This window comes from Lepidochelys olivacea (assembly GCF_965140295.1).
Source record: "Lepidochelys olivacea isolate rLepOli2 genome assembly, chromosome: 21".
Taxonomy (NCBI): domain Eukaryota; kingdom Metazoa; phylum Chordata; order Testudines; family Cheloniidae; genus Lepidochelys; species Lepidochelys olivacea.
In genome coordinates this window covers 6,461,092-6,747,909 of record NC_140431.1, presented here as the reverse complement: position 1 = coordinate 6,747,909, position 286,818 = coordinate 6,461,092, and the positions used below count along the sequence as shown (strand labels likewise).

The 286,818-nt window shown below is 48.9% G+C and overlaps 4 protein-coding genes across 8 annotated transcripts; 2 read left to right on the top strand and 2 right to left on the bottom strand.

Annotated features, from left to right (window-relative positions):
* Positions 1 to 62,434: 62,434 nt before the first annotated feature.
* On the top strand, positions 62,435 to 138,257 carry CDK18 (cyclin dependent kinase 18). The gene is made up of 16 exons (XM_084611056.1): positions 62,435 to 62,615; positions 100,252 to 100,407; positions 113,528 to 113,673; positions 113,905 to 114,030; positions 116,660 to 116,716; positions 117,861 to 117,975; positions 118,970 to 119,064; positions 120,056 to 120,118; positions 122,175 to 122,298; positions 122,796 to 122,916; positions 123,361 to 123,458; positions 124,203 to 124,308; positions 124,853 to 124,895; positions 125,967 to 126,057; positions 127,517 to 127,594; positions 130,318 to 138,257. The coding sequence occupies exons 2-16, from the start codon at positions 100,284 to 100,286 to the stop codon at positions 130,350 to 130,352; spliced, it is 1,422 nt and encodes a 473-aa protein (XP_084467182.1). The 5' UTR covers positions 62,435 to 62,615; positions 100,252 to 100,283; the 3' UTR covers positions 130,353 to 138,257.
* Positions 138,258 to 147,574: 9,317 nt separating this feature from the next.
* On the top strand, positions 147,575 to 183,564 carry MFSD4A (major facilitator superfamily domain containing 4A). Its single transcript, XM_084611518.1, has 10 exons — positions 147,575 to 148,021; positions 156,548 to 156,746; positions 156,911 to 157,150; positions 167,349 to 167,517; positions 171,534 to 171,649; positions 175,457 to 175,630; positions 178,306 to 178,453; positions 178,956 to 179,026; positions 180,868 to 180,988; positions 183,019 to 183,564. Exons 1-10 carry the CDS (start codon positions 147,792 to 147,794, stop codon positions 183,081 to 183,083), a joined length of 1,533 nt encoding a protein of 510 aa, XP_084467644.1. The 5' UTR covers positions 147,575 to 147,791; the 3' UTR covers positions 183,084 to 183,564.
* Positions 183,565 to 190,214: 6,650 nt separating this feature from the next.
* LOC311511142 (ETS domain-containing protein Elk-4-like) lies at positions 190,215 to 277,908 on the bottom strand. 3 transcript variants are annotated; one of them, XM_084611515.1, is made up of 8 exons: positions 257,586 to 257,693; positions 252,246 to 252,674; positions 250,751 to 251,578; positions 248,328 to 248,593; positions 201,538 to 201,753; positions 198,043 to 198,930; positions 196,565 to 196,681; positions 194,402 to 194,537 (listed from the first exon to the last, which is right to left on the bottom strand). In XM_084611515.1, the coding sequence occupies exons 2-8, from the start codon at positions 252,415 to 252,417 to the stop codon at positions 194,439 to 194,441; spliced, it is 2,586 nt and encodes an 861-aa protein (XP_084467641.1). In that variant the 5' UTR covers positions 252,418 to 252,674; positions 257,586 to 257,693; the 3' UTR covers positions 194,402 to 194,438. The 3 variants fall into 3 exon arrangements, with proteins under 3 accessions (XP_084467643.1, XP_084467641.1, XP_084467642.1); XM_084611517.1 differs by lacking the exons at positions 248,328 to 248,593; positions 250,751 to 251,578; positions 252,246 to 252,674; positions 257,586 to 257,693 and adding an exon at positions 208,610 to 208,822 and having other exon boundaries at positions 190,215 to 194,537; XM_084611516.1 differs by lacking the exons at positions 194,402 to 194,537; positions 196,565 to 196,681; positions 198,043 to 198,930; positions 201,538 to 201,753; positions 257,586 to 257,693 and adding exons at positions 239,363 to 243,488; positions 277,809 to 277,908 and having other exon boundaries at positions 252,246 to 252,679.
* LOC311510878 (Krueppel-like factor 15) lies at positions 219,847 to 230,658 on the bottom strand. Of its 3 annotated transcripts, none has more exons than XM_084610942.1 (3): positions 230,584 to 230,658; positions 224,976 to 226,060; positions 219,847 to 221,364 (listed from the first exon to the last, which is right to left on the bottom strand). In XM_084610942.1, exons 2-3 carry the CDS (start codon positions 225,932 to 225,934, stop codon positions 221,193 to 221,195), a joined length of 1,131 nt encoding a protein of 376 aa, XP_084467068.1. In that variant the 5' UTR covers positions 225,935 to 226,060; positions 230,584 to 230,658; the 3' UTR covers positions 219,847 to 221,192. The 3 variants fall into 3 exon arrangements, with proteins under 3 accessions (XP_084467068.1, XP_084467069.1, XP_084467070.1); XM_084610943.1 differs by lacking the exon at positions 230,584 to 230,658 and adding an exon at positions 229,100 to 229,188; XM_084610944.1 differs by lacking the exon at positions 230,584 to 230,658 and adding an exon at positions 228,524 to 228,609.
* Positions 277,909 to 286,818: the final 8,910 nt, after the last annotated feature.

Genomic DNA, 286,818 nt, shown 5'->3' with positions numbered 1-286,818 from the left:
GCAAAGGTTGCTTTAACTGTAAGGCCGCATGAGCTACTTTCAACTCTTGGATGACAACCAAGCCCATAGCTCACCTGACCCTGGAAGTCTTATGTCTTCTTCAGTAGATGCTTTGCAACCACCCTTGCTAGCATCCATTCCTGCAGCCACTTGTCCCAAGTCTTACTATGCCCTTCGTGCCTCCTATGAGGTCTTGTTTCAAATGCCCCTTCTGCCGCAGTCCCCGAGACACTCCTCCTGAGAGTCCCTGCAAGGTCAACCCCATTTCCATTAGTGATAGGCCTGAAACAAAACAACTCTGATTTTTTGGGTTGCTTGATGTCTGAATCAGGCCAATGGCAGAGACAGGCCCAAATATGCTCTAGGTAAAAAACATTCTCTCGCTCAGCTCGAAGGAATGGGTTTGATGCAGTTACAATAGGGTGAAAGCCTATGGCCTGTACTTTGCAGGAGGTCAGATGAGATGATTGTAATGGTCTCTCCTGGCCCTAAAGCATATGAATCGATGCTCCTGTCATTATTATGGGCCAAACCAGATCCAAATACTCCTCAAACTGTGGAGTGTTCAAAAATCAGGATCCAGGTCTTGCAGCTTGGGTTGTCTCTGGCTTGGCAAGAAAATATTCCATCTGAAAAAAAAATACTAAGGGAGAAAAAGACTTTGCGGGATGTGTTTGGCCCTAGATCCATTTGGTTTTGACCGACAGAGGTGATCAAGTGATCAGACCCAACTCTCACTCTCCTACCCCAGGTGGGTTTCCGTCCAACACAGTGTTGAAAATATACATGTTGTTGAGTGTTTCTCTCTCTTTCTTTTTTAAGCGCCTGCTTTGCTAAAAGAAAAAGCAATAGCATAAAGGGTAGTCAAAGTGAGTCTCAGGAGATGAGTATCTAGCCTGCATTCTGCAGACAGGCTGCCAATAATCTTGTTCTGAGCAGCTTTGCCTGACAGCCACCGAAATATTAATGGGGTCTACTGCCGCTTCTGTTTGGGTATTTGAGATCCTTTGCAATCTCTTGGAGCCTGTTGACAATAAGAAGCAATTACCACTTAAAAATTGTGCCTGTAAACAAGTGCCAGCTTCCCGGCATCCTGATTATAAAGGTGGCATGTTGTGCCCTCCATATTCATGAAACAAAGATACAAATTAACCCAGCCTGGCGGCTGGATTTAGCCGCAGAATGAAGCGTTGCAATTACCGGAGATGACTGAGGCTAATCAGGATAAGTGGGGACAGCGTAAGGAGAGCTGGGATCCTGGAAGAACTGGTTCCCCAATCCTTTTCAGCAACGTTCCCCATTTAAATCCCCTATCGTTATGAAAGTGTGGGGGGCCCCAGAGCAGCTGCACTGATCATTAGGAATTCATTCAGGAACAGCATGGTGATCTCAGGGCCATGCATTCCACAGGAGTTTTGCCACAATTCAAGATGGGTTAATGTACCATTAACAGGAAAAGGGGATTTTGCTCATTACTTTCCCAGCACAACAAAACATTTTGGTTTACGACAAAGAAGGTGGTTAAATGGGCTCGTTAATTTTTTTCCTTTCCTATTATTACTGGTTAATTATCCAAGCCCTCCAGGACTGGAGCATTAACTATCAGAGTCCTGCTCCTTCACTAATAGCTAGCCAAGATCAGAGAAATGGGTGTCCACATTGAGTCCAATTGAAGTCAATGAAGATGTGACTGCAGGGTTGAGTCCTCATTGACACAAGTGATGGGGACCGGTAGCAATAGGCAAATTTTGTGAATGAGCAAATCCTGCCCCCCCCCCCCGCAAACCCAAACCAACCAAAAATACCCTAACAGCCTCACAAGATCTGCTTTGTTCAATTAATTTTCACTAGCACTGCTTAGTTTTAATTATTTACGTGGCACACTCTTGCTAACTCTCATGATTTTATCATGAGTCTTGGGATGGTATCTGGTGCTTTTCTGAAAGCCCCAGCTCCTGGAGTCATGTGAGAAGCTCAGCTTTCACTTTTTTATAAAAGGATATGTGTGGAGGAAAAAAGCTTAAGACTGTGACCCCTAAAAGCTCAAAATCAGAAAGTAAGCCTCATGATGGTGGAGGTCCCGGATTCATGATTTTGAAATGCTTGGCTTGGGGATACATCATGCATGTCTTCCCACTGCACGACCAAATGTGTAGGGAAATATAATGAAGTCTGATCCACATGAAACCTCACCACCGCATCTTCTTTCCTGCTCAGTCTGAGCCAAGAAGCTGGGCAAGACCTTGCCAGGTTTTGAATTTGAGGATTATTGAGGTTTGCAGATTAGCACAGTGAGAATTAGCACAGTTCTGCTGTATGATTTTCATCTTTCTCTAATCACGCCCCGGTTTCCCCCACCCCCAACTGATCTCACAGCACAGCCTCACAGAAGACGCTGGGACAAATCCTTGGCTGGTGCCCATTGATGTGGCTCCACTGAGGGCAACCGAGTTTACTGCACCCGCCGTGGCCTCGAAGTGCACAGAGGGTAGGGGAGACTGGGAGTGCAGGATGGAATCAGAGTAAAAGTGATTGGAGGGGCCTGTCCCTTTCTTGGACACCTGTGCGATCCCGCTAGAGAAAAGAAACTATAGAAGAGAAAGGGCTTTTATAATTACCTGGTGGCTACTTTCTGTGGCTCCAGTTAACTGGCACTCTGTCTCCATAGGAAATAGCCTTCCTTTGTGCATGAACCTTTTGTTCAGGAGAGCTGCAGGTGAGGGAGCTTTGAACTGTGTGAGAAAAGCCCGGCACTAAAAAAGAAACTCAAAGCCTCCCTCCCAAAGACTTCTTACAGCAGTTGTGCAGCCTGGATGCTCCAAAGCTGCCTTTCAGCTCTGAATGGGGAGGAAGGGCTCTGAAAGGCCGACATCACCCCCCACCCCTCCTTTGTCTGTCCCTTTGCTAACCACCCCCTACCCTATTTGTCCGGCTAAAACTTCAAGGTCGTGCAAGGCTTCAATGCCCCCTTTCACTTGCTATTTGTTACCAAATAAATATGGGTGATTAAAAAGGGATCAGGAATCCATGCAGACTGTAGAGGTGCCTGAGAAGGTGGAGTCGTCCTCTATGTAGCCCATGGCTTTTAGCCCTACATGAGTTAGGAAACGCAATCACATAGGAATAAAAAGCCATAGACCACAGCAGAGGGCTTACCGAGGATAAGCCAGCCGTCTTTAGGGAAATAAAAAAAAAGGGAAAGGGAAATAAAAAAAAAATGAAACCCCTCTTAATCCCTCTGAACTGTGGCCACCTGGACTCCATGTCTGACTCCCCAGAGTTCACAGGTTCCCGAAGAAAATTTAATTTAACTGGAGCTAGGCCCTGGAGTAATTTGCTCCACTTCTAAATAAAGTCACCGGCCCATCATGTGATCCCTCCCCACTGTCATTACTGGGATGTTCGATGGGGTGGGATCTGAGTTACTATAGAGAATTCTTTCCTGGGTGTCTGACTGGTGAGTCTTGCCCATATGCTCAGGGTTCAGCTGATCGCCATATTTGGGGTAGGGAAGGAATTTTCCTCCAGAGCAGATTGGCAGAGGCCCTGGGGGTTTTTCGTCTTCCTCTGTAGCATGGGGCACGGGTCACTTACTGGAGGAGTCTCTGCACCTTGAAGTCTTTAAACCATGGTCTGAGGACTTCAATAGCTCAGACATAGGTGAGAGGTTTATCGCAGGAGTGGGAGGATGAGATTCTGTGGCCTGCGTTGTGCAGGAGGTCAGACTAAATGATCATAATGGTCCCTTCTGACCTTAATATCTATGAATCTGTGAATCTTTCTTGGGCCATCCTTGAAATGAGTTTGGTGGCCTCCGCTTAGCTGCTTTTACAGAACAGGACATGCTGTCTAATGAAGGCCATTATGGGGTCTTTACCATGCGTCGCCTCCATTAATTAGCTAAAGCCTGTCGCAGTCCGGCTGGGAGCCTACAATGAGCTGGTTGCTGCTCTCACTAGAGGGCTAAACCTAGCCGAACACCTAGGGGTTTCACCGGCAGGACCTGACTTGCAGTGTACATGAATACCCACCTGTCTGGATGAAGTACACTAACAGCAGTGGGTGCCTGGAAAGGCCATATTCTGATTTTAGCTACACCATGTAAATCCAGAGTAACTGAAGTAGGTGGCGTTACTCCAGATCGACAGTGCAGTAACTGAGAGCAGAATCTGGCCCTTAACATTTCAAAGTGCTGTTGTGGTCGGAAGAGTGACAGTAAAGGGGATATCTTGAGGGTGTGCATTTATGTCCAGCAGTTTGCACAGTTTACAGATCAAAAGCTCTAAAATCCCAGCTTTTCTCCTTCTGCCTCTTGTCTCTTTTTCAGCAACACAGGTTTTGCAGTCAGAGCTTTGCTGGCAAGGCAGCTGGTGGTGCAAACACCGCAATGGATTGATTCTCCTCTCACACCTGTGTAAATCGCGAGTGGCTTCACTGCCTAGTCAGTGCCATTCCTCTGGTTTAAAATGAGAGTGAGGGAGAGGAGGGTCAGGGAAATAGCATGCACCACACCCTCCCCCTGCCACACAGACTCCTGCAGGGCTAAGGGAGTAACACTGAGTTTGGGTCAGTCGCCCCTGCAAGCCGTACAATAGGGCTCTGAGTTTTTATGTTAAGGTTGCTGCATTATTCCTCGCTTACAAAGACATCTTTAAAGGGCAGATCCTGATCCCTTTGGACCCTTTGGGAATTTTACCATCAACTTCAAGAGCAGCAGGACTTGGTCCTTAGAGCCCTACCCTGCAAGATGCTCAGCACCCACATCTATCATTGACTGCAGTGTGAAATAAGGTGCTCAGCACTTCACAGGGTTGGGGTCAAAATATGCAAGAATGTGGAAACTCCCTATTAAGGACACCTATGTATATTAGGCCTAATTCTTCTCTCACTTACGTAGGCATTTTAATGTAGTTACTCCTCATTTGCTCCAGTGTAAATGAGAAAAGAACGAGGCCCATCGTTTCTAATTCCCTTAGCGTTGATTTGCAAACGGAATTGTATAAACCAGGCAGCTAGAAAGCCCTGCGCCCTTCTCATCCAAGTTGTATTTTACAAGCTGCACTGTAGCATTGTAGTTCTAGGGGCAGCACTGTCTTCCAGCAGCGATGAATCTTAAAGAACTTACCTGCTCCAATCCTGCTCCGATTGACACCAATGGCAAAACTTCCAGGGAGCAGTTGTGTAAAGCACGAAGGAGCTGATTTTTACATAGTCCATTTTCTGGCCATAACTGCACCTGCATTATTTCCTGCCTGTTCTGCTAAATGCCTGCCATTGGCATCCCATATGACAGCATTTTATGTTGCTTTTAAGGATCTCAAAGCATGTGATAAACATTGGATCAGATCCTCAGCTGGGTGTAAATCAGTGTAGCTGCAGTGTATACCCGCTGAGGACCTGGTCCATTAAGTACAGTAATACTTTGCACTTATAAAGCCACTTTCATTTGAGGAGTTTACAAAGGTGGTTTAGTGTTATTACATCTCCTTTATAAACAAGGAAATGAAGGCACTGAGCTTTGAAAATCTGGCCCCATAGCTGGTAAGGGACTTGTCCAAGGTCACACAGCAAGTCAACAGCAGAGTTTGGAATAGAACCCATGAGTCCTGCCTCCCATTTCCAAGGACTAGTCTACATTTCTTCTCTAGCAGCTATTGTAATGGCACTGGCTACTACAATAACTGAATGCATAATAAGACGCAGCTGCAAAAGGTGCACGAAACAAAACTTTCTCTGTAGGCTGCTGGAGAAAGAAAGACTTTTGCTGAGAGTATGTTTCCCACTCCCTCCCACTCCGCTTCCCAGGTTGATGGTTTCTTTGGGTGCCTCTTCCAAGAAACCTTTCTTTCTGCAGAATCAGAGGCAGCCACGAAACAAGCTCGTCTGGACAAGGTAAAGTGTGTTCAGAGGAGAGGAACACAAGAGATACTCCCAGCAGCTTTGTCTAGACACAGAAACAGTCCCCGCTCGCTAGCAAGTGCCTCCGCACCCTGTGTGCAGTATAAACCAGGGAAGCCTGCCGAAGTCAATGAAGCTACGCAGATTTATACAGCTAAAGATCTGGCCCTCTGCCGTTATTCTCTTCCCTTACATACCCTGCTGTCGCTCACACTTGTCCAGCAATAATGATTGCTAATTACCAGGTGCTGATGAGGCCAGTCTAAGAAATTCCCCTCTGTTGCCTCGGTAAAAGTCTTTGGGAAATTCAGTTTCTCTAAAACAGTACAGTCAGCAGGTTTGGTGAAATCTTAAACCCTGCAGTATAGAATAGCACACAGGCTTTTCACTGACTAGCTGAGCTTCTGAAGCGCGTGGATGGCTCTGAAATGTTGCTTGCCCACATCCGTTCTCCTTTAACAATCAAACCTGAATGTCAGGAAAAAGGCACCACCTACTCCATATGGTCCTACGTGGACACATTTGCTTTTTGGCGACATAGTCTTTATCTAGGCAACGGAACTTGCATTGTGAATGCCACCTGCATGGGCTTAAATGGGCACTGCGCAGACATACTCTGAGCATGGCTACATTGTCCTACACTGTCGTGTATTGTGTGTGGGCTGTGTGGCCACCTGTATGGTCCTGTGTTGGTGCACAAAGTGCTCACCTGTTAGGTATCCACTGGTGCTATACAACAACCCGCTCCTATAGACGTATCTGTACACATATGCCTATGTGCTCCTAGACAGTCCCATGCACCCTATCCCCAACTGCTCCTGTGCGGACATGCATGCTATATGCCATGGTATCCCATTGCTGGACATGAAGCACAGCCCCAGCTTTCCAAGGAGCCTGGTGCCTTCAGCATCAAAGCCAGGTGCCTCTGTGGGGTCAGCACCGATTGCCCGCGCACCCTCCTCTTAATAGAGCAGCATGGTGCTTTGCACTGTCTCCTTGCTCCAGCACCCAGGGCTGGGAGGATATAGGAGGAACCTGTTGTGCTTTTAACCCCCCCCCCCATGACACCAAAACAACCCAGCCCATCTCTGCTGCAAACCTCCAGTGCAGCCTCCAGCCCCGTCCTGCTCCCTCAGTCTCGCCCCAGGAAAAGACTGCTCTCTACCCTTGGAGAGCGCCACACAGCCGTCAAGAGGGAAAAGGGAGATGCACACACACCGTGTCAGGTTAAACGCCATCCCGGATCTTTCATGAGCACCCTCCACTGCTTCCCCCCTCTTTCCTCTCCACCTCGCCCCCCTGCTGGCTGCACTAAGCCCTAATCAGACACGCCAGCCCCCAGCAGGGAGAGGATTGAAGGGACGCATCGTTTTCAAAGTCTCGGCGCCGACGGCTGGGCACAGATGATCTCACCTTTGGCAGCGCGACATCGTCACGGCGGGGCTGGCGCGCCGAACCAGCCGACCCAGATATAGGCCTGAAAAATGGCAACAGCTCCCGCCACCCACCCTGCTGGCTAGGAGAGATGAGATCTGCATTGCCGTCTCCTTCCCAGCCCCCCGTCCATGGCTCTTGAGTCACAGGCTTTCCGGTGCGGGGGGACAATGCTCCCGGCCACACCAGCCTCTCGGGGATCCGGCCGTGAGCGCTGTACACCCCGACTCCCGCTCCACTCCTCCTGCTGCCGTCCCGCCACAGAAATCTGAGCAGCATCCAACTAAACTTGACTCACTTTTGAAGCCGTTGACCCCTCCCCTGCCTGCCGTCCCCTCTCTGCCTTCCCTCTCCATCTCTCCACCGGTCGCCAAGTGGTCGCTGTTCCACTGCACACTTGAGATGGTTCATCACCCCGGGGCTGGGGCTGGCGGGCGGGGAGTGGGGGTGGTGGTGGTCAGGTATTTCTCCATCCTTAATTCTCAAGAGCCTGGGTAACAAAGGCTCTATTGAACTCCTGCCTCTCTGGTCTGTGAAGCAGAAACCTCTTGTATCTACTTCACTGGCTTTGATCTAACTCCCACAGTGGGATGCGTATTACTCACGTCCCAGTGCTGGGGTGTTGCTGCCAGGATGGGGAGTGGGGGTGGGGAGGAATAAGCCTCTCCTCCCCTCATCACCCCTGTTTTGGAATGCACCCTGCCGGTAAGCCTGCAAGGGATCACCCGGCCCTAGCCTCTCACACCAGCTTTTCCACTTTCTCGCTCTCTCTCTTCTTCCCCACCCTGCCAGTTCTCTCCCCCTAGCCCAAAACAGGTCACCCTCCCAGTCCCAAGGGATGAGCTACGCATGCCTTTTATCACTGGCCTGGCCACTGGAATGATAGAGTCTTGGCTCCACCATTCCTCTCTCACCCTGAGAACACTGAACTTGGTGGAGCAGGGACGAAGATTTTGTTTGTCAAAAAGGCTTTTACTGGCATCTGGGCAAGAGGCAAACAATGAAAACATCTGACTGGGGGGGGGGGCAAGTCTTCTGAGTCTTGAACACACAGTATTTTCCCCTTGTGCAGTTCCCCTGTGGGGCATGTTTAGCTCTGGGGGCTTTTTGGAGGAGTGGGGTGGAGAGGGGGCATGCAGCAAGTTGGTTGTTGGATTGCTGGGCTCACACCCTGATCTGATGGTGCTAAGCGTGCTGAGCTCCCACTGTCTTCTGCTTAGGGGACAGATGTTCAGAAGCTCTCGGAGCCCAGCAGCTTGGACCATGATGCCGGTGGGTGGCTATTCCTAAAAGCTCCCACCGAGCTGAGCTCTTCTGAGAATCCAGCCACTTGTTTAGCTAGCTGAGCTGTTCAGAATATCTGGTCCCAGTACTGGGAACTGGACCCTTCTGAAAATTCTGGGCAACATTTTCAAAAGCCTGCAAGTTCCTTGGGTCACTTCTGACCAGATTTTCAGAGGCATTCAGGTGCCTAAAGATGCAAAGTGGGATTTTCAACGCGCCTAAGCAGGGTGGGTGCCTAACTCCCATTGACATCAAACGTTTATTTGCATCTTTAGGCACCGAAATGCCTTTGAAAATCTGTCTAGGAGTTACTTGAAAGGCAATAGAACTAAAGTCCCTGAGTCACTCAGGCCCCTTTGGAAATTGTACCTTCTTGCCTCAGTGTACGATTTTCAGAAAGTGTCAGCACCCAGCTGTTCCCAGTGACTTCAGCTAGCTGTGGGTGCTCAGCACCTTCTGAACCTCAGTCCTTAAGGGGTGTCTCAAATTACATACCCAATTAGTGAGCCCTAATCTACAAATTTAGGCCTTAGTATAGCCAAGGGCTTTCAGTGCTGCCTCCCCCACTCCAGCCGCTTCGCTCTTCCTTCACTAGCCCTCTCCCCCATTCCTCAGGTGCTTTCATTTCACTGCTGCCCTGGGCCTCCAAAGAGCTGAGACATTCAAAAGAGTCTCTTCCCAGGTGCCACAGAGGCCCCATTCTTCTCCTGCCTCTGTCCCCTCTGTGCTCTCATTGTTCACCATGACTACACACATTCTTGAGCCTCTAATGAGAGCCACGTTGCCATTTCCGTCTTATGAGGGGGAGGGAGAGAGAAATAGCATTATAGCAAAAATAAATACAAATAAAAGGATAGATAGATAGATAGATAGATAGATAGATAGATAGATAGATAGATAGATAGATAGATAGATAGATAGATATACAGGAACTGCCAGACTGGATCAGACCTAGGGCCCATCTAATCTGGTATCCTGTCTCTCACAATAGCTAGTGCTAGATGTATAAGTGGAAGTTGCAAGAAACCCTGCATGTATGGCATAACCTACCCCCAGGCAAAGTTTCCTCCTGACCCCCATCACCTAGCAGCTGGCTCGTGCCTTGATGCAGGTGGGCCCTTCCGAAAGTCTTGCTTATTTTTTAACTATTCACTGTTATAACTCAAGAGAGCAGCGGAGATCAGTGAGCTGGGAGATAGTGGGGCAGAGAAACCTAACTTGTTTCAAGACTGAACATGGTTCATTTGTGCAGGGGATGGTATGATGAGGTTGCCTGCAACGGCATATGGCCCATCTGCGACTGCTAGTAGCAAATATCTCCAATGGCTGGAGATGGGACACTGGATGGGGAGGTCTCTGAGTTACTACAGAGAATTCTTTCCCAGGTGTCTGGCTGGTCAGTCTTGCCCACATGCTCAGGGTCTAACTGATCGCCATATTTGGGTTTGGAAAGGAATTTCCACCCAGGTCAGATTCTTGGGGGTTTTTTTTGCCTTCCTCTATAATGGGGGGAAACGAATCACTTGCTGGTTTGAACTAGAATGAGTGGTAGATTCTCTCTAACTTGAAGTTTTTTAAATCAAGGTTTGAGGACTTCAGTAACTCAGCCAGAGTTTATGGACCTACTGCAGGAGCGGGTGGGTGAGGTTCTGTGGCCTGTGATGTGCAGGTCAGACTACATAATCATGATGGTCCCTTCTGGTCTTAAAGTCCATGAGTTTATGAGACTTGGGCAACAATCCATTTCCCAGCCATCTTGACAATATCAAGCTGACAATAGCTATCTTGGCTTCAGCTCAGAGAGATTAGAGCTATCCAATCATATTTATAAGGCCACCTGTACTATGAATTGAGTATTTGGAGAGTATCTTTCCTTGTAACAAAGTCATTTCCTTATCCCCAACCTGCCTCACTATGTCCTAGTCAATGAGTTATATTGGGACTTGGCTACATAATGCAGCACCTTCTAACTGGGGATCTCAAAATAGGTTCATGATGTTAACCCTTTTGTATTAAATACTATTATATACTTTTCTTTACTATGCACATTGTATACTGTTTGTCCCTCCTGTGTCATATGCAATATTTTCTGATCCTTTATGAATTACCACCTTCTCCCACCTATTTTGTATCTACATCTGCTTTAATGAAAAGAATTTAAAAAAATATATTAGCTTCATAATAACCCCTAATAAACTTCACAACACCCCTCCTTTTAAGGATGGAGAAAAGGAGGGACAGGTACATTTAATGACTTGACCAAGGTCACACGGTGAGTCATTAAAAGAGCTGGGGGATTCAGAGCAGAAGTGTTGGCTCCCAGATTCACCTGCTGTAACCACATTGCTGTCAGGAACCAGGAACTGAATGCAGGAGTTCTATCAGTGCCTTGGTCTAACCATTAGACAACACTGCCGCTAACATTCTCTAAGACACCGCCTTAGAGTTTACTTAGAGAGACCTGTGTTTGTAGAAAAGTTCACGTACTTGGACAGCACCATCAGCCAGGATGGTGGAACAAGCCAGGACATCCGGAACAAATTCAGTAAAGCCAGGAACACCTTCAGGAGCTTAAATACAGTCTGGAAATCATCAAAATACAACACCAAAACCAAACTCAAGATTTATCAGAGCTGTGTACTTTCAACACTACTTTATAGTGCAGAATGCTGGGGAATGAGAAAGTCTGACACTTCCAAAGTGTCTTCATTCCATACAACCTGCCTCAGAAAAATCCTCCATATCTTTTGGCCCAGAACAATCTCAAACCAAGATCTATTGACACAGTGCAGCCAAGAGGATCTGAGCCCCATCGTTGCCAGGAAGCGCTGAAGATGGGGTGGCCATGTGCTTCGGATGGAAACTGATTCCATCACCAGAGTAGCAATAAGATGGACACCTGAAGGCAAGTGAAAACAGAGCCGCCCGAAAACAACATGGCGAAGCGCTGTGGAAGCTGAGCTGAGAAACCTGGGGCACAGCTGGGAACCATTGGAAGGCCTGCCAGAAACAGACAGGAGCGGAGGAGCTTCATCACTGCCCTAAACGCCAGAGGTGTAACAGGAACATGATGATGATGATGTTCATGTGTCTGCATTAATTACAGGTTCTCCGCCAGGGTGTTGTCTCCACTCAAACGGCTCATGTAGCACCAAAATGACTGAGGCCCAGCTACAAATGCAGCAGCAATGTATTAACCAGAGACACTATCAGCTGGATGCTCGTGGATCAGACAGAACCTCTGCGTCCCCTTTAGCCTTTACAAAAAAAAAAAGCCACACGCCCAATTTCACTCAAAAACAGTCCTGTTGCTTACACTCACACGCGCCATACTGGCTCCTCCAGGCTCGTCCAGACTGAGAGGTCTTTGGGGCAGTGACTGTCTTTTCAGTACATATGTGTACCGCGCCTAGCACAATGGCACACATAGCATCATGGGGCCTCTAGGCATGACAACAACAATAATAATAACACGGAAAAGCAGCCACTGTTCTGTTATAACACAGACTAGAGGGGTAAAGGAGGCTGCCTGATTTGCTCACCTTAAGCTAAATCACGTTGGAAGCTGTAAAAACATACCAGGGCCAGAATCGCTGCTGGTGTAAATGGGCGTTGCTCCATGGAAGCAATGACACCAATTTACATCATCAGAAAATCTGGCCCACTACGGATTAATTTAGGCTGCTAAGGATAATCAGACAGCTGCGAGGAGAGTTTCTGATCTCCGAAAGCCTGGCAAAGGTAGGTGTTACTATACCAAGTTCATGATGAGGTGTGTTGGAGCGTCACAATACAGACCCTGCTCACCCCCACATACATCACCTCCAATTTTGCTAAACTTCATTGCAAAGCTGAGAGACTTCCTCTGGCTGTTTCTCAGGGAGCAGGGATAAGACAATGGGCCAGAACTCTTCCAGCAAAGTGCCCATCAAATTACTGCATGGAACATTAAAAGAGAGAAAACATCCCTCTGGAATCTACGTAACTCACTAATTAACAAGATCCTCCGGTGCCATTTTGCACCGCTCCCTGACTCAGATATTTCAGCTCCAGCAGCAACAGCTGTAATTAAGTCTAGGCTACGAGTTAGGAGATGTAGTAGCGGGTGATTTAGCCAATGGGGATTTTGCCTAGATCTGCAGAAGCACGCGGGGCCGGATGAGCAATGGGCTCTGTCACTGAGAATGAGACACCAGCTGCAGCCAGAGTCTACGGTCCCTAAGGGGTGCAGAGGAGTAACACACTCACATGAACTTCCTCACTCTAGCACAAGAAGTTGGAGCAAGGAGGTGATGTAAGCTCCCCTCATTGAAGAGTGCTTTGAGCAATCAGTGTGGTAGGCTGTCTCTGGAGCAGACCACCTACACAGCGGAGTCAGTATTAGGATTGAATGGAAATGCTGCCTTCACTCCAGCGCACCCCCTTCCCCGCACCCACCAGTACTCCCTACATGCCGCTGACGCTCTCCACCATGACGGAGCTGAGTTACTCAGAGATTTGAATTGGAAGGTGGCAGGCACCCACGCGGCTGTCGATGAACTGGACTGCCAAGAGGGGAGGAAGATGTGGAGGAAGGCTCTTCGACATTGGTCGGCCCAGCTGGGGAGGGGGCCACTCAGGCTGTGGGCCGCCCACTGTTTGGCTGGTCCAAACCTGAGTGGTGCTGCGACCAGGTGCCCAGGTTGCAAAGTCATTCAGTCTGCCAGACGCACTCTCCATAGCTTGAGACAAAGCCATGCTGGCTTATTTCCCCTCCTCCCCCTTCCCCCCCCCCCGCACTGGGATGTGGCTGAGCAGAGCATGTGACCCCTGTAACTGGCTCCCACCCTCAACAACTGGCTCCCACCCCCATTTCACCCCCAACAAGAACTCAGCAGAGCAAGTTGTATCTCAACAACCGAGCTGGGTTTCTCTGCAAAGGGGAGTGGGGCTGAAACCCCACAATACTCTCATCCTCACCGAGTGCGAGAATGGGGGAGGAAGGGGCCCCTGACATGGGGGTGGAGAGTTCAAGATGAGGTCTTGTGGGGGTAGGTTAAAGCAAGAGGGATGAAGGACGCTGCGCCCAGAGATATACAAAGGGAGACTCAGGGAAGGTCTAAGCCTCTGGATCCCTGCTTAATCCCCGGCAACTTTGACTTGGTAATAGGGAGAGAGGAAAACTGCCAGACTGTAAGTGATGCCTCAGCGAGCTGGATGTGAGGAGAGGGGAGGGGCAAAGAGAGACAGAAAATTAGAGAGGGGAGTTAAAGAAAAAAAGGGGGGGGAGTGTGCTGAGAGACAGATTCAGAGAGGATTGGTCTAACTGACACCTTCCCAGGGTGTAGGTTACAGCAACTCAGCCTGGCTTGGCCCCACTTACTGCTCTGTAACTCACACCCCCTTTTGCGCCACCTCTGCCCCCAGAGCTCCGGGAATCCCAGTCCAGTGTGGGGGTAACTCCGCTGACTTCAGCGGCTTTACACAGAGGGTAACCGTGTCCCTCGTTGGGAGAGAAAGGGCTCGATCCTGCTCTCACTTCCAGCAGGAGCAACTTGGCCAGCTGCAGCAGATGTGTCTCATCAATGCCTGACGTCTGCAGAAGGAGAATCGGGCCCCTGAGATTTCGGTTCAGCTGCCGATATAAGCCTCTGACTCCCAACAGGGAACAGGGAAAGAGGACAGTGAATTTAATCTCCCTGGGTGTCCAGCTGTGAGAGGGAGCGCATTGCCCCCACTGCACATGGCAATCCAGCCTGTTCGGAATGGAGAGGAGCAGACACCCATAGCCCCTGGGCTGCTGCTTCCAATCCAGCCTACTCAGTAGCCAGCTGCACTTCCTCCATCCTGACCCAGCCGTCCCTCTGCCTGCTGCGTGGGGTGTACCACCCCTCCGAGTCTGATCTGCCCCACTCATCCATGGCACAGGCAAGACAAGACTTAGCCAGACCCCCATCACCAACCCATGGCATGCACAAACCACCGTGGGCAGGAGACAGCTACCACTGTTTGCATTGGGGTTTCCAGTGATGGAGCCTGAGGACTGGACGGCACCAGTCCCACAGCTCTTGTCCCCACCTGCCTTTGTCCATCCTTTTCAGCAGAGGAGATCCCTGGTCTGTGGAATGTGACAGAACTGAAGAGAGAGGGGGCCAGAGAAGAGGGGTCCCAGACCTGTGGCCATCACTCCTGCAAATCTCTCCATTGACTTCAGTGAGGAGTCCTGCCAGAATTAATTTTATAGAATGCAGGGTTGGTTGTTTTGGTCCCTCCAATATCAGCAGCTGAACTCCAGTCCAAACACGATCCGAGCCTCCCCCCCTGCCCTCGAAAGAGATAATCACACCAGATCTGAAATGCCATCGCGTGTAGCTTCACGGCCACACAGCAGGGAACTAATCAGGGTTCACAATACACATGGGCCCAAGCCATGGACTTCAGATCCGGTTTCTCCCACCTCCTCCCCAGAGCTGCTGCCTGATCGGATACTGGGCTTTGATTTGACCCACTGAAGAGAAGGTGGGTAGGCTTGAAATTTGAATCTGGAATCCAGATTCCACCATCGTTTGGGATGGAGTAGTGCTTGGACACAGGGATTTGTGTCAGGGGCATCTAGTAAAGAAATAGGGCCCAATTCTCTTCTCATTGACCCCGCCATGGCTGGAGTCACGCTAGAGTAAGTGAAGGAAGCACCTGACCAGGAGTCCTCTTTATAAAGCCAAGTGGCTGATAGCCCTCTGCCTTTCACCAGTCCCTTACTCCATTCAGCCCCAGGGAGGTCCTCCTGATTTCCACTAGGGTGGAAGAGAGGAGACTCCCAGAGGACAGCTGTGCTTTGGACTTCCCCGTGCATTCGCCTCAGGCTCTGTTACTCAGGGCTTGATATTATTATTTTTTAATATTTTCCTGCAAGGCGTGTGTGTGGAGGGGGGCGGTGGGGGAATGAAAGTAAATCACACCCAGGAACACCAGCCCAATCTCCGGTGAAGCGAGGTGGGGATGCCCCCTGCTGACATTCCACCATTGCGGGCTGGAGAATAATTAGCTGAGGCAGCTGCTGGAACAAGTTGGATTAAAAAGATCCTTGCTGGAGTTCATTTGTTTGGATTCACTTGCACTTGGTCTCTCTCACTCCCCCACCTCTGTGCACTCACTGGTGTAGTTTTGCACCCACCCACAGTCCCCAGGGGAAGAGGAAGCTCTGTGTATGTGTGTGTGAGATGGCATGTGGGTGTGTGGGTGTGAGAGAGAGAGAGGCCTTGTGCTAGGCCTTGCACTAGTTTGCACACACCCCCAGGACTGGGTGAGCCTGGATTAGACTCCTAGGGCCATTGATTTACAGCTCCTCTCTGAATCCTCACTGACTCTAGGGTAAACCAATGCAGAACATGGGCCACAAAAGCTGGTGTTGGCAAAGCCCTGCTAGGTCACCTTCTCTAGCCACGCACACAGTGAATGATTATTTCACACTCGGGGAGGTCTGGTGTTCTGGTTTAACAGGACCATTCTGCTTCTGCAGGGATGCCCCAGAGACCTACAATAATGTAACAACACCTGGAGTTTGGGTCATTTCAGCAGTCCTGTTGCCTCCTCTCATGGCCTGGTGGTCTCTCCACTCTGGCCATGCCTGAAACCCTGTCCTCCACGTGGCCACTGTCATGAGTCCTATGACACCACTGCTGTGCCTAACGCTTTACCACACAAGGTTTTGCTAGGACCCTACCCTGGGTGCATAAAACCTGGAGAGTCCTGAGAGAGAGAGAGACCTGGAGAATCTGGGAGTGAGTCTCAAAGTTTGGCTCCACTTCTGAATGTTCCCACCATTAATGGAAATGCACCTGGGAAGAGAAGTGAGGAGGGAATAAAAACAGAGGCCCTTTAAGAGCTAATAAGGGTCCATAGTGTATCGTGCCATCCCCACAGAGATATTTCTCAATGGAGATTTGCTGGCCGCTGAAGCAGCAAGAGGTTTCTATATCAGCCCAAGCTTAGGTCAATATTGGCTTAAGTCATTGTGGACAAGCTCGGGTGGGTCTTCAGCCAGTGGACAAAGGCACTTCCCCCAAGAGGGGTTGGAAGGAGGGAGGTGGTTGCTTGTGCCAACAGTGATCTCTGGTGGTGGGGGAGAAGGTCAGATAGGCGAGGAAGCAACCACGCTCCTTTATTAGCACCTACCCCCCTCTCCCTGCACACCTGTAATGAGAATCCCAGCCGGCACCCAGCCGGCTCCTCGTTTGTGGAAGACAAGATTAGTGACGCTCTTGCCAGGGGATGGATTAAATGGGTGAACGGAGAGATGGGTGCATTAATTAGGTTTTCCAGAGAGGATTATGGAGGTGGCTGCTGCTGCTGCTTCTCCCCAGCCCCCTGGAGAGAGGAGGATTGCTGTGGGGGGGAAGAGGAGTGGAGGGATGAAGTCTGCTGGAGACTCCTTCTCTCATGAACAACTTTCTCCCAGTTTGAAGATGCCAAGGACCCTCTTACCCAGCTGTACCTTTACCTGTAGACACCACACATCAGTTCTCCTGGTATAAGACTTTGCCCTTCCCTCCCGAAGAAGCAGCTCTCCTACTTTAAGGCACCCCCACCCCACATGCACACGGCTCCCCCTTTGGGGACATGAAGTCCTCCCCGCCCCCTGGAAAACAGCTCCATTTTGTTGAGAGCTCACTCCAGTATTTCTTATTCTGGTCCTACTTAAAACCCCCTAACAGCAGGGCAGCTGGTCGTGGAGATGAACCTACTTCTCCAGCAGGTTTTCAAGTTAGCTCCATCCCTTTGGAGGTGAAGGACCCACTTCTTTTCTCCTGTCAGTTTTACATCTGTGAAACCCCACTGCCTGCAATGCAGCTCCTCCTGATTTACAGCAGTGTCAGTGACAGGGGCATCAGGCCCACAGACTTGGTTGGCATTACTCCTGGTGGCCACCAGTACCAGTAAGAGGAGAACCCAGCTCCAAGAGAGCTCAGAGCTGTGAGCTCTCCGTGCTGTGTCTGAATCTGCTCTGCCTGTCTAATTGAGGTACTTCAAATGCGCCCATCTCCCTGGCATTGAAGCCCGGAAGGAAATAACCGGGGCTGATGTAGGTTCATCTGAAGGCTGAGTTGGCTTCAACTTCATGTCATTCCCTCCCAGTCTCCCAGCAAAACCAAGGATCAATGCCTGCTTAATTCTGTGTTGGGCAGCAAGTGAAATGTGCATTCGGAAACGAGACCTATCCGTGTCTGTGAGGTGATCACTGAGAGTGGCGTGGAGACGCGACGGATCCATCCAGACTCCATGGCCAGCATGATGGCCATGGCTTGGCGCTCGCTGATCAGCGCAGCGTTGCAGAGGGAACAATGGGGAACTAGGGAGAAGCCTGCACGTCCCAGCAAGACTTTCATTAACCGCATCTGTGCAAGGCAGCCACATCTCCAGTTAGCTTTCCTTTAATAGAGCAAATTCACAGCTCCTTGGGGCTGGGGGGAACGGACAAAGAAAGAGAAGCCAGGGGGAGAGGAACAGGCTACAAATTGCCACCCCTTTCTTCTCCCTGGAGAATTTGCAGATGCCCTGAGAATTCGGAAAGAAAGCAACCCCTGTCCGACCTGCCTTGTCACCGATTGAATGCACGGGCTGGACTATCCTTAGGTAATGGCCTTATGGGGGTTATTTTTTTAAGACAGTACTTACAGGTCTGGATTCAGGGGTTTCTCTCTCTCCCTCTCTCATTCCCTTTGTCTTTCTCTCCCCCTCTCTCCCTCCTTGTTGCCTCTGCTGTAGCTTCCAGTAGAGAAAAATAATTATTCTTCTCAAAGGGCTAACACAATCCATGCACACACACAGAGCACACACTTTAGCATTTGCACCCAAATCAATGCACAAACCACAGGAGACCTCTTAACCCCTTCGGACCAGCCCAGCCATTGGAAGTCAATATTCAGGACCACTTTGGTGGAAATGTACATGCACATACAAAATAACAACAGAAATGAAATGACAATGAAATCAAGGCAAATTCCTATTTTAAAGGAGTTAATTCTCCCTTTCCTTGTGCAGAAGTCACCATGACCATTCTGATTAATAAATGCACCATGTTCTTTCTTTCTTTTTTTTTGGTTTGTTAAACTAGGGATTGCCTCATTGTAGGAAATCCAGAGACTCTCACACACAATGGGTTTCTTTTTTTAGCACTAGTATTTGAACTGTAAGTTTTCAGATAAAGATTTCTTAGGGGAATCTCTTATGGAAACACTGGTCTCCACCTATCCCAGTAACAATTATTTTCTTAAAGGACTTAAGGATGTCCAGCAAAACACACTCACTCACGAACAAATTTCAGTTCTTCATCCTTCAGTTCACACTCATGAGGAAAAATATACTTCTGAACTAACCAGGGAGTTTATCTTTCCTCTTTGCCTACAACCAAGGATTGATACTGACTGAAACAGATAGAAGAACTTAAATCTATTTTAGTTGAACACACATATACATGAATATATGCATTAGCTATATTTTGTATATAGTAGACAGTGCGTATATATACAAACATTCACGCTCACGATAGTTGACTACAACTGAAGAAGAACTTATATTTTAGCTGATCACACATATATACAACTGAACATATACATTTCATATACAGTATATGATGTATAGATAGATATACACACACATGCATATTCAAACACATTCACACAGTTGCGCTTCTGATACTTGACTATCAGATAAAGAATTGATATTTAATTTAGCTAAACGCACACATGCACTGGCTTAAGAATTGTATGTAAACTTCATGCATAGTACACAGTGCAGGGTACATGTATATGTGTTACATAGATACACATAGGTATATACACACTCAAATTTACACACATACATGTATTTCATTGATACCTGAATAAAACAAAGAGAACTTTTATTGCAGCAGATCACACATATATATACATGAACATAAGTATTTCAAGTACATACATAAACTGCATGCATGGTATGCAGTGTGACTGCATACTCACACACACACACCCACACCCACACATACAATACTTAACAAAAACAGATAAAGAGCTTAAATTTCTTTTAGCTGATCACATAGAGATGCACATATATATTACCTGTGCAATACATATTATGTAGGTATATGTACATATATATATATATATGTACACACTCCCATTCACCATCCCTCACACACACACTTCCATGATGCAAGACTTTTTAACAAAGAAAGGAAGAGAAAATGCTGTCTTACTTTTTCCTTCTTTTTTTCCCCCTCTCCTCCCTGCAGCCTTAATTTCAGGACTTCAGTGGGAGTGGAATTCTTTGGTAGAGATTATGAAAAGCAACATAACAAACCACTGAGCACTGAACACAGACTTGCAGAGGGAATGGCTTTGCCAGCAAAGACGAGGAGGAACAAAAGCCCAGCAATAAGAGCGGTGCTGAATAGGTGTCTTCCTAATTGTAAGGGAATTGTATGGATGTGTGTGTGTGTGTGTGTGCGGTAGCAGGGTGGGAGGGAGGCGGGTAGAAGGGAAGATATGAAGAGACCTCCCTCTCATACAGGCAGTGGAAGGGAGCCTGCAACCTGAATGTGAGGTTATTGAATAAATTATCCTCCGTCTCTCGCTCTCTCCTCATTGGGCCAGGGAGCAGGGAACACTTCTGCATCAATGATGTTATGATGAAACCTTTGCATTCTCTGCACAATCTCACACTGTTACCTTCTGCTAAGCAGCGCACAGATCTGTGCATTCTACCCAGTTAGAAAGCTCAATTAAGACCCTAAATCATTCCCAGGGAAAGAAGCAGAGAATTAATTTGCTTGCTCTCTTTCTCTGCCCCCTACCCCTTCACTATAATCCTTCTCTCTTTGGGTTATTTTCCCCCCTTTCCCTTTATAGCATGACAGATGAAAAAAGAGAATCTGGCCCAAGGGGAAAAAAATTCACAATGCTCTAAATTCTGCTTTCAACAGGCAGGGAAATTAAAAATAGCCAACATAGTTCTCAATCTGAGGCAGGGTTCTTTCTCTAATGAATGTAATTAGCAAAGTGAGGGTGGAAGTGTGTATCCCCCGCTGTTTTCTGCCTCCCTCGGTGTTTTTCTTAACGCTAGTCTGCACAATTCAAATGTGATTGGGAAACATCATTTTTCCACTTCCAAGAATTGCTTGGGCATGAGTGTCCTATGGAAATGACTGTTCTCCTCTCCACACACATCCATCCACGCCCCTGCAAATCTTTCTTCCCTCAGCCTTACCCGTGATTCTAGCTCTGTAATAAGAAAAGGAGGACTTGTGGCACCTTAGAGACTAACAAATTTATTTGAGCATGAGCTTTCGTGAGCTACAGCTCACTTCATCGGCTGCATCCGGAAAGTGAGAAATGGCAGAGAATCTATGGAGTCCACCAGGAACTTCGCTATTGCTAATTGATTTTATGTAGAAGATGCTTGTATACTATAGTAATGAGCTGCAGTATAAAACCCTTAGATAGATAGATAGATAGATAGATAGATAGATAGATAGATAGATAGATAGATAGATAGATAGATAGATAGATGAGCTGTGTAAACCCAAACCAGTAGCAACGTGAGAGTTTCCATCATTCCCAACAATGCAGCTCGGCAGGATTTTTGCTCTGAGCTAATGAAGAGATGGCAAAAATAAACATGTTATATAAGATTTGTTTATATTTTTCCATAAGTGAGCTGCCATCAAGAAATGATTTGCTACGAGGGTCAAGCTTGTGGGAATAGTCAGACTGGTCTGCCAGACACAGGAGGTGTTTGTTTTGCCCATAATGCACAACATTGCCGGAGCCAGGAGCGATAGACTGATGGACGGTGGCAGAGAGCATGAGTTGGAAATAATACCTTTAATACACACAGGGCTAGCCTGCGAATGCTTCTCTGCCGTTGGGGAGCAGTAACGCACAAGAGTAGCCCCATTGGCTTTAATAGGTGAAGAATGCGTCACACAAGTGAGGAAGGGGGTCACAATTTGGCCCAAGGCAGTTTGCAAATTGACAACCAACTACAGAGTAATTGGTCACTCAGGGTTATATTCGGATCCCATTCACTCACGTTATGTAGTACCTCAGCCCCACTGAAATACATGAGGCTAATCCCAGAGTAAGAGTGGCACAATCATGCTCTTATTTAAAAGTTAACTCACAACGGATCACATCCTATGCTCCTTACTCAGCTGTGACCAAGTGCCCTTAAACAGGCAAATCCAATAGTCTACCTGAAAAAGAACCTCTAAAACTGGCTCACGAACAGCCACCAACTCAATGCCATTCAGAGACCAGACACCCCAATGAGGAGCTACAGTTTGTATTTAAGGAATGATGTTCTTGCAATGCCCAGAAGAGCCAGAAAAATATCCTTGCAATTGATTGCACGCTTGTGAATTGTTGTTATGATGTGTGAGATATTCTTCTGCAGGTTTTAAAGAGGTTCACTGCTGTGATTACAACACATTTGCGTCCAATAATAGCGATCGATGTTACCTGGAGTGTTCTATTTTTAGATTTATTTTCTTCCAAATTGTGGGCCGCGTAGGACCTTCTGTCCTCTCACACTGCTCTCATTAACATCACTGGCAGCTCTCCACGCACTGTGATGGCAGGAGTTGGCTTCATTTATGAAATTAGCTCCATTAGCTCAGAAAGAAACAATCTTATTTTGCATTAATGTCCAAATGGACACGAGTGCCTTTCTGCTTGGCAGCTGGGAGCCGGGGATTGTGCCACTGAAAGCAATTTCCCCTAGATTTTGCAAGATTTTACCAATTACCTCCAAGTCATGAGGTCTTAATGATCTCAGGATGAGTAATACACAGTGAATCAGGAGTAACTGATGTAAATTTTTAACAGCCAGGGTAACTAACCATTGGACCAACTTTCCCAGAGATACTCTCTACCTGGCCCACAAGTTATTGGGTTTGGCGCAGGAATTACTATGTGAAATCCTCTGGCCTGGGATGATCAGAGGGATCCCTTCTGACCTTAATGTCTATGAAAGTCAGTGTGAGAAGAGAATTGCTCTCATGACATTTTGTAGATTTGATCGGATGTTATTATTTTAACAGTTTCACCAGTTCTTGTGATTTTATCTCAAGTCGTGTGATATTTGGTGCTTTTCTTCAAGCCCCAGCCCTTGCAGTTCTGTGATGATGGGAGAATCTCACATTAATATAAGTTAAAAAGTAAATTTCCAGTCTTCATGGTTGTGGAGAAAAGCTTGAAAACATGATGTCCTAAAGGGTCCAAAACTAAAAGGATCAAAAATGTATTATCTCCTTTTTAAAAATGGTGTGAATTTCAAGCCACTCCTGTGATTTTATGGGACTGACATATGCTATTTGGACACTTGAGGTAGGCAACACTGCAAGCTTGAATTCAATTACGTAGAACTGGTTTATACTGGGAAAGAAACCCACCACCCACTAGTTACTAAAACAGTCAAACTGTCCTGTGAAAAGAACTCATCAGCTTCTAAAACCTGGACTTAGTGGACACTGAATGAGCCCAAGGATAAGGTGCTGTGCTTGAATACAGTGCAGATAGCTCCCTGATACTGTTATTCTGAGCAATGCTCCTTATTTACTCTGTGCCCCTTCTACTTTGGCGAGGGTGTGTGTTGTGTAGCGCGTTAGGCTAGCAAGTAGGACACATTTTGGCTGTTGTGTTGTCTTTTCATTAGCAGGATCCCTGAGGTGCAGAAGAGGAGATGGCTGTCTATAAACCACAGGGGGAAAGGAAATGCCCAGTTCAACTCCTGATATTAGGGAACTTAAGAAATAATGAGCCGGGCAAGTGAAGCAGAGCAGGAGAAGGTGAGAGAGCAAATGAGACAAGCGAGTGAGTTGGAACGAGATGGAGAAAGGAGCCAGTTGGAAGGCGAGGTTGGTCTGGCTATGAGCAGGCACAGCTCCCAGCAGGGAGATCGGCATGCCTCGACCCATTGCCTTCACTGGGGCTGGGCATGTGGGTAAGGGCATCTGGATGGGGCACATAGAGAAGGCCAAGGAATAAAGCGGTGTGTGAGCTGAGCCCATTTGCCAGTTTGGAGACCAGACACAGTGGTGAGAGGCACTATAGAAAACACGGACCTAGATGAGACAGTCAGGGGCAGAGAGGGCAAGAAGAGGAATAAGGGAGAAAGAGAGGAACAGAGAGAGGACTAGAGACAGGCAGAGTGAAGGAGACCAGATGAGCAATGGGGGCGAGACACGGAGAGCAATAGTGTATATCTCCAGCATCCGATTTATGATTTTCCTCCCTCCCTGAAGCTGAGCAGCGAGAGACCGGGATCATCTGTCTTCATTACATCATCCAAATAGGCTCTGTCAGTTTACACTGTAAAACTAATCAATATCCCCCTGCAGACCTTGCAGACTGCTGGCCCCCCGTCATGCTTTAGTAGGCAGCTTCTACCTCTGGTGGTGCAGGTTGGGAGCGAAATGGCGGGGGGTGGGGGTTCTGAAGGGCTGTGAACCCCTAGATAGATTTACACACACCTCTTGGTGTGTTTTTCTCACACACAGAGCCCTGACTTTTTCCTTTCCAGCAAGAAGGTCTGTGATTTAGGGGTGGACAGATCTGGGCAAACTATTGCAAGGCATTGTCTGCAAATGTTCATGTAAGGTTTTTTAATGAGTTTGCTTTGGCCATGTTCACACCCTTTTTTTCTTTCTTGCTTGCTTTCCCCATAGACATTATCTATCTATCTATCTAGGTATTTCATGGGCCCCCTTCACCATCATATCCAAGCACCTTGCTGTTTGCTTTCCACAAACATCCCAAGCAAACTGCATGCACAAGTTGCACGAGCTGATCCAGTCAGGAAGCAAAAAGCCACACTAAATGGCTTATCTGACTGGTTGCAAGTGCAAGGACAGTTCAGAATACTACTATTCTCCCACAGAACTGTCAGGTAAAAACAATCCAATAGGATAGTCATCGAATAAATGCAAAGAACAAACACATTTGGGAAAATCATGATCGGCCTGTGGACATTCCACCAGCGGAGAGTGAAGCTGGACTAAATTATCAGAAGAATTCAGCTTCCGTGTAGGCACCTCCACTACGGTGACCAGACAGCAAGTGTGAAAAATCGGGATGGGGGTGGGGGGTAATAGGAGCCTATCTAAGAAAAAGACCCCAAAATCGGGACTGTCCCTATAAAACTGGGACATCAGGTCACCCTACCCTCCACTAAGTTCTGCCTGGAATGCCAAAAATGCTCAGTAGCCAGTAGCTGCCACTGTCCTGCATAAGGGAGTTGCTAGGTGCAAAGCTCCTGGTCAAAAATCTGGGCCCACGTTCGTAGAATAAATTGTGAGCTGCCCACTATTTGTTCAGCTCTAGCGGCAGAGACACTCCAACATTAACCCAGCCTGGAATTATTCTTCCACGTTGCAAATTTCAGCTCACCACAATCCCTGGCTGTGCACTGGAAATTCTCTTTGTCTCCTCTGTGCCTCTGCGTGCTCAATCCTCACATATAGGGACAGGGAGTTAATAAACCTGACCCATAAAGTTCAAGATTCAATCATCCGGTGCTGCTGGATGTGAAGCAAAGACGCTGAGGCTTTCAATTGCTTGGCAGGCATGGGCCTGACTGAACAATGATGGAGGGGCACGGTGGGGAACTGCCACAGGAGTTTGCAGGGGTGTGTGGTGCAAAGGGGTTAACCCCTTCAGCGCTCCCTGAAAAGGCTTTTGGCCTGGTGGGATGTTTGCAAAGGGATACCCATCAAAATGAAGGGAGCGGCTGGATACTGCTTTCCATCACAGGAGTGTTAGGGGGCTTAACTATTTCTAGTTTGCAGAGGGCTTCTAAGATTTAGGGCCTGTTGAAATCAATGGGAATCTTTCCATTGACTTCAGTAGGCTCGGGATTCACATCCTGAGCGTGCTAGGGAAGTGTGAGAAGCCAAACGTTACACCAGTGTAAATCCAGAGTAACTCCCCAGAAATCAGTGGCGTGACACAGCTATACTGGTGTAACGGGAGGATTTGATCCAAAGCATTAATACGAGTAGCTTCTCCTTTTTGTTTAATAACCAGGCAGTCTGGAAGACTGCCCCAGGCCATTCTGCTGCACTCGTTGGGGTGGGGGCCGGCTCGGTGACCTCATTAGGTCGTTTCCGTCTGGAACTTTCCTGGTTATCCCCAGAATCAATGACTCAGGCAGATGTTCGAGAGACATTGAGCCTGGTTCTTCTGCCTGGCTCCTTTCTGCCTGTGCACAGGGGCTGTGAAACGGCACCACGTCGAAGTGCCCATGCTTTGCAGAGGCGTACGCGACTGCACGAGGCAGATGTGCTCTGGGTCAGCCACGAGGTATGGGCTGGATGCAGAGATCACTGGCTGAGGCTGTCTGGCCTCGGTTTTGCCAGGTTACAGATCAGCTGATCTGAATGGTCCCTCCTGGCCTTCCAAACTATGCCACAGAGCAGAGAACCAGGCCACTGGGGTTTATCCTTCGATTCTTCAACCCCCTTAATGTTTCTGACCCCAACTCTGGACACAGCCCAAACGGTCAGTGGGTATCCTCCAAGCTTTGCCTAAGAGCAGGACCAGGCCTTCAGCCCCGTTCAGCCCTCACCCCTTTGCCACTGAATGCAAGCTAGACTTTCACTTCTGCATCCACAGCCCCGTGGGCTTTACCAGGCTGCCCAATGTCCATTTCTCACAGAGGGTTGGTGAAGAGGAATCTCCCAGCTCAAGGGGATTTGGAATGGCCCTGCCACCTATGGTGTGGAGGGTGAAGGCTTGCTCCTTGCTCACCATGCCCCTCCGCCTTGGCTGGGTTGAGCTTTGCTGCCAGCACCTGGCTAGTTCCTTCCTATTCCCCTTGCTGTGGAGATGGGGGTTCACTCCTGCCAGGTGGCAAGTGTCCTCCATCCCACCAAGCAGCTGGCAGCTCCCCCAGAATCTCAGTCCCTTTCAGATTCAGGTCCTTGTACTTGTTACCACAACCGCTTTTCCTCACAGCGCCCTGGATTTCCCTGCCTAGGGATCCCACTAACTCCCCATGCAAGGTGAACACCCTAAATCTCCCTCGCTCAAGCCCTGGGGATTAGCCCCGATTCCTGCCACCGACATAGCTGCACCAGTGCAGAGATGCAAAGTCATTATGTGCCCTGTTGGGGAACCATCACTGCTTGGAACCTAAGTGATTTGCACGGGTGCACACTGTGGCTTAGAGCAGCTTAGCCTGTCTACACCTGCGCTTTGCACTGGTACCTGGCTGCCGATGGCTGGAATCCAGGACTTTTGCCTAGTTCCTGGCTTCTCACCATGCTGCTGCTATGCTCCATTTGAATAATCACACACAAAGTATTCCCTCTCACAAGGAATCTGTATGCTCAGAACCATTAGACTTGATATAAAGTGACAACTGATAGCAAACTGTATTGGCAGCCTCTCACTGAATGTAATTACTTAACAGCGATCCTCCTGAATCAATTCATACCCACGTAGCTCAACTTTAATTCTGTGCTCCCCAGGGCCCCAAGAAGTGACTGTGGTTTTGTTGTTCTTCACTTACTTCGCTTTTCAAGGCCTTTTGTTTACAGCTGTTGATCTTGGCAAAGTGACCAAGCTGATTCCAGATGTGAAGAATCCAAGAGAAGAGAAAGTGGCCAAGGGAACAAGTCTTATTTTCACTAGCTAATTAGAAGCTTTTTGGGGGGGGGGTGTTTGAATACAGGGTTAGTTAAAATCAGCAGTGTGGTCCATGTTCTAGCTATCATATTGGTTATTAATGACAGGGGAGTCTGGAGGTGCTGTCTGAGATCAGGGCTCTGTTGTACTAGGGTTCTGTACATACACACAGGAGACAGTCCCGCCTCAAAGAGTTCACTACTGAAATAGACAAAGAAAGGATGATTATCCCCAGGTTACAGATGGGGAGCTGGCACATGGAGAGAAGTGGCTCGCACAAAGGTCACAGAGGGACCCCGGGGCACAGCAGGGAATGGAACACAGCTCTCCCCCAAGCCCCACTTCAGTGCCTTGCCTGCAAGACCCAGCCCCTGGTTTTGGTTTATATATTTCATCCCTACAGCCCCCTATACCAAATACAACTGGCCAAAGCTCATCCGCAAGCTCCCAAAACAGCCCAGATTTAAGTCCCTCTTACAGACTCACTTCTGCGACTTATCTTAGCACCCAGAGGCCCCACCTGAGTCCAGGGGCCCAGGAGCTATGGGCTGTCCATACCCAAAGACATGCCTGATGCCCTTGGGAGATTATATGCTAAATGGCCGTGGCAGACAAAGGCACAGGAGGAGAAACAGAAGTGAGTAGGTGACTTGAGCAAGGTCATTCATCAGGTCAGTGGCAAAGCCCAGATCTCCTGACTCCCTGCCCTGTGCTTTACCCCACGGACCAGGCCAGCTCCACTGAGCTGATCTGACTGGTATATAAATTGCCCGTTGCCTCTCTTCCTCCAAGCTTTGTCTCGTTGTCTGTCTGTCCTTAGCTCCATAGCTGATACAGATCATGGGCCAGGGCGGTTCCTCTCTTTCTATCACCATGAACGGCTTTTGTTTTGCAAAGAAAGCTTCACCTGGATTCCGTAGGGCCTTTCTCATCTGTGCAGCTGCCCCGTGTTTCCGAAGGAATCGAATAGAGAACCTCTGAGTTGATGTGCCTCGCCCCTTCCTTCTCCAACCCCAAAACAGGACAGGGGCCAGATGTTCAGCTGATGTAAAGCAGCCTAGTGCCACTGAAGTCGATAGGACTACTCCGGATTTGGCCTGGTATATTGAGGAGGCACAGAATGTGAGACACCCCATGCCTCAACCCAGAAGCCTGGCTTCCTATTGATGGCAAAAGTCTCGCCCAAGACAAAACCCATCCATCTTACTCCCAGCCGCGCTGCTAAAAATAAGCCAACGAAGTAGCAATCACCTCTGAGCAGCAGCAGCTCTGTTAAAGCACCAGGCATCTGTGTCCAGGCTCCTCCGTGCGTACAGGCCAGGAACCTGATAAGCTTGCACCTGTCAGGGGCAGCTCTGCCATTCTGTCATCCTTCTTAATTGGAGCCTTGGGCTGCAGCTTATCAGCTGCTGGCTCTTCCCAGATAAGGTCTGGCATTCCTGGGCGGCCTGGCTGTCCTTCCAGAGAGCTGCTCTACCTGACTGAACTGAAGCATTTAGCCCGGCCCCAGCTCTCAGCACAGACACAAGGGAGATGCCAGCTCTCTAACCAACCCCAGCCTCATCCCCCGGCCCGGGGACTGGGGAGCTGAGCATCTGGCGGGGAGAAGGTAAACTTTCCTAGGATTACCTGTTCAAGGGATTATTAATTAATAAATAAACGCTGGATACTGTGACCATTTTTAATGATCAGTACTAGTTACTGGTTATTCCTTCATAATTGCTAGTTGTCATTTTCCATTTGTACTCCGGTAGTGCCGAGAGACCCTAGCTCCATTGCACTACCGGACCTACACAAACATATAACACAGAGACAGCCCCAGGGAGCTGCCAGTTTTTAAGTAGTGCTGGGATTAAAACCCAGTTCTCTTGGCTCCCGATCCATGGGCTCACACTGCCTCCCATCAAAACCAACAGAGTTAGTGACCAAGCCCGGGTGAGAAGTTTATGCAAGATCAAAAGTACCAGTAGCCAGGAGTTCAGGGAAATGAGACTCCCTGGAATGTTCTAATGCCTAAGAAGCAAAATCTGCTTAGAGAATTCTTGGCTCCCTCCTTGTTTCGTCCAGCGATATCTTCCCTACTCTGCCCCATCCTACATGTCTGCACCTGGCATTGCCGGGACTGGAGGGGTGATGTAAAGAACAAACCAGGGAGCAGTGGGATCCTAGGAGGGACCTAGTCCTGCTGGGGAACCAGTCAGAAGAGGAGCAATTAAAGCTCTTATTCCTGTGTACCAGCGTACTGAATGTATTTAGTGTCAGTGTATGCGTGTGTCTCAGCACCTGAGCGCATACACGGGTCCCTCACAACACCCCAGGTCGGGGATAATTCTTATTCTGCCCCATTATATAGCAGGACCAACTGAGGTACAGAGTAGTTAAGTGACTTGTCCAAGGTCACAGGGCAAATCAGTGGCAGAACTGGGAACAGAGCCCAGGAGTCTTGACTCTCAGTCCTCTGCTCTAACGACTGGATAAAATCCTTCCCACAGCCTGGGCGAGAACCCAGGCATCCTGAATGACCGTCCTCTGCTCTAGGCCCAGGAGGATAGTGCCTCCAAAAATGACTGAGTTAGTTGTCCCTCTCTGTGCAGATGTGTGCTGGGAGGGAGAGCCATACTGATTTGATGTGATGGATATTTGCATCAGTTTCCGTTACAAACACCCACTTGTCATGCAGATCTCCAGGCATTTTTTAAAAAGGGGAGATTAATTTAGGGGAGTTCTCAAATCCAGTTTCCTCTGGCAACGGCTCTATTAGGCCACGCACAGTGGAGATACAGACTCTTGTCCTCCTGCTATGACTGATGGAATTTGATTCTGTGCTGCCAAATTTGCAGGGCTGCAAACACATTCTCACTCTTGATTAATGTGAGTAATTTCTGCTCGAAAGAGGGTTGAAATGAGCAGCTAAGGGGAAGCAAGCAGTGAGGGTTCCCCTCCCTCCCTATCCCTCTCTGCTGTTTTCATTTTACCATCCCTGGCATGGACTAACAGATAAACAAAAATGCTGAACCAGTTTCAAGAGTAGCAGAAGGCGCGGGAGGCAGGCAGGCATCTCCGAGGATGCTCGGATGCTGTTGTGCTCATTTGGTTTATAAAAGGGAAGAGATATGGTATATTTATCCATCAGCCTCTACCTGATGCCTGCCCCTCCCCCCGAAATTAGCTACTGGACCTATGGATCAAGCCCAGCCATATCATATTTACTCAGCAGCTATCTGGGAATTCCCTATATTCCATGATCCCTCTGACCCTCACAGTAATGGCAGGGAGAGAACTCAGATCCTTCTAAAGCACATGCCCCTGCCCCTAAGATAAAGGAGAATCTTCTGCAGCTCTATAGGGGCTGTGACACACAGGTGAGCAGCCTGTCCAGTGGCAGGCAGGGGTGCATGAATACCCCAGCTGGCACATTGTACTGGTTTTTGTGTCTGTAGCTCCTTCCAGCATTTTACAAACAATGAACAGATCCACACAGCGCCTGGGAAGCAGCGAAGTGTTGATGGCCCATGTTATGGATGGAGATACTAAGCCCCAGAGATGAAATGACTTGTCCCACATCATGGAACATGCCAATGAGCAGAGCCAGGAACAGAATCCAACAGTCCTGACTCCAGTTACTACCAGTAACTCACTCTTCTATAGCACTTTTGAGCCCCAGATCGCCAAATACCTGACAAAGGAAGTCAGCATCATTATCCCCACTTCACAGCGGGGGAAACTGAGGCCTGGAGAGGAGACGTGAATTGCGAAGTGGCACAATAGGTTAATGTCAGAGGTAGGCTAGAGTCCCAACCCCATGTGTTCTCTTCTGGGCCACCCGACCCCTCGTTGGCCTAGCCTTAGCTCCGTACAATATTGAGAAGGAATTCCCACTGCTGCCTATCTTCCAAGGGCACAAGAAGAACTTTTCGCGTTGTGCCCAGACTCCACTCAGACAGACTCCCTGCTGACACCAAAGAAGATTATGGAGCAAAGTGAGACTGGGCCTCTGCGATCCAATTTACGCAGCAGCCAGGGCCGGCTGATGGGCACGTTGCAATCGGCCCCCCAATTTGGCCCCCACCCCCGCGAAACACCATGCAGAAGCTACAGAGAAGTGTGGCTTCGATACAGCAGGGTGCACTACCCCCTGCTGCCGCTGGGGGGACCCCTGCTGGGGCTTGGGCGTCTCCCGCGGCTGCAATACCGCTGCGTGCCAGCGGAGGGCGCGTCAGCCCCTGCAGGGGGCGCTGCCGCGCGTGGGAGGCGGAGCGGGCCGCTGAGGAGCCGGCTCCGTGCAAGGGCCAGAGGCGGGGTGAGGGGCGTCTGCAGCTGCTTCTCCAGGCCCAGCAGCAGGTGTGTGGGCTGGGGAGTTGGGGTCTCTCAGCCAGGGAAGGGTCTGGTCTGCTCTGGGGGGTGAGGACACGTCCCCCGCTTCCCCAAGGAGTCCCCGTGGGACCGTGTGCAGGTGGCCTCAGTTTCCCCCTCTGCAAAATGGGGTTGATAATCCTGTGACTTGCCCCCCCCCACGCGTGCACCACCCTCCCCTGGTGGATATTCCCTGACACCCACTCAGCTCGGCTTCCCCACGCGTGGGCGCACACGGATACAGGGACACACGGCTCTGCTGTCCTGGCACATGGGTGTGCCTATGTGCACACACAAACCCGTGCACGCACCCAGCTGCCCAGTGCACACCGCTCCGCTCTCCCTCTTCTCCCCCCCGCCCGGCAGGTGCACACACCCGTTCACACTTTCTGCTCTGCTCCCTCTGACACACGTTTGCACACACACACACACACACAGCTGCTCCTGGCGTGCACATAAACCTCCACACTGCCCTGCTCTCCCTGACACACACAGGCACACACCTCCTGCTGCCCCCGGCACCCCCCCACACTGCCCTGCTCTCCCTGACACACACCTCCTGCTGCCCCCGGCACGCGCACACGCCCACACACTGCCCTGCTGTCTGTGGCATACACGCACCCCGAGAAACACAGGCTCCCAGCAAATCAGGCTGCTCCCTCAGCCCCATTCACAGCAGCTGCTGGCTAAGCCGAGGGGGGGCTGGATGTGTGTGCCAGACTCTGGCTGGTGCGCCCTGGAGTGTGGACTCCCTGCTAATCCCAGAGCTGTTGTCTGTGCGCCGTGTAGGTCCCGGGGGCTCGGCGAGGAAGCCTGGGGCTGCCTGCTCCGCCGGGTTGGGTGCAGACACCTCGGGGCTGGGCGCGGTTTCCTAAGCCTCTTGTGGCTCTGGCTTTGAGGAGTGCCCTGTCAGAGGGGCTGGCAGCCTGCAGCTGGCCCGGGTGCTGCGGGTGCTGGAATTCTCACACCCCCGGCGTGAGGTGGTTTCCATCTGATCCAGCGTTTACAGTTTGGTTCAGTGGCTCTCAGCACCCCCGGCACCTAATTCTGCGCGTCTCCCCTCCATCCCCCCCCCCCGTTGTGACCTAAGATACCCAGCAGGGGCACAAGCCTTTTAACCCCCGTCCCCATGTGCCCTCCCCCCTCCATGTCTGTGTCAGTGGGGTGCATGGTGGAGCCAGAGGAGAGCGTGTAAGGGGGGTGAGCGGGTGGGCACAAGGGTGCAGTTGGCAGGCTGTGCCCGTGGATGGGGGGGGGGGGGTGAGTGTGAGGGCTTGTGATGGTGGCAGGGCTGAGGTGTGCCTGGGGGGTCAAGAGTATGGAGAAACGGGGCTGGAGCATGAATGGGGTGGAGAGGAAGGGGACATGCCAGTGTGCGTGGGGATCAGATTTCAGTGCTGGGAGGCTCTGAAACGTTCTCTCCTCTCCTTGCAGGGCTGGGTGCTGCTCAGGGTGTGTGTGGTGGCCTGCGCACTGGGCTGGGAGTCAGGAGACCTGTGTTCTGTTCCCGCCTCCGCCACCAAACAATTGCGTGACCTCAGGTAAGTCCCTGCACTTCTCTGTGCCTCAGTTTCCCCTCCTACCCTTCATCTGTTGTGTCTGTATAGACTGCAAGCTCCCTGAGGCGCGAAACATGCCTCGCTACATGTCAGTACGGCACCTAGCGCAATGGAGCCTTGATCTCAGGCAAGACCTCTAGGTTCTACCATAACATAATTAATAACAACATGTGGGTGGTGCTGCCTATCCCCGTGGTTGTACCCTGAGACATCCACGCTGAACCCGATTGTCTGTGCAAGTCTTCAGCCTCTGAATTTTCCCACCAGTTATAGCAACAACAGGAGCCCTAGTGTAGACAGGCTGCTGGTGTTTTGACCAACCCGCTCAGAGTAGGTCTAGATGACAGGATCGTGGAAATGTCAGGAGCCCATCTACACTAGGACTATCAGCAGTATGGGATTGTAAGGTGCCAGAGTCTAGTGCAGACGGGGCCGGAGTGTCTCAGCCCACAGGTTGCTCAGGGTCTCCGGCGGTGAGTTCTAAGTGCAATGCGGAGGTGCTGTGCGGTTGGAAATGGATTGTGGTGGAAGGAAGTTCCAAGACTCCAGAGCCACTGATACTGCAGCCCCCTGCCCTGAATCAGACCAGGGGGGTTTTGTGCTGGACCTGCCCAGCTCACCACACCCCAGTCTCAGGCTGGAGAGAGGAGGATTGGAAACCGACCTGAGAACAAGGATGAACAGGTTGGGTTTAGACAAGAGTATGAGAGGAGGGATTGTTGGGGGAGGAGAGAGCTCCCCAATCTAAACTGGGCTCTGAACCAGCCGCAGAATCTAGACACCTGTGCAATGTGAGCTAGTTCAGACCCAGATCTGAGATGTGGGGCTGGCCCCCTGTCTTCTAATGGGCCAAATCAAAACCCTGAATCCAAACAGCCTCAAACCTTGCATCAGAACTTGGCAGCTTGGACCCAGCTCTACCAAAAGCAAACAAAACGGGGAACAACCTCAGTTCTTCCTCTTGCTCCCAGGGCCAGCGCAGGTGCTGGTTCAGATATGGGGAGTATGCGACTGGCTGGAGTAGAAAGGCGGATGCATGGAGCAGAGGGTGTCAGTCAGCGCTTGCCCAGAGAGTGAGTGAAGGCTAGAGAGGTCCTGGCCTGGGGCTCAGTGCAGGTTGTGGCTGAAGGGGGTGGTGGGAACAGCAGGCTTGGCCAGCCAGTGGGGAATCCCCACAGGGTATCGATGTGTGCACTGGGCTGCCAGCCAGGCATGTTCTATGCAAGCAGGATTCCCAGCAGAACAAGGACCCTGCGGCATGTCAGTTGGGCACAGAAGAGGCAGCAGGATACCACTGGAATCTCCCCTGCCGCGTGCTGTCACCTCTCGGGCTCTCTGGCAGGGATAGGTAGGCAACAGGGATGCCACCTGTTGGTTCTTTCCTTCGCGCTGGCCAAGGGGGTGGTAAGTGGCTCTTCCCTTCCGCTACCAAAACCTGGGGCCCCGTGCCATCCTCTCCCCCTGGAGAGGCGGTGGCTTTTGGTCTCCTTTTCAATGAGTTCTTACAAAGGGAGGGAGAGCATCACATCCTCATCTGGCAAAATGTCAGGGAGTGATTCAGAGAGAAGGCGAGCGGCAGAGAGAGGCAGCCCACACAGGAGAGTTGTTTCTAGTTTCCAAATGTCAGCATGTCCTTTAATTAAATGCTGATTAACTGGGGACGCGCTCCCTCGCGCTGGAACAGGGCTGCTGCCGTTAACATCAGGCTGCTCCGAGAACTGGGGCGTTCAGCTCTCACTTCCTCTCGTCCTTGGGGGATAAACTATCTGGTTCAAAGGGGCGGTGGGGGAGTGGGGAGCCCTCAGGAGAAAGTGTGGTCTCATGGCTAGGACACTGAGCTGGGAGTCAGGAGACCTGGGTTCTGCTCCTGCCACTGAGCTGCTGTATGACCTTGCCCAAATCACTTCCTCTTCTTGTGCTCTCGTTTCCCCTCCCACCCTTTGTTGCGGCTCATTAGACAGTGAGCTCTTTGGGGCTGGGGCGCTCTCTCACTGCTATATTGTCTACATGCAGACGTTGCACTGGTTAACTGAAATGAGTATTAAACCAGTGCAAGCTCTTGTGCAGATGCTCTTCTTTCAGCTTAAGAGCAGCTCATTTTACGTCAGCTTGAACCTGTTCCCCATCGACTTCAGCTAAACTGCAATAAACCTGTTGCAGACCAAAATGAATGTCCACACAGCCTCTTGCACTGGTTTAAGATTATACCTAGAGCAGTGCTGCTTCCTCATGCAGATACCCTAAATGTATGTGCCTCTGGCTGCTAGCTTAATACCCCCAATAACAATGGCCTAAACTTCAGCCGGTGTTCTTTTGTTCCCAGAACACCCAAGGCCCTGCTGCAGGATCATGGAAGCCCAGGGGATTGTTGCCCTTGGCTTTACCGGAGTTGGATCACACTCCTCTCTTAATTCCCCGGTAACACTGTGTTATGATTCCCAAGTACACATGCATAATTGCATAGGCGATTGTCAGCAAGAGGTGCATTCTAGCTCAGCCACAAGATAGGGGCTGGATGCAGGGTGATGTTCCCTGGCCTTTGCTATGCAAGTCAGACTAGATGGTCAGAACGGTCCATTCTGGCCTTAACACCTGTGACTTTGACACAGATTTGACTTTTGTCGTCTGTCTACATGTTATTCGTCCTTTGTCCTGTGACACGTGGAAGCCATTCAACTCCAGAGCTCCCTGGGGACAGAGACGTCACAGGAAAAGGAAAGGAAGGCCCCACAGCCACCGCAGTGTCTGCTCTGCCTTGCCTCAGTAGCGTAGCTCCGTTACAGACAGCTGGGTAATCCGTCTGCAGAAGACTCACTGGAAATGTACTGCAAGGTGACAGCACCTCAGGGAGCAATGTGGGGCAAGATTTTCACAGCAGCCTAGGGGGTTTCCACACACTGAAGTGAACAGGTGTTTCTCAGTCTTCTAGACTGCTTTGAAAACTTCTGCCTCTTGGACAGCATATTAAATCTCTTATTGGACAGCCCCCTTTGAGAGACCACTTCTGTACTATGTCCAGTCAACGACTCATATGAGGGAAGGCTGGGGCACAGGGCAGTGGCCTGGGGCAGTGGCATCATGTCTCAGGAGCCTCCTAAGAAATGTTAAATAGTTCAAGGCCTGTTTCTCGATGCAAGGGAGTGGGAGGAAGGGTTTATTTTCCCACTTCCTGAACAGCAACTGTTGCCCTTTGCATTATCCAGTTCTGGCATCTGCACCAAAAGATCACGCTGTTTATACTTTCCTCCTGCCGGTAGGCGGGCGCTGGCGGTGGTGTGGGCTCTGAGAACTCCGAGGCCTCTTTGCATTGCTAAGAACTGGAGTAAAGCACTACACAACGGAAACCATTTTCAGTGCACAGCAGCAAATTTTGTTTATCCTACAAACCCCAGCAACTACGCTAGGTATCCTTAAGTGCCATCTACTGGCACCTTATTTATTAACTCATTTGCATATATACAGCTACAGGGCACTCCCATAACATCCGTCGCCTTTACAGCGTAGAGGGGCATTGGATTGGTTGGAAAATACACCCTGTCTGCTCGGGTGATGTAGAGCTGTCAAAAGGGCTCTGTGTCAGCACTGTTCCCAGCCCCTAGCATAGGGGGCAGAGTGGGGGTATGTCTGGGGCATGGCCAGAGCACATGGCACTATGGTTAGTCTCTTCTTCTCAAGACCTCTAGGGGGCCATGGTCAGCAGTATATAACATAGAGCAGCCTGAGGCTGCTCTAATTTATACCAGGGGCCAGACAGGACCCTGGACTATGGGAATGCAAAAATGACTTAAAGCTACCTTTTCCCTACCTCCCCTTCCATCCCTGCCTGGGGTAATCAAGAATCCAACCCTGAGTCTGTAGAAATGGAATGCAAGAGCCATGTGCTCCTGGGGGGGAGTTACCCGTCCCCCAAACATCAAGCCCTGGGGCTGTCAAGTGACAATGGCAGGGCAGGAGTGGTCAAGGTCCAGACTCCAGAGAAAATAATAACAATAATGATAATAAGTAAATAAAAAGATTTCAGGATCCGATCCAAAGCATTTGGCAGTCCGGATTTGACCTGCAGGCTGCTTATTGATTCCTCCTGGCATAGGGAGCCACTTTCTTCTAACACTGAATAAGGAACTTTGTATAATAAAGAAGACAAGGTGATTCCCTAAAGCACTTTCTCCCTCTACTTCACTGCAGAGCTGCTGTCTAGACCCTTCCCATACCCTCATCTGCCTGGCTTTCTGCTACTGTTTTAAAGAAGCAGGATCGGTGCTGGACACTCATCAGGGCTGTTTGCTAAGCCTTAAGGGTGAATGAACAGAGAGGTGGGTCAAAAGCCTGCCTTCCAGTGGAAATTCAGGGGTGAACCCCAGCCCCTGCTTCTCTGTAATCCCCTCTGCCCATCTGAGCACCTGCAAGCCTAACGCTGGACGAGGAAGTGCCGACCTTGTCAATGAGCCTGCTGCTGCTCCTCATTAAATCCCGACCCGCAAATCCCGAGCAGCGCAGTGCGTTGCACTCCCACAAGGAGTCCGCCTGTCCCTTGGCCCCTGCTCGCTGTCTGGCATTGCCTGCCTGGCTAGCATCCCAGTGCCCGAGTTAGCAGCCCACCGGCCCAACAGGTACCAACCCACTCTGTCCTGCTGCTTTCCCTGCATCTTGTCCAGCCTCCGCTCCTGACTTCTCTGCGAACACGAGCAGAACGTTGAGAGACCCGGAGGGAGAGATTGCAGCGAAGTGTTTTGTGCTGGGAGGGATATGGGGTTTTGGGGGGTGGGAGGGTTTGAGGGGAAGCAGGATGAATCATTTTAGAGGAAGCCAAATTTCCATATCTCCCCTGCTGGAAAATTAAAGTCTGATCTTAGTTTCAGAGTAACAGTTAGTCTGTAACCGTAAAAAGAAAAGGAGGATTTGTGGCACCTTAGAGACTGACCAATGGCTTTCGGAACCCTGCCTTGCAGCGCCTTGGAAAGCACGTACCTCTCAGCAGCCAGCCCTGTCGGGATCAGTGTCCATGCCGTCTGCCTGGCAGCGGGATCTTCCTTCCCCTCGTGCCGAGCATCATCTTTTCTCTGAACACCGAGGTAGTCAAAAGCTGCAACTTAAGGACTTGACAGACTGGGGAGGGCTGGATGGACTCATTGTGCATGCAAGGCAGCCATTGGCTCTGCCTCTCCAGCTGCCGTGCCAGTAGGTTAGGTTACGCATGTCATCCCTCTCCTCTGTTCCTCATATTCCTGTGTCACTGTCCTTCCCCGCTTGGTGCTAGAAGGGAGGAGGGGGAGGTTAAGTTATTGCTGTGTGTGTATGGGGGGGCGGGGAGATTAACAAGGCGGCGCGAGTCAAGCCTGCCGCCTAGTGTGTGCACTAGAGCAGATGCAAATGCTGCTAGAGGCAGAGACCAGTCTAGCAAAGCCACCTATTCTGCCGTCGCCAGTTCCCGCCCTGCACAGTGCAGCATATGGTGCATGGTTTTTAATTTCCTGGGCATGACACTTCTTATGGCAACTAGCAGGTTTCTCATTGCTCTTTATCAGGCCTTTTATTAACCCCCTGCTGGATCCATACAGGCCAACTGTCCCCGTTGGCTGAGCAAAGCGCTTCCCCTTTTACTGCTCGGTGCTTCCCGCGCCTTGCCAAGTCCTCAGCAGAATTCTTGTCTCCGGGATTTGAGTCCCAACCAGTGCAATGAGATCTGTATTGTGCCTTTAAGGCAGCATTTCCCCAGTTTTGGGGGAAATTAAACCAGTCATGCCCCTTCTTCCACCCTGCCACGTGGTGTTAAATGCAAACCCCAAATGAGCTGTCGCCGAGTCGATTGCGTAGATCTTCACAATGTGATCAAGGTAGTTAACATTTAAAGTATTGTCATTGGCATCTGATTTAGCAACCACTGAGGGTGTTGTTCCAGGCTCTCTGCAAAGTCAGGCAGAGTCGCTGAATGGGTTACGCTTGTCACGCTTTGAAATGTTTTTTGCAACCATAACAGCTAAAAACTTACTTTTTTTTTTAAACATGAAAGCTGAGGCTCTGGAGAACAGTTTGAGAAGTCTGCCACCCCAGCTGGCAAGTACAGGGGGACATGCCCCTGTACTTTTGTGAAACGTTTGTTTAAGGAACTTTATGGGAACTTTATCACTTGAACTCTCGTTCCATCCAACATAGTTCAGTGGAGTTAAAAGGGATTGCTAGTTTCCTCCTCCTTATTTATAACTCTTGAACATGGGCAGAGGTTTGATGACAATCGCTGTGCTGTGTGTGGAGTTAGGCATTGAAAGCATTAGCTTTTGTTTGGTAAATGCCAATTTCCCTGTAAACGCCCAAACCGATGAAAAGATATTTCCCTCGATAATAATCAGACTGTACAGACAGGCAAAGTAAGAAAAACACTGCATGAGGACTTATTAGAGTTTGATTTAAGGCTATTGACTTCATATCTTTTGACACATGATGTTTACAGTTTGTGTTTTAATGGTTATAAAGCTTAAATTTTTTGAATCTCTTCATCGATTGTCATTAATAATTGCTTGACCCTCCTACAGTCTGAACCTCCCATAATTTCCTGCCACGGGGGGAATATAAATTGATTACAATTGAAAAAATGATTACAACTAAACATCAATATTATCTGTTGAAATTATAAAAAAATAAAAACCAAATTCTGCCAAGCATAGGTATAGTTAAAGTGGGGCAACTTCTGTGTCTAGACAAGCCCCCACCCTGCTTCATTCTGCCTAGTACAGTATTGCAGGGGAAGTAATACAAGATCAGCCCGTACAGTAAACCCCCTATTTCATAAAATCAAAATGTTCTTAAAATTGAACCCCACAGGTGCAGGGCTTGGTGAACTGTGTGGCTTTTTTCTTGTCCTTCACCTCACTGCAATGGGGTTCCCCTTGCACTGAAGGCAGCGGAATGGGAAGCCATGCCGACCTGTTCCTCACTGTAAAATCGAGGCTCCGGATGCACAGGTGCCGACTTTCCAAAGACTGCGCCAGGCCCCGCGCCCACTCCACCCCTTCCCCCAAGATCCCGCCCTGCCCCGCCTCTTTCAGCCCCCGCTCTATCTCTGCCCCACCTCTTCCCTCCCAGTTCCTCCCCCTCCCCTGGGCACACTGCATCCTCACTCCGCCTCTATGCCCTGAGCCTCCTGCACGCTGCAAAATAGCTGATTGCGGCAGGCGGGAGGCACTGCGGGTGGTGAGGAGCAGCTGATGGGGGGCTGCCGGTGAGTGCTCAGCACCCGCCATTTTTTCCCCATGGGTGCTCCAGCCCTGGAGCACCCATAGAGTCAGTGCCTGGAGTATGTATAGATATTTTCTATTTCTGGCTAATCTATTCCTGTTCCCACGTGCTGATCCCGGCGGTGTCTCACTGGAGCTCTCGTCCTCTCTCAGGCATTGAAAAGCACAAAAATGATCCCGTTAGTGTGCTTGGGGCATAGCAAATGGATTTGCTGTTTTCTCAGACTTGGGTTTTTTTAACAAAAGGGAAAAAAAATTAATCATGCTGCTGCAGTTACAAAGCAATACAAAGGCTGGCAAGCAATTTTAATCACGTACCCATTGTCTTGCTCTGCCCAAAGAGTGTTTTGTAAGGATGATTAGGACAGCAGATGCAAACAAAGAATTCTTCCATTCATTTCATTCTTCGGTAGTGCCTAGAATTGTAGTTACGTTCTCACAGATCCACAGCAACGTCAGATTTCACTGTTGTCCCTATGATATGCATAATGGCCACTTAGAACCAACCAGGAATGGAACCCAGATCCTCCAGCTGCAGAATCGAAGGCCTCTACTGCTTGAGCTAAATGAGACTCTGCTTAGCAGTATAGGGCCTGTCACGTGCTGGTGGGAAGTTCTGATTCTATCCACTAGAGGGCAGTGGTTTGCATCTGCCTAATCCAATTAAGCGCAACACTCTGTGAAGATTATTGCAAATCTTTGCACTGTTGAAGAGTGAAGAGGAATTCTCGGAGCCAGCTGCTGCAGGGAGTTATTTTTGAGCAGCAGGCAAGAAGCATGGGGTTTTGTGGGTTATTGGCAGTGAAAATGAGTGTTTGTGGGATCAAATCAAACAGCTGTCAGATGTTAACAGCTTTCAGCTGCTACCGACCTGGATAGGGCTTAGACCAGCCAAGCTAGAGATTGAAAGGCTTTATGCTTAGACCTGCCTTGAGTGCAGGGGTGTGGACTAGATGACCTCTCGAGGTCCCTTCCAGTTCTATGATTTTGTAGCAGAATACCAATACCAAGCCCCTGGGCTGGTTAGTCCTTCTCCAAAAGAGCTCCTCATGGCTTCTCAGAAGTTTCTGGTACAATTGCCCTGGCAAGGTAGAGGAACAGAACAGACTTGTTATCCTGTTATCTTCTGAACATGAAGTACTGGCAGGGAAAGGCTATTTATTTAGCATTCAATTTCCTGAACTTGTACACATCCTTCTCTAGGAATAGTTCCAGGTGCATTTTCAGCAGCAAGTCTCCTGTCGGTCGGGTCTCTGCATAGACTGGTTCTCTGCAGGGAAATGTGTACACATGGAGTTCCCAGCACTGCAGAAATCAAGGAGAAATGACCAGCCCCGGGGATGTGGATTGAGGGGCAACAGGAGGAACAGAGCCAGAGACGCAGAGATTGGGGACTCTTGTGGGCACTGTACTTGTGCTCCAAGGAGAGACTGATCAAAGTCGAGTGAGTTCACTAGTGAGGAAGAGAGGGTGCACGTGCACACACATGGACACTCATACACATGTAGACATGTGAATGTACACAGATGGACACAAACAGTGTGCATGCATAGAAACAAACACATACATTTAAGGTTTCAGAGTAACAGCCGTGTTAGTCTGTATTCGCAAAAAGAATAGGAGGACTTGTGGCACCTTAGAGACTAACCAATTTATTTGAGCATGAGCTTTCGTGAGCTACAGCTCACTTACAGTATGCATCCGATGAAGTGAGCTGTAGCTCACGAAAGCTTATGCTCAAATAAATTGGTTAGTCTCTAAGGTGCCACAAGTACTCCTATTCTTTCTACATACATTTAAATACACCCCCACAGCCCCATCTCAGTGCCTGTTAAATGAGAGGGCTCTGGTTCTGACAGTACAGATGATACAGCGCCTGGCACAATGGAGCCCTGATCCCTGGCTGGCACCTCTAAACTCTACTGTAATATAAACAATGTCAGTAATTTATTACCATGCCACAAACCAGATTCTCCGGGGTAAGTGAGTTTTTTTGAGCAGGTCCCCATCAGAGTTTGGCCCCATTGTGGACAAACTTATACAAAACAGCGCCCGGCTTGGGAGGTTTACGGCCTTGGGTGCTATTGTAACATAAAAAGCAAATAGTAACGGTCAACCATAGTTAAGCTTGAGAGTCACTGTTTAAAGACGACTATTCTAAAAATGCACATGCTGAGGGGTAGGGTTAGTGCTCCAAATTTGGGGTCATCTGAGCAAGTTCATGAGATTTAGTACCCCTTAAAAACATGTTTACAGAATCAACTGCTTGTTGCAATCCAGTAGAACCTCAGAGTTGCAAACACCTCGGGAATGAAGGTTGTTCGTAACTGAAACGTTTGTAACTCTGAACAAAACGTTATCGTTCTTTCAAACGTTTACGACTGAACATTGACTTAATACAACTTTGAAACTTTACTATACAGAGGGGAAATGCTGCTTTTAACTATCTTAATTTCAATTAAACAAGCCCAGAAACAGTTTCCTTACCTTGTCAAATCTTTTTTTTTTCCCCAACATTCCCTTTATTCTTTTAGTAGTTTACGTTTAACACAGTACTGTGCTATATTTGCTTTTTTGGGTGTGTGTGTCTTTGCTGCTGCCTGCTTGTGTACTTCCGGTTCCAAATGAGGTGTGTGGTCGACCGGTCAGTTCGTAACTCTGAGGTTCTGCTATAGTAAGAAAGCTCTGTCATGATTGTAGGTTTTACATCTGACAGGTGTCTTTCCAAAATCCCTCCACTAGAGGGAAGAGGAACCAACATACGTAGAGACTGGAACTTTGAGAGAGAGCTTCTTTGCCTTGAACATATTTAAGATTAAGCTTAACAGTTGTGACATAGGCCAGACCCCCGGGTATGTATCCTGACTCTGCAATGAGTAGCATAAACTCGCACGTCTCCAAAGCAAATCCTAATGCAGGGAAAAGATTTTTCCTCAACATTTTTAAAAGCCCCGACTTCATCTGTCTTAAATTTAAAAAATGGACTGAAATATAGGAAGTCTCCTGGAGACTTTACTGTTCTTCTTTCTTGTCACTGTTTTCCTTATTCTGAAATTCGTCATTCAGACCAAATGCACTTTGGTTGCTCCTTGTATCGGGGAAAAAACCATGCTCAGCACTTCTGTAATTCCCTTCCTCTGAGGAGACTCGAGGCTTGTTCCAAACCCTAACGCACAACAACCGTGCAAAACAGCCAGTGCCCTTCTGGCTGGACTGAGGGGGACCTGAAGCAGTGACTCTCCCAGTGTCACACTGATTCAGTGGCAGAGCCAGGCCTGAAATGCCGGAGCCCGGACTCCCAGTCCCAGCTGGCAACTTTCATGTGGCAAATAAGCACCCCGACTTTCACAATAAGCCAAAAATCAAGCTAATCCCATTTCAAAATAAGGCCAGAACAAGCCAATTCCTAAGAACCTCAACACTCTATGTGACTAGATCCCCCCGGCACACAGTCTGGAACTGTGCGGGGCCCACTGTGCACCCCTGACTCTCTCCCCTGCTTGCCCGGAGCCAATCAAAAAAAAGCAACAAGCTGCAAGCCAAACAAGCTACAAGCCAAAAGCTAGCCAACAAGCAGCTCACCAGCCAATTAAGCCAAAACCAAACCCGATTTCTGTCTGCTCCTAGTCCCCACCTACTCTAAACATTGGGCAATGCTCTTCTCTTTCAGTCAATGGCTCCCGGTAGGCCAGGGCAAGGAAGCCCAGCAAATATATATATATATATCAATCAATACTGTATGCAGCGTGGAGTTCATGGCTTTTTGCTTGAGGTCTCTGTGACCCTTCTCTGCCCTTATGTCAAGAGCAGCGGTGCAGAGAGATTCCTGGGAGGGGGCTGGCAGCCATGGGGCTACCTCCCTGGTAGAACAGGTCTTATAGCCGGAGCTTGCCCCTGGGTTAATATTTAAAAGGCAGCAGCATGCGTGTGTGTGTGTGTGTGTGTATTGGGGGCCGAGGGATGCAAAATACCTGCTGGCGATGCCGTTCTGGAGAGCTGCGTTAGCCCTCCTCTCCACCTGATTAACCCCTGCCCTACCGCAGCATAATGCCCGGTGCTGATCTGTGCCCTCTCTGTGTGATCAGGGGAGTCAATGCTCTGTTCAGGTACAGGAGGGGCCACAACTTGGTTGCCTGGTCAATGCTTTTATCGGTCACCAGGCTGGCTTGTGCTCACATCAGTGCCCGTGAGAACGGAGCCGGTGCCATAGCCAGCTACGGGAAGGGCGACTGCTGGATCTACACAGGGGTGCTTTAATTTGGCCCGGATGAAGGAAAGTTCGGTAGGCTGCCCGGCGCGGGTGGGTTGGGCGGATTCACACCACCTTGTGTCTGCACTGGTTTGGCCTAGGCTGGGGTTAGGCCAAGCCAGCTGGCCTTTTGGCAGCCAGTCATATTTCTGAACTGCCACAAGGTGGCAGCATGTCCAAAAATTAATGCAATGCCCAACCAAGGCGGGGTTTGGGGGGGCTGGTTCTGTTCTTCATCTGACTTGAGCACGGGTGATGCTGCCAGCCCAGGGACTCTGGGGATACCAGAGGAGCTGGCAGGGCACTGCAGAGCTGTTGTGCTCTGAGGACAAGAGTTCAGAGAGAGATATCACAGGGACTGTCAGCGGTACAAGGGGACAGGGTTCAGACTGCACTTGAAGTAGAGGAGAATCTTACCATTAGCGGTAAGGGGTGTGTGACACACACCTGTTTAGTTGTGATCCCATCCAGTAGGGGGCGCTCAGACACACTAGCCAGTTCATTATACTGTTTTTAACCAGAACAACAAAGCAGCCCGTCGCACACTGGTAGCTCAGTGAGGTTGGTGATGGGCTCCAGAGCTGATTCTCCCCTTTGGTCGCCAGCCTGAATCCAGCCTGGGTCAGCTGGCTTCATGCTGCCCTCTGGGAAACCAGGTGGTGCTCACGGCCTGAGAGCCTGGCTTTCCACGGCACCAATCAACTGGCACTAATTGGCTCCCTCCTTGGCGCTCGGAAGCAGAGAGGCCAAGGAGCGAGCTGGCTTGTTTTCCCGCTGCAAAGGGTCCCTCCCGGGCCAGGCTGAGAGTGTGCGGGGAAGCTTGCCTTGTTCCCAGGCTGCACCTGTCCGGTGGCTAACCAGGATGTCATTCTCCAGGGCTTTGCACCCCACAAACCCTTTAAACATAAGAGCTGCCCTGATATCAGTTTTCAGAGTAACAGCCGTGTTAGTCTGTATTCGCAAAAAGAAAAGGAGTACTTGTGGCACCTTAGAGACTAACCAATTTATTTGAGCATGAGCTTTCGTGAGCTACAGCTCACTTCATCGGATGCTGTAGCTCACGAAAGCTCATGCTCAAATAAATTGGTTAGTCTCTAAGGTGCCACAAGTACTCCTTTTCTTTTTCCTGATATCAGTGTCTTTGTGCAGGTGTGTCTGCTCCCCCCAAACCTCTGCCATGTGAAGCTAGCAGATCCAACAGCCCCAGGGCTCTGCGCTCTGCCTCACTTTGTCTCTGATCTCTCAGCTAACAGGGAAGCAGCTATGACAGGAGCAGCAGCAGGGTCTGCTCATGGCAACGCACGAGAGGGACCCGGGTTCAGATCCAGCCACAGCAGAGGGCAGGTAAACGGAGGTGGCAGAGGGCAGGAGATGGCGCTTAATTCTCATTTGCAGGGCGTTGGAGGGAGACAGGGAGGGACCCGGGCTGGCTCCCTGCAGCAGAGTCACAGCGGATCAGCTGTGCCTTATCTAACCAGGTGACTGATAACAAACCTATTGCGGCTGGTCTCTTCCGCAGTCCAGGAAGTGCATCTGGGACTTGCTCACATCCTTTGAGGTGGCTGTCCCAGCGTGCTGGCCGCCATACGGAGTGGCTACTGTGGGACATGATGACACAGGCTAGAATTTTCAAAAGGGCTCAGACCCCCACAGTCAGGGTCAGATGTTCAGAAGAGCTCAGCTCCCACCTACGCAGTGATCAGCTGTAAGCAGGTTGGGTGCTGAGCCCTTAAAAATCTGGCCCATAAATGTCTTCCTCCTGGTAATGTCATGTCTAGGTCATGAGTCCCCAGTCAAAAAGCTCAGAACCAGACCCGTAGAATAACCCTGTGCCCTTCGCTAGCATCCTCCCTGTGTGTTCCTGAATTGTGCCCCGTGATACCTATCTATGAAATGTTTTCTAGAGGAGAAAGCTGAAGCACAGAGAGCAGAAGCAACTTGCCCAATCTTCACCCAGCAGCAGAGAGATTAGAACCCAGATCTCCCCACTTCCAGACCGGTTCCTTATCCATACTGCCTCCCTGGAGTCTCAGCTGTTTAACTGGAAGTCCACCCTACATCAGATGCAGACTCAGCGCTTCAGGTCAGCGTCTCATTTACGTCAGCAAGTTTGAAGCTGTGTCTAGAGCCACACACCACTCAGCATCTTTGGCTGGTTCATTTGAGTTTGCTTTTTTTTTTTTTCCATTCCTTTTGCTTCGTATGGTTTCTTCCTCCTCTTGAGCTTTGCTTTCAGGTTTGTGTTCCTGGCAACTTACAATGAACCTCCAAACAGAATTGGCCTCTCCGTTTAAGCTCTGTGCTTCCTGTAGCAGTTTTCAAGGGTTTCTGATAGTTTGATGGATTTAGGTCTGTCGTGTGAACCGTCATTTTGTGCAGGACTAAAGTGAAGCCACCAAATGTGGTCTCCGAAAGCCGATCTGCAGAATCATCCCAAACCAGATCAGTGTTAAATAGGGGCTTGAGCACCCAACGTTTAGATCTGTATCCCAAGCACCCCAAACTTTGGGGATGTTGGATTCCAGGTTGGTGTTGTCTAAATGGAACCAGCTGCAAAATTGTGAGTAGGATCTGCCTTCATATACTAGCCCCATTCCCACGCCACCCCCCACAAAGTTGGGAGCTGTTTGGATCTGGGGTTTGGTTTGGATCCAGAATCTTCAGCATGACAGAGTAAATGTGCAAAGTCCAGCACAATATGCAAAATCACCCTGACATTTCCCTTATGTTTGCTTAACGAGTAAGCAGCTAAAAATATGTTGGTTATATCCGGAGGCTTGTGAACCAAAAGATTTAAAGCCATAAACAGTTATTCTAACCTTGTACTCATTGCTCTCAGTTCTACACAAATGTAGCTTCATTGACGTAATGGCATTATTCCCGATGTACACCATGTGAATGCTAGGAGGGTCACATCCAGCTCCTGCAAATGCAGGTGCTCTTCTGTGGAGTTTCTGGATGTAATTTATAAGGCTCTCGACAGTGTAGAGAGAAGCTTCATAGAGACCAGTCCTGACAGAACCTTCAGCCATTGCTTTGGCAGCTCTGCAAGTGCAGGGAAAGCTGCTTCATTCATCAAAGCAGTGCTAGAATTGCGCTGTTTAATTATCAGCATTAGGATTTGCTACTTTGGATTTGAGCTGTGGTTGGTGGGTGTTTTGTAGATTACAAGTCCGGTTCTGTGCTGCCCTTCTTGGAGGCACGGCACAGGGAGGGGTGGGCAAAGATGCCTTTAAGATCCCCAGATTCTGGCCCAGATGAGGACCAGTTTGGTACCTAACATGACTGAGAGCAACTCGGGGTGATGCTATCATTTATGGCAGCCTCCTAAGGGCTGCCCAAGGGCTGTCATAGCCTACAGTGCCCGGAGTGTTATGCATTGCAGAAACCCCCTGTCTCATCCCTTATGCGCCCTACACTGGGCCTAGCCAGGGGAGCAGGGCAGGGTCAGTTACACTGGTCCTGTAATGCTCTGGTGCCAGGGGAATTCTGCCCCAGCCATAGAGGCCAGGGTAGTGGGGAGAGAGCTATCTGCAATCTAAAGGGACAGTTCCCCTGGGCTTTAAGTTACAGATCGAACCAGCATGTATCCGAGCTTGGCTGCATTTGTTCAGAACATCTGGGTCTTACAAGGCAGGATGATTCTGCAAGTACCCAGAATTCCCTTTTGTGCTGCTTCACCAACCGGGTTTTGAAATGCGCCAGCTCACTTATTTCCTGTCCCGTGATCCAGGCCCTATTTCATTCGCAATATTGCGAAAATTGTAGATCCCGCAACATTAGGCGTCCACCGCAGTTTTTTAAATGCGCTTACCTTGCACAATCCACAATTTTGCAGACCTTTTGAGTATACATTAGTGCTGCCCTAACTCGGAATCTACAGCAGTTGTGTTAAGACTTCTTTAGTCTTCTGGATTTTATATTGGACCAGTGGCTTTTTTTTTAATGAACATAACATAGTTGCAGCAAAATGCTTGATTATATAAAAAAAATCATCATGCATAACAATACCAGAATGTTTACATTGTTCCAGCAAATTTTTCTTTAAAAACATTGCTCTACTCTGGCTTTTCGAAATTACCGCTATCGATAAAGGTCCGTTATTACTTTTCCATGTCTTATCTGCAACTCAACTGCAATTATTTGAAGATCATCCTGCAATTCAAGTAGGGCTTTTCCCATGATGGATAAGCACAGCTGGAGACATGTGCAGGGGAGCAGTCTAAAGATTTGCTAAAATACTGCACGTTGTATGTTCCCCTGGTTGTTTTGGGGAGCTGGTTCCCTGTCGGAGATGAACGGCATGGAGTTAATAGTAATGATCATTCTTTGGTGAGTCTATGGAGCCTTTTCGTTCTGAGACCTCAGAGCTGGCTCAGCCCTGTTTAATAGATGGGGAAACTGAGGCAAGGAGCGTTTGGGTTTTTTTTGTTTTGGTTTGGTTTTTTTAGGGGCTGATTTTCAGAGATGCTGAGCACCTGCAGGTCGTATTGATTTCAGCAGGTGTTGTGGGTGCTCTGCAGTTCTGGAAATTAAACTCGAACTTGATTTGCTCAAGTGTCATATATAATTTAGTGGCAGGGTCAGGACTAGAATCCAGGTGCCTGGAGTCCTAGGCTTCTGTGTAGTCCACTGGAGGACAGTTATCCCTTCCATGGAGTACCATGCCTCTGCCAGAGCTGGGGTTGCAGGGTGAATCTTCAGCCCCTACTATCTAAAAGGGAAGCAAGCCTGTCTGCACCATGGCAGTACAAAGGCTTTCAGGATGTATTCATAGAGTGTGGGGAATAAAAGGCTCCAGATACCATTGGACCACTTAATAGCTTGAGAATGACACTGCTAATGAAATATTAGGGGTCTTCAGCTAGGGAAAAAATCCTGCTGTAGATTTACCTAGGGAACTGAGAGCTGTGTGTCATTTGACACCACTGGCCAGGAGCTTCTGCTAACCATGGCTGCCATTCTCCCCATGCCAATGGCCAACTCAAGGCCGGTGCATCATGTAAGTCCCATCTGAATCAGGTTCTACGGATCTGTCCCCAAACCAGATTTTCTGCAGTGTAGGAGGCTTGAATCCCTCTCTTCAAACTCTGTCCCCGGGGGCTGAAGTGGGGTTTTCTGCTGGCTTTGTGCACAGGGCTGGAGTTCCTCCCCATGCGATGGCTAGATGGTGATTCTCCTCACAAGCAAACTTGCCCGTGATCACACAACAGGTCAGTGGCAGACTTGGGACTAGAACCCAGGACTCCTGAGCCCTAGCCACTAGACCATGCTGCTTCTTGGGCCTCTGCCGAGTGGCACATGCCAGCAGTGTTTCCATCTGGAGCACATTGCGAGCCTGGCAGTTTCCAAATGCCATTTGAAATGAGGGTGAAGCCCTTGCAGGCAGAGTCTTTGCCGCACCTGATCCCGTGTGCGCTGGCAGATCACCCAAGAGCAGCCCCGGCATTCCTGAGCCCCCGGATTGCTCTGAGAGGGCAGATTGGCCTGCAGTAGTAGACAGCTTCATTTGGTTTTCCTTCTTTCGACTACAGTTTTTGCCATCTGCTTTGCCTCCCTAATTATAACAGCAGAGAGCAGTGGATGTCGGGTCTGTTAGCAGGCGTTGTGTGACGGGAGGGGAAGGGACAGGACAGCGTGCTCCAATGCCCTGGATGGAGCAGTCTGGGCCAGAGGGGATCTGGAACACAGGGTTACCTGCAGCGGATCCCAGATGTGGGGCCGTGCCCTCTCCATGCCCCTCTAACCCCAGCGTGGTGCATGGGTGCGGTGGACAGGCCCAGCCATTGGTCAGCCTCAGGGGGCTCTGCGCCGGGCGCTGTATGTGCCGTGACTAGCTCCTTTTGCTTTCCCTCTCAGAAATGCTTTCCTGCTCCCCTCTCCCACCTGTTGCCGTGGAGCTGACAAACCCTCCGGCTGCACCAGTGTTTGCGGAAGGCAAGGGCTGTGCTGGGTCCCCTGCTCGGGCTGAAAATAGCAAATGGGCTGAGCTGCGGGGAGCAGACCCCAGCACGGTGTCCTGGTGATGGCAGATGCGGCAGCGAGTGTGTGAGTGGCCCCTGCCATTCCCCTCTCTGTGCCATCAAAGCTCTTCTCCCTGGGGCGAGCCAGCCATGTGCATTGCTGCGACCCTTTCTTTCCAGAAAGCCCTGTTATACGGTCAGGAGGGGCCACAGGGATCCTCTCATCTGACCTGCTGAATCAGCCACATGCAGGTGCTCTTCACCCAGCTGTAACTGGTACGGTTGGTCTCCAAGTGGAGCACTGGACAGCAGTCAGTGGGGTGTGATTCGCATCACTCAAGCTTCCCCCTGCCCCCTCCGCTCCACCAGCATTCCCACCCTGGTCCTCCCCTTTGTCAGTCTCTTGGACAGTCACCTCCATGCCTTCCCCCAGGCACACTCGCCCTCCCTGAACTCATCTGCTAAGCCCTCCCCCCTCGAAAAGTGACCCGTCTGCGCAGCTCCTGGGGAATCTTGTTGATGTGGCTAGAAAGGCCCTTGTGTTCACCCCCTTCCTTGACCTCTGGCTGTCCTTAGGCTGTGACATGCTTGGGGCAGTGACCGCCCCTTCTTGTCTGTCTGGAGAGGACCGAGCACTGGGCAGGTGCTTCTGCAGACACGCAAATGAATTAGCCACAGCAATGCTCTGCAAGGGAAGGGTTTGACCTGCTGTTCACGCACCCGAGCTGCCTGTTTGCTCCTGCTCCTCCCTGCAGGCAGACCCTTCCCTGTAGCTCTTTAACCCAGCTCCTGCGAAGGCAGCCAAGTCCTGGCTCCATGCCCTCGCTCACCTGTGGCAGGAGAGAGGTTTGTTCCTGGCCCAGGACTAAGCCAGCGGGACGGATCCCTTGGCTTGGAAAAAGGGAAGCTTGTCAATGAGTCCTCAGTGGAGGGAGATGGATTGTTCCACCAATTTATCTCACCTCTGTCTGTGCTCAGTTCACACGGCGCCGTAGAGGACAGGGTCCATGGCTGGAGCAAATTCCTTTGGCATTGGCATTTGACTGCTCTGCCTGAGAGAGAGAAGGAGACCCAGGGAGTTGCATATTACATGTACGTTGCTTTTGCCACCCGTGGCATTTCCCACATCTATGTGGAGCCGGGCTTCATTGTCGCTCTCCAAAGAACAAATAATAATAACAAAGATCTGCCCTTCTCTAGCTTATTCCAACCCAAGGATCTTACTGACATCGACAGATTAAGCCTCACAACACCCTTGTGTGAGCAAGTGTAACTAACCCCCACACGCACACTTTTCGGATGAGGAAACTGAGGCAGAGAGCAATCAGTGGCCTGATTTTCAGAGATTCTGAGCCGTGGCAGCTTCTGTTGATTTAATCATGAGTTGTGGGTTCTCAGCACTTCTGGAGATCACACCATAAGTGGCTTGACCAAGGCTACCCAGCAAGGCTGTGGTAGAGAAAAGAATAGAACCCAGGAGTCCTGGCTCCTAATCCAGTGCCTTCACCAGATGATTTCCTCCTTCAGAATTAAGGACCCAAACTCCCCAAAATGGTCTTTGGTTCTGGTGTTTCAATGTTTGGCTGCCCAGCTTGAGACATCTTAAAGGGGCCTGTTTTTCAGAGATGCGGCAGCTGCAGCTCCCATTAAATTGAGGGTGCTCAGCACCTCTGAAAAGTCAGACTCCTTTAAAACATCTCAAGTTGGCCACCCATAGAGCAGAGGAGTGAGGAGAGTTTTGTCCTTAACATCTAACCCTTTTCTAGACAAGGGGGTGGTCTTTATGAACCCCTAAATGCTTCAGGGTGTTGCTTTCGACTCTGTCCTGTGAGTGAGCCCCAACTCCCTGCCATCCCCAGCCTTGTGTGTGGGACAAATCAGCACACCAGCTGGGTCTTTTAGCCAAGCCTAAGAAAGGTGGGCATCCCGCTTCCGTCGAAATCAATGGGCAGTGACAGTGCAGACATCCGCCGTGCTATCCTGCTAACGTGTCCCACCTCTGCTAGAGACTGGACGGGAGCTGAGTCTCCTTAGCCCGTTGAGTCAGAGCAAAGTCCGCCCGCATGCAGAGGCCCAGCACATGGCCTAGGCACCACGTCTGCCCTCCGCCCTCCTTAAATGGTAGGTTTTGGGGTGCTGTCCTGCACAGGGGCGAGCGTCCTCCTCAGACCTGGCTTCTCTGTTGAAGCTGCCAACCCTGTGGGCCAGCTGTGGAAGGGGTATTTGTGCTATGGACACCAGCCCACTGGGAAGTGGGCTGAGTCCCTCCCCAAACTCATCTCACATAGTATCTAATATCTGACCTTCTCCCCCCAGGATACTCTGTGGGCCAAATGCTTCCCCAGTATTGTCCATGGATTTATCCTAGTGATAAGCAGCCATTAGAAGAGAGCAATTTGCCTCAGCATGGGGAGTGCCAGTTCCTGTGTGATAACTCAGATTGCTCCCAGCTAATCTTATAATTAGGTGCTTCAGTGTGTTCCTCTCTTAACCTCAGTATACCTGGGATAGCTGACCCAGAAGGGAGTTGCCTGAATATCCAGTCCCTTTGCATTCCTCTTCCCCAGCCACTACACCATTGACTTCCATGTTCTCTTCAAACCCTGGGAGCGAAGTTAGGCAGCAACGGGCAGCCTTGACTCCTGGTCAGTAAGCATTTGTTAGCCACATCCATGCAAGAGCCACTTCTCCAATTTGTGGCTCTGTAAATAATTAGCAGCAAATATGCGGATTAATTGAGCCTGTGTCTCTCCTAGGAATCAGAGGGGAAAGGGAGATGGCAGGGAGGAGCAAGGCGAGTTGAATGTGAGGAAAGTTCCATCAGTTTTTCCCTGCTTGGGAGCCTCTTTGCAGCACGGGGTCTAGAACATCTTCCCAACCTCCGCAATCCCAGGAACGTGGGCCAGGGAGGCAGGCAGGGGAAACCCATTTGAGCTCACAGAGCCCAGAAGCCTCAATTTCAGACTTGGAGCACAGATGCCAGAGTAGCAAATGTGACTGTAATCTATCCCTCTGTCAGGAACTGTTGCTCCTTTCCTTACAGCCGGGCCACACCTGTCTCTCAGCAGCCCCTAGCAAATCTTCCCTGAGCAACTCCAGCCAAACACTCCTGCTTGCTTCCCCCAAAGACCCACTGCTCTTTGGAGAGGGTGACTATCCCCACAGTGCAGAGGGCTAAGCCCAGACCAATGCACTACTTAAGTCCTGCTTCAGCCCTAGTGTTAGCAAGTTCTGGATGCCTGCCCCATCTCTCTGAGGTTTCCAGGTAAGTGATGCCCGTTCTCCTATATGCTGGCTGCGTAAGGGGCAGAAAGGAGCCATTCTGAACCACACAGCCAAGAGTTAAGTAGTGCAAACCGATGGCCAAACTTCTCCCTAGGATAACCCCGTGTCTTTGGCCCCAAGAGCCTCTTGGGTGGAAAAGAGCAACTATTGATTGCAACCTTATTGTTCATTTGACATGGCCCTGCGTTTCAGGCTCCGGCTTTGCAGTGTCCAAAGGCCTTTTGAATGGATTTACATGAAAAGCTTGGAAAAAATACTTTCTGCATAATTTTTATTCCCATGTAATTCATCTGCCTCTGGTTGCTAAGTGCACAGTTCTCCGGCTCCGATTGGTGGATCTGTTGTTATGGTGATGCTGCAAGGGCAAAATTGAGACTAGGTGCTGCTGGATTTATTGTTTTCCTATTGGTCTGTTGGTTGCTATGGTCAACTGTGTTTGGCTGACTGTATGTTTTTAGTGTGTGTGAGGTGTGTAGCGTAACGTCCAGTGAGTTTAGTTGAGTGCAATGAGGTTAGTTGATGGATTTTTTTTTTTTTGGCTGAAGTGTGTCTAAGGGTATGTCCACACTGAATTGTAAACTGAGTGTGTGGGCTTGAGCATCCACACTGCACTGTGAACCTGAGTTTACAGTTGCTGGACCCAGCTCTCTTAGCCATGCAAACACGTCCACACTGCACTGCGCAGACTTCCTGACTCAGGTTTGCAGCTTGACCTGAGGCCACAATGACAGGGTTTGGACCTGGGTCACTGCAGGACTCAGGCTCTGATGCACTCCCCACCCCAGCAGGGTCCTAGGACCTGCTTGTTCACCCGAGTTAGACTGATTTGTATGTGGACAGAACGGGGACATGAGCTCAAACCGGAGTCAGAGTCCCAGCTTAGTGTGCAGTGTAGATGTACCCTCAGGTGAATAATTCCCATGTGGGATGGTTTTGTGGCTGGTGCACTGTACTGGGATGTAGGACACATTCTGCTCATTTCTAGACACTGCCACAGATTCCCTTTGTGAACATGGGCAAGTCACATCTCAGTGGGAGTAGGTATTACTCAGTGTAAGAGTATCCAAATCTGGCCCACTCTTTCCTGTACTTCAATTCCTCACCTGTAAAATGAGGATAACAATATTCCCTTTATCCATCTTGTCAATTTAGACTGTAAGCTCTTTGGGGCAGGGATTTTCTCTGGCTCTGTGTATTAGCACCGCGGGGCCCTGATATTGACCAAGGCTGCTGGCACTCCTGTGGTACCAGCAATAAGAAGCTGCTGCTGCTTTAGCCTCTACAAAAGCAAAGTGCCAATTTTGAAATAGCCAGCGGAGGTCAGATCTGCTTGAATTTTTAGGTACACAGGCTCAGCTAACCTCCAAACGATCCGTGGTCTGTTACCTGAATGGTACTTGGCCTTTGGGTGGGGCAGCTTTACTGCCACATGCTGGAACAGAGGCATGAAGAATGTCTGGTATAAGCTGTGCCTGTGGTGACAGCTACTTCAATAAGAAGTTATTTAGATAACGTGGTGATCAACAAACCCCTCTTAGCACATGTAGGATGGGGGGAAGGGAGGAAATGACAGGATAATAGCAGTTTAACATTCCCCTCAGCTGAAGATCTCAATGTGCCCGACACAAGTTAGGTAAGCCTACAAACTGGGGAAACGGAGGCATGGAGAGAGGTCTTAGCCTGTCCAAGGTCCCGCACAGTCAGGAGCAGAACCCCGGAGTCCTGATGCGCAGCTGTCTGCTCTAACTCAAGGCAGCAGCAAAAATCATCTGCCTCGGGCCCCAATTTTGCAAAAGCGGATGCTGGTTTTGTGTGTTTTCAGAGGCTGCTGAGCCCTCGCAGCGCCAGGTGAAATCAGTGGGATTTGCAGGGGCACTTGGTACCCTGTGAACACCAGGTCCCAGGTGACTCAGATTGGGCACCCAAAATCAGTGGCCAGTTGCACATTTTGCCAATGAAGTCGCCCATCTTGAATCTAAAGGTCAGACCGAACGCTTCCGTGGTTGGCATCCTGGCAATGATTTTCATGTGCCTCGGGGTGTGTGCAAGAGACTAACGTGACGTGGGCAGCAGAGATTGACATGTTTTGTCTCCGGGAGTCAGTGCCTATGTAGCTCCCGGGTGGCAGGGTGATGGGAAGGTGAAGTGCTCACTGGAAGGAGAGACTCTAAAACACACTGTAAGGTCTTCAGGGAGCAGGACAATCTGCCTGCTTCTGTCTGAGTGGAGCGTGTTTGTGCACGTGAGCTGTCTTGGGTTAGCAGGGGAGAAAACCTGCGTGTGAACATCTGTAACTGCACCACTGTGAATCCTCCGGGATCTGGGACAGCTGTGCCATTCCAGTATTGCTCTACTTGGAAGTGAGGTGAAGGCAGGGGGATTGCTTAAAGAAAAGAGGTGACTTCCCCTTGTGCTGACACTTGTTCCATAGACTAGCAGATGGGGTTAGTATGTACTTCCTGCAGCAGATTCTTTACTTGTCCAGTCTAGACTGTCAGATGCACCCAGGTTAGAGTGCTCAGTATAGGATTGTCATGACTTTTTATTAATAGGTATGCCTAGTGGTTAGAGCAGTGGGCTGAGAACCAACGCTCCTGGGTTCCAGTCCTGCCTCTCAGAGGAAGTGGGGTCTAATGGTTAGAACACCAGACTGGGAACCAGGGCTTTATTCCCAGCTCTTTCATTCACTCCCTGTCACCTTTGACAATTTGCTCAGCCTCCCTTGTGCCTTAGTATCCCCTGCAATCAAACGAGGCGAATGTTCCCCTGCCTCGCAGGGATGCTGCGGGGTCTGAGCCCTGAAGGTCTGCACCAGGGCATTGAGCTCCACAGACGGATGTTGCTCTAGATGGGTGTGGAATTACGTAGAGGGTGGTGCTGGTGCCCGGGACCTGAGTGGCTCCATCGAGGATGCTAGCAGCCTGCCAGCATGGAATGCCCAGCTCTTTTAGCGCAGATTGGCCGGGCTGCATTTCCAGGCTTGGAGGCTGAGATCGGTGTTAGGGGAGATCAGGGAGGGCCAAAGGGTGATTGAAAACGAAAGATCTCTGGGATGGATGGTTCAGGGGTTTGGTCAACTTGCCAGCAGGTCACCTCCAGCCCAGCCTGGTAGCTAGGAGAGGTCATCGTGCTTGCTGTTTGGTGGCTTGTATGCAACAAGCTGGGGTCTCGGTGCATTTATAGCGGACTGGGCCTGTAGTACGAAAACTGCCATGCATTTGGTTCCCTCGCTGCCAATCTCAGCACGGAGGGACCAGCTGCAGAATGGATCATGAATACTGAACTCCCCTCTTAGTCATTTCAATGCTCCGTGCCTCAGTTTCCCCATCTATTAAATTGGGATAATAACCCCTCCCTACTTCACTTGCCGGGCTCTTCTTTTATTTGTAGCACTATAGCACCTACAAGCTGCAACGTGCAAGGTGCTTTTTGTATACATAGGGAGGGATGTCCCTGCCTCAGAGTTTATCAATCCTTCACTCCAACCGACATCAAAACACAACAGAATTGAGGCCATGCATCTGAAATGACAAATAACCCAATACAAATTCTCCAGTGGGAAGCAGGAAGGTCTGCCAGTAAACACAGCTCCTCCCCATGCTGCCCTGCCCAGGTGGTACCCAGCTGTTTCCTCATCTCCAACCTAGTACAAGTTACCCAGGAATGGGGTGGGAGCAGTGGGGTTGCACCCCCTGGTTTTGGTGAATGATGGTGAATGATCTCTCCTGCTCCCCTGCCTGCAGAATGCTGGAACACTAGGTTCTGCTCCATGCTTTGAGCAGGGGGTTGGACTAGATGACCTCCTGAGGTCCCTTCCAACCCTGATATTCTATGATTCTATGATTTCCTCTGGGGCCAGGGCTTGCATGGATCTGCAGAATGCAGATGCACCAGTTGAAGGAGAGCGCTGTAGAGAAGAACAGCCTGAGCAAATCCCTTCTGGAGTCTGTGATTAGAATGCTGCTCAGGACTCACCAGCCTCTCCTCGAAAACTGTTGGCAGGGAAACCTCCTCCCCATCTCTAGCAAAAGGACCCATTACCCCCGTAGCTCAGCAGTGTCATCTGGGATCTCTCTACTGTTGGCTCATCCTTGGGGTGGGGAGGTGCTCTGGCTTTAAGGAAGAAACATGGTGCTCTCTGTGTAGAGGGTGGACGTGCCCATATCTCTATGCCCATCTCGGGAATTCACCTGCTACTATGGACATTCCCGCAGAATCCTAACCCACCGGTCCTTGGGGGTGCCCACTTAAGGGCCATGCTGGCAACTTGACAGGAGCCCCAGGGCTGGGCCTAACTGGCATGAAACAGAACAGATTGCAGCGGCTGTCATTGCTCATGTGGAGGTGCAGCCCATGTTGGTGCAGGTCCCGGCATGCCAGGCCTATCTGGATCGAGATGGAGAGTTACCTGCTGGGCTTGACTCTCCACTGCCTGGCATCCTATGTAGCCATTTCCCCTGACTAAAATGAATGGGCAGTGGATGTAAACACTGCTGTCCAGATCTGTGAGCATCTGCACTCATGTTATGGAGGGGTAAGTGACTGCACAAGGAGCCAGGCTGGGTAGGAGGAGGTCTGATGTCTCCAAGGGATGCAACCTGTATCCAACATGAAAGCAGCCATGGGCTTCCCTGTGGAGCTCCCCAGACCGCATCTGACCCATTGGCTGCAGTTTGACCAATCTGTGCACTAGGAATTGCATTTCTGTAACAGCTCCAGGGTTCACTTCCCTGTCCAGCCCCACGGATTCACTGAGCAAAATATCCCCAGGAGAAGCTGCCATGCTCACAATCATTGGCTTCAGCAAGCTGTTGCGACTTCCAAACCAGACCCATTTTTGAAAAATATTCCTCACTGCAACAAGCTCATTTCAGCAAAATTTGCCTTTGAAATTTCACACGATTGCTTGATTTCGCAGCCCTAGTTCGTGGGCACAGCAGGACTTTGGAAAAAACCCAAACATGCCTCCATTCCACCCAGCTGCTAAACTGCCATTTTGGAAAAACACCTTCCACACTGCCTTGCAAATCACTGAATCAGAGAAATGCCAGGCTGGAAGGGACCTCAGGAGCTCATCAAGTCCAGCCCCTTGGGCTTGCAGATCAGGTAAACCTGGGCCAGCCTTGACAGGTGTTTGTCCAACCTTTGCTTAAAAACCTCCAATGACAGGGATTTCTAGAGCCTCCCTTTGAAGCCTGTTCCAGAGCTTAACTACCCATAGCGTTAGAAAGGTTTTCCTAATATCTAATCTAAATTTCCCATGCTGCAGATTAAGCCCATTTCTTGTGCTACCTCCAGTGGCCGTGGACAACAATTGATCACTGTCCTCTTCGTAACAACAGCCCTTAGCATATTTGAAGACTGTTGTCAGGTCCCCCCCGCAGTCTTCTTTTCTCAAAACTAAATATGGCCAGGGTTTTTTTTAACCTTTCCTCATAGGTCACATTGTCTAAACCCTTCCAAGCCTAAATGTGCCACTCTGTATTGCACAGGCTTCTGATGACATGTGCCTGACTCGAGGCCAATGACCATCAGACCCTGCTGTCCTCCGCAGACTGTTGCTTAGGGGACACTTTGCTTTGGGATAGTGTTGGGAATGAACCGCGGGTTACAATATGGAGCTCAGTGCCTCCCTACTAGGGATACTGTGTTGCTGGCCTGCATCCTAATGAACATCTAACATTCAGTGTAATGCTCCCAACCTCTCCCATGCTGCTGCCATGTTTGTCTGAGGTGGTTTCTCTCCCAGTCTGTCTCTGAACAGCTAGCACGAGGAAATCTTCCTGTCTTCCACCTGCACCAGCAGAATTTTTGGCTTCCCCACTCCATGTCATTCCCATCAGGATTAGAGCTCTCCCTTCCGTGGCATGGTGATTAATGTGATTTATTTTTATGGGGAATATTATGGGCCAATAGGCAGCCGGCGTGACGCAGGCACTGAGCTTACATCCGTGCTCACTAATTGCTTGTAAAAGTCTTTGCTTGCATGCAGGTCCAGTGCTGCTTCTGAAACTGGTTCTGCGAGTGAGTTCTCTTTCTGTCTTTGGTTCTGGGCTCACAGTCCCTAACTGGATATGTTTGGCCTGGGATGCTACTCTGCTTCCTGGTTCTAAATGACTTTAAGGTGCCAGGTTGACAGCAGTGGAGACTGAAGTTCCTTTTGGTGTCACGTGAGCAGCAAGAATTGCCGTTCTATTGAAATCACCCTATCGTGCAAGGCATTGCATGTAAACATGTTAAGAGATTGTTCCTGCCCAAAGAGTTTACCATCTTAAATAGACAAAACAGACAAAGGAAGGATTATGGTCCCCATTTGGCAGATGGGGAACTGAGGCACAGAGAGACTAAGTGACTCTCCCGAGGTCACACAGGGAGTCTGTGGCAGGGCTGGGCTTGAACTGAGATCAGCCATGGTCTAGTTTGCTGCCTTAACCACAGGCCATCAGTTCTCACCTGCTAGCTTATCTATACACCCCACCTGCCTAACATACCTCAGACATGAACTGGAAGGACAGCTTCTAAAGATGAGAGCAGAATTCAGCCTCCAAAGCCTGGTCAACTCTTGGTCTGTCTGTCTGGGATGTGCAACAAGGTCTTTACTTCTCATTTTGGCTGGAGGGCCCTCTAGAAGACTAGAGAGTTGGGGTAGGAAGTTTCTCAGTTATTGTGGTAAGGATGCTGAATCTTTCACAAAGGTCAAGTCCCTCCCAAGGTCTTGGTTGGGTGTTAGAGTTATAAAGGTATTAAGATGAGCTAGCAAAACAGCCTGACTAAAAATCCCTTCCTCTCCAATTGCTCAGCTTTCACACTCTTGTGATGTCGTCATTTCTCCAGGTCTCCAAGGAGTTGTCCAGCAGAAAACAGACAATTCTGTATGAAAACAGACAGGACAATCTCCCAGGATTTTCTCCAGAATGAAAAAAGGAGAGGGGGAAAAAAGGCAGAGTGAGGGAATGGAGACTAACTACTGCATTTCCCTTCCTGGTTTAGAGTCAGTTTCTATCCGCTTCCCCTTTTCCATCACCTTCTTCTGGCCTCTTGTTCTCCATGCCTTCTTTCAAAGGCATGCCATGCCCTGCCACACAAAGGTGTGTTACTAGCATCCCCATCTTATTCCAACCCTCCCGTCTCCCCCAAATCCTCTTGGATGACGCAGACATTTTAACCTGACATTACATATGTTACTGAAATTCTAGTGACCACCAGACGGTGTTGGAGAGGGGATGGGCATGGTATCGCAAGTTATGTGAGAAATTAATTAGTCACAGACAGACGATGTTGATACCTTCTGTAAACCTGTTTTATTTCCATGGGTGCCTGTTTTTGGAAAGCTGAATATGTTTGGCTAAATATAATACAGCAAATAGTTACTGGCGAAGATGATCATGCTGCAAACACAGAGTCTAATGGAAACGCATTAGGCTGATAAGTAGAAATCTAAAAGATGTGGGCAACCAATTCCCCAGCCTTGTGTTTTCTTGCCACAGGTTGGTTGGTTGTTGGTGTCTTCATGCTGGGAGTCAGATTCATCCCACATGAGCGTGGTGTTGGGATCAGAGAAGTGAGAGTGGGCAACACTGGCTTTATGTGGAGGCTGCTAGGGTCCAGTTCATCTTCTGCATCGTCTGCAGCTTAGAGCAACCTCCAGGGCTTCCCTGGTTTGTGCCCCCAAGGCAGCTGGGAATAGCCAGGGTGATGGCCATATTTCCCTCCCCCCAAAGAAATGCTCCTGCCTTTTTGCCAGGAACTTCTGTGGGAGGCAGCATAAAGCCAGCTGCTCTTGCTGGGGTTTCCCCACTATGCTGGAAGAATTCTGCAGGGGGCCCTGCTGAGGGAAAGAGGAACATGTCCAGCTAGCCTGGGATGAAAGCACCCCTACCCCGGGGGAGAGGGTTTTGTGTGTGGACAGCCCCCTAGTAAGAGCCTGAGTAAACTTTGCAGTGAAGACATACCAGGTGTTTGGGTGAGTGGGAAGCGGGATCAGAGGCCAGATTTGTTTTCCGAATGAGCAGGAGCAAGTGGCTGCTGCCAACCAGAAGTACACTGTGCCCCCCACCCATCTCACTCCTTGACAGAATAAGGAGTAATGGTCTCAGTGCGGGAGGTTTAGGTTGGATATTAGGAAAAATTTTTTCACTGGGAGGGTGGTGAAGCACTGGAATGGGCTACCTAGGGAGGTGATGGAATCACCTTCCTTTGAGGTTTTTACGGTCAGGCTTGACAAAGCCCTGGCTGGGATGATTTAGTTGGGGATTGGTCCTGCTTTGAGCAGGGGGTTGGACTAGATGACCTCCTGAGGTCCCTTCCAACCCTGATCTTCTAGGATTCTATGATCCTTGTAAGCCTGGGACAGCTGGTGAAAAGACATCTGAGCCCAAGCCAAGCAGGGCTTGCTACACCCCCAGGATTGGCAGTTGCCCGGCAGGGATGTCAGCTTTGGGGAGGAGCCAGTGTCACACATGAAATACTCCAGCCCTACTGAGAGGATTTCTCTCTCTCTCTCTCTCCCTCCTCCCTTTGCTCAGTGCCTCTTGCAGCCCCAGCCTCAGGTTGCTGCGGGAAGACTCTTTCCTTACCTTTTCTGGGAGTGAAGTGCCCAGGGCAGACGAGACCAGCTGGTGCAGGGGCAAGATCGAAGACGGGAGAGACTTGAGGAAGCAAAAGTGGACTTGATTTGCAAAAAAAGAAAGAAGGAGAGTCTCCTCTTTCTCCAGCGGGTAAGTACTGGCTCTTCCCCTTGTGCGGTTAACACATTTCACCAACATTACAATGTAAACAGAGCAAAGGTATGACAGAGTGGGGTTTGCTTTTAAAGGAGCAGTCCCCCTTTTATATCCCTCTGGTTTCCCAGCGCAGCTTCCTCTTCGGGGATTATTGATCTCTTGGTGGCATGCTGTACTTTGTGGGAGGGTAGTTGGGGCCGGGGGTGGGAGATCCGAAACGGAGGCAGATCAACTTTATGCCAAATGTAGCAGCAGGATATTCTGGTCTCCTCCTCGGCAGAAGAGATTCCTATGTGTGTTTTGGTTTTGGTGCAGGGCATTGAGGAAGCCTTGTTCCCCCTCCCCTCCATCACTCCTTTCTCCAAAACCCTGAGGAGTTTGCTCGCAGGGCAAGATATTGGCCCGTCTTTGAAGGAAGCCGGCCAGCTGGGAGAGGAGGGGGAAATCTGTTGTCTCCAGAATGAAACTTTGCCAGGCTGCTGTCAGGAGGAGATGACACTGAAGTCTCGGTGTGACATCTGTCCACGTGCTGAGGCTGGGTTATTCTCCCTGCGTGTGTGAATTCCCCTCATGCTGCACTTTTTGTGGCTGCCAGTGTCCTTTGCATCTCGCTATAGCTCTGGCACATTCCCTGGTATGTGGGGAAGTTGACGCCTAAGTGTTGCTTCCTTCAGCTCCCTCATCATCACCGCCCTCATCGCTGGTGGGGAGCAGTTACCTAGATCAGGTGGTTAATGCCTGCAACCCAAATCTCTGCCACGCCAGGACTAGAATTGGTGCCAGTGATGCTTTAACTAACTGGCCCTTCCCTATATGCAAACAAACCAGAATGAGCGGTGCTGACGGATTGGCACAATGGTGGCATTAACTCCGAAAGGGAAGAAACATCAGCCTCCAGCCTGAGGCTCCGTCATTGTGTGTGTGTCTATGAGGGGGTGGGGATGGCACTCTGCACAGGCAGGAGGCAAAGGGTTAATGGAATGGGAGTGGGCTTGGTTCAAGCTGAGAAGTGGTGCGTATGAATGGAGCCCTGGCTGCTGCAGGGTAACCAGTGGTTCTGGTGCAGTTAGGCCGCTGGGCATTTCCAGTGGCAATGTAGTTTGGGCAGAGCGGAAAAACAAACCACAGACTGAATGTGGGATCAATGCGAAATGGGGCTGCTTTCCGTCCTCAGGTGGCTGTGAAGAGGCTCCTGAGAGGCCACCAAAGAAATCCAGTTAGCTTGAAAACAGTTACCCCTGCAAATGCCGGATATTTAGACTCTCTAATAATAATTGGCACTTTCCACTCTTAGCTCTCTAAGCACGTTTACAAGCTGGGTAAGTAGCATCATTCCCTGAGTACAGGAAAGTGAGGCACATAGGAAGTGACATGTCCAAGGGCTTGCAACGAGTAAGTGGCAGAGCTGGGAACAGATCCCAGCTCTCCTGACCCCTAAGCTGAGGCTCTGTCCACTAGGCAATACCTGCCTCCCTGCTGCACGACTAGAGATCAGAACCATCCCCTCTCCAGACAGGTCGTTCTGCCAACTGGCACAGTGAAGGCCTCTTTGGCACTGCTCCCGTCTGCGTGCTGGAGGGTTTTGCCAGTGTGAGGGAGAGGGGTGGTGCTGCTAGCTAGGATTGTGTGCCAGCTCGCCTGGCCAGTAAGGGAGAAGTACTTTCCAGGGTCTGTTGCCCCTTGATGGAGGGGTTTAGAGATTTCACAGACGTGCCTCCACTGACCAACTCGTTGTCACATAGAGGGTTTATCTTCTGCGCTAGCAACTGTAGGCTTGTGTTAGCCTACACACCCAGGAGTGCCACGTTGCCTTCTCCCCAGCTCCAACATCACAGGCCCAGTGACAGGTGAGGAGGGAACTGGATGGGTCTCTAGACATCTTACTTCACAAAGAGCCTTTCAGACACTAAAGCCAACCCCACAGAGGCATGTGAGGGGCGGGGGATGGGACAGCATATGGGAAGGATCAGAGAGTAACAGGATCAACTTGGGCATAGGGAAATGTAGGCACCATATCAGGTGAATTTCCTTGGGGTGAAATCAGACAGTGGAATAATCTCCCCAGTGAAGGCTGGAAGTCCCCTCATTAGAAAAGATAGGAAGGTCTTGTGACTAAAGAACAGGAGTTCACCAATCTGGAGTCTATTCTTGGCTCTGCCACAGATTCCCCATGGGACCTTTGGTCACTCACTTAACCTCTGTTCCTCAGTGTCTCCATCTGTGAAATGTGACCTTGCATCACTCCATGAGGTTTGCTCAATTGGGTCTGCACTGAGCATTGAGATGCTGGCATGGAAGGTGCTTTGGAAGCACAGAGTATTATTTTTAGTGTTGTATTTTTTGTGACGGCCACTGTCACTAATTGGCCACTTTTTGTAGGTCCCTTCAATGGATGAAGTGAGTAGTTATTGTGTGTCTTGTTCAGACATTATGGGTGACGACAGTGCAGTAGCCATGCACCCTGGCTTCTGAGTTGGCTGTTTTAAATCTGGCTAATGTATTCCAGATGTATTTATGATGGCAATAGTTAGACTCCCTCTGAGAAGGGGCCATATTGTGTCAAGCACATACCAACAGTGAGAGAGTCCTTGCCTGAAGTTGTTTACAGTCTAAATAGACAAGAGAAGGATTATTAGACCTATTTTACGGATTGAGGAACAGAGATGAGGTGATTTGCCCAGGGTCACTCAGGGAGTCTGTGGCAGAGCTGAGAATTAAACCCGATCTCCTGAATCCCAGACAATCCTTCCACTTTCTGTGTCACATGCAGAGCCCTGGCCACCTGCTGAAAACAAAAGTTATAGGTTTATATGCACATGTGACACTGGGTGGACTGCGATCACTTCACAGACCTCCTGTTTGCATTAAAGTTTTCAGGCTGCTGCACACTTCTGAGTCCATCAGTCCCCACTCTGGCCTTCTGGAGACAGATGAATCATTCATTACAAACTCTGAAACACTCTCCTGGCTTCATTACACACCTGAAACTTGGGGCAGGTTGTCTGAGAAAATCTCTAAGTGACCAAATAATTGTTTGAGCTTCCATGGTGCTGTATGTACAATAGCATCCTCACAACCTCCCTTTGAGGAAGGTTGCCATTTCACAGATGAGGAACCTGAGATATGGAAGTGAAGTGGAATTGATGGTAGAGCAAGAACCCTGGGCAGCTGACTCCCAGCCCTGGGCTCAGTGCTCCAGGCCACACAGAACTCTCAAAAGGGTCTGAAACGCAGTTTTGCTCTGAGTTACTGGTGCATCAGCTCCGCCGCCCTGCCAAAAGTCAGCCCAAACCCTGCAAACTGACGTTGCCTTGATTTGCATCCAAGCATCTCTCATGTTTAATAGGCATCTAATTTTAGAGGTCAGTTGGCTCCTTTCAGCAAATGGCATCCAGGCGGGGATCTGCCCATTGAATTTGTCTTCTTATCCCTTCCTGATTAACTCACTGCTGCTGGAAAAGAAACAGAAAACAAAACACCACCTGTTGGTTGCTGCAGATGCAAAGGCCCGGATTGCAATCTTGCAGGCAGTTAGCTCTGCAGAGACAATCTCTTACCAAATACAGCATCCCGGTCACGCTCTTTCATTTCCAATCAAGGTTCCTTTTAAGGTAGCATTTTCCCTGCAGCAAAAGTTGCTCCTCTGATATCAAGTTGCTTAGCCGCCCACACCACTGGCCTGCCACCCTTGCTGGAACAGAAGCTGGAGTGAAAATTACTTTCAGACAGCTGTGAAAAGCGACCAAGCTTTAGACTGTAAAGTAAATCTACACTGATGCCTCCTTGCTGCTGAGGTCTCTGCTGTCTCTCGTTTTTGTTTTTTTTTTTTCCTCCTCTCTCCTTCTTTTGTGCAGTCCAGTCTTGTAGATTTTCTGGTCACAATTTGAGATCCGTATTCTGCTATCTTCTGCATTCTCTAGCTGTTTTTAGAGACCAGCTCCGACGCAGATATGCAAGTGATCAGCAACCACACTCGGGGCCAGATTGTCTAAAGAACTCAGCTCCCTCTCAGGCACCTAAGCAAGCACCAGATTTTCAGAAGTGCTCCGCACCCAGCCGTGCCGATTGGGACACTTCTGTGTCCAGATTTTCAAAAGAACCCAGCACTCAACGCACACCCAATGTGCTGAATGCTCCTGCACCCGTTTGATAGGTGCCTGAAAGGCAGCTGAGCTCTCTTGAAAGTTCCGGCCTATGGGCACCGTGCATAGTGGTCCACATCTTCTAACAAGGGGCTAGTGCTTTTGGCTGCACGATTCCTAGAGAGCAGGGATGGTCCAGTGGTTCAGGCAGTAGCCTAGGACTTGGGTTCAAGTCCCTGCTTCACCACAGTCTGCCTGTGTTACCTTGAGTACATCCCTGAGCCTTTCTGTGCCGGCTCCCTTCTGTACAGTGGGAATGGTAGCACTTCCCTACCTCACAGGGCTGTTGTGAGGATAAATACCTTTAAAGGACAGTGTGATGTCCAGATGCTATAGAAAAAATGGGGACCTATTAGTACCTAGAATAGTGAGAGACACTCTCTTTAGGGGCTGGTTTTCAGAGTGTGGGTGCTCAGCACGTCCTGAAGATCAAGCCCCTTTAAAGTATCTCAGGTTGTGCACCAGCAATTGAGACAGCCCAAATCACGAATCACTTCGGAGTTTTAAAACGCTTAGCTCGCCACTGCTTAGAGGGACAACGTGGTGGTAGGTGATATAGTAGCCCTACAGAGTCCAGGCAAGAGGGACACTGACTACCCTCTTCTGAAACTGTTACACAACTGTCTTTACCTGCTGCTCTGTGCGATACCTTTGTGCGTCACTTCCATCTACCCATTTCCCAACCTCCGACGCCTCCAGGGGGCAGTGAATGTTTTATTTGTAAAATCTAATATGAGGAGTGATAATTAGGAAAAAATAAAACAGCCCTGCAGCAGTTTGTACGTATCTTTGTCACCTGCTCTCTTCATAACTGCATCTTGCATGGGCTATTTATAGGGCTCCCTGAGCCAGCTGGCTCTAAGGCAGGTAGGTGCTTGGGACCGAGGCATGGGTCGTATACTTTCAGATGAGCAAAGGTGTCTCTCCGGAACAATTAGCTGGCGGCAAGCTGGGATGGGAATCTAACCTGCCGTGCACTGTCTATCTCGGCGGATCCTGCTGGCGCACATTAAAAGTTCCTTAATGGGGTTTAATCTACTCCTGTTTCAAAGAGGACTAGAGCAAAGCCTGTTAACAAACCCGTCAGCAGGGTCCACATGGACAGTCAGTGTGCAGCATGCTAGTGAAGGGTAGATTCTCACTCCAGCTTGCGGGGAACTAAGGCCAGGTCTACACTATCAACTTACATCAGTATAACTACAACGCTATGGGGTGTGAAAAAGCCACGCTCCTGAGCTACGCAGCTATCCCGACCTAACCCCCGGTGTAAACAGGCTTCTCCCCTCGACATAGCTACCACCTTTCATGGAGGTGGATTAACTGAAGCGGCAGCATTTTAAGTGAAGACCTGCCCTAAATGTTTGTGTAGAGAAGCCAGTATGTCGAGTGGCAGAAAACTAATTGTAAGGCCGTGCTCTAGGCATCAGGGGAGAGACGCTACAGAAAAACCCTTTAGACTAGAGCGACTGGATTGGTTAGATTAGATAACGGGGGTTGTGGTTGGTAGAGAGGAAGGGTCAATGTAGCAATCATGCTCTGAATGCCAAGAGCAAGTGTCATGTTATCACAGCACAACTGAAATGGCTTCAGGAGCAATGGTATTGCCAGAGACTGTCTAATAGTAACATTGCAGCTGCAATCAAACCATTTGGTTCCTGAATCTGCCCTGCCTTTCCAACTATGCTAATGGGGAAATGCCCTGTGGTTCAGACTTTCATTTGACGGAAGCAGCTGGTTGAGTGAGAGAAATCACCACTCTGATCCTAGGAAACAAGAGGGTCAGCATGGGATAGCGGATAGTGCACTGAACTGGGAGGGAGCCAGGAGATCTGGACTCTAGTCTAGGTTCTGCTACTGACCAGCCAAGAGGCCTTGGGTCTGTCACTTCACCACTCTGCATGTCTTCTTCCTCTTTGTGTGTCTCGCCTAATTTGTTTGTAAGCTCTTTGAAGCAGGGACAATCGCTCACTGAGTGCGTGTGCAGTGCCTCGCATAATGGGGCCTTGCTGTTGGTTGGGGTATGTAGGTGTTAATGTAATATTAATCATAATATTTTTAAAAATGACTGCTCTTTGATGTAACGTTGTCAGCATGAACTGCTGACCACCTCTGCCCAGCATTTCAGGAACACACAGGATTGCCAGAGCAGGAGTATCAGTGCTGTTGATGCACAAAGAAAGAAGTAAACAGGATGAAGTGATGTTAATTTCAAAAATGTGTGTGGAGGGTGAGGGCAGAGATTCTGCACGAGCCACATAAAGAATGGCCGTGCTAATGGAGATACTTAATTAGTAATAATTAGTGAGTACCTTCCAAACATTAACTCTCAAAACACCCTTGAGATATGTATTATTATCCCTATTTTACAGATGGGTAAATCAAGGCTCAGAGTGGCTAAAAGCTCCCTTGTGCACAGTGACCTATTCCTGTTTCAAAATGAGTCATTGACAGAGCTGGGCATGGGACCCGGGCATCCTGGCTCCCAGCTCCTGATGTGACACTTGTCAGTTTGTTATTTTCCTGCTTTTAGAAGAGCAAGCTGGGGTGAGAGTCAAATAAATCTATCAATGAAATTAACCTGGAAAAACAAAGCAAGTGGCTGTTAGTGTCTCTTTAATTCAGCTGTTTTTTTAGCTGCAGGGCAGTGGGTTCCCTTGGGAAATAGAAGATGCTGTTACCAGCAGCAACATCCTTGTATAACTAATGACAGCAGTGGGGTGCTGGGGCTCATGGGAGAGGTGGGGATTCTTTCCATTGCTCAGTGATGAGATTTTTTTTTAGGAGACTAAGGGAATTAGGGCCAGGTTTGTCAAGGAATTTAGGTGCCTAACTCTTATTGAGTTCAGTGGGAGTTAGGTGCTTGAATACCTTTAAAAATCTGGCTCTGAATCTCTTGGAGTGAAGATTCAGTTAATGCAGCGTGTTTCCGGTCAGGATGTCTTTGGCTGGAGACTAGGCACCCGGCTGGTGCCAAAGAAACACATTGCTCTGTGTTTTTAGGTGGTGGTCTTGGGCATAACATGGGTGGAGTGGCCCAAGGAGGAATTATCTCTGGAAGGGTTAAGGTCAGCCTTGGAGATGTTCACAGTCAAACAAGCTCCCATTATAGATTCTCTCCTGCCTGGTAAATGTTCCTCCAGCCACCACACTGAATATTCAGAGCCTGGCTTCCGATTGAAATGTGTTTAAATTGGCCGAGGGTCAAGAGTGCGTTTTCAGTGCACAGAACCTCTGGAAGAAAATTAATTTATTGTGCAAGACTGGGCGTCTGGGAAGAAATACTCGGTCATGTTCTGTTCTAGTCTATTCTGTTCTAGTGTCTATACCATGCCCATCATCGTGGTCTCTAAGCATCATCCAGAGGTGCATTAAGTAACATAACTGGCATCAGACACATGTGGTTCTCTCTTTCTCCTTTTCATCTCCTCTGGGGCAAGAATAATGTGAGATTTTTTTAATTATTATTCAGTGTCTGCCATGCTATGTTTATCATTGAGGGCAACGTTCATCCTGAGCGTTGGATGATCTCAGGTCTCTCTCTCAAGCCCTCGGGTTCTGTGAGTTTAGCATTCTCAGCGAGGTAGCTTAGGGCACTACCATGCTATATCGGCTCATTTTCACACCCCTGAGCGACGTAAGTTACATCGACTTAAGTGGTAGTGTAGACCACCCCTTGGCCTTACCTGATTTCCATGCCCTTCTTTCGGGGAAAGAAAAAAAATCTTGAGGGTACAGCTGCTCCAAATGGTTTAGGGCAGTTGTTCTCAAACTGTAATCCACGGACCGTGGTTTGTAGATTGCTGCATGGGTTTGGCTCTGCTTTTTCCCCCCACTGCTAAATAATATTAATAGTTAGCTTAAAAAGTATCGGAGTATGTTGTTTTCCATGAGTTACTCTGGCAATTGCTGTAGCTGCCACGGGGAAGTTTGTGATCCTGAATAGGAAGGAGGGATGAAGGGGTGTGATCTCCCACTTCTCAGCCTCTTGCCTTCTGTTCAGATGTATTGATGGGACTGGTCACACAGTCAAACCCTGATAACGTCCCTTCCACAGTCCCAGAGCCTGAACTTCCTCTCACAGCTCTCATGTGCTGCTAACACCTCTCTGTGGAGCCTGAAACAAACAGCTGGCATTTGAAATTCCTAACAAATTCTTCTAGTTTTGGGGCTGGAGTAAAGTGTGTGTGTTGGGGAGGGGGGAGGAATTTGGTCTGTTTCCCCAGCAGACTTGAGAGCTGCAATTATTGGGGTATTTTTTAAATTGAATTTCTGAATCCACAAGAATTGAATTGCTGGGCTGATCTTTGCAAAAAGAAAAGGAGTACTTGTGGCACCTTAGAGACTAACCAATTTATTTGAGCATGAGCTTTCGTGAGCTACAGCTCACTTCATCGGATGCATACCGTGGAAACTGCAGTAGACATTATATACACACAGAGACCATGAAACAATACCCCCTCCAACCCCACTGTCCTGCTGGTAATAGCTTATCTAAAGTGATCATCAAGTTGGGCCATTTCCAGCACAAATCCAGGTTTTCTCACCCTCCGCCCCCCCCCCACAAACTCACTCTCCTGCTGGTAATAGCCCATCCAAAGTGACCACTCTCTTCACAATGTGTATGATAATCAAGGTGGGTCATTTCCAGCACAAATCCAGGTTCTCTCACTCCCTCACCCCCCTCCAAAAACCACACACACAAACTCACTCTCCTGCTGGTAATAGCTTATCAAAAGTGACCACTCTCCCTACAATTACAGGTTTCAGAGTAACAGCCGTGTTAGTCTGTATTCGCAAAAAAGAAAAGGAGTACTTGTGGCACCTTAGAGACTAACCAATTTATTTGAGCATGAGCTTTCGTGAGCTACAGAAGTGAGCTGTAGCTCACGAAAGCTCATGCTCAAATAAATTGGTTAGTCTCTAAGGTGCCACAAGTACTCCTTTTCTCCCTACAATGTGCATTATAATCAAGGTGGGCCATTTCCAGCACAAATCCAGGTTTTCTCACCTCCCCACCCCCATACACACACAAACTCACTCTACTGCTGGTAATAGCTTATCTAAAGTGATCATTAAGTTGGGCCATTTCCAGCACAAATCCAGGTTTTCTCACCCTCTGCCCCCCCACACATAAACTCACTCTCCTGCTGGTAATAGCCCATCCAAAGTGACCACTCTCTTCACAATGTGTATGATAATCAAGGTGGGCCATTTCCTGCACAAATCCAGGTTCTCTCACCCCCTCACCTCCCTCCAAATCTTAAATTCCGCAGCCTTAAAACAGATTTAAATATGTGATTCCTGCAAAACAGGGAAAAATTCCAACATCTCTGTTTATTTGTGTTATTTATTGTGAATTAAATAATAATTGAAAAAGACATCTCTCCAAAGCTCTAAGCTCTCTGACACACCATTAACAATCACAGCAGCATTAAAATGAGCCATTCCAAGATACATAGCTGTATTTCCACCTGAAACGTCAGCTTTAACCCTGCCTTTGTACCGTCTAGTGTGTCGTGGATTGCTCAATGGCCGGGTATATGTTGGAAAGTATCATTTGTTTAATGGCAGGTGATAGGGAGCTGTGGTGTGGCCAGTGCTGCTGATCTTCATTCAGACAACTGACAAAGGGGCCAGATTTTCAAAGGTATTTAGGTACCCAACTTCCGTTGATTTCAGTGGAAGTTGTAGCCTTTCTGAACCTAGCTGAATACTTTAAAAAATCTAGCCCTCAGTGCTTTATTTCAAAATATGGAGGTAGGAATCTCTTCCCACCAATGCAGTATAACCACCTAGTGGGAGAAAGCCAGTACTCTTACAAACGGAATAGGAAAGGCAGTGAGGGGTGTTGGTCCAGATCCTCAGCTGGAGTCAATGGATCTATGCTGACGTACGCCAGTGAGAGAGCTGGCCCTTTGAGACTGCGAACGGAGCAGAATGTAACCATTCTATTGGCATTTGATGGAAGGACCTACTGTACCTGTGCCCTCACCAACAAACACTGCAGGCTGGTACTGTGGGTCTCATGTCAGGATCATCAGCCTCATCAGTGACCTCGTTGAGCATATAAATAAATAATTCTGGCAGGATTCATTCAAAGCGTGGATCAGGATCTGAAGTCAGGACTCCTGGGGTCTATTCCTGGCCCTGCCATGGACTGGCTGCGTGACCTCGGAGAAGTCGCATCTCCTGCCTGTTTTTCCAGTTCCCCATCTGTGTGCTGGGGATAATACTTACCTCTCTCACTGCGGGGCTGCAGCTTTATTGATGTCAGTAGAACAGCTGGAGATCCTCAAGTGAAAGGCGCTGTAGAAGGGCTATTATTAAAGGGATCGGCTGGCTGGGCACAGTAACCTTTCCCTGCATAATGTCCTTCACTCTTCAAGCTGAAAGGGTAAATTCACATGCAAAGGAACAGCAGCAAAGTGTTTTCTGGGGAAGTTTCCACCCACCCTGAGACATTTAATGCTCCTATTGCTACAGAAATACCCTAGAAGCAACCAGCTCATAATTATCTCCGAATTATTACGTGGTAATTGCATAAATGGCCGATTCCTGCTCCTGACCTTTTAGGAATCTGCCCTGCCCTTAGCACAGGCAGAATCTTTTGTCGAGTCCCAGTATCAAATGGTTGCTTTACATGGCCTTTCCGATAATTACAGAACCCTCCAAATCCCGTAGAGAGAAGGAACACATCTCCACTTATCTGCAATTGTTTAATAAGGGGAGTGGGCCCAGTTCTCAGTTGGTGCAAACCGGTGTAGTTCCACTGAAGACCACACACCAACGAATGACAGTCCCTCCCCCAAAGGTCTTGCAGTTTGAATAGACATGACAGAACAAGGCTGGGAGCAAGGAGGGTCATTATCTCCGTTCTGCAAATGGGAACCGAAGCACAGACAGATTAAGTGACTTGCCCAAGGTGACACAGAAAGTATATAGCAGAGTGAGAAATTGGACCCAGTCTGTTCTATTCAGCTTCTTATATTTTGCCCATCACAATGAAGTCTGGCCTGCTGTGTTGTCTGCCAGACACTTAGAATGGACGTAGCAAATCAGCTTATTCTCCATTCCTGTGACTGGACTTCTTTAGACGTTATTTTTAATGTTCATGAAAGGTTCCAGTTTGACCACACTGCAGACTGAAGCCTTGTTAGTCCAGTCCATGGTAACAGGCACCGCCTGGGGGGGTGGCTACGAAACAGCTCTGTAACGTAGCCCTGCCAATGTTCCCTAAGCCCTGCACTGTGGAGACCACATCTAGGGGAGAGGTCGCCACCTCTGCTGCCCTCTGTATTTGTCTCTACAATAAATGCATTGATAATTTTTCAGTGCGTTCAGCCCTGGTGGTAGGTGGTAAATGAACAGCCCTGGTGACTCAAAGCCTCTGTTTACCCAGAAAGCAGGTTCAGCACAGGCATGCATCCCCCCAGCTCTGCCACACCCGAGTGTCTCCAGCACCACCCTGGAGGGACCTCCCTTCTCCACGGGAGCGTGGTTCACCCTCCACGGACCGTTTGGACCCCGGTCTCTCTGCTGAGCCTGGACACGTGTCCGCAGAAACTGGAGTAAAACCATAAACTTCATGCTGCATAGGCCACTAAGCAGCCATTAGACAGTCAGTGCCACCGAGCATCTGCAGCATGGTATCCCATTGTCACCCAGTCCCCCTTTTTAGGGAGGTGGTGGGGGTGCATTGTAAAATTCTGTCCAGTGCGGAGGTAGATTCTGCAGGGCTAAGTCTAACTTTTGGCTCATGTGATCTGAGCCAGAAATCTCCAAGGGATTCCTCCGACTGCTCTGGGAAGAGGAGCCACTGTACTTATTATTTCTTTATTGTGAAGCGAAAAAGACGAGACACAGATAAACTCTGTGACGAAAGCCTGAGGAGGAGGATGACGGCAGTGCAGAGTTTCACCAGGCCTTCTGAAAAACTTAGAATGGAGATTGTTTAATCCCTGCCCTTAAGCCAGGAGGGAGAGCGGAGACACAGCAAATTAAAGCTGGAAGGCTGAGTTCTGAGAGACCTAGAGCTCTGAAGACATTCTTCAGGTCATATGCCTCTGCTCTGCACAGACTGCAGAGACTCTCCTTGGAAGGATGGATGGATACCTGAGCTGGCTTGCATTGTACTGTACGAGGTTTAAGACAAGAATTTAAACTGTGTGCGCGCGTTTATGTATGTATTTACACCATGCCACCTTTCAGGAGCTTTTTGGCCAGGACTCTGGTTTCTTAGGTCTTTTCCAAAAGACCGTGTTAAATGCAGATAATGCCTCCACTTCCCAATGACATCCAGTCTCCCAGGTAAACCAATCCCTCACCCAAGGATTGCCCCACACCCTGTTTCTCGCATGCCCCTCCCCTTTATCAGTAAATCTCCAGCCCCTCTTTCCCCCCTACCCCCCAGCAAGAACAATGACAGCACTTTCCCTGCTAGGATGAGAATTCCTGGTACCATCAACCGCCCTGATGGTTGCACCATTTCTAAAGAGCTGTGATTGTGGCATTTCAAAGGCTTTGACTGCACAAGCAAGTCCTTTGTATTGAATTGCTGTCAGACAAATCCAAGGTGCTATTCTGCCAGGAAGGAAGGAGTCGAAGATAGCAAACAAAGCCCCTTTGACTTCAGTTTTCCAGCAGAGGGGCTAGGAGAAAGGGATCCCTGGGAGTCATTTTAAGTCCATGAAAACAGAATACGGTGTCTAAGGGAGAGGGAATGATTTCATAAATTCAAATTAACAGTATGTGTTCGGGTTAAGCACGTAATCCATCCCAATCCCCTCTTATTAGCGGTTAATTGTATAATTAGTGGCACTGTGATAATGGTGTGGTGAGTGCAGCTAACTCCCACGTGCACAGCCGACTAGATGGCTTTCAAACCAGAAGGGAGTGTGGTGTAGTGGTTAGAGCAGATCACTTAGGATACGCTTGCTGAGTGAACTTGGGCCAGTCAGATTGGTGTAATACTCACCTGTCTTTCAGGGATTTTGTGAGGCACAAAGATGACCTGCAAAGGAACATTTAAAATTGCCATTTTCTGCTTCTTGAGGTACAAAGACATCCTCTGAGTTGTCTTTTACCTGCTGAGTTTTTAGGGTTTTGGGAATGCCCAGTCTGGTCTTCACTGGTTTTGCTGGAGGACCTCTTGTGAGTCTCAGATGTTTATTGTGAGCGCTCATTCCCGGACTGACAGGTTGTGCAGTCTTTACCACAGACGTATTCTTTCCAAAGTGTCCATCAGCCATTGGAATTCAATAGGTGTTAACCAAAACAAGGACATTTTAAACAATGTGGCAGAAAATCTCTTCTCTGACTTGCTCATCTATGTCATCTTGATACTGTGAAGTCGCAGTTACGGCAGTTCTCCAGTCATCCATAGAGCCTCCTAGTATATACCAGACCTGAATAAGTTCAACCAAAAGATGAGAGAGCGCATGGAAAGATCTTTTAGGACACAAGCCTTTCAGGCCATCTTTATAAAGAAGCAAAAAAGAGGGCATCAAGCCCAATCATCCCTTTCCACCACAGCTCTCCTTGGGATGCTCAGGGCAGCGTTAACTCTGTCAGCATTTGTGGTATCAATGACTGTGCACTCAAGTCACAAACTGAAACCACCAGGATGTTGTCCTCATTTATTGTTTGTATTACAGTGGGGCCTAGAGGCTGTAACCATGCTGGGGGCCTCATTGTGGGAGGCTCTATGCATATACATAGTCCTTGCCCTAGAGAGCCTAAAAGACAAAGGATGGGAGAGGGGAAACATCTCCATTCTACAGGAATAGTCTCCCCTAAGGAGTCTGTGACAGAGCCAGAAATCAGGCCCAGATCTCCAGAGTCCCAGGCAACTGCCTTACCCCCCCTGACCATCCTTCCTTCCTGGAGCTGGTGTCAAATTCTTTCCCACTGATCTGCCATTCAGATTCCTTATAGCACTTCATCATCCTACCTTGCCTTGTAGGCTCCTCTAGCAGATCTCTCTCTCCTTCCCTCTGTGTCGATCTCATGCTGAGCTCCGTTATTGTCCCCACTTTCCAAGGGCTCAGGCATAAATGCTTTTAACTTGTCCAGGGCACCAGAGCTGTGGCTGCATGCTGAAAAGATGGGGACCCGTGTGGGAGACTGAGCTACCAGACAGGTTTCAGAGTAGCAGCCGTGTTAGTCTGTATCCGCTACCAGGTTGCAACAAAGGAGCTGATAACTTCAAAGAGAGGAGGGGGCTGGGAGGGAAAAGGGTGCGTGGCCGGGATTGAACTGGACTGCAAAAGGGATAGAGTCTGAATACATCGGAAAGGGGGTTTCTTTTCCGTAGAACCACCCCTGTTTTGTCTACCTCTCTAATAACCAGCACAGCTGCTTTGAGGCAGGTTTACTGTGTAAGGAAGAGGGCCCTGTACCGCCACAGTTGCCTGGTAGCGAGCTTGCAACGCTGTTCCATCCTGTCGCGTGGATGGGGTATCCGTACCCTGTGCTGCAGCCTTGAATAGTGAAAGAGCCGTGGCATGGTCCAGAGTCCTGGATCTTGTCTATTTTTTAAGGTGGAACAGCATTTTTAACCAAACTGTGTATTATAACTGGGTCCCCCGAGTGTAGAGAGGCCCGCAGGGTGGCCCTCCATTTGGAGGCTGGAGGAGGTTTCCCGACTGCTAAAGGGATGTTGGTGCTTTGTGTGCTCACACCCCATTTTGGTGGGGTTTTCTTTATTCTTCCAGGTATGGTAGAGCAGGATCCGCTAACAGAGCATGCTGCCTGGGAATGGTTTATTCTGGGTACATCATTATCATTTGTGCAGGGTATTAACAGAAGGCAGATAACCAGCTGGCGTTTACATTCCAGCAGGGACCTGCTGGGTGAGCCTCTCTGGCTGTTAAACGTCCTCCTGTTCGCATTCCACTCCTAAGGAGGATTGCATTGCCGGTGAAAGGTTCCAGACAGACAGCCCCATGCGTAGAACAGGTACAGCGTGGACAGCTGCAGGGCAAGCTTCCCTGCCCATATACCTCAGTCCTGACCCGGAAGATGGGCGAGGTCACCTCTAGGCATCACAGGTTCATTCAGTCTCTGGGGCCTATTCCGTTCTTGCCAAGAGAAGAGTTGGAGATGCATGTGTTGGGGATGGGGGTAGGTTGCCATGTTGTTGGCAACTTGGGCATTTGTCCACTGAACTGCAGCCCACAAAACTCATTGCACAAAGGGCTGCCTTGCATCTGCCAGATCACTGTTGAGCTGGGCCAGATTTGAACCAGAAGCGAGAGACCCTGGGCTAGCACCTCAGCTGGTATAAATTGACATAGCACCAGTCAAAGTCAAAGTCAGGGAGGAAGCTAGCCTGGCCGATGATCTGGCTCTTACCCTTTTTTTTTTTAAAGTACCTCTTGGTGTTTGGTTTTGCAACACCTCTTCCTGGCCTATAGCCAAAACGATGTCTGTTGTTCATGCAGTTGATCAGCCTCTGGTCCCTTGCAAGGCCAAAATTCTTTGTGCATGAGAAGGTGCATGGGGAGGAAAGCTTAGTAATGTTGGTAGCCGGTAGGAAGGCATCCAAGAGTATTTGGCTCCCTGCAATAGATGGGGAAAGGTCACTAGCTTGGCAGAGCGCTGCGGAGGCTGGTGACATCTGAAAGCGGGGAGGCGAAACAGACACATAAAGGAGCTCCTTGGAACCAGTTATGACAGTGGGCACAGATAAGGCGTATAATGAGCCAAGGTAAGCACTGCCAAAGGCTGCCAGACCTGTGGAATGTCCACTGGCTGAGGGCAAACGAGAACACACAGAGTTCATCCGAGAAAGCTGTTTATTTTGCAGCAATCATGTTTTGAACAGCCTGGCATCAAGGTAACAAATCTGAGCTCTTGTCAAGCTTGCAGCCTCGAAACAATCACCTTATCACAGGGGGATCCCAGGCAGCTGCCTCTCGGCCTAGGAGGCTTTTATTTCCCTCGTTGACTTTCTTTTTTTTACAGGACTTTAATAGACATAAGCTCCCTGTTGTCTGACGGCTGGGAGTGCATCCTCAAGCAGTCTCCCCTATCGCAAGCCAGCAGCAGCTCCCCCGTCTCCTGCTGCCCATCAGCACAGGTGCAGCAAAAGGGAGATTGCACAAGCAGGGCAAAATACCTGTTGCGCGTCTTGGAATCTAGCTCTACTAGCAAAGTCTGAAAGATCCCACCAAGATGATTTCAGATAAGGCCACTTAGAGGCCCACTCTTATCTAAACATTGACATACGGTTACGGCAGTCATTATTTGGATAGGGAACTGCAGGCTTATACAGTCTATCAGAGGTCTATTCCAATGCCTGAGCAGCGGGTTGGCTGTATAGACTTGTTGGCATCAGGCTGGGAGTCAGGAGACTTGGCTTCAATTCCCAGCTCTGCCACAGACTCCCCCTGTGACCTTGGGCAAGTCACTTAATGTCTCTCTCTCTGTGCCTCAGTTCCCATCTGTCGAATGGAGATAAAAACATTATCTTTGGTCTGCCTTTTCTGTTTAGACTGCAAGCTCTGTGGGGCAGGAATCGTCTCTCACAGCACTTAGAGTAACAGGGCCCCAAATCTCAGTTGTGGCCCTCAGGCGCTCCTGCAATGATACGATTAATAATAGCTTTGGGAGGCAGGAGCTGCTGGGTTTAATCCCAGCTCTGACTCCCTGTGCGACGAGACTGAATCTCAGAGGCTCATCGCTCACGTACCGGGAAGCCAGCCTCCCCCTCACTGGAACGCCACAGCTTGCTCCATGGGAGTTCCGAATCCACGCGCCTCGTGATCTCTGGTGGCCTCACTGAGAAGTGTATGGTGACGGTGACCTCTTCCTGCTCACACACCTGCGCTTTGGAGGCTGCCCCTGCATGGCACTATCATTGTGATTCTTGCACTCTCACCCGAAGGACTGCAGGCTGTTCGTTCCACCCTGAGACCTTCACCTGTGGCTCATCGGTGGCTCTCGCATAATGAAGCACTTGGAAGCAGGTTTCCCATTCAGATTTCGAATGGCTGTCTTTCAGCTCAGGGCTGGCAGTGGAGGGCTCTGACTCTCTCTTCCCACCCCCCTGCCCCGGCTCTGACTCCCTCTCCCCTCAGCTTTGCCAGAGAAATATTTTGGTCTATGAATTGCTGTTTTCTTCCCTTCCCCCTGCCTGTTGGCGTCTTTGTTTCCAGACATCTTCCCCACAGGTACTTTCCAAACGTTCGGCTGCAGGTTTACATGTGTGGGATGGTCCGGATTTTAACTGTGCCCCTTTGACTTTGTATAGCATCTGGGTAATGTTATGTTGTTCCAGAAAGGTAATATCTCTCCCTACACACATGCATGCATGCATCCAGAGGTGGGATGGGCAGCAGCTAAGCAACTGGGCTAGGAATTGAGAGAGCTGGATGCTATTCCCAATTCTGCCTCTGTATTGCTCTGCATCTTTAGGCTAGTCACTTAGGGCCAGATTTTTAAAGGCATCTAGGCTCATAAAGATGCAGACACACGGAACTCCTATTGAAATTAATGGGAGTTTGGCACTTAGGTGCTTCTGAAAATCCCGCTAGGCACCCATCTGCATCTTTAAGTGCTTAAATGCCTTTAAAAATATAGTCCTTAACTTCTCTGTGCCTCTGTGTGTGGGGCCCTGGTTCCTTACTGGGGGCACTAAGCAATATTGCAGTACAACTAATCATGTGTCTTGAGATCGACAGATCAGGATTATGAAGTTATTGTTTTTATTACTGGGGCGCTGCCAAACTTAATGATTGTTTGTGCTGTGCTTTGAGATCCTTGGAGGAAAAGGGTTGAATTGTTACACTGCTTCCCATGCAGCTTTCAGACATCTTCAAGCCACTGCATTTCCTCCACCGCTAAGCAAAACACATGTGCACACACACACAGCCAACCCAGGATGGGTGCACAACTGGTTTAAGGTTAAATGCCAGATTAGCTCAATCCTTGGCAAGGAGGCAGAATTGTGGTATTTGCTTATTCGCTTGCCATCATGTGACTCCTGGAGCTTTAAATAAAGCAGATTTGAAACCCCGATGCAAAGGGTTTTAATGCCTGATTCTACACAGTACTGCTGCCCCAGCACATGGCCTCAGACAGAAACCTAGTCAGTACCGCTTCTGTAAATTGTCCTGAAGGGGGGAAAATAGGTCAGGAACTGTGTCTTCTTTCATTAGTTTCTTCTTGTGCTGCTGCAGAAAGATCTGGCTGAGTTCTTGGGGCTGGATTTTAGACTCAGATCAGCCCTGAGGAGGCCTGTCTCCTTGGTCTGAGCTGTAGTCTGGAGGGGATTTTAGTCTTGTGCATATCTATTTGGATTGAATCTCTCCTACTCCACCCCCATTTCCTGAGAGTGGTGTGCAAGATGATGGCGTTTCAGGTAATCTGATAAGTGCTGACCTGGCATGGCAGTCTCACGGGAGAGATGAATAGCTTCGAAATCCAGGTATTAGAGAGAGTTTTGTGGAGCATAAACTGGCAGAGATTCAGCCACTTTCATAGGGGGCTAGGATCAAAATGTGATGCTGTTTGGAAAGGTCCACTCCAGTCTGGAAGATGCAGAGAGCGTACTAGCCCTTTGTGCTGCTGGGGGGTTTGTTTGGGGTTTATAAAATTTATAGCTGTGTTTATTGGGGGGAACCCTTTTCTGTGCCCTAAAAATGTTCTTTTCCATACCATGCATATTAGGGGAGGGGTGTGGAAATTGATCCTGAAGTGTCAGGCTTCCTGATCTCGTGGGAATGGGAAACAGGTAACTCCAGCAGGACCTGCGGGGATGACAGAGCTTTACATCCCTGGGGCTCGAGGCACCTTACAAAGAATTCTGTCTCCTAAATGCCCAGGATTCTGGCATCCAAGGATCACAAAGTACTTTACAAACACCAGCTCCCACAGTCCCTGTGTACAGCAGGTTTGTCTTGTCGGTCACCATTTTACTGAAGGGGAAAACTGAGGTGGCAAGAGAGGCTAAAGTGACTTGCTCAAGGCCACAAGCAAGTCAGTGGCAGCAGCATCCTGACACCCAGTCCTGTGCCTTCATAAGAATGGCCATATTGGGTCATATTCTGTCTTCTGATAGTGGCCAATGCCATTTGCTTCGGAAGGAATTAACAGAACAGGTGGTCATGAAGTGATCTATCGCCCATCGCCCATTCCAACTTCTGGCAAACAGGCTAGGAACGCTTCAGAGCATGGTTTTGCATCCCTGCCCATCCTTTCTCCATAAAACCGTGCAACAGAACAAGCTCTTTTAAAGAAGAGTAACATTAGTGCAATGCTGCCCACATTGATTGTTGCTGAGGTCTCCCACATGTCTGCATCCATTGATCTGGCCAGTGGGTGGGGGTCGGGGGAGGGAGCTCCAGGCAAGATCTTTGATTCTGTGCCACTTCTTGCAACAGGTAGAGCTTTGCCTTGGTATGCCTGGCATAATTCCTTCTCTTGCTGCTGCTGTCGTGTACCAGTTGTCTGCCCACGCCTTTCCTCTACACCAGAGGTGGCTGCATTTTAGTGGCAAGTGAAAACAGATCATGTCTGAATACTGATCTGTAAGGTACAAGATCTCTGTCTCCTTACGTGCATCCCACTAGTAATGGTTTTAATATGAGAAACGACAGATATTTCATCCCCAGTGTGCTGGTTGTTTCAGAGTAAGCTGATCCCAGCTGAGATGGAGTCTCAGCCCCGCACGGTGTCTTAATGGTCATGCACAGTTAATTAGCTGGATGTAGAGCTGCTCAGACTCTGCTGTGCTAGATGGCTCTCCTAGCCTTCCACAGCAGCAGCTGCCTACCGACTGCTTTCCTGCTAGCCAGGGCCAGCTGAAAGGTCCCTTAATCGGCTTGCGAATCTATGGCGATGGTCTCGTGCGTGCTGGGGGCAGAATACAAAGGCTGGGATGTAATCGGGTGACAGGATCAGGATCAGGGTACAGGGATCACCGCTGGGTAGAGCCCAGAGAGGATTACGTTTGTGGACAGTAACTACCAAAGCTGTTTGTGTGTGTAAATCATACTCCCCTCCCCCCCAAGAACACGCTGCATTTACATAGGGCTTATTGTCACTCAGTGGCCCCAAAGCCCCTCACCGAGTTTGGAATATGTTTTAGGGTTTTTCAGGTTGCGAGGCACTATGGAAATGGAAGGTTGTTGTCATTATGAGTCAATATGGGTCTTGGATCAATGTAACACTAAACTTTGGGTTTCTGTGTGTATGGGCTCCTGATTCTGTCCTCCTCTGTGTCCCATTATCGCTGGTGTTATTTGTATTATTGTAGCACTTCGAGGACCCAGCTTTGATCAGGACCTCATTGTGTCAGGTCCTGTCCATACAGGTAGTAAGAGACAATCCTTGCCCTAAAGAGCTTGCAATCGAAATAGACAAAGGGTGGGAGGGAAACTGAGTCACAGAGCTGAGAAGAGACTTGCCAATGGTCACTCTGCAGGTCAGTGACAGAGCCAGGTCACTCAATGGTTGACTCCTGCCCCCCTAGAAGTCAGTAGCAAAACTCCTCTTGACTTCCATGGGGCCAAGATTTCACCTCAGGTCTCCTGAGTCACAGTCGAGTGCTGTATCTGCTCAACTATGCTGCCACCACGACGATAGCTAAGAGCTCAAGACCCATCTACTTAATGGCAGCAAATTAAACTTGTAATTTAAACAGTTCCAAGAAATAAATGAATACAAAACCGAATGCACTTGTTGGGACCTTGGATGAGATCGGTATGTTCACCATAGCTGAGATTCTCATATTATTATAAGCCCATTCTGGGCCAGATCATCAGCTGGTGAGAAACGACAGGGCTCTGTTGGTTTGAAAGGGGCTATGCTGACTTCCGTCAGTGAGACTCCGACCCAATAATCCCCTGAAAATAAGGAGCGTGCCGGGGACATGCTGACAGAACCACCTTCGCTACCGCTCATCAAGAGCCCTGGTAGACTAGCAGACAATACGGGTATTGAATAGGCTACAGCCACTTGTGTGCGACAGGACCGTCTGTACTGGGCAAATGGGCTATTAATGGCCTATTGTCCAGCTGGCCAAACACGAGATACAGTCTCTCAGGTTAACCCCAGCCAAAGAATAAGCTCCTAGTGGTTTTTGGTTGCCGAAATAATGACTGTCATTTTAGTGCCTTCACTCAGAGCCATCAAGCGTTGCAAGGCTGTGACAGAGGGCCCTAGTGTGAAGTGCTGACTACACTGCCCGGGGCTGCTGGCCATAGAGAGACAGAGATACAAAGGAAATACAAGCCCCCTTTGTGTGATCCTGTTACTGGGCTCATTGTCAGGACTTAGGGGAACCGGGATGGAACTGCCTATCCAGCAAAACAGCTCTCCTGCCCGTGTGCAGCAGTGTGCCAAGTGCAGGTTATGGCAGCCGGAGGCTGGACCTGGAGGAAGCTTTCTGTAAAGCTTGCCTGGTGAGGCCTGGCAAGGTCTCTGTGGGTGCTTTGGACACTGGGTTTGAATATGGCTTCCGTTGCTTTGGTTCGCGTGCATCACCATCTCTGCTTCACCAGGACCCCACCGGGTTACCTCGTTGTCTTCACGGGTCCCGTGAATGAGGATTGTTGTCAGGGGGGTTGAGCACAGGCGTGGGATCAAAACCTCAGTGCGCGAGGTGCTGTACGTGCGCAGAGCAACTGAGAGTCCCTGCCCCACCGAGCTGACAATCAAAAGAAAGACAGACGAAAGATGGGAGAAGGGAAGCTTTATCCTCCCTGGTTTACAGATGGGGAAACTGAGGCACAGCGAGAGTAAGTAAGAGGTGGGAACTGAACCCACCACTTCCTCTCTAACCAGGGCCTGGGGATGTGGAAGCTCAGGGAGTTCTCTGTGCCAGAAATGGGCTGAAGACCATTGCAAATGTGCTGCTGTTGCTGAAGCCAATGTGAGGGAAAAACTGCAGCCCAGGAAGTTGAGTCAGTTCCTCAAGGAGCGAAGTTCTTCTTTCAAGCAAGTGCTTGATGCAAACAACCTGCCCTGGGATCAGGGCTCCTGCTCTTTGCTGCGGGACTCCCGTAGATTAATAGGAGTTGATTGCACGCCCCTCCTTGCAGGAGCATGATCTCCTGGCAGGGGTCTTTGTTTCCTGCGTAGGAATGAAATGTCAGGCAAAGCTCAGCAGCAGGAGAACTGCATGTCAGGCAGGGCCGTGGCCTTGTTCTCTCCCCTCATCACTCACGCTTCCTGGAGAGCAATCGGCACAGACAGCTGCATGGGAAGGCAAGGCGGGGTGGGGGAGCTTCCTAGGTCTCCAGCGGGGCTGGATTGAATGAGTTTCCTGTGAGTAAACAGGGTCATTAGGAACCAGGGGTGGGAGGGGGGATTTTAGCCAAGAGGATGAGACCCTTAGATCTCTGTCGATCGGGTGCTACCGAATCTGTTGTGGAAATAGCTGTGCAGTGTGCCTGCCTCATCACTGGTGGGCAGACTTAGTAATAAAGGCCCAGGGCCGGTGGCTTACATGGCGTGAGCTGGCTGAATGATAATGCCTATTTCTGACCTAGAGCATTTCATCAGTAGCTCTCAAAGCCCTTCACAATCGTTTAGCGTGTGTATCCGCACCGCGCCCTCATGAGGTAGGGCAGGGCTCTTAGCCCTCGTTTTTATAGATGGGGACCTGAGACACAGAGAGGCCAAGGTCACACAGTAATTGCACGGCAGTAGCTGGGAATTGCACCTGGGTCTCCACATCCTAAGCCAGTGACCTAACCACTGTTAACTATTACCACTCAAGAAGGAGATCTTGGAGTCATTGTGGAGAGTTCTCTGAAAACATCCACTCCACCTGCAGCGGCAGGTCAAAAAAGTGAACAGAATGTTGGGAATCATTAAGAAAGGGATAAATAAAAACACAGCAAATATCATCTTGCCTTCCTAGAAATCCCTGGTACACCCACATCTAGAATACTGCGTGCAGATGTGGTCGCCCCATCTCCAAAAAGATATATTGGAATTGGAAAAGGTTCAGAAAAGGGCAACAAAAATTATTAAAGGTATGGAACGGCTTCCATATGAGGAGAGATTAATAAGACTGGGACTTTTCAGCTTGGAAAAGAAACGACTAAGGGGGGATATCATAGAGGTCTAGAAAATCATGACTGCTGTGGAGAAAGTAAATAAGTGTTATTTACTCCTTCTCATAACACAAGAATGGTCACCAAATGAAACCAATAGGCAGCAGGTTTAAAACAAACAAAAGGAAGTATTTTTTCACACAACACACAGTCAACCTGTGGAACTCCTTGCCAGAGGATGTTGTGAAGGCCAAGACTGTAGTTCTGAAAAGAACTAGATAAATTCATGGAGGATAGGTCCATCAATGGCTATTAGCCAGGATGGGCAGGGATGGTGTCCCTAGCCTCTGTTCGCCTGACAGGGGATGGATCACTTGATAATTACCTGTTCTGTTCATTCCCTCTGTGGCACCTGGCATTGGCCACTGTCGGAGGACAGGATACTGGGCTAGATGGACCTTTGGTCTGGCGCAGTTTGGCTGTTCTTATGGACCATCCTTCCCCTCCATTTTCTGCGTAAGGTGGGACATGAACTGGTGTTGGCAGAGTCAGGTTCCAAGGACCACTGCTTATCCTCCGGAGCAACCTCCCAGGCTGTTGAGGGGGATGTGCCACCTTGTGGATAGGCCCCAGACTTGAGATTCCCACGTGTTTGGATGAGTCACTGTGAAATCCCCATGCACACTTAATTTTCATCGAAGGATGTTCTGGTTATTTCAATCCCATCTGCTAACTAGATTTAATCTCCCTTCTGCTCCCATTCCTCTAGCCACACCCACTTCCTCCACCACACCCCCATCATGATTCACCCCATCTGCTAGTGCAACACGGCAGGCTAGTGGTAGCTTTCGAAGTGACCCTTGATCTGAGCAATCTCAGCTTTGAAAAAGTTCAAGTCCTGGCTTAGTCTCTTTCACTGAGTGCATGGCAATGCTCTGGGTTCCCACTCACGTCTGGGTGCTGTTCCCAATTTCCTGCTGCCCTGCATCATGGGCAGTCATTTACACCAGTGCCTGTGGGTGTAAAACTCTACCATGTTTTCACACTCACTTTGCACTGATGTTCATGACCAGCTATAATGCAGTCAATGTTCTAGGGCCTAGGCTCGTCTCTTCCTCTATACCCGATCCTGGAAGTTATGTTCAAGGAATGTGCTTGCTGTCTGTCCCTAGGGTTGGATTCCTGAGGGCATGAGGAATGACATGGCCAATGGAGGGACCACAGCTCTTCAATATGAGCTCTCCTGCTCAGAAACTGCCTGCCTCTATCAATCTAAACTAATCTCTCCAGGCATTTGATCGTGCTTGTCGCTGTAGTTTCTGAGCATGTTATTGGAATGTTATTAGAATACTGTGTAAGATGCATCTGTTCAACCTGGCTTTTTAGCCGGCAGGAGATGTACCGTTGGCTGGGGGAAGAAGGGGCTTGTTAATTTGGCAGATTTATTGTCGGTATGGGTGGGGGTGAAAGGCAGGAAGTGGTGCAGTTTGTGGTCATGGGTTGAAATTTGGTGCCGCCCCTCATGGAGCCAAAGGGATTTGCAGTCTTTGCTCCCTCAGGATTCTCAGCCACCCCAGGGAGTCAAAATCACCACCAGCATAAATTAGAGCAGCCACAGGGGTGTTCTAATTTATCTCAGCCTCCCAAGAATATCCCAGAGACTCTGCAGTGGTATGTGCCAACTCCTCCCCCCATCCCCATCCTGGCAGACCTCCTGTAAGGGGCCCAGTGTAGGGCTGTGCTGGGGAAATTCAGAGCGGTGCCTGCTCAGAAGGAATTCTCCCCTAACCCTTCGTGTTACAATGCCAGAGTGAGGGATAGGGGCTGGGGCAAGGGATGGAATCTGCCCCACAATCGGTATGCGACACCCTCTGCAGCTGCTTCTCAGCAAGGATAGAACCCTAAACCTCCAGCACCAAGGCACAGGCCTCTCCTATTTGAGCTTAAAGAGTAACTGCAACAGCTAGTAGCAGTAGTAGGCTGTTATCTGGTGTATTGTCCAGCCATTAGAAGGGGACACCACACACTTATCCCGTGTGTTACATCGATTAGCTTTTGTTCAGTTTGATGCCCATGTCTCCATAGGGATAGGCACCTAATCAACCAGTGCCTTGATTCATTATTTACTTAGCCCTGAAAGCGCATGCGGTCCTGTGCAGTGGGCATGTTTGCCAAGCAAATAAGAACCTCCGCTCTGAAAAGTCTCCAACGCCAACAATAACGAGTCAATACTACCTAATAACTGTGAGCCTAAAAAATAAATACTGAACCACAAGGCTTGCTGGAATGGAAAGGGGACAGTTGCGCATAGTGATGGCAAGTTACTTTTTGGCAGTCCTCTGGAATATCTGTCTCTTGAATTCCACAGCAGTACGTCAGAGAGTTTTTCTGGGTTGAATACAAGAGAGATTCGTCTGGCTAATTACAGCCCAAGTGTCTGTTGAAATAGTTTGCTGTGAAATATTGAGCAAGAGGTATTGCTAGTACATCTACTATAGCTTTAGTAAGCAGCTAAGTATCTGGTCATCAGTCCATGTAATTCGCGTTCTTGCCTGGATTTAGATTTGGATTCTGTCGACAGTTTTATCCAAGTATTTTCTATTTGACTGTTACAGTAAATGCAGATCATTCACATCACTCGTTTTAATCCCGATTTCTTAGCCGCATTCCAGTGAGAGTGATTTTTCATTTTGTCTGCTGGGGCCTAAGTTTCCCATTGCCATTTCAGTGGGATTCTTCACTTCCTGTCCTAAAGTGCTGTGTGATGCTAATCAGCTGACTCTTTCCATCCCAGGGGTGGCTGCCTTTCAGTGGTGGTTGTCATAATTCACTTTGTGCTTTGGGATCTTTTGAGCTCAAAGGCATAATAATTGTAATAATATAATACCTAGCTCTTGTATAGCACTTTTCATCAGTAGACCTCAGGATACTTTATAAAGGAGAGGAGTCATTATCATCTCCATTTTTCACAGTTGGGGAAACTGAGGCACAGGGAGCGACGTCACTTGCCCAAGGTCACCAAGCCAGTCCATGGCAGAGCTGGAAATAGAGTCCCAGTCTTCCGAGTCCCAGTCCAGTGCTTTACCCACTAGACCACACTGCCAGCCCCTGTAAAAGAGTTGTATGAACCCATTGCCCACTTGGTATTATTGTTTTGCTTCTGTAGAGGTGGCATTGAAAGGTCTAAAGTGCATTGACAGAGCCAATACACTCTTCTATTTCCTCTCGCAGCAGCAGCCAAAAGTCATTTAATACAAGACAAGGCCACTAGCTGTCATTATTTTGAAATCCATTCTGTGGGAGACTGGGCTCTCTCTGGCTCATTAATGGGGTCTGCTCCTTGTAGTTACACCAGTATATGCCACATCTCAGAAGAAACCCAGACAAAATTACCCCCTCCCTAATCCAAGAGACCACAGATGCTATCGCCTTCAGTGACGTTGCCAGTCATCTGCAGGTTACCAGGGGCCAGCTGAGAATGCAACCCCAGTGACTTCTTCATCAGCTGATTCCAAAAAGCCTTTGTCACTTCTGCTGGGTGAGGAACACCCACCGCCACGGTGCCCTTAGGCTAGTCTGTCTTGTTCAGTGGTTCTGTTTTCCCCATAGCAATAGTTCCTTCCAGCTACTCAGCGCTTGAACCTGCTGCTCCCAAAGGTTTAAGGGAGTGTCTCCTCTCCACCTTCTTGATCAAAGCAGTGAGGAGAGGGTCTGATGCAAGAAGTGATGGAGCTCTATATTGAAGATACCCTAGCTAGGGAGGTAGAGACTAACGCCAACATTTCCCAGTGTGGTCACTAATCTAGGGTGCTTTGGTTTTTGGATACTGAACTTGAGACACAGGGGACCAGATTTTCAGAAGTATCCACCACCCATTGCAACACTTCTGGCCGGGTTGGGTGAAGAGCTCTTTTGAAAACGCGTCCCCAAGTGCCGGATGTTCAGGCTGCTGAGGAGCACCTGCCCCACCCACTGACTTCTTCCATCTGCAGGTGCTCAGGACCTCTGCAAAATCAGACCTAAAAATAGAGGCACCCTTTTGCCTTTGACAATTTGGCCATGGGTGCCTCAAATCAAGCACCCGAAGGTTAGTGGAAACTTTTGAAAGTTTGGGCTGAAGCTGCTTTGTTGAAGTGAAATGTCTGAAACCGAAACTCTCCAGAGTTAGGCTTTGACCCAATCATTGATGCAGCAGTCCTGGATCAACTCCCTAGTGTAGACGTGATTCCCACCAGTGCGACGTTGTTTACACTGGTGCAAGTTACCCTGGCTTGAAACTGGGGTATGCTGCACTGATGTTAGTCACTCGGCTCCCTGGGTAAGTCATATCTACGCTGAGGGTTGCCCTGGTTCAGCTAAAAACCCAGTGCAGAGCCTTAGAAACAATCAGGTAATGCATTTGGGCTGAAACTTGACCGCGTCAGTGATATTTTGCCCCAGCTAGGCAGGACTGATCACGACAGGGTGGAGGCATCGCAGTTTTAATGCAGCTCGTGACCATACAGTACAAAGTAGGATGAATTATTGTTTCGGAGAAATGGGAGGGAACAATAACCGTCCCATAAATTACAGCCTGTGGACATTTTAATGTGAACTCCTTCATCACATGTCTGATCTTGATTTCGTTGGAAGAAGCAGCCCGTGTTACACAGTGCACAAAGCCATAAAGATAATGAACACCGAATAGTCCAGGCACATAGCAGGAGCGGTAACTAACAATATCCTTGTGATTTCTTTGCAGCTATTTTTACCCCCAACCCACTTCCTCTCTGAGCAGGTTTATATTTAGTAGCTTATAGCAGCTAATGCTCTGGTAGGTGGCAATGAGAGGAAGAGAGATTCTGACTGCAATTTATGCAGCTCAGGATTTTCTCAGCACTCAGAAGTTGGTTTCTGTTAAGTCATTGGTTACTTGCATTCATTTTGGGAGTGAGTGGGGGAAGGGGCACACCTTTTCTCCATTCTCAGTTTCGCCATTTCAGATTTAATATCTTTTTATTCCCTGACTCTTCCTTGTTTCTCTACCTCTGGAATCCAGGCTCCTGCATAGTGCCCCCTTCTGGCAATGGCACAATATAGAATTGTAATAGTGAAGGGAAAAGAAAAGGGCTCTGAAGTGATGTCAACTATCATGCTTCAGGGTACAAGCCAACCTCTATCTGATGATGGTCAGGAAGAAATTTTCCCTTGTGGGCAGATTAACTGAAGGGTTTCTTGCACCTTCATCTGAGCTTGTGGGACTGAGTGTCTGGCACATTCATCTGAATATCTGATGCTGGACTAGATGGGCTAATGGTCTGATCCAGTTTAGTACTTCTGCTGTCCTTTTGTCATGGCAGGCCTGGTGGCGGTTGATGCAACAGCCCATGTGGTTCTTCAGCCTCCAGGAGAAACAGGAGCTTATCCAGGGCCAGGCACCCTTTTCCATGAAAGGGGTCAGGTACCACAGACAACACGTGCTGAGTTCCTGCACCATTAGGTGTGGAAGGTTGGGCCCATTGCCTGACCACCCAGTCTAACAGTGGCTCTGCAACATTCTGCATTCTTTCATGGACCCATTTCACCTCCCAACAAACACCCCCATGGCTTGGTTCTCAAAAAACTTCTGTTCTGTGCATCACAAGGAGGGGCTCTGGAGACCTTTACTGCCCCTCAGGGCCCAGTCTGAGAACCACTGCCTTGCTCCATTCCCTGTCCGGGGTACTAAGCACCAAGATTGGGCAACAGCAGCAGGGTTGTGTTATTGCCTGCAGTGAGCTCATTCTGCCACAACCCGGGGTCACCCAACGAAATTCATAAGGCAGTAGGTTTAAAACAAACTAAAAGAAGTATTTCTTCACACCATGCATAGTCAACCTGTGGAACTCATTGATAGGGGATGTTATGAAGGCCAAAAATAATTGGGTTCAAAAGAGAATTAGCTACATTCATGGAGGCTAGATCCATCGGTGGCCATTAGCTAAGATGGTCAGGGACACGACTCCGTGCTCTGTGTGTCCCTAAACCTCTGACTGCCAGCAGCTGGGACTGGACGGATCACTCAACAACTGCCCTGTTCTGTTCATTCCCTCTGAAGCATCTGACACTGGCTACTGTCAGAAGACAGGATACTGTTGACGGGGTACCATTGGTCTGGCTCAGTATGGCTGTTCTTATGTTCATTCTTAACCCAAAAGACTAGCTTGAGTGGCCAGATAATAGCATCATGACCAGCTGTTGTGTCCTGGTTCCTAAAAGAATGGCCCCCTGGCAGCTGGTGCTTCGGGGCTGGCTCTGCCATCATGTGAGCAAATCTGAGCTCTGAGGGCTGTAGGAAATCCTGTCTTGGAGGGAGGGCGGTCCTTGTGAACGTGGCACCAGGCAGCCCAAGGTCATCTGCTGTGCTTTCACCGTAATAATAAATTTGCTAGGCTGGGCTAAATAATCAGTCCCTAAAACCACTGCTTTATAGGGGCTCTCTGATTGCCCCTTGCTTGTGCATTGGACTCTGGCCTCCTTAGAGGCCTGTCTGCATGGTAAAGGGCCATACTTGTTTTTGCCAGCTGTCACTGTGGTGCTAGTCTTGAGCGTTGCCACAGATGCAGATTCCTTCCGTGCTTCACCAGATCAAACAAGTTCCTGGGCCTCGTGTCTGTGCGGCCCTTGACGTAATTCCCCGAGCCATACCACCTCTGCACCTCCCCCGGCCTCATTCCCTACTGCCGGCATCATCCAAGACCAGATTCCAGAGTAGCTCATTGCTGGCAGCGAAGCAGAATGAGCGTGGAGAGCTTTCCTCCCGATGCCACTGGGAAGAACAAATAAGCTTGACAAATATGCTGCTGAAGTCCCAGAACGGAGATTCCACTCAGAGCCTGGGATCTGCTCTCTTACATCCTTCCTGAGCAAGGGAGACTTTGTCTTGTGGTTAAGGCACTAGACTGGGATTCAGGAGATCAGTGGTCAGTTCCCTGTTCTGCCACAGACTGCCTGTGTGACCTTGGACAAATCACTTCATCTCTGTGTGCCATAGCGTCCCAGCTGTGAAATGGGGATAATAAGCCTCACCTTCTCCTGCCTTTTGTGTGCCTGGTCTATAGACTGTAAACTCTTCTACCCATGGGCTGCCTCTCACTATGGGTATGTCTACCCTGCAGTTACAGGGTGTCCATTGGAGCGTGAGTAGCTATACCCGAGCTAGCTTTAATCTAGCTAGCTCTGGCCCGGAGCAGTGGTGCAGTTGGCAGCATGCACTCTGCGCAGGCTGTACAAGCCCATCTGGAAGCTGAGTAATTACTCGTACTGTTTAGCCGGTGCTGAAACTCATTCTGCTGCAGTTTCTTGGCGCCAGTACCCAAGCTCACTCGAGTAAAGCTAGTTCAGGTATGTCTACTCGAGCTGTAATCACACCCTGTGATTGCAGTATCAGCCTACCCTATGTGTGTATAGAGCACGCAGTATAAGGGGACCTCTGGGCACTGTTGTAACACACATGAATAGCAGAACGGTGCTTGTTCTAAGTGAGGCTAGGTTCTGGGCCCCATGCCAGGTCAGTGGTCAGAGGGTTTCAGGGATGATCTCTAATAATCAGAATTATTAACCAGGTAAAAAAAAAATAGGGCAGGAGTAGGATGGTTTAGAGGCTTGGTCAATGGACTATGGAGCTTTTCACTGCTGGGTTGCTATTGGGATCAGGCCCAGATCGGAGTTTGACTGTTATTTCCTTTCAGTGGGTCTCAGTCTGGTTCCTAGTGGATCGACTAGTGCACAACACACAGATCTGCTCTAGGAATGATTGTGGGGAAGTTCTCTGGCCTGTGTTCTACAGGAGGCCAGACTAGATCACAGTGTTCCCCTCTGGCCTTGGAATCTCGGACCACGAAACTACCCCCATCATTGGCAATCTGAGCGGAGAGGCCAAGGAGCAAAGATGCTCAGAAATCAGTCTCTGTTCCATGGGAAACTCCAAAGTTTCGACATTTGTGTTCATGCTGAAAAGTCGGAATTTTTTCACAGCCTGGCAATTCTGAAAAATGTCAATTCAGAAACGTTGAAACTTTTAGTTTCAATAATGCTGACATGTTTCATTTTGAGAATGTCAATACGTTATAACATAAAAGAAAATATAGATCTGTAATCTGAAATATAATATGATTATAATATAAAAGTTGGAATGAAACGGGTCGAAACAAAATACTTTTACTTTATAAATGAAACGTTTCAATTATAAACAAAAGGAGAAAGTCAAAATGATTTGCTCTGACAGCTTCCCAGCTAAAATTTCATCAAAATGGAAATGTTCTTTCGACTAAACTGCATTTTCCCATAAAAAACTGGTTCATCAAAAACAATTTCGAGCAGTTTTGCCAACGAGAGGTTGAAGGAGGGTCAGAAATTGCTGAGCGTCCACTCTCGAAATCATACCCTTTTAAAATGTCTCCCGTTGGGTGCCCAAGGGGGTCTGTCTACACTGAAATCAGAGGGGCGACTGCGGCATGTCTGGACACACCCCAGCTAGTTTTCATCCAGCTAGCTCCAGTAACAACAGCAGTGAAGCTGCAGCAGCGTGGGCTGTCCGCTCAGGTCCATTCCCAGGGTCCTGGGTGGGGTTGCACAGCCCGTGCCACTTCCTGTATCGCCACGGCTTCACTGCTGTGGGTATCCCAGCTAGCTAGACCACAGCGAGCTGGGGTACGTCTACACATCACATGCGCTGAAGTCACACCTCTGACTGCAGCGTACACATACCCTAAGTCACTTCTGAAGCTCTCCAGGGTTGGGCTGAGGTAGACAGACTGGTGCTAGCGTGTTAACGATAGCAGTGTGGACGGTCTGGCTCAGGCCCTGAAGCCCGCCTGACCCCCTAGGCTTGAGAGCCTGATCCCCAGCTTGAACCAGAATATCCACACAGCTAGATCGAGCTCCGCTAGTACGGGTCTGTCTGCGGGCTGGGAGGCAGTGTAGACATATCGTAGACATACCATAGCGCACCGTAGTGTAGACATACCTTGTTAGACTTGGGGGAGTCTTGCACTATGCTTTTACCTGCTCTGCGAAATGAAGCGAGGACTGTCATTTTCAAGTGACATCTTTCAGGAGGATTTGAAGCAAAGTAATTGCAGTGTCTGGTGCTGCTAGTGTGTAATCTTCCTTAACACATCATTACCCATAATAATATGACAGTAATGATATCTGTTGTTCACATCGCGCTGTGGATGCCAAAGCACTTTACATGCTGTGTATTTGGCCCTAGCTACTGAGATGCAATCACCTCAGCAGCATCCAGCAGCAAAATGCGGCAGCTGTTTCACAGCATGCTATACAATCGTTTAGGACAGGAAGGGAAGAAGAAAACTGCAGTTAGTTCAAAGTGGGTGCAAGGGTGGAAGGAAGAATGTAATTGCCCATATTGGAATTGGGGTTAGAACCTCTTAGGGTCTACACTGGAGATGGAAAGTGTAATGTCCAGCTATGTAGACATACCCTCGTTAGCTCTGATCCAGCTAATGAAGAGTAGCTGCTCCAATGCGAGCTGCGGGAGGAGTTAGCCACCCAAGTATGTGCCTAGCATCTTGGACAGATACATACTCGGGGTAGCTAACCCCCATGTTGCTTATGCCCCCATGGCCACCTTTCTGTTTTTAGTGCACTAACTTGGTCAGAGCTAGCACGAGTATGTTTACATGAGCCAGAAGTTACCCTGCATCTCGAAGTGTCAGCATACCCTTAGTCTTTCAAAGAGTGCCAGGCCATCACATGGTCAGGAACCCTGCTTGCTGCCTCAGTTGAAAGACTGCTTCTCTTGCTGGGGTGTGGCTGAACATTACTTTGGAGAGAACACCTCCTATTCCGGCATGGATGCAGGGATGGATTTTCCCAAGAGTTCTCCCATCCGCTGTCTGTCGACTAGAGCCCCAGTCGATGCAGCCCAGCATGGGCACATGGCACAAAAGCTTGGTAGCTTCCCCCAGTGCTGCTTTAACAGCAGGAGTGAGTGTACAGAGCTGGAGTGAGATACATCGGATCCATTTAGGTCCATTGATGCACGTGACACGAATGGCACTGTCTAATGTGCTCAGGTTAGATCTTGCTTAGTTTGCGAGATGGAGCGAGATCTCAGCCTGATTCATCACTCAGGCCTTCAGAGGATAGTAAATATTGGTCACCACTCTGCCGGGGCTTATTAAATAGTGGGATTAAGAGGACGCCCCCTGCCTCCCCTGTTCCCAACCCCCCAAGCCACCCAGTTGTCTGCTGTGATCCCAAATGTGCTCGTGCTGTGGTCGGCCTTTTGTCTGTAGATGGAGAGGTTTGCTAGGCTGGGGGATGTGCGGAGAAGTGGGTTTGCAGGAAATCTGGGTGAGTGCAGCCTTAGCTAAGGCTAATTCCCGGGGTTCCCAGGCGCTGAATGTGAGAGATTGCATCAGCGTTGGGAGGCTGGGTCCGGGATCTGTGGGCACTGGTGCGACAGCGGCTGATGACCCTGCAGATGATCTGTTAAGGTTTCAGATGCAAGCGTTTCAGCCCAAGTGTGCTGGTTGCCACAGCGACACAATGCATTAGCTCCCTGGATGTGGTGTCTGATCCCATCAGTCTGGAATGTGATCACTGTTTGTTTGTGCTGATATCACAGGGGCGGCCAGGGAGGGAATGAGCTACCAGCAGACAGCAACACAGCAGACCCCTTCCCTCTTTGAAGATCCAGACGGGGTTGAGGTGTGGGGCAGAACCCCCTGAAGTAGCATTCAGTGAACTGGGAGCCAGCGGCTGATACACCCTTTCATATTCCTTCTGTGCTGCAGGATGAGTGACTTTAAAGGAATGCAGTGCTCCTGAATGGCAGTCCCCTGCCAGGTACAAGGGCCTGGTGGAGGGGCAGCTCATCTGAGCCCAAGGTATTCCTCCTTCCCCGTCATTGGGGGGGTCCCTTTCAGGCCCCCACATTCCCTCAGCACAGCCACCACCCTTCCAATCAACATCAGGGCCAGGAGACAAGGCCCAAGGCAATCAGAGACAAAGCACATGGAGGATCTGACTTCAGCCTCTTGTCCCACAGCCTACTAGGGCAGTGTGGGTGTGATATAGAGAGAGGTGCTAAGGTAGCAGGACCCTGATGTGGCTTTCCCTGCATCTCCCCCCCATCCCGTGGACTGGCAGCTGGCAAGAAAGACACAGAGCTGAGGCAGTCAGTCCCAGAGCTGCTACAGTCCCGCCCCCTGCTAGGGCACATGGCCGTGAGGGTCAGAGTGAAATAGCCACTGGGCAACAGGGAGGGAGCCCGATCAATGGCTTTGCCTTCCAGTGGCTTGTGGCCAGCAGGGGGTAGCTGCCGAGTGCTGCTGAGCCATTGATTATTTCCCCCCTTCTTGTTAAACAACAGCCGCTACGTTTACTCCGCTGCTGTGCAAAAAAAGAAAAGAAAAAATAGCTTCTCTCGCAGTTGGAGGGTGGGCGGAGTGGGCACCGCCAGCTCTGGCTGGAGGCAGGCTGTTCCGGGTCAGTGGGATTCTGTCCGGTCATTATGGTGAAGGGTTCATTGATTGGGCAGCAGCCTTCCCCCTCCTGCCAGCACACCTCATCGCTCCATCGCTTTCATGGACCATGCTGCAGCTGGACCATAGTAAAGCAAAGTACCTGCTCAGGGCTGGAAGAGTAGAGGGGCTGCACAGGAGGACTGGCAGAGTGGGGTGGGGGTGGCAGTGCTGGATTAATAGGGAGCTGCAGGTTGCCACTGAAAGGCATCAGCTGATTTCTGTCTGGGGAGAACCCAGGACTGGAATAGTGGGGGGGTGGGAGGTGCTATGGGTCAGGATTGAAGGGCATCAGCTGATCTCTGTGGGTGGGCAACCTGGGACTGGAATAGCTGGGGGCTGTCCAGGATTGAGGGGCTTTGGCAGAGCTGTGGGGGGAGTCCAGGACAGAAATGGCAGGGCGGGGGGCAGCAGGTCAGAAATAAGGGGCATTGGCAGAACTGTGCAGGGGTTTAGCTTTATGAGGTTTAGCTTAGGGCACAGCTGTTGTCCTGTCAGTTTCAGGAGCGTTACCCTTTTCCTAAAACTATCACCCCAGACAATTACTGTAACCAGAATGCATCCCATCTGTTTTCAAACACCAAGCGCAGAATGTGAGCGGCTCCTCAGCCAGGCCCTGTCTGCATGGCTGAGCTGGGGCCCTGTCTGCATGGCTGAGGGACGGAAGCTGCAGCGCCCAGTGCTTGTCAGCACTGGGAATTAGGAATGTTGCAGCCGTGCCCTGCACGTGTTCATTTAGCCAGCCAGAGAAACAATGAACTTCGCTCTTTGTCCCTTGGGGGTTTTCCTCATTTAAGGGTTTTATTCTTTAATCAGATCTCTGGCTAAGAGGATTTCCATGGCCATACAGGATTTGAATTAGCCAAGAGACTGTAACTGAACGGTGAGCTCTGAGCACCTCACTTCTTCTACTCGATCTCAGGGGTCTCCTCCCAGTCAGAACCTCTGTCCTGTCTCCCTTTGGGAGTTCGCTGGTGCCCCAGAAAGTCTCTTTGGCAAAGGCAGAGTATAGAAACTGGAGAGACACCGGCCTGGAAGCTTAGAGGATTTTCCTTTTCTTCTCTGTGGGAGTTAGATCTTCTTTCTCTTTATATGCTCAGTCTTTCTTTCCTTCCTTTTCTCCCCCACACCAGAGCCTCACCCTTTCCAGCCAGGACTGGGAGTCCAAGCATGTTGCAGGCCAGAGCGAGACTACGTATTTATTTCGATATTTCTGTATTTAGGTGTCTAGAACACAGTCCCTGGGCACACATGATAATGAACAATGAAAAGGCAATCATCGGGGGCCTGTTAGACCACAGTTAACTAATGAAAACACAAGGGGCCTGGTTCCCTGACTTACAGTAAGGCCCCATATGCTGCTCTCACAACAGAAAGGGGCCTTGAAGCAGGTGGAAGGCATACCCTGAGAATATCCTGTGTACTGGGGCCTCCCCGGCTGGTTTCACACTGGCCTCAGGGCTCTATGCTGGCCTCCTCCCAGCACAGAGGACACACAAGGGGCGTAGCTGGAGTGCCCTGCATCTATGGCAGTTTGCTTCCCAGGGCCCACAGGGAAGCTGAACATATAAAAGAGCAACCCCAAGGCTGCTTTAATTGTACACATAGGGAGCTGGGGCAGGCTCCTGCCCAACCCCAGAATACATGGGGCAAAATTGTGTCCCCACTGAAGCTAATGGTAAAACTCCCATTGACATCAATGGGGACAGGCTTCTCCTCTTGAGTTTTGGGTTCAAATGCACCTCAGGCTGTGAATGAAAACGAACATGGTCCTATTCCAGAGCCTGTGCTTGTCTCAAAGGGATCACACTCCTGACAGTCCCTGCTTAGGAGCACGTCATGGTAGGAGGGTTTGCGAAGTCCTGAATGCGCTTGTTAGATGCAGGAAAGAGTCTGGAGCCTTTCATCGTTAGGTCACAGGTTCGAATTCAGTCGAGGTTGGCGTCAATCGAGAGTTGTTACAGTCTGACAACTGTTTGATGATGGGCTACAGTGGAGAGCATTGCTAGGTGTCAGGCTGTTCCCTAATGAAGGGGTGTTCGTAGTGCAAACGATACCTTCGCTGACTCGTTCACTTGCTAAGCGGGAAAGAGTGTGACTGAGGTCGGCACGCTGCTGCCACGCCAGGGGGCGAGGGGAGGAGAACGGGCTATCATCTAGCACCTATTGCCTGCTTTGTCCAATGCCCTCCCTGTACAGCTCCGCGGGAATAAACCTGGCAAACGTAGATCCACTGGGTCCGGGTCATGTCCCCCAGCTACTCCCAGACCCTTCAGATCCGGCCTGATTCTGTTCTGCAGCTGCTGACAGGTAGAACTGGCCTGTGGTGGTTATTCCCTGTGGAATTCTGCTGCTTCGTCTCACGTTATTAGACGGGTGCCACAATCCATCCTAATTACCCTGCTCAGTCACAAGTGGCTTCGCAGCACATCTCAGCCGAGCTGACAGTGCTGCGTGCAAGAGGGGGTCAGTATTTTAGGCATTTGCTCTTCACTGCCGTGAGGCAGCGCCAAGAAGGGAGGCAGAGGCAATCATTCCTTTGGCTTAGCATTGAGGATTCACGCTTAGGCCCCGATCCTGCAAGCTGAGCCGTCCGGACAGACCCCTGCAGCCAGGCCAAGTCCCACTGAAGTCAGTCGGGCTGTGCATGGGCACATGGGTTCGTCCGCGAGGATCTCGTGATAGGATCAGTGGTTTGGGTCTGACCCAAGGTCTGCTGAGTTCAAGAGAAAGGCTCCTAGTGATTTCAGTGAGCCCTGGATCAGGCCTCCTGTTGGTAAACTCATCAGGAGCACAGACTGTATCTCGGGCCTGATTTTCACCGAGTGCTCTCAAGTCCAGTCAGTCAGTGCTGCAGGTGCCCGACACCTCTGCAAATCAGGCCCTGTGCATCTGGCTGCAGCCCCGAGCGGCGGGTCCTGCGTGCAATCCAAGGCCTTCAGCCTACTCTCCTTGCTTTCCCCCTTCCTTCCAGGGCCCTGCCGTCTCGCCGCAGCACAGGATACAATGAACAAGATGAAAAACTTCAAGCGGCGGTTTTCCCTCTCCGTTCCCCGGACAGAGACCATCGAGGAGTCACTAGCCGAGTTCACAGAGCAGTTCAACCAGCTCAACAACAAGAAGAATGAAGGTGAGAGGCCGGCAGGTTCATTGTGCCAGCAGGGGAAACCAGTCCAGATTTGGCCAGGATTCCCTCCAGGCACAGATAGTTGGTGCAGGGTCAGGATTTCTCTCCACTTGACCTTTAACTGTCTCAAATGGGCCCAGAAAAGCAGCACAAATAGTGTGTGTGACCTTGGGCGAGTCCCTGGCCACTCTGTGCCTCAGTTTCCCCATCTGTGAAACAGGGGTAATACCTCCCCAACATTCATTCCTTTATGGGGAGCGCCGTGGGTAGAAAGTGCTGTTAAAGAACAAAGCATTATTATTTTTACATCTCAATACACATTAAAGACCAGAGCAAAAAGTGGGGGAGGAAGCAGCTCTTCTGCTTAAGGCCTGCGCTTTGTTAAAGCATGGGGCCCCCTTCTCCTTGCCCAGAAATAGTAGCAATTGGCTCAGGCTCTTTGGCAGGGCTCAGGCTTTGTTCACATGCACAGCAGTTCTCTCTCCTCACAGCAATTGTCTCAGGCTTTCTGCAAACTCAGCCACACACCGCTTCCTCATTTCACTCATTTACGCCTTTCTCTGCAACTACAACAGCTAGAAACGTCCTTTTAAAAAAAAAAAAATCAAGGCTGAGACCCTAAAGTAATCACCTGGCTCCTCCATCCAGCCGTCTGTTCTCTAACCTAAGTGTAGAAGAGACCCAGCAGCCCGTTCTAGAGATGGCTTTCTTTCCTCCTTGGCCCAGCTCCCTGCCCCTTGGCAGTGCCCGCCGCTGCGAACAGATTACATCCCTTCGCTTGCATCAAGCTGCCGGCACCTGCACCCCCCCTTAGCAAGCAGCCATACTCGATGCTCAGAAGAAGCCATGGTGCCTGTTTGCTCCCCCCACACTGGCAAGCTGACGGGGCTATAATTAGGAACAAACCCTTAATTACAGGCATGAAAGCTACCGGAATGAAACGGTGCGAGGCTAACAAAGTGCTGGGTACTGACAGCAGCAGCTGGCTGCACCTTCCTCAGGGGACATCAGCCCTGGGCTCTCTGGCCCTTGGCTCGTTATCGGTGTGCACCAAACCCAGGCTCTGCCATATAACAAGGCCGCTACTTTATGAGTTCTCAGGCCTGCTTGTGCCTGGCCCCCTCCCCTTCACTTTTCAAACCAAGGTCTGCAGCAGCCCACTTGTTCTGCCCACCCCTGCTGGTCAGCACCTCTCCCCATGTGACCTGGATGGAATAGGAGCAAGGGCAGAGCTGAGTACGCAGTTGTCTCCCTTTCATGGGCCTTGAGTCTGTCACCTTCTTGACAGGTTTCAGAGTAGCAGCCGTGTTATTCTGTATCCGCAAAAAGAAAAGGAGTACTTGTGGCACCTTAGAGACTAACCACTTTATTTGAGCATAAGCTTTCGTGAGCTACAGCTCACTTAATCGGACGCATTCAGTGGAAAATACAGTGGGGAGATTTATATACATAGAGAACATAAAACAATGGGTAGCTCACCTTACCTGATCACTCTTGTTACAGTGTGTATGGTAACACCCATTGTTTCATGTTCTCTGTGTATATAAAATCTCCCCACTGTATTTTCCACTGTAAAATGGAAACATTTTACACTGTAAAATGGACACATTTTTCACTGTAGCTCACAAAAGCTTATGCTCAAATAAATTTGTTAGTCTCTAAGGTGCCACAAGTCCTCCTTTTCTTTTTATAATATTAAACAGTTAGCTCCCACTGCACAAGTACTCCTTTTCACCTTCTTGAGGATCCCTGAACCAGGCCCGGGGGGTGTCTCTGTCCCCTACATGGCAGGAGAACCTAGTACAAGTCCAGGGATATGTCTGTGTCCCCTATGTGGCAGGAGAACGTAGTACCAGGCCCAGGGATGTGTTTCTGCCCCCCTAGGAAACAGAAGCCCCCAGTAGCAGGCCCTGTCTGTATTTCCTTCCCCCTGTTAGAGGCAGAAGAGCCTGGCACCAGGCTACAGTTTGCTTCCCATGGTATGTGGTAAATTCCTCACCCTGCAGCCTGTGCCCTTCCCATGCAGTACAGCCCAGATATGGTGCCCATCTCCACTATCCCCAGTTCTGCGTCATTCCGCCCAGATATGGTGCCCATCTCCACTATCCCCAGTTCTGCGTCATTCCGTCGGCTTCATTCCCTCACTCCCATACAGCCTGCTCCTTCTGGCCCGAGATCTCTTGATTAAGTTTCTCACAGATTGTAAACAAGCCTGTGAAGTCACCTCTGTGCTGCCCTTAATCTCCTTCCCCTGAAAGCTGCGGATGTTATTTATTAAGCGGCCTGACAGCTGTATTTGTCTGAAGTGTCTCTTCAACCCTGCACGGATGGCATTTAATAAACCCCTTGCTGCTCAGAGCTCCCTGCCCACAGCATTGTGCCATCCAGCATTGGCAGGGGCGGGCTCAGCAGGGGAATGCTGCATACAGATGTACCAGGCTGTCTAGCACTGTATGGGCTTGATCCACAGCTCACTGATGGCAAAGGACACCCTTCTACAGATTTCAATGGTCTTTGGATCAGGGAGGAGGCCATGGTTACTGCAGGTTGGGGTTCATCAGGAAAGGGGTTGGTTTGCTTTCTTCTGGAAGGGAATCGAGCCGGGTTTGCTCCCCAAGTTCATCTCTCTAAGGGGAGACTGGGAAACTTGTGGGCACTAATACAGCTGGCTGCATGCAGCTGCACCATTGGCAAATGCCTCAGTCTGGCCCTGTTTTACAAACCTGGGTGCACTAAGCCTTCTGTGAGGTCGTTCTCATTATCCTGATTCTACAGATGGAGAAATTGCTGCACAGAATGGAGCAGGGACTTGCCTATGGTCATGCAGCGAGTCAGTGGCAGAGCTGGGACCAGAACCCCAAAATCATGATGTTGGGTCTTGTGCTTCAGTCACTCCTCCAAGCTTCCCCCTGTGTGGCCCAGGCCCAACCATTACCGGGTGTGTCCTTTTGATACTGTCCCGTATGGTGCAGTTTAAATATTCCTGCTGCCCGCATTTCTGAACGAGCCTCCTGGGCTCTCTCTGCCCGTTCTGCGTGGCAGGCCTGAAAACAGGGTGCGTTGGTGTTTCCTCAGGTGAACGTGTGCTCAAGGACAACACGTGCAGGGAATCAAATTTCATGCACTGTGGAGAAAGCTAATCATTGCAGGGATCAGGAAATCATTTTCCTTTCATCGCGCTGCAGAGCTGGCCGTGGGGATTATTTAATTATTTTTCCCAGCCTCGGCCGCTGCTGACAGCAGGTTATTGGAACTGATAGACACAGAGGTAGAATGGCAAATCCTGTGGGGGGCGGGGGGCCCCCCCAATAACCTGTCACTTAACCAATGAATGCTGCAGCCTAAAGGGGGGGTGTTACCATCTCAGCGCTGGTGTTTTCCTTTATTATGAGCCATATCACTTATCAATTGACCCAAGCTCTGAGACTCAGTGCCGCAGGGCTTGTATTGCAGTGTAGACATACCCAGAGAGTTTAAAGCCAGAGGGGACCACAAGATCAACTGCTCTGACCTCCTTTATAGCAGGCCACCACCACCACCAGGCACCTGCCCACTCACTCAACAACCAAAGAGAGACCCACGTATGGCAGCCTGCAGGGGACTAGGGCTTACAGCTGGATAGCACTTGTGTAGACAGGCTGCTAACAGCTTTGCCTCCCTATTGCCTGGACTGGCCCTGAGCGATGTTAGGCGACGTGGGCCTGATTTTCAAAAGCACTCAGCGCATTGGGTGTGAGTTAGATGCTGAGCTCTTGTGAAAATCCAGCCATGAGCATCGTAAGGAAAGCAACGGGCGTGCTGAGTGCTTGGGAATCTGGCTCTGATTTAGGGGCCTAAATGAGAGCCCAGTTGTTTGGAAAATCCAGCCCCAGCTGTGGGTGCTAAGTCCTGGGAAGTCTGGCCCTGAGCTCTTTGGGAAACCTGGCCCTATAGCCATTAAAAACACCCATGCTCTGGCTGTGTGAGCGCTTCTAACATTGCTGCCCTGCTAGAGCAGCTGTGGGAAAGGCCGAAGAGAACAAAAACAAGGGTGTGAAAAGCAACATAGGGCCCTTAAAGGTCACTTGGTGTGACCCGCAAGCTGCCCTGAAGGGCTGGCATGGGGGATTCTTTGCCTGGTGTACAGCCGGTGTAGCCAGCTTTACGCCAACTCCTCCTGGCACTGGAGGTGTATCAGGCCCATCTGGGGGCTGGAGGGGCTGTGACAGAAGCCAGAGTGCAGTGCACGCCGTCCATCCCCATCCAGCAGAGTGGTCCCTAGCAGACCATCCCAGCTAATGTAAACTGGAGCAGGCCTCACTTGGCCCAGTTTGGCCCCCAGCCCCCGCCCCAGGAGCAGAGGAGACAGAGAGTGGCTTAGAGGCACATTGCTTCCCAATGTGAGCTATAGCTGAGGCTTGAACCCCTGATATTTAATGAAATGCCGGGGCAGAAAGATGCCAAGGGGCTCTTTCTCAGTACAGTCAGTAGCCCAGACAGAGCTGGGCTACCCTTAGCCTTGGGGCAGAAGGGTCCTCCTTGCCTGGGGTGAAATTCTCCCAGGACCATGCCCTGTGTGATGGGAAATGAAATCCCAGTGTCTCTCTCCCTCGCTCAGGCTGCGCACGGAGGCTGATGAGGCAAGAACTAAAAGCAAACAGCTCCCTGGCTAGGTACAGTGGTTCCCGGGGAATTTCACAGTCTGGAGGGGAGGGGGCAGTTGGGTATATACGCATGATGAGATAGTGAGTCCTCTGTGCCCTGCAGAAGCTGCACCTGAAACGTCTCTGTCCTGATGCTGGTGCTGCTTCACTCCCATATCGGGGGCTTTGACATTCCAGGCACCCCCAGTCATGGAACTCAGAGGTGGAAGAGACCCATCGGGTTATGCACTCCACGCCCCACAGTGTTCATAGGAACACAGCAACTCCTAGAGTCCATCCCGCCCAGCCTCTTGTCTCTGACAGTTGCCAGCACCAGCTGCCGTAGAGGAAGGTGCGAGAACCCTGTAGTTATGGGATAACCTGCCCCCATTGTGTTCCTTGTGCATTGTCCAGTCTAGATTCAGTGTCCCAAGCAATGGGCTTGCCCGGGCTAGGAGATCTCACCCTCTGGAAGCTGTTCCTGCTATTCAACTTAAGCTTCCCCTTTTTCCTCAGAGTCCTCCCTGTTATTGTTGACCTTGTTTTCAGAGGTGCTGTGCCCCTGCATCTCCCATTGGCTTTTATCGGATTTGGAGGTGCTCAGCATGTCTAAAAATCCGGCTGCTTTAAACCCCTTTGTACCACATTAAATAATTCCCTTCTGTGTGGCCCTTGCACACTTCAGCTGCTTGTAGACTCCTATCCTCCTTAAGCCACCATGCAGCCAAGCTGATACCTTTGTGGCTCAGATGAGGATTCAGAGAGGAGACACCCCCCCTTCTCTCTGTCTCGGTGCCAGCTTGTATCTGACCCTCAGGAGCCCTCAGCTGCAAAGGCCCCATGTCTGCAGCAAATCCTGTTTCCTCAGCGGCTTAGGAGCATGCAGTTGCAAAATATTTATCTGTTGTTAAAAAAGCAAGGGAGGGAAAATGGGGGTGAGGGGCTGGAAGGAGTCTAGGAAACAGTTCGTGCATCCATGTGCTGCATGATGTAGCCCACTGGCTGGAGCAGAGTGGCGGCCAGGAACTCCTTGCTTCCAATCCTAGCTTTGACTCTTGACTTCTTGTGTGCCCTTGGGCATGCCCCTTTACCTCTCTGTGCCCCAGTTTCCCTCTCTATCCAATGTGCGTGATACACAGTGGGGTTGTGAGGCTGAGTTAACATTTGTAAAATGCTAAGTGCTATACACAGGGCTGTGGCTAGGCGGCTCTCTCCCTCTCCAGCTACTTACCCCTGGAAGTTAATCGCAGTGGGATTTTGACAGGTTTCAGCGTAGCAGCCGTGTTAGTCTGTATCCGCAAAAAGAACAGGAGGACTTGTGGCACCTTAGAGACTAACAAATTTATTATTAATAAAATTTGTTAGTCTCTAAGGTGCCACAAGTACTCCTGTTCTTTTAGTGGGATTTTGTTTGCACTGGGAGCCTGATTCCCCATTGTCCTACACCTGGTGCAGTGAGGTACAACAGTGCAAAGTGAGTGTACCGGGCTACCAGGCTTTACCCCACATTGCATTGTAAATGGAAACACAAGATATAAAGCAGGACGGAATCAGGCCCAGGTTTTTACTGTGCACAAATCATGCCGCACTGGTGTAAGTCAGAATCATGGTTAGCACAGCGCAGCTACCCACGTGGCTGAAAGCCTTGTCATTCTGGTTGCAAATCCAGAGTCACTCCTGATTTGCAGTGGCATTAATCAGAGGCAAACCTGGCCTTTGCTTTGCCTTGCCTCCCAAGAAACAATGTATCGAGGGTGGAAAGAGGCTGAATGATCCAAGATCTGAGTGGGGCTCAGCCTTGCAAGCTTAATGGAGATTTAAGAGGAGAGTTCACACTTAGCGAGGTAATTAAAAGTTGTAACTCAAGCAAGCAGTGGAGGGTTTTGGCCCCTTTCCCCGGGAGATCAAAGCTTGTTTTGGCAGAGGCAATGTTTAAATGTATTTATAAAAAGAGAGAGAGAGACTCGTCTAAGGCAGCTGCAGTGTCTGCCATCTCGCTTTAATTTGCTTTGATATCCTAGGTAGCCTCATTATTCTCCGGATGTCGGGGCCTGCTGTAATCCACATGAAAAGCAGAGCGGAATCAAACCGGCCCTGGCTTTCACTCACCCAGAGCCTGACATCATCTTCAACCAACACCCAGGCAGGGCGGTGAGCCCGCAAATGTCCCTGTTGGAGCGTCCCCTTTCCCTATGGCTGCAGTTCACTTCCACGCTGCACAGGCACCTTGGGGTGGAGGGAGTGGCTGCGTGCATGTGACCCACTTTGTCTAGCCCAGGGGCATTTGGAGAGGGCCAGATTCCAGCCTTCATTGCAGGGTCTGCGGGCTGAGATTCAGATCCAGGTCATCACACTTGGCTCAATCCGTGGCAGATCCCACGCTAATTTCAGTGGGCGGTTTGCGCAGAGAGCAAGGGGCGAATGCAGCCTTGATGAAGTAACCGCATTTTAAAGGACGCTGTCCTTTGCCGTCACGTGCAGCCCCTCCCCAGGACAAAATCTGCTCCCTTTTAGCCCAATGCTCCTGCAGTCGGCTCTCTTCCTTCCCCATCCTCTTTTCTCTCTTTCTCTCCCTCTTCCCCTGTCTCTGTGAGTCTTCTCTGCTCTTCCTTTTCCGTGTCCTTCCTTCCGTGCTGCAATTCACACCTTCCCATGGCTTTCCCACCCTCCCACCTTCTTTCTCATTCCTTCTGCTTGAATGACCAGCCGGGAAGTAGTTCCTGTTGACATTGTAGTGAGCTTTAGAGTTGTCACTCCAGTGAAATCAGTGGGGAACTGGGCAGCTCACACACCAGAGAGCTGTTGTATCAGGTATCTGCAGACTCAGGCAGATTTCAGTGTGTCACTTTACACTCGCTTCTCATTTGGAAGGTTTTCTTCTCAACCATGGGGGATAGAAACTTACCTGGATCCTGGAGAACCTGAGTACGTCACACAGGCCACATAGATACATTGCGCAGGTTAGGTCCGACCTGCAAGCCATATGTTCAACACCCCTGCCTCAGTGACTGCCCCGGGGACTCTAAATGTATGTCTGCACTGCTGTAAAGCACCCAGAGCTAGCCTATGTCAGCTGGCTCAGGCTTGTGGGGCTCCGGTTGCAGAGCTATAAAACTGCAATGTAGATGGTCGGGCCAGAGCCCGAGCTCTGGGCTTAAACCCAAGCCCAGATGTCTACACTGCAATTTTATATCCCCGCAATGAGCCTGCATCAGCTAACACAGGCCAGCCACGGGTGTTTTACTGCAGTATAGACGTACCCTGACAAATGCGATCTGCCGCTTGCTGACCGAAACAGGAGTTCTCTTTTAACTGAAACAGTAGGGCCCAGGTGTTCAGAGCCCAGGCCCAAGCCTGGCTGATGACCTGTGGTGTCTCTGTGGCCAGGTGCCCACTGCCCAGGCATGCATTCGTGCGGATCCTACAACAGAGCTGGATTAAGGCAGCCTCCTGGCCCCACAGTCTGAATGCAACAATGGTCCGGCTGCTTCCTTCTGGGACAGTCCCCTTCACTTGCAAGGACTCGGGCGTGAGATGGAAACCAAGTCCCTCTGAATGGACTTGGGAGGAAGGGTCTCTTGGTACCTTCATCCCCCTGAGTAGACTTATGCAAATCAGCACCACTTCAGGTGCTTCCACACCTCATGGTGGGTTCTGATTAGGAATCCTAACAGACAGAGGCCAGACAAGAGCCGAGAATCCCTTGAACCCTTGGGCACCCTTATTACACCAGTGACAGTGGCAGGGAACCACATTTGCCCAAAACCATCCTCTCTTCGGGTCGTTCATCTGCTGCATCTCATCCGGGAGATGGGCTAGTGAAGCCAGCCTTGGCTGTGCCCTGCTCTGATTAGTGCCCTCCGAATGTAGCTCTCTTGCTGATACCCAGCGGTGAGCTGTCCAAGTAGATTGAAGTCAATGCAGTGAAAGCCACGTTAGAAATAGCAGAGGGCTGTTTCTGTGCAGCTCTCGGCTAACGGTGTCTCAGCAGGAGGATGGCCGAGGGACGTGCCCTGGGCAGCTGAGCCGAGTGTATTTTGGTCAGGAACTCTCCTGCTGACATTTAGCCTTCTCTTGCTGAGTTATTATGTATGGGTGGGCACTGTTACTTCGAGTGTTACATCCCCGGTGGATTCAGCAGTTAATAGGTTTAATACAGAGGGTCCTGAACTAGAACCCAGATCTGAACTCCCCCCTGTTCCTTCCAACTTTGGCTATGGTCAGAATCAAAACCTGAATCTGAAGCTTAACTTCTCCTAACGTCAGGTCATTTGGATTTGGGGTGCTAGTTTGGCCCATTCTAGTACTAGGAGCAAGCCACACATTCAGATCGGGGGAGGGGGTTTAGGTAGAGCCCCATTGGGTTTGGGCCCAGCTCTGTTTCTGTGGACTACAGATTGCTAGATGTTAAGGCCAGAAGGGACTGTTCTGATTATCTAGCCTGACCTCCTACATAACACAGGCCAGAGAATTTCACCTGGTAATTCCTGCGTCTGGACCAGTAACTTGTGGTTGACGTGGGGCATCTCTTTAAACAAGGCATTCAATCTCGATGTAAACTGCAAGCGATGGACAATTTACCATATCCCTTGGTACAGAGAACTCCTTGGCAGGTGAAGCTTCCCTGTCATGCAGCACAACAGAGAGAGAGAAAGCCCACAGTCTCCTTACACTGCAGTAGCATAGTGGTTGTGGACCTGTTCCATCTGCATTACAAAATGCTTGCCAGGCAAATGCTTTCCAATGACTTCCGTTGACAAGACACTCTCAGCCTGGAGCAGCTAGCTGCCTTCAGCCTGTGGAGACACAGGGAGCGGTTTGGTGGAACCCGGGCCCCTGCAGAAACATTTGTGATTCAGTACCACTTGGCACCATGCTAGAGGGCCGCTGTGGTGACATGCAGCCCCCCAGCAGCAGTGGCAGCAGCAAGAAGATATTAAGGGGAGTTAGGGCATCTTTGCATGCCAGGACACTTTCCGGACACTCCTAGTTCCCCGGGCTCACAGGGGAGGGATCTTGTGGCTGATACACCATGGCAGGTCATGAGATGTCTCCCTGACTCATGCTGCAAACAACCAGTGGAGCTCCCAGGGAAGGGAGCAGCTTGCCAGTGCCTGCTCTTGATGTATAGCATTTTCCTAATGCTGTGGTGCTCTGTGCTCTTAATGGCCATGCCCCTTCATCCCACCCCCCACAGCACTGACCCTGGTGTTTGTCGCGTCAACAGTTTATCCTGTGCAGAGGGTAAATTGCAGTGTAATAATAATCAGTATTAATGGTGAGCCCAGGCTGAAACCTCAGATCTCAACGTGAGGATGTTTGGAATTTGAACCCTGGTGTGAAATTCACTAATGGCTCTTAAGGATAACTGTCAGAGGGCAGTAGATCCCTGCATAGAAACGCAGAGCTCTTCTGCTGATTCACACGAGCAGCCAGACCAGGTGGGTCCTACTAGCTTCAACCAAGGAATACAAAAACCTTGGAGTGTCTCTCTCATAAAGCAGAGAGAAGTAGGGAAGGGACAGAGGCCCTGCAGGGCGAAAAACAAAGGAAGGGCTAACCTCAGGAGGAAGCTTGGGCTGAGGGATGTGCTTTGTTCTTAAGAATAAGGGAAAACCCCAAGAAAGCAGGGTGAGCTTGGGACACGGTCTTTTTTTTTTTTTTTTTTTTATAACTGTTGTTGAAACCAACCCTTGAGCCTATTCCAGAGTGATGTAACTAAGCCCCATCCACAAAGGCTTTAACAGTGGCCAAGGCAGTGTGTCTGGGCCCCGGAAAATGTTGTTAAGGAGGTTGATGGATGGATCTGTTTCGTTGGTTTTATGCTGCCACCCGTACCTGTAGTATCTGGGCGCCTGCCAGGTAAAATCAGTAGCAGTAGTGAAGTCTCTGGTGGCAGCAGTCACCTGTCACCCCTCTCTGAGCTCTGCTGCCAAAGAACAGTTGGCGTCCTTGTTCCTGCCATGTCATGTAGACAGGTTAGCAGTATCTTGTGCTCCACTGTGTCAGAGGCTGCAGAGAGGTCCAGCGTTGCGAGCATTGGGATCTCACCTCCATGGTCCATGACCACAAGAAGGTTGTCTTCTAGTGCCACCAGAACTGTCTCGGCTGTGCCCTGGCTTCTGATGGGGAGACATCTAGGTTCATGGCTGACGTTGCATGCTGCTGGAGTTCGATGATTACTACTTGCTCAGTTATTTTGCCTAGGAATGGGAGGTGGGTGACGGGAGGGTAGTTCGAGAGATCTTCAGGGTTGTGTGATGGCTTCTGGAGGATTGAGCCAACTATGGCATTTTTCAAGGGGTTTGGGAGGTGTGTCTCTCTGAAGGAGACTCTGACTGTTTCCATTAGTAGTGGGCACAGTTGTTCTTCACTAGCTTTTTCCAGCGAAGGGGGGCATGGGTCCATGTCACAGGCTGTGGGCTGTAATATTTTCCTGGGCTGAAAGAAATGGATCCTTAAACAGCTAGAGAGCTTGGGCTGGGCTGCTGGAGGAGTTCAAGAACCGGGTCAGAAAGGAAGCTGTGTCTGTGAAGAGGGCATTTACGCTTGAACAGCAGGTCCCCCATTTCTGGCCTCTTTGTTCTTCTTGATCTGTTAAAATGCCAAGCTCACTTGCAGCTCCTTCTTGCTAAAGGTGACAATCCCTGTGGCTGGCTTGTGCACCCATTACTCACGCTGGTGGGAAGTTACTATTGTTAATTGTATGACAGTAGAACCTAGGGACTCGAACTGAGGTCAGGGACCCATTGTGTTAGGGGCTGTACATGCACGTAGTGAGAGACAGCCCCTGCCCCAAAGACAGTACACTCCAAGTAAACAAAGCGTAGGGGGGATGCAGAGGCCCAGAGAGGGAATTGGTCACACAGCAGGTCAAGGACAGAGCAGGGAATAGAACCCTGGTATCTCTCTGTCCGACTCTCCTATCAACTCTGTCACCTAATGTGCAGACCTTTCTTCCCCTCTCTTCTCCCTCTCTCTGTTTCCTCAGCGAGCTGAGTTCTGTATCAATGACTGGCTTGTGTGAAAGGCTGTCTGTGCCAAAGGCAGTCGCCTTGTGTTGTATCCATGCCCTCACTGTGGAAGGGCCTGAAGACATTGTCATGTGTCTGCTGAAAGTCTTTTGTAAGGGAGTCAAATTTCTTCCACTAATCCTCGCAGGACAGTTTTGACTCCTCTTTAAATAGCCAAACTTCATTCAGAAACATCTAATTAGCAGAGGCCTTGTTTTGAATGGCTCTCTTGGAAATAATGCCCCTGCGAATTTGGAGAATCCATCTCACAGGGATTCTGGTGACCTGTGTTGAACTCGTTAAATGTTTTACTGAGCCAGGGTCTGGGTCCCTGCGCTCCAGAGCTTCCTAGCAACCAGACATTAATTGCAGACCAAGGAGGAATTAAGTGCAAGCCTAAAACTGGAGTCCTGAGGGAGCTTTGTGGCTTATTTTGTTCTGATTTCCTGCTTCTTTCATGGCGCCTGGGACTTGATGATGCTTCAGACTTGTAATCCTAAGAGAAGGGTTATTATTCGGAATCTCTTCAGCCTTCAAGAGGGCTGCTGTGTTTTAGGACCATTTCCCAGGACTACGTAATCTGCTGAGACGTAACGGGCTGGGGCTGGGGAACTCGTACCTTCCTCGGGAGTCTGCTGGTTTTATTGTGCAGTAAAGGACACTCTGTCTGCCCCCCTTTAATCCCATAGGTCCTTTGCTCAGAATCGTTCAGGTCCCTGGGAGTGAATAATGATGACAGTACTGCTTGTGACATGAGCCGAAGCTGCTCAGCGCCAGAGAGAGAGAGCCTTGCTCGTGGTGAGGAGTAGGCCTCGTTGAAGCAGGTGGTGCTCCATGTAGGGTAGGGTGCTAAGTAGTGTTTCCTCCCGCATAAAGCACTGGACTGGGACTCAGGAGACCACAGTTCTATTCCTAGCTCTGCCAGTGGCCTGCTGCAGGACCTCGGGCAAGTCACTTCGTCTCCCAGGGCTTCAGTTCTCCTCATCTGTACAATGGGAGTAAAGCACTAGCAATTAGTACTGAAAGGCTATCACAGCCTGCCCCTGAGACTGCAAGCTCTGTGGGGCAGGGAACAGTCTTTTCAATCCATGTGTATACAGTGCCTAGCACAGTGGAGCCCTGCTCCCTGACTGGGGCCCCTAGGCACCACCTCAGTTGTAACAGCAGAGGTGCTATAGTTAGTAGAAATCCTTAGCACTTCTATTCACTTTGCAAACACACATTAGCTCCTGCAAGCTCCCCCGGGGATGTAGCAGTGTTGGCCCAGTGTTTTGGAAGGGAAACCTGAGCTGCAAAAAGGTGAAGGGACTTGCCCAAGGCCACAGAGGGGGTTGGTGTTAGGGCACGGATCAGTGTCCAGGAGTCACCTCGCTCCCCATCCTGTACTCAGACTCATCAGTGGAATGTGATTGTCCCTTGTATTGATTAATAGTGGCCTTTTGGTGCCATCCAGTCTATCCACTCTGTCTCTGCTTCCTCTCTCATCAGACCTGGCACAAGGGCACCTGCAGCTGGGCCACCTGGGCAGAGGTTTCCGGGCAGAGCCAACCTCCATTTCCCCCTCGGAGGTGGAAGGCCAGTCCCCGAAAGCTGTGCGCTACCGAAGGAGCAACCAGCGCCGCTTCTCCATGGAGGCAAGTCCTGGGTGGGGCTGCACCTGTGGTGGGGGGAGGAGGAGGTGCATGGAGAGGAGCTCCGTGGTTCTCATAGGTGGGAGGCAGTTGTCTAGGACGTGGGGTGGGGGGCATGGGGAGTATGTAGGCTGAGGTGAGTGGCTGTCAGGCACTGCTCCCTGAATGTCTGCTTAAGATTCTCAGCTGTGTCAGGTGCTTTAGACACTAACTCTGTGCTGGCCCTGTCTGCAGGATGTCAGCAAGCGGCTCTCCCTGCCTGTGGACATCCGTCTGCCCCCGGAGTTCCTGCACAAGCTGCAGATGGACAATCCAGAGTTCCCCAAGACCTTCAGCAGGATGTCTCGACGGGCTTCCCTCGTGAGTCCCTCAGCTCAGGGGGTCTGGGTCTGGGGGGAATTGTGTCAGGCCCACCACACTGTGCACATATCCCACTGCTCGCTGCTATGTGTTTAAATCCTCATGCACTCGTGTGCAAATTCCCATGTGAATGCCCATCCACCCACGTTCCCACATGTGCACATCTCCACGTGTACACACTGATGCAAGTAAATCGCTATTGCACACAACCACAAGCGTAAACCATCACACACTCATGCCTACACTTGCGTCAATCCTCACCATGCACATGCTCGCACCTATGTGTGCAAATCCCATGTCCATGTGCAGTGCAAATCCCCTGCGCCACATGTGCCCACACCCAGCTGTGTAACTCCCCACGCCTGCCCCTCACATTCGTACACTCCCACGTGCCCACACTAAGGTTTGATTCTTTGAAAGGATGGGGACTGAAAGCCACTTGGCATTTAAGAAGCACCTGCTGGCGGCCGCCGCTTCTCGTTAAAATGCGAACGCTGGAAAATAATGAATTAGTCTTCGTACTAATTTCGGAGTTTCACTTTCTGTATAGCACAGCATTAGCATGCATGATGACTACAACACGGCGCCTTATTTACGAATATGCCAGCATGCTTCCTAGGCACCAGGAACACTCAGTGTTGCCCAGTCACTGGGTCCAAGGCCTTGGCAAGCCTTGGACAGATATCTAGCCCCAAGTGGGAAGAATGGTGTAAGCTGGTGTACTGACAGCACACACCTACTTGTGCAGTCTCTTGTGTCTATTGAATAACATATACCTGGGTGAAGCGAGTGTGCTATAAATATTAATAATCCTGTCAATGAATAATGAGTGTTTCTGTAAAACTCTCCACGTGGCAGTGTGCCATTCGTAGGCTGTCAGATCATGTCCAGCCTCCCTCACATTCCAACAGTCACGGTATTAGGTCCACCAACTGTGCAAAATAGACTGATGTCGCTGCTCCTGTGGGAGGCAGATTGGTCAGGGGAGTGGTAGTGAGGCTACTGACACCATTGACCTCACAAGTCCCTAGTTCAAACCCACCTCGTGTCAGCAGCTAGACTGTAAGTTTCCCTCCTCTGTGTTTTGGTGGCTTGTGTAAAATGAGTGGATGGAAAGGGTGCTGATTGGAAAATGCGGGGAGGAAAATGCAGGGAAAATGGCAGAGAAGCCAGAGAGACTGACCTCCGTTCTGTAGTAGGTCGGTTCCTCCTGGATCCCACTTGTAAGGGGGATTGTGTCCCTGCTGCAGCCCGTAGATGAATAGTCTCCAGGACTTGCCACCGGTTTAAAATTCACCCACCATTTTCCTGTCCAACTCCAATCAGACGACCATGATGTTCTTTATTCTGGGAGACGATGACAAACTATTTCTCTGCTCCGTGGATGGTGACTGCACTGTTCCAAAACTCCCTGTCGAGTGACAGCTGTCTCTCTAGGACCGCCTACTGATGGAGAGATGTATATGGCATGTGTTGTAGTGATTATTATGGTACATATCAAAAAGTGGAAACCCACTGAACTTCCCTGAGATAAGAGTTGTGTTTGTGACTGTCCTGTACGTAAACACGTACCGGGTGTGTGAGAGAGACATGCTAGTTATGTCACAGGAACACCTATCCATGGGATTCTTTCGTCGACCTAGCAGTATGTACACTGGGGCTTAGATTGGCTTAGCCACATCGCATGGGGAGCGAAATTTTTCACAGCCCTGAGCAATGTAGTTAGGTCGACTTAATGTTATAATGTAGACCACGCCTCAGAGATAGTCCCTCCCCCAAAAAGTTTAAAATCTAAATAGACAAAGGCGGTGTCATTTTCCCATTGGGAAACTGAGGCACAGAGAGGTTAACAGACTTGCTGACGGTCACACAGAGAGTCTGTGGTAGGAACTCAACCCAGGTCTCCCGAGTCTCCATCCAGTGCCTTAACCGCAAGACTACCCTTGCCGTGGTTGTGTCTATGATAGTGTGTCTCTCAGTATAACTTGAAAGAGTGACCATTGCAAATAGGAAATGTCTCTTTCCTGGTTGGTTTGAAAAGTATCTGTGATCAAGGAATGGCATTCTACTGAAGATCAGATATGTAGGAATTGACTTTTAGCACAAGGAAGGGGCTGCCTACTTGATGTGATCCTAGGGTAGGTGTCTTTGATGAAAGCGGCATCACTGCATTAAAAAAAAAACAACTCATGTTTAAATTCAGACTTAACTGCTCAAATACCAGGCTGACGGGTGAGGAAGGGACAGATGGACAGAATGATCATGGAATCGTAGCGATAGGAGCAGTGGAGGGCAATATTTCAAGCCACAGTCATTTTGCAGAAGAAGACACTTAGCGCAGTGATGAAGTTAATAGCTTGCGTCATAGTTCCATGGAAGGAGAAAGCAGGTATCATTTGTTTCTTTTAAGCAACCAGTCAGTTGTGGTTTCTCTGTGATTGATTGGCTGCCTGGCTGCTCTCCCCTGCAGATAGCAATAAACATTGTGTATCTAGAACTGCTACCTGCCTTGATTTATCTCCCCCCAAAGCTCATACTGCCCAGCCTCCTTGATGTGACCTTCAGCCGCAGGGCTAATCTTTCCTCGGGAAGGATATTTCCTGCTGATGTTCTTCCCTTTTCTTTGCAGTCGGACATTGGATTTGGGAAGCTGGAAACCTATGTTAAATTGGAAAAACTGGGGGAGGTAAGGAGAACGTGAAATCAACTCAACATTGTAGATGAAGTTAAGAACAGAGCCCAAGCTGCAAAGGACAGACCCACAGCCAAACTTCCTCAGCATATGGGAGTTTGGTCCTGGCCCAGTGTGAGTTAAAAGTAACAAGAAATACTCAAACGTAGCACTTGCAGAGTTCTTTTGGGCCCAGTCGAAAGACCATTGAAGCTGACAGGAATCTTGAAGTTGACTTTCAGGGACTTTGGATCAGGCTTTTTATCTTCAAAGCAATTTACAAACACTCTGTACAACCCTGCCCCGCCCCCTGTCTTGGGTAGTTAAGTGGTGTTCTCATTTTACAGTGGCAGAGAGGTTAAGTGATTTGCCTAAGGCTACAGAGGGAATCAGTGTAGAACTCAGATGTTCATGCTACCCAGGATTGTTCTCGTGCCAGTAGATCATTCCCACCCTCTCAAACTAAACTCTTAAAGGGCCATTTTCAAAGAATGGTGCCTAAGATGCACCCACAAAGCCCTTGGTTAAACAGGCAAAAGGTTATCTGGTTGCTTAGATGGCTACTCTAAATGCAGGATTGTATTTTCCATGCTGACAAATTAAGAGGTTGCCTTCTGAGCTCCAGCCTTGAAAATCTGGCCTTCAAGGTTTAAGCCCAAAACATAGACTCCCCTCCCAAAACTCTGGGTTTACAAAAGGTGTTAAATTGTGCAAGGTAATACTATATTTACAGGAGGGGAAATTACCACCTGATCCACTGGGTTACCAAAGTATGACATTGAGTCCTATGAATATCTTACTGTATGTAACAATCCTGACCACCTTTCGTCAGCCGGGATCGACAGCATAGGTCTCTCCCACTTGAGTTAAAGGAGCAGCTCCATTAGATGGTAGCAGTAGTAGGTTATTACGTTCTACGTTAACCAGCCACTGGAGAGGGATTTAGCCAGTGTGCACAGTTGCATTGCTACCAATGTCACCAGTGGTTGTAAAATTATCCTGCCCTTGTTTTTCAATCCCTTCCATCCAAAGATAAAAGGCTCCCATGGACATTGGTTTGTGGTACATGCAGGGTGTCAGGTGCTCCCCTTAGCAGCCCTGCTCACATGCCATCCAAGTGTGAGTTCATGAGCTGCATTTCTCTGTCCCTTTCCCACAGGGCACCTATGCCACTGTCTTCAAGGGGCGCAGCAAGCTAACTGGGAACCTGGTCGCTCTGAAGGAGATCCGCCTGGAGCATGAAGAAGGAGCACCCTGCACAGCTATAAGGGAGGGTAAGGGGCAGTAGATGCTTTTTGTGCTAAAAGGCAACACACACAGAGATGGACCACAGTTCTGGAACTCGTGAGTATAAAGGGTAGCAATTTATATCTGCTTACCAGATGGCGCTGCCTCAGTGCATGGGGCTAAACTTGATGCCTTCTCAAGATCCCTTCCAACCTGACATTTCTATGATTCAAATGAGCCCATAATTAAGGCTATGTTTTAGTCACAGGTGTTTTTAGTAAAAGTCCTGGACAGGTCATGAGCAGTAAACAAAAATTCACAGCCTGTGACCTGTCCATAACTTGTACTATATACCCCTGACTAAATATTGAGCAAAGGGGCTGCAGGTGGTCTGGGGGGTGGTCTGGGGACGCCCCTGGTGCTGGGGGTGGTCCCGGAGGTGGCACGCGGTCCAGGACCCCCGCTGGTCCTGGGAATGGGGGCCGGGCGGTCTCACCCTGCTGGTGCTCGGGCAGGGAGGGTTGGCAGGGCTGGCAGGCTCCCTACCCAACTCCATGTGTCCCTGCAGCTCCAGTGGGAGGGAATGCCAGGGGGCTCCACGCGCTGCCCCTGCCATGAGCTCCTGCTCCACAGCTCCCATTGGTTGGGAACTGCAGCCAATGGGAGCTGCAGGGGCAGTGCCTGCAAGCAAGGACAGCACGCAGAGCCCCCTGGCCCCTCCACCTAGGTCAGGAGCTGCTGGGACATGCCGGCCGCTTCCGGAGAGCCCCCCATGACTGTGTGAAAAGGAGAACGCTGCCTGCAATAGAAAGTTAGTAGCAAATCAGACTTCCCTTAGGGCTTGATGGGCAGCTCAGCCAGCCAATCCAAACCCACTCAGTCCTGAAGGACTGACTCTTCCATCTGCAAAACACTGACCCGGTCCAGGAGGAACAGATGTTGGGACCCATCAGCCCTGCCTGGGCAGGTTGCCACCCCTCATGACAAAGTTTGCCGCCAATGGGTCCTCATGGCTAACGCTATCTTCTTCTTGCCTTGCAGTTTCCCTGCTGAAGAACCTGAAACATGCAAACATTGTGACCCTCCATGATTTCATCCACACGGAGCGCTCCCTCACCCTTGTCTTTGAGTACCTGGTGAGTCCATGGGCTGCTTGCCTGGGCACTTGGTCTTGTGCTGGGGCAGTCTGGACACCCAGCTTTTCTCCTGCTGAGGGAGGGGTGGGGGCTCCTTCCAGACACAGGAATGGTTCATGGAATGATGAGAACTGCTGGTTGCAACAAAAGAGAAAAAATAGCAGAGAGAATCACGGGGAACAACATTTTTTTGTTTTTCAAAATTCTGAAAATTTCCAGACTTCGAGAATTCCCTGACCTGCTTTGTAATAGGTCAAAAAAGGGAACATTTCACAGTAATTTCATCAGCTATTTCCCTGATTTTTTTTACATTACTATCTGTTTATTTAGAAGTATATAGAAGGGTTTATAAATCCTTGCCATGTAAATATCAGATACAAAACAATCAACATTACAACAATGAGATTTTGTTTAAAGAGACATTATGCAGGAATATAAACATCAGATCGCCCTGTGTACCAACCAGGGAGTTACCACATTGCAGAGTGAGCATCATTACAACACCCACACAATATTAACATTTGATAGATAGGCCTGGTCTCTTCAATATGTGCAGTCAGAGATTTCACTCAGTTTTTTTTAATTAACAAAATATTTATTCACTTCTAATAACAATTGTCTGCTCTGAGCTCCTGTGTAACGTGGGCCATAGAATTTCACCCAGAGATTGCTGTATCAAGCCTGTTCACTTGTATAGGAAATGAGGGAGGCAAAGTTTTCCTAGCCCTCCATCTCCACCCATTCCCCCTAGCCACTTGGGGGAGGGTTTGGGATGATCGTAATGGTTCTTTCTGACCATAACCTCTGTAAATCTGTGAAAAAGGTTTCAGGGCGTGTTAAAATTATCTGTGAGATTTAGCCACCCAGCCCTTGTTAAACCTCACTTACCAGGCTCAGCTTGACCATCGCCATGTGTTGTCAGTAACTTGCTGGGCACATGGTTATTCATGGTCACTTAGAAGGTTCCTTCGGGATGTGCTTGTTGTTGCAGGACAGTGACCTAAAGCAATATCTGGATAACTGCGGGAACCTGATGAATATGCACAACGTGAAGGTACGAGACCACTATCTTGTGGAAGGGGTTTACAAACTCTCAGGGGATGCTCTATGGTGGCCATGTTGAAGACCCAGGGAACTGAAGCAAGCCGCATTGCAGTCGTTGGGGACTCAGACATTCACACTCAGATTATTCAGACGATCCAGTGTGCATTATCATGTTCTTCTCAACAGTGAATTAATCTGCCATCGCACTGCCCATTCACTTAGCATTGTTAGACCCTCTGAAGTTCCTCACCATTTTCTCTGGCCTGGACTAACCTGAATAAGTTGGTGTCATCTGTAAACGCTGTTCATCCCCTTTCCTCAACCATTAATCAGTAGTTTTACTAGTTGTCTGTATTACCGTTCATCCGAGGGCGATTTCATTTCCTTCCTAGCATCTTACTGCAGGACCTTGTCAACGGATTTTAGAAAGTTCCCGAGACAGACACTCCGCCCCTTGTCCAGTTCCTAGCAGAGTGGGGTGTTTGGTGTTAGTCTGGTGGCAAATGAGGAAACTGACTTAATTAAGGACAGAATGCAGCTACACTGGGGGGAGGGAGGGCACACTTCATAACTTCTGGAGACCGAGCTGACTGAACACCCCAAGAGCTCCTTGCATCCCTCCAGTCCCCTCTATTTCAGGGCCTCCCTGCATCTACTCCTTCATCTCCCCCCACCAGGAGTTCTGTGTGCCCCACATGTCCCCTCCACCATACCAGAGTTCCCCATTCTTCCCCCCACCCATGTTATGGACTCTGTCTGCGCCCCTTCCTCACATTCCCACCTCAGGGCTCTGTGTATCCCCCACCATATCAGGTCCCCTGGTTTCCCTCCTCCCACCAGGAAAGGTGTGGGCCTCCCATTCCTCACCACCATTGAATTTTGTCTGGGAGGGAAGTTATTCAGGATGTCAGCATGTTAGACTGTCTTGGGAGGATGAGCAGGGCTATTGTTATGCTGGGCAGCAACAGGAGGGGCCATCAATTCAGTTATTTAATCTGTAAACAATTGCAGAGGTGCTTGAAGCTGTGGCCGCGCTAAACAGATGTCCGGGTTGCTGTGCATCCCTCATTTCCCCCCTTCCAGTTTTCCCTAAAATCGGTAAAGTTCTGCCCCTGGATGCCTAGAACATTCCCTGAACGTTTGGAATTGGTTGCATGTGGCAGAGGGAAGTTCCAGACAAACACAGAAATACCATCAATAATAATGATCATAATAATTATACCCAGCTCTTACCGAGTGCTTTTCATCAGTAGCTCTCAAAACGCTTTTCATCCAGTGGAGCGCCCGGTCTTTGCAAGCTCTGCCAATGAGTCAAAGAGAGAGAGGATCTCATGCTATGCTGCCAAAAAAAAAAAAAGGCCCTGGCCATGAGTCTCAGAGCTTGGGTGTGCAGACTTGGGTTCACGGGGCTCCTGCTACAGAGTTAAAAGCAGCCAGGTATCGGTTCTGGCTCGGGCTGGAGCGTGGGCTCCGAAGCCGGAGGAGGGGAGAGGCCGAGCCCCAGGCTGAGCCGGAACAGCTCTGAGGCTACTTTTAGCTCGTGTCTGAGTCTGTCGAGCCAGGCCCTGAGACTCATGGCCACGCAGTGGAGATGTATTCGTCGGGTCAGATTTGCATTGACACACTGAAGGCCAGACTGTGTAAAGAGGCCCTGGCTGTGTAGAGGGGCCTTACAGTGGACATGAATGTAATTTAAAAGTCAGTGTAATCTGCAGCCATGTTAAGGCCTCTGTACGCTGCCACATTGGTGTAAAGGGGCCTTAGCGTGGGTGTGAATCTGGCCCTTATTCTTGTGCTCCAGGCTGGAGACGCATCAGTGCTGGCTTTGCACATTGCTCCATCCAGGGGTGGCACCTGTACAAAGTCTGAAATCAATCCAGAGCTGTCCACTGTGATTTTTATTCCCTGTTACAGCTAGTGATCATTACTGTTACAGCTCGCATTTATATCCACACTGAAGGATCCCAAGCCCATTGCAGGTTCTGCTTGTCCCTGCTCCGTGCTGAACAACATGCCAAACCCTGCTTTCCCTCTGCTCTCACCCCTTCTGCTCCCCTCCCCCCAAGATTTTCCTGTTTCAGCTGCTCCGCGGCCTGTCCTACTGCCACAAGAGCAAGATCCTGCATCGAGACCTCAAACCGCAGAACCTGCTCATCAACGAAAGGGGAGAGCTAAAGCTGGCTGACTTCGGTGAGTAGGGCAGAGAGAGAACAGCACTGGCCTGGGTTGGACCAGGTTCGGGCTGTGCAGACAACAGCGGTTATGCAATCCCTGGAGCTGCAGAGCAGCATCGGGCAGGGGCAGCCCCAGCCACAAGCTTGCTTGCACTTCTCAAGCTGGTGCTTTGGTCACCTCTGTATGGAAACTGCTTGCTCACTTAGCTAGGTTTCAGCTTGGTGCCTGTCCTCTGAGGCGCACAGGTTAGGGGCCGGGCTTGGTCTGGGAATGCAGGGGGGCAGGACTCCTCTGGGAACACGGCTTCAGCACCTAATAGCTCCCATTTAAGCTCCTAAATGCAGTGGGCCAGATTGTCAGACGGGCAGCTCCAAATCTGTCTTGCTGCATTTAGGTGCCTAGATGGGAGCTGAATTGTTTTGCAAACCTGGCCGTGCAGCTCCCTGGGATGGGCGCACTGCTGCCGCAAAACACAACAGGAGCCGTCTTGCTAACATCCCTTTCGTCCCTAGGTCTAGCCAGAGCCAAATCAATCCCCACGAAAACATATTCCAACGAGGTGGTCACTCTGTGGTATCGGCCCCCCGATGTCCTGCTGGGATCGACTGTGTACTCCACACCCATCGATATGTGGTGAGCTGGCATCTGCATGCAGGGCGGGGTGGGACGGCTCCATCAGAGTCCCACATTAAGATTCCAAGCTCTCAGGGCAGGGGAATTCATTGTCCTCCGTGTGTCTGTACAGCACCGGGCACCCTGCTGCCCAGTTAAATAATGTTCAACAATAACACTGGGCTGCCGCCTGCTTCGGTTTCTGTGCCGTGTCCTGCATCTCGGAGGGCACAAGCTCTTTGGAGCAGGGGCGCTGTGTCACGTGAACACGTGCGGCGCTGTGTGCATGGTTAGCTGTAATAATAGTGTGGTAGCTCTGGGTACTGATGTCTCTTCCAAGGGAACTGGTGGGAGACTCATCCAAGGGCTGGAACTGGAAGAAACCAGGCTACGTTGGACACAGGGCAGGGACGGACTAGGACGGCTTTCCCATCTCTAATTCCAGTGTCTCTGCTGCTCCTTTAGGGGTGTGGGCTGCATACACTACGAAATGGTCACAGGACGGCCCATGTTCCCAGGCTCCACTGTGAAAGAAGAGCTCCATTTAATCTTCAAGCTTCTTGGTGAGTCTTCTGCATTCTCCCTTGTCTCCACGAGAGGGGGGTGGCTGGCTAAGCAGAGAGGGAAAACTGTAACCTCCCTGGTGCTGCTAGGCTGGCCTTTAACTCCCATCCTGTAAATCTGGTAGGATTTATGAGAGCAGTGGTTCTCAACCAGGGTAGGCAGAGGTCTTCCAGGGGGTACATCAATTCATCTAAATATTTGCCAAGTTTTACAACAGGCTACATAAAAAGTGCTAGTGAAGTCAGCACACACTAACATTTCATGCAGACAATGACTTGTTTCTACTGCTCTATGTACTGCCCACTGAACTGTAAGTACAATATGTTAAAAATGAGAAAGTCAGCAATGTTTCAGATCCAATGTGCTGTGACACTTTTGTGTTTTTATGTCTGATTTTGTAAGCGAGTAGTTTTTAATTGAGGTGAAACTTGGGATACACAAGACAAATCAGACTGAAAGGGGTACAGTAGTCTGGAAAGGTTGCGAACCATTGTACTGGAGAATCAGATCCTTTCTATAAGGTTTTATAATCTTCTTGTAGAATTTGATAACAGAGAGAGAATTCTCTATTCAGTTCCAGAGGATGGTTCACACCACCTATAGAATAGCCATTGTTTTTTACTAGAGACAGTGGGGCTTTTCCACAGGGAGCTATTCTCTCTAGTGTCATCTAGTGTCGTTAAGAGCAACTTTCCATAGCCCATGCACAGGGTGATGTGTGTAAACCTGCCTTTCTCCCCCAGGCACCCCTACAGAAGACTCCTGGCCTGGAATCACATCCAACGAGGAGTTTAAGGGTTATCATTTCACCCGGTACCAAGCCCAGCCCTTGATAAATCATGCACCCAGGTATCTCCCTTGAGCAGAGACCCACACTTGCACTGTGGTTTCAGGCTATTCACAAATGGGAGACTAGGGCAATGAGTGTTGGGGTAGGGGCTGGACTGATAGCCCTGGATGTTAAGGATCTCCGCCAATCTCCAGAACAGGTGCGGGTGAAGCCAGCACCAGAGCAGGCCTCCTCCACTGTGCCCTGCTAATGTGCAAACAACTTGCCCTGGAAGGATGCCCCTCCAGGGGCTCGCAGATAAGTACCCATCTGCCGGGCTTATTCCATCCTTTCTGCTGAGACTGCCACCACACCAGATAGCAAGTGTGAATAATAGGGGGCTAATAGGGTCCTATACAAGACAAAGCTCCTAATATCGGGACGGTCCTGATAATACTGGGACGTCTGGTCACTCTATAAGGGGTGCCAATTAAGACTTGGAACCCCGCCCACCAGATGTGCAGGGCAAGGCACTGTCCCCCATTGTGCTCTCACCGCCCTGCAGTGAGATCCTGAGCAGTGTAGAGTCTCTGGGGTGTGGTTACAGTCTCCTTCTTTTCTCAGGCTGGACACAGAAGGGATCGACTTGCTGATGAGCCTCCTCCTGGTAAGTGGCCTGACCATCCAGCCAGACTGCAGGGGGGTGTCTTGGGTGGACCTGCCACCATGGGGCTCCGGGGCTGCTGTCTTCCTTCCTGGCTACCTATCATCGTCCTTCTCTTCGTGGGGGCTGGGACATGGGGCCTGGCCAGCTGCAGCTGGGAACACTGCACACACAACAGCCGATCTGATGCTAACTTGGGATCAAGGCTTTTCATTGGGAAGCACACAGGGAGGGGCTTCTATCGGAGGAGCCAACTGGGATATGTCCTGCTACCGTCCGCCTTGACGAAGGCATGTTCGTGTCTGATCATGCGGCCTTTGGAGTCCTCTAGAGAGCTTCCTGGGCACTGGATCAGGCCCTCATGCCATAGAGCAGTGGCAAGGGGTTATGGATCCAACTAAGCCATTTCTCTGACCCTAACACCAAGGTCTCAGTAGAGCTTAGTACCAACCCACTCCCATTACTTCAACCCGCTAACTGCCCTGAGTTCACTCAGAAACTCTCATGAACTCTCCTCTGTGGCTGGACAAGCCCTTCTACCTTCTTCTCCTGGTTCATGTCCTCCTTGATCAGAGCCCTTGTCATTACCTTCCCTTTAGCTTTTAGAGACGAGCCCATTTGTCCCTGTATTTAAAGTCAGTGGAACTCCCGAACTCCAACCCAGCATCTCACCTGCATTATCTGGTCGCTCACCTTTTCTCTGCTGCCAAGTTCCTGGTTCCACTTTCCTGGATTTGCCCAGAAACACAATGCTGCCCTGCAGCTGCTGCTGACCAGAAACGAATGCCATTTCCATCACGGCATTACTCCCCAATGCCCACGTAGGTGCCCCAGCATGGGATTTGGACACCCTACCTAGGGGCCCTGATTGAAAATTGGGGAGCTTGTCTCCACCTTCCCTTCCCTGTCTTCTCTTCTCCCACAGAACCTAACACGCAAACACACACACTCTATGTGGTGACACACACAGAGCACAGATAAACACCTGCACACACCCACACTGCCTATGTCATCGTTCACGCACACACTCAGAGCTTATGTCGCCCCACACGCCGTTTTCTGTGGTTTTTACAGTACGAAGCCAAATGCCGGATCTCCGCCGAAGAGGCCCTGCGACACCCTTACTTCAAGGCGCTGGGGGACCGAGTCCAGCTCCTCCCTGACAGTGAGCACACAGATTATCCTGTTGGGCTGTCCAAGGGCAGGACACAGCACTTCAGGGGCTGCCCAGCCAGTTGTTACATTTCTTACTGACACCCTTTGGGAAGTAGCACAGCCTCCCCCCGCCTGCCCATTGCTGAAAAACCCCGTGGTCTGAGTCGTGCGCCTCTGTGAAGTCCCCTCGTCGGTATTAAGCTAGATTCGGACACGTAATAATAACAATACTTAGTAGGTTCAGAGCACTTTACAAAGAAGGTCAGGATTGTTATCCCCTTTGTACAGATAGGGAAACCAAGGCACACAGAGAGGAAGTTTCTTGCCCAAGCAGGCCCGTGGCAGAACCAAGAAGAGGACCCAGGTCTCCTAGTTCCAGTCTAGTGCTTTGGCTATGCTGCACCCATGGGCACTGGGCCCAGCCAGGCTATGTATCTAGGCTCCCTCGTCCCCGCATTCGGGCTCAGTCCTGCACTAGGCAGGCAGGGAGCACGTCTCACATCAGGGCCCGGGGAAGGTGCTGAGGGGAGCTGGTAAAGAACCAGGTTTCATCAAAAATGAATTTTTTTGTGGAAAAAATCTCTGTTTTGACAGTGTTTTTCATTGTCTGAAAAAGTTTCTAAATGAAAAATATCTGGTGGGGGAAGAGGATTTTTTAGTATTTTTGAAATTGTTCATGTTGCTAGTGTGAGGAACCTGCTTTTCCCCCTGACAAAACCAGGGAGAAGGTCAAGAAGAGCGTTCCTTTCAGAGTGTTAGAGACACTTTCAACCCTTTCTGACTCTTTTCCAACTGGCACAAGTTGGAAGACAGTCAGAAAGTGGGAGTTTCGCAGGTTTTCTCACTTCCTTTATTTCTGAAATGTTTCCCGTGGGAAAACTGTGGTTTCCTATGGGAAAACTTCAAATGAGCATTTTTCCTGTGAAAAATTCCCACAGGAAACATTCCCATTAGCTGCCCAGTTCCAAGCCGATCAGGACAGAGCGCACGGGGCACCGCTCCTGTGTGAACGAGAAGCTGCTGAGTCGTCCTGCCCCACAGCAGGCGGTAGGCCTAACAGGCAAAGGCAGAGCCTTATTAACACCCGAAGGATTGTGCTTAAGCACGGCTCTTTAGAGAGCCCCATTCCGTGGCTCTGTGCCCGATTAGAGAAAGGGAGCCAGGTACTCAGGCGGCTTGAAGCTGTGGCATATTAGGGAGGGGAATTGTGGGTCCAGGGACACCACAGTGTGAGGGATCTGGGGACTCTGGGCACTATCGGGGCAGGGGAATTCTGGGCCTGTGGGTGCTGTGGGGTGGGGGATCTGGGCATGACAAAATGGAGAATTCATGGGAGCCGCAGAGTCAGCACCATGGGAGAAGCTCTGAGGGTTCATTGGTGTTTGGCTTCCTGTTGATGAGGAAGCTCAGATCGTAGCTCATCCAGCTAGTTGCATTAACTCTCAACTTCTCTCTTTCCCTTCACCCAGATGCCTCCATCTTCTCTCTGAAAGAAATACAGCTTCAAAAGGACCCTGGCTACCGAGGTTCAGCCTTTCAGCAGTCAGGTAGGACGCTGCAGCGGGGCACAGAGCCCTAATCTGGGCCCCGTGGGGGGAGAGGCACTCTAGAAATGCTCAGAGCTGGAAGGTACCATGCTCTCCGGCAGCACCTTCCATCTGAGGATCCCAAAGCGCAGAACAAGCACATGTGCAATTAGCCGCACAGCCCCCCAAGAGGGAGATAGTGTCCTATCCCTGCTTTACAAATGGGGGAAACTGAGGCACAGAGAGGGAACTTGTCCAAGGTCACACAGTGAACCTAATTCTCCACTGCATTGCATCTTTGGGAGTCATTTACTCCCCGGTGTAAAACACTGCCAGGTCAGAACCCTGAGCCCTCACCAGTGGCTGTGTTTCACACCCACTTCCCTCTAGCATGAATAACAACATGAGGTGCCAGGCAGCAGGTGCCCAGGCCCATTGGGTCTGTGGGTCTAGAATTCAAGGGCCCGCTCCTCCTCTCGCTTACACCAGTTTTACACCACGATCGGCTGCAGAGTTACTGCAGATTGACACCAGTGTGAGTGAGAGCTGAATCAGGCCCCAGGTCTCCAGAGTCAGTGCTGTGCTTTCCCCACAAGAGCTAGTCCCTCCCCTGTGGGCGGCCCCGTGAGACGACAAGGCTTTGCCCACACTGGAGTGGGAGGGGTGAGTCCCAGCTCGGGCAGACGTACCTGTGCTTCAGCCACATGGGCAGCAGGGGGCGCTATTAGCTTAGGGCCCAGTCCTGTCTGAAACCGTAGGTACGTACTGGGGCGGCTAGCCCGTCCTGCCACCACGGCTACACCGCTGGTTTTAGCACACCGGCTCCATCACAGGGGATGTCTGCCTCAGCTGGCAATTACGCCCCCAGCCCAGTGGAGACAGACACTAGAAGCAGCAAGGCCAGTGTGGGGAGCTCTGCCTCCCACGCTCCGATCCTGTCTCCTGCTGGCCTTGGGAGATCCTGGCCTGCCCTACGCTGGTGTGGTCACGCTGACGCCCGCTGCAGTGATAACACTGGACTGCATCCATGTGCAACGCCTCAAGCACCTGGTATCCTGCCAGCCTTTCCACACCGTCCAGGCAGTGCCATGCGGGTGATGTGTACGCCGCGCTGCGGTGACCTTCTCTTCCAAGCAGCCAGGCGGGTCCCATTGTTTGTTTCTCAGATTAATGTCAGGGGAAAGTCTGTTTGGATTAGTGGGAAATGCCTCAAAGCAGCCTCTCCCCATCCCCTTCCCCATATGCAGGTGAACACACCTCAGAGTCCCCTAGCTGATTGGGAGGAGGTTATTAGTGAGGGGAAATGATTGGGCCTAATTATGGTGTCATGACTAAGCGTCAGGACTCCTGGGTTCTGTTCCCAACTCTGCCACTGCCCTGCTGTGTGACTTTAGGGACAAGTCATGTCCCGTCTGGAGATTTACTGACCTGCCATATCAGGAGTGGGTGGGTTCTCAGGCCGGCACTTGGAGTTCCACAGAAGAAAAGCAATACGGTACCCACTGAGCAGGCCAGACACAGCTCCCAGGCCTAGCTCCCCAACACCCCACCTTAGAAGATTCAGATCCAGATCTTTGTCGTGGACCAAACCAGAACCCTGGATTAGGGCGCTCATGACCAGGGAAGTTTGGATCAAGATTCAGATGTTGTGGCTGACCCTGGACCAAACTAAACACATCAGATCACAACATCCCTGAGCTTAGGGCGAGTTCGGCTCCAAAGCCTGACACGCGGGGCCCTTCTTCTCCAGCTTCATATTATTGACACATTTGTTAATATTCAGCTGTGTCCAGAAAAGCACAATGGGGCCAGTGGCCCCCTGGCGTAAGTCCACTGATTTGGATGCAGTTATGTCAGGGATCAGTCTTGGCCTGAACCACGCTGCATGGTCTCCAGACTCTGTTTTCTTGGCTCAAAGGTTGTAGCAGACTCATACATTTTTCCACATGACTTAGCCACTAGAAGGAGACATTGCACCAGACTGGTAGTGGGTTATATCGTCAAGAAGCATCTCTGTTCTAGTCCAGAGTTGGGCAAACTATGGCCCACGGGACAGTCCTGCCTGGCCCCTGAGCTCCTGGCTGGCTGTTCCCCCTCCCCCGCAGCCTCAGCTCGCCATGCGGGCAGCACTCTGAGCTGCCGGACTGCGCATGCCTGCAGGGCAGCGCGTCTGGTTCCGGCCAGGCGGCGCGGCTCCAGACAATCTGCTCTCAGCGGCATGGTAAGGGGGCCAGGGCCAGGGGGTTGGATATGGGGCAGGGGGTCCCAGGGGGCAGTCAGGGGACAGGGAGCAGGGAGCGGTTGGGTAGGGCAGAGGTTCAGGGGGGGACAGGGAACAGGGGGGATTGGATAGGGGGTGGGGTCCCAGGGGGCCTGTCTAGGGGTGGGGGTGTGGATAGGCATTGGGGCAGTCAGGGGACAGGGAGCGGGGGGATTAGATAGGGGGTGGGGTCCCGGGGGGGTGGTTAGGGGCAGGGGTCCCTGGAGGGGGCGGTCAGGGGACAAGGAACAGGGGGGTTGGATGGGTCGGAGGTTCTGAGGGGGGCAGTCAGGGGGCGGGAAGTGGGAGGGGGCGGATAGGGGGCGGGGACCAGGCTGTTTGGGGAGGCACAGCCTTTCCTTCCCGGCCCTCCATACAGTTTTGCACCCCGATTTGGCCCTCGGACCAAAAAGTTTGTCCACCCCTGTTCTAGCCTTTCTGATCTCTGTTTTTGTCTCTCTCTCTCTCTCTTTTACTCTTCCAGCCCGAGGGAAAAGCAGGAGACAGAGTATATTTTAAACCTGGCTCTTGTTCCCTTTGTCACCATGGAGATCAAAGCACTGAGAAAGGAGAGGACTTCATGCTCCCACAGGACCCATCCACAGAATTGCTGACTCTAACAGGAAGATACTGGAACGCCCCTCTACCATGGGGTGCCCTCTGTCTGCCCCCCAGAATCCCACTTCTCACACCAGTCATCCCACCAGTAGTTCTTGTCAAAGGAGCTCTGCCCCCAGTTGCTCATTTTTCATGTGACACCACCAAGAGTAAACTACTGCGTTCTATACCCGGGTAAGGTACTTTAACTAGTGACTAGCTACCCTGGGACTAGCCCTGAACTCAGGAGACTTGTGTGCCGGCCTTGTTACAGTCCTGTTTGCTGCAGGACAGGGCGGTGATCTGGAGTGAATAGGGGCGCTGCAGGCAGAGGACAGAATCTCCAAGGATTGGCAGACAGCTGGGTGGTCATATCGCAGAAGACATTTCTGTGAATGCACGGCATGCCTCTGCTTGGGCACCCTGCTATGCCCACCGGTGGGGAAGTCAGACCTGGCAAGACGCATTGCACTGAATGAAGGACATGCTCTCACCAGCAGGGGGCGCCCTACGGTGAGCCCCATCCAGGGCTTCCTGACATCAGACATTGAGTTGGGACGGAAACATTTAACGAGGGAGCGCTCCCCTTCAGCCCCTCCCCCATGGTTATCAACCAGGGATCCCTCTTCCCCACCCCATAATTTGAGTCTCATGCACAGTTCCTGGGATTGCCTGAACGGCAGCCCCAGGAGGTGCAGAGGAAAGAGGCTGTTAAGAGGAAAATGCAGATTAGCTGGATTCCTCTGATCTCCTCAGTTTCCCCAACAACCCGCCCCCCCACCCCCCCCACAAGTTTATTTTCTAAGCTCTGACACCTGTTTTGCAGCAGTTCCCAGCCCCTCTGATTTAGCGAGAAACCAGTGAAGTCCCGTTTCCTACATCAAAATCATGCTGTGTTTCTAATCTGCCTTGCGCGGAAAGGTGCGTTCCTGCTAGGAAAAGGACCCATTTCCCAGCATGCGGCTCTGGAATTGCAGCAAATTGTCCAGCCAGTTGGGCCCATCTTTGAGCTCACCGCAAAAGGTGAACGAGCACAAGTAGTTTCACCTGTTGGTGCAAATGAGCTGTGAATGCACAATGTTGCGTCATTCCACCTTTGTGGTGGGCGTGCAAAGGTGCCGACCCTACCTCTGCAAGGCTGCAGGATCATGACCCAACTCAAACACAACACACCCTATTAAGCAGAAAACAGACCCACCTTTCACGACCTACCCGGTTCCCTAGGACTGAGCATATTGGTTTCGCCCCGTGTATTGCACACCTACTGCACTCAATGGGACTCAAGTGCTTTGTGTGCTTTGCATATGTTCCTCCCCCTCTATTCCCAGGCCGTGCTCAATCAGTTCTGGTACAAGAAGGACCTGCTCAAACCTTCCTCCAAAGCTCAAACCAAACCTGAAACTTTTTTTTTTTTTGAAGTTTGAAAAATTTGTCAGAATTTTTTGATTGGTTGGTTGATTTGGGGATTTTTTTATTTATTTTTTTAAGTTTTCATTCCCCGTCCGGCTACCTCATCCTCTCCGATACCCATCATGGCCCAGCTAGCACCAGGAAATGATGGGGCATTGCTCTAGAGAGCATGGATCATGGGCTGGTAGACTGACTGTGGACTAGTGGGCAGGAAGTCCTGAGTTCTAATCCAGACTCTCCTACTCACACACCGAGTAGCCTTGGGCAGGTGATGGCACTCTTCTGTGCCTCAGTTTCCTCATCTGTCAAATGGGGCTAATAATCATTAGCTGCCTCACTGTGAGGCAAAGCATAAGTTAGAAATGGGCCTGGATCTGAACTTTCCCAAAGCTTGAGGAGGTTTGGATCCAAGGTTCCAATGCAGGTCAGACTCTAAATGCTCAGCATGATCATCCCCATGAGATTCCCAGCCCACTCTAGACACCAAAGCAGGTTGGACCAAGTTAGGCTCATCCCAGATAAGCATCCAGACCTCTGTATTGTTTGAGATTTGCCCATCCCTGGTAGGTTTCTTTCGGTGTGTGTCCAGTATACAGCAAGTTGGGGAAAACACTTTGTTTCCATCCATTAACACATTCAGCACTTCACTGGGTAGCACGTGAGTGATGCGGCCAGCCTTTCTGCATGCACATAGAAAAAGTGTTCTCTGTGTCAGCTGTATCAGGGGTTTTCTTTTGCTGTGTAAGAGGAAGGTTTACAATATTTGGTTGGTGTTAGCTAGAGTAAGTTTTAACCCCTGTTCCCCTTTAGCTATCCCTTAACGAAGCTTTTTGCATGAGCATTTCCTAGGTAGAGCAGGAATCTGTGCCATGGGCTTACTCTTTCCATTGCAGACACCTCTATTTGTGGGTGAGTAACTCAATTGACTGTTTACCCCATCGATGAAACTTCTCCTGTGGGCTCTGATTCAGCAAGGGACTTAAGTGTAGGCTCAGTTTTAAGCACCCGAGTAATCCCATTGATGTTAGTGGGCCTACTCACGTGTTACAAGTTAGGCACTTGTTTAAGGAGCTGTGCTAAATTGGGTCCCGTAATGTCCCAGCCTAGGGGTGAATATGGACCTAATCCATCTGCCCCCTTGTGAGTTATAGGGCCAAGTCCATCACTAGCCTGGGACAATGCTCCTCATCACTGGAATGTAGAGCACTCATACCCAGTGCCAATGTCTCTTGCTTATTCTCCTACATACCTTGTCTGTGTTCTTCCTGGTCTCATCAGCCCCAGGCTCTGAGGACTCATCTAGTCATGTAAGTCATGATCAGTTATGTTGTAACATCTGTGGCCACCTCTGAATCACAGTTGCTACAATTCTGTGCTTGAAGTCTGTTTGGAATTTCCTGGCCACAGCAAGGATAGAACTCAGCGCTTCCTGCTCCAAAGTCACAGGCTCCTGCCACCTGAGCAAAAGGGGGATCCCCACTGAACTTTCTGAGTATAGAACCTATGAAGCCCAGGTAGGCAGGTCTAGTTCCATCCTGTAGAAGTTGCCCTAGAAATTCTTGATGTCCAACATAGTGAGGTTCTGGGGCAGCTAACGATTTGTTACACTGTTAACGACAGCGATGTTTTCATTGACTTTGGGGCAGAAGAGGAAACAGTGGTCTACTGGTGCTTGCAGTCTGTTTTCTGAGCACCTGCAGCGCCCACTGAAATTAACTTTTGTCGGAAGTGCACAGTGCCTCTGAAAATCAGGCCCTGTCTGACTCAGCTTAAATCCTTCCAAGCCTAGGGACCAGATCTTCAGATAAAGGACAGACCAGACTTTAAGAAGGCTTACAGGGGAGCAAGGGCCAGTGGCTTGGTAGGGTCAATAGAATCAAAGAAATTAAAGGTGGGAAAAGATGTTATTAAGTCAGCTCATCCATCCCCCTTAGTCTTTTGGCTCTAACAACACAGGCTTCTCGCTCTGGTGCTAAAGGAGAGCTCCCTTACCTGGCATCAGTAGCAGGCACTTGGTCTCTGGAGAGCGCCACCAGTCTCATGGACAAACACGTCAGCATAGTGCCTCCCACGCCAGTGCCGATAGGGCTGATTTTCAAAGGTGTTGCTGAGCATCTGAGGCGCCTGTTGGCTTAAGCTGAATCAGTGGGTGTTCAGTGCCTCTGGAAGCCTGCCCCTTTCCCCACCACTGTCCACTCGAGAGAGGCCCACCATGGAAATACTAGGGAGAGGAGAGCAAGGGAGGCAATGTCACCGATGAGTGGAGTCATCCAGGGCTGCAGACTGGGACAGAAGGGTATCGAATGACCGTGACCGGGCAGCCGGGACTGTTTTCTCCAGTGAACGAGAAAGTTATCTCCAAGCCTGTGATCTGTATGCTCTTTACTCCTGCGTAGCTCTGTCCGTTCCCCCCCACACCCTTCCTGAAGGAGATCTCTTGGGCGGGATACTGTTATTTATTAGCCTATTGAGCTGCTATCTGGGTGAGTTTAAGATAACACCTTTTGTTCCACTGCATTATTCCTTGCATAATGATAGGTTTCAGAGTAGCACAAAAGCTCATGCTCAAATAAATGTGTTAGTCTCTAAGGTGCCACAAGGACTCCTTTTCTTTTTGCATTATTCCTGTTCAGGAGAGCGATAGCACATGTAAATATTTGGCAGCCCTCTGAGCAGGGTTTGATTTATAAGCCCCCAGGACTCACTCCCTGGCAGGGCTTGGCAGGCTGAGTCCTAGTTGTGTGATCTCTGGGTTCCTGCACATGCTCTGCCGGTAAATGCCTTCCAGACACCTACATCGGAGCAGAAGCTTTTAGTACAGTGGCATGAGGACACTGGTCAGATCCGGAGCAAATGTAAATTGCCATAGCCCCACTGGAGCCAGTGGAGCTAGGGCCAGATATACAATGGTATTTAGGTGCCTGAAGAGGCAGATAGGCTCCTACTGGGGTTTACAAAAGCTTCTAAGCAGGTTAGGTGCCAAACTCCCATTGAAAGCCAGTAGGCGATAAGTATCCAACTCGCTGGTAAATCCAAGTAGGCACCTATCCGCATGCTTAGGTGCCACAATATGTTTATAAATCTGGCCCCTCTGCAGATTTGCATCTGCTGAGCATTCAGCTCTGTCTCCTATGGCAAATGAATCCAGTTCTGTTCCACTGTGTATGTAGAGCGTTGCATTAATTTGAATGTTTTCAAGGCTGAAGCATTGGTTGTATTTTGAATCATAGAATATCAGGGTTGGAAGGGACCTTAGGAGGTCATCTAGTCCAACCCCCTGCTCAAAGCAGGACCAATCCCCAATTTTTGCCCCAGATCCCTAAATGGCCCCCTCAAGGATTGAACTCACAACCCTGGGTTTAGCAGGCAATGCTCAAACCACTGAGATTTTGTTTCCTAGAGTTTCATGGGCATTATTTGGTAATTGCTTCGTGCAGCTGAGCTATTTGCAGAAGAGAGATGGCAAATGCAATTGATAATTTCATAGATTCAAGAACTAGAATAGAGATTCAGCCAGGAATCGCTGACCTACCTCGTCTGTTTGACAAGAAGCATGCATTGTACTGTAATATGGTATTGCCATGAGCTGGCACACTTCAAGGCTGATCCAGCTCTGTCTTCAAGGCTAATCCAGTATTAGGTTTGTGAGCACAAGTAGTTCCTTGCTGGAAACTGGGTTTCGTTTAGCTCTGTCCCAGTCTGACAGCCAGTTCAGGCAAGGCTTGGAGAGAGTCTTACCCGAAACCTGCTCTATCCCCAGTGATATGTGAACCTTTTCCCCCCTCATGGCCAGCAAGTAGAATTAAAAGGACATAAGAACAGCTATACTGGGTTAGTCCATGGGTCCATCTAGCCCACTGTCCTGTCTCTGACACTGGCCAAAGCCAGATGCTTCAGAGGGAATGAACAGAACAGGGCAATTTTGAGTGATCCGTCCCCTGTCGTCCAATCCTGGCTTCTGGCAGTTGGAGGTTTAGGGACACCCAGAACATGAGGTTGCATCCCTGGCCCCCTTGGCTAATAATAGGACCTCCCCCGCATTTAAAAATGCTTTTTATAAAACCTAATAGAAAAATGGCCATGACTTTCATTAACTCAATACATTTAAATCGGTGGATTTAAACATTCTCCAGAACAAAAGCACTAAGACCAGGAAATGAAACTGATCAGTCTAATATTGCCTGATGAAACACATACATGGAATAGTGGGTTAAAAGTAAAGCTGGTTGAAAAACTGGAGGTTGCTATGGTTTTATTTTTTTAATGTTCACAGGTTTGTGTGTGTTTTGACCAGCCTTCAGTGTGGTTGAAATTTTTCCAACAACTGGAATTTCAAGGAAACTTTTCTGCACATTTTTTTTTTAATTTCTTGGTTTTTTGGTAGACTTCTTTAAATTTCTTGACCAGCTCTAGAAAAAAAGTGAGTTGGATTTTTCTTTCAAATCTAGGCAGTACTCCTTTAAAACGCTGTATTTTTCCGTCCCAACAGCTGATCTCTGGCTCCAGTAATGCTGAGAACGCTCGTGTCAATAATAATGTCTGTGTTACAGGGCAACAATAAAACTTTGTCATTTTATTTCCGACTCCCCATGCACCTTTCCTGGCTTGACACATTTGCAGATTTTTGTTGCGATTTTAAATAGCAAAACTGCAGTGTGTCTGTTCTCATGGTAACGAGGAAATAAGCATTTTGCTCCCTCTCCTTTAAGGTGGATAATTAGAGAAACCATTTTCTCCTTGCTTCCGAGCTGTGTGTGTGTTTTCTCATGACTTGGCTTCACTCAGAAATGAGGTCATTGTTAGAACATGATCTTGAGCAGTTGATTTAACTAACACGATGTTTAACATGACTTTGCAATCCATGTCATCTCGTAGGGGGAAATGGTGCTTAAGATCAGACCAGCTGGTTGGGGTTAAACCTAGGGGTCCAGCTGGCACCATATATTAACACACACAGATTTCTGTCTGCACTGACTGCAAAGGTGTATTTAACACCACTTTAGTTAATATGCCTCCTCAAGGTCATGTTCTAACAGCCTCATTTTTGAATGAGGACAAGGCCCCAGTGATGCAAGAACCTTGAGTCACTAAGGCTCGGGAAAAAAGCAGACAGGTGGAGAAACAGCGGGAAGGTGGAAATGGCTGAGCCCTACAGATTCGCATCTCAGTGGGCTTTGTGCCTTAATATCTGCGTGTGGAGTGGAGTCCAGGACCCCCATGGGTTTGATTCTGCTCTCACGTGGGTATTACACTGGTGGAACTGAAAGCAGAAATAGATCCCTTTATCTTAATTAGGACGCTGTCACTGTGGCCTCTGATAGGAAGATCCCATGTCAGGTGCAGCTGCAAATTTTTGATGCCTGCAAACCTCACTCATTGGAGTGATCCCTACTCAAGGGGAGCATCCTCAGTGGAGTCCTAGAACCAGGCCATAACCAAATGCTACAGCATAATTCATATCAGTTCAATCAACCGGATCCTAGTGAGATCTCTCAGTCCATAGGGCCTGATCCACTGCTCACTGAGGTCTGTGGAAAGCCTCCCATTGCCTTCAGTAGGCATGCTGCTATGCCTCTGACATCTTAATCCCGAGGGGCCTGCACAGCCCCCAGGGAGGTGAAGTCCCCAGAGAACTGAAACCATCGCACCCCACACTACCACCATTTTCTAGCCCTAGCTGGCCAGAGTCTGCTCAGTTTCACCAGTGCAAATCTGGCATCCCTCTGCTAAAGTCTGGATTTACACTGGTCTAACTCAGAGCAAAATATTGGCCCAGGGGGTTCAACACATGCAGTTCGGTCTTTGTGCAAATTGGGGTTGAAACTAACAAGGCCCCTCGTGCCAAGAGCCACGGATCTTTGCCTGAAAATATTGCTTTAGCTGTACTTTACCTGTTCTTCTCCTGTACTCTTGAGTCTTGTTGTTGAATGCACCTTGCTGTCCCTTCAGAATTTCTTGCTAGTGGTGTCCTGTGTTAACAGGTGCAAATAGTAAGAAGCCCGCTTTCTGGTTTATTCGTCACCTTCTTCGTCCTCAGCATCTTGCTTTTCCTGGAAGGGGAAATATACACACCCACGTGCGCCAGCCACCAAGGGTACCCATACTGTGAATGTTCTCTGGTGTGATTCATTTGCAAATACAAATAATATATTTAACTATTATTGTAAAAACAGAAGATGAATTTTAAAAGGAATCATTTTAAAGGTTTATTCCAAAAGCTGCAATGATTTTTTGTATGGAAAGTTTCTCTGGAATTAATCGAAAGGTACAAAAATAAATAAAAGATGGTATCCTTGTGTCGGAATGTTTTTATAAAGATCCTGCAATTTTTGTATTTCAGATATGCCATGGACTGTTTTGAGAATGTGTTTGTTTTCTTGCTAAGGCTTATATTACAAATGTATTGTGAATGCTACGAAGCCAAGATTGGAAAATAAACGTTATTGAGTAGATGGTAGTTTTGTTTGGGGCTTTATCTGTTTGGAAGGGTTAAATGTCTGCTTTGGTGTGTAGTTTTGAATCAGTGAGGTTGGCTAGTGCAGTCCCTTCACTAGAGCTGGTTGAAGTTTTTCCCCTTACAACTAGGATTTCAGTGGTAGCTTGGTGCTTTTGAAAATCCCCCTAGGTGCCTATCTGTGTGTTTAGGTGCTTCAGTACCTTTGAAAATCTGGTCCTAGGGCCCAGATCCTCAAACATGTTTAGGCACCTAAATAACTTGGAGGATCTGGCCTTAGGTTCCCAGTTTAAATCCAGACCAAGGGCCCAATTCTGCAATCAAGTCTACATAGCCTTCAAATCAGTGGGATTCCCCACATGTTTAAGGACCCAGCCACCTGGTGCCAGCTACAGGATCAGGGCCCAAGTGTGTAGGGCCTGCAAGATGTTGCTATCTGATAGTGGGTCACTGATGGACCTCATCAAGAGTTGGCAGGGAAGAGGTTAATACTTTGTTGGTCAAAAAGGATCGTTGAGTGCCTGGAGTTGGAGGGCTGGACCAGCTGGGGTTAATTGGTTAATTTTCCTGTACTGTGCTGCCTGGAGCTGACTTGGACAGAGAAGATCCATGAGAGCTGAGCAGAAAACTAAGGTGAGCCACTTTGCTGTCCGGTCTCTATGTGAAGACAGTTTTACTGCAGGGGTTCTCAAACTGTGGGTCAGGACCCTATTTTAATGGGGTCGCCAGGGCTGGAATTAGACTTACAGGGGACCAGGGCCAAAGCCCGAGGGCTTCAGCCCTGAGCGGCGGGCTCAGGCCTTGGCTTCAGCCCTGGGCAGTGGGACTCAGGTTACAGGCCCCCAACCCAGGGCTGAAACTCTTGGGCTTCAGCTTCGCCCCTCACCTGCCCGAGGCAGTGGTGCTCAGGCTTTGGCTTTGCCCCCCACCCACCCGGGGTGGTGGGGCCTGGACAGGCTCAGGCTTTGGTCCCCCCTCCTGGGGTCATGTAGTAATTTTCGTGGTCAGAAGGCTGTTGCAGTGCAGTGAAGTTTGAGAACTGTTGTTTTACTTGTATTCATCTGGTCTTTAAAGGGACAGGACAATGTATTTGCAGGAATTTAGCGCCATAATTTCATTTCCTAGGATATGCAGGCCTGGAACCCTTTGTTTTTTCACCTTTCCCCTGCTCCATAATCTTGTGCCACTTCGTGCTAACATGTTTGTTCCCTAGACTTCAAGCTAAACCACACGGCAGGAATACGGATTAAAGGGAGGAGAGCAATTTGTTAGTTACCTAGGAGTACCGGGTTCATCCGCAGAGAAATATGCTGTTCGTTCAGGTTGCTAGACATATCAGGTTCCCCGAGCTGCAAATGGACACAGTGACACATCACTGGGGGGCTGTGTGAGAATTAATTGGCCCAAATTCTCCACTGGTGTAAATCTGTACAGCAGTGCCAGTTTATAGCAGCGGAGAATTGGGTCCATGATGTGTGTAAAGCACAGAGTTCCCCTGATTAGAGGTGCTGTAGCAAGGCAAAGCAGTGCACATTCAGGGCACTTGGAGCTAGCTCATGCCCAGTGCGGAGCTGTCCTACCTTGAGGTGTGTTACCTTCATTAATATCTGAGCAGTGGGCCTGGGCAGGCAGTAAATGTGGTGCTTTCCCAGCTGGAGCATATCTCATCATCCCTGGATCAGACACTTGGAGACCACAGCCTTGCAGCTGACCTGCTTTGTTTTTGCTTAGCACAGGTGACTGTGTTTCTCTCCTTTATCTCCACTTTTGCATGGTCCTCCTAGAGAGACTCAAAAATGCAATAGGCCCTGTGGGAGAGGCAACCTTTCGTACAAGGCATTGTCGCAGGACTTCCCGTTTTTTTCCCCGTGGTGAAAGCTCAGGTCAGACACAATGCTTTGCTGTGGGGTGAGGCTTCAGGTGCCTTTACCCAACCTGGATTGAGACACAAGGATAGAGGGGCTTGCCCACAATAGAAACCACAGGCAATTCCAGAGCCCCTGTTGTCTGAGGATCTCAAAGTGCCTCCCAGATAGTTCACGAAGCCTCACAAAAACCCTGTGAGGGGGGTGATGATCTGAGATGGTTTAACTGAGGCAAAGCACAGATATGGCTCACCCATGACTACCCTGCAAGTAGAGGGCAGAACTGGGAATAGAACCCAGGTATCCTGGCTGCCATTGCCCTGGGAGCCCTGACCACTAAACAGTGCTTACTCCTGGCGCTCAGAGCTGTGTGAGCCACAGCCGTTTTTAAACACCACTGCTAGCCGGGTTTTGACCCAGGTCCTGGACTAATTTGGGGACTATAATATGCCGCTGAAAAGAAATCCCAGTCCACAGTGCAGTGCTGAGGGATCCCATACTGGAGCCCAGCCAGCTTCACTCATGTTCAAACAAGGTTGCAGCTGACACAGGTGTGACGCATGGTCAGGTGCTGTATGATGATGTTTTGTTTGTCAAACTGGTTCTGTTCTGTCTTTGTTTCCTAATTGCTCCAGTCACACGGCTGTGGCAGTGGCTGGCAGGGTACTGTTGGAATGTAGTCCTGAATCTGGGTCTTTCCCCTGTGGGACTAATGGGAGTTTGGTGTACGAGTTACCCAAACAACTCTGACTTCTTCTAATGAGCTGAGCCTCATTAGCAGATCTATTTTTGTTTCCTTTTTTGACTGATGGCTCTCCCCTTGGGTGCGATCTTCTGCTGTCCATCCCCAGATAACACACCAATAGAGCCCACTGGAATTTTTCTGACAAACTACGGGATTTAGTTTTCAAGGGACAATGTTTAATCTTGACTAAATTTTCTGATTTGTCACTGGGAAAATTCAAAGTAAAATGTTTAGTCTTGGTTGAAGATGTTGCAATGTTTCACTCTGATGTTTCTGAACTGGAATTTTCCCAGGCTTTTTGGTATTTTGACTTTTGGGGATGAAAACAAACATAGAAACATTGGACTTTCCCATGGGATAGAAATGCCATTTTCTAAACAGCTGCCTGCCAGTGATTCTACACAGCATGATCCACCCAGCTTGACCAAGGATCTGTTCATATGGGTTGAGCAAACCACTTCACTCTCTGTGTCTCAGTTTATCCATCTGTAAAATGGGGATGATATTTACCGTCCTGAATGAGGTATTGAGACTATTTTCCCTTCCCCCACCCATTAAAATGCAGCCACCCCTGGGAAGGAGCGTGGTAGCTCTTTAACAGCACAAAGCAATAATGCAGAACAGTTTCAGGTTGGTAAATGAGGAAGAATTTTTAATGCATCTGAAACTGCAGAGGGAATTTAGATGAGAGGAATTATTCAAATTGGATGGCCGGGAAACAAGAGTCATGGGATCTTTAATGACCAGACCATGATTTTAGTGTTACCTTTAACCAGGAAGGTGTAATCTAGGGCCAGACATCAAAGTACTCAGCACCCACAATTGGACCAGATTTTCAGAGCATCTAGCACCCAATGTGCTGAACTGTTCTGAAAATCTGGCTGATAATTTCTCCAGAATATGACATTAACGTGCAGCAGTCCTAGCTGCCCATGACCATTCATTCCCAGAGTACAAGCACGGATACTGAACGTGTGCATTCTGGAGGAATTCGACCCATTGTTTGAGAGTTTCCATTGTATTGTGGGTAAAAGAAACACAAAGTCTTTTCTCATTAAGTTTCGATGACTCTGGCTGGGTGTTTCCATTTCCACACAAATTCGCTTAAAGGTTCTTAGGTTGGCCATTGCAGCAGTTGAAAGGGTTTGAAGTTCACGCTCAGTGGGCATGGGGGAAGCACACACATCTCTTGTTCTTCCCGCTGTGCCACTGTATCTGGCTGCAGGCGCAGTGCATCAGTGTAGGAGTACTTGCAAGGATATTGGCCCTGACTGGGCCTGGATCTGTGGATCCCTGAAAAGGGTTGAAGGGAAAGGACAAAGGAAGGGCAGCAGAGCTGGGGGAGGGCGTGCTGTACCCCATAGAAGCACAGGCTTTGCAGGCCACATGCTCTTGTGCCTGTGAGTTCATAAAGAGGGGTAGGGTTCCTCAGCCAGGAGCGTCAGACGGGAAGTAGAATGCCCGGTGAGCACCCTAGTTCTGCTCCTGGGGATGTACTGCCCCAAAGCCTTGCAGCCTTCATCCCTAAAGGTATTTAGGCACCTAACTCCCATTGATTTCAATAGGTATTTGGTATTTAAATACCTTTTCTGAGCTGGGCCTCAGCCGAGCCCAAAAGCTAATGGGAACTCCGAGTGAACAAGCACCCTCCCTTGCAGAGGCACCTATCTTGCAGCTGGTCCTCGGGCAGGTGAGGGCTGGGACCTGCTGCCTGGAGTGGCCAGAATGTTCAGAAGTTGCTAGTGATTCTGGGTGGTTCCCAGGCTGCGGTACTGTGCTGGGAACCCACAACTCCAGATGACGTCGATGCTCGCTCAGCAATTCTGAAAAAAAACAAGTGCCAGGCATCCCGAACCACTGGCCATTTCTGAATGTTTTGGCCAGTGTTGGCAGGAGCTTCTCCATTCGGGGTCTCTGTTCCAGTGCTGGGACGCTAGTCAGCTCTGCCAGTAGTCCCCATGTCCTGACCTGCGGCATCCCTCCCTACTCCGCTGTCTGAAGACAGGCTGTCCTGTCCCACTGCTGCTGGGTTTGTGAGCAAGAGACCAACCAATCCTGCAGCTGGGCCTGGGAGGAGAGTCCAGCCAACGCTGCTGTTTGTTTTCACGGTTTGCACTGGTGTCTTCCCAAGTGAAAAGCTGAAACATACTGCCCCACAGAGCCCCGCCTTCATCAACCCCTTACGTAAGCAGTGATTTCCCCTCTCCTCCAGAGATTCGGCTGAGGGAAGCAGCACCAGCACCATAACAATATTAGATTGAATGATGACAGCCAGCTTCCTGCTTGGAGCTATATTAAAATACAGTCATGACAAACCATGGCCCGTCACAGTAAGCCAGCAATCACCCCATCCGCCACAAAGAGGACCACGTCTGGACAGGGGAGGCTGAAACAGGCTTTCATGCCTCATGCTCCCCAAACAAGAGGGGCCGAGGGCAGCAGAAAGTGAAGAGACGATGTTGCTTAAATACTCAGCTCTCTTTGAGCCATGTTAGCAAACATCAGATAATGTTGTTGGCTGTAGGTCTGCTGCTATTAATAATTCATTCTTGGTTTTACCATGCAGTTCACAGCAGGCCCAGAAACGTGGCTGTTCATTCACTATCCGTACAAAATTGATCCCAGGATTTGAAAATCAGCGAAAGTGTCTCTTTGTAAAACTAGTTCTGCTATTAGATGCAGGCCCTGGGGCTACCATTATATGTACTATGAGTTACTCAGTACAGGGGCTCAGCCCACTGGGGACATTAGGGGGTTTGTGTGTTCGTATGCAGACAAGCCTTTACAAACATATCTTCTGTCACCTCCCTTATCAGTATTGCTTAAAATGGCCTGACATTCCCAGGACCAGTGCTGGTATTTAAATCCTTACTTGCTAAGGCCATGTCAGATGTAGCTGGAATTTGAAATGTGCTAACCGTGACACCGAGCTTAGACATTGCTTTTCATTTGAAGCACCAAAGGGTTGTTATCTCCATTTTCCAGCTGGAGAAACTGAGGCACGGCGTTGCTTAAGGTGGTGCACTAATTCAAAGCTGGGAAGAGAACACGTGCCCAGTCTAGCTCCCCGTCCACTGGTTCAATAAAATTGGATCAAATACAGAACTGATCCTGGCGTAAGATACAGGACAGATATAAAACGAATAGATTTGTTTCCTCATTCACCATCTGGTGTGATTAAAAGCAAAATAGCTGAAATCCATCATTGTTCATACCAGTTCAGCGTCCATACAAAAAATGTCTATAGCGTTTTTCTTCTTCCAAGCACTATATCACTTCAGGTCTCTCAGAAAACAATCTCCAAGCTTTTCCCACAGGGTTTGCGTAGTGTGTGTAAAATGCCTGGCAACTTTGGAAAATATTGCTATAACTTAATACTTGACAAGCAGCCAAAGTGCAGAATCCTGCACTTAGGAAGGAAGAATCCCATGCACCGCTACAGGCTGGGGACCGATTGGCTGAGAGGCAGTTCTGCAGAAAGGACCTGGGGGTTACAGTGGATGAGAAGCTAGATATGAGTCAACAGTGTGCCCTTGTTGCCAAGAAGGCCAACGGCATATTGGGCTGCATTAGTAGGAGCATTGCCAGCAGATTGAGGGAAGTGATTATTCCCCTCTATTCGGCACTGGTGGGGCCACATCTGGAGTACTGCGTCCAGTTTTGGGCCCCCCACTACAGAAGGGATGTGGACAAATTGGAGAGAGTCCAGCGGAGGGCAGTGAAAATGATTAGGGGGCTGAGGCACATGACTTATGAGGAGAGACTGAGGGAACTGGGGTTATTTAGTCAGCAGAAGAGAAGAGTGAGGGGGGATTTGATAGCAACCTTCAACTACCTGAAGGGGGGTTCCAAAGAGGATGGATCTAGACTGTTCTCAGTGGTACCAGATGACAGAACAAGAAGCAATGGTCTCAAGTTGCAGTGGGATAGGTCTAGGTTATATATTAAGAAAAACTATTTCATGAGGAGGGTGATGAAGCACTGGACTGGGTTACCTAGGGAGGTGGTGGAATCTCTATCCTTAGAGGTTTTTAAAGCCTAGCTTGCCAAAGCCCTGGCTGAGATGATTTAGTTGGGGTTGGTCCTGCTTTGAGCAGGGGATTGGACTAGATGACCTCCTGAAATCTCTTCCAGCCCAAATATTCTATGATTCTACTTCAAACTAGAAATAACAAACTTTTAACAGAGCGGGTGGTTAACCACTGGAACAGACTACCACGGGAAGTGGTAGATTCTCCATCTCTTGAGGTTTTCAGATCAAGCTGGGATGCCTTTCTGGAAGAGATGCTTTAGCCAAACACAAGTCATGGGGCTGAATACAGGATAACCAGGTGAAATTCAATAGCCTGCATTATACAGGTGGTCAGACTGTTATTTATTTATTGTGCCAGGTGCTGTACAAACACAGAACAAAAAGACCTGCCCCATGGAGCTTACCATCTAACATAAAGCAAGAGACAACAGATAGATACAGACCAACAGGAGGTACAAGGAAACGTTGAGATTATATTGGTCAGCATGACAAACAGTGGTCTCAGTTCACCAGCAGCCTAACTGTGGTCAGATTTTTTATCAGCATTCTTGGGGATCTTAAGGAGGGAGTTGAAGGTGGATAAGGAGGTAGCTGTGTGGCAGTTTACGGGAGCGCCTCCCAAGCGGGCGGGGCACCATGAGAGAAAGTAAAGCACAAAGGGGCTTGTTTGAAAATGTAACAAGTGGATGACAGATGCTCATTGACCAATAGGAGGCAGGAGTGGACCTTTTGATAGTGGAGGAGAGAAGAGCAGTAGGGTGGAGACAGGCTGTGAAGGGTATGGAGGACAAGGAGCTTATGTTTGATGTGCTAAAGAAGAGGTGACATGGTCAACAAGACAGGCTAAGAAAAGATCTGCACAGCAGCGTTCTGAAGGGATATGAGTGAGGCAAGGCTAGAGAAAAGTAACTGAGACAGCAGACAATGCATGTCTAACAATCCCTTCTGGCTTTCAAATCTCTCTTCTCAGCCCTTTTACAAACATCCTGACAAACTTCCCTCCATGCTGTCAATAAGAATCATTATCCCCATTTTACAGATCGGGAAACTAAGGTAGAGAGAGGAAAAGTTTTGTCTACAATGAAAAGTTATGATGTGGCAGAATCAGGACCTGAACCCAGAGCTTCTGACCACCTTTCCTCTGTGACATGGGTAGGTTACCTGACCTGCCTAGTAAAAAAAAAAAATGTGAGCGGCGGATAAATCATTAGGGTGCAATTCGATTTTTTGGCTCTGCCACTGACTCACTGAGTGACCTTGAGCAAGTAACTTCACCTCTGGGTGCCTCCGTTTTCCCAGCTGTAAAATAGGATAACACTGACCTATCTCACAGGGAAGTTGAGAGGTTTCTTTAATGGTTTCATCTTTCACTCACTTAACAAACAAGGGAGTTCTCTCACTAGCCTGTGCCTATTCATTAATGTTTCCTTTCTTAGGCTGCTTTTGTTTATTAACTCAAAGTCTTTTGGATACAATTTTCTGAGTGAGCTGGGAAATGAGGGCCTGATCCTGAACTCCTCAATCAGTCCCAACTCCTATTGGCCTCCCGGGATGTGTGACATGCTAGCAAATGAATGTAACGATGAAGAACCAGGGGTCAGGTGCAGTGTGGATTCCCCACGCTCTAAAATAACAACCTATTGTGCAAACTAGAACCGACAGGCTCTGCAGCAGCATTCCTAAGCCATGCCATAAAGCTCACGCATGTCACGCTGACACATGGGCCAGAACTAACCCATCCAGCCTGGCTGGACTCTGGGACACTGCTTTGCCTGGGGAGAGTGTTCGAACAATCACTGGTCAGGGGCTAAATGGGTGATCAGCTTTACTACTATGGGCATGGGGCTAAAGTTAAGCGGATGCATACATGTTTGCAGGTGCAGGGCCTTAGTGGGTTTTCTACTTGCTGTAAAGAGCCTTTTAAGCCACACTAGGGGAAGAAGAACCCCAGAACAAAAGTGGGTTTGTTTTTTCCCCCCTGGGTTTCTTTTAAAAGCCTCCAGACAGGCCATGTAAAGGGCGAAGGGCCTAGAAACTAACCCAACATTCAGCTGGGTGGCCTCCCTTCTGAAAGCCTGAGCCATGAGCTCGGGACCCAGGCTGCTGGAGCCCTCCTGGCTGGCACTTCACTGCAGCCCAGCCCAGGGGTGCAGGGACAATCTGTGTGTGGGGGGGGGGGGAGGCTGAGAGCCACTGAACCAAACTGTAAACCCCGCACATGATGGAAACCGCTTCAAGCCAGGGGGGTGCAAAGGCAGCGCCCCTAGTTCCAGCACCTGTGGCCTAGGCTCCAGCAGGGCCGGGGCCAGGGCTGCTGGGCGCTCACATTTCCCTTTGCTGCAGCCTGACGGAGCCCACGATCCAGCGGCCAGAGGGACCTGCCCCAGTGCCTGGCCGGGGCGGGGATTTCCCCGCTTTCCTCCTTGCACAGGACCAATAACCCAAATCCCCGGTCTCCGCCCCCCACTCTACAAACTGCTGCAGCCCCGCAGCTCCTTGCCCAGGCTCCGACCCGCTGGCCTCTGGGCACCGCGGCGAGCCCGAGCCCCCGCCCCCGCCCCGCTGCTGCCCCGGGAGGCGGTGGCCGCTGCCCCCCGGGCCCAGGGGCGGGGCCAGCGCCCGAGTCCAGCAGCGCTGCCTGCCCGCGCCAGGCAGATCCCCGCTGCCCGGGGAGCGGAGCGCCGGCTGCAGCGAAAGCGGAGCGACTCCGGATTGCCCGGGGAGCGGGAGAAGGGCTCCCGGGCGCATGAGATCCGGCGCGCTGTCCACCCGCCGGCCCCCGCGCTGAGCCGAGCCCTGCCCGTGGCCGGGAACCCGCTGCGGGCGGCTCTCCTCGCCGGAGCCCGAGCCCAGGATGGTGTGGGATGAGCGGGTGGCTGCCCTGTTCCGGAGGAACCTGCAGCCCACCCTCACCTACTGGAGCGTCTTCTTCAGCTTCGGGCTCTGCATCGCCTTCCTGGGGCCCACCCTGCTGGACCTGCGCTGCCAGACCCAGAGCTCGCTCTCCCAGATCACCTGGGTCTTCTTCTCGCAGCAGTTCTGCCTCCTGCTCGGCAGCTGCCTCGGGGGAGTCTTCAAGAGAACGTAAGGCCCCCGGCGAGCTCAGGGCCCCCCCGATCAGCCTCACACCCCCCCCCCCTGGCCCGGGGGCCATGCCGGCTCTGATCGAGAACCGAGCGCCTGCCCTGTCCCCCTGCTCACACCACCTTCCCTCTCCGGCCAGCTTCGGGACCCTGAACTTCCCACGTGGCTTGGCTGTAGCCTCCTTCCCGGCGCTGTATGGGGCCTTGTGGGGACGCTCCTTTCTGTGCCCCCCTAGGTCAGCCGGGAGAGCAGGGCCCTAGTTCAGGTTGTACCGTCACTTTTGCTCTAACAGCTCCAATTTTTATTTCATGTTCCTCCAGCAGCTTGCAACTCTCCCCCTTCTGGCTTGAGACGCCCCATGCGTGGGCTCCACGTCTCCGGTCCCTATTTCACATCACCTCTGAAAACGTGTCTTTCATTTCTCCTCTTTTCCCTCTCTCTCCACTCCCCCCTGACTTTCTCTTTGCTTTTGTCTATTTCTCTGATTGCGGTATGGAACTCAAAGCATCTGGGGAGACAAGTTGTGTGAAAGATCCTGCACCAGCTAAACCCTTTGTAATGGACCCGTAGCCCTCACTCACCTGAGCAGTTCCATTGAAGTCAGTGGAATTGCTCATGAGAGTAAAGGCTGCAGGTTTCATTCTGTAGGAGCCTGATTCTGTACTTGGGTCCATCCAGCTAGTACCTCGCTGCATCCATGTGGAGTGTCATTGATTTTATTGAGCTCAGTGCAGAGATGGTGCATGCAGTGGGGAAACTGCAAGTCTTACTCCAGACTTCCCAATGTATTTATTTAACCCAATCGTTTAAAAACATTGTGGAAAGCCTGTTTTAATAACCCCAGTGTCAGCAATCACACTGTTATCTTACGCACGGGGAGGTTGGCCAAACAAGATTCAACCTCAAACAATAACACTCTAAACATGAAGTTGCTACAGGGTTGAAGAGGGTACAGTCCGATTTCAACTTCACACAAGGCATGTGTGAGGGACAGCAGCATTCTTCACAAATCACTGAGGCTTCCAAGTGCAGCCAGGCAGGGGATCAGTAGCAAATCTTGTGTTAAGATCTCGCTTAAATAGAAAACGTGCAACAGCACTGTGAGAGGTTTCCACACAGACGTGGACACTTGGATGTGAGGACAGCTATTGCATATCAAAATCAGCTGATTATTTACCATCTTACTGATCCCTGTAGCTGACTTTTGTAGTCTCTATCTGTATCATTATTTACATGATACTCTTGTGGATATAAAGTGTTTGTTTTGAAACTGTTCTCTTGACTTATGAAGGAGGCATTCGGTAGATAACTCTGATTAGTACCTGTAAATAGTCTTGGAATTAGAATAGAGGGGCAATTGCCATCCCAGCCGGCGCTCCCGGAGCTGCATTGATGGCATTTTGAGCAGAGGAGCCAAGGGCTGTATGTACTTGGAGATGATTGTACTTGGAGATGTCCTAGAGGAGATCAGCAGAAGCATCTTGACTAGGAGACCGAACTACTTGCCAAGTCAGGGGTGGTGCGTATTGGAAGGGGACGGTGCGCGGGAAGCTTGCCCAGCCTGTGATATGGATAGTGGATTTCAGATTCCCAGGTCAGTATCTTTTGCCAGCACTTAATTTACTGCCTGTGTGTTCAAAGGTGAGATTATGCAAATACAGACCAATGATTGCTCAGTTGGAAATGCCACGTTCATGTTGATATGCTTCTTCCTGGTGTCCAGCCTGTGCTGCATGGGCCTTTTAGGGTTTCCCTAAGAATGGATTTTTGGTGTCTTGGATTTATAATCCTGTGCGGGGCAAAATGAGCAACCCCCTCCTGCCTTAATAAACCAGGGCCCTGTTTGTGGCTCTTCAGTGCACGGGCAAGATTCTTAAAACGGTTGCTGACATTCTTATTGGGAAGTGGCAGGTATTTTGGGCAGTGGGGGGTGTTTCCCATGTGTCCGAGGTGCACTGAGCAGCATTACAGAGCTATCTTCAAAATGTGCCATGGCACTCGACTTTACATATATTAGATATTAGCTATTTAAATCACAACGCCCTGCTGCAGTTGGTATTATCGCTATTTTACAGATGGGCAAACTGAAGCACAAGGTGGTAAAGTGACTTGCCTGAAGTCACCGCTTGCTAGAATGCTGCATGGTTATAAAGGCTAGAACTCAGGAGCTCCTGGCTCCCAGTCCTGTGGCCAGAGCACTAGTCCATGCCTCCTACGGTTCAGAAGGTGATAGCTTCTACTAGAGCTTGCTAAGGCCCCATTGACATAACAGTCAAAATCAAGCAGGAGACCTGGCTCTAATTTGTAGTGCAGATGGCGTCTAGGCTTTGTTTCTTATATGGGCTAAATCCTAAGACATGGTTCTGGTTCTGTCTGCTCTACAAAATGGAATGTTATAATCAAGTCAGGGGATAACAGTGCTGTTAACTGGGCCACTGGTTGTAACTGTAGCATAGATGGGGCTCAAGATGGCCTTTCGTTCCTCTAAGCAGAGAGCTGAATTAACGCTGGGCCAAACTCTGAGCTTGTGTAACCCCACTGAAATCTAGACATTTGCAGGCATGTAACAGAGCAGAACATGAGCTACTGTGCCTGAGTTGTTATGAAAATATCAGTCTTGTACACCCCTCCTACTGATGCTGGGAGCTGCCCTTTCGTCTTACTCTTGCAATGTGCTACACTGAAACTGTAGGGCGAGAAATGCCCTGTATAACTGAAAGGAACTAAAATTGTGAGCCTTATTCATAAGACTGGCATGTTACTGTCTTATGACTCAGTGTGTTTGTAGTTTTTATATTGCACCGTGGTACAGAGTTCAGAAGAATATAGCTTTTAGAAGATGACATGAACAGGGTATTCTCTTGCATGGGTGGTAACAGCTTTTAAGCCTATTGCGCACCCTGGATCACACCCTAGCACTACCTTAGCTTTGTTAGAGAGATGCTAAATTATATGTCAGATCCGTTAGGGTAAAGGAGGTCTATGCGCATCTTCCAGTTGGCTGGTTGGCTTCTTGTAAGCAGCCCCGTAGCTCACTGTGGCTGGAAATGCATTAAAGAATCCCATTTTATTGTGTTCTCTGGACCGGATTATCAGATGAGCTGAGCACAGTGGGTACCCGCTGAGAGCTGAGCGCTTGTGAAAATCTGGCCATAAGTGTCACACGGGGAGCTGGTCCGGGTGGAGCCTTTCTGCAAATCTGGCCCTGATTTAGGTGCTTGAATAGGAGCTGATCTCTTTGGAAAATCCAGCTCTGACTGTGGGTGCTGAATGCTAGGAAACCTGGCCCTGCGCTCTTTTGAGAAGCTCTTGTCTCACTCTCTGCTTACCCCCACCTTCCTCTGTTCCTCTAACTTCTCCTGATGGTTGATTTGAATACTGGGTCCTGCCATTATTAATACTAATATCTTATTTTCCCCCCTCCACCTTGCACTCCTCTGTGCTGCCCTTCCATTGCCATCTAGTCTCTGCTCTCCTGCCGCTCCCATTGCAGTGGTATTTGGGCGCTCCCATTGCAGTGGTATTTGGGCGCTCCCATTGCAGTGGTATTTGGGCGCCTGTGCCCTTGTTTGCCTTTTCAGCGGCTGCGTCTGTGCTGAGAGTTGGTAGCGTTTCTCCCGCTGTTGGCACAGCACCGAGCTAGCCCCACTGAGGCTAGCCAAGCTGGGGGTGTTAATGTGGATCGGCACAGGCATGTTTGGCCCTGTATGGTGTAACCCTGCTCAGGCTTCCTCGAAAGGTGTGTTCCCCAAGGTGGTCAGATGAGACGAGATTCTTCAACTTTCCGTAATCCTAAACTCTCTCCCCTCTTGGCGCCTGATCCTGCTCCACTGAAGCCAAGGCCTGTGTCTGTCACTAGGGAAGGCAACAGTGGGAAACACCAGGACTGGTCCTACAACCACTTCCTCCTCCACCCTTCCCATCTTTCTAAGGTTTTTGTTTCAGCGTCTCCTTCATTTGGCGCCATGTGTGGCTCCAGTATTGGGAGGGACTGCGGGTGACACATTTGTATAGTGTCTTTCATTCCTAAGCACCCTGGGAAAGCTCTCTGAGCATTGGGCCTGACTTTGCAGGGAAACCGAACATCTGCGGCTCATAGGAATTGCCAGGCGGACTTAGACCCGTGGTCCATCCAGCCCAGTATCCTGTCTCTGACAGTGGCCAGCACCAGCTACTTCAAAGACAGTGCGAGAAACCCTGCAGTTGACGGAAGTAGGATAGTCTGTCTCCCTGTGAAGGTCTCATCGTACCCCATCATTATGAGACTGGCTGAAACCCTGAAGCATGAGGTTCCATATCCCTTCCCCTAGCTCCCCTTGGCTTCAACAAAACGTGGACACTTCTGAAAATCAGATTCTCTGTTTGTACAGGAATCCCTTCCCCGCAGTGCAATGCAGCCTCGGGGGGCGGGGGGAGAGGTAGCAGATGTTTATGCAAGGCAATGCTCCACAACTGGTTAGCACAGGTTACCACTGTATCCCACTGCAGCCAGATGTAGGGGAGACAGAGAGTTAACTGTCTGGTGAGGTGTGCAATGATTTTTCATGTTCAAGACCTGGGTTTATGTCATGCCTGTTACAAAGATATAGGGAAAGAGCTGAGATTTTCAAAGGAACCTAACAGGTTAGACATCCAACTCACACTGCCTTTCAGTGGGAGTCCAAATCCCACCTTTGGTGTTGAGGAGTCCACTCTTCAAACTTACCTGAAAGCAAATGACTTCATTTTGGATTCAGTGGCTGGAAGAGAGCAATTCCTTCATACTCACTAATGCCAGAGTTGGGGATGTGGGGGTCGATGGGTGCAATGCAAAGTGGGTTCTCTTGGTGCTTGCTCCGGGGGCTGTATAAAGAAGCGATGGGATCATTAGTGGTATGTTTCTGGAGGCACACACTTTTGCTATTTAAAAAAAAAAATCTTTTTAGTGCTTTTTAAGGACATGAAATAATTAGCGATTAATGTTTAACTCCAGTAATGAATGCACTCTCTAACCAAGCCGAGGCAGCTCTGCAGTTGTTTTGCTAACACTGCAGAATATAAAAGGCACTTCTGGGATCTCTAGGTGCATGTTTCTACCATCTCATATTCACTGGCTGCTAATCCCTACAGTTCTCTTCCCCAGTGGGCTCTTGCCATACCCCACGGGTGCTGCCTTGTACCTCTTTGGCTCCTTTCTCTTATTTGCCTGTTGTTTTATTCCATGGCCTTTTGTCTTTGGGGTTTGTTTTTTCTTTGTCTTGTGAATTTGCTCATGGGGATCAGGGTTTTAAAAAGGGCTAAACTGCATGAGAGGCTGGGTTAGTGCCCTGCAAAATGTTGGACCCTCAAAAACAATTACATTAGTTTTTTAATTTGAATACATGGAGCTGGGCTCCAAGATAAAATGTGTCTGAGAGTCCAGAATACCAAGTTTATGCCATCCAGCAGAGTAGGAAAGTAAATTTGCACTTAGGTCTGTTTTGCCCGAGGATGTCAAAGTGTGTTATAAACTATTCAGCCTCATGCACTCTGTAAGGCAGGAATTACCCTCATTTTGCAGATGGGGGAACAGAAGTGCAGAGAGGAGAAGGGGTCTGTCCAAGGCCAGCCCGCCAGCAAATAGCAGTCAGGACTACATAGCAGATGTCCTGGCTCCTGGCCGGCTGCTCTAGGCAACCTGCTTTGGAGAATGGATTTTGGTTTCCACAGCCCTTTTCAGCCTCTTATCTTAAAGCCCTTGGCAAGGCAGGGAGATAGCTACAGACTCAGCATTCAAATGAGCTTGGCGATCAGCTGCTGCCCAGCCGGGAGTCTTACCTGTTGAGCGACAGGGGGCAGCACGTTGGCTAGGACACACAAGTTATTCCCCTATGACCCAAAACACTCGCCTCAGCGACCCCCAGAAACGGGCCCAGGGTCCCTCTGATCCGGGTCTCCTCTCTGCAGCTGCGTCGTCGTGAATGGCCCAGGTGTCCCTCTGTGCTGCCTGGCAGTGGCAGCTCGGGGTGGGGGTCGGGGGAAGCTGTGACTTGTGACCCAGAGATGCTGCCCCCAAGCCAAGCTGCTCCCCAAGGAGACGTGGCTGTGGATTTCCTCTGTGCTGTGAGTTGCTTGGGAGCGAGGGGAATGGATTGTGCATGCAGACGATATGGTTTGCATGCCTGTGCGAGGGGGGGCTTGGCTGTTACTGCTGATCCCGCTCTCTGTCTCCAGCCAGAACTGGAGTGGCTTGCATCACCCAGCAACGCCCCCCTCTGGTCGGTTAATGAGTGATGCTTTCATGTGCCAAAGGGACCAGCCCTGCTCCATCAGAAAGCTGTGGGTGCCTAAAGGTGGGGAGAGGTGCTAATTGGGATGCGATCTCTCCAGGGGGACCTGTCTGTGCTAGCTGTTCTCTGCTGAAGTTTTACAGTCTCACATTTTGCTACTCTTGGTCTTTTCAGTGCTTTGCTGTCTGGTCTCTGTTTCCTTCCTTCCTTCCTGCCTTCAGACTTGGCAGCTTTGCAGCGATGCAATGCCAGCCTGGGCTCGGTTCTCTAACTCAGCGAGCTGGCCGGCTCTCAGCTGACAGTGAGAGCAGCCTTGCTCCCTGTTTAGCTCATAGCAGTCCGGACAGAAGGCAGGGAGTGGGCTTATTACCCACAGGATCTGTGACGCGATGCACTTGCCCGCCTTATGCTAAGGTCCTTTAAGCGTTTCCAGACCACTCGCCTGTGGGAGTGCCTAGGGAAGTAGGAGTTCGGGACCTTTTCAGTTGGTTACAGGGGAAAGACTGAACAGGTCCTGCTGTTGTGATGAAGAGGTGATCCTCACGGGGGATGTAACCAGACTGTGAACGGAGGAAGGGATCCACTGGGGAAGATGGAACTTCTGGCACCTGGGTGGGTTGTAGCTGGGGCTTTGGGGAAGGTATTGTAGGAATAGCAAATATTTGTTATGGTAGAACCCAGAGGCCCCAGTCAGGACTGTGGCCCCACTGTGCTAGGGCTATCCAAGCACAGAAAAGAGACAGTTCAGCCTCTTACAGTCTAAGCAGAGGTTAGGTCAGATGTATTATGATGTTAAAATGATCAGTAATGGAAACAGTTGATACTGAACCTGGTATCAGTAGGTTTCAGAATTAACACTCACTGAGAGGACCACAGCAGGTCACGACTCCTGGAGCTCTTGTTTCAGGCTGTCTGCAGACTCAGGCTGGCACTGCTGCACCATTTACACTCAGGTCATGGTTGGAAGGCTCTCTTCACACCTGTCCGGTCTAGAAACTTTTAATTTCAAAAGAAACTTGAGAGTCTGCAGCAAATAATGGACCTGCAGCGTGTCAGATACACACGAGGCTGGGTACAGTCTGACTCCATCTCATGGTCACAATGTGCAATATAACGCTTGTGGTGTAGAGGGGCCCTAGCGGAGCAAAACCCTCCTGAACAGAGGGCACGTCCCACTGGCTTGCAGCCTGTCCTCTAGCCATCCTACAACCATTAGGTACCTGGGTAAATTCCACTTGATTAAAGAGGTTTCAGCCCTTGATGTGGTGATCAAGGTTATCACCTCCCCTCCATGCAAACATTGGGTGAGATCATGGGATGTGGGCACGAGAACCTTTAACGTGGTGCCTGGGGCTGGGTGTGCAGGGCAAAGCTTGGAAGAAAGCCTCAGACGGGCGTCCTGCTTGCTCTGTGGTGGTGCAGCCAGGAAAGGAAGGAGGAAGGATTGAACTCCCAGAAGGCAGGTTCTTGCGGAGAGCCAAAGTTAGGGCACGAGACAAGCCAAATGGGGAGACGACTAAAGCAATAAATGAGCTGTTGAAATCAGACATTATGGTGCCCAGGACCCTAGCTGGGTTATATGTGGCCTACAGGCAGCAGCAAATAGAGCACCATGTCATGTTTAAATAAAAACGGAATGGATGTAGCTTTTCCTAATGTGACATCAGTGCGATTGGTGGTCCTGGGGGCTGGAGACTGCCCACAGCACAGGTGCAGCATGGTCAGCGCCATAGTCTCCCTGCCAATATGCCCCCTCTGGGCCTCTACAGGGGAGCAAGGAGTTAAGTGTCCATGATGCATTCAGTCCACAGTGCCTCTGAGACTAGCAAGAGATGGGGGTGGCTGGAGGGATAGGGTAGTGATGGGACATATTTCTGTGGCCTGTGTTGGACAGGAGATCAGACTAGGTGATTGTAATGGTCCCGTCTGGGCTTAACATGTGTGGAAACCATGCTAAGGGCCACATCCTGCCTCCCTGCAGCGTAGCTGGATCCTTTGTCCATTGTCTGATCAAGGAATATCCCTCATAATCCTTTCCCCACCATGTGCTGAATGGTAACGTAGCCAGCGTAGTGAATGGTACGTGCACCATGGGCTGATGTGCCATGCTCAAGTGACTCCGAGTGCACGGGGGACGGGGCAGGCCTGTTAATAGACTAAGAATGCTACTGCCAGGGGATAGCTATGGGTGTGTCCCTAGTGAGCAGGTTCATGTCATTGCTGGACAGGGCTCTCCCCAAGGTAACTCTGTCCCTCTGTTTCCCCTCTCCCTGCTCAGGTTGTCTCAGTCCCTGGTCGCCCTCTTTGCGTCGTCCCTCGCCATCTCTGTGGTTTTTGCCATCATCCCTCTCTGCCACAATGTGGTGGTGCTGGCTGTGGTCATGGCCGTGGCGGGACTGGCTATGGGATGCATCGACACCATCTCCAACATGCAGCTAGTGAAGATCTACCAGAAGGACTCGGCCATCTTCCTGCAGGTGAGGCAGATGCGTTGGCTTCCCCTTGGGGCAGTTCTGTCGGGACGCGGCAGCTCTTGCTGTATTTCTGTTGTCAGGTCTCGTTCTTTCAGGAGGAGGTTCCAGCAGCTTCCCTGCAGGGGAGAGCAGAAAATTAACCTCTTGGCATTTGTCCTTTCTTCCAGGCCCTTCACTTCTTTGTGGGGTTCGGGGCCCTGCTGAGCCCACTGATAGCTGACCCTTTCCTCTCGGACACCAACTGCATCCTGTCTAACTCCACGCTCAATGCCACCAGCAACCTCCCTCACATCCGCAAGTCGTTGGTCCCCCACCATCCCGGCAACCTGTCGCAGTACGAGCTGCCAATGAAAGGGATGGTGGTGACGCGCGTGTCCTATGCTTTCTGGATCATGGCCCTGATCAACGTGAGTATCGTGGCGTGGTGGACCAACGGGAGTCCTCTGTGTCCCATGCCTTAGCTCTTCCTCTTGTTGTTCCCGCTCCCCTCCGGGCACCGCGGTTTGCCTGCCTCCAAGCAGCAGCGGGAAGCACCAGGGCCAAAGAGTCCCTCCAGCAGCCAGGCTGGAGTCGAGGCTGTGGATTAGCTCCGTGGCCTGGGAATAAGTAGGCAGGAGAAGAATTCACACCCTCTTTTCTCATAGGGAGCTCTCCAGGGCCTAGCTGAGTTACTGAGGCCCAAGACTGGGCCATAGGGACTCAGTTCCTTTGTGATTTTACTGTACAATTGAGGGCCAGCACTAAACTGTGAGGGTTAATGCTTTGTGGGATGGTGACTTTAAGGCCCTGTCCCCGTCCCATTGCATCCTGACCTGGAATCTAACAGGCAGTGAGATGCGGGGAGCCACTCCATGCCCCCGCCAGGAACTAGATCCCCTGAGTGGTCATTGCCCCAGCACTGGAATCCAGTCCAGTTCCCAGCTCTCCCCTCTCATCCCGCAGCCATACAGGGCCCCCAGGTTGGGGGTGGAGATCACTGCAAAGGTCGCACTGGCAGCTCAGCCATCCGGCACGGGTGACTGCGGTTGGTGAATGTTCAGACAGGGAAGTAGGATTCCTGCCAGCAGCCCCCTCGGAGCTTTCCAATTTGCGCCGGACACTGGAACCTCTGTGTGAGGGCCCCTCCACTACCCGCCCCCGTCCCTGCTCACCCCATGCAGGGCAAAGGTTTAATAGGGTTGCTGTGGTGTTTCCCAGCAGCTATCTGGGAAACCTGGATGGCTTGGGATCCTGGGCCCTTCCATGCCCTCAAGGCTCTTCTGGTGTAAACCTCCCACATGCCCAGCCTGGGCCTTTTCCCTGGGAGATGGGCAGCAAGGAATCCGCTGTCAGCCCAGCCCAGCTCCTCTCGCTCGCTCAGCCGTCTGGTCCTCGTGTGCCAGGCTCTCCCCTGCGGCACGTTCCTGGGGTGGCCCGGACCAGCTGTTGATCATCACCCTGTGGTGCAGCCAGACTTCCCGCTCGTCACTGATGTGCGGCCATGAGGGGGGAGCTGCGCGTTTGCCCTGAAGGGGAGTGTGATGCAGAATGTGAAACAATAAATCCTGTTCTTCCCACCTGATGCCGAGACCCAGAGTTCAGCAGGGCCAGGGCAGGGCAGTGCTTGAATGGGAGACCTGGAAGGAGCAGGGAGGGTGCAGTGGGAAGCTGTGTTAATGGTTCAATAGGTGGCATTTTTCTATCTCGCACTGTTTGCAAGAGTAGAGGTTTTTAGCCCCAGTGTCCTGGCCAGCGACCAACCTAGGGACCTGCCTCCTGCCTCCCCCACTCCACCCCCCCCCCCGCAACCCCTCTTTTGGATTCAATAGTCTTCACTTCCTGTCCTGAGGACTGGGATTGGTTAGATTCACACGTGGTCTGGTGCCAGGAGACCGTTCCTAGAGATCAGTGAAAGGATTAGTGGGTTTGGTGTCTTGCAAACGTCCACGGGGAGACAAGTGTTGTAAGTTGCAAGGAAGCTGAGAGCCCAGCTCTCCATCAGTGGATGTCGCGTTATTCTGGCCTTGACAAGTTGTACGATCTCTGACCTGGGCTTACCCTTTCAGACTGCCTGAGGGCTTTCCCCCCCTACTTCAATTCAAATGGATATTAAGGGGTCATCGTCTTGAGAGTCTGTTCAGCTAGCATCCACTGCGCTATACTCTCTTGGCGCTGAGGATCTTGGCTTTCCAACGGCATGAAGCAGTAATGCCCAGTTTGTCAGAGATCAGCTGCTGAAAATGGCACCTGAACTGAAATGAGAGAAGACAAGATGGTATCTAGAATGACACGGCTTTGCCTTGTCACCAACTGGGGCTGGAAACATTCTGACGTTACGATTGTTTTGTGTAGCACCTCCAGGCCCCAGCTGAGATCAGGCTGTGCAAGGTGTATTGTGAGAGACAGTCCCTGCCCTGAGTAGCTTGCAGTCCAAGTAGCCCAGCACAGGTAGGAGACAGGGAGCAGTAGTATCCCTGTGTGACCGGTGGAGAACTGAGGCACAGAGTGTTAAAGTGATTTGGCTGAGGCCCCACAGGGAGTCTGTGGCAGAGGCAGGACCCAGATCTCCTGAGTCACAATGCCTTAACTCCCCACCCTGTCGGTATTTCAGCAGAATGGGTCAGTGTGATGTTTCCAAGTAGTGCTCAGAGAGGGAATGTTAATCTTCACACGCAGCAGTGAGTCCCAGACATGTGTCTCTCCATCTGCCCCCGGAGACGGAGTCTGGCCATTCTCGGGCAGCGAGCCGCACTTGAGTTACAGCTGGAATACACTTGCAGGAAATGTGCTCAGTTGGCTGACGCCATGTACACACCAGCTTTTGCCTGTGAAACAAAGGGGTGTCTCGCACTCTTCTCACCAGGCAACCAGATCTCTCCTTCTGTACCGCTGGTCTCAAGCCCAATGGCCGGCCTGGGTAAGGGGCTCATGTTTTCCTCCACCCACTCTGTTCTGATACCCCTGACGTACCCTCTTCTCGTAGACCGCCAAAGCTGACGGCCTCATCCTCCCGCTGGGGCTGAGTGCCCTCCCTGGAGGTGCTAGCCGCAAGAGAGTCAGTAAATGATGCTGATCAAGCAGATGAGCACTTCCTGTCTGCCTGCTCTTTAACCCATCTGAGCTCAGCTGTCCAAAGCAGGCTCTGACCCCAGGGCTCAGTAGCAAGCAGTGCAGGTAATCCATAGGGCTGGATGGAGTGCGCCAAAAGAGAGGAGACCTTGTGGTTAAGGCACTTGACTGGGACTCGGGTGTTCTGGGTTCCGTTCCAGGCTTTGCCACAGTCTGACTGTGTGGCCTTGGGTGAGTCACTTCAACTGCGTGTGCCTCAGGCCCTCCTTTTTAATGGGGGGAATGGCCCTGCCTATGAGGAGAGGTTGTGTGGATGCGTTCATTAACGATTGTAAGGTGTTTGGATAGCATGGTGGTGGGGCCAGAGAAATTCCAGGAGAGAGAGAGAGAGAGTGATGATAATTCTCTGCATCCCTGTGGCACCATCCCTCGAAAGATCTCAAAGCACAGCCATGAGTGGTGGGTGAATTCAGTTCATTTTATTTATCTCTATTATTTCCATGTGCTTGCCAGGACAGTCCTGCTCTCCCAGAGCATTGACCGCGGCTGCCCACCTAGCCAAGCTGTCTAAGATCCCATCCCATTCCCTCTCCCAGCCCCAGACTGAAGCGGGGAGCAGCCCGTGGTCCCAGTACATACATGCTGTGCTAGGCAGGGGAACAGGTGTCTTCAAACCATCTTGATTTGTCCATGTGCTTATAAACCAAAACACAGCTCAAGTGCATCTCACAGCTGGTGTTCATTAGGCTGGGGTCCAGGCAGCCTGTTTGATGCACTTCTCGTTGCATCAGTGAAGCAAATGGTACAAAGCGAGAATGTCATTGCAGAAGAACTCAACGAGGTGCAGCCTCCTTCGGGTGAGAATCCAGTGTTACTTACCTCTAACTCTGGGTCTGCTGTGGCGGGAGGTGTCCTCTCTATTTTAGCAATCATCCCTGATCATCCGAGTAAAGGCTGCAGTTAATGTAGGCTTTGAAGTGCAGAGGCAGTGCTTGATGGGTTAGTTTTTGTTGGGGCCCAATCCTGTTCCCAGCGAAGTCAATGGGAGCTTTGCTGTTGATTTCATGAGGAGCAGGACTGGGCCCCAAACGATGTCTCAGTTCAGATGTTCTGAAATGGCCTCTAGAATTGTATTCACCATTTTCTTTGCATCCTGGTTTTTGTGCATGCAAACTCGGGGTGTCTCTACTGCAATCACAGCGTGGGACTGCAGCTCGAGGAGACCTGCATGAAGTTAGCTCGGGTCACGGAGCAATGAAGCTGCAGCAGCACACACTTCAGCATGGGCTGTGTAAACCCACCTGAAGCCCTGGATAACCCAGGGGCTAGCCCTGAATCCCAGGGCTAGCCCCTGCTTCGTTACTGTGATACCAGAGCAGAGCTAGGTAGATTAAAGCCAGCGTGGGTATGTCTATTTGAGCTGCCGTCACATCCTGTGATTGCCGTATGGGCATACCCTCAGAAACCACATTTGTGCACACCAAGGAAGAAGTGTGGTGTGTAACTAGTTGACTCACAAGCACAAATCCAGTTTGCACTTCCATCAGGGTGGGGTTTTCAAACATGCAGACTTGGGCTTGAAAAATTGTGGATGCAAAAACGGAATGATGTCCACTGGAGGCCCATTTAGTGAAGCCCTCTTTGAAACTTAGTCCTTTATGTGGCATGAGACGTTGGTAACAAATGTGAAGGAAAGCTGGGAAGCAGGGCACACCTTCTGTAAACTTCTTGGGGTGTGTGTTTGTCTCCTGCCAAAGTAGCGTCCTTATTCTCTTTCCCTAGTTGTCCTATGGCACAGGGACGAAATTTGGCCTTCCTGTTGAATTATATAATCCAAACCAGTAATTTTAGTTTAACAAGAGCAGTGTGAGATTGGGATTGGCACGGTCTCTGCCACATTTCAGAGAAAATACGGGCATAATCTGGGCAAATAGCTGGAAGGGATCTGGTTAGATTGAAGGCAGAAGGTGGGAGGAGATACTAGCCTCATATAGGGAAACTTTATAGTTTCCACTTTTCTCTTCAATGAAGTTTTTATCCCTGATGAAGGGAGATAAATCCAGATCTCAAATACTTTAGGAATTTTGCATTCCGGAGTTCCCAAAGCAAGTTCTTCTCTTTATGCATCCCTGCCTTGCCACCAAACATGCTGAAAATCTTTTTAGATGGAAAGAATCAAACTTTAATCAGGTTAATATATGTAGCTTGGAAAAGGGGTGATCACACCACCCCTGTTTGAATGGTGTAAACATCAAGGAAAGAGAGAGAAACTAATTAGTACAATGAAATTGGGAACAAGGGGATGAAATGAAGTAGGCTTTAGAGGTGGCCGAAAAACTTTTGGCTATTTTCCATTGAAAAATGCAGTTTTGTCAAAATCTAAACATTTTGGGGGGAATGTGTCTTAATGTGACACCATTTCCTATAGGAAAAAGTCAAAATGAATTGTTGTGACTTTCTTGTTTCAACTTTTATATGATATTAAAACCCTAATATTCCTGTTTATTGTATTACCCAATATTTTGTGTTATGTTTTGAAATGATCAAAAACGAAACATTTGTGTCTTATCAAAGCAAAATGATTCAACATTACCAAAGTGTTTCGATGGTTTTCAATCAAAAATGTTCAGAACCTTCATTTTGCAGGAGATGTTGACATTTCAGCTTTTCGTTCTGATTTGAACAAAAGCAAGATTCAACGCATCAGGGTTCTCCGCAGAATGGAAACTCCATTCCCGCGTTGGCAGTGCAAGTTCCTGAGGGTGGGATCTGTTTGTCTGTGGGGTAATTATCCCAAAGGAACTGGTGGAAGCTCCTTTGCTCGGGTTCTTAAGAAGAAGGCTGGGGGTAATCCGTGCTCCGGGAGGGAGATTGGCTGAAATAGAATCTAGAGATGGAAGAGAGCTATGATTATAACTGCATTTGCCGCCTTGATCAACCAATTTATTGCGTTTTGAATAAAGAGCCAGTTGAGACAAATTGAGGGGAAGTTTGGTCCAATGATTGGGGTTCTACCCTGGGACTCAGAAGAGCTGGGTTCAGTTCCCTGTTCCACTACGAACTGAGTGTCCTTGGGCAAGTTACTTAGTCTCTTTGTGCCTAATTCCCCATGTCTAAAATGAGAACAGTAGCAGTGCCTACTGTCCAGGGGTGTTGTGAGGATAAATAGAGCAAAGATTGTGATACACTCACATATTTTGGTGATGTGGGCTATAAGAAGTCCCTAAGAGAGACCAGGAGAGAGGAATAACACCTGAGTTTATTGAGAGCTGATGCAAAACAGCAAGATCAGGAGAGAGATTCTGACCGCTTCCTTAGCAATGCAACCCACCAACATTTCCCAGCAAGAGGCTAAGCTGAAAAAAACTCTGGGCCAAATTCATTGCTGCTGAAGTCTTGGGATTACCCCATGGAAGAATGAGCCAGGAACCAACTTTCATTGCCTGGCTGTACCCCGAATGGCTGGCTCTGCTAGCTGCTTGGGGAAGCAGGAGCCTTTCCAAAGGTAGACTGAGCCTTGAAAGGTTATCCTTTCAATGAGTGTTACCACATCCATGGGGGTGCATCTCCAGCCCCGGGGGTGGGGCAGTTAGCCATGTAACACCTGTGTCTGCTGTCTGTTCCTTTATAGTTCTGTTTAGGATCGCTGCAGGGTATAAGGAAGTCTCATTAAACCATGTGCCAAGCAGCCCAGGTGACCAGTGTGTTAGCCTAAGAAAACCAAGCCTCTCCAAGGAGCAAGTTCCTGTAATAAACGCCTCGGCCCTGCCCCATATATCTTGGCAAACAAATCACATCCGTGAGCCAACGCTGCTCCTCGCTGTTTGCCCTTTTCTGGTGGAACATAGGGAAATATCAAAGGAGGACAGAGGGCAGCTGGCTCTATAAGACACTTGGCTGGATCAGGCAAGCAGCATAAGCGCGCTCCAGAAGGTGCGAGTAACTAATGAGAAATCCCAGGGTAAAGCCTTAGGGACCAGTTTGTCCCCTTGTGTGACTCCACTAAAGTCAGGCACTTTGTGCCAGGGGTGAGTTTGGCTCCTTGCTTAGTGAAACATTCCCTTGCAAAGCTAGTGTGGTGATCTCTGTTTGCTCGTCTGACCAACGAGCTGCTTCGATTGGCTGACTCCCCACCCCATGCACTCGCCCTCTGCTGGTTTGAGTGACATCAGCCTCTCCCACACCGCCTGGACGTTGCCCCAGGCTGTTATCCAACAGGCCAGGAGCTGGTTTAAGATCAGAGCCGCCTCTGGGGATCGGGAGCCTGCTCTCTTGGTTCCCCCATTGTCTGCACAGAGCCCCTTTCCGATTGCTCCTTCCGCTTCAAATGCCCAATCTCAGCGGCAGCCGGGCACACCGGTGTCCTGACTTCCGGCACAAGGCTAGGAATCAATCCATGCTTCAGCAGGGCCTTTCCCATCAGTAGCTGTTTGCTGTGGTGGGTGTAATCCCATTGATTTCAGCAGGGCCAGGATTTCACCCTGTATTTTCTAATATGTGAGAGGGAATGGTGTGTCTAATGGCTACAGCAGGAGACCGGGACTCAAGACTCCTGGGTTCTATTCTTGCCCCAGGCACCAACTTGCTGTGTGATCTGCGGCGAGTCACTTATTCGCCCTGTGCCTCAGTTTCCTCTCACCTGTGAAATGAAGATGATCTTTACCTTCCTCGTATGAGGGTTACAATAATACTAATAATACGTGGCACTTAGGTAGCGCTTCTCATCCAGAGGTCTCAAAGTGATTTACAGTGATCCGTGCCATGCTCCCAAATGGGGATAATCTGAGGCACAGAGAAACTAAGAGACTTGCCCAAAGTCACTTGATTAGTCACTAGTGGAGCTGGGACTGGAACCTGATTCCCAGGTCTGTGTCCTGTCCGCTGCACCAGACTGTTGTCAGACTTGAACAGCTAATGCCCGCAAAGCTCTTTGAGCACCTTGCACCAAAGGTGCTGCAGAAAGGCAAAGAACAAATACGTTTTGTGCATTAAACCAAATGTATGCGGAGACTACGACCTTCTCCTGGAGGAATTAAACATCTCCTGACACTTCGCTGTTGGGAACATTGGATTGCTTGAGTACCAGGATGGGACTGATGTGTATGTATGTGCTCGGTCAGTGGTACTCCTACATCCTAGAGTTAGGGTAGCCTCATCTCAGGACTTGGAAGCTCAACTGATCTCTCTCTTGCTCTGCACTGCACAGCTGGCCATGGTGGCCTTCTAGAGAAGCATCCGGTCTTGGCCACTGCTGGAGTCAGGGTAGCAGATTTGAATGACCTGATATCCTGATCCAATCTGGCTGTAGAGAAACCCCACCCATCTTCATGAATGAAGCAGCTCGCGACTGAGCAGCTGATGTGCCATTCTGATTCACTTTGTTTCATGTAGTTGGCTGCCATGTTTCACTCCAGAGGTGGCTGCGCTGTGGTGGTGGGTGATAATCTGACTGTGGGTGGTATCAGAGAGGGCTCTGAATGTTTGTTACACAGTTCTTGGGTTTGGTTTAGGCCCACTGCTAATTCTGGTGTGTGTGAGTAAGGTACACGTGGTATTATTTGTATTAAGGTAAGACCCCATTCTGCTATGGGCTATACATACACATAATGAGACAGTCCCTGCTCTGAAGAGAGAGGACGATTATTATCCCTGTTTCACGGATGGGCCCTGATGCCCAGAGAGGTCAAATGACTTGTCCAAGGTCACACAGGGAGTGTTTGCACCCTGGATTCTTGACTCTCAGTCTAGTACCTTACCCACAGTGGCCTCCCTTTTATTCACACACACTTTGGATCCTTTAGGCTGGCAGATGCTGTGTAAATACATGGTGAGAATGTCTGCAAGGTCTGCTAAACTGGTATTTTATTATTGTGGCAAATCCGCAATTAAAATATGGTCCTGACCTCCGGAAGGATTAGAACTATCAAGTGAATACATTTTTCTTCCATGGGACTGAACTAATTGTTCCCATTCCCATTGTTCCTAGAACAATGGAGTCCTCGTAAATGAATTCAGTGCGGGGAGCGGGTGGGGTGGAGGGGAGAGAAATCCTCCATACGTTTAAATAACACCCTGAGCCAACAAAAACCAGGAAATTCAGCGTTAGCGCTCACACTTGCTCACAGATGTGTAGAAAACAAAACCAAGTAGCCAGAACTGGGACAGAGTGTGAGCCGTAACTTATGGATTTCCTGGCTTTCTCCCTTGGTTTGTCACAGAATAAACAGGACTTCAATTAAGCGGTGAAGGAGGGGACGTGACTTTACTTAATTCCCTTTATTTTCCCTTCAAACAAAAAGGAATAAATCCCTGTGGGTCTAAAGGCACCACTGAGTCGTGGGTGTGAGAAGCCCAGCCTAAGCCGTGCCCTTGGACTGATGCTGCAGGGAAGTGCCAGGTGGCACAGCACCGATGCGTGTTTGCACAATGACAGCCCGGAGACTGTTCGCCAGTGAGTTGCAGCTCTGTCCGGGAAGGACTAAAGTTAGTGAGCTCTTTGCAGCAGTGACTGTCCTTGACGACCCCCGGCACAAGGGAGACTCTGAATTCAGTGGGAGCTTCTAGGTGACACTGCAGTATAAAAACGCCAAGAGGGGCAGCTCAGTCTCCATTCAGGCCATGGTCTTTCAGCTGAGGCTGCCAAAGAGGAGGCCAGTGAAAGCTGCTTGTGGGAGTGCCACGATCCTTGTGATGTGGGCACTGGGTGGAGACTCCCAAACTCATCTGATGCCAGACACTAGTTAGCCACTGAGTGCTAACAATGAGGGCTGGCTGCAGAGGTCCCGTCCAAACTGGCTCTTTGTCTGAACAACACTTTGTGTGCAAACTGTCTGCTTTCCACAGGAGAACTTGGATATTTTTCATCAAAACCGTAATTCCCAGGAACCAAAGTATTTCAGTTGTGAAATGCTGCCGCGGTGCTTCATGGGATTTGTATTTCAGGAGCCTTCATCTTCCCATTCCCTTCTATGAGCTGGGCTCCCCAGCTGGACTTCACCCCCCATGATGCACCTTGGCCACAATGCTCGGCCTCCTCTCACTAAGAGGTGAGACCATGGCGCACCCTGAGGAATGGAGTCCTCACTGGGCTGGGCTCCCTGGTGGGAGCCTGAGGCGCTGCTGCTGCATTTCACAACTGAAGTATTTCAGCTTTTGAAATGCTGCTGAAAAACTTGACATTTGTCAGCCAGTTCTTCGTTCACCCCCAACCTGCCAGGTGGCAAGTGACAGCCTCCTTCTCTCACTGCCAGCCCCCCGAGCCCTCCAGCCCTTCCTTCATTCCCCAGTTGGTTGGGACAGAGGGAAGGTGGGGTATATGCTAGCCAAGGGTCTTTGCTCTGCTACCTGCAGCTTCGAGGACGCTTACACCCACTATGCTTGCTTCAAATTCACACAAGCTCATGCCCTTTGGAAGTTGAGTCCAACACCATAACCCCCCTAGGCGGGAGCAGCTCCTGCCCCTGGAGGAACAAATCTGGAGATTGGGCAGGGGACATTTGAGTCAGAGGGAGAATAAATCCAGGCTGGCTGACCTGCCTTTTCCCATTGCTCCACCAGCTGCCAGTCCCCATCGCGGTGTTCTTCTTGCTCTACAAGGAAAGGCTGGTGCCTTGTTTCAATAACGGGCGCCGCCCGCTGCTGTCTGCAGACGAACTGGCAATGGAAACGCAGCCAGCCGAGAAGGAGAATCATTCCGTTGCTTTGCAGAGAGCCCCGCCAGACAGAGGTGAGATGACGACAGCCCCTTCCCCCTAAGGAATGTGGTTTCCAAGAAGGGGACACGGGATGGGCTCAAACTGAACCTCTGCAGGTGGGGAGGTGCCATGGAAAAGTCAAGCCAGTGTAACACCTGCAAAGGGGCCCCGATCGCCCATAGCTCCCATTCATATCAGCAGGCATCCTGCGGGCAGTGGTGAACCTAGTCTGTTGCTATCGCTGGGGTGTGCAGAAAAGCTATGTGCTCAGCCCTGCATGCTCTTGTGGATTTCCTTTGTGGTGTTCTACTCTAGTGGCTTGACCTGCATTTTGGGTCACAGATCCAGATTGGGGGGATTGGGCTTGGCTGGGGACTGGCTTTCCCTTTAAACTGTCTGGCTTGGCCAGCAGGTCCATCGGGCATTGAATTACTGCCCAATGCACCTATTCCTGCACGTGAGTTTTGCCCAAAACAGGACTGCAGATTTTATTATTGTTTATATTATGGTAGCATCTAAAAGCCCTAACCAGGTTCATCATGCCAGGCCCTGTACTCACCCAGAGAGTCAGTCTCTGCCTGAAAGAGACAAGACAGACAGCGAGTGGGAGGGGGAGCAGAGGCACTGAAAGTGGTGAAGTGACTCACCTGAGGCCACACAGCCGGTGGGTTGCAGAGCTGTGAATAGTTTCCTGACTCCTCTGTTCACTGCTTGAGCTGCGGGAGTGCAATGCCAGCCCTGTAGGTAGAGCGCTAGACTATGGGTAAGATGTCTGAGAGCCTAAGCAACTTAGGCCCCGAACCTGTGGCATGGAAGTCAAGGGGGGTTTGGCCACTGAATTGAAGGCAAGGGCCCTCGTGACTAAGGGCAAAACTTTCAAGAGCACCCAAGTGATTTAGGAGCCCCAGCCATTTTCAATGACACTGTACTGCTCTCTAAGCTTTTATACTATGCCCAGACGGTAGTACCTGGCCACCTTCCGGTGGTGCATTAAGCAATGTGACTACATAACTATCCCATATTACTAAGTGCCTCCCTCACTTTTGGAAAGGAGACTTGGGCTGCTAAATCACATAAGCTCTTTCGAACATTGAACTCTATTTCTTTTGTTGTTGTTGTTTGCTGAGTTTGAAACAAACTCCTCTCGGCTGGATTTCTGTTTCCTTGAGCCATTCTCACGGGATAGGGGGTAAAGCAACCAAAGGAATTTCACCTGTTTGGTCCTGAATTTTGACTTTGTAGGAAGCAAGCTTATATAAAACCCAAGACCAAAAGAAATTATTTCCTTGATTTTGCTTAAATTCAGCTGTTCTTAAATGAATGTGGGGGCTCCTTTGCATTGTGTGCATCCCAAAAGCTGCTGCAGCAAACCAAACACACGTAACTGATTCTTTACCAAGCTGAGAGAAACAAATGCCAAGTATATTTAACCATTGGGATAACTAGTGGTAAGTGAATGGGTATTTTAAAATGCTTTGTTTCAGTATCTACGTTAAAGCTAGGCCATGTCTATATTTGGAGCACTTTACGGGTTAGAAATACGGGTATGCTATACCAAAAAAGCACTCCTGGTTGCGTATGCAGCTATACTGGCAAGCTACAATTGATAGGTGCAGTAAAACCACCCCTCTGAGCGGAATAAGCAATATCCATAGAAGTCCAGCTTTGCCAACAGAACTGCATTTACACTAGGGACTGCTGCTGGCATAGCTGTTGGTCAGGGGCACACCTTGACCAACAGCTAGCCTGACAGAGGTCTACAGGGTAGACCTGGCCTTCATAACGCAGGTAAAGACACTTCTTTCTTTACAATGAAGTAAAGGTGAGTCTTTTAGACAGAGAGAATTAGGGGCAGGGAGAGAGGAGGTACTGCAGAGAGGGAAGTGGATGCTTGACCACATCTATGCTACAGACTTCCGGTGGCTTCCATTTGTCAGTCAGGGGTATGCAGAGATGTGATTCCTGACCAACAGAGCTGTCCTGGTAAAATCCCTACTGTAGACTCAGTGACATCAACTATGCTGGCAAAAGCACAGCTGCTCGTATAATCTGTGTCCACACTTGGTGAGCTTTGCTGGTGTAGTATATTAAGTACTTGTGTAGACGTAGCACAGGGTCCAAAGCTGTGTGCACCTTAACTCTAATCTTTTACCCTGTCTAGAGATTTGTACTAATGAGAAATGTGGTCAAAGCACAGGATGGATGGCCAGGGATTCCTAGCGGCTATTCTTAAATGACTTTTGAGGCCACTGTTCGGTGTAAATTTATTCAGATGCAGCTATCTGTTATCTTGTCCTCCCCACAGTTTGTTGGTCTGTCCACCTCTCAGGTATTGTCTAATTGAGCTCTTTGGGGCAGTCAGTCTTGGTAGTGTTTGTCTGTGTTTGCACAATGGAGCCCTGATCCTGGACTGGGGTCTTTAGGCACTCATACAGTAGAAAGAATGGGCCTGATTCTCTATTGTCCTGCACCTTGTGTTGTCATTTATACCAGTGCAAAAGTGCAGGTGAAGCATGACTCACTAGCGCTGGCTGAAACTTTTGAGTCAAAAGGTTTTTTTGTGGAAAAATGTCTGATTTTCCAAAAAAGAAATTTTGCACAGAAAATTCTACTTTTTTTTCAATTTTTTTTTTAAACCCCAAATGGCTACCAAATTTTCATTTAACGAACAGCAGGTTTTTGGCAACTGAAATGTGTCTGGTTAGTGACATTTTTCACTTGCCAAAAACCTGCTTTGTGATCGTGTTTCAATAAAATCACCCCCCCCCGATATTTTTTTAAAGGGAGCTGAGGGCGGAAAGTCCAATTCAGATGCCCTGAAATCGAAACAAAATTGATTTTATTTATTGGTAAACCCAGGTTTTATCTTTTAACCAGCTCTTGTTCTAACTCAGCATGGTCACAACAGTGCAGGGGACTGGACTAGATGACCTCCCGAGGTCCCTTCCTGTTCTGATTTTGTCTTACACATGTGCCCTCTAGGCTGGAGTAAATGACGACACAAGATGCCAGGCAGGAGAGAATCGAGCCCCATATATAATGATGCAAATTCCTTTTGTGGCCTCGGGCAAATCCTTTCACTTCCCCGTCATGCCATTCCCCCCCGCCCCCCCCCCACACACACACAAGGCGGGATAGTTACTACCTTATAAACTGTGTTGTAGACGAAAAATACACTCAATGTGCCAAGCACTTCATTAACTTTATTGAAAGCTACCATGGTTTTTTCACTCCACCCCCCCATTTATTCTTTGTGCAGCATTAGTCCCAGCCAAGATCATGGCCCTACTGTATAGATACATACCTTGCCCCAAATAACTTACAGTCTGCATAGACCAAGGGTTGTTATCCCCATTTTACTGAGGACTAGCGAGACTCAGGGATTTGGTCCCAGAGGCATCAGGGCATGGGGTCCAGGGCCTCTCTCCAATGCGATCAGAGTGGTGACTGCAGCCCATGTGGACATACTGAGCTAGCTTTCGTCTATCAATAGCAGTGAAGTTGCAGCAGCATGACCCCGCCGAGGACCCTGGGTTTGTACTAACACTGATTGCAGTGTAGACCCATCCTCAGCCTGTCAGCTCTTGGGACAGGGATTTTTCTCTCGCTGTGTACAATGCCCCGCACAATGGAGCCTTGATTTCGGGCAGGACCTCAAGGAGCTACCGCAATGTAAATAATAAGAATAATAAATCCATGGCTGAGCTGGACTTGAACCCAGATTTTCTAAATCATCAGCCAGGCTAGTGCTCCCCAAGTCCATCCTCCTCAGCTTCCGAGAGCTTTGAGGTGACGCTACCTGCTCCCTAGATGGCATGTGCTATGGCAAGATTTCACATGGGCACCTCTGCATAGCATAGCATAGCATAGCATACTGATAACCTCTTATCAGTGTTCCAGCTCGTACGCAACCCAGAACAGAGCTGTACGTTTGTTCTCCATTTGTCCAGGGGCAGGTGACAGAACAAATCCCCATTGTGAGTGGTAGGGCGAGCAGCTAGTTGGGAGCTCCACTTACATTTGCTTTGAATTCTTTTTTTTAACCCAGCGCATGACGACCTATTTAGCTGCTGCCAAAGCAAAAACTTCAGAGGAGCTCCTTACTCCTACTTCGCAGTCCACGTCGCTGGGGCTCTTGTCCTCTTCATGAGTGACGGGATCATAGTAAGTACTGCTGGCCAAGAAATCCTCTCTGAATCAAAGCTATGTGGCACTCTCTCCACCCTGAATCCTTTACAACCAGGCTAAGCCTCAGGCAAAATACACGTACTCTGTTCATTGCGCACAGTGCGGGCTGGACTTCAGTGGGGTTTGAAGGAATCCTTTCTCATCACCCCACTCATGGATTGAGAGCAGCTGTGCTTTGCAGATGCAATGGATGCTAGCTCTGTGTTCAGGGAGCTTTCCTGAGCCTACAGGGGCTGGGCTGGAAGTTCCCACCTGGATTGTTTCAGAGCATACTGTGCATTCTCTACATGCCCCTCCTCTACCCTGATCAGTGGCATCACACTGGCTCTGCTGCATCTGGATTCCTTTCTACTTGTGGGGGATGCAGGGAGGATTCCCCCATCCCACCCCCAAAAATGGGCAGTATGGCCAAGAACTGAGGTGTGGCTGCTCGTCCTACCTTTGTAAATTGTGCCTGATTTTGCCCCATCTGTGTGAGGGAAAGTGCAAAACTCACCGAGCCTTACTGGGGCATTAAACAGTCTTGAAAACGTGCTTCGCTGTGAAAAGCAGATATGGCAGCTGCTGCTAGAACACAGCTGGCCCTCCATTTTCAGACGTAACTGACGACTTTGGGTACCCGTCCTGTGGCTCTTATCTTTCCCCTGCATCAGAATAGCTTGTTTTTGAGCCTCTGGTATTATTACATCTTTTAGGAACTGCCAGCCCCCTTCAAAGAGAACCTTTTTCTATCCCATCTGCTGACACAGGCATCCCTGGCCCTCACCCAGGCACCATCTATCACACTAACTCAGCAGCCTACTTGCCTGCTTTTGCAATCCATGTAACCGTTACAAAGGACAATGCATAGAAGGCTTAGTTCTGCCATAGCAGCTCCAGGAGAAAGCCACTCTCATAATGCAGTCAGGAAACAGGCTTGTATTTCTTGCCTAAGTCCCACGCAACAGCAATTCAGGAGATGTAGAGCGGTTTTATTATTACTTATTGTAACAGCGTGCAGAATTTAGCCCTTCGTTCTCTAGGTCTTACACTGCACTTTTCAGTAATAGATATCAAAGCACTTTACAAAGGAGGTCAGTGTTCTCATCCACACTGCAGCTGAAGCTTTTCCACTTTAATTCATTACCAGTTGGGCCAGTAAAAGGCTCAGAATTGCTCTAAGGACTGGTGGTTAGGCTGCTGATCGCCGAGGGAGGAGACTCTGCTTCACCTCCTTCCTCTGTCTGTTAAGAACAGGTTGAAAGAGGGAGCTTCTTTTCTCTTGAGACTGTTCCCCTTTAATTAACTAGGCCAAAACAAGCCTCATTTGCAAGAAGTCCTACGTAGCCTGGTGGTTAGGGTGTGGACATTGGGTATAGGAGAGCCTGGTTCAATCCCTGTCTGTGTGAGAAAGGTTTGGCATAGCAATATTCTTTCCTATTGCAGTTGTTCTACTTTAATTAACTCTTAAATGGTCCAAAGCAAATATCATTAGCAAGCAGCCTTGTATAGCCTGGTGGCCAGGGCCTGCACCTATGGTGTTGGAGAGCCTGGTTCAAGTCCCTGGTCCTGAAGGAGCTAGGATTTGAGTTGCGTGTATCTTTTCTGTTGAAACTGTTCTACTTTAGTTAACTATGAACTGGGCCAGGCAACAGTCTAGGGTCACTCTATAGTCCAGTGGTTAAGTTGCTTGCTTAAGAGGTGGAGGATTCTGGTTCAAATCCTTCCTCTGACTATTTAAAAGGATTTGGAGAAGGCTATCCCACCTCCCAGAAGAGAAGTGGGAGGTTCCTGTTTAGGTCCCCTTTCGCTTGCGGAAGGCCCTTGTCTTTCTGGAAACGGAAGGGGGGTTTGAACAGAGATCACTCACTTCACAAGAGTGGTGGGTGGGGGCAAGGGCGGGAGGGGCGGTGGCTGGGGGGCCAGGTGGGGGTGGGGCTGGGAGGTGTAAGCGGGAGGCGGGAGGCGGGTGGTCTCCTGGGAGGTGGGAGAGCCTTGGCACAACCCCTTGCAGAGGAGGGGTTGGGCCTGGGGTCTCCCACAGCCTGGGCGGGTAGCCTAGCCGCGGGGGACAAAAGAGTGACCTTGCTTTTTTAAGGTGCGCCCCCCCCACCCCCACTCCCACCAAATATTTAAGTAAAAGGCCCCAGAGGCAGCCAATACATGTTGTAAACCCCTTCCCCGTGGCAGGGATTGAACCAGGGCCCTCAGTATCCTAGGGGAATGCCCAAACCTCTACACCAGAGAAGGCATCTCTTTAGAGGAGCTTGCTTTGGAGTAATTCATAGTTAATTAAAGTGAAACCAGCTTCAAGAGGAAAGGCTGGGGGCGCTCCCGCCTCAAATGTCCGTCCCTCCCCAGGCAGAAGGAGGGATTGAACTAGAGGCTTTGCTAGCCCAGGGGAGTACCCAAACCACTACACTACAAAAGGCATCTCTTTGGGGGTACTTGCTTTGGCCCAATTCATAGTTAATTAAAGTGGAACCAGATTCGCGAGGAAAGGACAAGAGAGCGTCCTCTTCAAATCCTGCCCCACAGGAGCGAGAGAGAGAGAGAGAAGAACTGAAACCAGGGCATCAACATCTCAAGAAAGGAGGTTAACCCCTGAGCTAGTGAGGATGTCTCATTTTTGTTTGGCCCAATTTATAGTTCAGTAACAAGGAAACACTTCAACAGGAAAGGCTGAAGATGCTTCCCCCTTCAGATCCCTGCCCTTCACCAGGGTCTTCATCCCACAAAAAACCCCAACTCTGAGCTACTGCGGGCGCCTCACCTTTACATCTTGCTTTGGCCCAATTCATAGTTCATTAAAGTGGAACAGTTTCACGAGGAAAGGTTGAGAGGGGTAGGGGCCCACATCAGAACACCTTATAATCCAGCAGTTGGGCCAGCTACTTGAGAGGTAGGTGGCGGCTGTTCAAATCCTTTTTCCTCAAGCAGCTGGGGGTTTGAGTCAGACTCTCCCCCAGCTGTGGTGAGTACCCAAACCACTGGACGATACAGTGATTCTCAGGCTGTCTGTGGCCCCATTACTACAGTGGAACAGTTTCAACAAGAGATGAAAAGCAGCCCACATCAGAATATCTCCTATCTTAGGGCACTTACATGAGAGACAACAGATCCCTGTTCATCTCCATCCTTACAAGGGGGCAGGTGGGGAGTGGGTGGGTGTGAGAGAGAGAGAAGCAACAGCTACCATTTAGGTGCCCATTTCCATGTGCAGACAAGCAATCATATCTGGTAAATCAGATGCATGATTCATGGCTCAAGATTTCTAACATGAATTAACTATCCTTATATTCTGAACCTGGGTAAGCATCCCAGCTGCGCTGCCATGGCACGCACACATCTCCTTGCTGTGCTGTGTCTATTTGCTGCGGCTCAGTAACGTTAAGGAAAGGAGGATACATGCAGTATCCTGTCTGGAGACTGAGGTTCAAAGCCAGACTAGCATAGCTTACAAAGGGAAGAGTTTGTGGTGGCCTGCAGGGGAGCAGCATTGTTTCAGGACAGGATACAGCTCTCTAGAGGTTTGCATGGTATCCCCCACTTTCAGAAGCAGTACGTTTCCCTTCCTTTTCCCTTAGGGTTCAGTCCTGCAAGCCCTCCATGGACTCTTACTTGAATTGTATGCTCTTTGAAGCAGAGAGCATCTCTTTGTTCTGTTTGTACAGCACCTATCACAATGGGGGACACACGATAAACAGCATCACAGAGGACATATTAGAGCAGGCCCGTATTCTTCAGGGGGCTAGGGCTATGAGATGTAAAATTAATGCAGAGTGCTGTTTGCTTTCCCTGCAGGGCGAGTACTCTGGGTTCGTATACAGCTATGCAGTGGAGGAACCTCTCTCTGTGGTTCACAAGGTGGCTGGCTACCTGCCGAGCTTATTCTGGGGGTTCATCACACTAGGCAGGCTCGTCTCCATCCCTGTGTCCTACCGAATGAAACCTGCAACCATGGTGACCATAAATGTGGTAAGGCCAACTGTACTGTCACCCTCTGCACAGCGCTTCTGATCTGGAGGGGAAAGAATCTTCCCCAGAAGCGGACTGAGCTAGCTCAAAGGCTTGGTTACCCTGGGTATTCTTGCACCAATGTAGCTACATATCCCTTATGTGGATATGCCTCAGCAATGCAAGCAGTGATTTGCACCCCAATTTAGGCAAGGCGGCACAAATCACCATGTACACCACTGCTAACCGAGTACAAAGAACCCAAAGCAAGACAAAGGACTTAGTCTGAAAACATTTTTTAACTTTTATTGCATTGTTGATTTCTCTCATAAGCTAAAATCTGTCCGACTAGAACTCAGTGGAAATGTTGAGTGACGTGGACGTCAACTTTACTTACTCTTATGTCCTCTGACAGGACAACAGAAGACTCAAAGTCCATAAATATTTCAATACAGCCCACTGTGCCCATAATTCTGGTTGCAGTGCCCCTCGGCTTATAATGAAATCATTCTGTAGAAATAAGTAATTTAACGGAGTGCTCCAACCAATCTGTATTGTTGTCTAGTAATTAGGCAATGTCATGATCACAAATGCAAACTAACGCCCATTGGAAGGAATAATTTTAACTACTCCATCTACTTTGCTGGGTTCTAATGACTGCTAATCACTTGGAGGGGTGCTCTGCCTGTCTCAGTGAAATGCTCAGCATGCAGTAACAGTCAAAAAGCAAATGATATGAGGATGTGTAAGGAATTGGATAGAAAACGCTAAAGTAATCATGCCTTTATGTAAATCAGTGGTGCACCTCTACCTAGAATACTGTTAGCTGTGGTCACCTCATCTCAAAAAAGGCGGTGGAAGATGGACTAGACGAGAGGCAACAAAAATTATTAGAGGCCAGGAGAGAGTGTTATGTGACAAGGGATTGAGAAGATTTAGAGTGGTTGAAGAGGAGATGAGATGAGGCAGAGAAATTCAGGCTCTCCTAATCACCCTTCCTTCTAATATAAGAACCAGGGGGAAAACAGCTAAATAGAAACAGTTTACCAAGATGTGTGGTGGATTCTCCACCCCTGGCAATTTTTAAATCAAGATTGGATGTTTTTCTAAAAGATATGCTCTAGTTTAATCAGGAATTAATTCAGGGAAGTTCTCTGGCCTGTGTTTTACAGAAGGTCAGACTAGATGATCATAGTGGTCCCTTCTGGCCCTATAATTATGAATCTGTAAGGCAATTCATTTAAAATTGGGAGAAAAAAAGGAAACCTTTTATAGAATGTATAGTTAACCTGGGGAATTCACTGCCACAATATACATGTGAAGCTAAGAGCATGGTAGAATCATGGGAAAATGGGACTGGATATTTATGGGTCTAATTTTTCAAAAGTGAGGAGTGCTTTCTAAAAACCGAGTGCTTTCTAAAAACCAAGTGCTTTTGAGGTGTTTTAAATTGGGCATCCAAACACTGAGGCACCGAATCACAAATTGCTTTAAAAAAAAATCAGGCCACAGAGGAACAGCCACGTCACTTCGTTTTTTAAAATTAAGAATATCTGAAGCCCAGAGGGCTTCAGAACATAAATCAGTCACTAACAGCCTGAATTAGGGAGAAACTTCCCCCTACTGCCAGGTTATTTCCATAGTTCTGACAATTCTTGCAATTTCCTCTGAAGTGTTTTACTAGTCACCAGACTAGGTAGACCACTCCCTGGTTTGATCTGGCACGACTGAACATCTGAGGACTAAGGATCCAGACTCCTGGGTTCTATTGTTAACTAGAACTGATTTGGGGGGCTCCTTCTAGTCCTGTTGAATTTATTGGAAGTTTTGCCTTTTACTTCAATGGCAACCAAATCTGCATTACGCAAGTATACTTACAGATAGAAAATTATGTACCTATTTTGACTGTCTGTGATCACTGAATAAAATTTGTTCTAGAATTGCAATTATTAATATTGTATGTACACAGTTTTGACAGTCATTTAGGATTAAAATTTGACTTAACTCTCATATTAAGTTAAATTTAGAGGAATGGCTTTTAGATTCCAGGTTGCTCTGTGTGTTTTTATACATGCACACATTTTTAAAACCACCTATCACTTAGTCCTGAAGGAATTAAGGGGAAAAAACAGCGCCTTGATTTTTGTCTGGGATTACAAAATGTGGTGAGAGCTCCCCCTGCTGGGTGGTCACTAGCAATTCAGCAAAACAGCACAGAGTTGTGGCTTGAAGAACAATTGTGTGCAAATGAGGGAAATCGCAAAAATCTGCATTTAAGGCTCACTCGAAACACCAAATTGCAACATCTAGAAAATCAGAGGGAGCTTGAGGGTAATCTTAATTCTTTGTCTAATGAACTTGGGACAGATGGTTCTGCTTGGCTTTTTGACCAGAATCCAAAGTAGCTGGCTTATGTCCCTCTAGTGAGGGTATTGAATACTGCATTTGAAGGTGAATCGACTCTGATTTCTAGCTGTGAGCTCAGTCAGTGAATAGTTATTCCTATGTGACGTGCAGATTATGCCTGTAACTCAATGTTCAGAGACAAAGCTCAGTTAAGCTAGCTCGCTTAGACCAGATAAATCTACTTCTTTTCCAGGCCCTCAACTATTCTTTTTAAAAGCCCGCTAGAGCCCAGTGCTACCTCAGCGATTATTTTCTTCCCTGACAGTGACTCTGGGCTTGTATTGTTGCAGGTTGGAGTGCTTGCAACTTTCCTCCTGCTCCTGATTTTCTCCTACAGCGTTGTCTTCCTGTTTGTGGGCACAGCGTGCCTGGGTCTCTTCCTCAGCAGCACCTTCCCTAGCATGCTGGCCTACACGGAAGACATCCTCCAATACAAAGGTGAGCATCCCTACCCCCTGTCAGATTCTGAGCAGAAAAAGTACCAGCAGCAAGCAAGCCCCTTTTCACATTCCTAAGATCATGCTTTGCAGGTTACCCAGGAATAGCTCCAGCCTCCATGCACCACGTGGTAGGGTAGATATGTGGGAAAATGGAGAATGAATGGCTAACAGGGAGCACAGGTCCTTCTGCACACAGTGGAGAGTGGGAGGATCAGGTAACTTTTTACTGGTACCCTGGCTGGCTGCAGCCATTATTTTTTTAATATCCTCTGCTGTCCATAAGGAAGCAAAGGGCTTACAGCACAATAGGTTGCCAGGCAGTAACCTGCGGTATAGACAAGCCTTGATAGAATATCAGAATGCAAAAGGGCCATATTTGTGCAGGCTCATGAATGTAGAACCGGTGGGTCTCACCTCACAGAGCTCTAGCCTGGGGCATTCTTGGCCCTCTGAAGCTATTCATTTCAGCAGTTCCTAGAACTTGTACCATTTGTTTTCAGGCTGTGCCACGACAGTATTAGTCACTGGAGCTGCAATTGGAGAGATGGTGCTACAGTTACTCGTGGGGTCGGTAAGTGCAGAAAAAAGGAAAAACCCAGGATATGCCCTGAATTGACGAGAATTTTAATTCAAGCACATACAGATCTGTATTTGAGTGAATGGAAGTCTTAAGGCTTGCCTACACAAGATGAGGTGTACACGTACCTCACAACAGCCTGCTGCCATGCACTAAAAGTCCCCTAGTGCTCTTTAAATCTACCCGATTTAGTGGATTAAAGCACACTAGGAGGCATGTATTGCACGGCAGTAGGGTTTACATGAACACTTAGTGCATGGCCGTTTTATACAGACAGTTCTGAAAGCTACATAGTCATTCTGCAAGGAAAGAGGGGGCAGTCTTCTGTAGAGAAAACAGGCAATACAATCAGTGGGAGCTGCTAAGAGACAGCTACCATCAAGTGCTGAAGAGTGCTAGATGTAATTATAGAAGTGCCCACTCTTACAGCAGTATGCCTACAGTGGAACTGTGGTTTCCAGGTTTCCAGGGTAAATCTAGCCCAAAAAGCAGTAGAGTCATGGTGGGATGGGCTAGCTGCTCTACTCCACACCTTACCATCACCAAGCAATGCTGCTACAGCTATGGGTTGTTTTGCATTACCTCTTGTGTTAGAAATTCAGTTGTCCAAGTTGGGAGAACTGTGGAAGCAACATATTCATTGAGTGAAGTTCCTTAGAGCAGTAATGCCCTGTAGTGGAGCAGCTGCCTCACTCCAATAAACAGGAGTTAAAAGCAGCCAGGCTAGGCTGATTGGGGAAGCAGCTACAGCTGTGGCCAGCTCAATTAGGGCCCAGCTGGCCCTGATAAGAGGGCTGTGGGTTAGAAGCTGGAAGAGTCTCTCTCTGGTCCTGGAGGGAAAGGGGCTAGCTGCCTGAGAGGAAGGTACCTGAACTGGAGCAGTGCTGGGGAATAGGGCAAGGGAACTCCAGCCTGGTAAAACGCCAGGTTGCAGGCCATGTGTTGAAGGCCTACAGAGGTGCTAGGCTGCGGAGATACAGCCTGGGAATAGGCAAAGGCAGTAGGTCCTACCCCCTGGCCAAAGATGAGTGGCTATTACAGACTGTAGTCTGCCCCGGTGAGCAAGGAGAGATGATGACTGGCAGTAGCCACTGAGGCAAGGTGGGTTTAGAGGGTTGGGGATTCCCCTAGGAGGGGAGACCCAGTGTGTGGGGGTACTGTGGGGGCAGAACCCTGAGGTAAAGGGGCACCAGGAGGGACACGGGGGCCTGAGGCAGGTGAGATACCAGCCTGCAGAGGGTGCTCTGAAGCTGGAAAAGAGCTAATTCCAAGATGACCAGCAGGAGGCACCATGGCGGTGAGTCAAGCTTCGCTACATGCCCTAGATGTAAATCTACCCAGTTCCAGGGCTTCCAAAAGCTCCATTCCCCACTGTTCTTTCTGCCATGAGTTTATATAACTTTTTTTTGGGGGGGGATGGAGGAGTAAGCAGAGTCTGCCAGGTGGTAAAACAAGAATATCAATTCACCTTGTATCTGGTTCAGGTAGGTCTTGGTTAGGCCATTTCATGGCAGGATTTATTTGTATAACACACATATAATACATGTGCATAAAACAGGCCATCTGTACAGATGGATAGCAAGAGAGTCTAGAGAGCCAACACAGCCTGTGAAAACAGATGGGCCTTGGCACCTGCCTTGCAGGCCAACAGATTGGCTTGGCCAGACCAGCAGGGGAAATGGATTCCTGAGCTGAAGGTTCCCCTATGTTCAAACAAAGGAACACTGCTGACCTCTGCCAGGCGTGATGTAAACAGCCTGCTGCTCCCTGTGGCTTGCCCTGGTATGAAGCACCTCTCCCACTGGACTTAAGACCCTTATTTTTCTTTATTGCAGATTATCCATGATCAGGGCAGCTACAGTTTCCTGGTTTGTGGGATGATCTTTGGAGGTTTGGCCTTTATGTTCTACACTTTCCTTTTGTTTTTCCACAGGATGTACCCCAAGCCCTCATCAGGTAAGAAAATGCCAGCAGTTAGGCCTGCTTTAGAATGACAGGAAAAATGACATGTGCATTAACATACAGCCAGTGTGCAGCGTTCCAAGTAAAATGCAAGGAAATGTTTATTTTCCTGCTGCTTCCTGTTCCCTCTTCCTGCTCTGACTTGCCCACAAAACCCTGGCAGACACACTTTGCTGATATGGGAAGACATCAAGCAGGTTTTAAGGGGTAAGGGAGGAACCATAAATTGAGTGGGATGATAGCTGAGAAACCAAATCACTCTGCTATGTAACTAGTAGAAGCAAGTCCTGACAGTTGCAACCTGTACCGTCTCTCTGGCCTGCTTCCTAGCTAAGCCCACGAATAATGCAACCTTCCCTCTGAAAGACACAAAGCCAGAGCTTGTAATAGTGTTGACGTAACATGCTTAGACTTGGTGCCACATGACATGCTGTGTAACAAACTAGAATGATATAAAATAAACATGGCACCCATTAAATGGGGTGAGCTGATAGGTCTCAAAACATAACTGTAAATGGGCAATAGTCACAGAGCAGGTGTTCCCAATGGAGGACTGTAGGGATTGATTCTTGGCCCTATGCTAGTTAACATTATCAACAGTGACCTGTCAGAAAACACACCATCAGTTTGCAGATGACACACAAACTGGGGAGTGATAAATAAGAGGAAAGGTCACTCACAGAGAGCAATCCAGAGCACTTGGTGAACTGGATGCAAGCAAACAATATGTCTTTTAATACAGCTAAATTTAAATGTATACATGTAGGAACAAAGAAGGTGGTAGATACTTGCAGGATAAGGGACTGCATTCTGGGAAGCAGTCGATTATCCACCACAACCTCCAGACCTTTTTCTGACCAACAGAACATGAGCACCCAGTGTTGAGCTTTGGCCAAAAGAACTAATTTGATCCTGGGATGCAAGAATGGGAATCTCAAGTAGGCAGAGAGATTATTTCACCTCTGCATTTAGGACTCGGTGACTACTGTGTCCAGTTTGGGTCCCCACAATTCAGAAAGGATATTGATCAATTGGAATGAGTTCAGAGAAGAGCAATGAGAATGATTAAAGGAATAGAAAACATGCCTTATAAAAACAGATTCAAAGTGCTCACCTGATTAAGTCTAAATATCTACAGTGGGAACAAATATTTAATAATGGGCTCTTCAACCGAGGAGAGGAAGATATAACATGATCAAATGGCTGGAAGCTAAAGCTAGACAAATTCAGACTGGAAATAAGGTGTACATTTTTAACAGTGAGTAATTCATCTTTGGAACAATTTAACAAAGATTATGGTGGATTTTCCATCACTGACCAATCACAATTGGATTTCTTGTTTAAAGCTCTGCTCTAGGAATTATTTTGGGGAAATTCTATAGCCTTGGTTATACAGGTCAGACTAGATTATCAGTGACCCATTCTGGCCTTGGAATCTATGAAATGTCTTAGTTGCAAACTCTAGATGGGCAGCTGCTTTCTTTGGAAGCTAAAGACAGCATTGATAAATTCTATCCAGGTGAGAGATGGAACATTTCCTGTGTTGTCTCTGATACAGTGGGCTGTTACAGCACCCTTTGCACCAACATCACTGTTCCCCAGAAAGGAATTAAGCCTCCTGACACCCCTATGAAGTAAACCCATTTTGAAAGCAAGTGACTAGAGGTCCTGCAAAGTTGTGACTTGCCCAAGATAAGTCAGGCAGTCCCAATGCTAGGAATAGATTGAACTTGTGCTGTGTAAACCATCTGACACTCCCCCTTACTTTTTATTGATTGGTACTAGGGATGCCTCCCAAAATTAAACCTCTCTAAGGCAGAGGAAACTGCCTCTGCACCAATAACTTCAAGAACTACTGCAACTAGCAGTAACAACTAGACTAACACGGCTGTTACTCTGGAATAGTGCAACTAGGTATCCAATAGAGCAGAGGGCCTCATTTTATGTTCAAACATGTTAGAATGAATGCTCATTGATTCTGCACATAGTGTTATACTGATAGGTGAACTAATCTTATTTTGCAGCAGTGGATGCCTCCTCACCTGACAAGCCAGCAATGATGGGCGACCCTAGACTTTATCAGCGCTAAAATGAAAGTATAACCCTGGACAAGGAGTTATGTATTTGCAATAAACACAAATCATCAAGCATTACTAGGAAGGATGATTTCACACTAATGACATGGTAAATTACCTGAGTTTTCTGCAATCAAAAATGTTAAATTTGAATAAGTCAGAACCAACCAAACATCCCAAGTCACCTTGGGAGGCTAAGTACAGCCAGCAGAAGTTGCTCATGTCTGTTATTCCACTAAGAAGGTCAAACTGCAGAATCCTGGAAATCTGCAATTTATGGCAGCTTGGTGGAGAAAAATTCCTCTTGTAAGCAAGCTTCTCTTCAGAGGAAAGGCTGGAAGTTGTAAGTCTTACTGTTTCATGTGTCCTATTTTGCATATCATCACCTGGTTTAGAGTTACTATAACCAATAGCAAAAAGAAAAGGAGTACTTGTGGCACCTTAGAGACTAACCAATTTATTTGAGCATGAGCTTTCGTGAGCTACAGCTCACTTCATTGGATGCATGCCGTGGAAACTGCAGCAGACTTTATACACAGAGAATATGAAAAAATACCTCCTCCCACCCCACTGTCCTGCTGGTAATAGCTTATCTAAAGTGATCATCAGGTGGGCCATTTCCAGCACAAATCCAGGTTTTCTGGGTGGGGGGGATGTGAGAAAACCTGGATTTGTGCTGGAAATGGCCCACCTTAATTATGCACATTGTAGGGAGAATGGTCACTTTGGATGAGCTATTACCAGCAGGATTGGGAGTTTGTGTGTGTGGTTTTTGGGAGGGGGTGAGAGAACCTGGATTTGTGCAGGAAATGGCCCAACTTTATTATCATGCACATTGTGTAAAGAGTTGTCACTTTGGATGGGCTATCACCAGCAGGAGAGTGAATTTGTGTGGGGGGGTGGAGGGTGAGAAAACCTGGATTTGTGCTGGAAATGGCCCACCTGATGATCACTTTAGATAAGCTATTACCAGCAGGACAGTGGGGTGGGAGGAGGTATTTTTTCATATTCTCTGTGTATAAATAAAGTCTGCTGCAGTTTCCACGGCATGCATCTGATGAAGTGAGCTGTAGCTTACGAAAGCTCATGCTCAAATAAATTGGTTAGTCTCTAAGGTGCCACAAGTACTCCTTTTCTTTTTGCAAATACAGACTAACACGGCTGTTACTCTGAAACCTATAACCAATAGGTTTCTCTATTGATGTGTAAGCACAGGACCCCTTTGTAGCCATGGTCCTGACAACCTACAGCACCAATTCTAGCTTTTAATTAATACAGAACAATCCTCTGCGTAAGGCTGCACTGCAAGAGTGTTTCAGAATTAGTTTTCCAGCAACCAGATCTGGAAGAGTAGCCAGGCTTCAAATATGCTCCCAAACGGGAAATCACAATATTAGCAGAAAACACCAGGTGCACTTTGATAACAGGATCAATCTATATTACACAGTATCAGATATGTTCATTGCAGCAGAGCCATAATCAATGGGCTCTAGCATACAAAGTATTTAAATTAGTTATATAGCAGAGGAAAAAGTGACTTTTGCTTAAGTCACTGGTAAGCTGCAAAAGTGACTGGTTCAAGTAGCAGTGTTTTGGGGAGGTTTGTAGTCTTGCTTCTATCTGAAACCTTAAGCAGATGTATCTAGGCTCCACCTCCACCCATTTAATCTGTGCAATAACCTCTACAAAAGGTGCCTTCCGTGAGAGAAACTCTCGAGGTACTGTATACCCCAAGAATGATCTGTTACAAGACAATACTAGCAAATCTAAAGATGCTAACTTTCTGGAGATACTTTAGGAAAGTTTGAAGAGATAAAGGCTTTAGTGTGATTGTATGTGGATGGATGTACATATGTGTGTGTATATAAAGCAATGTTAATTAAAAGTGATTACTATATTCTCACTAGGCTCTGAGTGTAACTGTTACAGGACCTGAACAATTTCAACCAAACCCCTTCTAGCCAGACAACCCTGAGGCTGAGACTAGGATGGGTTCTCCAATGAAACAACTTCAATTGTTATCTAGAGCAATTTGACTTAAGTCCTTATTTATTCTGTTCCTTATGCACAATTCACTTTGGAATTCCAAACTACAGTGCCCTCTATAAATCCAGTTGCAGTGCCCTTTGGAATTTGTATCCCACCTACTGTTTTCCCCATACTTAACAATGCAAAATCTCTTCCCAGAAAGCTCCCTTAGGAGGTAGTACTTTTGTAAAACTAGTTTATGGCCATACATTATGTAAGGTGAGCACACACTAGCCCTCACCAAAGAGAGGAAACAGAATGGAGGTGTTAGATTAAATACAAAATAAATCATTACGCGTAGGTGTCCTCCAGAAGAACAGTTTTTAGTTAGTGTGACTTTACTCCTTCAGGTGGAACTGGAAATGCACTGTAATTCCTCTGTGCCACCAGCTGGTGCCACTCTTACTGTACAAGTGGTTCAGTGAGGCAGGACAACAGGTCTTAGTAATTGTTCTGCAAATATTCCCCATTACAGCCAATCAATAGCTGGTATTAGGGTGCATTTCAAACTCCTCTTACAGTAGGAAAACCCTTCTTTAACAGAGGGCCTGAGATAAGAGATCCTTTCCCACCCTCATAAGACACGTCTCTTTCCTGCATTTTGGGGGGGGAGGGAAAGAGTCAACCACCTGTCGCTGTGGGTACAACCGGACTGAATTAGGTTATGCACCAACACAATACAGGATTAATATGAAAAACTTTAAATATCCAGTCATTTGCTATCTTCAAAGGGGTCTACTCCAAATAAGATATTACCTGTATTAGAGATCCTAGTATTTCATCCTTAAAAAAACAGAGCTTGGTCTTTGCAGGGTGATAGCAGTAGACTAAATACTGTTGCCATGTTTCACATTCCCTAGCACTATAAATCCAGCTTTTTACCATCTCCAAATCCTTAAGAAGGGTGCTGTCATAGGAGATCTTACCTGGAGGAAACCAGCAGTGAGCTCTCCAATAGGATCTTTACCTCTGCTAGACAAGATGCCAGTAAACACTTGAAGGTAATGAACATTCCTCATTATCAGGGGGTTAATTACACCCGTACAGCAGCTGTAACTGTTTCCTCTAAAGGACAGAAGAGCAAAGACTTTGTTAAAAATATTTATTTAAAAAAATACAATTGTTTTCCATGTCTGGTTGCAGGTATCTATTAACATATGATTGACTTGAATAGTTTGCTACAATGCTTTTTTCTTAAAAGCCGGCTTGCATTATTGTACAAAGCAAATCCCTCTGTCAATTCTTACACAAAATAGATTTCCACAACCATTCCCTACCCCATTTTTTAAAAAAACTGCCATACACTGTATTTTCTTCTGCACAAAAAATTGAAGCAATAGACAAGTCACCTGCTTCCTCAGGGAAGACCTTCATTAGGTTTGAATAATGTACTTTAGCCAATGCACCAACCTTTTAAAGCAAAGTGTCACTGACGTGCAATTCCTCAACAATTGGCTCTCCACCTTAGCATTTAGTAACTCTGCCCCAATAATTCTTCTCAAAGCTGAAACACACTCAAGTGCATAATCAGCCATAGTCAGTGTCTCAAATTCCATCAGATGAGTTTTGATCACATCTTAATATGCTGAAGGTCTCCCTAATCTCTTATGCAAGGAGGTTAAATAAAACCAGGTTTAGTAACACTGAACCGTTTCTCAGAACTTGGCTATTTATGCACTTGCATTACATTAAAAAATGCTGGTAACAGCACAATGGCATTAAGATAACTGGATAGTATAAAAGTACAATTTTCAAAAGAACAGAGAGTTACACTAAAAAGCTGCTTTATTCCCAGTTAAGTTTACCCTAGTGTACTCAGAGCATCAGGACTATCTAATATTACAGTATTTGTCCCAAACTAAGAGATCATGTGTAGTATGCATAGGAGGTTAATAGATGTACGCAACTCTTTCCTTTATCTGCTGACTCTGTATAAGATTAAAGTGCAATTCTACTCTGGAAAGAATAAGTGAAAAATGGCATCTACTGCCCCCTGTGTATTCAGTCAGAGCAGCTGATTTTACTGCTTAAGGTTAGATTTTACCATTGTGGGCTCTGCAGGTAAGTAAGATAGGTTCTTTTCAGAGTTAAAAAAATAAAATCAAATTACAAGGTGATAATTCTGCCCTCTGCTTCACGACTTCACCATCAGTGAAGACAATAGGGCTGCATCAATGAAAATGACTGCAGAGTTTAGGCTACGGACATCATCCACAGGTGATGATACACAAAGAAGAAAAGAACCCAGCTCAACTTTCAGATCCTAGTTTGAGTTTGCAGGTGTTTTTTGTTTTGTTTTTTCCAACTTGTAAACAAAGCAAATTTAAATCTGAAGTTACTGACAAACATGATTATACTTTATTAATTTTAAAAAATTACTGTGCCATGTTACCATGTTGCTTAAGCTCTCCCAAAATTAACTCATGTCCCCCTGCTCTGAGCCTTTTAGATAAAAAGCTACAGGGTCAGACTTTCTGCTGGTGTACATCAGCTCAGGTCTACTGGAGTCAATTATTTCAAGTTACACCTGCTACAGATCTGGCCCACAATTCAAACTTTCCATCAAGAGGGCATCAGCTCGCTCAAAATACCCCAACAAAGTCTCGTGCTCATTGACTCTCTTTAAGAGTTTTCTGTCAGTATTTCCTGCTGTCTTAATACAGCTCAATGCAGATAACCAGCGCTCAAGTCAGTCCTCACAATACAAGTGGAGAGTTTTCTTGTATGCTTATCTCTATTACCAAGACTATACACCTCAGCTATACACAGAAAAGTAAGAGGAGGGATAAGCATTAAATACACAACTGTACCTATCACAAACACTGTGACGTATATAAGGCCATCTGGTAACACTGCAATAAAAATACAAGTTTTTAAAGGGAACTTTAGAATATGACTTTTTTTTAAACTATAGAGAATAACCGCAACTATGGTTACAAAGAATTAACATTAGAATCTAGTACATCATATAGAAAACTTTGTGCAACTGAACAATAGCAGAACAAAGTCAACACAACTGTATAAAGCAGTAGCCTATAGATTTAAGACTTCTAGCCAAAAAAACCCCAAAACCAACAACCAAAACAAAAAAAACCACAACACATCAAGGAACCTACCACCAAAACTGGGTATTCTAATCCTTTTTCTCTCTCTCACACACACGCACACGCAGTACAAGTTTTAGAAACCATGCAAAGGCCATTCAGAAAGCCTTCTTGTGTGAAATTGTTCACAATAATAGCTTCCAGTTATTAGTATAGTGCTCCTTTAAGTATTGCTCAAGGACTGAATGGGGCTACAACAGAACTCCTGCCAACTTTTTTTCCCTCCATCAATGCCATGCAACTTAAAATCATGTCAGCATCTCTGCTAAAAGAACTGTGCTTTCCGGAGGTTCAGAGTTCTGCTGTTAAGCCATTTGCTTTGCAATGACCCTTCCTAATGCAAGGTCTCAACTGAGAGGCAATTATTTATTTCCAAGTTTTAAAAATAAAATCTGTGTCCAAATTTAAGGTCTATGAGGATAAAACTAATCAAGGACCAATTTAAGACACTTTTGGGGAGATGTACATCATGTCAAAGACAGATTTAAAAAAATAAAATTTGGCAAGCGGTTAGCCCATAATATGGCACAACAGATTTTAGTATTTATTTCTATTTTAAAAAATAATTGAAATGTGCAAGACATTAAAAAGTGGCAACTGCCAAGTGCAGTATTTATTTTTAATCTACATCTTAAGCATTATTTATATGATACAAATCTGGAAGGTAGTCTAAAAAGTGAACATATGTCCCTCAAAAAAAAAATATATATATATATATAAATATGCATATTCATGAGATTAGAGCTGTTCCAGTCAATTAAATAACATGCATAAAAACAAATCTTCAGCTGTCAAAAAATTGTGCATTTACCCAGGTGACTGGAATAACTTCAAAGTCAGTTAATGTGTTCTACAGCATTCTTTTGGTTAGAGAGGAGGGAATTAAGTTTAATATTAAATCTAGTTAACGTACGGGCTTTTGTAGAACTATCCAAGTTAAAACTGACATCATAAAAGGAGGAGACGTACAATGGTGTGCACGTCCACAAAAGAACGTCAGGTTTTGCTTGGTTTTCTTACCTCATGTCACTTTTTTAAAAGCATTGTCACGGTCAGCAAAACTGTGGCCTCCAGAAAGGATCTGTGTTCCGCATCGACTCCGTTCTCGGACATGAATATGTTCATTTCACAAGCCAGCGCCATGGCATTTCTAACTTCAAGCTCCATCAGTCATCTGAAGATAAAGTTCTGTTCTTTCTGCTTCATGAACCACCAGAGACAGAGCCAAAAAATTTAAACAGCAAACCGGTTGATGCACAAGGCAGACAGCAAGGCTGTTTTCTTTCCTGCAATTACAACTGCTCTGTAGTGCCAAAAGCATTACGTTCTTGTTGCTGACAGCAGGTTATGGGGAGAAGAATGCACAAACAAGGTGTCATCTTGAAAGACTTTTCTCTGTACTGAACCACCACCTTCAAAAAGAGGCCCTATCAAGAATGACTAGCTCAAGGCATAGCCATTTTATTACCTAGTAGAATTCTCTCACTCGGCAACTCACTGCCATGACCCAACAGTTCCATTTAAGAAAAGACCTTTAAAAACAACAGTCTTCAAGAACTGCATACAATATTAAAAGAATAAAAGCAACTGTCACTGTATTGCATCTCTAAATCTTCATTTGGCAGTGTCTGTACTGAAAGGACCAAAACTTAGCATTTTACACAATAACCACTACTTAGATTCATAGATATTTAGGCCAGAAGGGACCATTATGATCATCTAGTCTGACCTCCTGCACAATGCAGGCCACAGAATTTCACCCACCACTCCTAAAAAAGACCTCACACCTATAGCCACTGGCACTAGCCAAACGCTTCCACATTAAGTGAAAGTTTTGCTAATCCTGTCCAGAAGAAGCAGCAGTCACTGGTATCCACCATCATTAAGTTAAAATCAGTTCCTCAAGAGACTTCCTATTTACAGGGTGACCTGCTTATCTTTTTATTTTTCAGGTATCCCAAATCAGCTTCCCAAAGACCAGGATTGCAACAGTGATGGCATATTCACCTTTGCTGGTGGGTCATGGGTTTTCTTTACAATAATGGACATACTATGCCCTGGGCTCCATTCTTAAGACAGAGTAAAAATATACATAACCCTAGGTCTCAGAGACCAGAATTTGGATATATTTCTTGCACGAGAAGGAAAGATGCCGAGCAAAATCCTTGCAGATATCCACAAACCCAAACATCAAGTTTTAATGTCTGTCAACCTTGACAGTGTCCCTTAACTACTGAATTAGTTTATTTTGTGTTTGACACATACCAAAATAGCCTCTTGATACAACATTGAGATGTGTCTTGTAAACAAATATGCATCAATTGAACAATTTGTGAAGCTGTATAGTAAAATAGGATTACATATAAAAATACTATAAAACGGTAGCAAAAAGATAACTAAAAAGTAGATATATGATGATACAGATATATGATAAGACCTGAAGAAGAGCTCCATAGAGCTCAGACGCCTAACTCTTTACCAACAGAAGTTGGTCCAATAAAAGACATTACCTCACCCACCTTGTCCCTCCCATACCCTGGGACCAAAACGGCTATGAGAACACTGCAGATATCCAATAGATGGTCAGAACTGTAGACTGTTGAATGCAGCATTGGAAAACCTTTACATCAATAGACCAGAATTATAAATTTGTGTTCACCTGGTGAGTGGAATTACACAGATGCTACGATCAAGTTCTTGTATATCATTTTGGTTTGCCCCAGAAGTGTTTGCATGAAAGATGATTGCATGAGATATTCTTCCCACGTTAAGTAATGGTTTATGTAACACATTAACTTTTCAAAGGAGGATATACATACCACAGAATTGGATACAAATGGCCTTCACTGTGGTTAAGCTCAATTTAAAAAGACCAAAAAGAATCTATTTGCTAGATAATTTTGAGGCTGTGAAATCATAGCAGAGATATAACTTTTCCCAAGCAAAGTCATTGAATGCCAAGGCCTTTCAGAATGCAAACCCCGTTCATAAGCCAAGGAGTGCACAGTTGTTGAAGCCTTGGAAGTTTGGGACACAAGCAAGAGTTCCCAAATTTAAGGAATCCATCTTTCATTATTTCCTAAGTTTCTGCAAAACACAACCTGAACTAACTGAAGATAACACATAGCAATAAGTGCTGTCAGGAATGTGCCAATCGGAAAAGCTGGCAATTGTACGCAATTACAGGATACAGTATTTCACTACAAAGCACCATATACACAAGACAATGACACTTTTTTAAAGTGACCTGAAAAGTTATGAAGGGGAAAGAGAAAATGCTATGTAAACTAATCTCATAGCAAGCCTCTTCTTACCCACCTCAACCTGCTTCCCTTCTTTAACTCATATTTCCACTGCTTTCCAAACATACTTCCTGACAGTATTTAACCCTACATGGGAATTTTTTTCTCCATAGTCATTAAGGGGCAGCAATAATAGTCCTCAACAGTATCTGTTAGGAAGTAGGCAGTTAGAGTGACACTGACATATGCACACAAGTTGCATTTGCAACTTGGCTTCTCTTGTTAACTACCTCCACAGAAGGTATCCTCCTGTAATGAGAACACAACTCCCCATCCATAAGGTGGTGAATGTCCATCATCACAGACGGTGCATGTTACGAGTCAGCCAGCTATGGCAGTGCATCCCTTCAAAGCTGCTGAGAGGGGAACATGAAACTGGACCAAGCAAAACTGATGCCTGCACCAACGTGCATATGCATTTGGTTCTCTTGCATACATGTACTCAGAGATCTATGCCACACACATATGAAAAACAACACACACACAAAAACGTGCAATCTTTACACACAAAGAACCTGGCTTTTCTCCATGGAGGAAAGGGAAGCAATCAAATTGCAATTCTTTAGTGCTCATGAATTTTTTTTAAAATATACATCCTCATTCTACAATACTACCCTCCAGTCTGCACACTTACTGGGCATAAAGCTAATCAGCCTAATACAACCATCACAAAGTGCTGCTGATTATATATATATATATTTTTTTAAGTAGGCAATAAGCTATCCTGCAAACCAAAGAATCCCAGATGCCTGCTCTTAATTACTACCTGCAGCTTTCTTTCTGCATTACTACCTTAAAAAGTAGTAAATATTGCACATTGTAATTTTGAGAGCCACAGGCATGGGACTTCCTAACCATTAGCTACTGATGTTCAAAAACCAGTAACATGCCTTTAACTTGATCTGGCAGGGAGGCAACAGACTCCCTTCTGCTCTCATCAAAAGCCAGATATTCCTGTCCTCTGAATTCACTTGGGACAGGAGATTTTCTGGCTGAACAGTCCAAAGAGGAACTCTAACATCCATTTCTCAGGGGTGAAATATTAAAGATACATGATACATAGATTTATGTATTTCAGTGCTGGAATATAACAAGCTACTTTCATCTTACTACATTCAGTTTTGGGCATTCTCAAACACACATGCTTTAAAGTGAATTCAGAGCTTGCAAAACATGTCAGATTGAAAGCTCTGGAGAATGAAGTCCTCTCTTTGTCTTAAGGCCAGGTGCAATGAAAGGAGTAACACTGCAAGCTTCCCTCACTAACAAGACTCAACTTTGTTCTGAAGATACTGCCTCTCCATGCTCATCCCATCTTCAGCATCTCTTCTGAAACAGCTAATAAGGGTTGGGTGACCAGAGAGCAAGTGTGAAAAATCAGGACGGGGGTGGGGAGTAATAGGCGCCTGTACAAGACTAAGCCCCAAATATCGGGACTGTCCCTATAAAATCAGGACATCTGGTCACCCTAAATAAGGGTGACCGAGAGAAGCGCAGTCTCAGTCCACTTTCTAGTGGACAGGTTATCCAGGTGCATCCTCATTGCATATACATTGGTAGCAAGAGGAAGTTGTTGCCTGACAGACAGTGGATGGCAGAAGTCCAACTGCAAACACCCGAGACATCCCCCAGTCTTAGGCGCTCTTTTCATATCTCAGACTGATTGACGTTATTGTCCTAGTTGCTGGTCTTAACTCATCAGCGTGAAATGGCTTTCAAGAACCCTCATATTAACCCTCCAACACACACCTCCACCTACCCACCACCAAAAGATAGGCATGTTTACTTGGAACATGCATGATTTTACCTCACTGTTGATACTGCATAATTCTCTTTCTATTTTAGCTGCAGACATCAAACCCAAATTTTCATGAATTCCAACACTTCCTCCACTTAAAAAGCAATGCGTTTAAAGTAGAACTTAAGACAACAAGAGCTGGGCAAAGGGGCTCCTCCACTTCTGGTTCCTCATTTCTGGGAAAAGCAGAGAATTTAAGTGTTCTTTCCCCTTGAGCTGCAGACCAGAACATCAAGCAGCAACCAGCCCCAGAGTGTCATTTGCCAAATACACAGACAACCCTCAATCTCACACAGAATATCCAATACCAGGGACAGGGGTGGGGAGAGTCCTAGGTTAGCATGATTTCTTAATCCTCTAGCAGCCAATTTACAGGCTTTACACAGATATCAGGCATCAGAGATGTGTGTATATATAACCATCAAGAAATACCAAAGAATTCAAACAGTTCAAGAACCCCAAATAATTCATGCCATGATCCATTTGTCTCAGAGCCCTGCTTGCTCACAGTATCACAAGTAGCCTCTGGGAGCTCACCAGCCCCCTCTCAAAGAGTGAAACTTAACTGCTGTATTACCTGTGTGCAACACTATCCAAACAATGGTCTGCTTTTCACCTATACCACCATAAGTACTCCTTGAAAATTTCTCCCTGCAAAAAGTTTAGATGTTTTTATAGCATGAGACATTTGCTCTTTTTGTTGTTGCAGGAGAAGTTATCATTGCCCCATAGCAAAGCTGCACTCAAACCCTTTTCTTCTTCATGCCCAGCACAGGAAGCAGAAGAATGGAGGTGTTGGAATGAGAGAGGAGAGACTTCTTAGATCTTGTTTTGCTGCAATAAATACAAACTCAGTCACTGCATCCCACCAGAAACTCCCTTTCAGAGACTTCTTAACCAAGGGGGCAAGGAAAAGATTGTGGAGCCTGGACTCCCATTAAGGCATTTCCATCTGCAGTCCCAACTGAGTCTTCAAAAAAGAGAATTTTGCAAAAAAGGCAGCTGAACTGGGAATGGCAAAAATTATGACTGTTCATGATCTAGGTGGAATTATAAATTGCTCATTTAAAAATGGATTACATTTAATGTCATCTCTTTCCATTGTTCCCCAATTTGTCCTTTCCAGGAGTTCATGTGCTATGTCTTCTGCAGATCTGGGGAAAACGGCCCAGGAGTAGAGGGTCCATCCAGTCCAGACAGAGTAAATGGCCCATGGCTGCTCAGTACTGATGGAAACTAAGAAACAAAACAGAGAGTTAGGGTTGCTTTTTTTAGTTTAGATTCTTTGTTCTCATGTCTCAGGATCTCTCCACAAGAAGTTCTACAAAGAGCCCAAAAGGCTTTGAAAAAGCCCATATAGCTTCCTCCACTACCAAGGGCTTTTACAGATCACCATCTAGCAATGGAAACTTTAATTGCTAATGCATCCAGGTGTCCCTGGACCCCAGCATTACTATCAGTGTAGCTGCAGTAGACACAGTGATTAAGTTTGTAAGTTAGACTCAGACTTTAAGGCAAGAAGGGATCATCATGTTCAGCTAGTCAGACCTCCTGCACATTGCAGGCCACAGAACCTCGCCCACTCACTCCTGTAAGACACATACAACCTCTAGCTGAGGGGTTCTCAAACTGTGGGTTGGGACCCCAAAGGGGGTTACGATCCCATTTTAATGGGGTCACCAAGGCTGTGTTAGCCCTGGGCCCTAGCAAGTCTGAAACCCAAGCCCCACCACCCAGGGCTAAGGTTACATGCCCCCAGTCCAGGGCAGAAGCCCTTGGGCTTCAGCTTTGGCCCCCCACCCAGAGCAGTGGGGCTCGTGCGGGCCTGGTCTACGGTCCCCCATCCTGGGGTCGTGTAGTAATTTTTGTTGTCAGAAGGGAGTCACAGTGCAAGGAAGTTGGAGGACTGCTGCTCTAGCTAAGTCAATGAAGTCCTCATACCATGATTTAAAGACTTCAAGTTACAGCATATCCACCCTTTACAGTAGTTGAAATGTTCAAGTGACCCATGCTGCAGAGGAAGGCGGAAAACCCCCAGGGTGTCTGCCACTCTGATCCGGGGGAAAATTCCTTCCCGACCCCAAACATGGCAATCAGTTAGACCCTGAGCATGTGAGCAAGAAGCCAGACACCTCGAGAAGAATTCTCTGTAGTAACTCAGAGCCCTCCCTATCTACTGTCTAGTGATATTTGCTAATAGCAGTTGCAGGTCGGCTCCATGCCATTGTAGGCAGTCTCATCATACTATACCCTCCATAATCTTATCAAGATGAGTCTTGGAGCCAGGTAGGTTTTTTTGCTCGCGCTGCTCCCCTTGGAGGGCTGTTCCAGAACTTCACTCCTCAGATGGTTAGAAACCGTCATCTAATTTCAATCCTAAACTTGTTGATGGCCAGTTTATATCTGTACTGAGCAGAGCCTTTATCTCGACTAATAAAATAATCACAGTTCTATGACTCTTGAATGCAAGTATCTGCACAGCAGAACAAGCATTCCACACTGTGCCTCAATATTATTCGCAGGTATTTAGACAATGGGGAGTCCAACTGTTCTGCAGATACACTCATTAAAAAAAACGTACACTGACAATGTCAGTACATGTAAGCTGCTCCCTTCATCTCCATGGAGATGTTAAATTCAAAACACAAAGATGGCCAGTAAAATGTCACTGTTCATTTTCACAGAATCAAGCAGAAGACGTGCTTATCCCAGTTCCATTTAATAGCACCAAGTACCAACTGTATAATTTGTATTCACATGTAGTTCATTAAAAAAAAAAATCCATTTAAAGAAAAAAAAACAATGAAGCTGACGGAATTTCCAGTCCATTGCAATAAAGTGGTGCAGAATCCAGGGTCCATGAAGAAAACCTGTGGTCCAGGTTGTCACAGACCTGTACAATAGGAACACTCTCCCCCTCCCAATACTCTGAAGATTGCATTAGAGAGAAAGATGTAATAAACTACACAAAGTGTTATATCATTGTCACTTACACTGTAACACTATTACTTAAGCTGACATACAATTATGGCTATTGAGTAACAAATTGCCACTGCTAGTGAAGTCAACTAATGAATCTACAATTTGATAGTTATTGGCAATTTATGATTTTACTGTTGATTCAATGGCAAATATTTCTTGCATAATCTTGCACTAAAAATTTTAGACCAACCCTACCCCTCACATTTCCACAAAGTGCGCTGAGAAGGCAGTCATAAGTGGAGCTCAACTGGACAGGCCTGGCTAGTCTTGCTGGAGCTTACCTGAAAAAGGGTGTTAGCACCTTGCAATCTGGCTGGACTGAGAGGAGCTACTGGACTGAGCGTGCTCCAGAAGTGAATACTCGAGAGCAAAGGGCTTGGGGTCAGCAAGATGGGAGTCTGAGAGAGATACAAAACACAGTCATTTATGTTATAGGTTATTACATCTTGTAATACTTAGTCATTCTTAACACTTGTACCCTTAGGCCAAAGTTCTCAAGCCCTAGGTGCCAGCAGTTAGATATCTAATTCCACATGAAAGAAACAAAACAAAAGAGGCCTGATTTTCAAATGTGTTGAGCAACTACAGCTCCCCCTGATTTCAAAAGGGATTTGCGGGTGCTCTGCACTGCTGAGAAATCAGGCCAATCATTTCAGTCCCTACATATACACCTCAGAATAGGCACCTAGGTCAGAAAACTTTGTTCTTAACACCTGCATAGTTCTTTACAAAAAATCAAGGTGCCCATAGGAGGCAGGAATTATCCTCATTTTACAGGTGAAAAGAGTGGAGCCGCAAAGGTGACATGACCTGGCTCCCGGCTGCCTGCTCTAATTGGGATTCAGTGCACAGTATCCTTAAGCTGATATTTCCAAAACCACCAAAGTGATTAAAATTAAAGGGAATTTGAACATCCAAATGCCCGAGGTGGCACTCTAAACCTCAGCCATAGATCTGAAATAACTAGTGTCCTACTTTGGCGCATTCTCTAGATTTTTCATGTGTCGCCAACAAGTATTTTGGCAAGTCCAACCAAGAATGGCTAAGTAACAGTGCAATGGTTCTCTCTCCCACATCTTTAGCAGTTTGTACTTCCAATACTGTGAATTTAGGGAAGCACCTACTTTCAATTTACTACTAGGAAAGAGATTAAAACCAACCAGAACCATGTAACAACCAGATTCAGAGCTCTCTGGATATTCTGCACATTTTCCCAAGAGATGTAAAAGCCTGGTTTTCCACAGAAGAGTAACCCCCATATTATGCTGCCACTCGGCCTCCTTTTTGTTGAAAGTAGCTTCCGACTGGATAGAGTGAAGGAACAGTTAGGCTGAGGTTTCAACATTTCTCTATTAAATCATCTAAAACACAAACGTTTTTAAGTCTGCCTGAAGTGCATCATGACATGGCCCTGGAGTGAGAACACTGGGTCACCTTCAAAGTATTTTTAATCGTGCCTCCTATGCAAATGATTTAACAACAGGCAGCTGGGTACCCCAGTTTGTCTTCCTCCTGTACACCAATATTGTACAGACGTCCATGGTTGAAGAACTGCTGAGCACTTTTCAAATAGGATGCCAGTAACACTGGTCATTTATGTTCCAGAATAGATTTGTTTTAAAAGAGGCAGACACACCTCATTTCAGGAGTCCAAACACAACCATTGCCATTGGCTATTCATTTTTCAACCTGCCCTCCCTTACTGTTGTCAAGTACAACAGATGCTGTTAACAGAAACAAGAGAAGGGAATAAGGTTACCTGTGAAAAAAATGCTGGAGTAAGAGAAGCAGTAGGGAGAGAAGGGCTTAGTATCCCCAGTGGGCTTGGATCACTGCCTGTAATGACAAGAGTGGGAGCAAGCTCCAGCCCTTTGGGTTTTTTAGCTCTGGAGAGGTGATTGGCAAGATCCTTCTCTAGCACAGACGAATCGTGCTCTCTGGGCTCTGGTGATAGGTGCTGAGGGTTCTGAGACTGCTCCAACTGCTGAGAAGCCACCGACTCTATGTCCGTGTCAATGTCCAGGTCAGGGTTAGAACTCAAGGGTGGTGAAGGGGGTGTGGAAGGAACCTCCAGAGTGGGAGAAATGGAAGATACAGGTGGTGTTGGGGTGAAGGTGGTGGTGAAGTTTGGCAAAGGGGCTGGAGCTTCAGTGGGAGTTAATTTTGGTGGAACTAGAGTCTCCAAGGTCGGGAGAGTTTCTTCTGATTCTGTAGGAAGAGTGGAGACAATTGAAGTGGCCGAGGCAAGGGATGAAACTGTAGGCCTTTTGGAGGGCATGGTCACAAACTTTATGACTGAAGGTGTCAGATCCTGAGCAGGTTTTTTCTCCATCAGTTTCTCAGCTGGATTCTCAATCTTGACCGACCTGAAGAGCTTCACACTGGAGGAGTTCAGGGAGTTCAAAGTAAAAGAAGAGTACAGGCCTGAATGGATATAGTCATTGCGGCTGGATGATTTAGCACAGGTCTGGGGCTTCTCTTTCACACCATTTTCCAGGTCCTTCGGAGTGCAGCTGACTTCTGCAAAGCCAGCCATCACTGGGTCTCCCTCAATCCTGCCCACCATCAGTGGAGCAATATTCAAAATCTCCGGATAAGAAACAAACTTGTACACAAACTTCTGACCATTCACTTTTTTGATGATATTCTGTGGGTAGAGAAAATAATTTTCCATCATTCCACCTACTAATTTTCTTGCTACAGATGCTCCCCAAAACTGACTAATGAGTAGGTGGCATCTTTACTTCAGTAGGAAAAATATTTCACTTTTAGGAGCATTAGGATTCCAACAACCAAAAAAATACCCACCAAAACTATTATTTCTAAAATACCCCAACCAAAACACAAGGAAATCTCACCTGAAATGCATTACTAGCAAGGTGGATTTGATTTAACTCACTAGTCAGGAAGACTCGATTTAATAATGGTTTTCTACATAAAAGTGCATTCTTGTTGGTTGTTATAACCTTCATACATATTCTTCACAACTCAGGGATAGATGTAGGTTTCATTTTTAGAAGGTACACACGATACATTTTTAAGCAGTGATTTATTTTGAAAACTTTTCAGATTAGTTTTACAGCTATATCAGAAAATTAATGACTGTTTGGTTATTTCATTTACCAAAGGTAATTGAAGCAGATATTTATGAAGTCACTGGGAGGTGAACTATCTCCAATTCAACAGGTTAATCATTAATATTTGGAGGATTTTCTTGCCATCCTGTGTTAGGAGGAGAACATCACCAGACAGACATTTAAATTGTTTTATTTAACTAAAACAACAATGTTATGTATTCTGGATTTTTTTCTTCAACAGCAAACATATAATATTTTAACAAAACAAGCATATAGGTCCCTTGCTGCTCACATTTATCTCCAGACTTCTCCTTGTCCAGATTTATTCTGCCCCCAACAATCTTCTATTCATTGCACTTTTAGAGAGAGTTAAGGGATTGACCCTGCGTACACAAATTTGCAAAGGGACAATAGAGTTGAGGTCTGTTATTTCCCACCTCTATATGTTATTTATTTATTTAAAAACATTTTTGCTGTTAACAAGCATGTTAACTCTGGAGACACAAATCCACAGTTTGAGAACTGCAAAACTAATCATCTCTGATGGTGTCTTCTGGACTGAGCACTGAGTCCCACTGGGTAAGTAGAAAGATTAACCTAAATAGTCTATATGGAAGCCCCTGGAACCCCATAAGATTGGGTTCCTAATCCATGAACTATTGGAACTCATTTACAAAACTTTTCTTCAGCATGACATGAATATATTGTCCCATACTATGGAATTAGAATTTATAATCCCTATTCCATGATGAGATATCTTTGAGCTATAATGTATCTTAATTAAAGCTATCTTTAGATAAATTTTTTCCTCAAAAAGCATTTTAATAAAAAAAAAAAATCCGATTTACATAAAAAAAATCCAATTTAAATGGGAAAAATCAGATTTTTTTTTAAATCATTGATTTTTATCCACCCTGATTACTAGCAAGGACCTTAAAGCTACTCAGCAATTATTTTTTAGTCTCATAATAAAAAAAAAAAAGGTACAATTAGCAACAACAAACAGATGCAGATAACGTCACCTGTCACCAGCATCAAGGTCAAACGCAATGAGTCAAGTACACAGCAGGTAATCACAAACGTAGGCTCCAATCCTGCAAATACGCCTCTTAACTGACGTCAGTAGAACTACTCATGTGCAGAAGTGTTTGCAGGATCAGGGGGTGAGTATTCAAAACAGACCATGCTTATTTTAATAAGATGTTATAATAAAAGCAAAAGAAATAGGCAAGATGAAGTATTCAGCAGAACAGTATGCTAAACTGCAGCCAACCTATGCAGCATTTGTTGTTACTTATTTTTGTATGTATTGAAAAGAATACACAAACATTTTTGGTCTACATGGATTCTTATTTATTGTACAGCTACCTACGACCAACTAAGATTTTTTAATACAAGAACAGATTAAGGAAACTGTGCAGTCCTGGTAACAATAAATTCTGAGCAACCGACTAACAGTTAGCTCAGAAACTGTATGTTATTTTCTTATCTTAAACACCCACATAATAAGAGTTGTGGGATAAACCACTTATTGAGAGGTTATTGAAATTATGGTCACTACCCCGTTTCTAATTCTAATTCAGCTCCTTCAAGTCTTTTGTCAATGCCTGGGTGGTGCCTGCGACTTTCAAAAGGTAACAAGAACTAAAATCATTAGCTAAACAAGAGAAGCTTCTCTGAGCTTCATTGACTCATTCCGTACTATAGAGGTGCGGATTCATACTGAGCACAAGAAGAAGAAAAAAAATAAAAGATTTTGGGCTACTTTGGAAACCTGTTTTTCTACCGGCCACTTTGTAGAAACAGTTGCAGGAAAGATCTGAAGTAGATAGAGGGACACAAAATTCTCATAGTTATTGGCAAGATTTTAATTAGTTTTGAGCATTCAAGACTTTAAACCCTTTCAAAGTATACACCTGTTTTTGTGGACTATTAATAAAGGAGTGTGTGATACAAGTAAGTTAAAGAGGTGATATTTCACTTGGAGCTCTCTGGAATCTCTGAACAATTAAAACAGTAACACTGCGGTAGGGGGGACCTTTGGTCACACCTCACCTAAGCCAAAGACACAACTGACATCTATCTTCTTGAAGAGAATGAAAAAGGAAACAAAGCTCATTAGGCAGAAGCTGGTGTAAGAGGGATAAGATCTGAGGTGGACTAATGGGTGTTGTTACCTTCACATAGTAGTATCTGAGAGCACGACTGAGTTTGTCATAGTTCATGCTGGGCTTGTTCTTGCGGATTCCCCAAAGCCGGGCCACCTCCTCTGCCTGCAGCAATTTGAACTCCCCGTCGTTGGAGGTCCAACAGATGATACGCTTGTTCTGAGGCTCCTGGAGGAGTTGGAGGAGGAACTGCCACAAGGTGATCGTACTGTCCATAGCAGTGAGCTGAAATGCAGAAGGGGTAGAGATCAGACAGGCAAGGGGTTATGAACTGTACCATTTCCTACATCTCACCAGGAAAGGGAGCGGGCAAGGATGTTATTTCCACAGGCAGCAAGAGTCAAAAATTATTTGTCACCAGCTGTGGAAGACATTTCCTGCCGAATGACAGCCTAGGAGCCGGGTGCCATCGTCGCCTCCCACATCGCCGTCTCTCTCACAAGGTCTATATTTAGCCACATTTAACTAAATCAGGTCACTTTGGGAAAGTCACACTGAATCATTAGAAAAAAGGATTTCTAAACTGCTCTGTGCTCACCCACTTCTGGCTTCTGTTGCCTCCTGAAAAACAGTGCAGGTGCAGCAGTGTTAAAGAGCTCCTTCTCCCCTCCCACAAAGCCCAGATCTTTCTTCGAAAGAAAAGAGATGGCTGGTCAAGTCCCTCCAAAACAATTACAATTAGCAGGAATTAGAGAGAAAACACTGATACTGCAGGATAGTTCATTTTTCCTTTGGGCATTCAGAGCCTCTGTTACCTCCTCTGTATGGAAAAGTCTCTCAATCCCAGTGCACTAGTCCCCATTCTCTCCTAAATCAAATCCCACAAATTGGCTCTTCCCCAAATTTTTGAGAGGGTTTGAAAACAGGGAAGAAAATAAAGATCCAAATGAACACCTATTGCATCTTGTCCTATCTGTGTCTGTCTTTTACAGTGCGCTCTCCTAGGGCTAGGGCCCCGCAGGTCTGAACACATCACCCGCACGTCAATCATGCCCGTATAGGTAAATACACAGTCCAATATACTTCCTAGCGCTGTCTACACCAGGGCTAGGTCAGCTTAACTACGGTGCTCAGGGATGTGGTAAAATTAACTTTCCTTTCTTCTATGGGTAGATGTGAATTTAAGCCAATATAGTCATACTGGTATAACTCCCCGTGTGGACACTCTTATTCCAGCATAGTGGAGCCTTTTCCCCTGTTTGGCTCACATTGCTTTGGAAGGAGTTTAAGATAAACCAAAAAGGCACTTTTATTCCAGAATGAAGAGCCATAGTTATACTGGTATATCGGTTTAACTATACCAGAAGTAACTGTTGGCTTGGCTACATGGAAAAATACGACTGGACAGGCAAACCTAAGGGTGTAGTTGTGTACCAAAGCGAATGAATCAGACAAAAGATAAATTATCATTCATGTGTAGGCATTGTACTCCAAGTGGTTCTTGAGCAAGGTGACACTGTGTCAGGATTCTCCAAGATGCCGGTTACCTGCATTGGTAAGTTTAAGATTCAGTTGGGGTTGCCAGTGAAATAAAAGGCTTTGGTAATGATTTCATTACTACCAAGCACCTACCCACCCACAGGCCTGAAGACAGCCCCTACCTAAGGAAGAGAGCAGGCAGTCTAAATGTCTGAGTGTCAGATTTTAGTCAGTCCTGTAAATGGATTACAGCTGACAGCTTACACAGGGCTCAACATTCCTACTTAAATTAGGTGCCTCAGGGAAGGCACTTTTTTGGGCAGATCCTAATTCAGTTAATCTATTTTTGAAGTGTACCTGCCCAAAGAAGCACTTTCTCTCCCTTCTCCCAGAATGACTAAGTGAGAAAGAGCGCAAATGGAGTACCAAGAGAGTAAAGCAGCACTTCTCTGCCCCTAGAAGAGAGGAAAGTTAATTTTACCACTCTAAGGAAAAAAAAAAAAAAAAAAAAGACAGGCAGACAAAACAGAAAAGACAGAGGGAAGAGTGAAAACAGGAAGTGAAAAAATAGGAGAAAAAGCACTACAGAAATGAGTCAGGATAAAGAAGATATGCTAGTGAGATGTTTCAGAGTAACAGCCATGTTAGTCTGTATTCGCAAAAAGAAAAGCTCATGCTCAAATAAACTGGTTAGTCTCTAAGGTGCCACAAGTACTCCTTTTCTTTTAGTGAGATGTTGTATCCTTCTGGACAATACCTGCAGCTCCAATACACTGGAAAGGGAAGGAGGTGTTAATGGCTTATCAACCTGTAATGAGGTTAACCAGGCAGATATTTGATTAGCACAGTTCTTAAAATGTAATATCCAGTTATCGCTAATCCTTTCATATAAATACTTCTAAGCCTTAGGGAAATGGATTCTCCTGCATTACTGCTCTTAATGTTTTATCTTATGTACAAGTTTATTCATTTTACCTAGAATAAAGTAAGGACCTTAGTGCCTATTATATGTGGGACACCATCTCCATGCTAGTCCTTAAGGTCACTAGCTACTTGCATTTCCTTGCCCACATCATTGTAGTATCTGAGCATCTCCCAAGTATATAAATTGGTTAGTCTCTAAGGTGCCACAAGTACTCCTTCTCTATTATTGTGATTCATTATTTGTACCACTATAGTGTCTAGGTGCCTAGTTATAGACAAGGACCCCATTATGACAGGCACTGTACAGATATAGAACAAAAAGATGGTCCCCTTGCTCAAGAAGTTTACAACCTAAGTACAGACAAAAGACAACTTTACTAAAATGCAAGATGTACCAGAGCAACATCTGGACTTCTTCTGCCTGCATCAGCTAGTATTTTGATGGCAAGCCACAACTCAGCATTACACATTGCCTTAAAACTCAGTAAGGCTTCCAGTTCAAACAGGCATTTGCCAGTAAAAGCCTGTTTACAATAAAAATTAAGGTAAGCAATTCACTGCAGATATTAACTTAAACTAGAGATCTGGATTTCCACACTCCCAACCAAAAGTCTGAACAAAACAACACACCTTATTAGTTCCCAGGGAATATCCTTCAAGTAATTTTTTCACTAAAAGTAAATGCTGAAATCCAGAAGCCAGACTTCAAAAATAAAGAATTAAAAAATCCAGCCTTCTTATCTCTCTGGCTTCCACTGAACACTGGGTTTCATGCCAGACAGAAAAACATGCCTGCTCTGCAAGAGAAACTGTGGCCAGCAAGGCAGGAGGCACCTCTGAGGACAAGACTGGAGGAGACACCCTTATGATAAGAGCTTGTCTATAATTTTCACCTTTCATGTTTTATCATTTGACAGTTATGTCTACTTCAAACTCACACTGCACAGGAGCCTCCAACTCCATATCGCAAAATTAAGTTGCAATTTTACACCAAAGGTTTTTAGAACTAGAGGTGAAATATACATCCCCCCCAAGAACTAGTACATTTACCATCAAGTAAATAAATATATCCTTGTCTTCTGTACTTTATACATTTCCATGGGAAAGTCTTGCTTGTTTCCAACACACACTGTAGGAAGATGAGCCATTGGTAACAATTTCAATTGGGATCGCCTAGCCACCCTGGAATTGAAGACCACAGGCTGCTACACCAGATGGACCAACATTGTTTTTCCAACATCATTACAGAAAGCATGATTGAGACAATCTTCCATGCTTGTTGCAATGTCGTTGAAAACAATTTTGTCTTGCCTAAACTAGCATTTAAAACATTTCAATCCCTGTTCGGAGGTGACAAGTAGGGAGGACTCTTGTGATCAAGAATAATTTTCCATGCATTTCCTCCAGTTGTTGCAATCATTCTGATCCACCAGCTTTCTTGGCTGCAGACGTGATAACTCCCCAATGAGATGAGTTATGTAGTCATTGGACCTAACTTTCATAGTTTGTTTCAACATGGTTGGAAGTCTGAATTTCCATGATCACCCTCACCCCACAAGGGGATACTAGACTTAAAGGGAGACATCACAGGAGTCATTCGAACTGAAATAGAAAACATTATGAGCTAAATGCCTTTATCTGGTTTTTAACCTTCCCGATGTGGGAAAGAAGACAATTATATTTTTTGTTTCCAGGATGTATTATAAAACCCTTATTTCTAACGACACTCAGCTCTCAGTAAACTATACATGTTTTCTCCTGGTCCGCAGGCACAAAAAGGAAAAAGTGTTTATCAGCTGCATATGAAATTAGCTATGATATATATGCACATCTGCTAAAAGTAAAAGCATCCTTGTTTATGACTGAATGGACAATTCTCTGTAGCATGCTGTTGAATACTCCCTGAACAAAAAGGTTAAATGTCTGAATGTTGACCCTAACTTTATTATGAAAAGGAAGTCTCATTTAGGATGGAAAAGGTTTCCTTTAATAATGTTTATAGTACACATAGCCTGGTTGCTACGGTGACAGGACAACTATTCTCTACAAACAGGAGCTAAGACCCTAAAAATAAACAGGCTGACCAAAATCATGAACACGCAGTTCAGTCAGGGAGTGTCAGCGTGTTATATGGATCATGTTTGTTTTGAATACATTAGGAAGATAAGTAAATTGTAACCACTACAATCGGCACATAGTGAATGAGGCATTGTCTTGTAATTCGATCCCTTTACATTTCAGAAGCTGCTATTTAACACCAAGATCTTGTACCCACACTTGAGTGGGAAGAGATCGAAAATAAAATTAAGGAATTAGCTCAGTGGAAGCAAAAAATACATACTGTGAATGTAATATGTATACACTAGTACACACATACCCAACAATACACACGCTAATAAAACATATCATCTTGAACTTATATAATGCTATAATCCAAGGCCCTCAAACTAATTTATCAAGATGGGTATCAGCCTCATTATACAGATGAAAATACTGAGGGGAGAAGCATGCAAAAACTTGCCTATGATCACAAACAGACCATGGCAAACTTTGGAACAGAAACCATGGCCCTGCTCTAACTCACATCATCACATTGAGCCAAATAAGTAATAAGTACCAAATGGCAAAGGGCTTAAGTCTTGTAATTAAAATACTACATCAGAAAGGAAATAGTCCTAGTTTTAGAGGAAAGTGTTCCACTAAAAATGCCTCGATAAAAAGGCTGAGGGATGACTGCTGGATAACTGTAAATCTGAGACTAGGCATTCATACAGTAACGACTGTAGAAGTGTGTGTAAATTAGGTATATCCTCATTATCAACAACTGTATTCCCTTAAAAAAGAAATTTTTTTTAAAGCACTTCAAGCAAGGAGAGAGAGAAAGGAAACTTCACACCAGATAAAGGGAGAGCTTCCACCAATCATGAAACAACTGTGATGGTAGTGACACAGATCAAAGTCCTGAGGAGAGCTACACCATTTCAAAGCTTTTAACAGAGTTGCTTTCATTTTCCAACTTCCTGGCAAACACACAGAAATCCCCTCCACCCCGTGTCAACCCCCATCCTTTTCATACAAATAAAGCAAACACCCACCCATAAAGAACAGTACCTTACTTGCCATTTAAAAATCAGTTTATGTTTCCACAAGTTTGCTAATATGAACCATGCGGGTGTTTAGACACACAAACGAACCCAGTACAGAGTGTGTATAGTTACTATAGATCTTTAGCTTTCTTTTCACTGTGACTGACACAAAATAAGCCACTTACTGCCTCCTCTTCTGAGAGGATTCAGACTAATCCCCAAGACACCCCATCCTCAAACTTATTCAGTGGCACCAGCACCTAAATTTGTTTATTTTTCCACCCAATCCCAACCAGCCATAAAAACATCCTGTTATGTCTGGCGCCTTCCTCCTGCAGCCGCCCACTGCTGCTGCCCCATCTCCCAGCCAGGGTGGCAAGCTGGTGCGGGGGCAAGCAGTTTAGTGGGGTGCAGGGGAAGAAGGGAATGGGGGAAGAAAGAGGGGAAATGGGCAGCAGCAGAGAGCAAGGTGAGTGCAGATCATGGGGTAATTGCTTGGGAAAGGGGGCTGGGATGCATGGGGTGACTGGGAGGGGCAGGAGGCGCAAGCACTGGGCCAGAAAACAGGGCTGGGGGGGTGGGATCAGGAAGAAGAGGGACAGGATGTATGGGGAGACTCAGGGGACAAGACGAGGGGGGGATATGGAGAGAGACTGTTGGGGTCCATGGGGTGACTCAGGAGGGGAGAGGGCTGGACTGGGAGGAAGGGGGGTGCGTGCATGGGGGACTCAGGGAAGGGGAACGACTGGGGTACATGGGGGAAGGCAAGAGAGGGGAAGTGTTAGGATCCATGTAGTGACTTAGAGGGGCAGGATTGAGGGACACGGAGGGACGGGTGCAGAGTGACTCAAGGGTCGGGGGCAGGACTGGGTGGACACGGGCAGGGGGGACAGGGCACACAGCGTGACTTGGGTGTTGGGGGCAGGACTGGGGGAGGAGGGGTGCATGGGGTCACTCGGGGGAGGGGGCAGGACCGGAGGGGTACGGGGGGAGGAGGAGTGCACAGGGGACGGGGGGGGGTCGGGGCACACGGGGTGGCTCACGGGAGGGGGCAGGACTGGGGGACACAAGGGAAGGAGGGGTGCACGAGGAGGTCAGGGAACACGGGGTCGGGGGGAGGGGGGATACCGGGGGTCGGGGCAGGACTGGGGGGTACGGGGGGAGGGGGGATACCGGGGGGAGGGGCAGGACTAGGGGACACGGGGGGGTCGGGGCAGGACTAGGGTTACAGGGGATGGGCAAGGGGGGTCGGGGCAGGACCGGGGGACACGGGGGGAGGGGCAGGACTAGGGTTACAGGGGATGGGCAAGGGGGGTCGGGGCAGGACCGGGGGACACGGGGGGAGGGGGGATACAGGGGGGAGGGGCAGGACTAGGGTTACAGGGGATGGGCAAGGGGGGTCGGGGCAGGACCGGGGGACACGGGGGGAGGAGGGATACCGGGGGGAGGGGCAGGACTAGGGTTACAGGGGATGGGCAAGGGGGGTCGGGGCAGGACCGGGGGACACGGGGGAGGGGCACGGGAGGGTCAGGGCGCGCGGGGGGAGGGGGCAGGACTAGGCGGGTGGGGGCGATTTCCGGGGGGGAGGGGGGAGGGACCGGACCGGGGTCCCGGGCAGGGTCGGCTCCGCAGCCCCCAGAGCCCGCACTCACCGAAGCGGAGCCCCCGCTCCCCGAGCGGCGTGGTCGCTGGCAGCGGCAGGTACCGGGCTCCCCTCATGGCCGGGGGCCCCCCTGTCGGGACGGGAGCCGGGCCCCCATCCCGGGCGCTGGAACCGAACCAGAGCGGAGGCGGCAGCGCTCTACATGGCGGGACACAGGGCACATTCGCTCACACGCGACACGGGCCCGCCCGGCCGCCGTAAGCCCCACTTCCGCCCCGCGGGGAGGGGCGGGAGGCCAGAATAGACTTAGCCAATCACGGCTCGGCTCTGGGGAAAGGACTGACCTATTAAAAGGCTTGTTCCACCCCCTTCGCTGCAGAGCATTATGGGGAATGTAGTTTTGGGGGGGGGTTGGCTCTAGTAGAGGCCAGCCAGACCATGTGCCTAAGGACTGGCCAGGGGGCTAAGACTGAGGGTGGATTCCTGGCTTCTGAGGCCAGCTGTTGAGCAGCCTGTAAGACCCAGAAGGAGTCCTGGGTGGGTTGTCTGGCTAGAACCCCCAGTCCCTGCTTGAGCTTGGGCAAATCACAGCACTGAACCTTTGTGTGCCCACCTTCCCAGGTGAGTGCCAGCACCCCAACAGCTGGAACGTGGGGGGCGCTCAGCCTTTCTGAAACCACACCAAAGACCACGGCTGTTGTGTATGCAGCATTCGTAGGCACAAGAAAGGTGTCTTTGAGAGCCTTGGCAGTGCTTTTACAAAACCCACATGATGATACTGGCTCATTTCAGAGGGGGAATGGAGGTTGCTTCATTCATTAACAAGGGGAGTATGCGTTGGAATCCTCAGGGGAAAAAGCAGACGGACATTCAAGGTTTAGGTTGATTATGCTAATGTTTTTACATACAAACTTAAAGACTTTCTCAGTACCTGCTGTATCATCCACTGTTTTCACATGTGCACAATTACAAAACTAAAGAAAAACATAAGAAGGTGAGTGAGAAAAGTAGAAGACAGCTAGTGTCAGCTGCCTGAGACTAAGAATTTTTGAGGCAGAGAGGTACAGGGAAGCTACTGGAGAGGACAGATGCTGAACAAACCATTCATCCCAGGGGTGGGCAGGGAGAGGAACAGAGGCAGGGGATGGAAGATCAGTTTGGGAAAGGAAGAGGTGAATGACTGAAATAAACGAGCAACGCCCTGGAAGATTTTAAAAATCCCTGCACTTTTGAAGCACATGATTGAATAAGTATCAAGTAGAGTTGTTGAAAGGAATGATGCACTAACAGATGGGAGGCAGCATTTTCCCCCAGCCAGAATATGGGAAGCTGAGACTTTAGGCCCTAAAGAAGGAAAGCTCAATAAGCAAAGTGAAAGGCGATCAAGTCACACATGACAGCATGAGCAGTGGCAGGAGTACAGCCCGAGATGGGCAACACTGTGGAAGGAGCGAGAAGGCCATAATGAGGACAGAAGAGGTGCAGGAAGAGAAGCAAGTTTCAGAATTAAGTCTACAGTCCATGGAAGGGAATGGGAGAGCGCGTGCTGTGATTGAGGATGAGGATCTTGCCCAAGAGAATTGCTTCCACCCTTGAGGTGCTTAGTTTGAAGAAAGCAGAAGTGAAGTCACAAGTTTGTGGTCAAGAGAAACTGAAGAGGCAGGGAAGGGGAACCCCTTGAAAGTGGTAAAAGATGAGTGGAGTATCAGCATGAAAATGGTAGTGAAGGGTAAAAGATAAGAGCAGCAGAAAAGATCCTGAAAAGTGATAAAAGAGCAGAAGATCAGGCCCTGAGCCAGAGAGGGGAATCTTGCTAAAGCTAGGAGCTACCATCAGACAGTGTCACTTTTCTCACTAACTCTCTCTCTTCACTGCTCTCTGCTTTTGAAAGTCACTGTCTGTGCTACTGAGAGAGGTTTATAAGCAAAATATTTCCTCACTGAGGAATGACACTGGTTCTTTTTGGTCATTAGGAAACACAGTAGAGTTTGGAGCAGTAGAGTCACTATATTACATAATAAATAATTTTTTTTTAAAACCCCACAGAAATCTATTCCTTATGCAAGAATATCAGGTTCCCCAACCTCTCTCTAGACAGCTTTCTGTTCCTGTATCTTGTATATGGTTCACTCAACCTATGGTACTGGAACATGCACTGCTTTTAGGTACCCTGAGACTCCATTTTTATTAACACACCATTCCTTTAAAAGGGAAGTTAGGAGACTACACCCTCAGTGGGGAGCGGTTCTCCTGAAATCAACTGAATTCCTCATGAGCTCCATTAGATTATTCACAAATGTAAGGTCTGCAAAATTGGAACCCTTACCTTGTGAGTTCCTGAAGGCGGGGACTGTAACCCCTCATTTGCTTGTACAGCATCAAGCATGGCTAACTGCTGCCAGTTTGTAACCTCAGCGATTGGTGCTGAAGGTTAATCTTTCTTAAGAGCAGAAATAGCCAACAAACCTACTAGAACTGTACATTAAATACAGATCCTAGCTCCTGGAAACTGATCTCATCACATACACCCAACACAGTAGGGGTCACATGAACAGAAATGGGATCCTAATACTGTGCCTGGCAAGTCAGTTGCATGGTGGAACATGGAGATGCTGGACTCAATCTTTTCTAAAAAAGAAAAGGAGGACTTGTGGCACCTTAGAGACTATAAGGTGCCACAAGTCCTCCTTTTCTTTTTGCGAATACAGACTAACACGGCTGTTACTCTGAAATCAATCTTTTCTAGTTCTTTTTCCCCAAACCCAGCTATATTAGAAAGTCAAGTAAAGAAAGGAGAGAGTCAAAGTTTGTTCTGAAATGTACCATGACCCACTCAATGTCTGCTGGCACTGTAACTTCTGCTTGCCACTGTGCTATGGAGTGGGGGGCTAGCTGGACTCCGCTTACTTCAGTGGAGTTATCCTTGATTTACAACAGTGAAATCAGAAACAGTCCCTAAGTCAATTCATTATTAGTTTGTACTGCAGTAGCACAGAGAGACCCTGACTGGGCACTTAAGTGCTGGGCACCACACATACGATTGCCACATAAAAATAAAAAACAGGCCCAGTTCTGATCTATCTCCACACAACTCTATTGACTTCACTAGAGTTACTCCCAATTTTTAGCAGCATAAAATAATAGGATCAGGGTTGATTAGCAGAATACACTCAGAGTGAATAATGTTAGAACCCTACAGAAAGGAGCATAAGTCCCCCAAAAAAATAACTATCAGTGACATTATGTGCACAATCAATCTGGATCTGTGGGGGGAAGAAATGTCAGGAACTTTTCATCACATTCATGAGTGACTTGGATATTACTGGGTTAGTGTCCTGTTTAGATGAGACTTGGGGGGGGGGGGAGGCAAAACAAGGCAGAGCAGGGAACAAGGCAGAGTTTAAAAAAAATATGCAGAGAAGCTTAAAAGGAGTAAAAACAGTTTAATGGTTAAAGATTTATACTGGCATGGTTGGGGCCCCTTTGTGGAAGGCTTTGTATAGAGAGTACATAGTAGTTCCTGTCCCAAAGAGCAATTCTAGAAAGACAAAATCCAGTAAGATCACTGCAAGGAAAAAAAAAGTTTTTGAAAAGCATTGGCATATCAGAAATCTCACAGCAAGTTCCTGACTTCACAACCCTATAATCTTTGGCTGGGCTGGTTGAGGGAGACTCGTAGATGTGGGGGTAGCCAACACATTATGCAAAAGCAGGTCAGGCACTTCAGCCCTAGCCTGTTCCATAATTCAACAGTGCTCTTTTAAAACAGCTTTGAACTCAGCAGCTGACTCGAACAAGTGAGCTGAAAATCTGCATATCTGGCAATTTTCTGAATGACCCTAAGAGTTTCATACCTTACTAGCAACCACCACAGTCCCAAGTAAAGGAGGAAAAAAAAAACAAAAAACCAGTCTCATTAACAGTAAGGGTTTGGGTTGCTTTGGTTTTGTGGTGTGTTTTACAATGCTCTAGTTTCTCTCTCAAAGAGTAGCACTCATTTAGGTCATCCTTAACTTTAAGCCTGTGCTTAAGTGCTTTCCTGGATCAAAGCCTTAGAGATTTTTCTAAGGCACAAAGATATTTATTGAAGCGCAAAGCTACAAACGCTAACTTCGCTATGCTGTGCCTCTCAAGGTATCACAGGATCCCTTTCTCACCTCTGCCAGTCCTCCTGTGCACTTGTGCGGGCATGTTGTTGCAAGCTACTCAGTCGGACACACAAAGGTGTTGAGTTCTGCATAAAGCTCTCAACAGCACAGAAAGCATGACATGGAACTTTCAGGTCCACCACAGCAAGCTGGTGACTGTAAGTAGAAAGTTTCAGCGGGTTTGTTCTAAGGATCACAACCAGGGGTGCTAGTTTGTGCATGGGGACTAGATGGTGCTAGTCATCAAGTGGTCAAGATTCGTAGCAAGAAACCCTATTCTAGCTGGATTCTGATAATCTTCCAATGCGGCTTGCAGGACAATGGCCGAGATGCCTTGTGACGCTATTACCTATAGTTAGGGCTCAACTTCCTACTTCAGGTTGTTGCCGGCAGGCTGAACAACAGCTGGAGTGGTTCGTTACCCGGTGTGCTACACCCAATAATCACAACGGGGTGGAGAAGCAGAAAAGTTTATTTGCAGCTGCAAAAAGGTACAGGGAGAATAAAATCTCAAATCCTGCACAACAGAGCAGGAAGGTGTGCCTCCAGGCGGGGGGGCCAAGGACACTTGGGCCTAGCACACAGAGCTGCTGCGAGTGCCTCCAGGCAGGAGGGGGGGGGGGGGGCCAAGGACACAGGGGCCTAGTGCAAGGGGGCTTCATCGACACTCGTGGTCTTCCATCCCCTCGAGTTACCTAGTGGCCATGCCCCAGTGTTCCCAACAAGGTGAACTCTGGATGCCAAGAAAACTTCATCCTTCAAGTTGCAGGTCACAGCATCTTGAGTTCACGGGGTGATGCAATATTATGACATCACTTGGCAAACATGTTTCCCAAAGATACTTCAGAATGCATCTTAAGTGCCTCGGAAGCCTCTATATTGCAGGGCTTCGGATAGCGTGGTCTAGAGTTGCCATCCCTCCAGGAATTAAAGATGAATCTTTAATTAAAGACTATGTCATGTGATGGCACCTCCAGGAATAAGTCCAACCAAAATTGGCAACCCTATACGTGGTCAAGAGTCAGGTTGTTTCCTTAAATATCTGGAGACATGGCAGCCACGACTCAGGGTCTGAAGGTGGCACCCTGAAGAGATGGCAGCTCCTGTCCCCCACTATTTTCAGAACCTACCACAGTTTTGCCACTTTGCTCCAAAATAAGTTGTGTTGAAAACTAAAGCAATCCTATTTGGTGCCTGAGGCCATCAAGACTGCAACAAGCAGCACCAAAGCAGAGACAAAGATGATCCAGGCAAGGATAGTTTAAAAAGCCAAATTTTACTGCAGTCGGCATCAAAAAGCCACTCTCCCAACTGGCCCATATGTTGGTAGTTTCAGCAGAAGCCAAGGAGGCTGCACTCCTCTCTCACTGATGTTATTGTATTACAATAGCACCCAGAGGTCTTAGAGAGATCAGGACCCCCTGTGACGGATGCATACATACAACAAGAGAGTCCCTGCTCCTAAAGAACTTACAGTCTAAATGGACAAGACAGACATGGTAGGAGGGGAAACCGAGGGGTGAAGTGACTGGCCCAAGGTCAGGCAGAAGTGAGTGGCAGAGTCGGGAATAGCACTCAAGTCTCTGCACTCTGCCTCTACAAAAGGCGCCCAACCAGGGCAGGGCTACGGCCCTTGGAAGGGGGGCAACAGAGGTGAAGCTTGCACTGCTGCTGCTCACGCTGTACCTGCTCTATGACTAACTAGGCCCCTGAGCAGTTAGTGCTGCACTAAGATCATACCCCATTAATATTTTCAGTCACACAGAATTAATCCTGCACATTAATACAAATTAATCTTCCATGGTAGGGTTAGAGATGCCTTCCACGAGTACGAGGTAGTTGGATCCACTCAAGACAATGACAACCCCTGTTGTGATAACTCAGCCTACACATATACCCTAATTGTGAGCTCAGCTGTGAGCGGAAATTCACAGAACATCACACTCACCGATAACAACAAATGAAGTGCAAAAGCAAGACAGACTGAACTAGTCCAAACAAGAGGGCTACTGATATAACTCAAGGACTATGTTAAGATCGTTCTTGGTGAACAAGAAAAGTGTGGAACCAAAAATCAGTGAGCCAAAATTGGTGTCAAACTAAGCCTAACTGGTGGACAAAATAATGAAGGCAAATGGCTGTTCCACTCATCACTCTCTCTTTAGGTACTTAAAGACTTGGGGGAGAAAAGTTTCCCCATCATAGCTGCCACTCTCGCTATCTCCTGGGACCCCAGACTTCCTCCATCCTAATCCAGAGAAATATCCTGACCAGACTGGCCCAGAGAGAGGGAGCCAGATGAAAATGCCACTTCCACCAGCTCTAGCTAACTCCTGAATACCACCTGGGATGTGAAACTCTTGAATGTCTATACTACTGTTTCAGAGTAGCAGCCGTGTTAGTCTGTATTCGCAAAAAGAAAGCCTGCTGCAGTTTCCACGATATGCATCTGAGGAAGTGAGCTGTAGCTCACGAAAGCTTATGCTCTAATAAATTGGTTAGTCTCTAAGGTGCCACAAGTCCTCCTTTTCTTTATACTACTGTTAATTTCTCACACCCCAATCAATGTAGCTAGGTCAACCTAAGTTTTAGGTGTAGACCAGACCTTTGTCTCTCCCCTCCATCCCCCATGTCCTTTTCCTTCCCCACCTTATTTCTTCTCTTCCCACTTGTTTCCCCTCAGCTCTGATCTGTCCTGTTAGTTGGCCCCTTCCCAGCCTCGTTAACCCCTTCTAGACTAAGCAGGGTGTTCATCCCACACTCACCACCTCAGCAGTGTTTTCCCTACAAAATATACTGTGTCACTCAGGAAGGTCATAGATCCACACACAAAAAAACCTAGTCACACTTCCAGCATTGCTCCTACTCCCAGACAAATCAAGCAGCCCTCTGGCGCACTCAGCACTGCTGAAAATGTGACAAGATCGGTACTCGCACCGGCCACTTGACTCATACCAATAGTCTCATTTCAGAGCCTTGCTTGTGCACGAAACCCACTGCTTGAAATAGAAGGGGGAAGATATTGTGGTATGGTCAGGTCTCTGGTACAGGAAGCCCTGAAGCTGCAGGTGGCGGCGAGGGTGCGGGGAGAGAGAGAGAGAAGGCCAAAGTTTTCAAAAATGACTAGTGATTTTGGGTGGCCGATTTTGGGACATTTTAAAAGGGGCCTGGTTTTCAGTATTGAGCACCCAACGTCCTTCGGAGATTCAGGTTCCTTTAAGGAGTCACCCTCCCCCCCAAAAAAATCACTAGTCATTACTGAAAGTCTTGGTGAGACCGATGTCAGGTCCCAGCTAATCCATGCCCTGGCTATTGCACCATTACTCCCTACAGTGCTCCCTAGGGCTTCGCCTAGACTGACCTTGATTTAAATTGAGTACATTGAGAGAGAGCACCAGCCCCTCAGAACATGGAGCAATCATGCAGACAGCATGGTACTTACCCACAGCTGGGTGAACTAGGGGTCATTACTTACCCACAGCTGGGTGAACATTTGCTTGGGGTCCTATTGAATTGTAACAGCAAAGCACAGTGGAGCAAGTGATGGACAGGGGAGAATGCTCCCTAATCTCCAGTTGATGGAGAATTGCTCTGTCCTTTAACAGAGCTTAATTAAAGGCAGACACGATTCTACTTGGCAAATGGTTTAGTTCAAGCAGCAAGTCTGAGTCACATCAAGCCAGATGTTTTAGTCTAGCTATGTTCTTCTTTAAACTTTGCCATGTCCTTAATCTCTCTCCAGGCCAGGGCTTCCTTTAGCTCAGAGACCTGCCAGCTGTCCACTCAGAGACGACAGCGGGGAGATGGGAGCAGGTGTATCAGCTGAGAAGTCACGTGGGCTGCAGCATGAGGCTACTATACACCCTTTAGGAAGAAGCATAGGGTTTAATGCTCAGCCCTGACTGCATTCGGGGGGTGATTCACACTGCCTGTTGCTCCTGTGACACAAGCAAACAACTGGGGAAGGGACCGAGATTGAAGTCCCAGCACGTCTCCACTGCGATCAGAGGTGTGACTGCAGCACTAGTAGCCACACTCAAGTGACTTTTGATCTAGCTAGGTCCAACAGCAGCAGGGAAGCCACAGCACCACAGGCAGCCGAGGAGCCGCGTACCCAGAGCCCCCAGCAAGCTTGTACAGATCCCAACTAGCTTTAGTGCGTCAGCATGTGCTGCAGTGACACGCCGATTGCGGTGTGGACACGCTCCCCGGGCTCAGAAGCCCAAGGAACTGTATTGAGCCACTTGAGGGTTAAAGTCTTGCAGATACTGCTGGAAATGTTCTCTTCCACTTGTTTCATGTTAACCAGTCTGACCTTTTTGTTTCTTATGGGCTTCTCAAGGAGGCAGGGCAGAGAAAGGATCTGGCCCAGCTGGCTGCAAAACAGAAGAACACTCAGCTGCTGTAGCTACTGTGAATGACTGCCTGTATCCCAGCAGTCCCCAGTGTGCTAGGCCCTGTCCAGCCCCACGTGACCCTGCTCTCCTTCGAAAGCACAGACTCCAGCTTGCTTGCTGCCGTAAGCTGGTTCCTATTGCCCGCCCAGAACTGTAGGTAGAGGAGAAAGTAGGTGGGGAGTGCCCTGAATTACACGGAGGGTGTTGGTATTACACAACAGACATTTATTCAGCAGGAGAACTTTCATGGCTAGAGCTGTGGAGACAAGATTTCTGGGGATCCATTCCAAGCTCTTCCACTGCCTCCTTCCACAACCTCTGAGGGACCTCCATTTACCCCTCTATAACAGGCATTCTACTTACCCACTGATGGGGTCTTGTGAGGCTTAATATGTGCCAATCCCTTCAAGGATGAAAGGCACCATCGAAGAAGAATCCCCATTAACGCCCAGCTTTATCAATTTCCTGGGGCAAAACCACAAGCAGACCCAGCTGCTACAAACATACATGGAGTCTCTCTTTCCAAAGGTGCCATAAAACCAGGCTCACAGTTCTCACCCACACGGGTTTGGTTCCTCTCATATGGAAAGAGGGTGCAACCAGCACCAATCAACTCTCCATTTTCCACCAGCAAGTGCTGTGCAGACCATAGGCCAGGGACTTCCGCAGCAGCATCAGTTGCGTGCAGAGCGCTAGGGCTTTGCACACAAGTTTTGCTGTGCCCGCAACCAAAGGCACAGTATGAAAAGCATTTTATAAAGTTCTACACATGCACACAAATGCGATCATCCCTGCTTTCATTATTAGTACCCTTGTGGCTCCCACAGCTACTTCTTTGCCTAGAAAAATGTTTAGCACTCTCAAAGCCCTCGTCTCCCAAGCACTGTACAACTAGTACTATTTCCACAGTACAAATGGGGAAACTGAGGCACAGATTTCCCTGACTTGCCTAACAGCAGAGTCTCAACATCAGAGCCAGGATTGGAAACCATGAATCCCAACTCCCAGAGCCATGCTTATACTGGGATAAAAAGAAATCAAAGGTATCAGTTGGTGACACTAGTGTACTTCAACAAAAGGAAAGACAGAAGAGTCCCACTCCTCATCCCCCGTCACTGTACAGGGATATCCTTTGTTCACTGAGGAGCATTACAGTATGAAGGTTAATACCTGACAGTAGCAGAGAAAAGAGGTAATTACAGAAGTGCCAGCAAACTTTCCAAGCCATTTATTAAAAGCACCCCCTAAGGAGACAGGTAAGACAAATATTTCACAACAAATTTGTGCCCAAGGCATTTGATGAAAGGAAATGCACGCCCTCCCCACCCTAGTCAAGTTCTCTTTGGTAGGAGCCACATGGCAGGTCAGCCATACTGAAAGTCTCTATTGCCCTGCTCTCCCCATTCCACACCCAGCCCAATGGCCACCCGGGGGACTCCATGCTGGGGACAAGAGTGGAGCATACAAATTCCACTTAGCAAATAAAAGATCGGAGAACTGAACTGTGGCCCAGATACTGCTAACTAGCCCCTCTTTGCCCACAGTCCCACAGCACTGGATTCACAAACTACAGTTGGCCTTTGTATTCTGAAGGCCAAGAGGGGAAAGCAGGTGGGGCAGATTCAAAAGGAACAGACTGTGCTGTAAAATGGTTTGGGGCCAGGTTAGAACAGCGAAAGGGACTGAAAGAAGAGCAAGACTGGCATGAATCATGCTGGCAGGGGGCCTGAAAAAGGTGCCCTGAAGGAAAGAGGGTATGAATTGAATAACCAGCTAGACCAAAAACCCCAACGAAACAAAACAAAAATAGATTCTCACATACCTGTCTCTGGCTCAGAATTAAAACTTCATTACTGCATGCATTGAACTTGGGGAGTTCTTTTTGGCTTCTGGTCACATCAATCCAGGGCAGGGTGGAGGAGCACTGGGAAAGTTACACAGAGAAGCACACTGGCTTCCCCAAGGCTACTACAAAGCACAGAATTCTAGCCAAGCACCTCGTTAGAACCTGCATCAGGCTGCAGCTTTAAATATTCCCATTTAGGCACACTGGAGAGGGACCCAGCTGAAGCAGAGTTTACTCCTCAATTATTCCCCCCCCCCCATCCAGTTATAAACTAGGGGTGAGCCTGAACAAGATCTTCAGAGCCAGACCTCCTGGAGCTTTGGGGAAAGGTCAGCTCTGGATTCCAATACTGCAGCTCCACCCATTTCTGTCATAACCCCCTCCCCCTACAGATTAGGAAACCGGGCAATGCAGGTGTTGCAGACTCGGTTTCTTACACATTTCAGCTCTCTGGAAAGCCAACCCAAGATCAATTAGCCTTGGTTAGTTCAAGCTGTAGCTCTTGCAGCTGGGTAACATACAAGTCAATTTCCCGCTCCACCATTTCTGGAAATTTGCCAAAGGCCTTTGTTCAGCTGCTGGCATGCTTTTTAGATAAAGAACCAACCCCCAACCCTCATTTTTAGCAGTATTTCTTCTTTGGGGAAGCAGTAGTGCTCCTTCGAGTGGTCACACTTGAGGAATACTTTCCGCTTAGAGGAAACAATTCCCTACTTACATAATTACTTGCATTGTAAACTGTTTGGGACAAGGACTGCCTCTGTTCTGTTTGGACAGTGCCTTGCACAATGTGCCCCTGGAGGACCAGAGAGGCCGACAGCTTCAGTCACTACGGGATGCCCGGACACACTATTCTACTGTCCCATTAACAGGCTAGTCGGGCTGCTGTTAGAAGTATGTTACAGGCACTTTAATACAAAAAAGGACTATTGAACAGATTATTACAAAGGTAATTGTGGGGTTTTTTGACAGCAGAGTTGTAACTATAAAGCTGGGAACAGATGCCAACAGCAATGACAGACAAACCCTTTGGTAAGATGCTGTGAAGACCTGCCCACTGTTTTTAAGAGTCCCTGTACCTGCAGCTGTTCCCTGCCCTTTCCAGCCTCAGGGCTGGGTGCAATGCCCGCAGAGGCAGCTGTTGGAGCAAGGTGTCACCAATGCTGGGCCTGTGGGCCACACTAGCAACCTGCAAGAAGCCTGAGAGCTGCATGTGATTTGTACACAATTTGATTTGTGTGATTTGAACAGAATGCAGACACCCTGATCTTTGACACGGAGGGGCAGCCTGCAGACTTCAGGAGCCAGCAGGCCATGCTCCGGCTCCACCTCAGCAGAACATGGTGGGGGGTAGCTTGCACTTTAGGATTCCACAAGCAGCTAGCAGGCTCCTTGCTCTTTTGTTAGTGGAACCAGACAAAGCAAGGACATGCGCAAGGACCCAGCTAAGCTTTTGCCACATATGACTGAAGACACAGTAAGTGCATCAGCATCACCTTCTCAGGGACATCTTGGGAGTTTACCCTGGCTCTGTACATGATTAACGAAGAATATTTAACAGAGAAGGACATCAGCCTTGTCAATCCTGCAGACATCAGTGATGAGCAGCACACACTGGGAGGATGGGGGGCGGGGGGTAAGAGATCAGAGACAGGGACAGATCAAGAGGCAGTCCGTTTCCATACCCTCTGTACAATCTGTAAGCGATTGTAAGCATCTCTCCAGCCAAGACTCCAAGCACAGGTCTTCATTGGCTCAGGCAGGATCCCTTTTGGCTTTCCCCCCAAGATGGCTGCCCATGGACGGCTGGGACACTGGTCTGACTTGCTGCGTGTATATCCTCCCTGCTATGGGGGCTGCAAGTCAGGATACTGACTAAGAAAGAAGTGCTATTAACCAGTTAGCTCCCACTCATATCAGGTAGATAGTACAGTGACAGAAGCATTCGAATTACCTAAACAGACGACACCCATTCACTCACCGAAGCCCTTTGGTGAGGCCATCCTCCCACACATGGCCCTAATTAGCTCAGGTGCCCATCATGTGACTTTACAAGTGGCACAGTAGTAGAAGAGACAAGTCCTGACCATAAGGCACCCATGAGTAGAGGTAGACTTGGGATTTTCTCCAGTTTGTACAAAAAAATTTTTTCCCCTCTGAACAAAAAAACCACCCCCGTGTGTTCTCACTATCCAGCTCTGCTGGATTGCACCCCAGTTCCACAAGGCAGGGAGGAAAGGGTTAGCGGCTGCCGCTGCCTTGAGCTGTCCGGCTGCGCTGGCCCCTGTGGATCTTCATGTGTTTGGATAAGTGGTCACTGCGGGCAAACTTCTTTTCACAGGTCAGACACTGGTAGGGCTTGACGCCGGAGTGGGAGCGCTTGTGGCGAGAGAGCTCATCCGAGCGGGGAAACCTGCCGGGAGAAGGGAAGTACGTTGGGTTCTTTTGGCTGCACATTTACTACTAGCTAACCTAGGAGAGGATCGCCATTCCCTGAGGCTACCAGGGCCAAACCGGAACAGAGCAGAGGAGGGTTGTGGGGATTAGGAAGGGGTAAGAAGGAAGGCCTAGGGGGTAGAACTGAGACTCAGGACACCTGGGGTCAAGTCCCATCTCTGCCACAGACTCTCTGTGTGACCTTGGGCAAGTCCCTTAGTCTCGAATGGTATGCCCACACCAGAAACCCTGCAGTGGCACAGCTGTAGTGTAGACACTTATTACAGCGACGGGGTTCTTCTGTTGCTACAGTAAATCTACCTCTCCATAAGGCATCAACTGCATTGACGGAAGAACTCTTCCACTGACCTAGTGGTGCCTACACTGGGACTTAGGTCAGCTTAAATCCATCACACAGGGCATGCAATTTTTCACAGCCCTGAACGATATAGTTAAGCCAACCTAACTTTGTAGCACAGACCAGCCCTCAGCATCCCATCTATAAAATGTGGATTATACACCCCTGTGAGGGAACTGGTGAGTGAGAGATGCTTGAATACTACAGTGACGAGGATCAGGTAAGCACCTGGAGAGACAGAAGTAGCACACACCAAAGGGGTCGAATGAAAACATCTTCTTGGCCAAAGTAATACTTGGCATTTGCTCAGCGCTTTCCACCTACGAGCTCTGCAGACATGAATGAAACTGCAGCTCCCTTGTGAAATACAACCCCCATAAAGGCACAGGGGTGAGTGCAGCTTGCCTGAAGTCCATGTACTTACTACAGGTTTCCCAGTTCCTCCTTTCACAACCACAGCACGTACCTGGCATTTCCCCCTTTTGCTATAAACACATACTGGGCCAAGTGATCCCTGGTGTAATTTCAACCACTGATGTGGGTGGATTGGCACCAGAGATGAATTTGGACAGTTGTCTCAATTTTGTGGCTGGGAACAAGGCCACAGCAACAGCAAGAATTTCATCCCAGTTAGAATGGGCTGACCTGTGTCTGCTCTCCTCCCAGACTGGGCTAATTAGAAATAACCCCAGACTCAACACCAAGTGTTTCTGAAGAAATGCCCACACTCAGCCGTCCCCATGGCAGGGGACTAGGATGCTTCCCTCGGTCAGACTGTTCCCAGCCAGGAGCCTTGGAAGGCGGGGAAAGCTGAAGAACAGATATGGCGGCACCTGCCCGTCAGCTCAGGAAAATGCTGCCTACCATCTAATACAGCCAGGCTGATTTCTCCCTGCTCCAGGAAGCCCCCCACCCCCCCCCCCTCCCACACTTCTGTCCCTCAGTGCTTTGTTACAGTGACACACCCCGTGGGGCATGGGAGTGTGGAGCTGAACCCGCTCTCCCCTCAAAGAGCCTGGAAACCCCTGGGGACTGGATGGACCCAGGGACTGGGAATGGGGTACACTGCTTTGCACCTCTAGGTCACCACTTCAGAGCCAGCCCAGGGCAGCAGTGACCAAAAGCCAGTCCTTACCCTCTGGCAGCAGTTCAGTGGCCAGGCTGATTTTAGCAGTCTCACTACAGTTCCCTGTGGCCACACCATCAAGCCTCCCCTACAACTGGCCCCAGTTACCCCCTTGCTGGAAGTCTTGGCTGTGAGGTTGAATGGAGCCAGGGACAATGAGCTGCCCTCAGGCTTGGAGGCAGTCGCTCCAGGGCAGGGTCGCGGCTCAGTGCTATGGGGACACTTGCTCTGTAAACGAAGGACTCTGGGGCTGTCAGGCCAGTCTCTTTCATAAAGGTTCTTCTCCTCACCCATGGCACAGGCTCAGAGCACTCTTTCCCAGCAGCGAGTCCCAGCCCTGAATTAGCGGGACCACTTCCAGGAGCTCACTCTGCATTACCACTCAATCCCTGGCTTCCCAATAAAGAGCAGCGTTGGTTCGTCTGATGGGGGACACTGGCTCCCCCCCTAAACTGTGACATGAGTTCATTTCTCAAACGATCAACAGCCAGCAACTTCCCATCACTATCAGCCTGTGCGCTACATTCCAATCCAGGGACAGACATCTGCTCCTTGGACCAGTTTAAACAGTGAACTCCAGGTGTGAAGGCTACGTACACCAATTTCACAGTTCTAGGCTCAAAGTTTCCATCCTGCAGCATGTTACTGAAAAATCCAGATACTCGCATGGCCCTCTTCCACTATGGTACCTGGACAGATCCATCTACTTAGCTCCTTAATTCCACAGATGAAATAGATCAGCTTAACCTCTCAAGAAAGCTCTTTAAGTGCATTCAAATCCCCACCCAATTTCTCCAGCACCCTCTTTCTTCCACCCTAAACTGGGCACACAGAAATCCAAATCCTCAGGCACCATCAGCACTAAGGTTTGCTGCAGAACTGGACTTGCACAAGCTTGGGTTTGGCAGCATCTGCATTACAAAGCCTCAGAACTGATGCGATATCACTGTGATGCTTCATGTTTACAACTATAACTGGAGAACGCCCACAAGGAGCGGATCCACTCCCTGTTCTAGCTCTGAGAAGCTCACACATATGGTAGAAGCGTTAGACAAAAGGGTTTTTCCATATGGCTGAAACATACTAAAAGAATGTGGAGTGAGAAACACTGGCTTATTTTCTAGCCTAGCCATGAGCAGCAAATTAATCAGGAGGTTTTTTGTTTTTGTTTTTTTAAAACCGTGTGTGATTTGATTGACAAGTTCCTAAGGGAAGCAATGGGCAATCCAATAGATGAGACATTTATAAGTGGACAAATTATAGGAAGCAAGTTCTGGAAACAACCCTGCACTGGCCAGGGAATAGACTAGGAGTAACATTTTCAAACACACCTGAGTGATTTAGGAGCCAAACCATTTAAATCACTTTCAATGGGACTTAGGTGTTTTTGAAAGTTTAACCTAAATGTCCTGACAGGTCTTTCTATCCCAGCCCTCCTCAAAGCTCTGCTTTCTAGAATTTACTGTAAAAACTGAATCACACAAGGGCAGCTTACTTCTAGTTAAAACTCTCCTGCTGCTTTAAAAGTTACGATCTCAGTTAAACCAGTCAGCATATGAACAGCTTGGGGAAGCCACGGCCTGACAATTTACACTTGGAAGTCTTGGATTTGCGAGTCCAGGACCCAGTGCCAGAAAACACTGCTAGAGTGAAGAGACGGTGAGGTTTTAGAATCAGCTCTCTCAAGAGCGTTAGAGCTAGCAGAGGATGTTGCATACCTTTGAAGAGCAGACAATGCCAGCTATTTAAAGGGACAAGACAACTGCTGAGTCAATCATCTTGCAAATGCACAGGAAGCTGCAAGAGGGTAAGCAGAATTGTGTGATTTTCAAAAAGAGGTCACGATCTGCCAGGGCCAGACAGGACAGATTTCCAAGAGCTCAGCACCCACAGCCCTAAGCATGCTGGATGCTGAGCTCTTCTGAAAACCTAATCCCAACTGTGGGTTCCGAGCACTTGAGAAAAGCAGGCCCTACCAGACTGGCGCTAGTCCTTATAAACGCATGCACAGGCCAGATCCTGCAGGAGGCAGTCAATGGCTTGGCTGCCTGGCAGCCAGTGGAAAGGCAACCTTAGCGCCAGGCTGCCGCGCTTACACACCCACCTCCAGCCGCAGTTGGGCCAGGTGCAGGTGTAGGGCTTCTCTCCAGTGTGGCGCCGGAAGTGTGCTTTGAGGTGGGAGCTCTTGGTGTACATCTTGCTGCACCCAGGGTGTGGGCACTTGTGGACCCGGATGACAGAAGGGGAGGCCTTCTGGAACTTGGGGCCAGCCTCAACCCCCCTCACATTCCCTAGCGCCACTGGCCTCAGAGCGAGGGGCAGGGGGGCTATTTTGACGTACTTTTGGTCCAAGACAGTCACGGGGGGCTGGGCAGCCTGAGGGACAAAGGTCAGGCTTTGTCCCTGCACGCTGACCAGCAACTGGGCCACCCTGATGCCGTCCACAGCGCTCTGCGGTGGGGGGCTCCCACTGTTCACTTGGACGGGCTGGATCTGTAGGATAATAGGGATGCTCCCAACACCCACTGTCAGGCCCGCAGCACCGGCTGCCTCCGCGGCCTTGGCAGAGCTCAACGCACCCCCTTCCAGAGCCACCCTGGGCGTAGGCTGCTCCCCAGGGCTCCCCAGGTTGATCTCCGACTTGATCTCCAGCTTCCCTCTGACGGGCTGTTTCTCGCTCAACTCATCCTTGAAGAGCTCCATCTTCTCCTTCAGGAACTCCTCAATCTCCTCAAGGGTGGGGGTGAAATCTCTGGAGAGGTCGGTGCAGAAGTCGGGCAGTTTCAGATGAGCCTCATAGAGGGTGGCTTGGGATTTCTCGCCTTCTTTCTTTACCTTGGACACCAGGAGGCGGGCGTCTTGCGAAGGGTAGCTGTCATGGCAAAGGAGAAGGCTGGAGCCATCCGGAGGGTCGGATGCTCCTGCATCGCAGTCTCCCGGCAGAACAGCAGACGGCATCTTTGTCTTACCAGCATCGGCGTTGCTGTCTAGCCAAGAGGCGCCAGCTGGGAGGGCCAGGGGGTCTGAAGCAGGGAGCAACTTGCTGCAATTGAGAGAGACCATTTGTTGACTAGCGTCCCTTCTGCACGGAAAGATGTTAAACTGACTGGGTAGGAAGCCAGTGTAACAATTCAGCTGGGCAGCAGTACAGCTGGTAGTCCTGATATTGAGGGGACAGCGTTAGCCCACCTGCAAAGGAGCGACACCAAGGAGATTATTTACGAGTGCAAACACCTAGGAACAATTTGATTACACACAAGTCACTGTTGGGTTTGGTTTTGTTTTTAAATTGCTCTGTTGCTCAAACACACATCCCAGTTATTTCTACCTAAGTGGTCTGCAGAGAACCAGACTGTCACCTGATGTAGGCTTTTTTCCTTGTTTCCATAATTTGCATTAGCAGTCACCTTCACATGCATGAAACACTTTCCTGATATCGCTCTTCTGTTTCAACAATCACTGCAGTTGCCAGGCGGATGGTATGCAATAGCACATGGGATGGGAAGTGGTTTGCTTAGGCCTGACTAGGAGGGGAGGTGATTCAGGAGATAAAATCTAAGATAATTAAAAAGGAGCAAGGAGAGAGTTTAAGAGAGAAAGGAAGCCCATGCTAGAGCCATTTGTGAGCTCTTAGTCTTCTCCCCCCCGCCCCCCCCCCGTGAGTAAGCAAATGCATGGGATTCCTTCAGAGCTGTCCAAACCAGTTGGGCCAGTCCTTGCTAGTGCCATCTCCCCAGATTCCTTACGGTCAGGAAGGGCAGATTCTGAGGAGCTTTCCAGTTTCAGCAAGCCCTGCCTTAAAAATAAAAAAAGCACCTGACTTAGTTCATGATCTGCCAAGGGCAAAATGTAGGACAAAAACCCTAAAATTGCTCAAGGCCTTTCGCAACACGGTTCTGTCCTTGGCATGACTTTGCATCTCCTGCCTGGACAATTCACAATGAACAGAAGCCAGAAGGTGCATGTGAGGCAAGAGGTGGCATTGGGCCATATCTGTCTCACCCCATCTTCAGATCCCTACACTGGGCTTCCAGCTTTCCTCCCACATGTAGGTGAAGATGAGGAGTTTGAACTTAAAGGCTCTACACAGCCCCAACTCTGCCTATAGCTCTGCTCCCCTTTCATCCTCCCCCCCAACCCCCTTCCCTCCCCCTCGTCTCAATCCCGATATTTGCCTCTCCATCCCTCCTCAGATCTACTCCTTTCAGGCTGCTGGCTACATTTACAACAGCCTCCCCCTCTCCACACACCATGCACCTTCCTTAACCTCCTTCCACTCTCCCCTCAAAAGGCAGTTCTTCCCTGAAACCTGCCAGCACTGCTCTCCTTGGGGAGATGGCAGGGACCAGTTTGCACAGTCTGGGTGAGCTGACTCTTGTTCTTGAGCTCTCCACTAATGAGAAAGACAGCTAAGAAGCATAGTCACAGGAGGGACCCTGTGACTATTAGAACCAGCCATTAGAACACTAGTCTGGGACTCAGAAGGCCCGAGTTCAATTCCCTGCTCTGCCAGACTCTCTGTGAGATCTTGGACAAGTCATTTAGTCTCTCTGTGTCTCACTTCCCCTTAGCAGGGCCCTACTTCACAGGGATGTTGTGAGGAAAACATTAAGAAAGTCATAAGATGCTCAGATCAATGGGGCCAAGTAAGTACTTAAGACAGACACGCTCCAGATTTGCCAGGGGTCAATGACAGCATCTTGCCTACTGGAAGCATTTTTTAGATTTTGCAGGTTTAACTAAAATTCACAGTATCAATCTACATGGACGACAACATTCAAGAGTTAACAGACACGTCATGTGTAAAAAAACCTAAGCCAGCTTTCACGGAAGCGTATCGCTGGACTAGGTTAGCTCTTTAGACATTAGTTTGGGTTTCTACAGCACCTTTTGTTTGCAGTGTTGTTGTAGCCATGTCGGTCCCAGGAGATTAGAGAGAAAACACGGGTGAGGTAATATCTTTCATTGAACCAACTTCTGCTGGGGAGAGAGACAAGCTCTTCAGGAAGAGCTCTGTGTAGCTGAAAGCTCGTCTCTCTCACCAACAGAAGTAGTCCAATAAAAGATATTCCCTCCCCCACCTTGTCTCTCTACAGCACCTTTTGTTATGGGAGGATCTAAAAGCATTTTGAGTCTCCCAGCGACCCTGGGAAGTAGGTAAATATGCTGAATTCACAGATAGGCAGCCAAGGCACAAAGAGGTAAAGTGATTTGCCGAAGGTCACACAACAGGCAAGAGCTGGGAACAGAACCCAGAAGTCCTCACTTCCAACCTCCTGCGCTAATCAGTACAGCGCATTCCTGCTCCTTGTTTTTAAAATATCAAAATGGCAAATGACTGTATCAACTCTTTGGGGGCAAGGACTGTAATTTACTAGGTTTGAACAGGGTCCAGAGCACTGGGACCTCTGAGCTACTGCAAAATAAAATGATAAATAATTATGATACTAAGGCATTTGCACCATCATCATCCGTGACCAGATACCATAGAAACAGCAGATACAGAAATGCCCACAGATATAATAGTCAAGGGCTAGTGAGCATGCACAGGCATTAGCATGCAAAAGCAGCTCTACAAAAATGAGAACAAGGAGATAACTGCTCCCAACTGAATCCCAGGTAGAATGGGTCCACAAAACGGATTAGACTTACTTGAGGCGAAGGAAAAAGACAACTGAAATATGGGACTGCGACTCAGATCTGGATTCTATCCCTGGCTCAGCCACGCACGTCCTGTGCGATCTTGCAAGCCACTTTACTCTCTGCACCTCAGTGACTTCTGACAAATCACTTCTCTCTCTGTCTCAGTCTGCCTGTCTGCGAAAGGGGGCTAATAAAACTGCCCTACCTCACAAGGAGTTACAAGGCTGAGGAGTGCTTTGTAAAGTGCTTCCAGACCCTTGGATGAGAGGTGGGGTATTGCTAGCAGCAAAGCACAGGCTGGGTGCCACATGGATCTCTGGTGATTGCCATGAGCTGGAGTCTCACATGACTTATTAAATGCATCCGATGAAGTGATCTGTAGCTCATGAAAGCTCATGCTCAAATAAATGTGTTCGTCTCTAAGGTGCCACAAGTCCGCCTTTCCTTTTCACGTGGCTTAGTGGCCGGCTCCATATGCTGCCCGCAGTTCACAAGGACAGGGGCCGCAAAGGAAGCATGCACAAGCCACACTGCAAGCATGCACGCTGCAACACTAAATGGCCCTAATGCCATTTCCCGGCTTACCATGCAACTTCCCTGCTTCCTCTAGCCACCATCATTCATGGCAAGGGGCGGTCCCTCCCTCCGGGCACGCCTGAATGGCCAGATCTTCTGTCAACCGGCTGGTCTGGGCGCCCCCCCCTGCAAGCCGAGGGCGCCCGGACTGAGTTCCACTCCGGAATGCCTCCCCACGTGACGCCAAGCACACAGCAGCCATTCAGCTGGGAAACGCCAGGGCTTCAGCCTGTCAATCCCGGGGAGCCTTCAAAGCCCAGCCCGGGGGTCTCTGCACGAGCACCCTCGGCCTGCACCGGCCCCACAAAACCCAACTCCCCTCCCCGCGCCCTGAGAAGCGCTTTCATCAGCCTGCCCGCGGCAGAGCCCCGGGTATTCCCCTGCCGGAGCCTCTCCCCAGCCAGCCGGCCCCGTGTGAACGCGGCCGGCCCGCCGGCATCCCCCGCCCGGCTCCCATTCCCCCCCCCCCCCCGAGCACAGGGCGTGCGGGAACAGCCCCCGCGGGGCAGAGAGTCACACACGTGGCGGCTCCGTTTCTCCACCCTCTGCTCCCAGCGGAGGCGGGGGCTTTTCCCCAGGGTCTAATGGGGTGGCCCTGCCTCCCGGCTCCCTGGCTGCATGGGGGGGCGGCCCTGCCTCCCGGCTCCCTGGCTGCATGGGGGGGGGGCGGCCCTGCCTCCCGGCTCCCTGGCTGCATGGGGGGGGGCGGCCCTGCCTCCCGGCTCCCTGGCTGCATGGGGGGGGGGCGGCCCTGCCTCCCGGCTCCCTGGCTGCATGGGGGGGGGGCGGCCCTGCCTCCCGGCTCCCTGGCTGCATGGGGGGGGGGGCGGCCCTGCCTCCCGGCTCCCTGGCTGCATGGGGGGGGGGCGGCCCTGCCTCCCGGCTCCCTGGCTGCATGGGGGGGGGGGCGGCCCTGCCTCCCGGCTCCCTGGCTGCATGGGGGGGGGGGCGGCCCTGCCTCCCGGCTCCCTGGCTGCATGGGGGGGGGGGGCGGCCCTGCCTCCCGGCTCCCTGGCTGCATGGGGGGGGGGGGCGGCCCTGCCTCCCGGCTCCCTGGCTGCATGGGGGGGGGGGCGGCCCTGCCTCCCGGCTGCATGGGGGGGGGCCCTGCCTCCCGGCTCCCTGGCTGCATGGGGGGGGGGCCCTGCCTCCCGGCTCCCTGGCTGCATTGTGGGGGGGGGCCTGCCTCCCGGCTCCCTGGCTGCATTGTGGGGGGGGGGGGGAGAGAGAAGACCACAGACAAGTAGCCGAGGATCACTGGAGCCCGCCCACTCCTCCGGCGGGGGGGGAACGACAGGGAATTTAGGGGAGCTAAATATTCTTCTTTAAACCACCGCGCTGGAAGAAGTGAAAACATCCGCAACCCCCTTCCCCTCCCAAACCGGGCATCCGCCCTGCCCCGGGAACCCCCTGGCAGCTCAGAACCGCCCCCCCCCCCGCGCTCCTTTTCTGCCCCCGCAGCGACGCCCCCTTCCCGGCTGCGCGCCTCTTACCAGCCCGCTGCCCCCTTCCATGCGGGCACCGCCAGCTCCGCTCGCTCACATGACGCGGGGAAGCTCCAGCCGGAGCCGGAGCCGCCGCCCCGCCCCGCCGAGGGCTCGGCTCGCTCCCCGCCGCCCCATTGGTGCGCGGCCGCTGGGGCTCGCCTGGCCCGCAGCCGGAGGGAGCCGCCTCTGGGCTGAGCCCCGCTCGCTGCAGCTGGCGGGGGGGGGAGGCGTGTTTCTCGAGGGGTATTTCATAAAAATAGGACCATTGAGGGGTCATCACTCATGGGGGTTGGGGGGGGGGTGACTCGAATAACTAATAATCGCGTTTCATAATTCAGGGCTGCAGAACAATCCCCCCAGCAGCCACGAGGTGAGGATTAATTCACAATTCAGAGATAATAGTGAATAACCAGCGGTGAATCCTAATTAGAGGCTGAAGCAATGCCACCATAACTAAAGGACAAGAGTGAAGAGGTTAATTAAGGAATACTGGTTATTTAAGGATAATAATATGGTCCTTAAGTACTGGTCCTTTATCCGCCATTAAGGGGCAGTGAAAGGCCAGGTTTGCAAAGGCATGTAGGCACCTAAAGGTGCTGATCAGCATGTGGTGTCATTTTCAAAAGCACCTGCAGTGCCTAACATGGACTTTAAATGCCACTGGGCACCTAGCTGCCCTTTTAGGCACCTCAAATACCTTTAAAAATCTAGCTCCAGGTGTGTGGGACAAAGGCTGTTCCAGGGAGTCACAATGCCTAAGTCCCCAGGTCCAGGTAGGGGAGGGCCTCCATAGGCTAGCCCCCCGTGGTCGTTTTATTGTTTGAACAGAAGTCCTTAAGGACAGGCTCAATCACTAGGGACACTGGGATCCAGGCTCCACCAGTCCAGAATAATTATAAGATATAATAATCGATTAATAACATTCTTCATGCAGGCATGTGGGGGATGCACAGATTCCATCACATTTGACATTTCTGGAGCATCCTCCATCAAAGCACTGACCATACGATCCTCTGCACGGGAGCCGTTTTGTACACCTGCTAGGACTTGACTTGAGAAAGGAATTCCTCCTGCTTCGCACTCCAAAGAGGCCTTAAATCAGACAGAGACATTAGCAACAGGCAAAGCTGGGAATTCAAGTGAAGGGGGGAAAATACTAGAGCCTGATTTAAGGGGAGATATTCAAAGGCCTAGCCTTAAGCGTAGTGACTTTCGGTGGGAGGACGGCACCTAACTACCATCTGTGCCCACAAGTGTAATGACTCGTTAAAGTAACACAGTGAATTAGTGGCAGAGCAGGTCCTAGCACCAAAGAGTCCAGATTGCTCTTCCCCTCTATTTACACTGCCTGTAGACTGTGGGGCTGGGCTTGTTGCAGAGGCTATTGTTTCCCTCAGTCCCTTCTCATGGGACTCCTTGTCTTGTCACTTATTTTCACTCTAAGGCCCAGAACTTCAAAGATGATTGATTTTGATGGAAGTTAGGAGCCTAAATACCTTTGAGGATCTGGACCTAACTCCCTTTTTTCTAAAAAGGAAATGTCCCATGTGGGGAATTTAAAAAAACCCATCTGGATATGACACAATGGTTTTGAAACCCTCTGCGAAGTGTCCATATGCAGAAGCAAGGGTCATATCCAGGTCTACAAATTTGTTGCAGTGGACTCCTGCCTAGTCTTCAGCTAACCTTTTCTCTTGCCATCCAACAGCTCACATGTTCCTCAACACACCCTCATGAAACCTTCATCCTTTCTTCTCTTCGTGGCATGGCCGAGCATGTTCTCTCCTGGAAGCTCACAATACTGTGTTGACTTGTATCCTGGTTTATCAGATCACCAGCTTGGTCCTCCTGAGGCGATACTGCTTTTATTCCTCCTGCAGTTTACCACCCTGTTCCATTTCCTCCCTTAATTTATGCTGGGAATAGCCCAGGTTTCTCCAGAAGTTAAATATCATGTTCTAGCAGGTAGGAACAGTTAATGACTCCTGAATAAATGGATTTTGAAAGAGTCTTTCATTTCAGTCGCACTTTGCTGGCAGGACAAGCTGCACGAGTGCTGCCAGGGTGTAAAAGAGACAGAGTTTGCAGGTCTCTGGCAGAGGTAGGTACGGTTTTCTCAAGAATGGTGTTTTGGGTTTGAGCCTGTGTCCATTCCAGACACTGGGAAGCACTTCTCTATCTCACTTCTCTATCTCACTTCTTTCTCTCCCTCCTTTGTCACATGGGTTCCACACCTGCACTTCTCATAGGTTCAGTCTGTGCTTTCCACCTCCCGTGTATGGCAATTGATTTTGTATTTGGTGAAGGCTTTGCACATTTCACTGCCGTGAGATAACCCACGAGCAGGATCATTTTGTGAAAGGAGCTGTAGCAGTCTAGCTTGTTGTTTCAAATTTGTGGTTCCCTTTGTGTTGTCGCTGTGGTTCTAATGCTATGAGCCTTTCTTGGTTGTTTGCTCTGCTGCTCAGGCTGTTAGATTTGTTGACACATGGGGGCGATCATATACGTGACGATCAAGCTTTCATTTTGATTTATTTTTTTCTTCAGTGCCTTGATTTTACCTGAATCATTGTAACGATTTGCTGACAAATCTGGGCCCTGAACTTCACTTCTTTACAACAGAGAGGGTTGAATTATATTGTCAGATAGTTTAATTGGATAGTTTTATCAATCTACATGGAGGGTTTCAAAAGAGCCTGAAGATAGTTGGCATCCAACCCCTATTCAATTTTAAATGACCATAGGTGTCTTTGACAAATTAGTGTTTTCTTTACAGCACCAAGATCACAGAGCTATTTCTTGGGACGGGTTATGCTGGTGCCGGTCAGGCATTGCAATATTAGTTTATTGAGGATGCTGCAGAATAGTTGCTCATGTTGTTTGAGGCCATCTCTGCTTCTGTGTATTAATGAGTCCAGCTGGTCATACTCCAGCAACGTGTCTAGACTGGAAGGTTAAGTTAAATAATTTCAGAAGGGCTCCCTGCACACATTCAGTGCTGCATTTCAGTACTTGGTTTAATACAGTGGTTCTTGGCCGGGGTGCACGTACCCCTGAGGGTACACAGAGGTTTTCCAGGGGGTACATCAAAGTATCTAGGTATTTGCTTAGTTGTACAACAGGCTACATAAAAAGCCCCATGAAGTCAGTACAAACTACATTTTCATACAGACACTGACTTGCTTATACTGGTCTATATATGATACACTGAAGTGTCAGTGCAATATTTACATTCCAACTGATTTCTTTTATAAATATAGAGTAAAAATGAGAAAGTCAGCAATGTTTCAGTACTAGTGTGCTGTGATACTGTATTTTAATGTCTGATTTTGTAAGCAAGTAATTTTTAAGTGAAGTGAAACTTGGGGGCAAATCAGACTCCTGAAAGGGGTACAGTAGTCTGGAAAGGTTGAGAGCCACTGCTTTAATATATTTATTATCTGAGCTACATGTTTCCCTGAACTGAGGTTTTTCTTTAGGTCTTGCGTTGTCCCAATGTGTCTAGAGAAGGCTGGTCATTTTTTAAAGTGTCTTCCAGGGTAATTGCTTTTTAAGGGTCTGTCTCGTTCTTGAGTCATTTTCCCACCTAGTAGATTCCTTTGGTTACGTCTCAGAAATGTTTTGCCCCAGTTCTCTCAGCTGGATGGCTTGGCTAACAAAGCCAATCTTTGTACTGGTTTGAATGTTGCCATGGTGTGCTACAAGGAACTGGAATCGAGCCCACCTTCAGTTTGTGCTAATTTCTGCTTCCTCCACAACCCTGTTCTTTTCTGAAACTGTGTATGTGATTTTCTGTCCATGTACCAGGAGAGGGCACCACAAGGTTTCATCAGTAAAACAGCCAGGCTGCTAAGCCAATAAATCAGTGATGTGTAAGCAGAGCCGAGAGTTTCTTTATTACACCTTAGCCTCCTTTATGAATCCAGCTTCGCAGCAAGAAGGGACCAAAAAAATTACATCAGCCTTGGAAGAGAAAATCCCGTACCCCACCCCTAGAGGAAGCAACCCAATGCCCCTTACTCTCCCTGGCCACCAGCACCAGGGACAGGTTTAATAGCAGAAGTAAGCCGTCACCCGCCTGCTGCTTTGACTCACACCTGAGCATCACACAAGTTGCCCCAGTAGCAGCTGCTCTGTTATTCCATTAGGGCAAAACTCACCCATATGCACAAGATCTGTGGACTCCCTACATCCCACTGCGTGGACTTAAGGGATGGAGAGGCCTTCTGTTGTGACTCTGCACAGGGCTAAATTTCACCCAATATGTGTTTTCTTGTGCCCTGTAAAACAGGTGTTGCATGCAAGGCTGTTCCCTAGCCAGTCTTTGGGTCCAGTCCTGCAGCCCCTTACTACCGAGAGCTGTGCATACTGACATGAGCAGTCCCCCAGCAGCCTACTCACCCTAGTCAGATCTAGACCCAGTAGTAAAGATTTGCAGGCTCAAGCCTTATGTTTCTCCCTTGCTCTGCAGCAGGGAGTGGCGTGGAGCGGACTACACAGCGTGTAGAGGTGCAGGAATCAGAAAGCAAGTCTGAACCGACCCTACACCCTAGCAACATTCCAAAGTTCCAGCCTCTCTGGGGCTAAGCAGCCTCTAGGCCCTAGCTGTCAAGGCACTTTTGTAACCGCCTGAGCCGTGTGTCTGTATCTTCTGATGCCTAAATACCTTCAAAGATCTGGCCCTAGCTTAACTTTTTTTAAAGGGAAAGCGTTTGTGTTATTATAAATGACCTCCTCTCTTCTGTTGCTTTGTGGAAGGTGCACATAAACAACAGGGGAAACTATGAAAGGAACCACACACAGTGCTGTCCGACGCGGGGGGGGGGGCTGGAACAATTTGTATAGTGGGGGGGCTGAGAGCCGGGGCTGAGAGCCATTGAACCAAACTGTAAACCCTGTGTATGATGGAAACCACTTCAAGCCAGGGGATGCTGCAGCACCCCCAGCACCCTTAGTTCCAGCACCTATGGTCCGCCGCACAAGGCAAACACCCAGATAGACTAGAACAAAATCAGTTTTCCTCCAGTCTCTGCGCAATTGCAGGGATTGCTTCTAAAAAATAACTCTTCTAGCTGAAAATGTTGAAGTGGAAAGGGTCTCTTTAAAAAAAGGTGGGTTTAAGGATGAAATATGTTCAAGAGGAGCTAGATTCTGTCGTCATTTACTACAGTGTAAATGCAAAGTAACTGCGTCAAAGCCAATGGAATTAGTCCAGATTTACTCTCCTGGGCCAGAGATCAGAGTTTGACCCTGAAATATTTTCATGGCATTAAATTTAAATGGCATGAATGAAAAAATTCATTAATGTTTTAATTTTGGAACAGGGGAAGCTGGCTGGTCACTTGGTGAAGACAAGTGCTGTTTATGACTCTTCTGTTGATTTGCTGAGAGGACTGCACACAAGTCAGTGCCTGACTCTGTGCCTCAGTTTCCCCCCTGTAAATAGGGGCCACACAATACTTAGCCACCTTGCAGGGATTTTGTGAGGATTCACTCATTGGTGCTCCTTCCTAGGCAACACAACGGCACATTATATTGCAAATGATAAAACATTTAACTCCGGATAAAGCATGGGTTCGTACTCTAGCCCTTGCTGGATATCTGATTGTTAGCCTGGTCTTCCTCTCCCCTCCTTATTCATCACATCAGCAATGAGGCTCTTATCACATCATGCCAGTTCGGCTCCCAATTTGGCTAACATACCAGGGACCTCTAGAGCTATAAGCAGGACTCTCTACAGCCTGAGCTACAGAGCCTGGCCTGTTCATCTAAAGTATTTCAGAAGCACCTGTCATCCTGGGTCAGACTATGACCTGCTGTGCATGCCCATCCAGGGGTGAAAGGCATCATGGATCACAGCATGAGTCCGTGCTGGGGGCTGTAATCGACGCATGTCCTCTGTAGATTGGGCACAAAGGGGGAGAAATAACACACAGTGGGCCATGGGCTACATTAGGCTCCCACTCTGCATGGTGTTCCCTGTGGACGGGTGCCTGCAGTCTCATCGAGTCCCAGTACCTTACTCTGGATGCTTCTCAGGACAGGGATGGTGTCACTGTATTTGCCAATGATACTCCTAGCACACTTGGGATGCTGTAGAAATTAGTGGCTCATCTGCAGCTGTGCAGGGCTGCAGCCTGCCTGCTACCTTTCAGGTGTCTCACCCGCAGTCCAGTCTTGGTTCTGTGTCTGTAAGGCTGTGAGCTGCTCACTTGTCAGCAAGGGATGCAGTTTGCAGAAGCGAAAAGATTCAGGAAACAGGTTGGGGACAGAAGGAAATACAGTATTCTTGCAGGTTTCAGCGTAGCAGCCGTGTTCGTCTGTATCCGCAAAAAGAACAGGAGGACTTGTGGCCCCTTAGAGACCGACCCATTTATTTGGGCGTAAGCTACAGCTCACTTCATCGGATGCATTCAGCAGAAAAACATTCTTGCGGTAGAACTCCTGTTGCAGCACCATCTGCTGGCACAGCGAGAGAGAGCAGAGAAGCCAGGCTCAGCTGTGTTCTCCTCCTAAGAGGGGCAATTCTAACAGTCTCCTCAAACACGGATACCAAGAGCACAGGGAGCAGGGCAGGAACTAGAGCCAGAGAGAAGTGTTTTGCAGGGGGAGCGGGGGAGGACATTGTGGGGAGGGAGGTCGACATCAGAAATTATTACTGGATCCGATTTATTGCCAAGTCTGGGCTGGCTTCCATGGACTCTGACCCAGAGCCAGGCAAAAGTCTGCCAGGAAGGGAGGCGGTGGTGACATAAGTTGATGGCAACCTCTGCTGTAGGGAAAGTTGTGGGTGGAGCACAGCTTGGCAATAGAGCTATCCAAAATGTGGGAGGCACAGGCATCATCAACTCATCCCGCATGGAGTTTTGAACACCGTTCCTACTGCTGTATGAATACAAACAGTCATCGAGTTTGCTCCTTAGGACAGAGGATGCCCTGCTCTCCACTTGGCCAGTGCACTTTTGTGGGCTTGGCTTGTGGCCCATGTCGCACTCCGAGCCGTCATGGATTGATGTGCAGCAGGTCGGGAGCTTGTCCTCCCCAAATGAGCTCACCCCTTGCAAGGTCTTCCTGGTGCTGGTGGAAAAGAAAGGAGAGGCACATGTTTCACTGGAAGGGAGTCTTCATTCATCCGGTCTCCTCCTTCCCTGGCTGCTTTATGGTTCCCCATGTCTTCCAGCACAATCAGGCCACACAAAGAAGGGCAACAGTGGCTTGGAGGTGAGATGTGGGTCACTGCTTTATCCGGCCCACCAGTGTTCAGAGTGGGGAATTAGAGGAAGATTTCTGGCTCATCTCTCATGCACAAAGCAGTGCAGTTAACTCAGTGACACACACACTGATCCAACGTAAAAGTTTTTTATTTCCCTCCTTAATAAATTTTATAATATCCCTCTCCTTACACTGTACAAAATATTTACTCCACTAAATAAATAAGAGAGGACCATATTGCAGACAGTGTATCTTCCTGAAAGAAAACAGCATCAAAACATCCTTCCCTAGACAAGAGATTCACAATAATGCACTCATGCATTAGAAAAGAAAGACCCAACCCTACCTTTATAGTCTTCTCCACTGACCCAACACCACTGAAGGTGTTCCCTTTAAACACCCCTGGGGCAACCAAGAAGGGAGAGGCATAATATGATTCCCCAATGGAGAGGGAATGGATCTACCATCCAAACCCAGCAGAGTTCCCAGGAACTGCCTGCCCTTTCCTTTACGGACCTTACACCAGTGGTTGAAGGTTGGAGGGTATGATTTGCATTCTACAGAGATTTTTACATCTACACACAAGTTACTTCAGCAACAGGTTGGAGGCTCCAAGTGCTCAGGCTCCGGCCTGAATGTCTACACCACAATTTTTAGCCCCATAGCCCGAGTCTCGCGAGCCTGAATCAGCTCTTTTATCCCTGTGTAGATGCACCATGTACGTGCTCATTATCCGGGCAGAGCTGTGGTCTTTGCATTCGCTCAGAAACAGCAGTTTTCCTACTAGAGATGGGCCTGAGACAATCTGGGCCTGACCTCACAGGGGAGCCAGGGATGTTTGGAGCTGAAGCCATGGCTAGCTCTTGGCTTGCACTCCTCTCTCCCATCCCCATCCTCCCACCATGCCACCTCCTGGCACGCAGCCCAGCAGGCAAAGTGAGGAAAAGGGAGCTGCTCAACTCAGTGCTCTGTAGGGGGGAAATCTGGACTCCCCTGCTGGCAAGCCGGACATTAATTAGCTTCTCCCTCTGAGATACCCACTGGGCTGAAGAGGGAGAGGACAACTTCTTAGCTTATTTACTATGAACAAACCCCACTAGAGTGCCACTACCCTCCTTTGCCACTAGTGATGGGAAAGCCTCTATCCGGCTGAGACAGATAAAGCCCCCCACAGTTCCGGCAATTCCCAGAGCCTGCTGTGTCTTCCCAGTTGAAATGGAGAGCTCAGGAGACCAGGATCTGCTACCGCTCAGGTCAGAACGGGGGCAATTGGAGCCCCACCTAGAACTAGGTGGTGCAGATACAAACGAAAGTTAGCTGGGGAGTCAGAAGTTCAGTTGCTCAACTCTCTCTTTTCAAACACAAAAGAAGTAAACACAGCCACCTCCCCTGACATCATGTCTTGGCTACTGACTAGGCTCCTTTTGCACACAGGGTCTGCCCTCTCCTGGGACAGGCCAGGTCAGAGCATGACAGTAGAGACAAAGGCTCAGGTTTACACTGGGATTTGGGTGCCCAACTCCCTCTGAAAATCTCAGCCTATGTTTAATCAGGGGCAAAGGAGAGGCTCTGGTTCAAGATTTGTGGTGTTTATTGTTCTAGGCGGTGCCTGCCTGAGACCTGAGCATATTACAAGTAGGCCTTCACTTCTCCTCCACCCCATCACTTTTCCATGCATCTTTCAGGTGAGTGGTCAAGACGTCCAGAGCGCTCATGGACCATTATTTTCAAACCTAATTTATATTTAGTTCTTAAATAAGTGGTTTGCCGAAGTGCTGAGCCCCCAGCAGCTCCCAGTGACTTTAAAGGGTGTTCAGCGCTTTCGAAAAACCAGGCCACTGAATGGACTTGGTTTGAATATTGTGGTCAGTGGTTATTACAGAGTTTGATCATTAGGCCTGGCATCCTGAACAAATGCCATCTTAGGTAAATACATTGTGCCTCTTTAAGATTTCCCCCTGCTCCTTTCTGCTATACAATGTAAAGGGGTTTTCCTTACATAGTACATAACTTCCCATCTGCAACCCACATATAATTGCTCATTGCAAGGGTGGGTTACTTCAGCCTCTAATACATTATTAAAACACACTTCATTATATTTAACATTATGACATACCAGTTTGAGATAGGTGCCGTGGCTGGTCTACTTCATCCAAAAAATGGTGGGTGGGATTTTGTTTTGGGTGGTGTGGGGGATGGAAGGAAATTAGAAGGGTGATTTCCAGCCACTGGCCCTTCCCCCAGAAAATTCTGTCGATGGAATCAGAAGACATGACCTTCTGGGCCCAGAGCACAGATTTCTACTCAGTGAGCTGGAGATTAATCTCTATGAGCCCAGCCAGAATGGAGGCACGTGCACACGTACACACACACTCTCCAGAAGCGTGCATGGGGGAAAATCCAACCCCCCCGCCAAATGAGCTCATTGGGAAGGTTCTCCCTACAGCTGGAAAATAGAATGACTTGGGGTAGGCTTGGCAGTGAGGGATCTAGGTTAAAGCTAAAGAGATTGGGAGTGCTGGAAGCAAAGGCCTCTATTGGCATATGGGGCACTGTGAACTCATTTCCCATGCTATCAGCCCCATGGCTTAACTTGACATGGTAAAGTTCCACACTAGCTCCTGACTGGCTGCTGGCCCTTGTGTCTGCCCTTCCCTCTTCTCCCCGTCCTTTGGAATAGGGGCATTGATCCCACTGGTTAGAAGGTGGTTTATTGAGTTGGCTCCTTGGCCCAGGCATTATCTGGACTCACAGGATTCTTGTTTAAAAGGTTTGCTGGTGGAGCAGTTCCCCACGGGAAGAATGATAGCAAGGGGCAGGGGAAGCCAGTCCCACTGTGAATGAAAAAATAGAAGAGCCAAGGATTTAAAAAACCATTAGAGAGATTTTCAGAGGCCCGAGTGGCAGTTTGGTTTTCAATGGGAGTTAGGTCCCAGCTGGCATTTCTGCTTTTGATCATTTCCCCAAGGTCTAATGGGTTTCTGAAGTTAAAATGGGAGATGGGAACAGGTGCAATTTAATCACTGAAGACTTTATAGGGGTGTCTACACTGCAGTGTAAGCCCAGGGTTTGAACTCAGGCTCAGGCCTAACCCCCCTTCTCCATACACACAAATTGCGCTAATTCAGGGCTCAGAACCACATGGGGATGGAGAGTCCAAGTCAAACTGGACCCAGCGTTCAAGCCCCATGGCTTTGCAGTGTAGACACAACCTCCCTGGATGCATGCTCTGGGAGTCTGCCAAAAGTATCCCACAATCCCATAGGCTAGACTTTCTTTGGCTTCTGGACAGTCAAGTTTGGTGGACAGTCAAGTTTTCCAACACTGCACCACAAACAAAGGGCTAGAGCAACCACATGTTGGTAGGGTGTGAGGAAGTCCGGTCTGTGGGTGGTTGAATTTGGGCCCACATAATATAGTGTAGATGCTGGAGCCCCAGGTTGGGGCCCAGGGTTCAACAGTTCCTAACCTGGGGTTCCAAACGAGCACAGATGCTCAGGCCCTAGGTGAACAAACCCACAGTTTGCTAACTCAAGTTCTACTAGTTCTGGCTTGTGTTGCAGCCCAGACACCCCGTGTTTCCATAAGGGTGACTCATGGCGGGTGGGATATAACTGATCCGGGAATATCCTCTTAGCTGGGAATGACCTCTGCAGCAGCAGGATCTCAGAATCCAGACAGCTCTGCCATCAATTCATGGCAGCAAGAGCAGGGCCAGATCAGTGGAAAGGTCATTCTTGGCTTCTTCCCTTTGAAAAAGGGGCAAAGCAGAAAAATGACCCTACAGAGGAGTAGAACCCAGGACATGCTACAGGGTCACCTCTTGAGTCTGCTCCAGCTTACTCTCCTGTCGGAGGGAACAACTGCACCCAATCAGCATCAAGGCTATTCCCGAGTGGAGGGGAATAGGCATCAAGGGGACCCAATGTGGGTGGAGAAGACAGAGAATGTGAGGAACAAGAGATTTGAAATGGAGGAAGCATCTCATGAGGTGGGGAGGGAGGGGGCAGGCACAGCCATGTGGGATGAATAAGGACAAGGAAGGGATGGCAAGGCTAGGCACCAGCAGGGGTTTATGCAGCGGAAGAGTCTCCTGCACACCTTTCAAAGGGCAGGGTATATGTGCCTTTTCACACCATCAGTGAACGTGGCCCGAAGAGAGGGCAGCACGTCCAATTATTCAGCTATGCAACAGGGCAGCTGGGACAGGATCTCATTCAAGGGCTTCGTGCATCTCCTACATGGAAAGGACTTCACAGCAGTGACCTAGGACAGGGTGTCCCGTTAACATGCCTCAGGCAGGGGGACAAAGGATAAGTGCTTCCAGCCCCTGCAGGGTACAGAGGACACCAGACTCCGCACATCCCGCTGGGGATTATTACACTTGAATACAGGGTAATGTTCAGGCTAATGAGGTCTGAGCAGTGCCATAAAAACACGGCCCTGGAGCCTTGTTAAATCAACTCTGCCTACTGCCTTGAACCAGGCCATTTTATAAGGCCACTGCAAATAGGTTTCAGGCACTTGAGGTGCACAGAGCGGCCAGCCAGTGCAGCAGGGTGGCCTGGGGTGCACTAACACCGAGTGGTCACTTAGTGTGGTGCTCACCAGAGCAATGGGATTACTAGCCCTGGACAGAGCCAGACTCTGCCCATGCACCTCCAGCACCCCTGTGCCATGCAGGACTGCTTCCACACAGCTCTGCCAATGCACCCGCGTCCTGACCGGCAATGCCCCATTCCAACCCTGGAGGTCTTCCCCCCGCTCTGCCAATGCGGCACCCTCCCGCCTGTCCCCCGAATATTCCAGTCCACAGCAGCCACCAGTCAGAGAGGGGATTTACATTTCCGAAGCAAGGTGAAGCCTGCCAGAGCAAGGCAGGATTTAAGCTGGTCTCTCCACAAATGAGAGGAGGAGCACTCTCCCTCTGGGATGCAACTGCCTCCCTCCCTCGGGGGAATTGTACAGAAATTTAACCCTGTGATTGAAGGGAAACTCTTCTCCTTTCACCTCATTGATGCCCTCTGTGCAACACCGCTCTCAGACAAAGGCACCACGGGGCAAACTCGGATGGTGGGAGATAGAACAGCATGGTGCCCTTCCTAATACACCCGCGCTTAGCCCAACCACCTCTCCCCAGGCACGTGCCCCACAGAAACAGCACGAGAGACAGAAAGGAGGGGTGCACAGCGTGCAGCCTGCCCCATTATATAGTGTCAATGCACGTGTTTGTACTGTGCCACGTGCACACATACCCCGTTTTACACCGAATACTTGGCCATGTCGCTTTTATCAAAGACGACTTTGGTTGCAAAGTAAATAGCCACCAACCCGAGGCCGGTGGCGAACGCCATGTAGGCAGTCACCGACTGCGTAAACTGGACGATCGACCCCATGACAAGGGATGGGACCACCTGAGAAAGGAGGAAAGCGCTGTCTAAAATGGCCAGGTCCAGGCAGATCCCTCGACCGGGTGCTGCAGGGTCAGAGTCTCCCACCCTCATCATGAGCGAGACCTCGCAGGGGGAGCCGACGCACATGGCCGAGCTGGCAGCTGGAGGAGAGGAGAAGAGGCCCCCAGAATGGCCATTCTGGTAGGTCAGCTTCTGGCTGGAGAGGGGGCCTTTGGGGAAGCCTGATTTCTTATCCAGCTGAGCCGCATCTTCCTCTTCTTTGCTTTTGTACTTATGCAAAAATACCTGAGACACAAAATAAAGAGAGAGGGAAAGTGAGAAACTGCAGGGGGTGGTGAAGCCCTAAAGAGCCAGAGAGCGGACCAGGAGAGTGGTGCCGTTAGCTAGAGCAGGGCAGAGCTGGAGCGATACACCCCTCGGCCTGGCAAAACTTCCCCTGGCTTCAAATTGTTCCAGTCCTGTGAAAATCCTCAGGTCAGGTTTGGCTAAAGGCTGGAGACGTTTGCAGCAAGTCTGGGGCAAGTTTGATGGTTTCCAGCAGCAGGTAAGATTGGCAGGAACTTCTTTGTTAGGCTTCAGATTCAAGGTGACACTGACCTGCTGCGGTAACTTGGCTCCAAGCGGTACCTTTGTGTGTTCGCTTCAAGCATCACCAACGCCAGGGAGCGTCTCAACCCAAAGCCAAAACAAGGCTCTGCCATTTGGGGCAGTTTCTCTCCGAGCCTTGAGAGTCGTCTGATCGCTGGACTCTCAGAGAAGCGGGTGGTGCAAACCCAATTCTCCTCTCGCTCCAAACACAGCTCCATGAACTTCAATGGCCCAACTCCCAGCACATACTAGTGTGAGAGGAGAATCCCTCTAAATAGAAAGTGCTCCCTTACCTAGGGAGAATGGGCCAAAGCCCTCCCCACCCTCATGCCACTGCAGCCAGGCCAGGGATGAACTTGGTCCAATGCGGGAGTGATACCATCGCCCAGGGCTACAGGAATCATCTGGGGTGGGTGCAGTTTGTGCAGCTGATCTAAGGGACTCAATGCCCTCCTGCTGCAGGACACGTGAGCTGCTCACAGCCAGTACTTGCTTTGGAAGCATGGGCACCGCCCACATGGACTGAAAGGCACGTGTTGGACTGTGAATTTGGCACTATTGTTTTTCAAAAGCAGAGTGTCGAAGTTATAATCTCAAGACCGGAGCACAGGCAGGCAAACAGGCAATTGTGCGTTCAAAGGTGTATTGCTGCAAATAAGAGGTGAGTAGCTGCATAACTGAAGTGCTCAAATGGTCAAGCAATGGCCCTTACGGCTTGTCTACACATGCAGTTATTCAGGACTAGCTATTGTACTCCAAATTCACACTCTACCTTAGTCTGAATTAACTTTCCATCATAGGTCTTGTCTACACTACGAAATTAGGCCGACTTAAGTCACGTCAACCTACAGCCACGGCAGCAATTTGATCGGCTGTTGGTGTCCACACTGCCCTCCTTCTACAGGTCCTCACCAGGAGCGGTTGTGCCGACTGAAACGGAGTACCCCCGCCCAGGGCTGACTGCCAGAGCCGGAAACAAAATGTGAAATCCTAGCAGCCGTGAAACTGACAAGAATGTCAATTTCACCGCTAGTAGGGTCCCTGCTGTGAAATTGAGCACCTGCCATGCTCCAGCTGTCAACCCTGGGGGCAGGGAGGGGGGAGTCCAGCTGTGAGCCGGACACCCAGCTAACAGCTCAGGCTGACAGTGCTGGGGCAGGGGGGGAGGTAGCTGTCAGCCCTGCACAGGGCAATGTAAGTAACATCGTATCTACACGGACACTGTGTCACCTTCACTACAGTGACCTAAGCGCTACACCTCTTGTGGAAGTGGAGTTCTTAGGTTGGTGTCGTGGGTGATGCACATGGGCAATAGTAGCACTGTAGTGTGTATGCTGACAGAGTTAGGTCCATGTAAGCTGCCGGACATCAACCTTGCTCTGTAGGGCAGACCAGGCCTTAGATCACTTCTGTGACACTTTCCAGTGTGAACTGTGACATCGCTCCGTACAACCTAAGGCTGCACAGGTTCCCTATGCAACTGGGCAGCAGAGCAGCCTCTCAGGACAATCTGCCAAGGCCCCAGTGCTAGGGAAATTCCACAGCTGGTTAGTTAAGCTCTTAGTGAGAATGAGGCAGGGAGTATCACTGCAAAGGCATCATTCCTCTGGGTAACCCAAGCAGCCTCTTCTGGCCAAGTTCCTTCCACTGCTACCTAGAATTTTACATTGACACCCAGCTAAGTTAAGGTCCTGCACTGGGACTCTGTTCCCAGCCCTGCCACAGACACCCCAGATGATCCTGGGCAAGCCATTTAGTCTCTCTGTGCCTCACGTCTCTATCTGTAGAATGAGGAGAATAATCCTGCCTTTCCTCTCACCCTTTGTCTGCCTATCTATTTAGACTGTAGGCTCTTTGAGGCAGGGACTGTCCCTTTTTGAATGTATGTACAGCACCTAGCACCTTGGGGCCCTGATCTCAGCTGGCACCTCTGTGGGCTACTGTAATACAAATAATCAATGTTTATGTGCAGCAAGAGAAACTGCTGCAAAACTCATGCCTTGAAATTTCGAGACATCTGTGCTTAGACACATCCCATGAACTGTGGCGAGCCAAGGACATATTAATCCGTTCTCCATGTGATGGGATAAAACCAGCCAGGAGAAAGAAGACTGCCTGGTTGAGAGAAGAGAATTTTATACCAGGAGTGCAAAGGTAGAAGCTGCACTGTCCAAAGGACCAACGATATCAGCTTTTCACTCACAAGGGAAACGGGGGGCCACTGGAGAATTACACAAGCTTACTCCAGGGTGTGCAGGCATCTCTGCTGCATTCTGTGTCCAAGCCACACCACAGCAATCGCCAGCATCTAGTACCTCCCCTGACACACACAGACTCTGCTGTGGTATAGTATCGCTAGCTATTTTCCATTAACGTTCCCTGAAGCCACGGCCACAGCTCTGCAATGCACCCGTTTCAGATCCAAGCAAAGAACTAAAGCCAGATGAGACTTTTGGTCCCCAAGAACCTTTTGTTGAGAGTCAAACAGCTTTACATGGACTCTGACTAGCCACGAATCTTCCTAAGACAGTGTTTTGTAATAAAGTTGGTCACTTCACTGGTCTTATGAATCTAAGTCAAGCCACCTGAATCCCACATGCAATGGCTAGAGCTTCACGAAACTCTCAGTTTACACCTACCACACCAAGGTTAGAGGGATCCAGAAATTAAATGGTGCAAAACCCAGCACAGAAGAGAAGTTGGTTATAAACTGTGAGTGCCAAACTCCAGCAAACTCCTCAGAGCTCTAGATGCCTCATACTAGATGCAGGATGGTCCACGAAGCCTACTTGAATACCCTGAAGGCATGTGCCACAATTTCTTGCTCTTTCTGACTTGGTCTAGACCAGAATTTTAAAGGGGTACATGTTCTAACACACACATGAACACAAAGCCTCGTGTAGACTTAAAAACTAAGGGCATAGCTACACCAAAAAACTACATTGACTTAAGTTAGGTCAACCTACAGCCACTGCAGTAATTAAATCAGCTCTTCATATCCACACTACCCTCCATCCTCACCAGGAGCACTTGCACTGACTTAAGTGAGCATTGTGGGGCATTGACAGCCAGAGCCCCATTGCCCCACACAGGGCTGACAGCTGGAGCCCTGTTGCAACTCAAGTTAGTTGAGTTGAAGAAATCCTAGGTTTTAACTCAACTAGCTAAGCATGTGTTAAATGCATTGTGCTTCGTCTATGATAGACATTCAAATGCATTAATTAGAACATCTTTTATCCTACTCTAGACAAGGCCTCTTTGGTCTCACTAGTACAGGTAGAATCGAGAGCATGCACGAAAAGAGACCAACTTACACAGTCCATGTGAGCAGCGTCAGATGGGGTTAGTCTTGCTGGCTTGCACTAATGTTCCACCCAACGCTGGAGGGGCAGCTGTTATGCGGCACCCTTTCATTGACTCACTTCAGGAGGAGAGGGAGAAAAAGAGAGGAAAACAGAAAGCAGGAAAAAAGGAACGACAAAAGGCAACAAAGAAAAAGAATTAAACCAGTAAAAAAGAAAAACAAAAAGGAAGTGGATCCAAGAAGATGGATACATTTCTGCTTGACAGGAAAATGCCCTGGTGGGTTTAATTTTTTGCTGGCTGGAGTAGATCCCAAGGCCAGGACTTTGGAAGAAACCAAAGTGGAACAGGCCCTCCAAATGCATCCCTAGTTTGACAGGCATCCTAGTGCACACTGGGACGGGCTGCCTGGAAGTGTTAGTTCTAGGCGAGCCCCGGGATGCCTGCAGTAAAAGCTCCTAGTTCTTTAACAACACAGCAAGGTGCCTGCAATGGGGCCGAAAGATGCTGTCATGCCACAAATCACTGGTGCGTTTACAGTGTGAGAGGGGCTCCCAGCGCTGCGGAACAACAGCTGCATGGCCAAGTATTGTGATTTTATCATGTCTCAACATTGGATGTTTTTCTTCAAGCCCCAGCTCTCAGTTTTCATTTCAGGCGCCCTGGTGGTTACGGACAAAAGCTTGAAAGCGTGAACCCGAAAGGCTCAACAACCAGAATGCAAACAGAGAACCCACCATTTGTAATTTATTACTTACTGTCTCATGGGGGCTTTGGGGACCTGACTTGTGATTTTTGAGCTGGGGTTGGTGACGCTGCAAAGGGGATTGGGTGCAAGACGTGCAGAAGCCTCTTGGGACCCTGGACTGATTTCCAGCCAAGCATTCAGAATGCGGAGGAGATGAGGCGCTGCCTTTAGAAATACACACTCCTCATTCAACGCAATATGAACATCCATGTGCTGGCTGTGGCAAGTAGGGAGGGGCTAGGGAATTGGATCCCCCCAGCCCAAAACCAGCACTGGGTTAGAGCCAGATTATGTTTTTATTCAGATTCCCAAGATCAAGAGGGTTCAGGTGAGAGGCCCCATTTGTGTTGTGAGGCACATGTGACACCCTTTGTGTGTGTGTGTGTGTGTGTGTTTCTTTCCAGCCACAGGCCAAGCTGAGCTGCAACCCCATGTTGTGATCACGTTGTGCATCATCCCCCTTTCCCCCCAGAAGTGGCCCCCACCTGCTTGTCATGGTGGTACAGCGACGCCAGGGTGTACGGCAGGATCTGGAGCGCAGAGAAGGTGAAGCCCGTCAGGGCAGCCGAGACGGTAACGACGAGGATGCTCTGGGAGAAGCATATGACGAAGGGAACCAGGGGGAAGAATGCCACGCTGGCCAGGTAGACCGCCCGGGTCCCAAACTGCTTCACCAGCCGGTCCATGATTGTCGAGAAGAAGATGGAGATGACGCATTGGAGGAACAGGCCCAGGCTGCCCACGCGGACTCCTGAAAACAACAGACACACTGGTGGGGAAGGGGTGGTGGGCAGGCTCCCCCTGCTCCGCTTTCCAAAAGCCAAGCAACTATGGGGACTCTGTAGGATCCAAGCAGGGTCTTTCTGCACTACTCCATAGAGGTCAGCACATTTCAACACAAGCTCTGGAGACTAGAGTCCCATCCTTGCTCGGAGCACAGGTACAGGATGGGCAGCAACCATGCGAGATTCCCCACCCTGCCAGTCTCCATAGTCCATTCACTCCTTTGATTCTCTGCCAAGATTACGCACAAAGGACCCCCAGACAGTGCTGGTGAGAACACCACCCACACATAGGGGAAGAACCGAGGGGAACATTTGCAGAGGCACAAAGGGGGGGGGGGGTTGGGCAGCTGTGCCTTAGAAAGTCACTCCCCCACCTTCCCCTGACTTTCTCCCAGAATCCATCTCTTGCCTGCTTGCTAACCAGGAAGTGCTATCCGACACCAAATCAGCAACAAAACAAAAGGGAACAAAGAATGGTTTTAAGCTGGTGAGACGCTCTAGAGTCTGGCATAGAGTGAGATATCCACAAGCTGCTCTGAAGCATCTGGCAGCCATCCTGCCCTTCCCCTTCGGAGAGGCAGGTCGGACTACAGATAATTAGACCATTAACTCTTTGGGGCAGGGACTGTCGCCAACAGGATGTTTGTACAGTGCCTAGCACAATGGCCCTGACCTGGTGGAAGCCTCTGGGGCTACCACAGCAGAACTGTTAAACACCAATTAAGCTGATTCTTGAGCTAACAGAGACATTAATATGAATGATTACAGCCTAACAAAGGAGGAAATGTACAAGGCAGCAATAAGGAAATCTAGAGGCCAAGGTATATAGAGGCCAAAGTATACAACTAATGCACACAGGACAAAGAGGACGATGGCCTATGTGCTTAGATCTGAGAGGACCAGAAAACAAGAGGCTGTGAAGCTGAGCCAGAGGGCTCCAACACTTCCAGAGAGCATGCACATGAAGAGAACCCAGGAAGAGAGCAGTGCTGGAATGAGCGAGTCAGCCAGGAGACAGGGGTCTGAACATCATTATTGCAGCTTGGCTCATCTCACTGCTACTTAACACTCCCAGGGCTTTGCACCACCAATCGCTAAGTGATTTACAAGAGGTAGGCAGGCATCATGAGCTCCATTGTACAGATGGGGGAAACTGAGGCACAGACTGGTGAGGTGACTTATCTGAGGTGACAGTGGATCAGTGGTAAAGCTGCAAACTGCCGGCTGAGTGTGCTAGCTGCTGGACTACAGTATCTCTTAAGAATTCAGGCACCAGACCTGCGGCTCCACTGAATCAGGCTCTAGGCCCATATTTTATGTTTCAGAGGAAGAGGAAAGTCACCCTGTAATGTAGCCAAGCAACTGTGTAATGTTGTCTGACGAGTGGGAGGAAGAGAATTCCTTCCTGCCCCTCCACCCCCCAAGATGATCAGCTTACATCCCTTGGAGCATGAGATTTTATGTCAAGGAAACTAACTCAGTTCTTCACACTGTTGTCAGGTGCTGGACACCGGTAAAAACTAGGGGTGGGTTTGGGGTTTGCAACACCGTGCAGAGAGAAGTTGACTTTTGGTTCTGCTGATCACATACCCATGCCTCAGTTTTCCCCATCTGTAAAATGGAGAAGAGTTCCATTTACCCACCTGTCAGGTTTTGGGATGAAATACCAAAAATAATCATTAAAAACCTGGTAGATTCAGACAAGCGGTTCTGGTCCTGGCAGATTCTCACCCCAGCCTATGCAGTGAAGTCACATGTGGCCGAAGCAGAGCACCAAGTGCTGGCAGACATAGATATAAATACACCTACCTCCCTGCCCACATCTCAGCTAGAGAGGATACCCAATTCAGACACGTTTATACTGCAACTGGGAGAGTGCCTCCCAGCCTGGCTAGGCAGGTTTGTGCTGGCAGAACTCACGCTAGTGTGCTAAAAATAGCTGTGTGGATGTTGTGGAACCAGCAGAGGCTCGGGATACGCACCTGAGCTCAGACCCAGGAGCAAGGAGAGCTGAACCCTAAAGGTAGAGCCCATCTTTGATCCCATCTCAGCGTTTCTACTCCCCTGCGTATGGAAGCAAATTCTGCCTCTGCAGCCTTGAAGGCACTTGGCTCATTCATTACCTTCATCATAGTGACGTCTGGCTTCTGTTCCCGGTTCGGCCCTTGGAACACCCTGGTACAGCCCTTCGCCAACAAAGTCAGTGTAGAACAGCATGAAAGTCATGAGGGCCATCCAGCTGCACAGCTCGGCCACGAAGAGCCGCCGGATCACCTTGGGGATGCGGCAGCAGAGGCCACGCAGCCGTGGGATCAATGTGCAGAGGTCCCTCAAGGCCTGGACCACATGCCTGGCTCGCAAGAGGCTTTTGGAAACCCGGCAAGAGCAACCGCTGGGGGACGAGGGCTTGGGGGAAGAGTCCTTCAGTGCAGGGCCTGCCAGAGCATCCACCTGCCCCACTGCTTCCTCTGTCACAAAGAGGGTGGCCAGGACGCAGCCCAGGAAGATGATGGTGAGGAGGCTGAAGAGACACTTCTCCTGCCCCCCCAGGTAAGGGGCCAGGAAGCTACTGGCCCAGTCGATGGCCGGAAGCAGATAGCCGATGCAGCCACCCAGGCTGATCATGAAGGCGTACATGGAGAAAGCCTGCCGGCAGTTGTCAGGCTCCTGGAAGAGGTCCGAGAGCAAGGCCTCTAGGGGAGTGAAGCAGACCTGGCCGCAGAAGTCCAGCAAGCCAATGCCCAGGATGAGGAAAGCAATCTCCAGGGGGTGGGCACTGAGGGCGAAGAAGCCTGCCAGGCGACCGGCATGGGGGATGATGAAGAGGCTCAGCATGACTCCCAGGCACAAGACCCAGATGAAGGGCCGCCGCCGGCCGTAGCTGCTGCGCCAGTGGTCGCTGGCGGAGCCAATCAGCGGTACAAAGACAAGGCCCAGGACAGGCCCGATCCCTGGAATGGAGACAGAGATGTGGCTTTAGGGGCAGTGTCCAAGTGCTGCAGCCGATCCCTGTGCCCAGCAATAAGAGCTAGGGCCAAGACTTTCACAAGCGACAAGTGATTGCGGGTGCCCATCTGAGACACCTTAAGGGGGCCTGTCTGTCCAAGTGCTGAGCACCCGCCCTCCGACAATCAGGCCCCTTTAAGCGGTCTCAAGTAGGACATCCATAGTCACTTGTGAAAACCTTGGCCTTAGCTCAGCCCAAGAAACCAGACCCCACCATCACCTGCCCCCTCACCACTTTGAACTTTAAGGCTTCTAGGCAACTTGGTAAGCGCACAGTAGAACAGCCCTCCACCATGCGTGACAGAGCACTTGATCGACACTAAGCCCTCAGCCCCTCAGGGAAGTATCCCTGTCTTAGGGAAGGGGAAATTGAGGCAAAGACATACCAAAGCCACACAGGCAATTCAGTGGCAGAAGCCAGGAAAAGAACCCAGGAGCCCTGGCTCCCAGTCCCTCGCTCTAAGCCAATAGGCTGCACATTCTCCCTGGAACAGAGTTGTCTCAGCTGATCAGAGCGTGGGGATACAAATCTTCATGCCCCGATTCCCCACTGCCCTCTGAACCCACCGAAGGGGTGAGCATCTCAGTTGAAGAAAGGAAGAAGCCACCTACCCAAAACCATGGTCATGAACTTCTCCTCCACACCCACTTCCAGCAAGAGCGGTGGCACGTAGGTGATCCCAGCAGCCAGGCAGACCTCCAGGCCGAAGGTCAGGGAGTTGACCAGCAGGAGCTGGGCTTTGCGGTTGTGGAAGAGCATGCTGACCCACGCTTTCTGAGCCATGCTGCCCTCACTCCACTTAATATTAGAGGGCTGTGTCAACCAGACAGCAGCCTTCCTGGGGCTCCCAGACAGACAGACACCAAGGTCCAAAGTCTCCTTTCACAGTCCAATGGAGACACACTGGCTGCCATTTTTATCAGCAGTGAACATCTTGTCCCTTCTTCCTCCTTAGGTTGCAAGATGCAGTCACTACAATGCAGAGTCCAGGCACCGGTAGACAGGCTTCATATTCCAGGTCTCTCCCCCAGCTTCACATTCTGTACTACGGAGAAAAGAAGAGAGCGCATTAGAAATCAGAGATCCACACCAGAGGGGGTTCCTTCTTTAGGGGACCAAAGCAAGAAACAATTCTCCATTCCACTGAAGTCAACAGCACCACCCGTCTGGAGTGGGACACAAAGCTCCAGTCACAAGGAGGGCACTGGAAGACGTTCCAACACAAAACCACTCCCACTAGCCTTTGCAAATAGCATCAGTATCGGCAATATCAAAGGACCATGGTTCACAGAGAGGCCAAGCCTTGGAAGGCTCAGCCCCTTCACTTGGTCACTTACCCCAGACTCTTTTCCATTTCTTATTGGCATCCCAGTAAGTGCTTAGAGGCCCTAGCAAAGATCAAGGCCCGTTGTGCAAGATGCTGTACAAACACAACGTAAGAGATGAACCCTATCCCAGAGAACTCACAAGCTAACAAGACAAGACAGGCAAAAGGAAGAATTATCTTCGTTTTACAGATGGGCAACTGAGGCAGAGGGAGATGAAGTGACTTGTCCAAGTCACATAAGGAGTTTGGGGCAGAACCAGGAATTGATCCCAGATCTCGAGGCCTAGGCTAGTGCCTTGATCAAGAGGCCAACCCAAAAAGTCAGAAGGATTGTGAGGCCCCGCTTTCACGGTCTATATTCATATTGAAAATCAAGATCAAGCGAGCTTTTGCCCTTCTGCTCCACTGCTCCTTCCCACAGCCTAGATGCACAAAGCTCTCAGGTCATTATTTTTATCTGAACTATGTACCCATCATCTTGGCAGGGGCATGGTATTCAGCAGCACAGATAGTGCCTCATTGAGTTGCACAAATAAATATGACCCAGTTCAGCCTCCTCTGCCAGTAAATGGCAATTATCGTGAGCATTAGTTTGTCATCTGAGCTAATATTGTCAGCTGAGTCATCTGGGTTTCCCTTTAACATGTCCCATCTCTCCCGCCTCGCTCATGCGGCTTCTGACAGGGACTATGTGAGGATGGGCTCAAAGCCAGGGGAGGGGCGTGACGAGAAAGAGCCCTCTGCCGTGAGCCTGTAAATAGATATACCAGGGTGCTGTTCTGCCTCCGACTCTGATTGCATTAGATCCTGTAAACTCAGCAGGAGCTGGCCTGGTCAGTCACAGGACGGGAGGGTGAACAGCGGCTCTAGGCAGCTGTGCTTCAGGAAATGGAATTGCTGACTGGGGCAATACTGAATCAGCGCCCTTCAATGAGGGATCAGCCGTTCACGTGCCTTAGAGCTGGAGATCCGGCCACTTTTGCTCTTTGATGTCCTTGGGGCATGTTTTCTACCTTGGTTCTTTGTGACCCATATCCCACAGCAGTGGAGTGTCTGCCCAAGTCTTTATGGGGTCATCACAACACCCTGGGGAGGTAAGTCTCATAGCTCCCCAGTTCATAGATGGGGAGCTGCGGGCTTGTCTACACTGGGAAATAAATTTGGATTAAGGCAGGGTGTGAAATTTAAGTAGAATTCCCAAATAACTCCATGGGTGGATGCTCTTTTTCCAGAATAAGAGTGCCTTATTCGGAATTACCTTAATCCAGATTGGAAGTGGATTAAAATAATTCCGAATAAGGACATCCACACATGGAGTTATTCGGGGATAGGTAATCAGGAATAGTTATGATGGAAAAAACTCCCCACGTGTACAAGCCCTGAAATCCAGAGAGACTAAGGGTTTGTCTCTACAGCCCCACAGTTCAGACGATAGAGGAATGAACTACAGTAACTCCCCTGTGTGGACGCTGTGGGAGTGAACTACATATAGGATACCTTAGTTTGCATTAACACTGTCCTCTTTAAACAGGACTAATGTTCACACCCCCATAGTCTGAACTGTGGGACAATGTAGACATAGCCTAAAGGACCTGTCCAGTGTCACACAGATCTCCCCAGTCAATTGTTTTGCTAAAAGAATGCTGGAGGAACGGCATGAGGGTTGGCTACACAGGGACACTCAGGCAGGTTAGGACAAATTTACTTAAAGTGGGAAGTTAAAGCACATTAACATCCCTCCCCCCTCCTGGATATTCGCACTCAGAAGTAAAGTGGCCTTAGGTCTTGTCTACATGAACAATTAGTCTGCAGCAAGCTGGGGTGCGAATCTACCCTGTGCTAGCCTGCCAAGGACTGTTATGTAGGCCCTGCTGACATGCATGTTAACAGTTTGTTAGAGCGCTTTGAGTGGTATGAAGACTAGACTTAATGCACACGGAGAGGTTCCCATGAACAATTAACCTGTGGCAGGCTTTCCTGGGGGGTAGATTCACACGCGGCAGATAAACACTTCGTTTGTTGTAGCATAATCCTCACTAAAACAAACCAAGGGCCCTTTACTTTAGAATGCACTTTACCTCAGTGGCCTGGGGAGATTTGTTAACACCACAGAGCGAGGCACTGGATTAAGTTTAGCCAGGTTTGGATTCCTGCTGCAGCCTTGGACGAGACAGAACAGTGCTTTTTACCCCCGTGACTGAACCACCACAAGAATGTGGGTTTTTGAACTCCCTAGGGCAAACGTATATGATCTGTCTACCCAGGGTCCCCTTCATTGCTGCAGTAACTGAGCAAGTCTTACGGAGTAGAAAGGGAAGAGTTGGGGAGAGTTTGGGATTTCTCCAGCAGCCAATAGCTCAGCCCAGACTTGGAACAATCTATTCTTGGAGCATGTTGATGAGGATTCACGGAGCATCATTCCCAGCCTTCCCCTGCTGTTGCAATTATGATCATTGAAAGAGGAGCCTCTTTCCTCCACAGATTTGAGAAGTTCATGGGCAGTCATTAACTCATTACATATAATGAACGCCCCTGGATTCATGCCTAATGTCTCTCCCCTCCCACTCAATTCTTTGAGACTCATTTGCTTGCCCTCAGCTTCCCAAGGGTTAATGACTTCAGGGTGCCTCTTATTGTGTTTTATCATCCTTCAAGGATTATGTGGGAGAGACAGACAGACAGCCCAGCCTCTAGGTGGCATGGGGATTGATAGAAAGATCCATTCCAGGAGCTCCAAGTAGATCAATTGTTGATTCATTCACCCACCTCTGGGGTGGAGTGCAAAGCATCAATTTTACAAAGTGAGCCCCATATGGACCCCTATGGCCACAGTGACTAAATGGGGCTCCCAAACATTTGTAAGGGTACAACCGCATGGAGTGAACTGCAGCAACTGTAAATTGCTTTGGGAGTCTTCAGAATGCAAGGTGCTACAGAAATAAGATCAAACCTCATCCAAGTGGGTAGTTATTGCTCTGTGAGAGTGCTTAACACAAGTACTTTGCACGTCCAAAACAGCTGGGCTTTATGAACCATTAAAAAGGAGGACTTGTGGCACCTTAGAGACTAACAAATTTATTTGAGCATAAGCTTTCATGAGCTACTTTTCTTTTTGCGAATACAGACTAACCCGGCTGCTACTCTGAAACGAACCATTAACACTCTCAACCCTTGGGGGGGGGGCGGGGGGGAGGGCGCCAGTATCCTCCTTTCACAGCAGGAGGAACAGAGGCATCCAAAGAGGTTTTAAACAACTAGCCCACGGTCAAATAGCAAGTTAGTGGCAGAGGGGGGAACAGAACCCAGGAGTCCTGTCCCCTAAACTAACATGGGAAATTTGAAGGCCCATTTGGGATTGGCTCAGATATTCTGAATCCATGAGATACATTAACATCTATTGGGAAAGGACTGGAGGGGCAGAAATACGCCCTTCTTAGATGTAGACTAGACCCAGGACATCTCAACAAGGCCAAGAATCATGCATATGACAGCCACCATCCTGAGCAGCAAACTGGAGACTGAAGCAGTGACATACCTGACAATTTTCAGAGTAACAGCCGTGTTAGTCTGTATTCGCAAAAAGAAAAGGAGGACTTGTTGCACCTTAGAGACTAACCAATTTATTTGAGCAATATGACAATATGAGCCTTGATACTCTGAGCCGGACAGCCACTCTGAGAGCTATAAACACACCCTTATCCTCTATGGATAAGGCACAGAGCTGAAGACATGTACACTGACCAGTGGGTTACATGGGCTGCAGTCCCAGATGCCTGGGTGGTTTACGGACTGGGGTTTAAAAATACAAAGACCTCAGATGCACAACCCCCCTTCCCACTTTGTACTGTAGTGGAATTTCTAGCATTAATTAAGAGTAGCCAGAATGGAGGGAGCAGGAGGTAGGATCTCAGACTGCCCTAGAATTTCAGACCAAGGCAGAAGGGCTCAGCCTCTCTTGTATCAGGACAGGTGTCTCTCTCTCCCACACATCCAGCCCCCACTAAACTTAATAAGAAGATTAATCCCAATGTACACAGCAGCAATGCCAGGTGTAAAGCACGGATTGGGAGCTACCAACTGTGACCCAATTACAGGTGATGCTGCTGCTGCCAGGAGCCCTTGTGGTATAAATTGCACCTTGCTCAAACATCCCTTTTCTTTCTCTCTCAGGATGAGTGTTTACCAGTCTGAAGTTAAATGCCAACTTGGTTTTGGAGAGACAAAATGTGGGGAGGTAATTGCTTTTATTGGACCAACTTCTGTTGGGGAGAGACAAAAGCTTTCGAGCTGACACAGAGCTTGTCTTTCTCTCACCAGGTAGGTCCGATAAAAGATATTACCTCACCCACCATATCTCTGTAATATCCCGAGACCAACATGGCTACAACAACACTGCATACAACTTGGTTTTGGCCACACAAGTGGAGCTGGGTGAGTGAACTACAAGAGAAAGACTCACTGAACTGGAAAGGGTTTTCCATTAAAACTGGTAAAGGCACAGAGTTAAAAAGCATTAGGATAGGATCAAACCACTGATTTGGCCAAACATAACCCAAAAGCGTAGTCTTGGGACCCCTCAAAGAACCAGTGTCTCTTGAAATGAAGCCCATAACACCAGACTCACCTCCCTCCCTGGAGAGGAGCTAACAGATGATCCAGGTAAATTCCCATCTTTACCCTGCAGGAACTTCATTTAATAACGCCAGCCTGGCCTGGATGCAGAGAGTTCAGCACTCCTTGCACAAGTAATTAAGTAGAGTTTGCAGGAAGGGGGAGGTGGAGCCAACCTGTGGGCACACACAGCACACCTATGGGGTTTGGTTGCAGAGCCCTCCCTGCCTCTGATCTTTTAAACACAGAACCACAGTAGATTATAGTATTACCGCAGCACCTAGGGACCTCGCCCTGTTGTGCCAGGTGCTGTAGAAAGATAGTCCCTGCCCCAAAGAGCTTACAACCTTCATGTTACAAAGGACACTGTTCTTCTGCTTGAAATTCTACATAGATGGGTTTGAAAGCAAACTCCACCTCACTTCAGACGGGAGCCCCCCCGGTTCAGATCCATATCCAAACCTTGCTGCTCAAGCCCAGGTCCAAAACAATAGTAATACTGCTTAGCACCATCCACCTCCAAGCATGCTAGGCAGCTGAGGGAGTATGGTCATCATTCCTGTTTACAGCCTGGGGAAGCGACACTGACTTGTAACTGCAATGGTAGCGATGGGAACTCAGCACATCGGAGGATGGGGCCCAGGGCTTTGCCCAGCTCTGCTTTCAATCAAGCAGATGCCTGAAGGTGGACTATATGACTGGCTCCAATCCTGCAAGCTTTTCTATGCCAGGGGACCCCTGAATCTCCATGGAGCACCACAGGGCTCTGCCCTTAAGGAAGAGTTTGCAGGACTGAGGCTATGCTTCAGGTGACCATACATCCCGTTTTGACTGGGACAGTCCCTTTTTTAAGCCCTGTCCGGCTATCCTGACTTCTTTTTTTTTTTTTTCCCTCCAGAAAGAGGCATGTGTCCCAGTTTGCTCTTGCCGACTTGATCAGTTGTCAAGAGCAAACAGGACAAATGCAAAAGTGGGGTGTGGAGCAGAGCAACATGTGGGTGGAGTGGGGGAAAGGCCAGTGCCCCGCAGAGGGGGAGGCAGGGTTGAAGGGTGGGGGCAGCATTCCAGCATGGGAAGGCGGGGAGGGCAGGGTTCCAGCAATGGGCAACAGCCTTGCGTGGGGGCCCCCAAAGGGTTCCAGCCACCGGCAGCAGCCTCCCGTGGGGGGAGCCTCAGACGAGTGGCTGGGGTGTCCCGTTTTCTCTTTGGGAAATATGGTCACCCTAGCTATACTTCCTCCCAAGGAACAGCACTAGGGTAAACTCAACATTTTCCATTCACAGGGGAGTCAGGGCTCACTGTTAGCCACACTCACGTGCACTCCATCCCCATGAGTGTCAGGATCAACGGAGACCCCCAAAACTCAAAGCAGAACTCCCTCCCATGACCGAGTGCCTCACCAGGACTCACACGGAACACCTTCCTTGCAGAAGGTGGGGCTTTCATCTGAAACTTGCTCAGATTTGCAGACCTGGCCCACCAGTGGGCTTTTAGTGCAGCTGGGGAGCATGGGGTGCCATCTGCATTGACTATTATGGATCTGCCCCTGCCTGCCCTCCGTACCCTGCCCACAACTACAGATTTAATCCAAGATTTTGGTTTAATTATTTTGACACCCTACTGACTGAACCAGCAAGAGCTTTTCACTCAGAGAAACAACAGATCAGCTTGTAAAGACTTCCTCACCTGGTAACCAGGTAGGTGGGTGGGACTTGAAGTGATTTGAAGGGAGCAAGCCAGAAGAAAAGGAGCTCCCTGGCCAGACAAAGGGAAATTAAGCTCTCAGTGGACAGGGGATCCATTTCAACAACAAAAAAAGGGCGAACCCTGGATGTTTGACATTCTTGCTGTTCCAGCTTCTCCAATAAAGCGGGAGAGGAGAGACTTAAGTGTTCAGAGACTGAAGGATTGACTGGGTGCAGCTAAATATAAAGTGACCTGAAAAGATTGGCCGTTTATGATTCAAGCAGCCAGAGGAGGTGTGATAAATCCAAAAAAGAGAGCTACCTAAGGGACACAATCCCTGGAAGCTAACTCATTTTAGCTAGTAGCCCTGTGGCTTCTTTAGATTCTTGCAATTCCCTTGTTAATGTCCTCTCCTTATAAAAAGGTTGCAAAGCAGATTTCAATGGGTTACTAATTATTTATGTTGTGGGAGCACTTAGGAACCCTGGTTGTGAACCAGAACAGAAAGCTGATCCCTGCCCCAAAGAGCTCACAGTCGGAATAGAAAGAGCAGAGGTGGGACAGACAGATGGGAACACAAGGGAACAATACAGAGTTTAAAGCTGATGAAAGGAACTAGTAAGACAGCCTTGGAAGCTAGAGTAGTCGGGGTGACTCATGGTAGCTGGCAGAGGTGACCCCTACACACCCCCTTTGCCAGCTAACGTGTGAAAAGACCATTTGCCCTGGCTACACTAGGGTTTTAAAGCCTTTTAGCTAACAGGCTTTAAGCAATACCTTTTGGTTCAGCCTCCCCACAGACACTGGGAAATGGCCCATACACAACCTGCTGTCAGATACACCAAACTAGCTGAAGAGAGGACTCTCTTTTTACTCTGATCTCTTCAAAGCCAGGGAGTTGCAAGTAACAACATTGCTCAGACAGAGGGGAGATTATTTTTAACTCGGCATCCTTTCAATATCTGGGTCGATCTATGATCAGCTGGCTGAGAAAGTTCCATGGGATGAATTCTCACTGTGGATAATTTTCTTAGGAAAAAAAAAATCACAATTTCTGATTTTTTTTAAAAAAAGCAAAGTAGTTTGAGTGAGATACCCCAACTAGCAAATCAATACTCTGCAGACTGAATGGCAAGGTCAGCTAGCATTTTCTCTATCAAGAAACCTGATGTCCTTACAGGAACGAATTGCTGACAGAGACAGCAGGTTGTCTGCCCTTGATGTTCTTGGCCTGCCTCAGTCTGTCACTTCTCTACCTCTCTCCTGGTTACAATACACATTCCCCTTGGACCCAGGGCCTGATTCTTCAGTGCTCTGCATCTCCTCCAGTGCCACAGGGTCAAAGATATTCCCAAATCAAAATGGCAGCCATTCAGGTCTGTCCAGCCTTTCACCCACTTGGCACTAGGTATCACTGACTGTACCAACTGCAGGGCAACAGAGAATCAGGCCCAGCGAATCTCTGTGAGCCACCAAGGGTTGGTATGAACTGCTAAGCATCATCTTAAATGCAGATGAAGTGGAGGGGAAAAAGAGAGTAACAAGACAGCTCCCGAAGACTCGTTGCCACGTGCAAAGTCTCTCTTAAGCAGTTTTATTGTCCAAACTTAAACAAACCGAAACAGTTCCTCAGCTCAGCTTTTATATCTCAGGCTTTTGCTGCCTCCCCTCTAAACCCCAAGGATCCTGGCAGTCCTCTGGACTGCCTATTCCCAGGGAGAGCAGGCAGTGAGAGCCCCATATCCAGCTCAGCCTGACATACCCAGGCTTCCCCTCACCAGCTCTCTGTCTTTTCAAGCTCTGATGCCCCCTTTTAAAGCTCAACTGGGATCAGTTGACCAGTCACAAATGCACTGGCCCTGCTCTCTTCCAGGGCCAGTGTCACCCTGCGATGGGACATTACTCAGATTTTGTAATGAATAGTGTCTTGGTATTTTGCATTTGTACAGCCTCATTTATCAGGTCTCAAAGCACATTACAGAATAGGTCAGAGGGATCCCCCATTTTACTGAGAGGGCAACTGAGGCACCTAATTTCAAAGACTTGCTTAAGGTCCTGCAGTGAGTGCAGCTGTAAGTACATCTCCAGCCTTAACTGCCGGGGCGGGGGGGGGGGGAGAGGAGGAGGGAGGGAACGGGACAAAGGGACTTGGGTGTTGCAACACTGAGTGTCGTGGTGTCTAACTTTTATGCACCTAGAAAAAAAATCACAGGAACAACACTGCAATCCACAAAGCCTGAGCTGGCTGTCTAGGCTCTCCTTCTGATGGATGAGAGGAGAGAGGACAGGAGCCTTAGACGGTGATCCATAAAGCCAGCATGTGGGAGACCCTGATCAGGGGCCGGGGGTGTCCTAAGCCCTGCCCCCCTCACAGAGATAGACACCTAAGTCAGGACTGCAGGGAACTCTGTTATTGAGCCGCAAACTTGGGGAAGACGGGCACTCAGCTGGCTAAGTGCAACCATGCAGGGTCAGGAGGAAGACAGCCGGGGGCAAAGCTCTCCTTTCTAGTTGTTAGTGTAGTGGACAGGATACTCAGCCAGGATGTCAGAGACCAGCCCTGGTTCCAGTCCCCTCCTCCCTGAGGGGGAGAAGGGGTTTGAACACGGAGCAGATGTAGCATAACGCTTCAGCCAGCATCATCCTGCCTGCCCCTTTGCCTCCCCACAACCCAGAAGGTTTGATGCAGAAAGTCCTTCCAAGCAAAGGGCAGAGAAAGGGGTGTGGTAAGTGTGTTGCTACCAATGGGGTTTCCATTTACAACCACACTGTTACATTTCTAACCTTTGAGGGACATTGTTAGGATGATTATTAATTCCCCTCTCGCTGTACGCCCTCTGGAATCAAGGATGTGTGGGCAAAAGAGCGGCACGAGTGTTTCAGGAAGGGCCGCTCAGACAGTGCCAGATCCCTTTACAGCTATCAGAGTCTATTCACTGCAGCTGACTGTGAAAGACCCCATGGAGAATAGCTCTGGCAGGCTTGTGCGGAATGAAATGGAAAACTCACCTGACCTTCTCTGACTCCCCCCCACAATCTCCTTGACCCCTCTCAAAGCAGGGGAAGAGGGAGTGACCACTGAAGAGGGGATGTGGAGAAGTGTAATTTATTGAGTCTCTCTGAATTCACACTACGTTTGCTTTGAGCCCAGGACTCCATTATCTCAGCCTCACTGGGTTCAGTCAATACTTTAGGGAAAGAGAGGAAACCAAATGCTGGAAATCCCTTCCCTTTGGTACAAAACGTGGGAGGTCCAGGGAGGCTACAAGCTCCTAAATCCACCTGCAATTCCATTGCTTTCCCTAGTTCTTCGGAAAACAGGGTTTGGCACAAAGACTGCAGTGTAGAATTTGGGCACCATGTTTGGGGCTGCAGGTTGGGAAGACCCTTGCACTTTGATTTGCAGGGAGATGTTAGACCATCAGGAGGACATTGATATTAGTCAATAAAAAGGCCTTGGATTTCTAGTGCCATGACAATAGTCTCTTCCTTGTCAATCTATCCGCCATTATTATTTGTCTTGCAATAACGCCTAGAAGCGTCAACCTATAACAGGGCCCTAATGCTCACCCCAAAGAGTTTTCAGTTTGAACAGATGAGACAGAGGAAGGATTGTCCACCATTGGGGAATAGAGGCCCAGAGAGAGATGAAGGATCAGACTTTCAACTGCTCAGCATCCACAATTAATGGTAGATTTTCAAGAGAGCTCAGCACCTAATATGCACCCATTGTGCAGAGCTCTTTTGATAACCTGGAGTAGGCCCTTTCATAGCGAACCACAGTTACGGAAGTGAACAGTGTTGTATTCGGCTGCTGCCCAACGTCTGTTCAAAACTATGGTGACGGAGTCCATTCTCTTGCCAAGTCCCCGCACACAGCCGGTACTGGCTGATCCATGACTGGAATGGAATGGCTCGGCAGGCGAGGCTGATGAATGAAGCTGCTGTCAGCCATACCCTTGGTCAGCTGGGCAGGCCGCTTTGCCTGGATGGAGTTGTTTAAGATGTAAGCTCTGGCCATCTCATGGAAGATCGTGGGCCTGGTTCTGCTCTCAGTGCCGCCGGTGTGGATTCAGATGGATTCCCCTGATATCAGTACACGAGCACCGTGTAAGAGCAGACACAGGCCAGACAACACCAGGAGAGGTTTGCTGAGGGGATTGAAAAGCTAAATTGGGATGGTTGGTGAAAGTTGCCAGCTTGTTAGGGAACAGGTCAAGGAAAGAGGCTGAGATCTATTGGTCTTGGAAGGAACCCAGGAATCCAGAAAAAGCCAAAAAATGCAGAGGAGAGGCAGAAAAATCAGGAGTTCTGAACTTATTCCAGACACCAGAGTGTGTTTCATTCCGGTGCCATTTGTGTATTGAACGGGTGACTCAGCTCAGTTTGTTTTATACTGCTGCCTATGTACGTCCCATCGTCTTTGACGAGCACGGCACAGAAACAAACAAGGCCTCAGGTAGCCAGTCAGTAATTATCCCTGTTTGACCAACAGAGCTGCTAAGGCACAGCTCAGCATGGCCACTTGCCAAGGCCGCATGCTGAGTCAACAACGGAGGGGATGAGAGCAGTACAGAGCGTTTGTGTTGGGCTTCTCATTCAAAGGCCTGAGTGCTTTGGAAAGGAGGCAAGTAGAGTGGGATTTTTCAACAATTTTTTTTCTTCCCCCACCCCCCCTCCAATCGCCTCTTCCTTCTAAGCCCCTTTTCAGTGGCAAAAAATATGAGAAAGAAAAAAAAAACCCTACAATTGTATGTTGAAGAACTGGGGGCAGGGGGGAGAAGAGAGACAAGAGGACTGAAAATATTTGGTAAAAGATTTCAGCAAGTCCGTTCTTTTCAAAACCTGTGAAACACATTTTTCCCCCTTCATTGTTTGACTAGCTCTAGAGACAAGCATCGTCATCTCCATTTCAACGGGGGGGGGGGGGGGAACTGAGAAGAGGGAAGTGACATGACTTGCCCTCGGTCACCCAGGTCAGTGGCAGAGTCAGGGATTACAGCAGAGATTGAGGCCCGCCAGTGCTCAGGCCACTAGAAAACATTGCCTTAGAGGTTGCGTATGACTCAGACAGGCTACTCCTTTTATCATACTCTCCAGGCAAACCACTTTACCTTGCTAGAGAGCAGAGGGTGGACGGGGGTAAGGGGGAACCATAGTTCTCCCTGAGGGTGGACGGGGGTAAAGGGGATTAGGGGGTATTGTTGTGTAGCGGTTAGTGCAGAGTGGTAGGAGCCAAGACACGGTGGGGCCCCTGACCGTGACTTGCTGGGCATTCCTGTGCAAGGGAGAAATGCCAGAGCCAAGGCTCCCAATCCCAGCACTCTCATACACTGGGGAAGCTCAGAGCTGGATTGGAGCTTTGTAGCTCAGACCCATTTCCATCAAAAAGAAGCGAGATCCTGTGAGGGAGAGAAGACGTCAATCAACTCAAAGGGTCAAATCAGCCCTAGAGCAAAGAGGGGCCAAATGCACTGACCGAGATACGCCAGGGTTGAACTTGGCCATAAGAGGGAGATCTTAAGACAGTGTTGAGGGAACAGCAATGGGACTGCTACACCTACGGCCCTGCAAGCCAGCCCTGAACAACTTTTGTTTGCCCAGAACCAATTTCTGCTTCGTCATCTGCATCCAGCGCCTGGGGGGGGTCTCAGACACAACCCATTATTCCCCAGGACAGCTGAGGCTGGCCCTTGTGCTGTTTCTTCAACACAGGAACATAAACATCGCCAGACTGGATCAGACCCAAGGTCCATCTAGCCCAGGATCCTGTCTCTGACAGCGGCCAGCACCAGTTGCTTCAGAGGAAGCTGTATGAGCCCCACCAGAGATAGATAATCAACCTCCCACATTGGTCTCATCCCCATCTCTAATCGTTGGAGATGAGCAAAAAGAGAGGGGGAACAGGAGCTCCTGATCCGCCTTCTCTGTCCCAGTCATTGTTTTAGATACTTTTATCATCACCTTCCCTGTTATTCAGGGATGCAGTTGCTAAAAAGGCGAACATCATTCTGAGGGGTATGAACAGGAATGCTGTGTGGAAGACATGGGAGGCAACTTCCCCACTCTACTGGCCTCAGCTGGAGTACGGTGTCCAGTTCTGGGTGCCACACTTTAGGAAAGAGGTGAACAAATTGGAGAGAGTCCAGAGGACAGCAACAAAAACTGATTGAAGGTTTAGAAAATCTGCCTAGTGAGGAAAGGTTAAAAAAACTGAGCATTGTTAGTCTTGAGAAAAACAGTCTTCCAGTTGTTATGGGCTGTTATAAAGAGAACCAGGATCAATTATTCTCCATGTCTACTGCAGGTAAAACAAGAAGCAATCAAGAGAGAGTAAGGTTAGATTTCAGGAAAAGCTTTCAAACTCTCAGGGTAGTTAAGCTGTGGGACAGATTTCCAAAGGAGGTTGTGGAATCCGCATCCCTGGAGGTTTTTAAGAACAGGTTGGACAAACACCTGTCAGGGATGGTCTCGGTTTACTTGGTTCTGCCCCAGTGTAGGGGGCAGGACTTGACCTCACGAGGTTCTTTTCAGCCCTACATTTCTGATTCTCATCACCCTCCTGGGAACCCCCTCCAGTCTTGCAAGATCTTTTTTTGAGATGGGATGACCGGGCCGGTCAATGATGCTCAATAACTAACTAGAGTTTCACTCCAACTCCTCTGTAAGTGGGTCTCACTGCACCGTGCCTGCTCAGACTTTATTTTAAGAGATGGGCCCATGTTGTGAAGTCAGGAGCCGAACACCTCCAGGAGTCAGGGAAGACTTGGTTCTGCTTTTTATTCTGGTTCGCCAACTGTGCCCATCACCATGACATCTGACCTAGTTTGCCTATCTCCTTTCCCTCCCCTGCTCAAGTTTTTATTATTAGCAGAAGAATAAAAATGTAAATTGAATTGGAAGAGTCGGGGGGAAATAATACACTCCAGCCAGGTTCCCTCCCCTCCTCCGTGGCGTGGTAACTGGCACAGATTATATCCGAGGAGCCCCACATGACCAGGGCCCCGTATTTATATGTCAGTGTGTAAAACACATTCTGCTGATCTGCCTTTTCTCTGCCAGAGGCTGGGGGCTTCTGCTGCGCGTCTGGTCAAGCAGACACACAAAGGGGATTAGGGAGAGCCTCTCAGCCCCACAGCGTAATCCATCAAATTATCCCCTTGTTGGCGTTGCCGTCCTCTTTAAAATATAAAAAAAATTAAAAACCTTCAGAGGCTTTTTCAAGGGACTGAAGTTACGCTTGAGCCTGAAAGACTCCACCCAGCTGCTCTAATCCGGCATCACAATGGGCTGGTTGTGAACTGAATGCTGGGGCGTAGGGAGTGAGGAGAAAGACACAGACACTGTGAAAAAGGACAGCGGCCTCTGCAAGTGTGGAAATCCAACAGGTGGCTCAGGATCTGCCCTCCCGCCCCTCCTCCCCTTTCTGTATCTAGGAACAGAAACAGCAGCGCTCAAAAGGGACGAATAATAAAACAGGACATGTGACAACCCTCCTACTTCCAGCCACCCACCCACATACACACACACACACACACACACACACACACACACAGAGCCCGCTCATTCGCAAAAGAAGTCTGTCTGGTTTTCTGGAAGCGTAGGGTAGCCATGCCTCAGGCGGCTCCAGTTCAGGATCTGCCTTTGCCTCTCTCAACACTAGAGACAGGCCCACGCTGCCAAGCAGGAGGAGTTCAGAACGGGACTATCCCCCGTTCAGTCACTGTGTAATAGCACATGGTCACTGTGCATTCCCGGGTGACCTCGTGGGCTTTTGTAACCCAGGGCCAGATTTTCAACAACAAAAAGAAAAGGAGTACTTGTGGCACCTTAGAGACTAACCGGTTAGTCTCTAAGGTGCCACAAGTACTCCTTTTCTTTTTGCGAATACAGACTAACACGGCTGTTACTCTGAAACCTGTCAACAACAAAAGAAGCTCAGCACCCACCATGTCCCGAAATTCCCAGCTGTTGGTAAGAAGGGGTTAATTCATATGGAGAGAAATAGGTTCCCCAATACAGCCCACTCCACCCTTCTTCCTACACGAGGGAGAGACTCCATACTGACACGGATACTCTTAGCTAGATACAGAGGGTGCCAGGAAAGGCAGATAGGATTCAATTTGCCCTTTCCCAGCACCTTGCACAGCCATTTACACTGGCACAAAGTGGGTGTGAAGTGCTCCCGTTCTGACCAGGTAGCATTTTCAACTAGCGCAAGTGACTTTGCAAGGTGCAGAACAATGGTGAACCAGGCCCATGGGTCTCATTTCCAGTAGTGACCAGCTTTCAGGGGTCAATCTGAGCCTGAGCCACGTGGAGCATGCAGAGTCTCTGGATAGATCCCCTGGCTCATTGCTGCACCGGTTGGTTTATGCCCATTTGTAGCAAGTGTGTCCCAAACCTCTTGGTCTGGGACACACTTTGAGAGACTCTCTTGAGTAGGTTCCCAGCAGTCCTAAAGAGAGCGGTTGGGGACTTTTGTGGAGGAAGAAGGTTAAAAGTCAGCCCTGATATATTACACACACACACACAGCAAAGAAAGGAAATTACAAAAAAAAAAAACCAAAACCCTGAAACATCCAGTCACAGATAGGAAACTAGCTCATCATTACATTCCACAATTAGAAACATTCTGACTAACAGCTAAAAGAAAGCAGCACATGATCCAGGGATTCCACACTGACCCTCCTCCACAGACAGATAACTCGCCAGCTTAACATCTCTCCATGGTGTCAAGAATCTGAAAAATGTAAGAGGCTTAGAAATGTGAGACTGAGAATGGCAGCAAAAAAAACCAAACAACCCACCCCTGCAATTACAGAACTTGAGAGCAACCAACACGGTCAATACCAAATCCACAGGGTCAGAGGAAGTGTTGCCACCAACCAGACATTCATTTAAAAACCAGACCATTTTTGCACCACCCCCCACTAGCTAGTAAAGGGCTCAAAATAACTTAATTTCTTGGACAGATGTACCCTATGGACTAGGGATGGCTGAAGCTGGACCACTCAAATCTCCACTTAGGATGCCATGGACAAGGGCCTCCCCCAGCACACCCCTCCGCAACTTAATGTCCTGGCAGAAGGCGAGACAGCCCCAAAGCTCTTTCAGGGTGCAGGGGGAATTCCAGTGTAAATCAGATCTGCCTGGGGAAACATAGGAGATTTGACAGGTCTTTTTACCATGATCCACTGCATTACAAAAAATAATGCTTCCACAGATTGCTTGAGGGAACAGGCCAGCACTGGCCATAAAAAGGGGTTAGGGAAGAGAACAAACAAGAAGGAAACTTATAAAGTGCCTGTCCCTCTAATTTCCATTCTTGGAAACACAATAGGAAGGAAAACTAGTTCAGATGGAACTAAACTCAGTCTCTTCTTCCCAGCTGAGCAATATGTGCTGAAGTCACACTGAATTGAAGTTACACTACTGGCAAGTCAGCCCTGGCTCCCGCGGCATCCGCATTATCGTTGCTTTGCTCATTTATGATGATGAGGGGAAAAAAAGTCTCCAAGACTGTAATCACAGCTGTGGGGGTGTTAGTGGTTATCTTGTCTCGAGGCCACATTGCCTGCGAACAGAGCTGGGAAAATAGGAAACGAGAGCTGAACTTCTTGTTTACAACAGGAAGGTGGATACTGCACAATCGGGGATTGAAGAGCTTAAGATCAGCCATAGTGAGTCAGACCAATGGTCTATCTATCCTGTCTTCTGACAGTGGCCGAGGCTAGATGCTTCAGACTGAACTCACCGCTGAGCCAGCATCGTGCCTTGAACTCCCAGCACCAGCCTTGGGGAGAATTTGCAATGCTAGAAAGCTGCAGTGCTTGAGACATTCCACCTGATGTAGTTAATTGCCAGACGAATGGCTCTGTTCTGCACTGACATACAAGACATCCTGGCTGGATTAGTGAAATGATTTGTGGTTCTCTGGGAACACAGCAGAGACAAAAGGCTCAAACCCCGTGAGTGGTGGCAGAAGGGAATGACTCATTAGCCTTAATAATACCCCTGCTGGCCAATTCAGAAGTAGCAAGTGGATTCCAGTAGCACTCCCTCCAAAGGGAGTTCCATTGCAAGGCGGGGAAGGCGCTGTTTGCGAGCACGGTCTTGAGGACTTCGTGGGGAAATCTATCTTTTGCTAGACACAGAGGACCACCACTGGGGGTGGGGTGCTGTGGGGTGGGCATGACAACTATCCAAAAATCATCCAGGAAAATCCCAGGGGAGAGTAAAACAATGGGCTCAAAAAGTTATACAGCCCTTTGTGCTTGACATTTCAAGAGTGTGATGCCATGCTTTTCCTTGGAGGATCCACTTTGAATCTCAGATGCACAAAGAACAAATAGGCTCTTTTGTAATCACATCGTAATTAGTACATTTTTTCATGGTAATTTTCTGGTCTGCAATTCGAGTTATTTGCGTTCCTGCTGAAGGAGCCTGATGCGAACATATCTTTCGGCATGCCCTTTGACCTCCACCGGCAAGTTGGTGGGTTTCTCCCTCTCCGTTTTCAGTCGCCAAAATGAAATCGTGGCTTTGAAACAGACAAAAGACCTTGCCATTTGAGGACTAGCCTCAAGACAGCTGGAAGCAGGAGGCTTCCATAAGTCCTATCAGACCAACATGAGTGTGTGAGAAGCAGGTGGACTGGGCAATGAACCATAGTTCTCCCTGAAGTGTCTGGGATTTACCCTCCCCTGCCACGAAAAGGTGTTAGAGCTGTTTTACAGTCCCCTTTATAGCACCAATCCCTTCATTTCTATTAATTAAGATTGTGGCGGTCCTGGCATCATCCATTCAGCAGGTCACAGATCTTCCATCAAAACGCTTTTCTGATGAAACAACGGCTTTATGACCAAAACAAACATTTTCAAGGTGGTTGAAATTCTCCAGCTTTTGCAAAAACAAACCAAAGATTTTTACCAAAATATCAAGTTTAATCAAAAACCTGAAAGAGGTTTGTGGGTAATTTGGGGGCAATGGGGTGAGGAAGAACAGGATTTTTCAAAATTTCAAAATTTGGCATTTTTTTAAAATGATTTCAAACCATCATCAATTCCCATCTCCCAGGGATTTAATAGACAGCAGTAAGAATTCACATGAGGCTGCTGCTTGCCTCTACGTACCTGGAAGGAGATTTTCACCTTTCTAAAGAACTGGCTTTAGGCTGGGATTTCACTTAAGCCCCTGACATCCAATGGGAATTGAGCACCTAACTCCTTTTACATGCCTGTGTAAAAATCTCAGCCTTACTTATTTAAAGTGAAGCATGATACATTTATGAATGGGAATACATGACGGGGTAGCTTGACGTAGCAGGGAACTGGACTCAGTGACCCACGAGGTCCCTTCCAGTGCTGTGTTCTTATCAGGGTGATAAGTCCAGAGAAAGGAGGATCAGCCACTTAGTCCAGGAGTGCTCTGAGCCAGAATTGGGGCTCATCTCTTGTTGCGCACGCTTAACACGTTAGCATCGCACTGATACAAAGTAGGCTGCGTTAATGCAGGGGGCATCTGCTGAAGATGGCAGACGGGCGAGAGCTCTCTTACAACTACGCTGTGTTAGCAGGATGTCAGTGACGCGCTCTCCATTGATGGCTCTCTTTGGAAAAGGCAGGGTTTTATCCTCTTGCAGGCATCTTAGCCTCCTGCTGTATTTACTGGGGCAAAGTTCAATGCGGATACACATGAAGGAGAAGGAGACCTCTGGTGAGTTATGGATACTTCTGCATCACTCCCCAGGGATACCTCTAGCACACAATCCGGTCAGTTTCCATTATTGCAGGAGCTGGACATTTCCACTCTGCCCACTGCAGCCACAAAACTACTGCCCGTTATTAAGTACCTGGCCTAGGGTTATCACCGCAGCCAAGATGACCAGGAAAGAGGACACATGCAAACCAGTACCCAAGCTCGGTTTCAACTGGTGAGGGGGATAGCTAGAGTTCGCTGCTCTCGCCTACAAGGCTCATGCCCTGCTATGAACGGCATGTGCGAACAATGATGAATGGGAGTATCAGGGGGAATAAGAGTGGGCTGTCTTCAGAGAAATTAAAGATGAAAAAGGCCCTATTGCATCATCCCCCCCTAGGGGCTAATGCAGGACTGTTCCCAAAAGTACATTCTCTCGTGCTTTGTCCAGTCTGGTTTGATGTGTCTCAAGCACTGAGGTTGTCACCATATCCCATGGGCACTATTCGACAGTCTAATAGATCTGAGAGCTGGGAAGGTTCTCTCCTCAGTACCAAGCACGAGGTTTCCCCCTTCCCTTTCCCATTAGTCCAAGTTATATACCCTGTACGAGTCCTGTGCCCCTCCACTTACATACTCCCTTTACATTCTTGTAGGTAGGTACATCCAACTCCAAAGCTCTACTTATACAACTGTGAGCTAGTCCTCATGAAAATCCACCCTGTCAGCCCACTGATCATTTCAGTTACTCTTTTATACCCAGCCTGGGAATTTCAAACACTAGCCCAGAGGTTTCATGGGAAGGGAGTACTCTAATTTTCAAACAAGCATCTTCATGCTTCCTCCCACGCTGCCCCTCAGCTCCTCCTTAACATCCGCATCGCTCCCTCCTTCTCCTCCTTAACTCTCCTTGGGTGTGATGCTCACCAAAAACTTGACAACAGTTAGGTTGCTGTTGTGCTGATTACACCGACCAATATGGGCTTGTTGTTTCCTTGTCCTCCCTCATTGGTCTGTCTGTATCCATCTGTTGTCTCATCTTATACTTAGATGGCAAGTTCTCGGGGACAGTGACTGTCTTTTTTTGTTCTGGGTTTGTACAGCATCTAACGCAATACGGCCTGGGTCCGTGACTGGGGCTCCCAGGTTTTACAGTAATACAAATAGGATATGTAAATAGTTAGATGCTAGTTAAACACATACAAGAATATGTAAGCTAAAGGCTCAGAAACCAAAAGGCAAATTAAAAGAACCCAACATTGGATTAAATCATGTATTTAAAAAAAAAAAAAAAAAACCAAACAAATCACCAAATGATCTTGTGATCTTTGGGACCATTTTTTTTTAACTCTTGAGATTGGCAGTCCTGGGATTCTGGCTCTAAACAGCTGGAAATCAGTGCCACGTTTCAATGCAGAGGTACTTTCCCCACACAGACACGGAACAAGGTCTTGAGAACTGGACTGGCGACTGTGATTTCACAATACGGGCATTTAGAGGAAGAGAAAAATGTTTATTCTATGCCTGTACATCAAACACCTGCTTACTGCAGAATATGTTCCAACCTCCCTCTGCCACCAAGACAAAGAAGCCATTCGGGCTACAAGCCTCTATTACATTTCTTATTTTGCCAGACAATATTCATAGGGTCTGCTTTTTCTCTTATGCAGATTAGCAAAAACGTTAAATATTTTCAAACTAAACCAGGAACTGACATTTGAGGAGATGAAAACAAAAAGGGCCACAAGTTTAGAGACCTCCAAGGAGCAGCATAAAAATAACAAAGAAGTTTTTTAGTGTTCCATGTAGTTATATTTCACGATCAAGCCCCTGGGTGGCTGAGATGTGAAACACACAGGCACCTCTCTCACTGCCACTCTTATTGCAGTGAGTAATGCCATATTACACAAGCAATACTATGATTTAAAGGAAGTCAGAGTTTGCTGCACTGAGTCTTAAAACACGTATGTGGGGTTTGATTGTGAGACACAAGCCACATGACAAGGAGCCCTTGTCTTGTTTTTTTCCTGTCCTCTGGATGTTCCATGCTTGTGGAGATTTTGCTTGCATATCCTAAAGTGAAATTCACACACATACTTCTAGGCAATATTTTCCTGGTGCAACACCTATTATTTCATGGATGCCTTCAACTGTTTGCAAGCTTCTCTGCTATTCTTAAAGCAAAGATCCTCCCAGGGACACCTCCCGTTCTTGTCTCTCAATCCCAGCCCTGGACCTTCTCACGCAGAAACTACAGGGCTTGGTTATATGAAAGAGTGACCCTGGGACAGCAGAGATTAAAATAAACCTGCCAAGTGCCGCTTTTTAAATTTCCTTTCCCTTCCCTCATTTTACTTCTGCACCGCTTATGTCTTCTCCCAGGATCCAGGGCTTTACACTGATTAGTAGCAATCTTGCCCTATATTGTTTCCTCCGCTCTGCTCTTATCTTTCTCCGTCCCTTGCTTCTGTCCCACTCCAGTTTTGGAGCTGTCCACAAATCTGATCATGGTTGAAGTTACACCAAAGAAATATGTGGCAAAGACAGACATGAAAGCCTGGCAGAGGGCAAAGAGGGGCTTGTGATTTTGTAAGTGTTAGTCAAAACAGCTTTTAGAAATACTACAAACAAAAAGAAAATGAGTACTTGTGGCACCTTAGAGACTAACATTTATTTGAGCATAAGCTTTCGTGAGCTACAAACAGAGTCCTGAATTGGGCTACAGCTAGGAAGAGTCCATGTGGAGTGAAAGATGCTGCAGCATTGGGGATCACCAGAATTATATGGTTTGAGAATTTAAACACAAAATGAAACTGAAAGGTAACAGATTTAAAACCGATCAAAAGGAGAGACTTTACACAATGAATAGTTAACCTGGAGAACTCACTGCCATTGAGTATTATTGGGGCCAACCAAGAGCTTAGCAAGAGTCAAAGAGTGGATTAGACATGTACATGAATAAGAAGAACATCCTTTGCTACATAAGCTAGGATTCAAATGAAAGGGGTATGAATTCCCATGCTCAAGGAATGGGCCAGCCATTAACTGACTGGAAGGAACTTGCTCCTAGACACAAGTTACTCTGCATTGTCCATTAAGAGGGGTTTTTTGCACTTTTCCAGAAAGCATCTGGTGCCAGCCATGGTGGGAGTTGGAATCCTGGGCTACATGGACAAGTTGTCTGATCCAGTTTGGCAATTGCCAGCAACATATACTGAGAAAATAAAACATTACAAATTACGAACAGGATGAGATTTCCAGAGCGCGACTTCATAGAGCTGCACTCCAATGTCAGATTTTCCTTTCGAGAACACACTGGCAGTTACTCGAGTAGTTGATTGTGTGAAACTGGCACAGTGTATTAGGTTCCACCCACGGTGAACTTCAACAGAGAGGTGGAGAGGTATAACCAAGGGAAGACTGAACCTTTTGAGTGCTCCAAACAGAAGTACGTTGTTAGATTAAATGATTAAGAGTTTATTTTCAGCATCTGTATTTTGTAGTTACTCATTCAAAAATAAGACAGCCCCAGATTTTATAGAAGATTTTATTTTTATCTCAGAGTCTGATGATATGCACTTCCCTCATGATTTATGTAGCGAGTGTTTCTGGCTGCCAGCATCAACCACAAATGCAGTCATGCCATCCCCTTGCCCCTCCTTCTAGAAGATCTTGCTGATGGAGTTTCCTTGTGTGTTTGTCTGGAATGTATTGTACAGAATTCTATGTATTTCTGAATCAATAGAATTCTTTAGGAATCTCTCTCTTATTCAGATTTATGTATGGAGAATCCCTAGCTCTGGACACCTCCAACACAAATCCATAGGGCTTGGGCCTTATGTTATCGGTAATGCATCCCAAGAGGTTTCAATGTTTTTTTCCCAAGCAAGCGCTCTTTTGTGTTTTAAACAGACCCCTTTAGAGATGTGGCAAGATATCATTGTGGGAATTGCCGGACAAGATCAGAGCTCTGTCCATCTAGTCCAGTATCCCTTCTACAACACTGGCCCGCTTCAGCGGCTTTGGAGGAATAAGCCCTGCAGTAGATTCTTATGGGAAACCCTCCCCAGGGGAAAACTTCCTCCTGTCTCCTAGTACTTAAAGGTTGGTTTATGCCCTGAAGCATGGTGTTTTATACATCAAACTCTCCCATGCCGAGCTCTCATTTCTTTCTTTCATAAAGTTATTTATTAACAACTCTGGATATTCTTCTTAGCCATATTATGTCAAATCCTTTTTAAAATCCTCTTTAAGTCCTTGGCCTCAAGGATATCTTACGGCAATATGTTCCAGAGTTTAACTGGGCAATCTCAGCACAAGACTAGGAGCTAGGAATCCCTGATTTCTAACCCTGGCTCTTTCACTGCAAGTATCTAAGAACCACTTCCCTTAAGGGTAGGAAAGCTACCAAGGAACAACAGGAAGATGCGAGAAAGGACCTGGTGGCATGAATTGATCCTTTATGACAGAAAGAGGCCTGCAGGTACAGTGAGTCACTTAGAAGCTGTTCAAAAGTTAGCAGGTAAGATTTTCAGAAGTGCCTGAGTGACTCAGCAACCCAAGTCCCATTCTTGAAAGTGACTTAGGCACCTATGTCATTTAGGCACTCTGAGAAATAGATTCTGAGTAAAATTGCCAAAAAACTCCCAGTTAAGTTCTGATCAAGTGTCACATACACATCTCCCTGAACCTTTATCTAAGACTGTAACCACACCTGAACTGAACCTTGTTTGAGTTTGGTTTATTCCTTTTCATTATCCATGAACCTTCCAGCTCCAGACAGGGAGTAGAAATGTTGTTCCTGAAACATTTCCAGTCCAGTTTTGCAGACCAAGTGGCTTTGGAGAAGCACTGAAATCAAGCTTCCTCTCACTAACACAAAAATCCTAATTCCTTACATTGGTTTTCTATTTGATCGAAAGCAGTCACACATCGGTGGGGTCCTACCGAATTCACAGTCCATTTTGATCAATGTCACGGTCGTGGGATTTTTAAAATAGTAAATTTCACGATTTCAGCTATTTAAATCTGAAATTTTAAGGCATCGCAATTGTAGGGGCCCTGACCCAAAAAGCAGCTGGGGCAAGGGGGGAGAGAGGTCGCAAGATTATTGTAGGGGGAGTTGTGGTACTACTACCCTTACTTCTGCGCTGCTGCCGCCAGCCACAGCGCAGAAGTAAGGATGGCACGGGATGGTGTTGCCACCCTTTCTTCTGCACTGCTGCTGGCGAGGCACCACCTTCAGAGCTGGGTGCCTGGCCAACAGTCGCTGCTCTCTGGCCATCAAGCTCCGAAGGCAGGGCAGAAGAAAGGATGGCAAAACCATGACCCCCCTAAAATAACCTTGGGACTCTCTTGCAACTCTCTTTTGGGCAGTTTGAAAAAAACACTGGTCTCCCCCCGTGAGATCTCTATAGTATAGGGGAAAAGCACCTAAAAGACCAGATTTCATGGTCTGTGACGCATATTTCATGGCTATGAATTTAGGAGGGCCCTACACATAGGGAAACACGAATTGGTACCTTACTCAGTTAAAGCAGCGTGCCCATCAAGAACTCAAGTCATACCAACATTACTAGTTTTGAGACATGCTTGTTTTCTTTGATTCGGGTTAATTACAGTATTGGCTGGTTTGTCCCTGCAAGACTCCCAGGATTCTGGAAAGTCCAGATTCATAGACTTTTTCCCCTTCTCTCTAAGGTTTAGAACTAACATATATAACAACTTCTGGACTGCACAAAAGCAGCCAGAAAAGCAATGCACAAAACCCACAAAGAACAAAACTGGGTAGGACGACGGACGGACACACACACACGTTGCTTATCAGCTCTACCTGAAGTGACATTCTCACCTATGCCTTGCACTTTTACGCCTTCCATTCCTGCTGACTAAAGCTACTTCAAAATTTTTATATTAAAAGCTCCCTGTCTCCAGTAGCCTCATTGTTATTATTAATGTTACTTAAAAAGGCACCAGGTCAGACTGCCTTGTCAAATGCCTCAAGAGATGTAGGACACATTTATCTACAGAGACAGGAAGAGCGCTAGCCCTCAAAATCTCTTCCCTCCTTAGGAACGAGCCAGTTTCTGTGGTCTCTCTCCCCCTTGACAGATGAGGAGTGTGTTAAAAGCATGTTGTTTGCTCTGTGCAGGAGAGGGAAAGGCTGGAGTATGTCAAAACGGAATATATATGTATCTATATTTACAGTCACATTAGACGACTGACAAACTTCAGCAACCCCACGGTTGTTCCACATAGTTCAAATTCCTGGTTGGCTTTTTAACTAACTAGCCACCGCACAACACAACGCCGGGGAAAGGAAAGCGCTGAACGGTGATAAGGAACGCACGAGATCCAGGGATGAAGTCGTTTCGCTGCCCAGTAAGAAAAGGAATGACATTTATTTGTAAAAAGAAAAAGAAAAAAGCCACCTAAAGGCAGCGTGTGTCCTCCTCGGGCAGCCCCAGCACAGAACCGATTGTCCCCCCGGGGAAGCCAGGAAAAGACAGAGCACAAAGCGGAGGGCAGCGGATGTCCCCCCAAATACCGCCGCCCCTGCCAGGGATGAGACTGGAGCCCCCGCGCGTGGGGGGCAGCCCGGGTGCCCCCGGAGCAGCCACCGGGTCCCACTCACCCGGGCGGGTCTCCTCTGCCCCCCGCGGGGCCGACACCGCCCCCGGGAGCCCCGGGCGTGGCCCGGAGCAGCCCGGCCCGGGACCCTGCGCTCGCCCTTTGCCGGGGCTCTCTGGCCCCTCGCCCCGGGGGGGCAGCCCCGGGTGCCCGGGAGAGTCTGAGCCGCGCCCGCTGACAGCCCCGGCTGCCCGGGGACCCACACGCGCGCTCGCCCTACCTTGGAGAGGGGCAGGGGGCTCGGCCCGGCTCCGCCCGGCTCCTCGGCAGCTGCCCCGCTCGGCTCCGCGCTCCGCCGCCTTTTAAATCGCCTCGCTGCTGGACGCTCCCAGGAGCATGCGCCGCCGGGGCTGGGGGGGGAGGTCCCCTGCGGGGTGTGGGGGGGGAGGTCCCGCGGGTGGGGGGGTGAGGGGGTATCCTCGCGCGGCCCCGGGGGGGGGGTATCCTCGCGCGGCCCCGGGCTTCCTGGGGCGTGCGGGGCTCCAGCCTGCCCTGCGCCCTCCTCTTGGTATCAGCCCAGAGGACGAAGAGAGCCTCTTGCTTTTCCAACAGCTGCCTCCCTCGGCCGCTTAAAATGCACGAAGCAGCCCCCCCCCCGGGGCAACCCTACAACAACACACCGCAGGGCACACCGCCCCTCCCCCCCCCCCGGCAACCCTACAACAACACACCGCAGGGCACACCGCCCCTCCCCCCCCCGGCAACCCTACAACACCACACCGCAGGGCACACAGCCCCCCTCCCTCCCCCCGGGGCAACCCTACAACACCACACCGCAGGGCACACAGCCCCCCTCCCTCCCCCCGGGGCAACCCTACAACACCACACCGCAGGGCACACAGCCCCCCTCCCTCCCCCCGGGGCAACCCTACAACACCACACCGCAGGGCACACAGCCCCCCTCCCTCCCCCCGGGGCAACCCTACAACACCACACCGCAGGGCACACAGCCCCCCTCCCTCCCCCCGGGGCAACCCTACAACACCACACCGCAGGGCACACAGCCCCCCTCCCTCCCCCCGGGGCAACCCTACAACACCACACCGCAGGGCACACAGCCCCCCTCCCTCCTCTCGGGCAACCCTACAACACCACACCGCAGGGCACACAGCCCCCCTCCCTCCTCTCGGGCAACCCTACAACACACCGCCCCCCCCTCCCCCCGGGCAACCCTACAACAACACACCGCAGGGCACACAGCCCCTCCCCCTCCCCTCGGGCAACCCTACAACACACCGCCCCCCCCTCCCCCCGGGCAACCCTACAACACCACACCGCAGGGCACACAGCCCCCCTCCCTCCCCCCGGGGCAACCCTACAACACCACACCGCAGGGCACACAGCCCCCCTCCCTCCTCTCGGGAAACCCTACAACACCACACCGCAGGGCACACAGCCCCCCTCCCTCCTCTCGGGCAACCCTACAACACACCGCCCCCCCCTCCCCCCGGGCAACCCTACAACAACACACCGCAGGGCACACAGCCCCCCTCCCTCCCCATGGGCAACCCTACAACACACCGCCCCCCCCTCCCCCCGGGCAACCTTACAACAACACACCGCAGGGCACACAGCCCACCACCCCTCCCTCCCGGGGCAACCCTATAACAACACAGAGTACCCAGCCAGGTGCCCTCCAGCAGCCCTACACAGATAACCCAGCAGAAGGGTCCGGTAGGCAAGGAAGGCCTTGTCATGCCCTGCTCAGGCCCCCAGTCTGATTTTGTCAGGAGGAAGAAAAGGAGTGCTTGTGGCACCTTAGAGACTAACCAATTTATTTGCGCATAAGCTTTCGTGAGCTACAGCTCACTTCATCGGATGTAGGAGAGACTCCCAGGAAAGGAATGCCAGGGCCTCCGTTGACTCTCCTGGAATGGATCTGGGTATTCCTGACACTTGAACAAGCAAATGTGCTGGATCTTTGCCACTGAACTATGTAGTCTTAGGTGGGTCCTAAGTCACTTGAATTGGGAACAAACTCAACTTCCACCATGGTTGATTCTAGTGCCAGTTACACTGGGCTCCAGCCAAGTCACTTCAAGCAAGTAGATCAGCAACATCAAACGTGCTGGATCCACAGCACGAGACTCCGTCAATCCAGAAGGATCCTGAGACCTAACACCCCCTATATTGGTGCTGGACGACTTCACTCAAGTGGCACACCAGCTAACCATGCCAGAACCGTAGCACCCCACTTGGCTGACCCAGACCCAGGAACAGTAATGCCTTGTCTAGCGGGCATTGAACCACTTCATCAAGTGTTTCACCAGGGTCCGTGAAACTGGCTTCCAGGCACTAGACTCAGTTCAACAGGGATGAAATACCATGCCACTGAGCAACCCCACAATAATAATACAGAGTACATAGACCCATGGCCCCCATGCAACACTACAACAACAATCCAGGGCATGCAGTCTCAACACCTATGACAAGCCCTACAATAACAAATAAGAACCACAGAGCCCTTGAACTAGAAAACACAGCCCCCCAATGCCTAGGCCATCACCAACCCTACAACAACAAACCAATGTGTCATTTTGAATAATTTAACCCCAATTTTTTTTAAATCCCTGATTGTGAATTATCCACAGTATTGACCTTCCCCCCTCCCCTCTAATCTGTTCATCATTTGTAATTGTTTCAACTGAATGCAAACACATTTCACACTGTCGGCAGTTTGTGACCTGTCCCCTATTCATTATTCATGGCGTGTGATTTGTTGCTTAAGTCACTGGGTATATATATATTTTGCTCTTTGATTGGATGCCTGAATGGAATGATTTAAGGAATAATGAATGCTCTTGTTCATCCAGGAGTCCCCTCATCCATATGTGAAGACGGGCGCCCGTACGAAGAACAGCCATTCCCCAAACATCTGTGTGAACAAATATCTGTTTGTGTGAATGTTCATGAACAGAGGATGAAAAAAAGGCAGGAATGTGGTGGACACGAACAGCTGCTCTTAATTGAAACTAGTGTTTGCAAACAGTCACTCGGGCCAGTTCTTCAGCTGATGTCAAACTGGCATATAGTCAATTGAGCTATGCCGATGCATCAGCTGAGGATCTGGCCCACTGTTTTGCAATATATTCACCCAGCTCTATCAGTTGCAGAGAAAAAGATGCTTATTTTTACAGTGTCCCTTAGTTGAGTATCACTGGGTCTCTGCTTGGGTCTCAGTCCCACTTTGTATTCCAGTTTGGATCAGATGTATATGAACAGTCTTGTTTTCACTTTGAGCAGATGTTCCCTCTTGAACAACTTGCTGAAGAGAATCTGCGCACTGCTGGGAAAAGCACAGGAGCACCTGCACGTGTTGTCACTTGAACCGATGGGAACTGACTCATTGGTACAGCTCACTGGGATGGCTGACGGGTGGAAACGCTGCTGCTGTTTCCTGCAAAAGCTCCCTCCGGTCCAGATTTAGCTGGAAGCACATTTTCAAAGAGTCTCGTTATGTTTACGCTTGTAAATCTGCGTGGGCAGAGCTGTCCATGTTCTTCTATTTGGGGAAACCTTGTTCACTTATAATTATAGATGGGTAATTAGGTAAGCGTGAGTGTTATTTCAGTGCACGCTGTGTGGTGTATTCTCAGCTGGAACACATGTCTGACTCCCAAAACACCATGCCTCCAGGACCTACTGCTAAGCACTGCAAAGGTCTAATGGTTAGAGCCATAGCGTGGAAGTCAGAACTTCTGGGTTCTAGTCCCAGTTCTGCCTCTCTGTGTAACGTTGGGCTAGCCACAAGCAGCCAGATTGTTGAAGGTGGCCTGTAACGGTGGGGGGCTTTGTTCTCGAGGGGCCCACTTTGAGACTCCTTGGTTTGGAATTTTGAAGGTGCAGAGCATCTGCTGCTCCTGTTGACTTCAGCTGGAGTTATGGGCAAGGGTGGAATGGAGGGGACAGGGAAGGAGACAAGGTGGTGGCACTCTTCCAAGCTCCACCGTGACATCAGCGCTGCCCGTTGAGTCATCATCAGAATGAGGCATTGCTCACAGTAGACTGTGCAGATGTTCAAACACGTGGTTGTGGGAGCTCACAGGGCACGGCCAGCCCTCAATGGAGTTTGAATATGCCTAGGAGCTCTGCTAGGCACCTTGGGCTTTGCTCTGTCTTGACTGTGGCGGGGAAAAAAACGTGATGGCATCTCCCAAACACCACCCACTCATGGTGCCAAAATGGGACCTCACTGACAGCAGATGGCGCATGTCCATGATCTTTCCTCTCGTTGCTTGCCTGCTTCCATGAGCAATGAAATGGTTAATGATGTTGACATTTACATGATTATCACTGAGGTGAAGGAGGCAGGTCCCACCTCTCCCAGCATCCAGGCTTAGGCAGACAGCCCTGTAACAGCTACTCTTGGATCACATTTTCATGGTTTTCTTCCCAGCTGGAAACTTGATATGAAAGCTGAGATTCTGGAGCCTGAGAAGGCAGCTCGGTGGAGATACCCGTTTGTGCCACACCACCATTTACTGGTTCAGTCCCTGTGCTGCTTATGGCTTGTCAGCATCTTTGACTATCAGGCCCAAAGTGTCTCCAGCTGGGCTCTCACAAACAGAGGTGCTCAGAATGAGGGGTCACTCTTGAGCATTTGAGCCTTCACACCTCTCTTCTCATTCACCCCATCAGTAAAATGAGGCTAATGATATTTACACACCTTTGTAAAGCACTTTGAGATCAACAGATGAAAAACAGTATACATGTGCTGAGTATAATTATTAACAATCACTCCTAGCATTTCCATTGCACATTACAGCTTCTGTACAAAACATGCATGATATGCGTACACCCACACAGGCCCCAGTTCATGCCTCTTCGACGAAGCATGCGAGTGCATAATTAACTTTAAGCCTGTGCCTAAATCCTATTGACTTCAAGTTAAGCATGTGCTTATGTTTTTTGCTGAATGGGGATGGATTCTGTGCTGAAAGGCTTTGCTGAACTGGGGCCAAAGGATGGATCTGTTTGGAACAAGACAGGCCCACAGGAACCTTAAGTAGCTGCAGGATCTTGTTTTTGTAACCCTTGCCCTCCTCTCCATTTATTCTCACCCCCACTGCTCACTGCTATCATCCACAGCATCTTGTTGAAAATTTTCAGTGATAAGCTCTTTCAGGCAAAGGACGTAGCCTTTTTAGCGGTCAGCAAAGCACTCAGCACTGTGTAAGTAATAAAGAATATTAATGTGCCAGACTGACACCTAGGATGGGGCGGGTCTGCCTGGGAAAGTTACAGCTGTAAATGGACCAGAGGGGCACATCCTCCTCATCGGCAGTGCTTGTCTGGCTGCAGCTCAGGTGCATTGGAAGTGCAGCTGGACACTGCAAGCACAACACAGCAGGAAGGTCAGGGCTATAGCGGCCAGTGGGATTCTATTTCTTTAACGTGACTGTCATGAAGGTGAAAAGTGCTGGAAGGCAATGCTAGTTAGCCACAGGACTGTTGCAGTGGCAGTGAGATCTTCCTCCATGCTGCCCCTCAACGTTACAGTTAGAGTGGCATTGATGCTTGTGCTCAGGGGGTCAGGCTGAGACCTGCCAAATTCATTACACAGAGGCCACTGATCCATCACCCTACACTAACAACTCTCAGTCGCTGGGCTGTATTTGAGCTGGTCACCTAGAGGTGAAGAGCTGCAAATCTCCTGAGCCAGCCAAACTGGCCACCCTCGTGCCCCAGCTACGAATTTTAAAAACATTTGATATTTTACCATTTCAGGGCTCAATCCTGCAAGGTGCCGAGCACACGCTTTCTGATCCAGCGTAGCTTTAAGTACAGCATTAGCTCCACCAACACCATATGCTTTAAGTTAAACACACACTTAACGAGAGTTACATCTATCAGGAGGAAGGGGAAGTGCTGGGCTAACTGCCACTAACTGCCACTTCAGAGGCTTGTGCCTGATTAGATCACATTGCTGATTTGCCCTGGTCTTATCCAAATCTCATGTACCAGGGTACATGCTGCGCTTGCTGTATCTGCCAAAATCTTGACAGGGGCTGGGTGTCAGCAGCTTACGTGGCAAGCAGAACCCAGAGCGAGAGAACAGAGACTGCCTGAACCTGGGCAATTTGGTTCAGGGTGTAAGGACCATGGCAGATTCAGCTCAGCCTCCCTAGCAACTGTTAGGGCAATTTCAACTGGGAGACTGTGAGCCAGGAGACCTGGGCCAGATTCCAGTCCATGCCACTGAGGGCTGGAAAGGCAATGGAGAGGCTTCTGGGAGAATTCTCCTTCTGCAGAGCTAAGGACGGCCATATTAGGTCAGACCAAAGGTCCATCCAGCCCAGTGTCCTGTCCAGGGCTGGCTTGAGGCACCAGCAAAGCAAGCACGTGCTGGGGGCTGCACAATTCCAGGGGCGGCTTTCCGGACATCCTTTCCCCCCCCCCACTTGGGCGGCATTCCGGCCACCCAAGCAAAAACCTAGAGCCAGTGCTGTCTTCTGACAGTGGCCAATGCCAGGTGCCCCAGAGGGAATGAACAACAGGGAATCATCAAATGATCCATCTCCTGTCGCCCATTCCCAGCTTCTGACAAACAGAGGCTGGGGACACCATCCCTGCCCATCCTGACTAATAGCCATTGATGGACCTATCCTCCATGAACTGATCTAGTCCTTTTTTGAACCTTGTTATAGGCAAAACTCTAACCCACTAGCATACGGGACACCTCTCTTTTGCAGTTCCAGCGTACAGGCATGCTGGCAGCAGGTGGCATGACTGCAGTGCTCTGACTCCACCTATTCCATGGGGATAACCTGCTGGCAGGAGTGAGGAAGTTGCCTAAAGCCTTAGAATCCAGGAGGGGCAAAGCCCATCTCATTCCTGGGCTGCACTTTTCTGTGCTGGGCCACCTTAAAGGTGCAGCATAGAATCTGGCCCCTGGGTTCTATTGCAGACTTGCTACTGACCTGCAGTATGATCTTGGGCAAATCACCTCAATCTTCTGTGCCTCTCTGTAAAGTGAGAAAATCAGGTCCTCTCTCCAAACCTTACCTAAGATGTTAGGTGGCTCCGTTATTTATAATGCCCTTGGAGATTCTCTGGAAGGAAAGGTTTCAGAGGGGTAGCCGTGTTAGTCTGTATCAGCAAAAACAACGAGGAGTCCTTGTGGCACCTTAGAGACTAACATTTATTTGGGCATAAGCTTTCATGAGCTAAAACCCACTTCATCAGATGTATGGAGTGGAAAATTCAGTAAGCAGATATAAATACACAGCACATGAAAAGATGGGAGTTGCCTTACCAAGTGGGGGGTCAGTGCTAACGAGACCAATTCAAACAGGGTGGATGTAGCCTATTCCCAACAGTTGACACAAAGGGGTGAATAAGCTTATGCCCAAATAAATTTGTTAGTCTCTAAGGTGCCACAAGGACTCCCCGTTGTTGTTTCTGGAGGGAAAGTGTGCAGACTGCAAAGTGACATCATATTTATTTAGTGCTCACTGAAGTTTCCTCTGGAATTAAGTTCCGAATTTTTGCTGGACACTTGTGAGTTTAGGAAGCTTTCTCCTGCCTTTCCCTGTGTGCTCCCTGGATTCCCAAGACTCTCATGCTAGTTTGAAGTGATCCTCGTGGGAGATGGATTGTGTATAATTGAGTCTAATGCATCTAAAAGGGAAAAAAGGGCATCAGCTCTAACAAAGGGAGCCGAGGGGTATGCTAGCTGTTTGCACAGAGGGTGGCCAGAGCAGACAGCTGCACTTTAGGGCTTATCTTCTCATTCTCCCTAAACAGGAAAAGTATTTTTCTCTCATTCATTTTTCTCTTAGGAGAAGAAACAAGGGCCCAGGATTTTCAGAGCTGGGGGTCTAAAGCAAGGCTGCTCATGCCATACTTAGGCATCTAGATCAGATGACAGATTTCCAGATTAGTATCTGCCATTTAAGATAATAAAAAGATGTTGGGTGCTCAGCATCTTTGAAAATCAAACTACTGATTTCAGTGCCTAGATATGGACTTCAGAGGCTATTACTTGTATTCCAATGGACACCCGAGAGCAGGGTCTCATTGTGGTGGGTGCTGCATCTGCACACACAATGAGAGACAGTCCCCAGTCCAAGGAGTTTGCAGTCTAAGCAGACAACCCAAAGGGTGCAGGGGAAAGGTGAAGTGACTTGCACCGCAGGTCAGGGGCAGAAGACAACCCATGTCTCCTCATTCCCAGTCCACATCATGTTCATTCTCCAGCATGAGGTGAGAGGCAGCTGGCTCCAGAGGATTTTCTCGGTGCTTTTGGAAGAAAGTTGCCAGCAAAGCTGAAGAGGAGCCTTTGGAACAGTTGGGTTTTGTTCTGAGTGTTCTTCAAGACCAACTGTTTCCGTCCTCAGGGAGAGGAGGGGAAAGAAGACTGGAGCTGCCACTGCTGCTGCTGACCGCCCTAACCTAGAGGCAGGGGTGAGCCTGTCTGAGGAAATAATCCTTGTGTCCTGCCTCAGTGGAAGGTGCAGGAGCCAGACAGGGCTCTGATCTAATGAGCTTTCCTCCCCCTCCGCTCCATCCGGAGAAGGTTTCAGCACCGTCCCACCCAGAGAGGGCTCGGAATAGAATTTGTGCACACAATAGCCGTGTGTACGTGCGCACGCCTTGTGAGGCATTTCACAAGCATGAGAAGAAAGAGATGAACAGGTTATGGAAAGAAGTCCAGGGCAGCCTTTAGCCCGGGAGGAATGCTGGGGAGAGAGGTTCACCTCAGCCCTCTTCAGAGGGCAGGAGACCGAGGGTGAGATTTTTCAAAAGTGCTCAAGTTACTCAGGCCCCCAGGCTAGCCAAGGAACCCTCAGAACAATGTCACTCGCTGCTCTAGGAAACGGAGGGGGTTTTATTGGAAGATCAGTTCCAGCTTTCATGCTTTTTTAGACCCTGCAAGAGTGGTGAACAGGCAGAACTGGGGTGAAGGGGGAGACTCCAAGGAGCTACAGAAATGACACCCGGTGTTTGCTGCCAGTGAGAGGTGTGAGGCCAGGCTTCCCAGGGAGGGACATTAACTGCAGCTGGATTGTTGCCAGGCTACACAACAACTGGGCCTGAAGGTTTGAAAAAAAAAAAAAAAAAAAGTTATGATTTCCTTTTCTCGTGTGTCCCAGCAAATTACAGTGGCCGCACACCACAGGCTTGTTCCTGTGCCCTGGGTAATGGAGCAGCTTCCTCTCTGGGTTATCTCCTCAGTTCCACGTGGAGAGAGTAGCAACACTTGGCCGATTTTATAGAGCTGCCATCTC

Coding starts and splice junctions, on each gene's coding strand:
- CDK18 (XM_084611056.1), top strand. CDS start 100,284: ATGAACAAGATGAAAAACTTCAAGCGGCGGTTTTCCCTCTCCGTTCCC. Junction 119,065..120,055: donor CCCTTGTCTTTGAGTACCTG/GTGAGTCCATGG, acceptor TTGTTGTTGCAG/GACAGTGACCTAAAGCAATA. Junction 122,299..122,795: donor GCTAAAGCTGGCTGACTTCG/GTGAGTAGGGCA, acceptor TTTCGTCCCTAG/GTCTAGCCAGAGCCAAATCA.
- MFSD4A (XM_084611518.1), top strand. CDS start 147,792: ATGGTGTGGGATGAGCGGGTGGCTGCCCTGTTCCGGAGGAACCTGCAG. Junction 175,631..178,305: donor CCATGGTGACCATAAATGTG/GTAAGGCCAACT, acceptor GTATTGTTGCAG/GTTGGAGTGCTTGCAACTTT. Junction 179,027..180,867: donor TACAGTTACTCGTGGGGTCG/GTAAGTGCAGAA, acceptor TCTTTATTGCAG/ATTATCCATGATCAGGGCAG.
- LOC311510878 (XM_084610942.1), bottom strand. CDS start 225,934: ATGGTCTCTCTCAATTGCAGCAAGTTGCTCCCTGCTTCAGACCCCCTG. Junction 221,365..224,975: donor TGGCCCAACTGCGGCTGGAG/GTGGGTGTGTAA, acceptor TTCTCCCGGCAG/GTTTCCCCGCTCGGATGAGC.
- LOC311511142 (XM_084611515.1), bottom strand. CDS start 252,417: ATGGCTCAGAAAGCGTGGGTCAGCATGCTCTTCCACAACCGCAAAGCC. Junction 198,931..201,537: donor TCAGATACTACTATGTGAAG/GTAACAACACCC, acceptor CTCTACCCACAG/AATATCATCAAAAAAGTGAA. Junction 196,682..198,042: donor CTCCAGCATTTTTTTCACAG/GTAACCTTATTC, acceptor TATCTCTCTCAG/ACTCCCATCTTGCTGACCCC.